This window comes from Rattus norvegicus, chromosome 19, assembly GCF_021556685.1.
Source record: "Rattus norvegicus strain SHRSP/BbbUtx chromosome 19, alternate assembly SHRSP_T2T, whole genome shotgun sequence".
NCBI classification, from domain to species: Eukaryota; Metazoa; Chordata; class Mammalia; order Rodentia; family Muridae; genus Rattus; species Rattus norvegicus.
The window spans coordinates 71143418-71431775 of record NC_141552.1 but is presented as its reverse complement, the minus strand read 5'-3'; the positions used below and the strand labels follow the sequence as shown (position 1 = coordinate 71431775).

General features: G+C 42.9%; 1 long non-coding RNA gene across 1 annotated transcript; it reads right to left on the bottom strand.

The window, feature by feature from the left end:
* Positions 1 to 97972: 97972 nt before the first annotated feature.
* Positions 97973 to 228225, bottom strand: LOC103694361 (uncharacterized). Its single transcript, XR_015644269.1, has 4 exons — positions 228094 to 228225; positions 139716 to 139870; positions 118962 to 119024; positions 97973 to 99196 (listed from the first exon to the last, which is right to left on the bottom strand). It is a non-coding gene; the product is annotated as an uncharacterized LOC103694361 (long non-coding RNA).
* Positions 228226 to 288358: the final 60133 nt, after the last annotated feature.

The window sequence follows — 288358 nt, the reverse complement described above, 5'->3', positions numbered from 1 at the left end:
GGTTCAAGTCACACAACCCATGTACAAATAACTGAGTGTGGTGATGTAGTCTTGTAACTCCAGAGCTGAGGAGAAGAATGACATCCAAGATTCTCTCCTGACCTCCATGGTGCACACTTAAACATGCAAAATTCATGTGCACCTATGCACACACGCACACACACACATACACACAGATGCACAAGTGTGCACATATGTACACATTTTCATATACATGTACACAAACACACATATATATGCACAAATGCATGCACCCATGAATACATACATGCATGTACATGTCCATGAGCATGTGTATATATCAGCACATGTACACACATATGCACACCTGCATGCATGTGGGTATACATGCATGCAAACACACATGCATATACTCACATACATATGTCCATGTGTATGTGAGAGTACACAATGCATTCATGCATACCTATGTGCATTCATATACATATGAACATATGCACACACACACACACACACACACACACACACACACACACACAGACCACTTCCATGCCTGCATGATCTCTTGTCTGAAGCTTTGGGATTCATTTTGAGTCACCTTCATTTGTGGTGATTTGAAAGAAAGTGGGACTTTTGATTGCTCCACTTCCCATGCACAGAAATGACCTTTCCTCTTGAAAGGTGCATTTCATCTTTATGGGACAATTTCTGCTGTCTAATAAAATGCATTAAAACTCTTACTTTTGATTTCCTCAGATGAGGTGATTGTTAATGATCAGGTTGTCAACTTTTCTAGAGTTGGCACCAAAACTTTTCTCATTCTCCTTAGAAATTCTGCCATCATCCTACTGTAAAACTGTCATTATATCTCAGAGTCACACTCCTGACATCTGTTAAGTAAAGGTTTATTTTTCACTTCAAAAGTCAATCTACACAGCTGACTGACTCCTTTGGAATCTCACAGCTTTCTCTTGTCAAATATTTGGGAGAATGAAATTTGCTTTTAGAAAAATATTTGGCTTTCATGGAAAAGAAAATATTCTTTATTTATAAAAAGAATTACTATGTTTCTTCTTCTTGAAAAAATAAAATAAAGTCCCCAACTTTTCCTATCTATTGGTTTTCAGAAGAGGAGTGACTTAAAGTAGAAGAAATTGAAATGGTTTGCTTCATTTCAAATGACAATTTCTTCCAACATCTCTGAAGGTTGAATGGATCTTGGGAGTTCCAGATAACTTATTGCAGAAGAAGAAGAAAAAAATCACATTGAGATGGGTCAGGTAAGAGGTGAGAGGTCCTTACCCATCTCTACCTAGTGGCTGTACCCACTTATATCACAACCTGTAGTACTGGAATCCCCATTCCCCAAATTGCCAGCTCAGAGGACAAATCCCCATATTACCTCCTAATGCCATTGGAAACAAAATGAAAGAATGAACGACTCATGGAGCGTGTGCTCCATGTTGGGCCTGTGCTAGAACTTTCCAGGTGTTACCTTGTTATGCTCTGAAATGTCCTCAACACTATGTAGAAGGTTCTCCCCCAATGCAGGTGAGTTAGGTTGGAAAGACGGCTGGTAAATAGGTTGATGAAAATGTAGCCTAACTGATTATTAGGAGGTGATGGCAATTTCAGGAGGTGAGGTCTAGTCAGAAAGAAGGATGACTGTGGGGCTTTCTGAGGGAATTTTTAGCCCCAGCCCCTCCCACTCAATGTTTCCTGGCTGCCCTGGGGTACCAGCTTTGCTCCATCACATGACCCTGTATCCCTGCTGTTCTGTTTCACTGAGGCTTAGAAACAAGGCAGCCGTGTGACTGTGGATTAATCTCTGGGAAACTGTACTCATAAACGGACCTTTGCCCCTGCAAGCTGATTAATCTCGGGTGTTTTGTCACAATGACAGAAAGCTGCCTGATGCACTTGCTTAATTTTTATTGTGGTCATCCACCAAGTTGGGACAGTCTTAACTGGAATTTGATCATGATTTGACCCTAAATCTTGACTGTTTCCCAGCACGCTATAAAACATGGTGTTCATCCCTTTTACAAACCAGTTCTTTTCTTCTTACTGTTTGTCATATGATGATTTCAAACTTCGAATTTTTTTTCCGCCTGATGGAATCTCATGCCTCCGTGGCCTATGCACATTTGTGAACCTAAAAATACCTAGCAGCTGGGAACGGCCTTTGTTTGAGAACAGCACTGCACTCTGGGAATGCTAACTTTATCTCATATGGCTGTGGCTTGTGTTGTCAATAGTGAGGGGCCTGTACACAGAACCTACAGGATTTCTGTGGTATTTTCCTGTATAGACGCCTTCTCTGCTAATTCTAACGTAGGTCTTGTGAGAAGTGCTGTCTGTCACCACATCTGGACATTACACTCACTGCAGGGTTAGCAGAGTACACAATGAATCAGAAGACCTGCTCTCCCATGCCAGTTTTGCCTTTACTTGGCTATATTACACTGAAAAACAAAACAAAACAAAACAAAACACTGACTTCTTTCAGATCCATTCTCTTTTGGGTGCAAAGAAGGAAAATAATAGTAATTACCTCTCTTGCTGCTATAAAAACCAAACCAATCATGTCTGTGTTGGCTAGTTTTTATGTCAACTTGACACAGCCTAGAGCCATTTGGGAGAAGGGGACCTCAGATGAGAAAATATGCCCGCTTGACTGGCCTGTGGGCAAATCTGTGGTTCATTTACTTGATTAATGATTGTTGTAAGAGAGCCCAGACCCCCTGGGCTGGTGGCTCTGGATGCTATAAGAAAGCAGGCTGAGCAAGCCATGAGAACCAAGACAGTTAGCCTGGATTCCTTCATGGGCTCTGCATCAGTTCCTGCCTTACGTTCCTTCTCTGACTTTAGACAGTGATACATAATGAACTGAGAATCGTAAGATGAAGCGAACCCTTTCCTCCCCAAGTTGCCTTTGGTTATGGTATTTATCACAGCAATAGACTTACCTACGGTAATGGAGAAGTAATTTGAAAACTAGAAAGGACTTCAATTATGGCTCAAATTTAAACTCCTGTTAGAACCTAGGCAGAATCAGTCATGGATTCTGATGGTCTTCAGTTGATAGGCAACATGCCTGGGTCTGCATTTTGAATTAAAGAAACCTTAAAAGAGAATGTCTTAGGGTTTCTACTGCTGTGAAGAGACACCATGGCCGTGACAACTCTTATAAAGGAAAACACTTAATTGGGACTGGCTTACAGTTTCAGAGATCCATTATCATCGTGGCAGGATAGCATAAAGGCAGCCATGGTGCTGGAGAGGGAAGTGAGAGTTCTACATCTTGATCCTCAGTTAGCAGGAAAAGAACTGTGTGCTATTGAGCCTAGGCATGAGCATCTGAGACCTCAGAGCCGACCCCTACAGTGACACACTTCCCCAAGAAGGCCTATTCCAACAAGACCACACCTCCTAATAGTGCCACTCCCTATGGGCCAAGAATCAAACACTTGAGTCCTATTCAACCACCAGAGAGAGGGAGAGGGAGCAAGTGTCCAGCTCATAAGTATGTAGGGGAAGGGGAATGTATATGTATATGTGTTTGGAGGCCAGAGGATAATGTCATATGTGTTCCTTGATTACTTGACACCGTATTTTTTAAACATGTTTACTTACTTATTTAGTGTGAGTATATGTATGTGTCTCACAGCTCACATGGAAATCAGGATGTCTGACTTGGTCGCAAATACCTTCTCCCACTGAGCCACCTTACCACATCAACTTACTTTTGAGGCAAGGTCTCTCACTGGACCTCAATTCCACTAGGCTGACCAGTCAGCACACTCCCCTGATCCTATCTCCACCTCTTTAGTGCTGCCATAACAGGTGTATGCCTCTGAACATAGCTTTTGCACAGAGCTGGACCAAACTCCAGTCTTCGTTGTTGTACAACAAGCACTTTAGTAACAGAGCAAATTATCCAGTCCTTTCACCTTTTTGAGATGGGGCCCACAGCTGGACTGGCCAGGGAGCCCCAAAGATCTGCTAATCTCTACCTCCCCAGTGCTGGGATTATAAGTACATGCCATTATGCTGGTACTTTTTAAAGACCACATATCTTATTCAATTATCTGAGCTTTTAAATTCCCAAACTCCAAAAGATTATCTCTCTCTCTCTCAATACGTTTTAAAATTATTTCTTTTATGTTTCTGAGATTATAATATAATTACATCATTACTCCCTCCCTTTTTTTCCCTCTAAATCCTCCCATGTACTATCCTTGCTGTCTTTCAAATTCATTGCCCACCTTGTCAATAAGCGTGTTTTATTTATTTAAATATATATTATCATATATATCATGTCATATATATCATATATATCATATGTCCTATACATCCTATAGAATATATATCATATATCATATGTACATAATTTGCTAATAATTAAATGAATATATGTCTAAAAAATAAGGTGTCCAGTAATCCCAGAACACACATCACATCCTCTGGCCTCCAAACACACATGCATACATATTCCCCTTTCCTATATTTCCTTGGTACATGATACAACCTTCTCAGTCTATAGAATGTTAATTGTAGGTGTTTTCAGGGATGACCATTTGATGTTGAAAAACTAATTGCTGTGCTTGTCCCTGAGGAAGAATATTTCTCTTTCTCTCAGAACTCCTTAGTTGCCTGTGCCAGGCAAGATTTATTCCTGTTGAGCAGGTTTTACATATAATTAGAGAGCTGTTGGTTGTCACCAAAGTATGCCTGCCACTACTGCGCCCTTAGGGTTATTGTGCAATGACAGTGATTGTTGTGGTTCACAGGCATCGGAGTTGGGTAAGATTGTTGGTTTTGTCCATTCCTTGGAAGCTTGCATGGATTCTTCTGGTACAATGAAGATGCTGGCCTTTTTCACAAGGGCTCTGGGAAATAAACTTGGTCCTTCTGCACATACTTTACTGATGGAGCTATCTGCCTGGCCTGTGAGCAGCTTTAATGCTCTTAAAGAGAAAGGGGGCTCATATAGGTACATATTTATGTGTATATGTATATATGTATGTATAATATGTATATGTATTGTATGTGTATATGTATGTGTATATGATGTATATGTATGTGTATATTTGTATGTGTATATGTGTGTATATATATGTATATATATATTAAACAGATATAATCTGAAGGGTATAAGAAAACAATCTGAGCACCAGCTCCAGCTACTGCCACTATCTAATGTTGCAGGATACCACTGTTCCATGGGATGGCTAAATACATTCTTTGGCTTCATATCATTTGCTCTGGATTTGAGATCCAAGGATGATGGATTGAACTTGGGTTCTATGGCTACTTCCATAGCTGATGCCAGGAGATGGGTAGAGGGTCTCTTCTGTTCATCCTTCATCCTTAACAGGAAAATACTGTTGCATAAATGACGACAGGTTTCATGCATGGTGGGCAATATCCCCAAGTGGAAATGGATGGAGGCTAGATGGTAAAATCTCCAGGAAACATACACCCATGACTACCTGCATCAGCATCTCTGCTTGCTGTATAAATGACAGGTTTCATGCATGGTGGGCAATATCCCCAAGTGGAAATGGATGGAGGCTAGATGGTAAAATCTCCAGGAAACATACACCCATGACTACCTGCATCAGCATCTCTGCTTGCTCTCTGGTAGCCATCCTCCCACCAACCACATTAATGATGTTTCACTTGCTTTGGGGTAACAAGTTCTCCTCTAATTCAGGGCTACACCATTGGCATACTTATGGTTCTTCATCATTCTCTGTCCTCTCTTTGATTGATTCATTCTCAACCTTTAAGTTTCAGTTTCTAGGAACACTAGGGCAGTCAGATACCTTTATTAATGGCCAAATCCAAGTGAGTCGCTGAGATGTTTAATCTTTACAGCTGACTCGATGGGGTTTATAATCGCCATGGAAACAAACCCATCTGTATATTGTTGAGGGATTATGTAGATTAGTTTAAATGGAAGTGGGAATACCTATCCTAAACCCTCATGTGGACAACATCTCATGGGCTTGGGTCCTGGACTGAATAAACAGGAGAAAGCAAGCTGAGCACTAGGATTTCTTTCTCCGTGTTTTCTGACTGTGGGTGTGATGTGAGGAGTTGCCACTTACTACTACCATCATGCCTTCCCCAGCTATGATGGGCTGTACCCTGAAACTGTAAACCAAACAACAACAACAACAACAACAACCAACCAACCAACCAACCAACCCCTCCCTCCTATGGTGATTTTGTCAGGTATTTTGTTGTAGCTATAAACTAAGTAACTAATACTGCCCTTGACACGTGAATCTATGGGGGGCCATTACACACACACACACACACACACACACTGCATACTTCTCCCTCACAGCTGCACATTGCATACTCCCACATAACCTCCCTGTACACATCCCACACACACCCATATTGCATACCCCATACACATTACACACATTGTATAACTTCCCATACACACATTGCATACCCCCATACCCCATAGTACTCTGTGCACCTTCTGCACAGTAATCACAGTCAAGACACCACTGCTGTGATCTGGCAGCCCTCTGTCCCACCCTCAGGAGGCAAGCTTTAGGAAAATAAGGTCTACATCCACCAAGTTCATGAAAGTATCGCAGCTTTTGCTAAATATTGATTTTATTCAATGGTTTTCTCTCAGAACTCTAACATGATCTCTGAGCCTTCTTCTGTGCTAGAAGATCACATTAGACATGGAGTGTAATTTTTAGTTGCCCCTTTTGGTTGGCATGATTTTGGAAACACTGAATGGTGCCTTGGCAGGAGAATAGAATTCTGGGAATTCTGCACTGCAGTCCTATAGTTTCACTGCTGAGGAGGATGACAAGGCAGAGGCAGGGGAATCCCTGCAACTCACTGATCAGCCAGTCTGTCTGGATCAGCAAGCTCCAGGATCACTGAGAGACACTGTATCAAAAATTAGTGCGAAGAGTGATTCAGGAGGATACCTAAGACTGACCTCTGTCCTATACACTCATGTACACACATGTATGTGCACCTGTACACACATGTGCATAGATGAACTCATGCACCAATATTAAGACTCAATGTCTGTTAAAATTTGAGGTTGGGGGTAGGGGGACATAGGACAGGAGGGAATGGAGCTGGAACTGGGTTAGCTAAAACTAAGGATGTATAGGAAAGCCCTTATAGAAACCAACTGATTTGTAAACTAACCAAGATATATATGTATACATACAAGATACACACACACACACACACACACACACACACACAATTTGAATACAGGTACCCTGAATATGGGTGGACAATGCTTCTCCCAGAAGATATGGGTTGTTAAATGGAAATCTCAGTTGCAGGCATCAGAAACTTCTCAGGGAGGCCACAGAGGCTTCCCAAACAACACAGGCCCTTGTTGCCCACCAGAACTAGATAGTGAGACATATTTGCTAAAGACGCAACACAGCTAGAACTAGTCACAAAGTTTCCTCCCCATTGGCTAACTTTCATAGGGTCAGAAGGTGGTGTGTAGGCCACTGTAGAAGAAAACTATTAAGGTATTACCTAGTAATGCATGCTGTGTGCTACAGTAAAAATCTGCCAGGTGATATACATCCACTGGTATAATTGTGGCACATAGCTTTTGGGGGTAAGCAACTGCTTTTGGATTGGGTTTGAGGCCTGCTTCATAAAAGGGATTTAGTACTTGAAGCTGTAAACCTGGTCAAAAGCCCACACCTCAAGGTCATATGCCCTAGGCAGGAACCTACTACTATGTTGTATTTCCAAACAGACATGTCGCACTACTTTCTAATGATTTGTTTATACTCATAATTATCAGTATCCTCAATGTCAGCCAGAGAAGCTTCTCTCTCCAGTTGTCAGTAGTTGTCAAAATTGGCCTAGGTGCTGAGAATAAATGGCTGCTGAGTGCTCAGCCTTGAATAGAACATTTCTGTCCTCCTCAGCACCACCACACAACCATACCTACCAAGGCTTGGGGGTGGGAGGAGGCACTGTGGAAGAGGACAGAACTGTAAGAGGCAGAGGGTAAGGATGACTGGTGTGAAGCGTGGTCTTCTAACCATAGCTCTGCACTGTACTCATGAATTCACTGCTTCTACAGTGGGCTGTACAGGGTCAAGCCTTCGCTTGACGGTCAAGTCAACGTGACAACGGACTAATTGGATTCAGTGGGTTCTGAGCATGGGGTGAGGCATGCGATGGGGAGTGCGGGGGGGGGGCCTAGAGGGAGTGATGGGGAAGTTTGAAGAGACTGGATATGATTGGGATACCTTGTTCGCATGCATTAAACTGTCAAAGAATTAATAAAATATACTCGATTAAAAAACAAACAAACAAACAAACAAACAAACAGCAATTCCGTTGTCACCCAGAGAACTTCTATGTTGTAAGGAATGCACAATGATAACACATGGGAACTTAAACACTGGCCAGCGATGGCTATAGCTCCAGTAGTAAGGGATCTGTTGTGTGGTTGTGTATCATTAATTGCCAGCAGGGAATGGATGAGAAGAGCTATTCATTCTGGAGAGAGTAGGGTTTTAGCTTTTACAGTGACCCTTCTTCCCACAGCCGTCTACCACTCATAGACACAGCAACCCTCCCCAAAGGAATTATACCTTTTAAGAATGCTCTCCTCACCCTCTTTCTGTCTGCCTCCACACCCTCTTCCATGTTCTCAAGGGCACTTAGAGTTAGGAGTTGTGGTTATGATTACCTTTACATACTCTGAGTTTCGGGCTACAACTTTTCATTTTTCTCAAGAAACTTTAGGAGTCATCGAAAAGCTGTCAAAGCAGGAGCCCTAAGCACAATGTTCTGTTCTGCACCACGGTGAGTGCACAGGCAGACACAGGCATGTGTTCCCATTGTGAAGCGGGGCCCACCATTTGCTTTATTTATAGGTGTCATTCCTAACCACTTAAAGAGCTGCAGTGTTTCATCTGTTTGTTAGCTGGTGTGGTAGTTCATTTCCCCACATACCTCAGACAATCACCTCATAAAGTTGAGATGTTTGTTTTGACTCAAACTTTTGGAGATTCAGTACATCATTGGTTGGTCCCTGCTTTGGTGCCTGTGCAAGGCAGAACACAGTGGCGGTGCCATGGAGCCTAAATATACACTCTGTATCTAAGAACAAAAGAGAGTTGTCCAGGGATATTCCCAGTAGTTAAAACCCTTAGCATGCCCCACCTCCCAAACTCTTGCATGAGTTCTAATAGCTCCACACTGAGGATCAAGCTTCCTGCAGCTGAGAAACACTAAGGATCAAACCATAGGAACTGGAAATAGACAACACTCGAATTACCTTTGACCCTGCTCCTCAGACACTCAGCTTGGGGGTTTCCTTAGGAAATGGGGTCAAGTTCTAAGACAAATTTCTCCATGAAGGCCCAGCATGGTGCATCACAGAAAGGGAATGCCCTTAAGTAGGGCAGGGTTTTGAGTAGCCCAAACCTCTTTGGTGGCCTTGGTTGTTGTATGGGTGAATGTGTCATGTGTGTTACTTTTATTACTGCTCTGATAAAAGCAACATAAGAGGAAAAGGCTTATTTTTCTAAGTTATGGGAGTTAGTGAAGTATGTGTGGAAGGCATGGTGACAGGAACTTGAGGCACCTGGTCACGTGGCGTTCCCACCTGGTCAGGAAGCAAAGGAAGATGCTGGGGCTAAGTTCACTTTATGTTTTCCCCCATCCAGCCTGGAACTCAATCTCTGGGACGATGCCACTCATAATTAGGGGCACGTGTCCTACTCCAATTAACCTGGTCTAGAAACCTCCTCATAGACACACCCAGAGGTGTGTCTCCTAGATGGTTTTAGATCCTGTCAGTTAATGGTCACAGTGAGTGTTCTGTGCTTCCTGATGGACATCATTTTCCTCCAGCATTTACTTTAAAGTGAAATCTTGTACCTGGGCAAGAAAGTGCTGGGGAAATTACCCACAGCACCCTTAGGATGAGCTCACCCCAGACCCACCAGTGCCTTTGGGACTAGGATGCACTTCAAGGGGTAAGTTGGGCAGCACATGCATTGTGGGGAGCACATTATTCTGCAGTAAAAGCAGTACAACTCCCTGAGTGCCATTGAAGTCGTGCCCCCATGACTTCCTGGTTTTGTCTCTCTTATTACTTCTCCTCCACTGCCCCAGCCCATCCCATGTTGGAGCAGTTGTGTACAAAGATGACTTCTGTCATTTCAGTATCTAGTGGCCTCAATAGTGCTCATCTCAATATGATCAGAAAAACAAGTCCGACCTACAGAATTGACCATAAACACACTAATCAGGAAAGCAATTTCCACCTGGTCCAAGAGGCACCAGGGAGGACAAACACTATGCCATTTTCAGACAATTAGAGATAGTTGCCCTCTTTCCTCTGTGCATGTTAAATTGTATGTGTACAGCATAGGAAGAAAAACTGAGTGGGAAGGAGGAAGAGAGCCCCATGACCCTGTTTTTTAGACGGCACTTCCTCCAACATGAGCAAAGTGACCTTGTCCATTCACGTCAGGTCTTCTGACTGTTCCTGACCATGGCAATGAATATGTTTACCCCTACACCTATGTAGCACCTGTTAGGCTCTGAAGCTATAGGTCTGTCCATGGAGGCTACCCAAATACATTTACCCTTTTCTCCTTGTTGATAGAGATGTTCAGGTTGTAAAATTCGATTCATCCCCCGGTCTATGGCTCAATGTTAACCTAAGGTGGGGTTGGTTGGTGTGACTCTCCATGAAGTGGTTGGGTGATTCCTCGTGCACATGCTTCATGGTCAGGACCCTGAAGGGCCCAGCTCTCTCCCTCAATTACTTTGCCAGCTGGTTCATAATGGTTTGTCATCTCTCTGCTATTAATTGCTCTTGATGGGCAGTGGACTTTTAAAATCAGATTTGCCTCTAAACAACTGGAGGTAAAATGGAACGGCTGCGTGAAGGGTTAATGTGGATTGCTAACAGGAGAGGACTGATGATTTAAGATGACCTTTTTAACTTTCTTAGTCTTGAAACAGAGGAACAGACAAGGGATACCGAGTAGCAATCCAAGAGCCCTTGTGGTAACCACGGCAATTGCTTTCCTTCCTCCTTTCCTGGCTTTATTTAATGGATTGTCTCAATATCAAGGTGTCCTAAAGCTCTTCCTTAAGTTAGAAGTGGGAAAAACGCCAGGAAGAGCCCATAGGATGTGCCCTGATTTCAGAGACTCCAGGGACCAAAAGAAACAAAAATTCAACTTTAGGAATAAAAGGGAACTTTATATAGATTCCTTAAGAGATTTCAAATACTATCCACATTGCCAATGGCAGAAGAGATAAGAACTATTAAGGCAGAGTCCTACGCACCTGGGAGCTTGGAAGGAACATTTAGAGGATCGAGCCCGTCAGAGAGTATGTGAAGCATTCTTGGCACAAGCAGGTTATCTGTCATCTTGACAGCTAGACAAAGAAGTCATTTTTGTTCTTTTAAAGAACAAACAGTATTGGGACTGGGCGTGGTGGTTCATGGCTTTAATACTAGGACTCTGGAGGCAGAGCAGGCAGTTATCTGTGAGTTTCAGGCTGCTTCCTTCTATATAGTGAGTTCCAGTCCAGCTAGGGACACAGAGTAAAATCTTTTCTCAGAAATAAAACAAAACCACAGCAAGACAATTATTGATAGATTGGAATAAGGAAGTTTATATATTGTGGAAAAAAAGAAGAAACCAATCCACTGGGCCTTGAGATAGATGAACATATTTCTTTCAACAAAGTTTTCAGGCTGTGATGGGGTGTCTTAGTCAGGGTTTCTATCCCTACACAAAACATCATGACCATGAAGCAAGTTGGGAAGGAAAGGGTTTATTCAGCTTACACTTCCACATTGCTGTTCATCACCAAAGGAAGTCAGGACAGGAACCAGAGCAGGTCAGAAAGCAGGAGCTGATGCAGAGGCCATGAAGGCACGTTACTTACTGGCTTGCTTCCCCTGCCTTTCTCAGCCTGCTTTCTTATAGAACCCAGGACCACTAGCCCAGGGACAGCACCACCTACTCCTCCCCACTTGATAACTAATTGAGAAAATGCCTCACAGCTGGATCTCATGGAGGTATTTCCTCAACTGAGGCTTCTTTCTCTGTAATAACTCCAGTTTGTGTCAAGTTGACACACAAAACCAGACAGTACTACTGACTCCCTGTCAACCTGACACACAAACACATCACTATTAAGCCTCAACTCCTACTTACTTATTGATCCCCAAGATCTAAAAAATTTTTAAAGTCCCACAGTCTTTACATATTAAATTTTCAATCCCTTCAAAATATCCAATATCTTTTAAAATTCAAAGTTTTTTTTTAATAATTCAAAGTCTCTTAACTGTAGGCTCCACTAAAATACTTTCTTCGTTCAAGAGGGAACAATATTAGGGCATAGTCGCAATCAAAACCAAAATCAAAACTCAATGTCTGGAAGCCATTCCCAATCTTCTGGGATCATCCAAAGGGCTGCCATCACTTCTCCAGCTCTGCCCTCTGTAGTACTCTATGCTTAGATTGATCCACTCTACTGATGCTGCTGGTTTTGGTGATCATCCCACAGTACTGGAATCTCCAATACTCTGGGGTCTTCCACTGCAGCTAGGCTTCACTAAGAGCCACTCATAGGCTCTCCTCATGGTGCCGAGCCTCATATCCTTTGTGTGACCCCTTTAGTACTAGGTCATCAACTGGAATTGTGGCTGCACCTTCACCAATGGTCTTCTCCCATGGCCTTTCACAGTGCCCAGCCTCAGCTGCTCTTCATGACCCCTGCTTGCCTTCAAAACCAGTACCACCTGGGTGACTCTTATAAATTTAAGTCCAGCGGCAGCAGGTGGTACAACCTTGGCTATCGCTGGAACACAGCTTCTTTGTGCTCTCGGGAAACACTTCCCAGAAGATTTCACCTCAATGATGCTGGTCTCTTCTTAATTACTGCTAATTTCTTAGTTCTAGATAACAAGCATCAATTGTCCCAGTAACACAAAGGTTTCATTTTAGTAGTTCTGGTATCTTGTTAATCACAGCTGATTCTTCAGCCCCAGCTAACCAAAAACCACAGAATCTTTACGATTAAAAAGAAAGCAATGGCTCTAATAAGAGTCTTTAATTTTCCCTCTGAATTTTCACAAGCCAGGCCTTCCTCATTTGCACTGTTCTCAACATTATCTTCCAAGTTCCTACAGAACGTCCTACAGAGCTCTTAACCCCAATGGCTCTTCTAGCCCAAAGTTCCAAAGTTCTTCCACAGTCCTTCCAAAGCATGGTCAGGTTGTCATAGGAATATCCTACTATGTTGGTACCAATTTGTCTTAGTCAGAGTTTCTATTCCTGCACAAACATCATGACCAAGAAGCAAGTTGGGGAGGAAAGGGTTTATTCAGCTTACACTTCCACATTGCTGTTCATCATCAAAGGAAGTCAGTACAGGAACTCACACAGGGTAGGAACCTGGAGGCAGGAGCTGATGCAGAGGCCATGGAGGCATGCTCCTTACTGGCTTATTTCCCATCTTGCTCAGCTTGCTTTCTTATAGAACCCAGGACCACCAGCCCAGGCACCACAATGGGCTAGGCCCTCCCACCCTGGATCACCAATTGAGAAAATGCTTTCCAGCTATATCTTATGGAGGCATTTCCCCAACTGAGGCTCTTTTCTCTGTGATAACTCCAGCTCGTGTCAAGTTGACACACAAAACCAGCCAGTACACGGGGCTATAAATGAGGCCATAGGTGGCAAAAAAACAGAAGGTTTTCAAGGATGGATAATTGACTAAGACCTCTAGACTGTATTTCCAGGACCCTATATATATCATATAGGAAATACAGAGAATATATAGTTTAAGGAGAAGATCACTAAAAATGAACTAAATGAGGCTGTAAAGAAGACTTAGTCAATAAAGTAGTCACAACACAAGCATGAGGACCTGAGTCAAATCCCTAGCACTCTTGTAAAAAAAACAAAACAAAACAAAAACAAAAACAAAAAAAACCCACCAACAAATAAATAAACAAAACCCCACAAAACAAAAGTAAGGGGCACAGCTGTAACCCCAGTGCTGAGTAGGTAGACACAGGAGGAACCCTGGGATCACTGGTCAGTCAGTTTAGCTTATATGGTGATGGCTAGGCCTTGTCTAGAAAAATAGGGGTAACAGCCAAAGTTGACAATCACATGAATGAACAAGCACATAATACAGGTTGCCCATATGCAGACATGACCCACCCCTTCCACAGACACTCACTCATAAAAAGAATTTTTTTAATTAGCTAAGCTTTTCCAGTGGTCTCCACTCTGAGTCTTGACAGAGCAACATAGGGAAGGACACAGTGTCCTTGCTGGCTGGAACCTTTGGCTAGTCAGGTTGGTGAGGCTGCTGAAGGATGTCAGTGAACACCCTGCTATCAGGACTTGGCACGGAGGCTGTGAGTATGAGGTTTGTCTCTGACCCTCGGTGAACCAGTGCCAGATATTAATGAGTCATCTCCCAGGTCCATGCACAGGGTCTGTTGTGAGCATTCCCAGCATTCAACTTTGGTTGTTTCCAGTTGTTTCAGACAAGTCCCACTTCGCATGATAGATGTGTTCTTTGCTTTCATGAGCCTCAGGTGGGAGGGAAGGAAACCACAGCCAAAGAGTCCAGTAGGAAGCTCCCTTCAAAAAGATCCATGTACCACCTTGGATGATGGCTTCTGAAAGCCTGAATCCCTAAGTATTCTGTCTGAGTTCATCCACTTACTGTTTGCCAAGAGGCTGAAGGGCAGTAACTTGGCGGGTGTTATTTTACGAGTGTAGTTTTACGTTTGGCTGTCTCTAGATGAATGAGTCTTTAATTTCCACTAGGCAAGGTCATCATCAGAAAGGTGGATTCTGCATCTGACAGAGCTCATTTGGGAAAAAACATTGAGAAATGTACAGTTTCCCTCCTCCCCCATAGTGTTCTTGCTTGGAGGCAGAGTGGGAAGGGGACAGGTTGATTTAGCTATTTGGGTAAAGACATGGCCCATTGTTTAAGGAAAATGAGTATAAAACAAATGTGTAGCCATAAATAGAATGCCTTAACCTGCATAGCTTAGGGCTAAGAGGTAATGAAGGAAGGACAGACACACAGACACATATAGAGAAATGCTGGGAGTGGGTGTGCAGTGCAATCTGATGGGGATTACTATCCAGAAACTCAGTCCACTTACTAAATACCAATGAACAAAAAGGCAGGTTTACTGTATGCAGCAGGGAAGGGGAGGAATGTAGCTAATCTCAGTAGGAGGCTTCTCACTGGGGCAATTCCAGGTTACAGTCACTTGGGAGGAGAAAGCTGTGGTTGACAGTTTCTGCATACACTGGTTTTAGATAAAAGTCAGTCATTCATAATATCTATATTGGGACAAGAGGAAAACTTTGCCATTCCTCTGAGCCTGACCCAGGGAAGGGAAGACCTTGCTAGTCCCATGGGTTTGAGACTTTGGGTTTTTGACATGGCCATGTTCATGTTAGCAAAACACATTTACTCAGGACTTCATTGGCTCCCAACACTGAAAACTTTTATAGTTTTTCTACCCTTCTGGGTTCACAAATAGATTGAGAAGGAAAGGTATTCTGAATTCCATTTAATTACTTAACAAATGTTAAATCTATAATATGAAATATATGTACACATATTACATAAATATACATATGTGCATATGTATATACACACTATATACATACAGAGAGAGGGGGGGGGTCTTGTTCCAGACTGGTCAAAATATCCTTATCCTCACAAATGCTAGAATTATGGCTGTGTACCACTATATCAGCTACTTACAATATTTATTCATTTTGAAGAAATAACATATATTGAACATTTACGAATTGGTCATGTTAAGTATACATCAAAGAAGGCCTGCTTTTATCACTTATGTATACTGATACATAAGTAAATGTGCATGTGTGTGTAAGTTTGTCTCTCTCTCTCTCTCTCTCTCTCTCTCTCTCTGTGTGTGTGTGTGTGTGTGTGTGTGTGTGTGTGTGTGTGTGTGTGTAGAGAACAAACTCCGATGTCTTTCCTTATATGCTATCTACCTTTACTGCTGAGACAAAGTCTCATACTGGGATCTGGAGCTTGTTAACAAGGACAGGTGGTTCAGAGGGTGAGTCCCAGAGATCCCTCTGTCTCCAGATTCCCAGTCTTGTGATTACAATTGTACACTCCACACTCAACATTTCATGTGGGGTTGGAAGACCCAGCTCCACTCTTCAGGCTTGCAAGGCAGTCACTTTGCCAATCGATCTATCCTTGCCTCTGCCTAGTCCATGTTGTTTCTGTTCAACAGATAAAGAAAGTTGAAGCTGTGACACTATCTGACCAAGGAAAGCTACAAACTACATACGACACAACCACAGTCAGAATGGAAACTGAGAACTGCCTGGTGCCAAGGACAACACTGCCTATTCCTATGCACATTTTCTCACTAATGTAGAAGAAAAGCAGAAGAACATCTGTGGGTGTTACAGAGTTTTTCCTAAAACCCAGATCCTCTGACCCTGATTCTCAAGCTGAGCATTAGAAGCTGTCCCCCAGCCTCCACACCATATGGCTTGAGCATTTGAAACATGTCTAATTTTGTATGTTTTACTTTTTAATATGAATTATTTTATCGTGTGCCCAAACAATGTATTTCTGCAGATGTTTCTTTGTGTCCTTACAATTATGACCTGCAACAAGTCCCCCCCGCTCTGTGTGTGTGTGTGTGTGTGTGTGTGTGTGTGTGTGTGTGTGTGTGTGTTATAATCGGCTACCCTAAGGCCAGCTGAACAGACAGTACTAAGAGGAACGACAGGGTTTTGATAAGACAGAAGGGTAGATCCCCCAACCCCACCCCCGTCCCTACCACCTTTCTAAAATATTGAGATTCATGGCCTTGAATGAAAGAATTATAATATATCAACAGCATGTCATTTGAATGTGAGATGCCCTCTATAGGCTCCTGTGTTTGAACATGTGATCCTTACCTGGTGGTCCAAAGGTTTCTGGTTGTGGGCCCACAGGAGGAGGTTTAGCATTCCTAAAGGAAGTGAGCCCCTTGAGATTTTATGTCTCAGCCTCACATCTTCCTAACTGTTGGTTCAATATAATCAGCTACCTTACTTTCCTACCCAGTCTCCCCTGCCATGATGGGCTGATTTCTTTCTTAAACTGTGAGCTGGAATAAATCGTTCCATCCTGTTGCTTCCTGCTCGAAACCAGGTAATCAATTGTCTGAGAATAGGCCGAAGAGATAGGCCCAGGGAAGGAAAACTTCACTATAAGCGTCAGAATCCGGGACAGAGTTGAAACAGAAGATCTTAGTGTCTGATAAAGTTTAGCTCAGATATGATAGGGTCAAATGGCACGCTTTGAGTTGAAGTAACGTAAACATAGGGAGGGAAGTGGTTTTCTATGAAAATGATGTTTCTCCATGTTTTGGCGAATCTTCACTGTCAGCCTGACTGGATTTGGAATCACTTGAAAATCAAAACCCTGGTTGCATCAGTGCTGATGTTTCCAGACACGCCTGAAGGAGGAGGGAACACACCCTGATTGTGAGTGCCACAGCATGAGCTGAGGTTGAATGAGTAGGAGGAAGCTAGCTGGGAACCAGCATTCTTCTCTCCCATGTGGGTGCAGTGTGGTCAGCTGCCTCGGGATCCTGCTGCCAGGCCCTCCCCGCCATGATGGACTACGCCCTCAAACTCTGAGCCAGATCCAACCCTGTCCTCCTTATGCTACTTTTGGCCATAGCAATGGACAATAGTTAAAACCATTCAGGGTAGAAAAGGAAGAGGGTCTAAGGTAAGGAGCCTGAAGATGAATCATGTTAATATGTCCATTAAATCCTGCCTACAACCCTTGGTCAAGGTTCTGAGGAAAAGCAACACCATGCTGGTGCCCACTACATCTATTCCTGGAAGAATTTAAAGCATTTTATTCCTGGGACAGCAGTAGGCCTCTGGAGCAATGAACTCTGGACTCAACTGCCTTCCTGAGGGGCAAGGTGGGAGGACTCCCAGTTATGCTCCTCAGTTTTGCCTCCGTTTCCAGTTCAACCTATGTTCACACTGCCCAGTACTTAACCTGGAAGGGCAGCATGCACTTGAGAAATGAACAGGTGACAAAGGTTACAATGTTTGAAAATCATCCTGATTGTGGGAGTCGAAGGATGGGAGTCGGGGTAGCATGAACTGGGGACCCTGTATCCCCCTGTTTACTTACTAGTATTGTATAACCGTGGCAGTCACCGCCTCTGGTCTGAAGGAAAGGCTTTATGAGGACAGGGTACAGAAGGGCATGTTTTATCAAGGGAATGGCTTTTTTAGGATATGGAGGGAAATTATGTAACGAGAGAGTTGTGACTCTCAGAGAGCGAGGTGGCAATCTGCATGCTCTGCCTCCTCTCCTCTCAGACTCCAGTGAGCCTTTTCAGCAGAGTCCAGCAGAAAATGCCCCAGACTCCAGAGAACTTGCTGCAGTTGCTGCTGAAGATAGCTGACCCTCCTTGGAGTCTGCCTGCTGTTTCAAGCTCAAAAATGGAAAACAAGGTTAATAAAACCCTAATTTCAAGAAAGATAATTACACACGCGCGCGCGCGCACGCACACACACACACACACACACACACACACACACACACACACTTTTTTTGCTAAGAAGGTAAAGCAAATAGATAACCACAAAAACCACAAAATGTGATTGTGATGGTTACCTGTATCTTATGAAAGTAAATAGTATGCTTGCTTTCCCTAAAAGATTTTATTTTCAGTATCCCAGGATGACTCTCACTATTTAACTGAGAATGATCTTGATCTTCTGATCCCCCTGCCTTTATCTCCTTCATGCAGGGATTACAGGTATGTGCCACGATGTGCAGGTTATGACGTGCTGCGGGTGAACCCAGGACTTCATGCCCAAGAGGCTCTCTACCAAACGAGCGACATCCCTAGCCCAAGCTGCTTCTGTAAAAATGACTCATGTTATTGAGGGTGCCCTGCTTACATAGCAAGGACTAGTTGGCTGCCAACTGTGAGTCCCTGATGTAGGTCATCACTGCTGCTGACCTTCACCGCAGTGCAATGGAGTGTGGGCTACAAGCAGATGCTAACACAGAAACCACACAACAACTCTTTGGTGATGTCTGAAGATGGGTGAAGAAGAACTTTGCCTGCTGAGGATAATGGCAGGGCTGGGCCAATCACTGACACTTTATTGGCTGCACTGATTTCTAAAGCCCATTGAAAATCCGATGGGTGTAGAACATTGAGAAATGATAAAAATATGTAGCCCTAATAATTAGTACGAGAGGAAGTACAAAGAGCAAACATGGGGAAATAGCTTCTGCCTTCGCACGCCAAAACAAAGAAACATGTACTAAAGCAAAGTGGAGGAACTATTTTATCTGAATTAGCAAAAACACAGTATCAGAAAGTCACCGAGAACGGCGTGACACGTTCACTGCCGTATTAACGCCAGCGTTATAGTATCACTGCCTGGATCCGTCTAAACCCTTTCGGGAGAAGCAAATAACGTGACAGACAACAGACAGAGAAACCCAGAGGCTCCATTCTAGAGCCCCTTTCCCGAGGAAATAATTTATAACCCACAAGCACGTAGCCAGGTTTTGTACTGCTTCTGCATTGTGAATTATTATGAATGTATGAATGAAGAAACAGCAAGATGCAGTCTGCCTGTGGCAATGCATTGTGAAATGTATAGCGTCTGACATATACAACATTATACAACAGATTAACGTGTGATCACTAAGAAAAGTGTGTGGCAACGAGAAACATGTGATTGAGAATTTATAACTGTTAAAATGATACTACGACTGCCACTGTGGAACACAGATAAAAAGGGAATATGGAGGTAGTTTTGTGGGGAAGATCAGCTTGATTTTTTTCTCCTGCAATGCATGACCATCTCTGTTTTAATGAAAGAGGATTCACAAATTCAACCTTAAGGTCTCCACCAGATACAGTGTGGAGACGCATCCGCTCATAAATTTCAGACATAAACAGTCCCGGGAGTGATGGCTGCACTTCAGGGGATGGGAAATGGCTTTTAAGCCAAGATCTATAACAAGCATGGGGAGTGGTTTCAGGTGGGCCGGAGTAGAAACTGCACACAGAGAAAAGCCATCATTCCTTCCAGGAATCGCATTAGCAGGTCCCTATCACTCAGAGCATCAGCCGGCCTCGGGCTTCCCAGAACCACAACATTCGGGTGGAAAAGCATGGAAAACCAAACCAACAGAGTCAGGCTGAAAGGTTTTTAATTAGATTAGAAGGGTCCAGAGTGATCTGGGTTGTGCTTGAAACCCATTCTTTGCTCATCTATTTTCTCACTCAAATACTACCGGTCTTTGTATCTCTGGGCTACGTTCAGCCTGGTTTAATTTAACTTGATATTATTTTATTACCTTATTTCACATCATATAAAATGTTGTCCTCTATAAAACTTACAAATGACTTCCTGGGTGTCTGGAAAGGAAGCTGCCAGCCCATGTACACCGCACAAGTCTTTTTGTTCAAGTAAAGGAACACAATATATCTGAAAGGCAAGAGCAGCTGCCTCTAGGACAGCAAGACAGTGTAGCCTGGCTTTGTAGAGCTCCAGTATGCTTGCCTGGAGTGACCTCCTCCTGTGACTCCACACCTCCACAGCACACTGGACCCCGACTCTGCTATTTTCAGAAATAGTGATTATAGAAGCCCTCTGGTAGCATTTTATAAGACTTCTGTTCTGGAGAGAGGTTTTCCCAAGTGTTTTTTCCCCCCCACCTCTGAGAACCTCAGGGGTCCTGGGTACACAAGTTAATGCTCCAAGCCTCCTGCATTCTATCCATGAGTAACTCTTGTCTGAACCTGGTAAACAACCATACTCACTCCTTTAAGACTCGATAGCTTGTTTCCTAAAGCACGGACTGATTTATAAAGAAGCTCTATGAAGTTGAAGTGTATATACGTCAGAACAAAGGGCCATGTTCTGGGTGTAGGCAGAGAGAAGAGGCAGCTGTGATGAGGAGGTGCATCAGGCTTTTCAATGCTGTAGCAAACGGCTTGGATGATCAGCTCGTAAGAAGGTAAGGTTTACATAGTTCATAATTCCAGAGGTTTTAATCCACGGCCAGCTGACCCTGATGCTGTGGAGCCTGTAATGAAACAGGACAGCATGGTGGGGAGAAGATGGGAGAGCAAAGCTGTGACAGGGATGGGCATGGAGAAGAAAGCATTGAGATTTAAGAAGTTAGTTGGTTAGGGTGTCAGGAATCTCCTCCCTACCTGGACTCCATGTAACAAAACACAGCATGGACAAGCCTGTGATCCCTAAACGTAGAAGAGTAGGTGCTGTGTGAATGGCCTCGGAAGGGCTGTGATACTCAGGCCTGAAGGTTGTGTCTCAGCCTGGCTCCAGACCTCTCTGGCCCACACCCATTCTCAGAAGTGTGTTTCTCATCTTTATTTCTTTCTCTATCCGTCTGTCTCCAGTCCAGCTCTTTGCTCTGAGACACAAGGATGTAGAAATCTCTGTAGGTGCCCTTTGGACTCATATCCACACCTATAACAAAACCGCTCACCTAATGACCAAGAAGTGAAAGAGAAAAGGAAGAAGTGATCAGAGGAAATGGCTAGATCCTATAATCCCCTCCAGTGTACAACCTCCAGTGATCTTTAGGCTTTTTAAAAGGTGCCGCCTCTCAAAGCCATCACTTCCTTGTATTAGTTACTTTTCTGTTCCTATGATAAAATACCATGATCAAACCAACTTACATCTGGCCGGCCTAACAGTTCTAGAAGGATAAGAGTTCATTATGGTGAGGAATCATGGCAGAAAGTTGCAGACTTGTTGGCCCAAGCACAAAGCAAAGACCCCTATATTCTCAACTGTAACCATGTAACAGACCAATTAGATGTGAAGAGAGGTTGTGAAGCCTGTTCCCAGTGAAGTAATTCCTCCAGCCACCTCATACCTCCTAAACCTTCCAAAACAGTGCCACCAACAGAGGACCAAGTGGTCAAATACGTGATCGTATGGGGACCACACTAATTCAAACCATCATTCCTCTCAATAGCAAAACAATTGGATACCAAACCTATAGCATACAGTCCTTTGAAAGACTCAGACTAGAGTATGAGAGGAAGAGTTTGGGGAGAAATTATGGTATCCTTCCTCTTTCTTTGGTGTGGGTTAGCTCAAATGTTTGCACTGCTTAGGAAACATGGGTTACTAAATCAGCCCTAACAAGACCAAAACCCAGAGCACACAGAAATCATGGGTTTCTTATAAAACATTTCCTTCTCACATTCATAGCTACTTATCAACAGCTGCAATTGCTTGGTGACTGGGGAGTGATTTTACCATGTGAGCTGTTTCAGATCGAGACAAAGTAAAATGAATCTGCAGCTAGACTCCCTTGCAATGATTTCATTCTGTGACCCCACTTCATCCTTCACATCAGCCTTGCTCGGAATGTCCTTCCTGACAGAGCCCCAAATCTATAAGGGAAACCTTAATAATAACGATCACTTTCAAAGGCAGTCATCTTCTCCACATAACACAATGCTAAAATAATAACCAGAATCTTTCTCCTCTCAGAGAACCAGGAGTTCAAAACAATAAGCATCATTGGCAAGGGGTTTGATTAGCTACAATCGCACTATCAAAGCACATGCATAACTTCTACATGTGTTTCTATGTAGTCGCCTCTAATAACTGCACATTATTTTTTTCTTTTACTTTTTTCCTGAGGAATGGCTGGGCCTGTCACTTCAAGTTTCATTTCTGAGGCCTTTTTTTCCCCCTAGTCACGATGTCTCTTTAGATATTCAACAAAACTGACTCATCCAAATTCTCCAAGGAAGCACGTCAATTGTTTGCTAGAGAACTCTTCAGGCTTGTCTGTTAGCATGGCTGTGTGTATGAGCATGCCTTTTACTGTAACCCTGAGGAAAACAGGAGTTTTAATAAAAGTTCTGTGAAAAGGAGGGGAGAGGAAAGCAGGGGACATCTGAGTGGAACTCACAGGAAACACTCGACCTGGAAAGTCGGGTTATAATTATGAAGTGGGAGCATCCGGTGAGGTCACCAAACCTTCAGCTAAAAGAGGGGTCCTTTGTGTTCTTCCAGGAAGGAGAGCATAACATGATGCACAGAACCAGGCCCCAGGTGTAAGCTTCCAATATTAGGTAGAAATCCAATCATTCTAATATAGTCACTCATAAGGAAGTATGACAACAACTATGTGTGCTCTATGTCCCCGTTAGGGAGCTGAGAAGCTCTACCGCAATCCAGAAATTTCTCCATAGTTTCTTGTTTTAACTTTAAAACTCTTAAAAATGGTATCTTTTATCCCATAATAGCAATATAAGGTAGGCATCTGAGTGCCTGAATCATATCACTAGCATACAAGTGCCTCAGTTTAATAAGTAATGAAGGGGAGACCTGACTATTTGAACCATACCACAACAGTAGTTCTGACTCCATAGTTCTAGCAGGGTCCAGATTCTGTACAGCTGAATAGCTTCTTGGTAAAGCCTACTCTAGTACTATTGGCCCACAAACCACACTGTGCAGTGAGACAAATGTGGGCTGTATAGGGTGACCACATGCAGCAGCCCCTGGAGATGTTCAACGGAAAACAGAGTTCATAAGTCTTCATTTTAACCACCTGCAATGGTTCGTATTGATAGTCACTTTGACAAGATTTAGAATCACCTAGGAGACAAACTTCTGAGCATGTCTGTGATGAAGTTTCTAGATTGAGTTGAAGTGGAAAGACCCACCATAAGTGTGGCAGCAATGTCCCATAGGCTGGGGACCCTGGACTGAATAGAGAAAAGTAAGCTGAGAACTATATCCACCACTCTCTGCTTTTGGACTCCAGGTTCGATGTGACCAACTATTTTTGAGCTCTTGCTACCATACCTTTCCCACAATGAAGTGTGACCTTGAACTGTGGGATAAAATAAACCTTTCCTTCCTTAAGTTACTTTGTCTGATATTTGGTTCATCCACGAGGGAAGTAATTGACACACCGTTCCCCAGGAGCTAATTCACAATAAGAGCAGTGAGAAGTAGCCAAGAGCATGTGATCAAGCTCTTTAGGTCTTCAGAAGGCTTCAGGATCCACATGAACAGTTTGAAATCCAAAGGCACTTCTCAGCCATGTGTGAGAACCAGGGATTGTGAGTGAGCTCATTGTGACCAGAGTGGTAGCATAGCTTTATAGCACACAGGAAAGGGCCAGAGAGACTAATTCAGAGTCCAGTCTAGAGAAGCAATTAGGAAGCAGCTTCTAAGAGAATATGAAACTCCACAAACCTGCTTCCCTTCACATGAGGCTTGGATTTTCAGTATCTGAGCTCAGCATTCAGCTGAGCTCGGGCAATGGAAGGAAGATGGTGAATGTTCCCACTGACCTAATGCATGAGCATGCCATACTTAATTAGAGATATGAAACATCAGTTTCCACAAGTCAGCAGTTGCTTTTGTACCCATCAGCTGTGTATGATGTACTTTTACATTCTTCATCAGTTTCCTTAGAGAAGGTCACAATGCTGTCTTCTATTGTTGTCTAGAGCATTTGTACAAGCTATTGTTTACTAAGGGGTCTAAGGCTCTTGGTTTAAAATCTAGGTAAGAATTATTCAGTTGGTAGGGTCTTTCCACAGCATGCACAAAGCCATGGGTTCCATTCCCAACCCAGTACTAACTGGGTATAGTCAGGCATACCTATTAATTCCAGAATTTGGCAGGTAGAGGAAAGGGGATTCAAAGTTCTAGGGCATCCTTGGCTACCTGAAGAATTTAAGGCTAGCCTCTTGTAGCCAGGCAAGGCTTCTAGTGGCAAGACAAGATTGCATTTGGTTGAATTGTTGGCCCAGGGTGTCCTCTGGAGATTCCCCCCCCCCAAAAAAAACCCCAATCTGATACTAGGACAGGGAACCCCTATAAACAGACATCAAGGCCCCATTGTCAAGGACAAAAATCCACACAGCTCACTGAATGTAGAGAGTTCAACCTGGTGCCCGCATGGAGATGTCACCCCTATGTTCTAGTCTATTTAGTACAGGAAGGCACACTGCTGGCTACCAAAACCTGGATACCAATCCAGCCACAAAACCTTTGGTTGATAATCTGCCCTGCTTGCAAAATGTGTTGGAACAATGGTGGCAAAGACCTAGTAGGAGTGGCCCACCAATGTCTGATTTAACTTGAGGCCCAATTCACGAGAAGGAGCCCATAATCTCTGCTTAGATGGCAATAAGCAGAGACTGGGTAGCCCGGAGAACTAGAGTAGAACTAAACATGACTAGTCAAAAAAAAAATTTCTAATGATATTCTGCTATATTCACAGATTGGTGCCTTGTCCAGTCATCATCAGAAAGGTTTCTTCGAGCAACAGATGGAAATAGGTACAGAGAACCATTGTGAGATACACAGACAGAGTCTAAATTGGAGCTTTCCATTGGGTTCTTCTCCTCAGAGCTCAGGGAATCCCAAAGAAGGAGTGGTGCTGGAACAGTTTTAGGAGTCAGAGACAACAGAGGACACCAGGAGAACACACCCCACTGAATCAAGTTAACAAGGTACAAGTGCCCAAAGAATCTGAAGCAACAAGCATGGGGCTAGCCTGGGTCTGTACTAGGTCCTCTGTGTATATGCTGTGACTGTTAGCTTGTTGTTTTTGTGGGCCTCCTAACTGTGGGAGCAGGTGTGTCTCTGACCTTTTTTGCCTGCTTTTAGGAGTTCTTTCCTTCTGATGGATTTTTTTTGTGGCGGGGCACTTCAGGTTGAAGATTTTTACCTTGCCTTACTGTATTTTGTTTCACTGTATTGCCTGAATCAGAGAGGACTTCTGCTCCTGCCTACCGGGAGACACCCTTATCCCCAGTCTTTGTGTCTGTAACTGAGATGATTTATTGATAGCAAAATGTGAAACGTCCTTTACTGTAGACCCCAACCCAAGGTTTAGTCCCCTAAAAGAACTTGAAATTGGTGCTCAGAAATGAGATGTTTGCTAATGATCCATAAGGTGTAATCTGTGGATTTTATATCTACATCTCATATAAAAGGTCAGTGGAAAGTTGTTGCAAAGAGAGATTGTTCCAGTGAAGGATGAACTTCACCTGTTTGTATTCTGCTCTGTTTGGCGTTTTATTTGCTCAGCTCCAGGCGGACTTCAGTTCACTTGCAGTGTCTATGATGGATGTCAGCCTCTAGGAAGAGCCAAGCACCTACACTTCTCCCTCTCCAGCAGCTATTGCTGTGGCTCCAACTCTCCTACCTCTTCATCTGATGCTTGTCCCTTCTGGTCTGTGGGAAGCTACCTCCCCAGCCCTGGATGGCCAGCAGCCCTGTGATCTACTGCACTGTGAACTGTTCTTGTCTTCGGAAAGCATGGAAGTCACAGGAAACAACTCACAGTAGCTATAGCAGCCATAGCAACCATTGAGGGCCCAGTTGACAGGAAAATCAGAACTTCCTTGTTCCCTAGGTCACATATGTTCTTTCCATTCCCCTCTTAGCTATGGTTTTATCTTCTTACTTCAGTTGCTTTTAAGACAAAGAAGGTATGGACAAATGCTATGTGAGGCTTCTTGTGTAAATATTTATACACACATTCAAGCCATATAACGGTACTAACCTTGAAATTCTGCACTTAGAGCATATATAAAGACGTTAAAGTTGATACCTAAGATGTAACATCATATTCAGAAAAGGAACATTTAATTATTAAGCACGCATTCCCCTATAAATAACCACACTAAAAGCTATCATCTATTAGAAGACAAAGAGCACGTCTACAAGCAGAAATCCTCCGAGTTCGGTTCTCAACAGTTGCCTCTGGTTATGCTCTTCTTTGTGGTCTATGTACCTGGCCACTTTGAAACAGGAAGGCTTTGGTATGATGAAAGACTTAGTGGAAGCACAAGCCAGAGGTCCAAAGTGGTTGGTCTGATTTGCTAAACACAAATATTACAGATACTACATTCTGGAAGAGAGTGTGCTCTACACCCATCTTTTCAAAGGGAAGACTCATTCACCAAAAGAGATTATATGCTTCCTAGTAATCATAATTCAGAACATAATACAGGAAAACATAATATGGAAATTTATTGAGCAATTGGCAACAGAACAATGCTAGTCATTTAGCTATATACTATAATTCAGATCTTTCAAAGAACTGGGACAGACAGCTGACAGTGAGACAGGAACCACATGAATGTCAGTCAATGAACCAGAAACAATTAATTCCAACTAATTTTCAATTTTACATCACCCCGTTGCATCCTCAGAAAGAGTCTCTGATTAGCCCAGCTTGGGGTGCATGCCTCTTATGTGGTTTACCAAGCCAAAGGACCCAAATAAGCTCAGGGAAAAAACCTTCAGAGGACATGGCTGTGTTTCTGCAGGACAGTGCTCTCATTTATCCCATTGGCACTCTAAGAAAATCAGAACAACATCAAAAAGGCAAAATGCTGGGTGCTTAGGAAAGGAAAAATTGCCAAACTCAGGGAGTTCAGTGGGTTTACCCAGTTCATATAAATACAGATGCCTGTTTATGATCAAGATAGAGCACCCCAGGTATGGTGTGTATTATTACATGTGTGTGTGTGTGTGCATGTATGTGTGTGTGCGTGTGTGTGTGTGCATGTGTGTGAGTGTGCGTGTGTGTGTGTGCGTGTGTGTGTGTGTTATGCACATGTGTATGTATATGTGTGTGCCCATGTGTGTAGAGATACATGCTTGTACTGTGCATACACAAGGAGACATGGCGGCGGCCATAGGTCAACCTTGGGAGTTTCTAGCTAGTCACCAGTCATTCTTTTTTGAGATAGGAGTTTCATTTGGTTTGGAGCTTGCTGGTTAGGTTAGGCCGACTGTCCAGTGAGCTACAGGGATCTGTCTCTACCTTCCAGGCTCTGAGATTCTAAGTGTGCACCACTATGTGTGGCTTTATAAAACAAGGGCTTTGAGGATTGAACTCAGATACTCAATCTTGATGAACAAGCACTTTTCCCCAGTGACCTATCTCTCTCTAGTCTCTTGTCCCTTGTCCTTGGTCCTGTCCCATGACTTTTCACTCTGAAACTACCACATGGAAGGTAGACTATCAAAGGAAGACTCCTGTTTTAGATGGAAAAGTTAATCAATTTTATCTCACTTTCCTCCACTTATACAAACATTTTTTGATAAACCAGGATTCATAAGTAATAGATAGATAGACAGACAGACAGATAGATAAAAATGACTTAATATGGTAAAGACCTGAAAGACACAAGTCTGGTTTGCACTACCACTTCTGCCACAACTGCGAGGATTTAATTACACCATGCAGCTAAAGCAACTGGCAGGAGGCTTTGCCCCGAGTAATTGTCTCATGCATGTTATGCATTATAATGTGGTTATTAGGGAACATATTCCATTGCGATAAATGAGACTTTTTTAAAATAGTAATTGAATATAATTATCAAGACTTTCTGATAAGCACAGATTTCCTAAACTTCTTTATACACTGAGTCTGCACATTCCTTAGCCATGAACGTGGACCGTTGCTAGTTGCTCTGAATTGAATGATCTCCCTAGAGGCTTTGGAAGTTAGTTGGGGAAGAAAGTCTCAGAAAATTCCCGAATGTTACACGACTCACAGTGTCCCTCCCTGAGGTTATATAAGCAGAAATAATTGCTGGGAAGAGTTGCTGGACTGAGTGAGCTGAGGCCGTTCCACCTGTAAGCTGTGCACTGAGCTCCAGGTTTGCAAACTCATGAGGATGCAACTGCCTTTGAGGTACCCATGCTCCTGTAACTCCTCACCCACATACCTGTAAATACCACTGATGAAGTTTCCAGTCTGCAAAGCTGAACTTGGGCGGAATCATTTCTTTAAACATGCCCGACCTGAAGTCACACAAGAACAACGACGACGAAGATCCCACAAAATGGTAATCACTATGTTTTAATGTTAAAAATTGCACAAGCCAAATTACCAGAATTTTTTAAGTTAAAAACATTTGTTTATCAAAAGAACCACTCAGGAGAAGGAAAGACAATGTGGAAAATACTGTCAGTATATGACAATGTCAAGGGCCTCCTACTGGAGCACACAACCAGTTGTTCATGTAGTTATCTAGTGTTGGACAGAGGAGGTGCAAAGAGCAAGCATGTATTACCTCACAGTTTCTGAGTGCTGATTGTCTCTGGTTTGGTTGTCTCATGGGATGGGAATAGGACTGTTGGGAGCTGTGTTCAATTCAGAGCCTCACGCTCAAGGCTCTCATCTCTCCCATGTGGCTGTGGAAATCATAAGGTACTTGCTGGCTGCTGGCTGGAAACATCAGTTTCTTATAATGCATCCTTCCCCTTAGGACAGCTTAGAAAATGACAGGAGAAGGGAGTGGGGAGGAAGGAGAGAGAAAAGGAGGGAGGGAGGGGGAAAGGAAGGAGTAGGGAAATATGAACCACTGTCTTTTTATAGCTCAACATCAGAGGTGATATCTTATCACTTCTGCAGTGTTTTGTTCACCAGAAGTAAGTCCCTGGATTCTATTCACACTTCCGTGAGAGAAATTTCAAGGTGCGAAGCCAGGAAGTGAGGTAATAGAGGCCATCTTAGCAGGTCATAGAAGCCATCTTGGTAATTGTCTACTGCACTGACAAATTAGTGAAAGACAGATACCACGATAGAAAAACTGACAAGGAATTGAAAGAACATTTTTAAAAGGAAGATATATCAATCCTCTGTAATGATTTGTAATTTAACTGTATTTCTGGTCCTAATTCACCCAGATGTGAACAAGCATTAGCTATCATATTTTCCCATAATGATACATTGTATCATTAAACTGTAAGACAAAATAGCTCCTTCCTTCCTTGAGTTGCTTTTTGGAGACATCTGGCCACAGCGATGAGAAATGTATTTTATAAGATGACCAGATGAAAGGTATGAAGGGGCTTCTAGAAATAGAGACAGAGAAAGAAAAATATGGGGTCTAAAAAGGAGGGAGAAGATCAAAAGTGTTGAGTGATTTATTAGCCATGTGTTAAAATTTCAAATATACTGCCATGTAGGCATCATGATGCAAAACTTGTCTCTCAAGTCTATAGATTTGGGAAACAGCATCCTGGCTGAAGAGTGCCAACCCATTCAGCATTCAGTGCCATGCACAGAATAAACATGAATAAAGAAGAGAAAACATCCAAGCAATAAATATATGAGGCAATGTGAAGCCATACAAGGGTCACAGAGGAAGAATTTAGAAAGAATTTGGTCTCTCACACACTTTTGTGGTTTCATAGGAGCTAGGGCTCAGAGTGGAACTTCATGCCCATGTCATCTTATCCCAGTTTCAAACTTTCAACTCATCTTTAGTCATCCAAATGAAGAATATCGTAGAGACACAACACAGGTGGAAGGTAAGTGATGAGAGAGTTTCCTATGTGTGAGGCAGGACGTTCATGCCCTGGAGATCCCTAACTGACACATTTCTACTGCCCCCTCCATTCCCTGACATAATACTCATCTGGCTTTTTGTGCAATTTGAAGAACCCTGGGTTTTTTTCTGCTTTTCTTCTTTCTTTTTTTATTCCAGCCTCAGTATTGAAGCATTATGAATGAGTAAAAAACAAAGTAGCTATACTGAGTTCATTCAGGGGCAGTAAATGTTTGTAAGCATTCAGTCGTAGCATTCAAACATTCTGACAGTAAACAACATACTGGCTAAAGATACAGAGAGCAAGCTTTCAAAGGGTTTTCCAGTGACCAGCACCAGGCCTTCCTAATAGTCTCCTCTTCCTAATGGAGTCTCATTTGGTGTTCCACCCTTTTTAAATTTTTCTTCCAACTTTGTAGGAAAGTCTGCTTTAGAATGGACACTTTCTGCACATTTCCATTGTTAAGACTAGAAACTAGTGAGATGGCATAGGAAAATGCTGCCCCGACCCCTGCGTCAGTTAAGAAAGGCTGCCATGAGTACCTACTTTTGCTTAAGATTTGAAATTATTAGTTTTAAATCAGAATTAATATTTGGCCTCAAGCAGTAAGCATTCATAGCTTAAAAGTACTCTGTCTCAGGATAATGCTAAATGGTAAAATAATGCTTGCTTTGCCCTGTGTGCTGTACAGTACCTCTAATGAATGGATCTCAGGGCTGGACTCACATGGTGAAAAGTGGTAGGTCTTGGCCAATGCCTTGTTTCCTGTAACATATTCAATTCCTACACTTAGGTGTAGGAGTGTGAAAATGAGTTGTGAGGTTTTGTATGTATCTGTGTGTGCCCGTGTGTGTGTGCGTGTTTGCATGTGTGCCCGAGTGTGTGTGTGTGTGCATGTGTGCCCGTGTGTATGTATGTGTGTGTGTGTGTGTGTGTGTGTGTGTGTGCACGCAAGCGTGCCCGAGTGTGGGTGTGCGTGCTCTGGCTTACATTACATCTGGAAGTCAAAGGACAACTTGAGCAAGTCAATTGTCTTCTTCTGCCATGTTGGCTTTGGGGGATTGAACACTGTGCCTTTTCCACTGAAATGTCTTTGCCAACCCCATGGGTTTTATTTTTGAAGCCAGCTTCATTGATTAGTAGATGCTGTGGAGCCACAGAGGCATATCTGTGGAGTATTCAGTTGGATGGGTCTTTTCTAGCAATTTCCATTTTTTATCAAGAGAAAAAAATCGAAGCTATTTTCAATGCAAAAGCAAACTCTGAACAGCACCCACTAGAATTAGTAAAGCAACATTTCATCAGAAAATCACCTGCAAAATTTAGAGCACAATTTACAATTACTAATTGGTGTGTTAAATGGATGCATTCAGAAAGTAGCAAGGGGATGAGTCAATACTTCCAAAAGAACCTTAATTTCAGGATTTCCTGAGTGAGTGCTCCAAATTACCAGCCTACCTCCCCATTAGTGCCCGGGTTAGAGAAGTCAGCTCACCCAAACGTTTGTTGTGTGCATAATTTCAAAATGAATAAATACTACTTTGGAAATCATTCTGGTTAATTTTGCCAAAAGCAACACCCTTTCTGGGCACACAGCCACTAGATATTCACCCTACTTTCTTTGTGACTGTGAAACCCTGAAACATTGTTTGCAGATCTATCAAAAGACTCATTGAGTCAGAGGATGATCAGGGAGAATGCATCAGCCATTAAAATGCAGAAAGGTGAGACCAAAATAGCAAAGATGTGGGGCTTTTATCTCAGTATGCTGCAAGTAGCTCTTTGCTCTCCGTGCTAAGGATGGTATCCTATCACGGCTCAGTGCTCTGCCATGAGGAGCACTTCTCTTCTTACCATCTCTCAGTTGCCCATGGATGTGTTTGTAAAGCAGCTGCTGTCCATTTTGAGCTTGTACCCACATACTGAGCCAACTCATCCATACACAGACCTTGAACTTGAGTGAGTGGGTGTAATTTGTACAACTATAGTGAGTGGCACTGGGTGGGCATGGGGGCTCCGACCCTCTTCTGACTTTATCCTAGATGACCCATCTCCACCTTATGGTGGGAGGGCTAACAGACTGCAGTTTGTAACAGGAAGTTCTGAACAGTACACCACAGTTAAATACCCAGTGGTACCCAAGGACTTGGTCGAGGGATGTCACTATCTCCTGAGGGTGGTTCTCTAGAACTGAATCAGCCTGGATTGAGATTCACTTCTGGAGCTTGTCAGGGGGGCCATTGTTCTCCTTTTCTGTTCTGACATAGTTTAAATACAAAAGCTTTCCTCCTAAATCCTCATGTGCTGAAGGCCTGGTCCCTAATGCAGCATGTTCAAAGATGGTGCTTTGAGATGGCTGTTGAGTCATGAGGGTTCTGACTTTATCAGTGGATTCATCTTTGATTGGTTCTTAATTGAATGGCGCCATTGGGAGGTGGTAGCAACTTTTGGAGATCAAACTTATCTGGAAGAAGGTCAGGAGGCATACCTTGGGGATTCACCTTTGCTTTGACCCTAGCTAGGATTCTCCTAGTATATACCTTACCAATCAGCTCCTTCAACATTTACTGCTTTGGAGGTATAGCCTAGTTGGGTCCCCAGACACCGTAAGGACCCGGGTACAGCAGTGCTCACTTGGAAGCTCAGCATTGGGGAGGCACAGACAAATGGGTCCCTGGGCTCACAGGCTAGCCAGTTTAGTCTAATAGACAAGTTCAGGCCAGTGAAAGGTCATTTCTCAAAACAAGGTAGGGGCACTTTGGGAACAACAGCTGAGGTCCAATGAGCTCTACACACACACACACACACACACACACACACACACACACACACACACACACGCACGCACGCACGCACGCGCTCCTGGGTTGTCTCATGATCTTTAGACTGTTTCTTTCCCAATCTCCAGTGTTCTTTCTTCTGACCTACTGAGGTGTCTACTGTGTCCCTTCTGCCCCCTGTCTGCTCAGCATGCTGCTGATACAGCAGTGCTTGTGATTTGTGGCTGCCTGGACCTGTTTGGACTCTATTATGACAGAGCAGGATCAACATAGCCCCAAGGAGAGTCTGTAAATGAGTTTTCATCTTGCATGAACATGAAGTTTTCTGATCTTTATCCTAATTGAAATAGAAAAGCATCCATTTTATAGACCGATGACTCTGCCCAGTGGATCTGAGGCCTCATTTGCCGGCCTTTGCTGGAACACCATGATTGGCATAGCAGCCATAAAGGGAGCTAGGACACAGTAGGGTTGGTGATATATGAAGTCATCACCCTGGATCTACACTCTCTGTAGAGACAAAACTGCCAACTCACACATATCTATGGATCAACACCCCTGCACTTTTTTAGAACACCAGTCTGCCATCAGATGCCCTTGGCACCTAAGAATACTATGTGACATTCCTTGTTATAAAAAGTTTCCTCTGTAGGCCAAAGGAGCACTGTAGGGCTATTGCAAGTGTGAAGCGTGTTAATTTCAGTGATGCCCTGAGGAACTGATATGTGACAGAGCAGGTTACTAGCTGTAACTGGTATCAAGCCAGGACTCCCTTATCAGTTTCCTAGTCTCCCTGACCTCTCTCCAGCAAGGAGCCATATGGACGAGGTTTTGTGTCTTTCAGATTCTGCAGCCAATCACTTTTTAGAATGTCTGTGTCTGCTTTGTCTCTTTGCTCAACATGTGACCTCACTGCTGAAACAGTTGGAGGTCACTTTGGAGAACTCTCACAGGGTCAGTTTGGATTCAGCTACTACTGATGCCAAAGTGCCTAGGAATCAGCTCATGCTTGTGTTGGGGGCAGCAGGAAAAGCAGGAGGAGAAGCAGGAGGAGCAGGAGCAGCAGGAGCAGCAGGAACAGCAGGAGCAGCAGGAGTAGCAGGGGCAGAAGGAGCAGCAGGAGGAGCAGGAGCAGCAGGAGGAGCAGTAGGAACAGGAGCAGCAGCAGAGGTAGGAGTAGCAAGAGGAGCAGAAGCAGCCAGAGCAGCAGAAGCAGCAGGAGCAGCAGCAGCAGCAGCAGGAGGAACAGGAGCAGCAGGAGCATCAGCAAGAAGAGCAGGAGGAGCAGCAGGAGCAGCGGGAGCAGCAGGAGCAGTAGGAGGAGCAGGAGCAGCAGGAGCAGCAGCAGCAGCAGCAGGAGGAACAGGAGCAGCAGCAGCAGGAGGAGGAGCAGCAGCAGCAGCAGGAGGAACAGGAGCAGCAGGAGCATCAGCAAGAAGAGCAGGAGGAGCAGGAGGAGCAGCAGGAGCAGCAGGAGCAGCAGGAGCAGCAGGAGCAGCAGGAGTAGCAGGAGGAACAGGAGCAGCAGCAGAGGTAGGAGTAGCCAGAGGAGTAGGAGCAGCAGGAGGAGGAGCAGCAGCAGCAGCAGCAGCAGCAGCAGCAGGGTGATTTTACAAGGATGCTCTTTCTGCTTTCTTTCTGAACCATGGGCGTGTTAATTCCAATGATGGCCTCAGCTGGCTTTTATCAACAAACCATAGCCAGGCCCACCCAGCGTTCCATCTTGGTGAATAAAAATTTATTTGGCATAGCTCTCCTTGTTCATTCTTTCTCTTCTTTCCCTTCCCACCTGCTATGGGGAACCTAGATACGTGGCTTACCATTTCTGTCAAACTTGGTTTTGTTTGTTGTGAGACAAGGTTCCATAAAGCACAGGCTTTGGATCCACTCTGTAGGTGAGGATGAACTTTAACTTCTGATACCTCTGACTCTACCTCCCAAGTGCAAAGACTGTAGTCATGCATCACCATGGCTGGTTTATGGAGTTCTAGGAGGATGGAACCCATGGCTTCATACATGCTTGGCAGGCATTCTACCCAAGGAGCTACATCCTCAACCCACTCCTGATATACTAATTGTGTTCCTCTAGATCACCAGACTATCAAGACAGGGTTAAATGAGGAGGGTTTTTAGGAAAGAAGTTGTATGCAAGCAAAGCATTAGAAAGGAGCAGAGGAGATGGGGGAAGGTGTCAAACTGATGGCAAATGTGAAGCCAGGTAAAAGAGACCACGGGAAGGCTGGACAACACCTTTCCAACCTGACAAGCTGTCCAAGAAGGCTCTACTGGTTGGCAGACGTCTTGATTTCTTAATCTTAATCTGGGCAGAGAAGGAGTTTTCTGAGTTTAAGAAGTATGATTTAGGACTGCCCCTACCACCCCTTAGGTGCACACACTCTAGCCATGCAGTAGGAATGGCAGAGAGCCTGCAAGGGCAGGGGATGGGCTTCTGGAAATGAAGCAGTGGCTTTCAGAGCTGTACCTGGACCTTATTCCCTTATATTTCCCATCCCCCCAACACACACACACACACACACACACACACACACACACACACACTGTGGTGTGTCCAAGGAATGATTTCTTGGTTACCAGTGGATTCAATGCAATTTCAATCAACATTTGACGTTCTCTCCCTCTCCTTCTCCCTTTTCCTCTCCCTCTCCCTCCTCTTATCCCTTCCTCCTCCTCCCCCCTCTCTCCCCTTCCTTACAAAACTAACACATTAGGACTGGAGAAATGGCTCAGTGGTTAAAAGCATATGTCACTCTTACAAAGAACCCAAACTTAATTTCCAACATCATCATAAAGGCAGCCTACAAGCACTTATAATTCTACTTCCAGGTTATCTAATACCCTCTTCTAGCCAACTTGGGCACTTGTACTCATGAGCACACACATAAATAAAAAAGGAAAAAAAAACACCACCCACAACCAAACAAGAGAATTTGACAATATGATTCTACAATGCTTACTGAATTATAAAATTATAAAATACTTAGATTCCTATAGTGATTTGGTAAAAGAACGAAGTTGGAAGGCAGGGATGACCCAGGCTGTCAGGGATTGCTGTTATTACAAATCTAGAACATCACATGTTAAGTATAAATTGGAAGGTCAGTTTGCCAGACTGCAGCACAGATGCAGACCCATGCTTATTGTGTCTTGGCTTTTACAAAAGGCACAAAGCTTGCTTAAGGGGTAGAACATCCTTCTTCCAACAAATCCATCAGGACAGCTACATGCTGACACACAAAAGCTTTGACCCTTTCCTCACATCACACATCAAAGGAACTCAAACGGGTCATAGATGTAAATGAAAGTCAAGCCTAGGAAATGTTTAGATGAAAACATGAGGCCATCTTTGTAAGCATGGGTTGACAAAGATTTCTTAAGACATAAAAATTATGAACTACAGAAAAACAGTTGGGTAAATTAGACTTTATGCGAAGCTGAAGATGTTTGCTTTTGAAATACATTGGTATGACAGGGTAAAGTCCTCCAGGATGGAAACTAGAAGGAATGTTTGCATAACCTGTATAGGGGTAGTGCTAAAAAGGGCTGGTTGTAGTGGCACATGCTCGTAAGATGTGCTGAAGACCTACCTGGACACAGGGTGGTCATGAGACTGTCAAAAAGCTCATGCAAATCAGATGGGAAACGATGTGTTGTCTATGTTTTTAATGGAGAAAGATGTTAACAGGACACTTCACCAAAGAAGATACATGAGCACCAAATAACAGGCGCCCATGCCCACATCCCAGGGGATGACCACACACACTGGAACATTCTTGCATTCAGATGGCCGCAGCACCAAGTGATACAAGGACTTGAAAGGGTAGAGTACCATACCTTGTTGAGGAAAGCCAAATGCCACAATGCTTTTGATAAACAATTTCTCAGTTTCTCAAAACAGTTAAAGGTACAGATGCTGTGGAATCAGGGGAACTTCCTATGGTCTCCATATTTCCTTTGGCAAAAGGGGAAAGATTCGCACATAAACTTGTAAACTAATGTTTGTGGCAGCTTTATTTGCTATACTCCCAAATTAGAAGCAACCTAGATTTTTGATATCTATAGGGTCACATGATAGAATTACTACTGCACAACTGGTGGGACAAACTACCACCACTACTGCTGAGCCCAACCACACAGAATAAATCAAAGGGACTTATTCAAAGTGAGTGAGGCTAGAAAGAAATGACCTAGTGAGCCTATGAAAACCCAGAAAAGGAAGTAAGGCAGCAGGGAACTTTTTCAAAGTGTTAGGTACAGTCTGGATATTCTGGGGTGGCAGAAGTTAAACAACTTCATCTAACTTAGTTACCTAAACTCGTGGAACTTGGCTGAACATGGCTACACAGGTCTATCATCCCAGTTAATTCAGAAAGTTGAGGCAGGAGGTTTGTGAACTCCAGCCCTCTAACTGGGTTACAGTGTGAGTTCAAGAACAGCCTTGACAAATTTAGTGAGGCCTTGTCTCAAAATAAAAAGCAGAAATATGCTCTGGGAGGTGCCTCCGTGTCAGCCTTTGCTTAGTACATGCAGAGCCTTAGGTCCAATCTCCTGGCACTGCTGGGGAAAAAAAGATAAACCTCATTGAGTTTTACATGTGTAATTGCTGACTTATGTTGCCTATGAATCAAAGGAGCTGGATTTTAAAAAGCAAGAGAAGGTAAAACAACTCCAGGAACACTAAATGAAACTTGGAATGAGATTAATAAAAGTTGACCCTTCGTTAATGGCCCACACATTCAGCTCTCAGGCTTTAACGGCTACCTTGAAGATGGAGCTCCAGTCGTTTGCAAAGTTTATTGTGCTTGATCCCAAGACACCCACTCCCTCTGTGCAAGACTCAGCAGAGACTCTTACTGATGCTCATATTGTTAAAGGTCAGTGATGGAGGTGACTGTTGGAGACAGCCTTCGAAATGCTCTGTAAATAGGCCTTTACTTTCTGAGCTGTTTCAGTCCAATTACACTTGGACTATCTGGAGACACAGAGCATAGGCAGTCCCCAAGATTCTTTCCTAAGCACAGTGCTTTTGGTACATTGAAAACAAGATCACGGTTACGTGTTTTTAGCAGAGAGAGAGATATGCTACTCAATGTAATAAATGGCAGAGCCCCCTAAACCTGAGCACAGCAGGTAGCTAGAGATGGAAAATTTCTATTTATGAATATGAGTCACTCTAGAAAGGTGACAATGAGGACTGTTCAGTGGTAAAGTGCTTGCCTTGCAAACATGAGGACCCGAAGTTGATCTCCAAGTATGCTGTCACGTGCCTGTAATCCCAGCTGGAGAAATGGAGATAAATTTATCTCCAGGGCTCCCTGACCTGCCAACTTAGACTACTCAGTGAACTCCAGGCCAGTGAGAGACTCCCATCTCAAGAAACAATATGGTAGCACGTCAGGAACAACACTTGAGATTGTGAAATTGGCTCTGGCCTTCTTAGACATGCATTCACAAGCATGTGCCTCCCTCCTTCCTCCCCATTCCCCACCCCACCCCACCCCACATACTCCACCTCCAAAGAAAGATATAGGTGATGTCCTTATGCAGGTGAAGGCAGAGGCAAGGGAAAAGAAGGCCTGCCATTAGATGAGAAGAAAGGGGGTTGGGAACAGAGGTTTTAGAAGGAGAGGGAAGAGCAGAAAGGGAGAAGCAACATGGAGGCAGACGTAAATGATCCTTGCCATGCATCTCTACATAGATATAGGTTGTTATAGATATTTCTAAAGGGATGGATTTCCATAGGCAAATTTATCTTATCTAGGTGGGCGGTTTATATCCTTATCAATTGGTTGTAAGTTAATTGTGTGGATGTACTGTACATTGAGTATTTAACATATAAATCTGGTTGTTGGGTTACAGTTTGTTGAGTCTTGATATTATGGGGTAGCTGGGACCAGAGTTCCCGGCTGGCCAGGGCTGGCCAGGGTGACTAGCAATGGGAATGAAGAGAACTTTGGGGCTGGAAGATACCTAGGCTAATGTGGCATGGTGCCTCACTGAAGCCAGTCACTGGGATACATTGAGGTTAGTTCTATATGACCCTATGGTGCCAGAACTAACGCCAGGGAGTGACTGCACAGGTCCGAAAGTACCAGGGGCTCAGTGTGGAGGTAATGCATGGGAACTGGTCGTGCTCTTGTTTAATTATACTGCAACAGAAAGAACTATAAGAAGAGACAACTCTGCTTGCTTTGCCTTTCAGGATCTTTCTCCCATTGTATGTTCAACAAAGGGAGCATAAAAGAGTTAATGGCTTTTAGCTGTCACCTTCTGTGCAGCCTTTTGGAGACCAAAGAATTAGACGTACACCTTTTGGAGGTCCAAATGTTCTAAGCACTGAGATATGCCAACACAACTCTCTTAAGGATGGTGATAATTCTAAAAGTCAATAATTCATAGCTTAAAGTACATCAATAATTTATCAAACTTGCTGGTGTGTCTATGACTATATGTTTACCTCCATTCCAATGTATGTTAACCAGCTGCATTTGACATCTTTTTTGAGCATAATATTCTGGACAAAATACTCTGTTGGCTTCCCCCCATATCTTATGGGCTTGGTACTGCTTCATTAAAATAGGACCAGTGTGAACTGGAGAGATGACTAAATTGGGAAATGCTTGTTATACAAGGATGAGGATCTGAGTTTAGAGACCCAGCATCCAAATAAAAAGGTAGGTGATAGGCATGGTGGTGTATACTTGTATTCCTACCCCAAGGAGACAGAGACAGCAAGACCCTCAGGGCTTTCTGGCCAAGCAGTCTAGCTGAATCAGTGAGTTCTAGGTTCAACAGGAAGCATTTACATCTAGCCTCCAAGAACACTTGAATGGCTCAATATACCTGTGCACACTTGAACACAGATACACACACACACACACACACACACACACACACACACACACACACACACACCACACGTACACACACACAGAGGCATATACATAGAAACAATGTGAGTCATGAGTTTTGTCTGCCAAACTCTTCTAAACACTTTGCCCTTATTTCAATTATCCCTTTTTTACAATACTGTGACAATAAAATTGATACTATGTAGTAAATAATACCCAGGTGAGGATAATAAAGTAGAGATGTTTATGGCTTTCCCAAGATCACAGGGGGGTACACAGCAGAGCTAAAGTCTGTGTTCTTTTAGTCGTTATGGGAGGGATCATGTGAGCAGCTGGCTATCAGTCATAGGTAACTGACAGCACTGGCAGATTCACATGGACCAACTCAATGCCACATTCATGCTGGCTTGAGGTACATTGTAGGAACACAAATATATGGAGCATGTATGTTTTTATTGCCATTCAAGAACGTACATCAACCTTGGATTTGATCTTGACAAGTACAGTGTTGTGCTCCAGAGCAAAGATGTTTAAAATTCATGTCTCAGGGACCAAAGAAATGGCTCAAGGGTTAAAAGCACTAACCTTGCAGAGGACCTGAGTTTGTTTCCTAGCACCCACAATAGCCTCTAACTCCACCTCCAGGGGATCCAACACTACCTTCACAGCTACACACATATACATGTAAATGAACATAAATGAAGTTGATTTGTTGGGGAGTTGAGCACCTATGAGAAGGGCATGCGTCCTAAGGATCGTCGTGGGGGTGAGCTAAGAGTCACTCTGTATGAGGATGGGATCTGCTTCCCTAGGAAGGGACACATTGTTGGAGATGTAGCTCTCTGGTGAAGTGTTTCCCTAGCACTACATGAAATTCTAGGTTCAGTTTTCAGAACTGCATACACTAGGTATAGTGGTACATGCCTGTAATCCTAGCACTTGGGAAGTAGAGACATGCTATGATCTCAAGTCTCCTGAGGTTTGCTTTCTCCTAAGGAACTAGCTACCACCAGGTTCATACACCCAGACCATTGAAAGCCTCTCTGCCTCCTCAACACAGCATGAACTTGCTCAGGGTGCCAACTGACTACATGCCAATATTTACAATCAGGCATTAAAGGTCATTACTTTTTTTTTTCCAGTTGTACATCGTGTGTGTGATCTTATGACAGACTGGGAGGGAAATAGTGCTATGTCTTTAAGACCCATATTGAGTCCTCAGAGTGGTGTTTCCTATTTCCACATAGATGAGTAAGCTCCATTCTCATTTCCACAGCTCACGAGATAGGCCCGATTTCTTCACTTTGGACAGACCCCAGGGGGGCTCTTTTGACATTCAGCACATGGGTTAGCAGCACTGGACTTGCTCTCAAAGGGCTCTGAGAAGTTAATCTGATCACAGGCACTCCTTTGATTTGCATGTTATTGACTTGAGTTTCTTACCTGTGTTCACCTGATAACAGGATCATCCAGGCAGCCTTCTGTAGCCAGCCAAATCCTCTAGTCCCTCATGTCAGCTGGAAGCCAACGGTTTCTGCCAGGATTCTGGAAATGAATTGCCTTGATTCTTCCCAAATGGCAGGACCACTGTGACCAACAAAGACCAAGGAAGCCAAACCCAGCTGGCAGAGGCAACACAAAAAGACATGGGAACTCATCCCTCTCTATTCTGGCCAGCACTTGTCCAAGGTGGAATATGTATTTCTCTGTTTCACAGCATGTCCCCCACACTGATCCCCTGAGCTGAGCATGGGTCACCAGAGTCTCCTTTGCTCAGATACTTAGTTCTGCTGATGACAGCTTGCCATGTTCACTAGCTCAATGCCAAAGGTTAGGTGGGTCCTAATGTGATCCTGGTTTCTCAGGTCCATGGCGTGTTCACGTGTGAGGGTTAGATGGATAACAATGTTTTTTGTGTCCCCTGTCTCTGCTAGAGTGCTCCTCAATAGAACAGAGAGCCCAGGCACAGTTCGGGGGTTTTCATGTTTAGCTGTAGAACGCCTGACCTTGAATGCTGTATGCTGGATCTTTTAAGATGTGTTCCAGCTACAAGTCACCAAGCAAAGCTTATCCCGGAAGAAGGCCATTTTGTTTCCAGGTGTGCTAGTATCTCTAGGGCCTGGGCCTTGACTGTCTTCCCAGGATCCTTTTGTCTTAGGGCAATGCACCTTCAATTTTTTCCTTTCTAGTATGTATTATGTATTGAGCATATCCCCTGCCCTTCAATCTCCACTGCTCTTCCTTCTCTCACCTGCCCACCTCCCATAAATGTGCTCCATTCCCCTAGACAATTTCACATCTACTCATTTAATCTGTTTGTATACAGTTTATGTAGCTATATAAATCTGGGATCCGCAAACAAGCAAGAGCATCTATTTGTGTGAGACTGGCTTAATTCACTTAACATGATTATTTCCAATTATACCTATTTGCCTGCAAATGACAAAGCTCCATTCTTCTTTATGTCTGAATAAAATTGCATTGTGCCCACACACTGCTTTTCCTTATCCATCCCTCTGATGTTTGGCACCTAGGTTGGGTCTATAATTTAGCTTTTGGGAATGGTGCTGCCATAAACATAGATGCACAGTGTCTACAGTACATAAACTTGCTGTCCTTCATAAGTACCTAGGGGAGGTAAAGCTAGGTCATTTCAATCAGCTATTTCCTTTTGTTGTTGCTGTTGCTGTTTGTTCATTTCTTTTTTTGAGAAACTTCCATACTGGTTTCCACAGAGGCTGGAGTAATTATATTCCCAATAGCAGATATGAGGCCCCTTAGTCTATATCCACACTAGAACATATTTTTTCCTTAGTGGCTGTTATATCTTTTGGTTATTGTAGCAGTTTTGTGTGTGTGTGTGTGTGTGTGTGTGTGTGTGTGTGCGCGTGTGTGTGTTGGTTTAGTTTTTGAGACAGAGTCTGGCTTTGCAGCCAATGTTGCCTTTGAAATTGTGATCTCCCTTGCCTCAGCCTCCCAAGTGCTAGTGCTGGGTTGACAGGACTGTACCACTACTTAAGACTGAATACATCCTTTAACCCACTATGTCTCCTCAGTGTGTCCCTTGGTCCTGAATAAAAAACAGAAGCAAGAAGCAACAGAGGGGAGAACCTCAAGTTTTCTCCACTCAGCAGGAGCAAAGAAGAGAAGAAACTGTCAGGGTGTCTCCACTTAAGAGCGATGCAGCAGAAACCACGGGGTCTATCCACTCAGCAGAAGTGAGAGAGGGGGAATATTAGGGTCCTGACACCGAGGGCAGCAGTCTGTAAACCTTTTTTCTGGCTCTCTACTCACTCCTGCTAATCACTGAGACATCCATTGCCCCAGCACTGGGAAGGCCAATATGCCTCTATCTCCCTCCAGCTCCTTGCCCTGCTGAGTGTGTAGTAACAGACTCAAGTTCCCTGGTTGGCCCCTTGCAATGTTTTATCACTCTCTTCTCCTCCAAGCTTTACTTTAAATGAGTCCTTGCTTCCCAGTCCTTCTCACAGGAGGTTTTCAGATAACAAAAAAGGGAAAAGGCCTATGGAAATCTTCTGCTTCCTGTTGGGTCCCACAGAGCTCTCCACAGGAGAACACAACAAACAGAAACAAACACGTTAGAATGAAAGCCAATCCAAGAAGGACATGCTCTGTCTTTGTGTTGGGGAATAAATCCATTTCAGTTGAATAAAAGAGGCCGCTGTGTCCCCAACACCACATCTTTGTGTGCAGGCAGCTGGCTCCCACAGAAGAATATGTCTGCGATTACCCTTCCTGATAGGACACTGATGCTTTCAATAACCGCATCTTCTGTTCACATCCAGAGCACATTAGAAAGCCATTTACTTTATTCAAAAAAAAAAAGTGTAGCATCCTCAGACCTGAGCCTTCAGTTAATATTGGCATTCATACATGAGTGAGTGCTGCAGCTTAAGCTTTCTCGGTTGTCAGCACGGAGTTGTGAACATATTGAACTGTGATTTTTACTTTTTAACCTGGGGGCCCTTCAACATTCCTAAAGGGGAAAATTTCGGATGATCGTGTCTGATTGCATGAGACCACGTTGGTGAGAGAAGGTTAGATGGGGGAAACAGCAGGGAGTGAGAATAAAGAAAATAACAAAAGCCAGGTGAGATAATTAAAACCTTCTTAATCTCCTCATACTGAGGAACGGTGTCAGCCCATTTCTTTCTCCTTTTTTTAAAACAGTGTGAGCCTGCGTTTCTACTTCATTTCAAACTGCTCTTCCCATTAGCGCTCGTTCTGCAGATGCGAATCAGTGGGATAAATTAAGTTTTGCTCAAGGCATTTAGTATAGTAATAATCTGCCTCTCAGAAGAGGGGGAAAAACATAGCAAAGAACCTCCGCCCTGCAATGCCAGGTGTGGACTGAAACAAAGCTGTGAGGGAAAGGCGCCCCTGCCAAGGCTGCCTGTTGCAACCAAGGCCTGGTGTTGCCCATGAAGCCTATTTTAGAAAGTGAAAGGGGAAGTTAGTTACTGTAAAAGGTCATCTGATCATAAACAAGAAATGAAAGTAGCCCCTTACAAACTTATATTTAGGGCGGGGGAAGCAGCTCAGTTATCAGAGTGCTTGTTATGCCAAAGCCATGGGTTCAATGTCAAGCACCTCATAAAATCAGGCATAGAGGTACATACCAGTAATTCCAGAACATGGAAGCTAGAGGCAGGAGGATCAAAAGTTAAAGGTCATCCTCTACCATATAGCAAGTTTGGGGACAACCTGGGGTACAGGAGACCCTGTCCCAGAAAATTAAAACAACAAACCACCTTCTTTGTTTACTGTCTATGTGCAATGGAAGGATATATTTAGTCACTAGGTAACTTACACAGGGGTGTCCCCAGAGAAGTCAGGTCAGTCTTACAACACAGCAATGTAACACAATGGAAAAGGCAGCATGAAGAACCCACTGAGCACAGCACCAGCTATAACCTGACTATCCCTACTGGCCCTGAATATAGAAATGACAACAAAATGGCATGGCCTATTGGTGTCTTCACTTCTCTCTCAGTGGGTTAGTCAGCTTTCTGCCTGTAACAAAATGTCCAGAATGGCTGACTTTAAAGATAGAGAAGCCTTGTCTCAGTGTTGGAAGATTCACAGAAAGGTCAGATAAGAGCACATTCATAGTCTGTATTATAAGACAGTCTTGTACTCCACATTGAGGAAAAGAGTCAGCACGTACGCATCATTACTAGCTTGTGAGTGAACCCTGCTAATGGTTAATTTGTTCTGATGCTCAGGTGCCCATGAAGAAGTACAAAGCTGATAGTAGCAGAAGCTAAATCAGGATAGGAGAGATGGCTCAATAGATAAAGGGTTTGCTGCCAAGCCTGACAACTGGAGTTTAATCCCTAGAAGTCTTACAGCAGAAGGAAAGAACTGACTCTTGAAATTTGTCTTTTGAACTCTACATATGTGTCATGGTAATGCAACAACAACAACAACAACAACACACACACACACACACACACACACACACATACAAAAAGGGGGGGGAAGACTAAGAAAAGGAAGGGAGATTAATTAAACTCAGCCTTTCAGGATGTGTCTGAGCCCAGACATCTACGGAATGAGCAGAAAGTGTAAGGGAGAATGACAAGAGGCACTGATGTCACAAGTCTTAGAAACTTGGCTGACACCAGAACAGAATGGTAAACCTGAGATCCAGAATGATGGACAGCCTTAGTCCCTACCACCTCCCCGTGTAATCTGCCTGCTGGTGTTGAAATGAAAGACAGGTGTTTAAAAGGAATCCACTTTATATCGTCATAGCCCACAAAGGCCCATGTGTACAAGATGCAGTAATCCACTGTCTTCTCTAATGGCCTGGTTTCTGCAATCTTAAGAGTCAGTACCTGTCTCCATCATTGAGTTGTGTGTAACAGGAAGTGGGAGCTCAGTGTTCCTGTACAGCTTTATGACCAGTTGGGCCTATTGTTCTGTGAGAAGCAAGACATCACATGAGGAGCACTTGAGAGAGGAACCCATTCCCATCACACTGGGAACAAAGAGAAAGGGGGCAGACTGAGGTCTCCGTGACTTTTTCAAGGGCCTAATGAAGCACCACCCCTTAAGTATATCATCACCCCTCAGCAGCTGATGGCTTGGCACTGAGCCTTCCACATGTGGGCCTTTGTGGGCAATAAGGATGTAAGTGTAGCTTTCATGCTATGCCACTGTCTTAGCCTAGCAACTGAGAAACAAGGTCCAAGGTTGACCTCTGGCAAATACACACACATACATGCATACATACACATGTATATATATGTGTTCTAGGCACATATACTGTATGCACATACACATAAACTCAAATAAATAAATAATAGCATTTATGATTATGTTGTGAGTCAGTTGGGCTTCTCGTGACACCTCCTTTGCCTGGAATATCACATCTGCTCACCTGTCTCAAGTTTGTCCCCACAGTGACATTTATGTCCTTCCTCCAGGGAGCTGCCCAGTCCACACACCAGAAGGGGTCAAGCAGCCTGCTGCGAATTCATGATGTTAATATATGTTGGCTTCTTTCCTTCCCTGGTCAGAATCACTTTCAGATCAGCAGATGTATCTTCCTTTAGCTGTTTTTTGATACCAGGAGAGTGCCTGGAAAATTAGTAGACAGAACAAATGTTCTCTTACCTTAAGAAGAAAGGAAAGAAATTAACATTGATTCTATAATGCACCTCAGGCTCTTCTAATTTAAATTGTACAAACATTACCTTTATTGCTTTTTGTCGTATTTGAGAATCACCCATAATAGTATTTATGTAATTGTTTTACTTTAATTAAATGACTCTTAAGTTAATGGTATTTTAGGAGAAAATGCTTCATCACTATATTGTAAATTCCACAAGAGCAAGAACTGGTTATTGTGAACCACTGAATTCCCCAGGCTTTGAATTGATGCTGGCACAAAGTATCTGACTACATAGTTAAAAGAATAAGGAGAAATAAACACCACTAACGTGTGGAAATAGCAATCATAAATACGAGAGTGAAGGAATCATAATAATATGATAATACTAAACCTAAACCCTTCCTTTTTGCTTAAACAGGAGGTACTGTGGACACAGTACTAGTGTATCAGAAAGGAATCTATACCAATGCTCTGAGAGAACTGTGGAGGAAACAATCAACTTGGGAAAGTGAAAACCATTTAGGATAGTTTACTCTCAGAAATAAATTACAAAACAAAAAGTAATCAAGATGGTTCAATCTCCATGGAAGACCTTGGATCTTCTCCTTGGTTACTGCTGTACCATGTCCATCTTGACCAGTTTTTCCTGGGTTAACCGTAATGATACCTTACATTTTGGGAGCTGGCATTTATATCTATAATGCATAGGGCACGGAATGTCTCCTCAGAATACCTATGTTACAGAGTTGCCATGGGGTAGAGACTCTCTATGTTACACAGTTGTCATATGGCATAAACACTCAGCAGAACACCTATGTTACAAAGTTATCAAGGTCACAACCTGGGACCTGACAGTTCTAACAAGCCAGACTTGGCCACCCACCCTCAGTAAATCAGCTGGAGAGACAGATAATAGTGAAAAGCAAAGGAAGGAGATTCATTTCAATGTAGCCACATTGGGTAGAGGAACAAGGAGCGCCAGTGACTAACTCTCTGGCTCTGCATCAGACTATCTTCAAGGTCCTGACATGGATTTAGGTTCCTATAGACGGGCAATAGGTAGGCATTTCTATGCAGTCCTGGTCAAGGTGTGGTCCTGGCCATCACTCACCTGCCATTGTCCAAACACCACTCTCTTCTACAATGTAATCTGACAATAACCAGAAGTATGTGAGATCTCTTGTGGTGTGATAAGTTCTTCCTCTGGCTGGTACCAGGATTCTGCAAGAGCCCCCTGGGGGAAATTCCAGTTCTTGGGGGTCCACTATTTCAATAGTCTAGGAGTCAAAGGAAGGGAAACAAGTCTTTTAAGATGTCTTCATTCCATCAGTATCAGAGAGTTAAATTTAAGAGGAGGAAACAGGGAGGAGGTTAGTTCACTGGAATTTCTCCTGTTTGGTGATATCTTCCTTCAACACCATTCAAATACCATTGCTCCCTCCGCACCATGGTGTTTCTTTCAAGCTGTTTTCTTTCTTTGGAGGAAGAAAAAGGGGAAAAGTAATATTTGTCACATAAGAATATTATATGAAAGCCCTGGGAACATCTCAATTCACAGCACATGCAGACCATCTTTCATGGAATCACGAACCCTTCTGCAAGAACCCACAAAACAAAATCAAGCAGGGAGGGAGGGTATATTACTTCTAGGTATGGGTGTGTGTGTGTGTTTACAACAAGACACCATCAAAAATCATGACAAGTACTGCTTTATCCCTGCATAGCTAGGACAAAGAAATGAATTGCTAAACATAAAAGTAAGCTAGCTATCTCTCTTTCTCCCTCCACTTCTCTCCCTCTCTCCATCCCTCTCCTCCCCCTACACACACACACACACACACACACACACACACACACACACACACACCAGGTCAGTCCTCTCTCCCACATTCTGTCCCCAAAGCTTGCTCACTCTGATCAGTGCCTACTCACCCTTTCTCCAGCCCTCTCTGTTTATTTACTTATTTTTACCTTAAAAAGGATTATTACTGGGCTGGAGAGATGGCTCAGTGGTTAAGAGCACCCGACTGCTCTTCCAGAGGTCCTAAGTTCAAATCCCAGCACCCACATGGTGGCTCACAACCATCTGTAATCGGATCCGATGCCCTCTTCTGGTGTATCTGAAGACAGCTACAATGTGCTCATATACATAAAAAAGGATTATTACTGTGTGCATGTATGTGTGTATGATGTGTGTCAGAGGGGTGTAAATGCCGCAGACTACCTGCAGAGGTCAGAGTATAGTTTTGTGGAATCAGTTCTCTTCTACCTTTTTGTGGGTTCCAGGGATTGAACACAGGCAGCCATGCTTGTGCCGCAAGCACTTTTACTTGCTGAGCCAGCTAAGGAACATTATTTCTTTCTTTCCCATTATACAGGATTACAGAGGCCAAGCTCATGCAAGAATATGATATGCCTGGAATATAATATTCTGCCTTATATCTACTGCTACATTTATCAACCTCCATTAGCCCCCTTTGTCTTGAAACAGTTCTGCTTCAAGATGATAACTTTACATGTCATCAGTACATACATGGTTTCATGTGTCTATATAAAAGTCCGGGATCCACAAATGATAGGAAACATGGTTTTTAATCTTTCTGAGACTAAGTTGATTCACTCAGTATGATTGTTCCCAGGGGGATCCATTTTCCGACAAAGGATATAACGTCCCTCATCTTTATCACTAAAAATCATTCTAGTATATGCACATAATGCATTTTCGGTTAGGAGTGCTGGGTGGAGGGAGCCATCCTGGATTACATCCCAGACCCTTTCTCATAGCATTAGACTTACAAAGACTAGGCTAGACTAGGTTGCCTGGAAGATTAGTTTCAGAGCGGAATGGAAAGGTATCTGACCTTCTCAGATGTACCTTCCCTGTGCCTTCTTGGACACTAAATGATGTAAATGATGACTCTACTTTTGACTTTGGAGTTGAGCTCTGGATACCTATTAAAACAAAGGAGAAAGCTGATGGTTCACGTTGCCTGTAGACGGCAAATGCCAAGGCCGTGGCTGGGCTTGGGCTATTACTTTTTTACTAGTCTCTGGCTTTTTATTCATTTTCATTCATTCATTTATTCAATACAAAAGTGGAAGATGATTTTTCTTAGCTCTATGCTCGGAGGAGGCCTTGGTGGAAAAGACAGTTTTCCTACCCTTACAAAGGGAAGATAAACATTAAATAGCCTATTATATAAAACCACAATTGCTATCGATTTATTGATTCAGTAAGTATATACAGTGTGACTGTTCTGTCCTGTGCTTAATGCTAGGATAAAATAGTTGACAAAAATATCATATTCTGTGCCTTTGTGAAACATGAAATCCAATCGAAGGTACTGCAAGGGAATGCAGAGCTGCCTGTTCACAGGTACAGCACAGTTCAATGAATACGAGTGATGTGATAAAATAAACACAGTCACCAGGATCTTTGATAGGTGCACACTATTGAAAGAGTTAAGCTATGATCTCAGTGACATAAAATACAAGTCAAAAATAAAACCGTAAAGGTTTATATGCAGGCAAAGTTAGGTAGTATGAACCTAAACCTAAAATAATTTGTTACAACTGAAGATTCAGACAAACACAAAGGAAATACACCTAGAAGATGCACACATGATAATAGGAATGAAACCAAAGCACATTAGCATAAGCATGGCTAAATTGCTTGAGGGACAAGAAAAGAAGACTGGGAAAAACAGAGCTGAAAAGCAACCATGACACAAAGGGAACAATGGCCTGCGTTCTTGGCCGCCAACAATTACATCAAATGTAAGCAAATTAAAGTGTCCAATTTAAAGGCGTAGAGTAGATAAGTGAATTAAAAAGTCAGCTGTATGCTGCCTACCAGAGAGTCACGTTAGGCCTGAGACACAACTGGGGGAGTGCTTGCCTTGCATGTACCAAGCACTGGGTTCCATTTCAAACCCAGGAAGGATAGGGCATAACTTCAATCTCTGAGCTCAGCAGGTGGATCAGGAGTTCAAGGTCAACGTTGGATACATTGTGAGTTCAATATCAACTTGGGCCATATGAGACCATGTCTCAATAACAATCATAATCATAAATATTCATTTTTAGCTCTATGGTTGCACGTAGACTAAAAGTAAAGGGATTAAAACGAATCCACATGATAACCAAAATAAAGCAGATTGGCCATACTAAATGGGTCAAAATAGGCATTCAGTTAAAAATCTGAAAAAATTGACAGACGATCATTAGATAATCATAAAGGTGTTAACTCAACTATGGGATATGATGATGGATGTATACACACAAACTGCAGGCCACCTAAATATATAAAACAAAATAGTCTCAGAAGTGCTATTAGCTGTCAGCAATAGCATGGGCTTTCACCTCCCACCTTCAACCTTGGACAGCTAATCTGGAGAAGATAAATAAAGAAACTTACAGTTGGATTGAGTAATGTATTGGACCAGATTGAAAAGACAAAGAAGACACATTCCATTCCATAGCAGTTCCTTCATATACATAGCATACCTGACGTGTGTGCGCGCGCTCGCGCGTGTGTGTGTGTGTGTGTGTGTGTGTGTGTGTGTGTGTGTCTTAAGAACATTCGAAAAATTGAAATAACATCAAGGATCTTTTTGAACCACATGGCATGAATTCAGAAATGAGTAACAGAAAAATAAACAGGACACGTGAATGTGTAAAAATTAAATACCAGACTCCTCCTGCACAGTCAACTGGTAAAAGAAGGAATCAAAGGAGGGGAAACAAACAAGTGGGAATACACCATAAAGACATGGGTAGCCATTCTGAGAGGCGTGGTCTCAGCAGAGATCTCTACATTGGGAGAAAAGTAAGATCTCAATAGCCCAGCTTCACAGGGATGTAGGCCAGCACCTGAAGTCTGAAGTTGGCAATAAAAGGATGAAAGCAGAAACAGAGACTAGAAAATGCAAAGCATCAAGGAAATTAAGAGCTGTCTTTTGAAAAGCTAGATAAAACTGACCAGACCTTAGTTAGATTGAAAATGACGGGTAACTGCATTAAAATGATGAATGAAAAGAAGCCATTACGACCCACAAACACAAAAGACAGTGTAGGCTACTGAAATCTATCTGCCAACAGATTTGATAGTGTAGAGAAAATGACTAAATTTACAGACACATATTAGGACTAAACATGAAGAAATAGAAAATCTGAACAAACTAAAAATGAGTAAGAAGGCTAAGTCACTAATCAAAATTCTTCCAAGATAGAAAACCACAGAGCAGATGGCTTCACCAAGCAATTGTGCCAAAAAAGAGTTAATACCAACCACTTCCAATTTTTCCAAAAAGTGAATGGAAATGAATTTACAAATGCATTTTCGGAAGCCAAGTCTGTACTGAGAGCAAACTAAGACAAGGGCAGCATCAGAAAAGAAAGTAAGGGACAGTATCCCCAGTGAAGGTAAATTAGAAGTGATTAATAAGATAGTAGCAAACTGAATTCAATTGTCTAATGAAAGGAGCCAATGCCAGGCTCAATGAAATTTTCTGAATGCAAAGATGTTTCAACATGACACAGTTGAGAATAAGCAACATATACCACATTAGCTAAACAGAGGTAAAAGTCATAAGATCATCTCAATACATGCAGAAAAGTGTTCAACAAACTCAGTATCTCTTCCAGAGCAAAGGTCTCAAGAAAGTAGGCATAAAAGAAGCATACTTCGCCATAGTAAACACCGCAAACTTACAGCCCACCAGGAGTAGCATCGTCTTCATGCAGACGTGCTTAGGTGTATAAGAAAGCAGAGCAAGCTCTCTAGAAGATGCAAGCCAGTCAGCTTTGTTCATCCATTGCTTCTGGTTCACCTCTTACCTCCAGGTTCCTGCTCTGCTTCAATTCCTGCCCCGATTTCCCTCAGGGATAGGTTGTTCCCTAAAGGGTATGATTAAATAAACCTTTCCATTCCCAAGTTGCTTTTGGTTATGGTGTTTTATAACGTCAATAGAAAGCAAACTAAGACAGCCCCATAAACCTATAGAGGGTTTTGCAGAGCCTTTGAGAAGCACTTAACATTACAGTGAACCCTCCTCTGCCACTTCAGTTATTTTATGCTCCCTAACATAGGACCCCAAAACTAAATGTGTAAGCCAATGGAAGTCATTTATTTTTATTAGAATCTGCAATGCGTGAAGGGCTCATGGTGACATTCTCTTTTCAAAGGAGAATCAGGTGAAGTTGGTCCTTTGGGATTGAAAGGCTCCAGTTCTATGATGACCCACACAGCTGGGAGCTCAGCTGGGGCTACTGGCTGAGGCTGCTTTCCACCTGAGTCTTCTTGCTGTGGAGCTCTTAAGGGGGAGGGGGAGAGAAAAAGAAGCTGCAGTCTCCTGAAACCTGGGCTTAGGGGCTGTTACAATATTGCTACTCTAGTATTTGACCTACATCATTGAGCCTCTCACTGAGTCAAAATCATCATTGAGCCTCTGCTGCATGAGATCCTAGTGGAAAGATGTAGTTAACACAATGTAGCCAAAGTTCTGAAGATAAATTGTTGAACACAGACTTGTGAGACACTAGGAGATCTGACCAACACTGGGACAGCTAACTCAGTACTAGAATCCATCTGGTGGGAATAACCAGAAGGTGGATAAGTTATTTTTTTTTCCAAGAAATGAGGAGGCAAGAATGAATGTCTGAAGTTCATGGTGGATTGTTAGAAAGTGGATATAGTTTCTGTAGAGTTACATTTTTAAAAGTGAAATAAAAACTTAGTTTACTCCTAAAAGCATAAGAAGACTTGCAGAGATGGGAGATTTGAGACGAACTGACATTTGAAATAGTTGCTGTTGATTCTATGCCTGAGGAACAGTATCCAAATTTGTCCTTTAGCCTCCATGTGAATGTGCATGTACACACTTGTATACACATTAACATGTACTACCATTCATGCAAACAGACACAGAAAGAGAGAGAGAGAGAGAGAGAGAGAGAGAGAGAGAGAGAGAGAGAGAGAGAGAGAAGCATTGAGGGATAAACCCATTGATGAGGACCAAAAGCTAGATTCCCAAGGGCATAGCTGAACTACCTTGGCCATCATGTGAACTAATGCCCATAACAGTTTAACTACAAGAATACTACGCAAGATGTGCATAGATTCCATGAAGCAGAAGGGAGGACCACTGTCTTGTGAGATGCAGTATTTGGACTCATCCTCTAAATGATCGATACGGGTAATGAGGAGCTCTCCAGAGACCAGGTATCATACATTTCAAGGAGAAGATATTCTGATGTTGCCTGTACAGGGAACAGCCAGACCTGCTGAGACACAGGGCTGCTCTCACGCACATGCTTGTGAAAGCTCCCTCTACTTAGAGCATGCATAGCAGCCACTGCTTCTTCAAACTGTGTCCCACCTCTAAGGACTTCAGGGAGGTCCAGGCTCTGGAGTCTAGAACTTCTCTTTTGCTGGGCTGTCATCTAAGGAGTGGCCTTCTTACCTGGGAAAACTTCAGTTTTGACATCTTATTCTCTCTCTCTCTCTCTCTCTCTCTCTCTCTCTCTCTCTCTCTCTCTCTCTCTTTCTCTCTCTCTCTCTGTCTCTCCATGCCTCATTTCTGACTGGTGACACTTGACATTCCCTAACAACACAAAGGCAATATGCACAAAAAGCCACTTGTGTTATGGGAAAAATGCTGAACGTGACATAGAAGTCAACAGAGGCACAGTTTGGGGCACCTCGACCTTCCATGGTGGCCTATGGGGGACACGTTGACTAGGATAAGGTCCGTATAGTAAAGCTTGGTCTACATCCCATGGCATTAATCAGAGGTGCAGGAGGAAGTTAGGGCATTAGAGGCAAGCAATGAAAGGAGATACAACCTCTCTCTCTCTCTCTCTCTCTCTCTCTCTCTCTCTCTCTCTCTCTCTCTCTCTCTTTCTCCAGTTTCCATGTGGCAAACACTTTTCCTCTGCTTCACTCTCCTGCCACTGTGTTCTGTCTTACCAAACCTCTGAAATTGTGGGACAAAATAATCTTCCCTCTTTTTAAGTTAATTATCTCAGATATTTTTTCATAGCACCAGAAAACTTACTAACAGATGTAGAGAGAAAGTTCAGCTGCTAAAGCAGTCATCTTGCAAACATGAGGACCTGAGTTCAATGTTGAGTACACACATTTAAAAAAAAAAAAGTCAGGCTGGAGAGATGGCTCAGTGGTTAAGGGCACTGACTGCTCTTCCAGAGGTCCTGAGTTCAATTCCCAGCAACCACATGGTGGCTCATAACCATCTGTAATGGGATTTGATGCCCTCCTCTGGTGTCTGAAGACAACTACAGTGTACTCATATACACAAAATAAATAATTCCTATTTTTTAAAAAACAGTCAGATGTGGTGGTTGGATGCTTATAATTCCAGCTTGGGGGAGTAAAGACAGGCAGATTCCTGGGCTCATGGGCCAAACGCCCTAGCCTAAAGGTTAAGCTCCAGGCCAGAGAGAACCTGTTTGAAAAGAAAATGCACACATGCCTGAACACATATGCATATGCAGTGCTCCATCAGACCTCCCTGAACTCAAGGAAAGCCTACAAAAAACAGTGGATTCCTGTAAAAACAAGCAAACAAACAAAAAGAGAGAGGCAGTCAGCCTTTCAAATTACATTAGTGTTGTTCATTTGGATGTCACTGGTTTTATGGATTCGGTTTATATGTAAATATGTTTAGCTCTTTTGAAGCCTTAAGCAATTTTATGTCCGTGGATTTTAGTGGCACTGTAATTCACAGTAATCCATGGCTTGAGTTCTTGGGAAGAGGTTATATCTACATGTCATTCTGTTTTGAGAAACACTGACACAAAAGGCAGTCAGACAGCTGAGAACAGCCCGGGTGATGACCTGGTGGTTCCTTGGGGTGGGACTGGGGGTTAGTTTGATGATGAGATCACTGCTAATGAGTTTTTGCTCAACTGCCCAGGAAGGCAGAGCTCAGCTCCTTTAGCTTATAGGGAAGAAGCAGGCAAAGGAGGGAAGGAAGAGACACTCCCATGTGCCTGTACAGTACCCAGAGGGACATGCAGACAGAACTACATTCGCACAATCACTTCAGCTTTCCGTGTCTGCATTTCAAGGATAGCAGAATGCAAGCCACCCCATGCTATAAAGATCACCCCAACATGGAATCCCTCGGAAATGCCACTTGTAACCTTCCTGAGGAAGTCAGCAGTTCAGTATGCTAAGCACTCTCCACCCTGGAGTCTGCAGGTTGTTGCCATAAGCAACAGACTGGCCCTCCTCTGCAGCAGAAGGCTATACACATGCTTCACATCAGAAAGCTGAATGGCTTTTAGGTAATTTCCAAGGATTAGATTTCACAGACTTCACTTCCCCGTACAAGTAGGGATACTCAAATACCTACTAGCTCTTCTGTGGGCAACCCTTCTTGGCTGTGCTAAGGCTTCCAAGATAAATCTGGACAGTAACTTAGAATCAACAAAGACAAATGTTTGGTTGAACAGAGAAATGCCATCCTTCAAGCTGTAAATTTGTGAATTAAATTCAATTACATCGAGAGAGTAGTACCTTAAGTCTTACGCTAATTATCCTTGTGGGTTTCAACTCATTAAACTCAGATAATCCTCAGAAAGAAGGGCTCTGGCAGCAGCAAACCACACATTCTGCCAGATGACTCCATCATTGTTCCAACTAGCTCACATCCAAGGAGTGCTCAAGACAAAGGAGAAACTCCAGTGTGTGACCACCAAAGTGTAGTGGATAATGGGGGCCTGTGTACAGTCTGGGAAGATATTGAAAAGCAAGTGTGCAGAGGTACAAGGGAAATGTAGCCTCCACAGAAAATCAGGACAATGAATCTTCCCCACACCCACTCATGTCTGCCCCTCGGGCAGCACTGCAAAGCCCATATAGATTCCATTTCTCCTCTCCTTGGAACAGGCAATTTCTTCTTTGGCTAGTTCTCCTAGAGAGGCAAGCTGGCTCAACAGCACTGGGAAGCAAGCTCAGGACCCTGTTGGTCCCCAGGGTCCCTTTTAATATCACTTCTCCTTTTTGCTATTTCTCTTACCCTAACTTTGACCCCTTGATATGTGGACATCTGACAGGTCCATTCCAGGGAGGGATGACAGTATACTCACCAGGCCAGAAAGGTTTGCATTTTTTAAAAGGCCTCATGGGGAGTGCAACTTCAGCACAGAGAGCAACTGCTGACTGCTGACGCAGACATTTCGAGCATTAATCACAGAGTTATGGGTAAAGCAGAAGCCTTTTCTATATACCCTTCCATCCTTCAGAGATTCTCGGTGGTCCACTGTACTCATCACAGCCCAAAGGTGTTGAACGAGAGACATCTAATAATGGGCATGGAGAACAGTATATGTCATGTGGGGGGAGGCGGGGGGAGTTGAAAGATTGAGTTAAAGAATGTGAATGTGAGTCTGGGGCTTTAGAGATGGTTCAATCAGTAAAGTCTTTGCCACACAAGTATAAGGACTTGACTTCAAACCTAAGCTGGAGAGAGTGGGACATAGACAGGTAGATTATTAGATTACCTGCCAGCCAGCTTATCTAAAACAGTGAACTCCAGGTTAGTGAAAGACTTCCTGTCTGAAAATATAAGGCGGAGGGAGAGTGACTGAACACATCCCAGAATAAACTTTTGGCCTCCACAAGTACTCACACATATGCAAACATGAATGTAGTACTCACATATATGCAAACATGAGTATAAAACAACCCCCCACACACACACAGAATGAGAGAGAAAGAGAGAGAGAGAGGCGGTATACTGTCAAATGTGAGAGTTCCTATCCACTTTCAGCTAATGAGTTGATGCCATCACTACCTGTCACGGATGTTAATTCACCTGAGGCATTCATGGTATTATTGGGGGTAGGCATCACAACTCTTATGGCTGTATCACAAATTGCCCTACAAAATGTCAGCTTAAGTCAACACCCACTATGAGTTTGTGAAGTTCCCACATGGGCTTGCGTGGGCTCCAACTTGGCATTTACTTAATGAGCAGCAGAATGCTTGTGGATCACCATGGGTTCATGTGCACAGTACCACAGATATTAGCTGGGGTATAGGAGTGACTGGGCTATCATCTCTCCTCATCTATCCACTCCTTCAGTGAATTTAATGCTCAAAAAGAAACAAATCAGGTAGCATCAATGGGGGGTCATCACTGGAAGACTCAATTATGTGTACACAAACCAGGTAAACCTCCTTATCTGTGTTAGCATATTCTGAGTCACATTACTAAATCCAAATGCACATCATGCTTTATCCTATACACATCTATCATAAAGTTAATTTATCTACAAGGCACAATGAGGGATCAACAATAACTTAACATAGATCTTAGCAGTTTCATGATACGATTTTGTTTTCTTAGAGGCAAAACCTTTAATTATTTCACCGAGAAAGCATTTTAAAGTTCCTTCTCTTGAAGCTGTGCTTCAAACAGTTGTGCTTTGGGGGTCATTATTAAGAGAAGTGAGGGTGACTTGGGTTTGAAAAGGGTATCACTGTACAATAACAATCCATTGATAATGGACACATCTAGTGGATAAATAACTAGCAGACAGCTGGCATATGCTGGGACACAGGCAAAGGTGTGGTTTCTGTCCTGGACAAGAAAGAGCAAGACAGTGTGTGATAATCACCATGACACTCATGACGATGTGGGATCTAAAACTTAATTGTCTGTCTCTGGACTCCTCCATTTAATATGTTCATACTGCCATTCATTGAAAGTAAGGAAGGCCAGGGATAAATGATGACCATGGTGTCGTGCGTACTTGGCTTCAGATGAACAATCAACACACATGTCCGGTGGAATCATAATATTTAAGAATCAATACAGGCTGGGGCTATTACACAGTTGATAGAGTCCTTGCCTAGCGTGAGCAAAGGCACGGCTTCCATCTCCAGCACTGCATAAACTCAGTGTGGTGTTAGATGCATGTGATCCTGCACTCAGGAGGCAGGGGTAGGAGGACCACAAATTCAAAGTCATCCTCCATTACATAATGAGTTAGAGGCCAGCCTGGGCTCTATGAGACCAGAAGTGTGTAAAAACGAAGGTGTCTGTATTGTTTTTTTGCTTAGCCAAATTACAAGGAGGCAATTACTAACCCTCTACTGCCATTATTTTGACAAAGGAAGAAACTTCAATACTATAAATACAATACTGTTATAGAATAAGCGTTGGTCCTTACAGAAAATAAATGGAGATTGATTGATTGATTGATTGAGTTATGTGAAAGCCATCCGCATTACCCGTATGTTTTCCCTCAATTTCTTATATGTCATTAGAAGTGTCTGTTTGTTTTTCATTTGTCTATCTTAAATTTATTTATTGTTGTGTGATAGGGGGCATGTGTGTGTGGGGACACATGTATATGGGAGCATGTGTGCTGTAGCCTGAGTGTGAGCGCTTCAGACTGAATTCAGGTTGCTAGGCCTATTCAGCCAGCACATTTACTTTCTTACTCTGGCTCCAATTTTTGTTTTTATGCAAAATTTTATACAGCTCATGCTGGCCTCAGACCCTTTACGTTGCCTTGGACTCCTGATTCTATGGTGCCAAACCTTTCAGGTACTGGCCACCACAGCATTGGCCACCACGCCCAGTTCATACAATACTGGGGATGGAACCCAGGGTTCCCTACATGATAGAAAAGCATGCTATCAACTGGCCCACATGCTAAGTCTTGAAAGCTTTAGTTTGAGTGGTCCTAATCTAGTGACAGACACCTGGGAAGTACTAGTGTAGGGAGAGTTGTGGGGTGAGGAATGGTTTGTGTGCATATGCGTATATGGTGTGTGTGTGTGTGTGTGTGTGTGTGTGTGTGTGTGTGTGTAGTCTGTCTGTGAATGCATGAGTGCGTGTGTCCATATATGTGTGTGTATATAGGTGTTGGTATATGTAAGTATGTGTATTGCTAGAACTCTGTCCCTTGAGGAGAAACATAAACCATCTCTACCCTCCTCTTAAGGTCCCAATGACAATCTAAGGTACAATTCCACAAAATTTTACCAAGGGACCAATGAGGTTATTGGGTTAGTCATGAGCAATGGGTGAAGGGTTTCAGGCAAAAGCTTATGTGTGACCTTAAAGCAGGACAAATAGAGGTCTGTACCCAGCAAAGTTGACAGGTCCTCAAGGGCTGCATAGTGGCAACACATTACTCCCCTCATCTTCCCCACCTATATACTGTGGCTGCTCCCCCTGAGACCATGCACAATTAGAGCAGAACTATATGCAACTGGTGGGGAGTGGTAGCATGTATCCTTCCTTCCGAGACAGAAAGGTCCACAGTCAATAAGTCCAGCTGTGTGGGCCTTAGTGAGACGGTCCAGCTGGACTCCTGAAGATGGGGCAATTTGTCTCAAATGCTAGTCCTATACAAGTCAATGTGCATTCATATATTCATGTGTCTATTCATCTGCATGTGCATGTACATGTGTATATAAGTATGTGTGACCATGTGTATGTCTGTTCATACACACATGTGTCTCTGTGTATATGTCTGCATATGTGTGTGCCTATTTGTATGTATATGTGTATGTACCTGTGTGCATATATTTATGTATATTTATCAATGTATCTATCCATGTGTATTTTATATGTGTATCTATGTGTATATGTATTTATGTTCATTTGTGTATATCTGTGTATAGGAATATATGTGTATATTCATGTGTGAATGTGTGTTTATGTGTATGTGTGTATCTGTATCTGTGTGTCTATATGTATGTGTGCACATCTCTGTGTATGTTAGTGTGCTTATGTGTTTTGTGTAACTGTGTGTATATGTATGTCTTTGGTGTATGTATCTATATGTGTTTAAGTGTGCATGTGTGTGTGTGTGGATCTATGTATCTTTCAGTAGTTCTGAATATCTGTGGATGTTTTTGCTTGTCCATGCATGTATATCTGTGTGTATATGCATGTCTATGTTTCTTCGTATAGGTGTGTATATCTGTGACCCTGTGTATGTCATGTGAATTCCTGTAGAGAGCTGCGATGTGCCTCGCCTCAAAGATGGCACTGGTTTCCGCCTTCCAACCTCCCAAGGGTGAGCGCTCCTTGGAGTAAACAAGTCCTTATTTGGCTATGTCTGCCTGGCCTGCTAGCTTCCGCATAGTGACAGCCTATCTACATGACCCACGTGGCTTGCTAGGATTGGCCAGCGCTAGCTATTTAAGTGTGGTGTAGGGCATTCCCCGGGGAGAGAGAGCCAGAAGAGAGAGAGGTCAGAAGATTGAATCAAGGTTCCTGAGTAAAACTGCTTGAAGAAGATCTCCTGTGGTCGTGTCTTCCTTGCTGGTCGAGGTTGGGCGTGGCAAATTCCCACATTGTCTTAAATACTTTAAGGACTGGCAAGGGTGACAACAACTTCTTCAAGATTTTTTTTTTTTTTTGTCTTCTACCCTGGAATTTCATAAGTAGTCAAGAACTTGGAATAGATGAGTTCTCAGACAGATCACAGCAGAGCACCAACCTCAGAACAGAGGCCAGGAGGCAGCGGGTAGGAGAAAGGAGCAACAGTTCATGTTTCCTTCTAATTCATAATCTTGTTTAAATGCAAACATCTAGAACCACACTAGACACTACATTCTTGCATGTCTTTAGTATGCTTATGGACTGCCTGGCAAAGAAAGGTTTCTTCTTGTAAGCTTTGAATGCATTATCCTGAACTATGTGGGCCCCTTTAGAATCAAGATTCTTTAAAAGTGGTTTTGCATATTTGGATCAGCCTACCGGAAGTGGGTGAGAAAACGGTTTTCAAGTTCAAAGTCCACCCAGCTCTGAGACCCTAGAATCTTCTGGCAAGATGGTTACCAGTTGAATGGCACAAATGTGTCAGATATATATGTTCACTTTTTTTTTTTTAACACCTTATAGCTACAATCTTGAGAGACAGACAGTAGGTGAGCCAGGTGGTGTGAGGGAGGTTGTTCCTCATTCCTGCCAGTGTTCCCATTAAAGCAGCAGACAGAGATGGCTCTCTGTCTTGAACATCTGCCCACCAGAAGCTAAGAGGAACCCTCTGCCAAATTCCTACACCATATGTTAGGGTTAGGTGCCCTCATTCAGAAGTCACCTTTGGAGAGAACTCTAATTTTAGAGTGCAGAAGTGACCCCCAGGCCCCACAGCCATGTCCCCTTTCTTACATATCATGCACTTGGTAGGCTGTCCTGTTAGCAGTAGAATAGCATCGGCTTATCTCCTTCCCTTTCTAAGCAGACGGTGTCTCACTAGTCCAGATGTTCTTGATGGCAGCACTGTGGATCTGTGAGTTTTAGAAGATCTGGCAAGTTTCAAGCGATGCCTCCTTTATTCTCTGCACCACAACAGAATTCTGCTTGCTTGAACTATGATCTTACCGTCCAGGTTCACCACCATTCAGCTGAGGAATCTGAGATTCTCAAATCTAAAATTACAAGAGCAAGTGTTCACAGCTGTAAGGAATGATTTGTTCAAAACTCCTCTTGACATAAGGTTCTGACTAAGGAAAAGGCCCAGTAGAAATCCCATGGTGTCTTTCATGGAACACACTCTTAGCATAGCCCTCATCCTGTCAGTCACTGCCGTTAGTTCTCATATTTTTGGGTGTATGTGCAGGTGCACATGTACATGTATGTGTGGGATGAGAGCTCAGCCTTGGTTGTCGTTCCTCAGGAATTATCTCTCTTGTGTTTTGCAAACAGAATTACTCACTGGACTAGAGCTCATCCTGAAGGCTACTGAACCCCAAGGACCTGCTTGTCTCTGTTTTCCCAGCACGAGATCCAATTTCCACGCCCTGCTTTTCATGCAGGTTCTGAGAACTAGCTCAGGACCCGGTACTTGTGCTATAGGCATTTTACTGAATGAGTCCTGTTCCAGCTTCCCTTTTCTTTTCCCCACTGTCTATTCACAGAGAAAGCATTTCCCCATAATCAGAGGTTATCAGAACCTGACTCCTAGTAGCACAGTTTCTGGTTCACATGCCCAGGGGTCTGTTAGAAAGAGTCACGGATTCATGAAGACGTGACCTCCATAATTGGAAACCTAATCAAAGGGGTTTCTCCTTCAAAGTTCTCACTCCAAGTTACTTCCTGTCTCCTGGCCCAGGTGTCACCCCTTTGAGTGAAGTTGTCGCCTGACTCGTTCATTTAAGTCACTGCCAGGTACCGTTTCCAGATAAGCAGGACGATCCTAGCTGCGACAGGCTTGAATTAAACATCAAAAGATCACTTAGCCCCTGTCTGCTGTTACAGGAATGGGCTAGACAGAAAAAGACAGGCTTCAGAAGTATCTGCACTCGGCAGTGGTCCCCACCTTCCCACAGCTGATGTACCCATCTGCCTTTTGCTCAGCTCCCATGGCCCCAAATCCCACTGTCGATTTAACCCTTAGCAAACAGGACTACATTGGCTATTTGCAGGGACACATGTCTCTTTTGAACATACCAGATCAGAAAATAAATTCAGCCATTATAGTCAACCTTTGTTTTTTTCAAATAAAATATGTTATTTTCTATTCTATACCATGTGCCACTCTTTCCACAGCTGCCTATAGTTGTTATACCAAACCCGGGATAGCTAGGCATTCATGTATGGATCAAGAACACGTGGTAAATAGGGGATAGTGTAAATTACCTTCTTTGTACATGTTAGGGTCATTAGCTCCTGCTTCCTGTGAGTCCATTCTACTTTATCTGGTGCAAGATCTACTCAGGGGAACATTAAGGTCTCGGCAGACTTGCCTGTCAGTATTAAACCAGAAACCATCCAAAACTCTCCTTTGAAGCCAATGAGTCCTCACCACATTTTGAAGTAGAGTAGCAAGCACATAGCCCAGGCAAGCCTCAAGTCACTAAAGACTCACTTGGAACTTCAGATATGTGCACCTCCTCCCCTTCAAACTATTAGGAGGGTTACAGGTGTATCATCACGCCTGGCTTAGAGTTGTGTTTACTGTAATTTACACATAAAACAAGTATGGAGATACATTGATCACATGGTTCATTTGCGACATCTTCAGGGGGTCTTCATAATGGGAGAAGAAAATAAAAGATCTTTCTTTGCTCTGAGGTTCTGACCAGGTATCTCCCTCCCTCTAGGCCATGCCTCCTTCCAGGATGGCCCACAATTGATAGATACCACATGGGACACATTTCGCCTCTCAGAAAACTGTCCCCTGGGCTGTTGTGAACAGATGAGCTGAATTTACTATGCGGAGAAACCAGGTGATGCATTCTCAGCATTCTGAGAGTGTTGGCAGTGCAGAGAGAGCTGCGGACGGTAACCACTGTGGTAGAGTGTCATGGGGACATGTGTGGTGGGGTGACCTTGAAAAAGAGGGAAGAATGCTCAAGACGGCATGTTCATAATGAAGAGAGAAAGGACATCGATCTGGCATGTGTGGGAGTAGGGAGAAGACTTGTGGGGTGTACTTGACAGAAAGTTTTCCCAAGTGGGGAGGTCCCATTGGGTAAAATAGTAGAGTGAAACTGTGCCCTGGGACAGTCATTGACACCTTTGAATTCTGATGTGGGGTGTTTCTCATGCCCTGCTAGCGGAAATGGAATCTATTGAGTAAGTAAAACCAAGCAAGATGTTTCCATCAGAAAAAAAAAAAAAAAAGAAAAGAAAAAAAGAAAGCACATGTCCTGGGTCAGCAAGATACTCAAAGATTCAGGAATAGAAAAAGGGAAGAAACCAGAATTGGATGCTTTTGAAGCCACAGGAAGGGGAGGAAGCAGGGGAAGGGTGGAAGGGAATCTAGACTCTGGACAGAAACAGACTTGGAGGGGAAGAGATGAAGATGGCAAGTGACTACCTCTCTGCCACTTCTGCTCTCTTGAGGGTGACAGCCACTGCCACCCTCCCTGCCTCATCTGTCCCTGGATGAACCTTGAGTAGGGGATGGGGAGGGGCATTCACTTCCAGAAGTTTCCTGAATGGGCAGAGCTTGCCCTCGCCTCCACATGCCTTCGTTCTCTACAGCACTGTTCACTCATGGGTCCTCCCCAAATACCTTGTGCCGTCTCTCTCATCTCTCGTGTCAAATCAAGAAATGAAACCAAGAGTCCAGCTCCATCAAAGGATGAATACCTAGCAAAGATTTAATTCTCACAGGTATCTCTGTTGATGTAAAGGTCTTGTAGGTGCACAGCCATCCTCCCGGGAATACTAGAGTCTTCATCTGAAGTCATGAGCCAATGGTTCTGTCCCACTGATGCTAAACCCTGAGATGAAGAAGAAACCTGGCCAGGCTTGGAAGGTCATGTGGCTGCCTGTAGATAGCTCTTTTTATTTGCATCCCTTTATTATTTTTCAAATTTGGTTTCCTTCGAACGCCAGCGTACATGCCCAAGTGGACGTTCACATCTGAAGGCCAAGGTCATTTCTGGGTGTCTTCCTCAGCTACTTTCCACCTTGTGTTTTGGGACAGGATTTCCTGTCTGTCTGGTACTTATTGATTTTATTAGGTAAGGCAGTTGTATAGCACTAGAGATCCACCTCTCTCTGCCTCCTCAGTGCTGGGATTATAGTATGTACCACCATGGCTGCCTTTCATGTGGGTCCTGTGAATCAAACTCAGGTTCTCATGCTTACATTGTATTTACCATTGAGCCATCTCCCAGCCCCTTCTCCCTTGCTCTCTTAAGGGATTCCCCTCCCTGCTTTCCTGGAATATGAATCTTCAGAGTGGTCCTTTTCCCTTCAATCTTTTATCAGCTGCCTGTCCTAGATGGTAAGAGCACTCTTAAAGTGCTTTCTGGGCTGACTGCAAAGGTTGTCTGTGGAGCAATCTTAGCCTGCAGCCTGTGTTATCACACCTCCACTGCAGTCATCCAGGAGACAGTGATTTTTCTATCATGTGACCCTGCTAGGAGGCAATTCTATCACTTGGGAGAGATCATTAGGGTTCCACAAATAACCGTGATCTGTGCTGAGGGGGCCACTCCTATCATCCTGTGTTTGGGAGAATTTATTAATTTTCATGTATTTTCATAAACACTATTTTAGCTGATCTTTGCAACAACCTATGAGATAAGCACACATGATTTTTTTTTCCTTTTGCTGATGAGAAGAAATCTAATACCCAAGAAACATAATAAAGTATTCATCATCCCTGGCGCCCAGAGCAGAATTCCACAGCCAGGGTGACTTAAACAGAAAAACACAGCCTCTATTGCCATCTTCCAGATGCGCCACAGCGCAAGGCAAGGATAGAGGTAATTCTGAGAACACGAATCAGGGTATCCCTGGGGAATTTGCCCGTCTGGGTCCTGTGGTGGGGGAGAAGGGGGAGGCTAGACACTTCCACATCCATCCAGCCTTTCATCGGCCACCTTTGACCAACACTAAAAGCCAGTTACCAAGAGGAAGGGGGAGAGTAACTTCTTTCCTATTATTCCTCGCTGTTCCCAGATGTGGTGTTAGCCACTGGGAGCTGTAATTGCAGACATCACCCAAGGACTATGGATATAAATTTCACAAAGGGCAAGACCTTCCATTATGAGCGGGAAGATGGCTTTAATTAAAAAAAATCAATATATTGTTCCCAATCACCACAGTCCCATGTCAGGGGCAGAAATCAATCCTTTTCATAGGAAAATGCTTACATTCACACTAAGATGTTATATGACACATGAGTCACTGAGGGGCCCTGGCCCCTGTCTGGCTCTTGCTTGTCAACCTCGAGGTTCTCTACAGTGGAAACGGTTTCTCCCTTGAGCAGATTTTCTCCCCATTCTTATCCTTCCTTGAGTGAAAACAAAACACAAAAAAAAAAAAACGACAAATGAAAAGTGAAACCACGTTGCTGAGGGGTGATTCGACTTCCATCTTGTGGTCTCTCATGCTCTTTCCTGATACTGAAACTTTACCTCAGGGTCTGTTCAGCAAGCGCCTGGGGATCCCAGTGTTAAAAGGGGCTCCATTTTAAGAGATAATTTCCTTATTCATATAAGAAATTGCCTTTGGTTTTAATCAGTGGCAAGGGCTTGCTTCCCTGCCTCTTGAGAAGCTCCATCAAATGGAGGTAGTGTGGATCTCACTGGAGACCGTCACACATTCTCAAAATAGACTCTTGACAGCGTTAAATTCCCCGAGGTGCCATTCCATTTCCCACACAACATAATAGTAATGATCTTATGAAGAAATTTTGCTTTTATGGAAACTGTTTATTTCTGAGAACATTTGAATGTCAGGCTAAGCGTGAAGCTTCCCTAATAAAGGAATAAATGAAAACAAGGGGCCTAATTAAAAACGTTGTTTAAGGAGACACTTGTGAGATAAAAGAAAATCACACTTTACATGGAAAACTTAATCATGTATATTGCTGGAAAGCACTGTAGATTATTCAAGCCTATTTCTCTGGCTTCACTGCTCTCTCTGCTCAGTTGAGACTCCTCATGCTCAGCCCCTTCTCTACTCACCAAAGAAAATGCTCCCCTCCCCCCAGCACAGACAGAGTTTCTCTGTGTAGCCCTACCTGTCCTGGACCAGGCCGGCCTCAGTCTCATACACAGGTGATGGGCAGAGTTGATGTGAGCTGTTTGTCCCTGGGATGACAAGGGTGTTTCTGCTCAGGTTTGAGGAGACTGAGCTGGTGTTACAGGTTCATGTGCTGTATGATTCTGAATGTTTTCTCTGCCTAGGAGCTAGACTCTATCAGAGGCTGGGGATATTAGACATTGAAGTCACTACAGGAGAGAGATGGATCTGTAGTTTGGATCTCAATTATCTTTCAAGGTCATTGTGTGAACAGTTTGGTCTCTTGCTTGGCACTGTTGGCACTTTAAGAGGTAAGGCAAAGGTCCTGGAGTGGGGAATCCCAGCACTAAACAGGCTGAAGCACGAGGTTCATTAGTCTGAGGCCGGCATAGACTAAAGAGCAAGACCCTGTTAGAAAAAAGAAAGATAAAGATAAAAAGACTTAGGGCCTAGAAAGTGTTCAGTCCCTGTGTTCATACCACCCAGGTATGGATTGGTCCTGAAATCCTGACAGAAGACACAAAGGAATGAAAAACGACAGACATACACATATGTGTGCAGAAAAGCTGGGATCGGATGTGATGTTCTTTCTCTAATAGAGAAGCACCAACCTGGTGCAGTAATCTGGAGCCTCGGTGTGTTTAGTATAAGCTTCAGGAGAAGCAGGTGTTAGTCTTAGTGAGAGGTCTGTGTATCAGAGCATCCTTAAGGTATAAACCTCCCAGAGGAGGAAGCTGAGGTCAATGCTTTCTGCACTGGTAGCCAACATTCTAACACAGAGGGAGGATTTGTAAGTTCTAGGTCTTTGTCATTCACTCAGCATCTAGGTCTTTGTCATTCACTCAGCACTTCATCCATTTGTGACTTTCTTTACTCCCAAGTGTATACACACACACACACACACACACACACACACACACACACACACACCTGGGGCGCGAGTGCTGAGAGAGAGGGGGGGGAGAGGATGTGGGGGGAGAGGAGAGGAGAAGGGGGAGGAGAGAGGGGGAGAGGGAGAACAACAAAGAACTGATGTGGCTGGACAGGCAAGGAAAGAAAAGGTGAAAGAGAACATCTATGAATCAAGAAGCTGAAGAACTGACATGCTGAGATGGAGTGAGGTCCACAGACACAGAGGGAACTGGGTCCAATGCCTCCTCCAGGAAGGTCCAATGCCTCCTCCAGGAAGGAATCAGGAAGGAGGGAAAAAGTGAAGCAGAGACAGATGCTCCTGGAAATAAGGTCTAGAAGGCATCATGAGAAGGGATTGGGGCAGTGTTAAGGCAGCCCCCCAAAGATACATGAGGAGGGATTAAATCACAGACAAACAAATTACCTCAGAAATACTTGCACTCCTGTGCCCAGTGCTATGCTATTCACAATAGCCTAAGTCATAGAAGCAATGCAGGTGTCGAGACTCAGAAAAATAAGTATTACATGTGTTGTTTGGTTTGTGACTCCTAGATTTTATATCAATACATAAAATCATTTACACACACACATACACACACCACACCCCTTACACATACACACCCCTTACATCCATACACACACTCCTTACACACACACCTTACAAACATGAATGCACACATACACACATACCCGTTACACACACACATATATATACTCTTTATACACATACACACACATACACATCCCCTATACACACACCATACAAACACATATACATGCATACTCCTTACACGTACAATACACACACTCCTTACATGCACACGCACACACACACATACAAACACATTCCCACACGCACATGCACATGTCACATTAGAGTAGAAGTAAAGCTGTCTAGGAAAGCAAAAGAACCAGTGGAGGAGGGGGTAAGCAAAAGAGAAAGAGGGGATTGGGGAGAAGTATGTTCAGTGCACAGCATACATATCTATGGAAGATTAGCAAATCAATTTCCTCCTAGCTCAAGATGAAATGACTGAACCGCAGAGAATAGGCTCTGTGTTCTTTGTCTTCTGTGGCATGAAGACAAACAGAAAGCTGCAGTCTGGAGTTGAACTTTTTGAAAGTTGGACAACAGAAATAATGAGGACAGAGGAAAGGATGGCTTGGTGAGAAATGTTTGACTTGTAAGGAGTTCAAGGTTGAAGACGGAGAAACCAAAATCAGAATACTCCCATAGGCTTATGTGTTTGAATACTCGGTCCCCAGTTGGTGGTGCTATTTTGGAAGTTGATGGACTCTTTAGGAGGCAGAGCCGTGCCTCCACTTCCTACTCTCCCCCAACCTCTTCCTGACTGCCAGAGCAGGCTAATGTTCTTGCTGTCATGACTTCCCACCATGGTGTTGGCTAAAATAAACTTCCTTCCTTAAGTTGATGTTGTTAGGTCATTTTGTCACAGCAATAGAAAAGTAAGTAATACCTCAGCTAAAAGTAGTTCTAGCTAGAAAAGGACTGATCCCACAGTGCTGCCTGTGACCATGAGTGTGTCACAGAGTCTCTAAGGGGTGCCCTGAGGGGAGGTTAATAGAGGAAAAGGGTGTAGATAAGTGAGAGACAGACACACAGGAGCACAGAAGAACGGACGTGTGTTGGAGAAGCCGCACCTTCATGAAGGTGGACATCAACCAGAAACTGAGCACTCAGGGTGTTTCCTGAGTAGGATGCCCTCAGGAGGTCAGCCTCTCTGGAAACTTCCCAAATGCAAGGTACAGACTTCTCCTGGCTTGTCCTAACCCTGCACTCGCGTGTGAAGTGTGCTCACCCTGGGCACAGAGCTATATCCTTGGAAGCAGGGCCTGAACATTCCCAGAAACTGCTTAACAGCTTCAATCTGGAGTTCTCTTGTTTTAAAAACAATGTGTTTGTTATGGTAGTAAGGACAGGACTCAGCCATTACTCAACTCTGAGGTAGGGGGGGAAAAATCAGAGTTTGGGGGCTTGTCACCATTTCTTAAGTTCCTTCTGTGGGGCTACTGGGGAAGGTAATCAAAACATTTCTTTAATTAAGAGAAGCCTAAAATAAAGGAGTGGGAGATCAAGATTTAATTACTATATATTTTTTTGTTTTGCGAAAATGTGTACTCAATTAAATGCAGTTGGGCAGTCCTGAAGAGAAATTAATAAACAGAGGGTAGGGGAGATGAGAGGCAGAGAGAAGGGACTGTTCCCAAGCTGACATTTTGTTTGCCAAGTTCTGACAAAAAGAAAAGCTTAGATGGGAACGAGGTGCACTTGAGAGGCAGGGCTTAGAATAATAATGCAAAAGAAGCCCCAACTGGGGTGGGCCGAGGAGCCCTTTCAAAGGCAGCTCATCCAAGACAGGTGTTGGCAACATCTGTAATGAGATTATCCATGATAAAAAGCTCCTCAGACCTTAATCCACACTATATTACATTCATAAACACATCCCCATCCTCCTTCCCGCTGAGATGCACAAGTAAATAATGCGCCATTAAGCTCATATCTCTGCTTTCTAAACAAGTTTTAAAGGGTTGTTTTTTTAAATATAGCTTCCACCAATATATTACTCCCAAAATAACACAAAGAACAGACATGAAGACACATCCAAAGGGGACCCTAGTAGGGAAGGAGCTCCTACAGTCAGCCATGCCAACCCACGAAGAACTAACTGCGTTCGTAGTATAAAAGATGCAAATAAATGAAGAATTCTAGTGTGGTTCAATAGAATAGGACCAATATAAAAATGGCTTCTTGGTCTTCCTCCTCTCCTTATCCCCTGCTGCTTCCCCTCCTACTCCATCATCTCTTCTCACCTCATCTGTCCTTGTCTACTTCTCTCTCTTCTTCCTCCTCCTTTATTGTCCCCTCTTCTTCAGTCCATCTCATCCTTCTTCATTAATTACTTGTCCATAATCAGAGATCTATCATCCCTTGTCCAAATACAACTAACGCTAAAAACAGAAACTAAAAATGTAGAACAGTGCAAATAAAAATAAAAACCATGTGGTCTGTGACAAAGATGGGAAGTAATGATATTCTGTTACCTTTTCTCTTGGATTCACCTTTCTGTAAAATTCGGTTATCCCAGACCATCATGTATATGAAGGTGGAGCTTCAGCTCCGGTCTTACAGATTGAATTTCATGAGGTTGCTCTACTCCACTGATAGAAGAAGCAGAGGGTCCATGTGTCTCCCCTTCAAGTCCTTCCTCCACGTATATACCTGCCTTGTACCTCCCATCTACCCAACCCCAGTGGATGCTTGGGGTGGGCAATACAAATCAATCAGACCATTTTCTTGAATGGAGCTTATTGTTAGTACCAAGAAGATAAATGCATACATGTGCAATCTGTTCCAGAGACTTGGGTATCCTGGAAGGGTACCTTGGATACCTTGGATATCCTAGGAAGGACAGAAGGCCTTTGGAAGACAGTTGGTCAAGTTAATAACTCTGCTAAATTAGCATGGGGGATGAGAAAGAGGGCATTATCAGGTGAAGGGGATCACAGAAACCACATTTGAAGAAAGAGCCTGGTGGTAGCCTTAGGGAAGTTAAGTGTCCAGCCAATTTAGGGAGTTCAGGGTTTCTGGAGGACCTACACAGTACAGGAAATGAAGACTCAACAGATAGAAAATCCTTCCAACCTCAAGAGGCTATGAGACTGCATGTAGGGAGAGAGGTAACCTCTGCCCACTGAACATTCCTCTTGGCTATAGCTGCTGGAGTTTCGCTGTCATTATGACATAACTCAAGTGTGCTTTTCCTGGGGGACTTAAAAAATAAATATAGATTTAGAGAAATAAGAGGACCCAAGAGATAGCTCCGAGGCTATTTAACTCAATTCTTCAGCTACTGATCGAATGCATGTGATTGGAACATTTCAAGAAATTCCCAAATTAAATCCCTATTATTTCACGCTAATTGATGTTGTAATTTTGTAGTGCAAAATAGTTTATTGCAGTTTACCAAATCAATATGGATTTAAAAAAAAACCAAACAAGGATTTGATTGCTCTGAAATAAGTCACATAGAAAATGTTTTTTCGGAGGCAAGATGAAAGATGCAGACGAACACGAACAGAATAAGGAAAATGGCATAAAACCTCTCTTTTCCTTTGGAAGGTTATGTTAATGTACTGTGTGCACATAGCTCTTTGTTACTCTGATCTTTCTAATGCTTTCTGTCCCCCTTTAAAGGTGATATTGCCAGTCAAACCAACGAAGCATCTGAGTTTGATAGTGGGATCCATATTTACGGAGAGAAAACTAAATCTAGAATAAATCAAGCAATGTTTTGTTTGTGATACCACAGAGCAACCAGCCTTGGTCACAGTTCACTTTGTGATACAACCACCAGTGGCCTCATTTGGGTGATTTTTCTACTCAAATTTCTTGAGAACGCCGGGGCCGGGTTCACGGTATTCTGTACACGTGCAATTTATAAAAATGTAGAAACTATCGGCTTAGCAAGGAACTACCACTTTGCTTCATTGCAGCTTCCCATGCAAGTGTCTGCTACAAATCAGGAGGGGTGCTTCAGATTACAATCTGCTGTGTGCTTCCTGGACACAGACCTTTTGGTATTTATATTTTAAAATATATCTCAGGGCAGGAGAGATGGCTCTGTCAATAGCATGTTTAATGTGTAAGCATGAGGACCTTTGTTTGACCCCATTGTAAAGTGATCTGGGCATAGTGGTCTGTGCTTATAATCCCAACACTGGAGAAGTAAAGGCTGAAGGATCCAGGGGCTCTCTGGCCAGCTAGTCCAGCCTATTTGGTAAGTTCCTGGCTAGTGAGAGACATAGGTAGATAGTACCAGAGGAATGGCACCCAATGTATACCTCTGGCCTCCACAGGTATGAACCCACACTAGCATAGACATGTACATCTCTAATACTCTGCCCCCACACACATATGTCCTTTTAAATGTGCATCCTCTGTGTTTATCAGTAAGAGTGTGACCCTGACCCCTGGAACTGGTCTCAGACACACAGTTACCAGCCCATCAATTGTTGGTTCTGATTGCTAAAAGTTCATGCTCACTGAATTGGGAGTAGGGATAACCTAATATAATTTCTGTTTTGTCTAAAATCACTGTTAAGGATAGATTTTTTTCCTCCCCAAAGTACAGAATGACTCCGTATAGCAGGTCAATTGGCTCAGATGGCCAGAGGGAACATTTTGCAGTTAATTCCTTAGAACAAACCCGTTCTCAGAAAGAATGTTCTAGTTCTTTATAACAAAGGCAGGAGACTGGAAGGCTTCGAAGCTTCCCACACTAGGGTTGTAATTGCATATCCTCAGCACTGTATACAGATTCTCCCCGGATGTTAGCCAGCAAGGGAAAAGAAACTACTAGGCTTAGATCAAGACCTCAAATAGACTGTCTTGAGGTGGGCTCTAGAAGTTTTGTAGGTAGTTTACTTGTACACTGAGATTCGAGGACGACTTATATGTGCCCTCCAGAGAATGTGCAGATAGATACACAAACAGATTTGTCCGGAGACGGTAGCACATTTGTCTCTAGGAAGCACTACAGTTCAGATAATCAGAAATAAGGATTCCCATGGCACAGCATGGACCAGCCTGCCTGATCACCTGACCCAATGTTTTACAGCAGTGATCTCTGGGAAAGAACTTAGCTCTCCCAAGTTTCTCAATTCGTACAATGAATATTTCATCCTTACTTCATCACTGACAGTCTGTGTCCATACCAAACTCGAATGTTGCAAACTGGTCTGTCAGCTTTCTGTGACAAAATACATGCTAAAAAAAAAAAAAAAACTTAAGGAAGGAAGGTTTTGTTTTTGCTTACAGTTTGAAGACACAGTCTATTGTGGCAACCAGAATATGCGGCAGCTGGTCACACTGCACAGTCAGAAAATGGGAGGCTGATTACAGTGCAATCAGAAAGCAGAGGGCAGGTCACATTGCACAGTCAGAAAGCAGAGGGCAGGTCACACTGCACAGTCAGAAAGCAGAGGGCTGGCCACACTGAACAGTCAGAAAGTAGACGCCTGAGTGCTAGGGCTCAGTTTGCTCGCTCTTTTTTATTATTAGTCTGTGGGCTGGTAGCATATGCATTTGATGTGCATTTTTTTTTCACCTCAGTTAACCTAATCTAGAAACCTCTTCATGGACATGTTTAGAGGTCTGTCTCTTAGGTGATTCTAGACCCTATCAAGTTGATAAAATTGGTTATCACAGATGGTATTAATCATTGGAACCTCGCAGGGAGGGTAAAGAAGCTTCAAGAATGGATCCCTCATCAAGGAGACTGGGGTCCCGATTGAAGAGACCTGAGGGAACTTCATTCTTTTTGTCATGTGTGGATACACCTAGAAGGTACTATATGAGGGTTAGGCAGGCCAAAACACCAAACCTGCCCATGTCTTGACTCTGTCCTTTCCACCCCCAGAACAGGAGAAAATATATTTCTGTTAGTTGCAAAACAAAACTTTTCAGCATAACACTGTTTTTAAAAACAGTAGCCTGAACTAAGTAAGCTACAGGACGGCAGGTAGCTATGAGGTTTAATTAATTAGAGCTTGAAGAGTGCCCAGTTGGGTTTTATATCAGCGTTCCATGCTACTATCTATCTGTAATGCAACTTGAGAGCTCTCCCTGCAATGTGGAAAATTTAGAAACACCGGTTTAATTCCTTAGAGATTCGAGGATGAAGAGCTGGCTGCAAGGGGGGTAGGAATGACTGCAATATTTACAGTAGCTGCCACCAGCATGAAAAGGAAATATGAGAGTCTTAGCTCCAGGCGGAAGGACCTGTTGCAGGGATGCTCACTGGCAAGAACCCAATGCAGGTACACGCCCTTCCCGGTCCCTATCATACGCTGATACCCAGAGAAGAGACTATGCTAAGATGGCAGGGATAGGACGCACTTTTATCAGTTGATGGCCTCAGTAACGCCTATGTCTTGAAGCCAAGGCAATTCTCCCAATTTTAAATCACCAGAGCTAATTAATTTATTAACGAGGAAGTAGCCAGCCTGTGTGATACTGGGCTTCTCTGACAACAGAGCCTTAGCTGGCAGGGATTTATTTTCAACAACACCAGGGACCAAAAGGCATGAGATATTTTGAAAAATAATAAAAAATGGATTAAAGGGGTAGAGAAATAATTTATCATGTGCAGATGTGCACCATGAAAAGATGTGGCTTAGCAACCTGCTGGATGAAAACGAAGATAGTGCGAAGGCGTCTGGCCGGATTACTAATTTGTGAAGACAAGGACCTGTGTGTCTGATGAGCTCTCTGTATAACAACTTCAAAAAAAGAAAAAGAAAAAAAACCCAACAATCAAATAAGCAAACAAAAGATACAAAAAGTGAAACCACCACAGGAGAAAAGCAATAGTCAAGAAATGCCTTTCATTCTGACTGAACATGGCCTTAGAAACCTTGATGAGACAAGAAGCCTAGAGAAACCTGGATGGTTCTTTGCTGAGATCCAAAGGCTATGTGCCTGTCAGGAGCTGTCAAAGGAGGCTCAAGGCTGCCAGAGGACTTGAAAGCCTTCAGCAAGCTCCTCTCTGTGAAATAGGCAAACCTTAAAAAAAAGAAAATTTGGACTGAGGTATGACTGGAGACTTCCAGAATCTTCCGAGAAGGAACATGTTTCTGTTCATTAAAGGTGCTTAATCTGGGTGTAGAAGTGAAGAACTAGTTTTGCCTGAGCTGCTTTCATAGAGGTTAAAATGTTTTATTCAGGTTTTATTTTAAAAGGGCAGGAAGATGTGTCATGATTTTTAGAAAGATTTACAATTAAAAATAGTTCCTTTTCTTCCCATTTGATTTTCACACTCTTGGAGGTGCCCTTTGATGAACAGAAGTTATTAATTTTAATGTAGTCTGATTTGTTCTTTGTCTTTGTAGTTAGTTCATTTTCTTCCTTGTTTTAAAGCTGTTTCTATATCTTAAGGTCGTCAAAATATCCCGCACCAATGTGTTAGTTGTTTTCCTATTGTCTCGATAATATCCCTGAAAGAAACAACTTCAGGGCAGGGACTTTGTTTTGACTTACAATGTGAGAGTGAACAGTCCACGTTAGTGGGGAAAGCATGGGGGCTGAGGCTTAAAGCTGTAGCAGGATGAGTGGGAGGCAGTGGCTTGCTTACCTGTTCACTGTTGAGGAAAAATAGACTTGGGTCAGAAGGGAAGCCCATTGTCTGAGTTAGCTTTTCTATTGCTGTTTGTAATACCGTGATAGAGACCATCTTGGGAGAGGAAAGGGCTTATTTCATGTTAACAGCTTTTAGTCCATCATGCAGAGAAGTCCGGGCATGAATTCACAGCAGAAACTTGGAGGTAGGAACTGATGCTGAAGCTATGGAGGAGTACTGCTTATTGTCTTGCTCCTTGTGGCTTGCTCACCCTGCTTTCTCATAAAACCCAGGACCACTGGCCCATAGATGGTACCACCGACAGTAGGCTGGACCCTTTCACATTAATCACTAAGAACCCCTCCACCAAAACACCCAGTCTAATCTGGTAAGGGCATTGCTTCAGTTAAGGGTCCCTCTTCCCAAATGACTCTAGCTTGTGTCAAATTGGCATAAATCTATCCAGCACACTAACTACCACCCCTAGGACAGCCCATCTAATTCCACACAACTGCCTCCTCCAGTGAGGCTCCATCTCTTACGGTTCTGCTCACCCGTAAAAACAGCAGCAACTGGGAACCAAATTCAGATACAGCACCCAAACTGTTAAAACCACCTTCTGCAAAGTACTATAGTAGATTCTACACACACTTCAAAAACAAGTAAAAGAATTCTGCTTGGCACTGCTTCCTTCTCCCAAATATCCCTGCGTCCCATTCCTTCTTAAGGAAATGAACTCTTTTCTACTTCTGTGGGTCTGCTGCATCACCAGTCTCTGTACGGTTCTCCCCAGGTTGCCATTTTGTTCCATGGGTGTGTTTGTTCTTGTGCCATTTATTGCTGCACTTTCTGGAGAGCTTTGATGTGCCCTGACATCCCCCTTCTCCCTCCTCCCTCCTCCTTCTCCCTCCTCCCTCCTCCTCCTTCCTCTCCCTCCTCCCTCCTTCCTCCTCTTTCTTCTCCCTCCTCCCTCCTCTCCCTCCTCCCTCCTCCTTCTCCCTCCTCTCCCTCCTCCCTTCTCCCTCCTCCCTTCTCCCTCCTCCCTCCTCCTTCCTCTCCCTTCTCCCTCCTCCCTCCTCCTTCCTCTCCCTCCTCCCTCCTCCCTCCTCCTTCCTGTCCCTCCTCCCTCCTCCCTCCTCCTCTTCAATCTTCCTTTCCCAAAATTGTCACAGCCGTGTTTATTGTTTGTCTTCTGCTTTCAGATACTGAGTGTACAGTTCGCCAAATCTCCATCTCTCTCTGTCTGCTCTGTCTCTCTGTCCCCCCACTCCCCCACACACACACTCAAACACACAGCCTGGCATTTTCCTAGGATGACATTATATCTGTAGATAGTTCTTCACAATTTTGCTCATTCAGTCCACGCATGATATTTGTCAATTCCTTATTATCATGTATCGCAATTCTGTTAGTACACAGATGTCTTTCACGTTTTTCTTACCTATATTCCTGCATCTTGTATTGTTTTGATATTATTGTAAAACCAGCATGTATACTCAAAGTCTTACATGTTATATATATTTTAGCATTTTTTTTAAACTGAAAGTCAACATCTGAGACAAAAACCCCACCGGAAAAGTAGCTGAGGCTATTTGAAGGATATTTCATTAGAGAGGTGCTCAAATTGTGAAGAAAATCACAGAAGGAGGTCCAATCTCATTAGTCACCAGGGAATCCAAATTAAAATTAAAATGAAATGCCAAGCCCCTCTCCTCGACTGCTACAATTGACGACTGACAAGAACTACTGTTAGCCAGTGTGTGAGCATGAAGAACCCCAGACACTACTGACAACAGCGCAAAAGCAATCTGGAAAGCAATCTGCATTGTGTACCAAAGTTGATGTGTCTACCTCACGATCAAGCAATTCTAACCTTGTAAACATGCTTACTTGCCCTCCTGACCCAGCAACACTCATAGGGTCATAAGAAAAAACAAAACAAAACAAAACAAAACTGGGATATCTCAAATGTCTATGGATAAATAAATCATGCTAAATTCCCATTGTGGAGTTTTACACTGAATTCAAATGAACAAGGTATAAGAATAGTCATCCCTTGGTGTCCATAGGAGATCAGCTCAAGGACCCCACAGTGGACAGCAATATCTGCATGTGTAGAAGCCAGAGCATTGACATATAATGTATACACATCCACCTAGAGACCTTAACTCATCCGTTATAATACACAATGCATCATGTCATATAATCTTGGCATTATTGTAACAGCAACATACACCAGGAGGTGCATGTTATGTATTCAGAACACATAACCTGTGTAAATAGTTGTTATACTACATTATTTAGGGAACAATGAGGAGATAAAAGCCTGCCCATGTTCAATACAGACACAATTTTTCTTCAAGACGTTTGTGATCTGTGGTTGATTGAATTTGTGGATACAGAACCCACAGATATGAAAGGTGAATGCACACATAAAAGACAGAGAAACTGCATAACTATAATGTTGAGTTTGGGAGCCAGGAAAAGAGCAGAGGGACCTATGCCTAGACAAAAAGAGGACCCACAGTCATTTTTCCCCCCTAACCCAGTGATGGTAGTACTATAAACCGAAAACTTATGTTTACACATTTTTCTGTATGCATATAACAAAAGATTAACTATAAGTTGATTTCTATAATTTCAGCTTTTAAAATTATTTTTTTAAAGATTTTTAAGTTTTATGTGTATGAGTGTTTTGCCTATATGTGCACATGGAGTTCAGAGAAGGGTGTTGGGTCCCTTAGAACTGTAGTTAAGGATGGTTGTGAGCAACAATGTAGATGCTAGAGTCTGAACTGAATTGTCTACAAGAGCTTTTGACCACAAGAGTTTGACAATATGGCAAGTGCATTTAACCATGGGACCATCTCTCCAACCCAGTTTTAAAACTGTAAACAAGGTGTAGTGCTACAAAGGTCATAGGAAGCTTGAGGCAGGAGGATTGCTTGAACTCAGGAGTTTGGGGATACGCTGGGCAACAGAGCAAAGCTTGTATTTAAAATAAGATTAGAAACACACACACACACACACACACACACACAGAGGCATGTGCACACTTGCCAATGTGCCTTTTACCTCATTTATAAATGTTACAGATTGTGTTTGTGTAAGTGTAACAGTTACAACAAAAATGGAAAGTGTAAGCTGGCAACTTCTTCAAACTTTCAACTGCCGATCTATTAATAATTTGGATAAAGAAGATTCTTGAGCTCAGTAGTGGGGAATTATGGAGCATGTGTGAGACCATGGGTTCAATTCTTAGTCATCCATAAAGCAAGCAATTAAAAAGCACCCTTAATACCGAGATCTCCTGACTCTCAATATTTGACTTAGGAAAAACGTCAGGTTTGGCTCGACTTTGAGAAAGCTTGACTTTAATCACTGTATCATACACAGAAGCATATAACTAGTCAGTCATAAGATATGCTCACACAGGAATGTTTTAAAAATTCACACACTTTTCTCCGGAAAGTTATTTAATAAATGCTTTTGATAATGAGACTTTCTCATTATCAAAGAATGTTGCAGCCACATTCTGAATTGCATCCTCAGTGGAGTGCTAAGTGGCTTGAGGACTTGCATTTGGATGTTGTGAGTATTCTTTTCCATAAAGCTACTGAATCACCTTCATAAGGCTAAGAATCATCAGAAATTATTTGATTTCTTCAATGGCTCAAATAAGCCTTCTTATGGCTCTCATAAATAACAAACAAAAAATTAAGATTGAAGCGCTTAAAAAATATACAATCCACCTCAGATAAGGCCCTGGGTCTCATCCCAGATCTACATATACTGGGCGTGGTGGTATAAATACTCAAGTCCAGGATATGGGACATGTAAACAGGAGGGTCATCTTTGTTTATGTAGAGCCTTTGAAACTAGACCGGGATATAGGAGGCACTGTCTAAAATAATTTTAAAAAATAATAAGATGAAATAAAAATATGAAGATGCTATCTGAATCTGGAACCATGAGGGAGACATACCATCCCCTTCTTTTGGATGTATCTGGTTCTCAGAAGGGATTGCTCATTGCTTTGGTTGGAAAATCGTCTCAGACATTCTTTTCCTAGAAACTTAACTCAGTATAGCAGCGTTGAAAGGTGGGCTTTAAAAGCTGGTAAGAAGAACCCTGTACAAGGGTGAAGGATGGCCCTGAGGGGTCCCCTACTGTGAGGGTGAGTAGGTTATAAAGGCAGCTCAGCCTTTTCTTGCCCTCACACTCCAGCTCACTGTGTGATGTCTTCTATCCCATTATGATGTAGAAAGGCAGGCCTCCTCAGATGCAGCATTTCTCACCTCCAGACCCCTCAGCCCCGCCTCAGATATTCATTTATAGCCTCTCACTGAGACACTCACTGAGTCCTGAACTAGAGTGGCATTTCTTTCCACCAATAACAACCACATGCTGCTGGCTAGGATTTCAGTTGAGGCACAGTAAGAGGTTACTGAAGAAATACAGAAAATTGGACATTGAACTGCCTGAGGATCCAGCTATACCTCTATTGGGCATATACCCAAAAGATGCCTCAACATATAAAAGAGACACGTGCTCCACTATGTTCATCGCAGCCTTATTTATAATAGCCAGAAAATGGAAAGAACCCAGATGCCCTTCAACAGAGGAATGGATACAGAAAATGTGGTACATCTACACAATGGAATATTACTCAGCTATCAAAAACAACGAGTTTATGAAATTCGTAGGCAAATGGTTGGAACTGGAAAATATCATCCTGAGTGAGCTAACCCAATCACAGAAAGACATACATGGTATGCACTCATTGATAAGTGGCTATTAGCCCAAATGCTTGAATTACCCTAGATCCCTAGAACAAACGAAACTCAAGACGGATGATCAAAATGTGAATGCTTCACTCCTTCTTTAAATGAGGAAAAAGAATACCCTTGGCAGGGAAGGGAGAGGCAAAGATTAAAACAGAGACTGAAGGAACACCCATTCAGAGCCTGCCCCACATGTGGCCCATACATATACAGCCACCCAATTAGACAAGATGGATGAAGCAAAGAAGTGCAGACTGACAGGAGCCAGATGTAGATCGCTCCTGAGAGACACAGCCAGAATACAGCAAATACAGAGGCGAATGCCAGCAGCAAACCACTGAACTGAGAATAGGACCCCCGTTGAAGGAATCAGAGAAAGAACTGGAAGAGCTTGAAGGGGCTCGAGACCCCATATGTACAACAATGCCAAGCAACCAGAGCTTCCAGGGACTAAGCCACTACCTAAAGACTATACATGGACTGACCCTGGACTCTGACCTCATAGGTAGCTATGAATATCCTAGTAAGAGCACCAGTGGAAGGGGAAGCCCTGGGTCCTGCTAAGACTGAACCCCCAGTGAACTAGACTGTGGGGGGGAGGGCGGCAATGGGGGGAGGGTTGGGAGGGGAACACCCATAAGGAAGGGGAGGGGGGAGGGGGATGTTTGCCCGGAAACTGGGAAAGGGAATAACACTTGAAATGTATATAAGAAATACTCAAGTTAATAAAAAAAAAAAAGAATAAAAAAAAAGAAATACAGGAGACAGAAGAAGAAAGGAAAGAATTAAGACTAAGAAAAAAGTAAAAAAAAAAATGCCTGACAATAAAGCATAAAAAGTAAGCAAAACCCTAAATTAATAAAATAGAGTCAACTAGCATAATTAACATGAACAGTGAATGGTTAAAGCCAATGGACAAAGGAAAATAGATAAGAAAGAAGAGATAAATTAATTAAAATTGGTGAATGGGTGGATAAATTCGAATGAGTGGATCACAGAGAGGTAGACTCCATGAACAAGGCAATGAAAAGAGTGTAACTCAAGACCACAAGAGAATGAACGTTTGTGAAGCTGAGCTTTTGTGGAGCTATGGGTCTAGCCTGTGTTGAGGGCTAGCAGAACAGCTCTCCTCACTCACGGCTAGAGCAATGCAAGTGTTCACATTACCCGTTTCTCTTTTTTCTTCTCAGGCTCCAGCCCTTGGGTTGGTGCCCTTTCGGGAGACTCCATTCTCCCGGCTTAATGCTCTCTGGAAATACCATGTGACTCACCTAGAAACATGCCTTAATTACCTCAGTGATTCTAAGTGGTCAACTTGGCTATGAAGATTAAGCATCCCAGCATGAAAGGGCCGGAACTGCAGAGACTTGTCCAGTGCCTTCATCCTGAAGAAGTGGGAACTAGAGGTAGCACCAGGGTGTGATTTGTTTCTAACAGTGAGTGGAGCAGACTGTAGCCTGCTTTGCTGGAGACAAGGCTTATGAAATTTTCTCAACATGGTTAGCCCGAGTTTCCTGGTGGTACAGCTGGAGGCAAGGTTTTTTCACAGATGACTCTTTGAGGAGGTCAGACCAAGGGCAGCAGAGCAGAACATGCTAGTTAGAGGAATCAGGAGGGCGCCCCTCTTTTCATGTGTTCACCCAAGGGATGAGATGCAGGAGTATTTATCTACAGTGTGCCCTTCAGATGATTATGGCTTGAAGAAATGGGAACTCTAGGTTCTATTTGTTTACCAGGCAGAGGGGGCGCCAGCAGGTGTGGGCATGGGCAGAAGGAAGAAGGAAACCTACGCAGAGGCCTGGGCTGAGCTGGAAGCCCTTGAAGCTCATGTAATGGTTGCCACACATCAAGCTGTGTGCCCATAGGTTATCCTAACAGTTCATTGAGCATTATTTCTGAATGTTCTTCCAGAATCTTTCCAGAAGAGATTAGCATTTGAATTGGCTTATTTGTCTTTTCCCTGGCTGCCTGCTGAGACAGTGTTCTTCACCTGCCCTTGGTACCCAGATTCTCCGGCCCCTTGCTGTCCACTCCAAGGCAAACAACACTGCAGGGATTGTGGAGCTTCTTAGCCTGACTGCATGAGCTAGCCCATCTGCTGCTGTAGCTTGATGGCCCCTGCTGCTCCAGTGACTCAGACTTGCTTCCTGACTTCAGTCCACAATAAGCAATATTGTGCCTAGGAGTCTTCATTCATTATATATACTTAGTTTGACTCACCTACCATTAATATTTTAGCACATTTGCTTTCTCTCCCTACATTTGCATTTCGGAGGCACTTAGAGGACCATTTAGTAGTAAGTTGAAGCCATCTATCACACACACACACACACACACACACACACACACACACACACACTCACTCACTAATTTTGTCTTTTTTTGGCAACTCAGACTAACAAGATGCACTGGAACTGTCTGACCTTAGAGGCTCACTTTATATCTGAAGTGATAAGAATATATGTATGATACTAAAAGCACAGGATAAACCAGTCACAATGTTCTAAAAAAAAATCCTAGAAAGTACAGAAAAATAAATATTGAGAAGGTGTAGACTAGACAGATAGTTCAATCAGTAAAGCTTCTGTCTTGCAAGCAGGAAGAGCTGAGCTCAAGCCCCAGAATCCCTCTGAAACAGCAAGAAGAAAAGAGAGCAGTAGCACACACCAGTCATTTCAGCCCTGAGCGGGCCAAGAAAGGAGGACTCTTGGCCAGACATCTTGACCTGTTTGGTAAGCCACAGGCCACTGAGAGATGCTTCTTTAAAAACCAAGGTCCACGGCTCCTGAAGAAAGACACCAGAGAATGTCCTCTAGTCTTTACCCACATTCACACACATGTGTACATGAACCCACCAACACAAACACACTTGGACACATGAAAACTCACACAGACACGCACACACACACACACACACACACACACACACACACACACACACAAAGGAAAAGAAAAACTTCTGACAATGGAAGATGATGGCACAGCCATGATTTAGACATGTGGCTAATTAACACAAACTCAAACATAAAACTACAAGAGTTGAAGTTTATGTTCTATTCTAGCTCCAGGCACTTTACAACTCAGCAGTAAATCCTGGTGCTACCAAGTCATTGGAGTCTTTGAAAGTTACTTTGATTTTTTTTTTCATTCAGTTTATGCAATTGTTAGATTTAAGACAGGAAAAAAGAAGCTAGGTGTGTAGCTTAGTTGTAGACCCCTTGCCTAGTATGTGTAGAGTTATGAGTTTAATTCCCACCACAGATAAAATTCTGGACTGTAATTTAAAACAACAACAAAAAAGAAAGATTTCAAAAGAATAAGACTTTAAAAACAACATTCAGTATACAGAGAAGCTAGTTACATAAGAAGAACAGTTTAATACTGAACAAGTGTGGAGCTCAACCAGGTGATGTATCTCAGTTTCCTTCTATAGCACCTTAGAGGGCTCTTGTCACATGAGAAATTAAATGTCAATGCTGTTCATGGGAATCCAGGTCTTCTTCCAAAGTCTTGTTTATTCCAGTGATAAACAGTATGTATATGCTCACTCACTGGTGTAGTGGCAGCATGGCAGTTGTGGGGTAACCAACTGCTTTCTTGTTGGTCAAGCTACTATTCTTGTTTTGCTGAATGGCCACGTTGTCAAACTGCCTTCTACAGATTTATGTTTATACCCACAAACTTGGGCTGCTCGCAATCTTGGTCCGAGAACCATCTTTGATCAATGGCAGTGGTTAGTGCAAAGGTTTATAACTGACCAAAGAGCTGAGCATAAGTGAGTATGAATGCTGACTCATAAATGGGACATATTTATCAGCCTCCTTCATGCCTTAGGCCCAAGAAGCATCATGGAAGGGGAGGAAGAAAGGGATGTAAGAGGTGGAAGACGGGGAGAAGTGCTGTGGAATTCTCTATGTCATGGCCGTTGCGTTCACTAATTCATAGCAGCTACAGTTTGTAGTTTGCAGCATAAGACCCGAATAGTAACAAAACTGATCGAAATTGCAACAGGGCTCATGGAGTTTAGTAGATATTGGAAATTGACGGCAGCTAGTGGAAAGGTAGTAATCTTTCCTTGAGGTTGTAGTCACTGTGGGGTGTCCATGCTCCAGTGGTTAGCTCTTAAACATATGGGTAATACCAGCTGGATGCAGTGGGATATTAATAACAGAGAGATGAGACTTGGAGGGGGATATATGGAGGGTGCTGTGGTTTGAATATGCTTGGCCCAGGGAGTGGCATTATTAGGAGGTGTGGCCTTGTTGAAATAGGTGTGTCACTGTGGGCATGGGCTTTAAGACCCTTACCCTAGCTGCCTGGAAGTCAGTCTTCTCCTAGCAGCCTTCAGATGAAGATGTAGAACTCTCAGCTCCTCCTGCACCATGCCTGCCTGGATGCTGCCATGCTCCCTCCTTGATGATAATGACTGAACCTCTGAACCCATAAGCCAGCCCCAATTAAATGTTGTCCTTATAAGAGTTGCCTTGGTCATGATGTCTGTTCACAGCAGTAAAACCCTAACTAAGACAGAGCGGGGAAAATAAGGGATGAATATGGTCTAGTTTGTTGTATACATATATTAAATTCTCAAAGAATAAAACTTAATTTTTTTTTCAATTTTAAAAGTCTGTGTTCTTATTTTATCACCACCGTGACTAAATAGTCCACACAAACAACTTAAAGGCTTCAGAGGGTTCAGTCTGTGGTTGCTTTGGCCTGGTGAACTGAGGTAGAACATCATGGCACTATGCAATTTCTAGGGACACACTTCCTGAATCGGGCTTCCCTTCCATATCCCTGAGAGTTCATTAGAGATGTAAATTAGCCAATGGATTGAACCATTAGCTCACTGCTCTCATGGTCTGATTATCTCTGGAAGTACTACCACAGGCACACCCAGAAGTGTGCTGTGCTATCCGTGTGGGTGCTTCTCCCTACAAGCTGACAATCAGATACTCAACACAGGAATCTGGTTTAACACATCTAAAACCTTACTCATTTCTACAAAAACTCCTTTTCAGAATGGAGAAGTGACAAGCCCCACTAAGTCCTGGGATTAGGTGTAGGGATATGAGATTTATTTTCCACGTTACTATAGACCAGTGCTCCTCTAATGGACCAGTTGCAGATGGGTTCCTCATTGCTTTGTCATCCCACCTTATCTGATTCATTTTGTTTACCTTTGATTCCCAGTTAAAAGGAACTGTACCAATCTCCCTTACAGGCTCAGTCCTCTCAACATTTAATTTTAGTAGACTCCCCAAACCTGTCTTCATAGGAGCTGGAGAGATGGCCCCTCAGTTGAGAGTACTTGTTGCTCTTTCAGAAGACCAAGTTTGTTTCCCAGCATCTGTGTTGGGGACACGACCCGTAACTCCAGCTGCTTGAGATCTGGCAGCATCTTCTGGTCTCCAAGGGTACTCGCACTCATATGCATATACCCTTGCATAGATATACATATATAAAGTAAATACATAAAATCTTAAAATATCAACAATAACCAAAACATCCGTGTGGTCTACCACTGAGTTCTTTCTTTGGTAGAAGGTGGGGAAATTCTCTTTCTGGTTCTAAAAAATTCTGATGAAGAATATAAATCTTTCTAAGCCAATGCTCCTATCCTTCCGGATTGACTCCTGCTATCTAATGTCTCTGCTTCTACTAAAGCACTTCTTGAAAGAAGTCTATATGCACCCTAAAATCCACTATGCAAGAAGGCACTGGCCTGACAGCACAGGCTTTCTGAGGTATGTGGTGGTCTCTTGTACTTTCCCACAGGACCTATGGTGGCATCTCTGTTCTCTCTGGCTATAGAAAGAGGGGAGCCATGATGTTACTGATATGTTTGCAAGTCTATTTGGCACTTAACAGAATCCTCTCAAAACTTTCTAGGTCCCTCACTTTATTTCATAATATCATTACCAGCCAATAAAATCCAATCTCCCTTCAGTCCCTTAATCACTCCTTGTTAAAAAACAAATGATAAAGCCCCCAAATTCTTCCTTATGTTCAATTTTTTCTCTTTCCCTTTTCCATGTCTCAGTTCCATTCCAGTGCTTTGTCTTTATTAATCAACATCACTAGGTGCTGGCATGCAGAAGTATGTTCCACCGTGCCAAGAATTTTTTAAAATATGGGATTTAGGGACCTAATCTTGAGCTTACAAGGCTCACATTTAGTAGGGCCAGAAAGCGATGTTCTTTTTTTTTTTTTCTTTTCTTTTTTTCCCGGAGCTGGGGACCGAACCCAGGGCCTTGCGCTTCCTAGGCAAGCGCTCTACCACTGAGCTAAATCCCCAGCCCCGAAAGCGATGTTCTTGACTTGAAGATAACAGATCTTCCTGACGCCCTCACTTTAGAGAGCACAGACACTCGTTTTCATCATGCAAAATTCACACAACCACAACACAGGAGTGGTTAAGTAAGCATCTTCAGAAGTCACTCTGAACAAGGATTATTAAAACCCAGCGTTGTTTGATGTGGACATGCACAACAAGAAAAGGAAGGTCAGGGTCTTTCTAAAGCCTAATCTCTATAGAGTGCTTTCCACACAAGCTCAAGAATTATGTGTATGATTTTGGGTTTCTATTGCTGTAATGAAACCCTATAACCAAAGCAACTTGTGGAGGAAAGGCTTTATTTGTCTTATTCGTCCAAGTCACTGTTCACCATCAGAAGTCAGGACAAGAACTCAAACAGGGCAGCAACCTGAAGTCAGAAGCCGACTCAGACGGCTACAGGGAAGTTCTGCTTATTGGCTTGCTCATCATGGCTTGTTTTGCCTGCTTTCTTATAAAATTCAGATCCACCAGCCCAGGGGTGGCACTACCCACAATAGACTAAGTCCTCCCTATCAATTACTAGTTAAGAAAGTGTCCCAGAGACATGCATACAGCCTGATATTAGGGAGGCAATTTCTCAATTGAGGTTCCTTCCTTTCCAATGACTCTAGCTTGTGTCAAGTTGACGTAAAATTAGCTAATACACTGTGTTAACTCCCCCCAGACCCGTCTAAAAATGCCAATAATGGTGATGTGTACACTTAATCTCAGCATGGGGAATGTTGAGACAGGTGGATTCCTGGACCTTGCTGGACAGGCAGTCTAGACTAATCAGCAAACCTCAAGCCAATGAGACATTCTGTCTGACAGGATATAGATGTAGACCCTTGCTTGGTACACATACATGTGTGCATATGCTTTTTAAAGACAGATGAAGTACAGTGGATATCTTATCCTCATCACCCCATCCTTCCACTGCAAACAAAGGATTCTTTGGTTTTCATAAAAATTGCATCAAATGCCCTATGTGAGGAGACAGTGTTACAGATCCTGGAGGAAGAGGCAGTGCAAGTCTAGTTTCAGATTGCAAGATGAGAAAGACCTGCTGGGAGGGCAGGGCAATATTGGTCATGGGTATCACAGACAAAAGAAGGCTCTCCAACATGTGATTCCCCAATCCCCATGGGGCCGAAATCTGCAAAATGGCATTGGCCTTTTACAAATTATATTAATTACATTCGTAATCCTCACACAAATTGCACAGGCATTTTTTTTTTCCTGTCTCCAATTGAGCTAGTGAAGCCAGTTTAACTCGGTGCATTGTCTTTCGGGGGAAATGAGCTCAGCACACTGTCTGTAGATAACAGAAATCCTGCGATGGTTTTCCCAGGTTATGATTGCAATTCATCTTGGGATGCCTATGTGTAATTTGTCTTCTCTGTGAGCGTGATCCATTTCCCTCTCCCTCAGCTGGCCTGTCCAGGGGACAGCCACACTTTCCAATGGTGTTTTATCCATCACTGGGGAGCTGCAAATTTGTTCTTGAAGTTTCAATACCGAGAGATGTTATTATCACTTGGAAACTTTCATTGAAAACGAGGCAGTCTTTGAAAGCGGCTGGGCTGCTTTCTGGCTGCTCTGACCTTCTGACAGACTGAGCCCACTTTGCTCAGGAACTCCAGGTGGTGGGAAAGAAAGCATCCTCCTCTCACGTCCAAGCTCTCTGCAGAGGAACTTTGTAAGAACCAGGTTTCCTCTGTGCCTTTCCTCCTTGTGCACAGAGCAGCTGGCCTGAACTATTCAACAGGGCCTGTGGCAATTTTGCTTCCCTTGTATTTTTGAGCACACAGGATGCCTTCATGCAGCTTGGAAGAAAGCTGTTTCCTCCATGCAGAGGAACTGCAATTAGCTGCCTCTCTGGGAATCACTTCTCCCTTTGCACTGGGCCTGCCTCCCTTCCTACCAGTCCACTGAAGGCTATGGTAGGCCATACCCATGCACCTGTTTCTTCAGTGGCCTTTTGTACAAGGAAGAGTCACAGGATAAGGAGGGGTGAGTTCGCCATCATTAGTTTTTTTATCTTATAATTATCATTTTATGCACTGCATGTTCTCTGCTGTACATTCTCAGGGCTGTGGAGATGACCCTGTGAAGCAAATTCACGGGAAAGCAATGATGGCATTTCTAGGTTTCCACGCTGCCTCCCACATAGTGTACCTTGCCCTGGGAAGCTCTTTCAAATAGTCCAGCCTTTCTACGGGAAAGAAAGGTTCAGAATGTGACAATTCTCACACAAGGGTCAGCCAGTGAAGTGGTGGTGTTTGGGTAGAGGGCTTTCAGGGAAAGTTTCTCTACCCAGAGAGTCTCAAGCCGTCCAGATGAAGACAGAAACAGGTCAGTTGCCTCTGGTGATGGGGAGGTGGAGCTGGCTCTGCTGCTGCACAGCCTCAGGTAGGTATGGATCCGTTCACAGTCAGTTTCTCTTTCTTTCTTTCATACCTGTAGTAAGAATGTCCTCCTTTCCAGGGCCTAGTGCTCCGAGTCCCCATGAGCATCACCTCAGCCTGAATCCTGAGCCACAGAAGGTCAAAGCCCTTACTTTAGAAGCCCTTTGCTAACTACGGTCCTCTGTGAGTCCAAGTCTTCTCCCTCCTAGGATCATCTGAGAGCTGACCCAGGGACAGGACTTGCTTTAAGATTACTGGCTATTCTTTTCACTGCTGTGAGCACCCCTCTGACAAGGATAAAATCCTGAAGGAGGAAGAGGTAACCTCCAACTTTTGGGTCACAGATACAGTCTATCATGATGTTCTGTTCATTCTGAGGCTCCAGCCTATGGGACGGTGCTGCCCACATTCAGGCTGAGTCTTCGCTCTTCATTTAAACTTCTTTGAGAACAATTTCACAGACATAGGCAGAGGTCTATCTCCTCGGTGGTTTCAAGTCCAGCCAACTTGGCAGTGGAGAGTCATTACAACAATACCTCTGCCCATTCACATAGCCAGAGAGAGCTTGGCTTTCCTCAAAGGGCCAGGCTGTCTGTATCTTGGCCTGCTTCCTTGACCCTGTGTGAGGCATATTCAAGTTTGTCCCTCTTCTGCCAAGGTCTCTGGGTTCCAACAAGTCTGGCCTCTTGGACCTCCCCGACTCCTATCAAACTCTTTCTCAAGATCATTTCTCAAATCAAATGTGGTTGGTCCCATTCTAAGCACTGCAGCAGTCCCAGTCACAGCCCTGAAGCAATCCTGTTTTCATTCCATTCATGTTCTTGGTGATTGCTGTGAGATAGGTAGGATGGGTTTTGCCATTCCAAATGAGAATCAGTAGAAGATAAGCAGAGGTTTAGAAGCCTTCCCAGAACCATACAGCTCACTGGGGATAGGGTGGGATGAGGCTCTGCTCTCCTGGCTTCTGTCCCAGAGCTCTTATCTCTAGTACTTGTCAGGGTGCCAGACTTCTCTCATTGCCCATCAAATCCATTTTAATCTCAAGAGATCGTTCCCATAGGAGGACAGAGTGTGGCCCATGGAACTCCTGTCTCCATTCTAATTTTGCAGAACGGAACAAGTTCCTTAGGGTATGGAGGAGGCACTCGGTGGAAAGGCAATTTAGACTTTGGACTCAGTGAGGAATGCCTCCTAGACCCATGTCAGAAGTTTCTAATGAAATGTCCTTGTGCCTGGAGTCCAGGGATTGGGGCAAGTATGTCTGATTGTAAAAGTAATATTTAGGGAAGCGCTCTCTCTCTCTCTCTCTCTCTCTCTCTCTCTCTCTCTCTCTCCTCTCTCTCTCTCAGTGTGTGTGTGTGTGTGTGTGTGTGTGTGTGTGTGTGTGTGTGTGTGTGTGTGTGTGAGATATGTGTCACCCACAGGTCAACACTGGGTTATTTCTCTTCTGCTGTTATTTACTCATTCACTTTTTCTTTGTCCCTCAGTGTCCCAAGGCTCCTCAAGCAAGGTCGGTGGCTGGCCAGGGAATCCTAAGGACTTTCCTCTCTCTACCTCCCTAGAGCTGGTGTTACAGTCTCCCACCACTCACACCTGGCTAAGGAAGCACAAACTTAAATCCACAAAGACTGACATCCTGAGAGTGGAGCACTGCTCCAGCAACTGAAAGGTGAAGATTCAAAGGCTGTTAGAGACAGACATTTTCTTTTTAACTTTGCTCCCTTTCTAGGTCTCAAAATGAATGCAATTTATACAGCTTTGGTTAACTTTACTTAATGCAGTTTAGGTCAGTTGCTAGAAAAATCTTAGAGCACTAAACTGATACATACATCTTTGGAACATTGTGACTATCGTGTAAAGGGAAGAGTATGGCGGTGGTGCAATGAATTTTTACTTTTAAAAGTAGGGGGCAACCACAGTTGACAGAAAGATAGTTTCCAGACTGGTTTACATTATTTTGTTTGTGAGCATTCTCCAAGGCTTCCATCCCCACCCCACACTGTTACTCCATAGGAAGATCTCTATAGAAAGTCCAGTATGTAACAAGAAAAGGTCACACAGAATCCAGGAAGAGATGGCATTTCTTAGTCCACTTCCAGAACCAGTGGATTACGTGAGGAAGAGGGCACGTATAGGAAGTTACTGTGAATACTTTCTGCCCAATGGAGATTCCAGGGCCTCTTAAGCTTCATCTTTGTAGGAGCAGCTGTATCAGATGTGCTACATTTCCATGTTAAAGTGGCTGTTGAGGTCAGGTACTCAAGGCCCAAGGCACGTGTGCACAGTGAGATGTCACACAGAGCCTCACTACTGTGTACAATGCATGGTAGTAAAAATAAAGTCATTAATTCAACAAAGCAGATGATTTCTCTCAACAGCTCAATAAAAACAAAGATGGTTTTAAAAAATGCATTCAACTATCCTTTTCTTGATTTTCTTTCTTCTTTTTTTGAAGTAGTCTTGCTGTGTAACTTTGGCTGGCCTATAACATGAAGTTTTCCCATCTACCCCCTTGAAAATACCAGACTGACAGCCTGTCACTGTGATAAAATTAATGCATTCTATTACATTCCATCTAACTTTTCCACAAAACACTGAAAATTTCATGGTGCGCTATATATACTCACATAACACTAAAACCCTACCTGTGTTACATAAATGATATAAATAATAAAGGTGTAAATGAAATGTGGGAATAATGCTAGCTGTCCTGGAATTACACATATATTACAGCATATGTCATATACTGTCAGGAGGAGATCAGCGCCTGAGCAGATCTGAGGCCCTGGCTGGTACTCCCTACTTAGCAGTGCTTGGCTGTCTAGAGCTGCCTTCCAGCAGTGAAAAGTCATTGGATGTTCTGTGCTAGGAATGAAAATGGTCCCAGAACTTGGGACCTCACACAGTGCCCCCTGTAAGTCTGTGGTCATGGCGGTAGCTTCAGGGATGGAAATGCATCTCCACATCGTCACCACAGCAGCCAGAGAGATTCTCTTCATCTACTAGGGACTTTGACTCAGGTGAAGTGGGATCCACAGCATAAGAAAAGAATTTCAGTATGAGCCTGTATGAAGCAGAGTCGAGTTTAATAATGATATTTTAGTGTAGACTTTAAGCATGAGGGCTCAGGACAAAAGCCAGGATTGGCTTGAGAAGGCAGGTATGGACTTCCTTGAGAGAGAACTTTGTTACCTTGCAGTAGTAAATTATTTTACAATAGCTGGTTATTTAACACTTTGTTATTTTACAATAGTCATGCATACCATTTTGGAGGGTCCGGAAGCTGTTATATTCAGGTTGCTAAGCAACCTAAATGAGATGACAGGGTGGTGTCTGAGAAGGAACCAACAAGTGACAGGAACAACTAGACCTCAGGGGTACAGAAAGGTAGGACGCCTTTACTGTGTACAAAGTGAAGCTGAGCTTCCCAGAGAAACAGTACCTTACTCAAGATCATATACATTAGGCCTTAGCCCAGGGTCAATATTATTTTAGCATGAAATATCTCTCTGCAAAAGGTGTAATAATCTGAGGTCAGCAACCTTCTCAGCAAATGTTAATTGTGTGGGAATTCTTGCTTCTGACCGATGAAAGGGGTCAATTAAACTCCTTTCCTTTCATATGTCTCCACAATTTCCTTGCCTTTCTGTCCCACCTCAATTATTGGTTGACTCTTTACATGCCTGAGAGTTTGGGAAAGGCCTGGATCTGAACCAGAGTAAGTGGCAGGTCTTCTTTCTGGCCCTTGTGACCTCATCTCCAGATAGACTGTGAGAAATGAACATCTTAGAAGAGGAGATCGCTATGTTCAAATTGAGGACCGCTGTCTTTGCTAGAGGGAGACACCAGTGCGAAGCGGGTACAGAAGAAAACCTCTCGGGGCAGTTTTATTAGACATCCTCAACTGAGCTAAATACGGGGAAAGAAGGGCATTCTGAAAAGACGGCTTTCATCACATCACGGAGATTCCTTAAGCAGTGCTTCAAAGGGAAGAGGTTTGCAGTCCAGATTGCGGTAACAGCACTTCGCCCCCAGGAAGGTTAGCTGGGAACACGTTCCTACCCGCCATGAAGTGACTAAATCTAAAAACGGGTTCTCCAGTGAAGCTCCTCCCCTGGGCAGACTCAACTGAAGCTGTGGTTCTGTGTACTAAATTCGCTGTCTGTAAGGATCTGGAATGGGAAAGTGGATTGCGTAAGCATGGCAGCTTTGGAGGCGTGAACGCTGCGTGCTTGAAGTCCATCTTTCTGATTTCACCGTAGTAGTAGTTCAGCTTCTTCTCAAAAATGCTCGCCCAGCAGCAGGAGGGGAAGGACCAGTCTCCCCAAACCAGTTAAAGGTTTTCAGCAATCTTCATTGAAATAAATGTACTGGAAACCACAGAAGTAGGAACCGGCACAAAGGCGATAATGTTTGCATAAAGAAGCCATTAGGAAGGGACGCCTTGAAACAGTGTGCGGTGTAGCATAACAAATGCACCCTTTCCTTTAGTTATTTCTAACATTCCGTTTATCTAGGTTTTGGTTTTTGGCTTTTTGTTTTTTTGTTTTTTGTTTTTTGTTTTTTTTTTTTTTTCATTTAAAGAGCACGAAGCTGAATGATTCCCTGTTTCCGAGAAGCACGCAGTTCTCGAAAAAGCGTTCCTGGGGTGATTAAAAGCAGAATAAAGAGCAAACCCCAGTGTAATATTTATACAGCCGGAATTTCAGGCACAACACATCCAGATTCAGCCCACCTCCCAATCTGTGCAATCAGGGCTTAAGGAGGGGCATGCTTTAGACTTAGGCAGTTGCAAAAACAGTGAGAAAAACCAGAAACAGAACCACATAACTTTCCCAAATGCCTTTGCTGATTATGGAGACTAGAAACTGTGGGACTCGGTGTAGGGGTTGCCTGAATCCTGTCCTCACGGGCAGGGCCTAAAATGGTCATTAGTAAGAGCAGTCCTCAGAAAGGCCCAGTCCAGGCCACTGTAGTGGAAATACCCAACAAACATATAAAGACACACATGAGTGAAAATGCCCACCAGAGGTTTAGCGTTGAAGGCTGGCCTTCTGGGCTGGCTTCTGCTCCTTTCTACCTTGCATCTAGCAGTCTGTGTGAGCCTTCCCTGTGGCTGGGACCTTCTAGGGTTCATGTCCCTCTAGAATTAAGGTCCCCCGCTTATTGCCCACCCCTTCACTCACTCAAATCACATTAATTTCAAAGCAGGCCTTGATGTTGGGGAGACTCCCAGCCTTGAGGCCTTTATATCTGCTTTTTCTATAACCAGAAATATCCTTGCCTTAAATTTGAAGGGTTTTATTTCATTCTATTCTCCAATGGGTTTTCCCTTTCCCCCCTTCTCTTTCCTTTCTTCCTCTCCCACCCTGTTTTTCCAGGTCTCATGTAGTCCAGGCTATCCTTAAACTCTCTATGTACAAAAGATAAGTCTTGACCTTCTGATCCTCCCGCATCTACTTTGAGATGACAAAGACACACCACTGTATCTGGTCTACAGGACGCTGAGGACTAGACCTATGGCTTTGTGCATGCTAGGTAAGTACTTTATCAACCGAACCAAGTTCCTAGCCCTCAGAATTCATTTTCTAGCCAAATTAGATAGATTGCATTCTCACCAAAACGGCATCTGCAGCCCACTTTATTCTAATGCTATCCCTGTCATGTGTATCTGTGCACCTGTCTTCCCATAGGCTTTAGGTGCCTTGCGAACAGCCAGTCCTTCTTGCTGTTGTTTGAGAGCTGATCTCCAATGCTGAGATACAGAACAGATGGTAGGACAGATAAAGGAATACAGATAGTATGATCTAAGGTCAATAGGTTGCTCTAGGAATGATCCCAATGAGGATATCAAGGATATATGTTGATATCATAGAGTTAAGCTGGCAATACTGTCATACATCTCTAAGGGGTTTGGACTCTTAGACTTCTGTTCTCTATGGTTAGGAATGGAAATGAACCTTGGAGGTATCTTGGAGACTGGGGAGAGAGTCACATATGAAGATATTTATTGGAGCATTATTTTTAACAATGATACTGAGAAGTGTTCAGAATAAAAAATGATATCCTGGCATCATGGGCTTGAGGAGGGGGACCTAGAATCCCTTCAGATACCAAAGTGTTTGTGGTCCCCGCCCCCACCCAAAGGCAAAGGAAACACTGTACGAGCTAATTTTCTCCTTGATTTGACATAATAGCTGACAGAGTCAACCTGAGAAATGTTCTATTTTGTTTCACGGTCTTGAGGTACGACGTGGTGGGCAATGCAGGAGTCTCGGGCAGCTGGTCACATCCACCACAGACAGGAAGCAGCAGTGAAAGCCAAACCCCAGTCTGCTTCCTTCTTATTCAGTCCAGGACCCCAGTCTATGCAAAGCTGCTTCTCACATACAGGTTTTTGTCTCCCCTCCTCAGTTAAGCATCTGTGGAAGCACCCTTGCTGACAAACCCAGAGATGCGTTTCCATGGAGATTTTAAGATCTCTACATGTTGACAATGAAAATTAATCATCACAGACGTAGTATAATAAACATGAAAAGACATCCAACTTTAACCAGCCATCGGGAAAATGCAAATTAAGTCTATGTCGAGATTACATTTCACCACAGTTAAAAGGGCAACCCTTAAGAAAACTGATAATAACAAAGGCTGGTGAGGATGCAGAGAATCGAGAACCTATGGACACTGCCAGTAAAAGAGTAAATCGGTCTAGACATTGTGGTGGTCAGTATGGAAGGTCCTCAAAAATAATAAACTAGTTCTACCCTATGGCTCAGTGGTCCTACTATGTATTTATCAAAGGACTCAAAGTCAGCGTGTCACAGAGGTATTTACATATTCACACTAGTGCCCACTATTCACAACGGCTAGCTTGTGAACTCAACCTAGCCATTGACAGAAGGTTGGATAAGGAAAACATGGCATAACAATACAATGGGATTTTATCCAGCCACAAAGAAGAATGAAATTGTGATGTTTCTGCAAGAAGTTGAATGGAACTGGAGATTATCATATCAAATGAATTAAATTAGATTCTTATAGACACATATTGCATGTTTTGTCTGTGTGGATCCTGGTTACTATGAATGTTCACAAAATCATAGGTACATGTATGACATGAAAGTAGAAGTGAGGGGCTGGAGAGATGGCTCAGTGGTTAAGAGCACCGACTGCTCTTCCACAGGTCCTGAGTTCAATTCCCAGCAACCACATGGTGGCTCACAACCATCTGTAATGGGATCTGATGCCCTCTTCTGGTGTGTCTGAAGATAGCTACAGTGGAATCAAAAAAGAAAGTAGAAGTGAAGTGGTCTGAGAGGAGATTGAATGGGGAGAGAAAAATAAAAGTTGTGCACACACAGGTAATGTGGCCAAAGGAGACAATAAAATGTGTATAAAAGTATCTATGAAGTTCAGTACTGTCCACAAATGAATATATACATATTCATATGTACATGTACACACACCTGCACATATACACTCACACACACGTGCACACATACTCATACATATACACACATGCACACATATACACAGACATAAATACATACATACACATGCGTACACACAGGCACTCACACAGGCACTCACACACATGTATACACAGATACACACATGCATACACACACATGTACTCACACATGCACATATGCACATACATACACCCATGTACACATGCACACCTACACATGGAGTGATTAAAATAAGAAACAGGGGCCAGTGAGATGTTCAGTTGGTAAGAGACACTTGCTGCCAAGCCTAGTGACCTGAGTTTGATTCCTAGGATCCACACAGTGAAAGAAGAGAATCTCAAGTGATCCTCTGACTGACACACATGTGCATATATATATACATGCCATGCACATGTACACACACTGATTTATTGTACTAAAAATTTCTTTTACAGGGACATGGTATTAACATATAACCCTTTTAGGCTTTATTGTTAACTTATACAATCAAGAGTCACCTGGAAAAAGGGAGTCTCAGTTGAGGGGTTGTCTGTTGTTGTAAGATTATAATAAATAGATTTCTTTTACCCCCACTTGGTCCAGCACTGCAGTGCCCCAAGATATCTGGTAGTCAATGTCTCTGCAGCCACACACTCTCCCAACTCAAATCGTCACAAGAAAGAACACACAACACAAAAACCTCTGATCTAATTGGTAAGATATGATTGCCCACCTAAACATACAAAGCCCTGTACACACCCATCCCTTAAGAACATTCTTTTTTTTTTTTTATTATTATCTTGAGTATTTCTTATATACATTTCAAGTGTTATTCCCTTTCCCGGTTTCCGGACAGACATCACCCTCCCCCCTCCCCTTCCTTGTGGGTGTTCCCCTCCCAAACCTCCCCCCATTGCCACCCTCCCCGCATAGTCTAGTTCACTGGGGGTTCAGTCTTAGCAGGACCCAGGGCTTCCCCTTCCACTGGTGCTCTTACTAGGATATTCATTGCTACCTATGGGGACAGAGTCCAGGGTCAGTCCATGTATAGTCTTTAGGTAGTGGCTTAGTCCCTGGAAGCTCTGGTTGCTTGACATTGTTGTACTTTTGGGGTCTCGAGCACCTTCAAGCTCTTCCAGTTCTTTCTCTGATTCCTTCAACGGGGGACCTATTCTCAGTTCAGTGGTTTGCTGCTGGCATTCGCCTCTGTATTTGCTGTATTCTGGCTGTGTCTCTCAGGAGCGATCTACATCCGGCTCCTGTCAGTCTGCACTTCTTTGCTTCATCCATCTTGTCTAATTGGGTGGCTGTATATGTATGGGCCACAGGTGGGGCAGGCTCTGAATGGGTGTTCCTTCAGTCTCTGTTTTAATCTTTGCCTCTCCCTTCCCTGCCAAGGGTATTCTTTTTCCTCATTTAAAGAAGGAGTGAAGCATTCACATTTTGATCATCCGTCTTGAGTTTCCTTTGTTCTAGGGATCTAGGGTAATTCAAGCATTTGGGCTAATAGCCACTTATCAATGAGTGCATACCATGTATGTCTTTCTGTGAGTGGGTTAGCTCACTCAGGATGATATTTTCCAGTTCCAACCATTTGCCTACGAATTTCATAAACTCGTTGTTTTTGATAGCTGAGTAATATTCCATTGTGTAGATGTACCACATTTTCTGTATCCATTCCTCTGTTGAAGGGCATCTGGGTTCTTTCCAGTTTCTGGCTATTATAAATAAGGCTGCGATGAACATAGTGGAGCACGTGTCTCTTTTATATGTTGAGGCATCTTTTGGGTATATGCCCAAGAGAGGTATGGCTGGATCCTCAGGCAGTTCAATGTCCAATTTTCTGAGGAACCTCCAGACTGATTTCCAGAATGGTTTTACCAGTCTGCAATCCCACCAACAATGGAGGAGTGTTCCTCTTTCTCCACATCCTCGCCAGCATCTGCTGTCACCTAAGTTTTTGATCCTTAAGAACATTCTTAACAACCTGTAAATACACAGAGTGGAATCTTAACGTCAGCTTCTGCCATCCCCTCCATTCCAGTCTCTTCCTCTCACCTCAAACTTTTCTCCCGCCCATCTTTCCTTCTCGTCCACTGACAGGCCTTGTTCTATCTTGTACCTGCCCTCACCTGTATGACAATCCTACATTGTCTAGATCACACTGGCCTGTGGCCATGTCTGTGGGAGACTGCCTTGATTGTTGATCGATGTGGGAGTGTCCGATCCACTGGGAGAGGTGCCACCCCTGGGAAAGTGGTTCTGGTTGTATAAGAAAGTGGGCTGAGCATGAGCCAGAGGGAGCAGGACATTAAACAGCATGAACTCTTTCAGTTCCTGCTCGATTTCGAGTTCCTGCCCTGACTTCCCTGACTTGGGAGTGTAAAATTAAAACAAAATAAAATAAATAAAATTAAACAAAAACAGAACAAAACAACAAAAATGACTTTTTTTTCTGTCCAAGTTGCTTTTGCTCAGAGTGATTTATCCCAGACGCAGAGAAGCTCACTAAAGCAGCGTGTAACCTCTGCACATCTTCTATGTATTTAAATCTCAAAGTGACTAGAGCAGCCAATTTAGCATGCATGCCTTGTTTCCATACTGCTGTGCTGCTTATGCAATCAGCAAAAGGATATAATTCAGGACAGACACAATTGTTTCTTCAAATATTCTCAGCCTCGCTTGATTGGTTCCACAGAAGGGAACGCAAGCCTGTGAAGGGCAGGCTGGACTCACAGTGATATGGAAAATCTGCCATTTATTGAGCAATTACCAAATGTGAGTAAGATGCCAAGTGCTGTGAATGTATTTTTAAGTAGATTTTTTTAAAAAAATTAAAATAAGATGATGAGTTAACCTTGCAATCAAATTAACATCCTACATTTATTCTTCATTCATTCATTCATTCATTCATTCATTTAATTCAGTTTCTGAAATAGGCTATCACTGTGTAGCCCAGGCTAGCCTCGAACTTTGTTTTGAAAAATCATTTTGGGGTGTGTGTGTGTGTGTGTGTGTGTGTGTGTGTGTATGTGTCCATGTATGTATATTCCCATATGAATGTGTCTGTGTACCTGTGTGTGCACATATGTAAAGACCAGAGGTCAACATCAGGTAAAGTTCTTAAGTACTCTCCGTTTTATTGTTTAATTTTTATCTTATGTGTATGTGTGTGCCTGCAAGTCTGTATGTGAAACACATGATGTATATAGGTATCCTTAGAGACCAGAATGGGGTTTGGATCCCCTGGAACTAGTGTTACAGGTGGTTGTGAGCCACCTGATGTGGGTGCTAGTAAAAGCAGGTTCTCTGCAAGAGCAGAAAGCTCTCTTGACAGCTGAAACATTGCTTCAGCTCTTTGACCCCCCCCCCTCTATCTCTATCTCTATCTCTATCTCTATCTCTATCTCTATCTCTATCTCTATCTCTATTTTGAGATAGAGTCTCTCAATAATCCTAGAGCTTTACAATTGGCTAGACCAGACATTTTCCCTCCTCTGGACCTCTCTGGAAATATCCTCACAGACAAAGAAGAGCCCCAAGAATCCTTTCCCAGTGCTGGGATTATGAAAATGCTGGCCTCTATCCTTATATAAGATATCCTTATCTTCTTCTTCCTCCTCCTCCTCTTCCTCTCCCTCTTCCTCCTCCTCCTCATCCTCCTCCTCTTCCTCCTACTCCTCCTTTTATTTTTATTTAATGTGGATACTAGGTCCTCATGCTTTCTTAACAAGTGTTTTATCTCCTCAGTTCTGGCCTTAAACCCTGGTCCTTCTCTGCCTCACTGTGAAAACTGTCCCTGATCATAATACAATACCGAGGACTTCCTTTTTCTTCTGAGGTTGGAGGGTCATAGGTCCTTCTGTTCAGCAAGGGTCTTACAGACCTAAGTCATCTTGGGTCCCTGGGCTGTGTGTGAGGCAATTCCTCCCCTCTGTCCCCAAAGGTCTATGTCTGCAGCCCTGCTGGAGAACTTTCGCAAACATTTAACCCTGACCTTTACAGATCCACACTAAGCAAACTCTGATGTGCCCAGCCTTCTTTCTTGCTATTGTTGCCAGAGTCTGAGGTTTCCTCTGGAATCTAATGGAGTCTCACTCATTTCCTGTCCAGAGAGCTTTGGCATCCAGGGTGCAGACCCCTGGAAGCTGCAGAGGCTCTCAGCCCGGGTTCGGCTCTTCCTCTGGATCTTTTACCCTGCATCAAGATCTCAGGCCCCTCCTGCCCAGTGACCCCTGTCACAAGAACCAAAGCCTCTGGTAGGTGGCCATCTGGCCCTACCCCAGCCCTGTGGATGGTTTGGCTTCCACTCCTCTCCAATCCCCACGACCCTCCCTTCTCTGAGGCCCAGGAGGAAACATTTAGCTCCCAGCTGCTTGCAGCCTGGCCTGGCTCTTCCAGTCCCACTCTGTGTTCTGGGTTCACTTGGAATGGCTCTGCTTCTCGTTCCCAAGCCTTGTCCATGTGCTCTGTTTGAGACGGTGGCCCACTGCCACATTCTCTTTTGCTACATTTGAAATTATTTTAATTTGAAGTTGATGCAGTGCAGCTAATTCATTTCATTCTGCCAGACTCATAATGCGCTCTCTCTCTCTCTCTCTCTCTCTCTCTCTCTCTCTCTCTCTGTGTGTGTGTGTGTGTCTGTGTGTGTGTCTCTGTGCATGTCTGTGTGTCTGTGTGTGTACAGCATGTGTCTCTGTCTCTGAGTGCTGAAAGGAAAATTCCTTTCACATGGCCTTTGTCCCCAGAAATCTGAATATCTCTTTGTCTTGGCACTTGTCCCAGCAACACCATTTCATGCCCTTTTCTTTTGGCCTATTCTTAGGATATCAGTGTGGGGGTGGGGGAGTCCGGGTCTCTCACATTGGCTACAAAAACAGGACCAGCCCTCCTCCCCTTGGGTAGTCCATCCAGTCTTCCCTGGTAAGCACTCCACATTCTTTAGTCCTTTCTTCTGCTCCTTTTAGCCACTTTCTCCTGACTGTAAGCAGCTGAGATCCCTAGAGAGCCAGCAGCTCACCTCCAGGGTCAGCTCTTTGCAGTGAGGTGGGGGAATAGGATTAGTTAACCCAGCAAGCGTGCTGGTTTATGGGTCATAGTCGTCTTAGACATTAACCCTATCATTTTAATGTTTTGTTATTAAAACTATGATATTTTAACCCAGGAAAGTTAGTTAGGGAGAACTTTAATCCAAGATACTACAGAAGGGTGGGGGGACAGTAAAGTGCTTACTCTGCAGACAAGAGTTGAGTTCAATCCATAGCAACCAAGTGTGAGTAAAACGCTGGATGTGGTAGTGTGTGCTTGTGATCCCAGCACTAGAGAGAGACAAGAAGATCCTTGGCACTCCTAGGCCAGTCAGTCTAGTCCAATCAGAGTTTTCCACAAAGACTCTGTCTCAAACAAACAAACAAACAAACAAACAAACAAACAAGAAACATGGTGGAACATCATCTGAGGCGTCTTCTGGATCCTCCACATCTGTCTGTTCTTATCCTGCCATGTGCATACACAAATATGGATGCACACAAAAGTTGGGAGAGGGCATTTTCTTTTGTCCTTTTCTTTGTCAATGTGGCTTGTCTTTACACCTCTCTTGTGACACCAGACCCCAACACAGTTCCTATGAGATTGACCCTGATCTTGTGTCCTTGGGTAGAATGTATTTTTGGTCCAGTGACCACTTTTCTGGTAACACTGATGTTCGGCTGAACTGTCTGGAAGATGGAATGAGAACCTAAGACTAGCTTTAATTTCTGAGATGGTGGATCAAGCACATGTCTCCTCCTTTTTCTTTGATTTTAATTGAGGTTTCCTTACTCTTTGCTTTTCTCTGGGTAGGGTGAAGCAGCAGAGGGAGCAGGAAGGGATGAAATTCCTTTCTGTATTGTTTTTATTGATGATCCATCAGCTAACTTTTTTCCTGACTCTGTCCCTAGCTGCAGGGTACTCAAGGTCTCCCATTGTATCCCCAGTAATTTCCTGGGAATCTCAAACAAGAATGTTGACTTTGTCTAAGGTAAAGATGTCCTACTGTTCCATCTAGGGGTCTTTATCAGGGTTCCTTCTCTCTGGTAAAGAATCCTGCTAAAAAATTAAAGGTGAGAAAAATCTTGAGCACAACAGGGTTACAGTCAGGGAAATCATGGAGCACAGCAAACAGGAGCACACAGAGTCAGCAGCTGAGGAAAGGCTTTCATCAGGAGTGAGGAAACACACACATGCAGCAGACACACCCACAGAAGATACACCCACAGAAGATACACCCACAGAAGACACACCCACAGAAGACACACCCACAGAAGATACACCCAGCGCGCACACACACACACACACAGAGAGAGAGAGAGAGAGAGAGAGAGAGAGAGAGAGAGAGAGAGAGAGAGAGACTCTTCAAGAAGTAACGGGAGGCTCAGGAAGCCAAAGCCCGTCTTCTCTCCTTGAGAACTGGGAGTTTTTAAGTCTCTGAAGAGTTTTCTTCCCTAATTTAGGGTTGGTCAGTTTAAAGGAGGACAGGATGGTTGATTAGTCCACAACAGTTCTGTAAATGCATACAGATCTGACCTTTAACTTGCTAATCCAGTTCATCATCTGTTGGAAAAAAAGTAGAACTGTGTCACCAGACAAAAGACCGGGAAGGTCAGGCAGATTAAGAAACCCCGGCAATTTTCATAATTGAGAATGGTAGGGGTTGGGGATTTAGCTCAGCGGTAGAGCGCTTGCCTAGCGAGTGCAAGGCCCTGGGTTCGGTCCCCAGCTCCAGAAAAAAAAAAAAAAAAAAAAAAAAAAGAAAAAGAAAAAAAAAAGAGAGAGAGAATGGTAGTCGTTCAAATTTCATTCACAACATCCAACATGAGGACCATGACAACTAGTCATGTAGCATAGAGCCCAGAGTTCTCCGTGCTAATGAGGTATCTAGATGGGCTGCCCTGAGAGTTTAGCCAATAAGCTTCCCTTCCTAGACATTCCTTCCTACAAAAGATATTTAATCTCTGGTCCTCCCTGAGTAAATTGTACACACTATTTTCATCATGAATAAACAGTTTAAACAATCAAGGACTGTCTCTCCACACTTGATCTTAGCCAAAAGGCCGAGAAGCGATGGACTGTCTCTCTCATCAAGAACTGCCATGGGGAGAAGCCTGAGCCCCACTGTCTAAGTCTCCCATAGAAGGTCCCTCGGGCACTCATCCCCGAGCTAAGCTGGAGTCACCACCATGGCAACCCGCCCCGCGCTCATCGCTGGCGTACAGGGGCCGTTCTAACTCCTCATGGTTCAAGCAACACCGGAGCTTGGATACCCCAGCCTTGGCCTCAGCCTGCACTCTTTCTCACCTGTGCAGAGACTCCTATCTTAGGCTGCCTTCCACCTCCCCTGAGCAGGTATTGGCATTCCAGGAGCCCAGTACCACCATGGTAGAGAGAAAGGAATGTAGAATAGCACCCTTGCGTTTCCTCTTCCCCAGAGGTGTTCACACACTCCAGCCAGCAGCGAGGTGAAACACTGAACTGCAATCATCAGGGACCCTACTGGCAGGAGAAATAGCCTGCAAGGACTGTGGAGGATGAGGAAGAAAGCAGTCATTTTGGAAGTTCACCGTCTTTGTTACCTAGTCATGAGGCCCCTCCCTGTCTATTTGCTTATCAAGGAGTCTGTCTAACTCCTGCTCCCACACTAAACTTCCTGCACCTCTATGATCTAGAGTTTTCCTTATCAATTTTAACACAGTCTGGTGCTACTTGGAGCTACACTGCCGTCTCACTTAGGTTCCTTAGAACCCACCCCCCAGGAGATAGATCCAAACACCAAAATGGTGTATATGACGAGCCTACACCCATGCTTTTGGATGTGTCCTGTCTTTCCTTCTGAGTGTTTTTCTCGCAACCTTTGTTTTACGTCTAAACTAAAATATCTTGATTGAATGCCAACTCTGCTTTACACTGGCTAATCTTGAGATTCTTTGCAGTATTAAAGCTACAAATCCTAATTTAGCTTTAGTTGAAGTCCCTGTCTTAGAGTTACTATTGATATGCTAGAACACCATAACCAAAAGCAACTTGGGAAGGATAGGGTTCATTTAGCTCACATTTCTATATAGCAGTTTATCATCGAAAGCAAAAGTGAGGGCAGGAACTCACATAGGGCAGGAATCTGGAGGCAGGAGCTGATAGAGAAACCATGGAGGGGTGCTGCATACTGGCTTGCTCTCCATGGCCTGCTTACCTCACCTTCTTAAAGAATTCAGGAAGGTCAGCCCACCGTTAATGGGGTGGACCTCCCCCTTCAACACTAGTTTTAAAAATGCTCTACAAGCTTATGGGCAGATAGCCTGATCTCTCTTTGTTTTTGTTTTTGTTTTTGTTCTGTTTTTCGAGACAGGGTTTCTTTATGTAGCTCTAGCTATCCTGGAATTTGCTCCATAGACCAGGCTTGCCCCAATCTCATAGAGATCCAACTGACTCTGCCTACCAAGCCATGGGATCAAAGGTATGTGCCACCACCAACTGGCCTGGCAATCCTGCATGCCAATTTTATGGAAGATTTTTCTTACTTTGAGATTTCAGATGGTTTCAGTTTGTGTCAAGGTGACAAAAACTATGCAGCACAGTCCTTAAAAGATTAATGGAATCCCTAAAACTGCTACAGGTGGCAGTGGGGACCTGTGTCTCCTGCCTTTGTGCCTCTAGACACTGATAGATCACAGAGGATCCTATTCTGAGTCCTTGGTGGGTTATCTCTAAAAAGAATAGTCTTACTGTATATGCAGACTCTACAAAGGAGGGTATGCTCTCCACTGACAGGAAACCCATGGAAACCTCTTTTCTGAGGAAGAGAAAGAAGCTTGCATGACTGACTGATGGTGACATGAAATATGACCCTTTTTGGTTGTTGGCTGATACTGTTATGTCCAGCAAATCCTAACTCGGCATCTCCTCACAAAGCTCCACTGGCTTATGCACCAGCTGCTGCCTGAGAGATCAGCTCACTTTGCAAAGCTGGGGCCACATCCAAGGCCTATTCCAAAGGTACACCTGGGGATTCACGGTGGCAGCTTCCTAAACTTTAAAATTAAGCTCTAGTTTTCTCTGGTTGAATCTTTTTTGTGTTTTCTTGTTACTGAATGCTCCTTTGAAACCGAAAGTATTGATATATTCAACCCTACAGGGAAATCAATAAAAACTTTAATCACAAAATTAAATAAAAACCAAAGCTACTGACATTATATGGTAACATTCACCAAGGCAACAACTTGAAGTTTTATGATCCCCCTGTGGCTGGCCTTATTATTTGTAGGAAAATCAATAACATCTTTGGAGTAATTTGGGATGTATCTTGTCATCATAGAAAACAAGTTCTGGGTAGACTTTACAAGGAAGTAAGAAGGGATCATCGGATGTATTTGCCCACACAGAAAGTGATAATTCCTACACAGCAGAAAAAAATGCAACCCATGTGGCCCCAAATAGCATCTATGATATTTCAAAATGGAACACCATCCAAGGTCTTGCCAGTGCTCTCTGCTACTCAACTGACATCATGGACCTTTCCCCCAAACAACTAAAGCTTGAGGTAATGCTACCCACACCTCCTGGGACATTTGGAAATTGCATCCATTTGTCATATGACCTTTGAGATATATAGCAACCAAAGGTTCTACTTTACATTTGAGGCACCTTTTCAAGTTATAAGATCATAATTTCATAACATCTAACCTCTTTGTGACACTGGAAGGCTTCCGTAGAGACCCTGAAGGATGTAGTCATAGTTTCTTTCCTACCTTCAGTAGAAGCACATACTCAGCAGCATGTGGATGTGAATGGTCTTTTATCTTTGTGAGGCACACATTTTCCACTTCTAATGAATTATTAGTCTGGAGGCTCCTCATGTCTCCAATAATAGTGTCTGTGTGGTCAGCCACAGAGCGTAAAGTGGAACTACCAGAAGTTTAGCCATCACGGGCTTCCCAGATAGGAATGTAGTAATGAGCTTTAAGGGAACCCTGAGTTGCAACATGGGCTCATTAGAATCTAAGCCAGTACACTTTAGGATTCTGTGTTAGATCATGGCTTCCTCAGGGCTTAGTGGTGCTCACTCAGAACAGAAAGCAGAACCAGACAATGGGAATGATTGTACATCAGGACTTCGTGTGGGGAACTGTCAGGAGATAAAACCAAAACAGTCTTCAGGAGCAAGGTTAGTACTGCTAGACTCTAATTATTATCCCTCAGTCAACACAGGAGCAGGGCTTAGAATTCAGTTACAGTACTTACAGCAAGAGACGAAAACCACCACTGGAAGGCACTATCCCTGGGATGTAGTAAAGGTAGCCACACAGAGTGGCAGATGTCATCAGTGTGCTGAATGTCTTTACTGTCTAGCATAGGTAGTGTTAGTCAGTAAGCCACCTCCAGAGACTACCATGAGATGCTGACGGAGAGACTGCATGGAATATTTCTTTGTCAGTAAGAGCTAAGAGACTGAGGGGTCAATTAGATTTATATAGATGTTCATGTCAATACTGCAAGGCATCATGCTTCTGTCGTGTACTCTGCATAAGAAACGTGCTTGATTAAATAATGGATGGACTCTTCAACCTAAACTCTAGTGGTTGCCTCTTCCAGAAGGTTCTCCATATTCTACCAATAACAGCTTTAATATCCTCCAACTCACAGCCTATATTCAGGTATATCTAGCCTTTTGCCATGTCAATAGGATTTTTTTTTTTATCTTCGGTTTCCACTTGAGAACCATACAATGGAGCTTAAACAACACTGAAAAACTCTGATAATGCTTTAAGTAAATTTAATTTTTGTGTTGGGCAGCATTCATGCTGGCTTGGGTGTGCATGCTGCTACAGTCCTCGGTGTGGGTATAGTTCATCTTCTTTTGTGACCAGCTACCTTCCAGAAAGCTTACCTAGTGATCTCTTCCCCGTTTTCAATCCATTTCATACATTAAACAGTAAAAGCCACCAACGAAAATTCTTCATAGGAATTTCTATCACCAGACTAGCAAACTCTCGCAGAGGCTGTATCACATGGAGCACTGATATGCTCGTGTCTTATATAAAAACGAAATCTGTGTGATTCAAACAAATGACTAGTGGTTTCCGGGTCTGTCTTCCAGAAGACTATGTGGGGAAACTGTGCTTTATTTGTATATTCATATTTCAATGTGTCTCGGCCTACCAATGGTTCTCAGTCAGTTACTGATGAGTGAGTGGATGAATCAATCCATCAATAGCCTAGACAAGAGAACGGGAATGTCTCTTGGGCAAGACTGCTCAAGCTGGGTTCTCGACAATAAAGAAGTTGTGTGACCTGGCAACAACCTCTCCATCTGACAGAACTATAAACAGTACACATTTCTCTGGATAATCTATTTCCTCAATAAAAACATGGCCTCACTGACAGATAAACACACTATTTTATGCCCCAGCTGACTGACTTTTTTCTCTTAGGTTAGCAGTCTCATAGTGCCTCCCAGAAAGGGACCAGCCTGCTGTGTCACTCTTTCATCTGGTCTTTACATGTGCTCTATTGACAACAAAGGCCAGAACATTCCAACTGAGGATGCTGAGTTTATACATGCCTGCATAGCCTCACACAGGGTAGTCTGGCTGCTGGCTTCTTTTCTTCCCAGAGAATTCACCCAATTGAGCCGTGATACTCTCTTGCCATGCCAAAGTCCGCAAGCAGTGTCTGAGAGGAGTTTTGGGCGTTTCTAGAATCAGGTGAAAGACTTCTCAGGGAATGACAAAAGTTCTGGAGCAGAATTTCCACAGTGAGCAGGGTGGAAGACCTCACAGTTAAGAGCAGCAATCTTGGCTGGAGAGATGGCTCAGCGGTTAAAAGCACTGACTGCTTTTCCAGAAGCTCCTGAGTTCAATTCCCAGCAACCACATGGTGGCTCACAAACATCTGTAATGGGATCAGACGCCCTCTTCTGGTGTGTCTGAAGATAGCTGCAGTGTACTCACATCCATAAAATAAATAAATCTTAAAAAAAAAAATGAGCAGCAATCTTTAGAGAGAATATCTTTAGAGAGAATATCCATAGAAAGGCCAGCAGGAGAAGCCATTTGAGGACTATCTGGGGCTGGGGCTGGGGCTGGGGCTGGGGCTGGGGCTGGGGCTGGGGCTGGGACTGGGGCTGGGGCTGGGGCTGGGACTGGGACTAGGCTGGCACTTGAGTGACAGAGTGTTTTCCTAGCTCTTGTGGCTTCTAACCCGGCTCTGTAAATCTTGTCATAAACAAACAAACTGATAAAAATTTGGGGGCTAAAAATAATGGTGCTATGGCTCAGTGGTAAAAGTAGGCTTCATTAAGTGTGGGTTTAATCATCAGACCCATCAATATAATGGAAAGATGACATAAAGGAGTTGGACAGAATGAAATAATGTCCACAACTCTAGCAACCCTTCGGTAAGTGTCCGAGGTAAACACTCTTTGGGGTTTTATTTTCTTCTAGTTGAGGAAATAATCAGTCATTGACTTTCCCAACTGCTGAGCCATCTCTCCAGCCCTAGCCATTGACTTTCAATGCTGACATCCATGCAGTTTTCATGTTTTAACAACTGTGTGTTCACATCATAAGCACAAAGATCCTCTCAGTCTGAAGCTGGCCACCATCTTGGGAAGAGCCAGAGGGTTTGTCCCATGTATTACAGGAAAGTAACCTTGGATTGTGTTCCTGGGGCTCAGAGGCAAAATGAGTTCAACTTACATTTCAGGGTCACCATGCTGGGGCTCACAATGACAGCTTGAAAGACAGTGTTGAGGTCGGGCACGAGCACTTCACACGCAGCCAGTTGACCTGCACTTGACCTCACCCTGGGTAGATTTCCACCAGGACTTAAGGATCAGCTTGGCTGTTGATTTGCACAGCTGTAGGTAAGTTGAACAATAAGCTTCTAAAGCTACGTCAAAGTTTCAAGCAGAGCCTAGGAGGTGAGTTCTGCTTGGAGAGCAGGTGCCATCACTTCTCTCTGCCTCTCTGCATGATTAGTTCAGAGCCTGAGGACAATGGAGAGTCTGCCCCACACTGTAGCTTTCATCTGATAGGGATGATTTAACAATGTGCCCATCTATCTCCTGATTCTTCAGACTTTACCACCTGCCCCAGGGTTCATCTGTGTCTTGATTGATGAGCATTATGGTGTTTAGTGCCGGTGTCCCATTCCATTTAGCTCTGGGAGTGCAAGTCTTTATATGGGGAACCCTGATTACCTGCCCTAGCTCCTGCAGTTCTTACCATTAACTCAATGCTGTTGCAAAGCCAACACTCTTTGCACTGAGTCACAATCAAGTGTTTCCTCTGAGCACAGACTGATATCCTGAGAAGGAATGAGAGTACTTTGACTGTCTCCTATCACACAGATCATGGCTTCCTGGCACAATGTAATTCACCCTCTCCATTTAGTTGGGGCATCTTGTACTTCCCTTTGCTCAACAGTTTTCAAATCTTCATTGAATGTTCAGAGAGCTTGGGGAAGAGGCTCAAAATTCCTTCTCCACTTCTTGCTGGATTAGGGCACAGGGTATATTCATGCCTACAAAAAAATCTATTTCACATATACAAGTTCTCTTGAGAAAGGCCATTATATCCTCCATGAATATCTAACAAATCCCTGAATATAGTCTCAGATCTCAAAACATCTCATAGAAATCTCCCAGATCTAAAAAGCCACTATCAGCTTTTGTTTCTTTTCTTTCAAAAAATTTGTTTCTGTGTGTGCGTACATGTATTCATGCTCAGCCACATGAAAGTACATGTGTTCTTGTTCAGCTTTGTGTATGTACATGTGTTCTTGTTCAGCTACATGTATGTGTTTATACATGTGAGTGTATATGTGTGTGTGATCATTTTTGTGTATGTAAGGTAGGGGCAGAGGGCAACCTCGGGAATCATTACTTAGGTGCTGCTGGGAGTCATTACTTAGGTGTTGTCTACCCTTTTTGTTCCTTTCCTTTCCTTTCCTTTCCTTTCCTTTCCTTTCCTTTTCGAAACAGGTTCTCTCACTGACTGAACTGAAACTTGACAAGTAGGATGGGCTGGTCAGCAAACAAGTCTTAAAAACCCTTCTGTCTCCATCTTTTCAGTGGTGGAATTAACGGGTGCCTCCTTAGCGCAGTAGGCAGCGCGTCAGTCTCATAATCTGAAGGTCCTGAGTTCAGTGGTGGAATTATCTTACCATGCCCCGATTCTTTTACACAGATTTCGGTCATAGAATTCAGACACCCATGCTTTTAACAAAGCACTTTGTCAACTCATCTATTTTATTTTATGGAAAATGATAATGAAATAAAAGTTAGAGTGGGGCAAATATTTCTTTCTTATTTTGAGACCGGCTCTTAAATGGCACAGGTAGACATACACCTCATTATGTAACTGACACTGACCTTGAAATTCTGATCCTCCTGCCTCTACCTCCCAAATGCTGAATTACCACTGTGAAACACCACATAAGTTTTATGTGATGCTGGCGATCCAATCCAGGGCCTCCTGAGTACCAGGCAGACACCTTGTCACATTAGCTACATCCTCATCCCCAGTGAACAGTTTGTAAACATTGGTCAGTCATGGAAATGGCCCAGTCAGCAAAAACAGCAAAGAGGGGCACCATCTGCTTACCTGACATAGTACAGGGGGATGGGGTGGGGGTGGGATAAGGCTCTGCAGGTACCTCTTCAGTAGAATAAAGCTTCCCTTCCCGGAGAGCAATGTCAAGTCGTATAAAAAATGTTTCAATACGGGGAGTCCTACACCTCCTCTATTTGTGACTCTTTCACCTCGGGACTTGCCTGGGGACCCTAAATATAAACATGTAAGGTGTGGATTAACTCTAGGAATGAAGATGCTCTATGACCTTTCATATCAAATGTTCGACCAAAAGTTAATTCTTTACCTGTAGGATGATGTCATTATGCAGGTGAAGGCAGGTACAAGATAGAATGAGGCCTGACATTGGGCGAGAAAAAAGGATGGGTGGGAGAAAAGTTTTAGAGGAGGAGGAGACTGGAGGAGAGAGGGCAGATGAGAGAACATGGAGGCAGATGTTAAGCTCTCTCTCTCTACACACCTGCAGGTTGTTATGGATATTCTTAAGGGATGGATGTGTACAGGGCTTTGTATGTATGCCTAGATGAGCAAATTATATCTTATCAATTGGATCAGAGGTTATTGTATTATGTGTTCTTTCATGTGGTGATTTAATTGAGTTCAAGAGAGTGTGTGGCGGCTGGACACGCTGGGCCGCCATGGTGTATGGTGTATGTCTGCATGGTGGCAACCTGTCTTGGGAACTAGATGGGTAGAGAGATTATTGTCAGGCTCAGAGAGTAGCCATCGGCAATGTGATATGGGATGGAACAAAATGGGTGAGACGCTTTGCTGACTGAGATGAAGATATCTAACAGATGTCTTGTGGCACTACGGTGACGGATCTAGTGCAGGATAAAAGAAATCCAGTTTTTAACTTTACTGAACATTTACCTAAATATGGATGAGCACGTCCATCTTGATCCTGTGCAAATATACTGGTCAATGAGTAATTGTGTTTTAAAGCATCTACTTGGAGGATGTTTTATAGCTGTAGATACATACGAATCAAACATTTACTAATAATAAACCATAAAGGGATTTATTTTAAAATCATTCTTTTGCATACAAACAATTTTGCCATTCATTACAGGTGAAAGCCTATTTGCATATGACCGAGATGGATGTGCTCATTCATATTTCGGTAAAGAATTAACTTTCGGTTGAGCGTCTGATACTAAAGGCCACGGAGCATCTTCATTTCTAGAGTTAATCCACACTTGGATTCTGTAATCAGCAAAGTGGAGGAAGGCAGCCTCACATAAAGATGCATGGTGGTGGGCATGTGCTTAGGGCTATTCAGAAATCAATGGGAATTCAGCCCTAACCCCCAGCCAAAACTCAATGCATGATGCTAATTTTAAGTGAACCAATTCAGCAACCAAAACAGTGAATTTTAAAATCAAACAGTAGGCCACAGTACAACCCAGAGATATACTCATGTGACACACGCTGAGGGATGACAGTAGGAAAATATTTAAAATATTTCTGCAATTAAATCATTAGCTTTTATAAGAGCATGAAGCTTTCTTTATTCGGTGGGTTTTTTCCCTTTAGAGTACTGGGGACTGAACTCAGGATATCACACCTGCTAGACAATTGCCCTGTCACTGAGCCACGTTCCCAGACCCCCCATGAGAGAGCTTTATACATACAGTAAAAGCACGGCAGTCTGTAACATGCAATAGTCTCGAATATTAGCAGAGCTGTTTCAGGCAGCATTTTCTGGCTCTGTACTATGTGGCCCCATGTACAGGGCGCATTATGTTCAGAACTACGGTCACAGGAAAGTCGTGAGATGCAACGAGAGTGTGTGTTGCCAGAGAGACCCAGGTTCCTTACATTGAATTTTGAATTGGTTTTTAGTCATTGTGAGTTCAGAAATGTTTTATAACGCCAACTATTTTGCAAGCCCTAAATTCAGTTACTACATGGGGTCATGGCTCCATGTGTGTGTGCTTGCGCATGTGCTCCCGTGTAGAGTTAGAGGACAATGTTGACCACAGCACTGTATTTTTTGAGATATGGTCTCTTATTAGTGTGGACCTCACCAAGGAGCCTAGGCTTAGGAGGCCAGTAAGCTTCAAAAATGCACCTGCTCCATTCCCTCAGCATTGGGATTACAAGGGCATGCTACCATGCCTATTTTTATTGTTGTTGTTTGTTTGTTTACATGGCTTCTGAGATTGAATTTAGGTCCTTATGCCTTGTGCCAGGGCTAGCACTTTAGTGACTGAGTCATCACCCAAGCATGGCCAGTGAGTAAGTATGTTTTAAAACATCTACGTGGTTATATTTTCATACAGCCTATAGTAGAAACACCCTCTCGAGCTGAAATAACATTTAAGAGTAAGGCTTTGGACAGTGTATAAATGTAGAATAAGTCATATAAATGCATGGAGTTTTATGCATCTGAGTTCTCGGCATGCAGAACATTATAGTTTCAGGACAATATTTTATGTATCTTGGAAATGCTTGCAGTGCTGGACCTGGATTTTGATTTTCTGAAGACTTCATTTTTTTTTTTTTTTTTTTTTTTTTAGAAGTTGGGAGGTTCATGCATATGGGAGGGCCACAGTAGTTCTCAGGTGATGAGAAGTCTCCAAGAGTACAGAGAAACACTCAGGCTTTTAACAGTTTATCATGAGCTTGAAGAAGCTACATGAGATTGAGGTGCCCGCATAAAGCACCAGAGGCTTTGGCCTCCAAAGAACAGAAGTTAAGGCCTTAGAAATGATCCTCACAGGTGCTTGTGGGAGAGGACTGAGTTTGGATCCCCAGCACTGCACACTTCTGTGCATGCATACATACAGACACACACATGTTGGAACATACACTCTGAGGAATCATTGCTACAACCAATACATCTAGTGCCTCAGGGATAACAGAGCCTGTCAGAAGTGCCTGACTTCAGCACAATTCGGAAGCACTTGTACTATGTACTTCCCATGTTCTCTGTGTGCTTCTTTCCCAGGTTTCCCACGTGCTTGCCCAGCAAGCAATAAGACTGAAGTCCGTTTCCTCCTAAGTTCTGAGGCCTTCAGGACTCATTCTCCTTCCGTTCTCTGCTCTCCCTCTCACCCCAGGACTAACTCCTTAGATGGAGCGACACTGATGCTTCTATGTCTCATACTCTCCTGGCTTGTCCTCCTTAGCCATGTTCATGAAACCGGGTCTCCTCCAAGGGCTGCTTGACTTCCTATGAGCAAACCCGATTGCAGGCATGCTAAATGCTGAGACAGCAACAGGGCAAACTGGGACCATAAATTACATCCCATAACAGCATACGGATGACTTTCTCTTTTGTATGACCTTCTTTTTTCACTCGGAGGAGGTCATTCTGAATCCGAGGTCAACGTTACCATTATCACTAAGAGCTGGTCATGCTCCCAGAGCAGGCAGCAGCCTTTCCCGCTCAGCATAACTCAAAAGGACATCCTGACTTGGAGCAGGGTGAACAGCAGTGGAATGCCTTCCTGCTTTCAAATGTATTCAATTTACACTTCTGGATTTTTTTTTTTTTTTGGACTAATAGAGGTCCTCAGGGGACTTGTTTTAATGAAGGAATAAGAATGATTTGTAATTCAGGCATTAATTGCCTATATGTAAATAGATGTTTCTGAAGTGCTTAAGGGTCTGTTTGAATCCAGTTTGTTCTCTTTAAACCTTGGCCTGAAATTTAATTTGCATTCACAATTTACTCCCAACTCCCTTTTATTTCATAGATAGCACAAAGGTGTATTTCAGCTAACTAATCTATCCCTAAGTTCCAAATTTCTGTAATTTTAATTTTATTTTTTTTAATCAGAATTGCTTGCTGGCTTTGAATCCTAGGGTATCTGGTATCTGGATTTATTATGACTAATGCTGCGTTTTTAAGGCACGTATAAAATATGCAGTTTACTGCCCTTGCTTCGGGATGCTAAGTTTAGCTAAGGCTGCAGAGATAAAAATCTACATAAATAAATGCATAAATAAATAAAATCTACAAGGCTTCCTGGAATTACCATTTGCCTGAAACAATAGTTTCGAGCAATGATTCTAATTAGCCAACATTCCTCTGGCTCTGTTAGGCAGTTTTATAGATGTTTCCATTTGCAAAAACTTGTTCACAACACACATCCATCTTACAAGAACACATGTGCATATGTGTGTGCCAGTGTGTGCCCATGTGCCTGTGAGTGTGCACATGCGTGCACACACACACACACACACACACACACACACACGAGCGCTCATAAGCATAAGCATGTGTGTGCTTTTTTTTTATTCCTCTGGCTTCAGTATTTGTAACATTTCCCTAAAACCAGACATTAAATATGGGTTCAGCAAGGCCTGGCTGACATTCCAAGCATATATCATGGTGGAAGTCATACAGGGCTCTCCTTAAGAGATCTGGTTGCTGATAAATCTGTAATCCTTTTCATAACATTTCTAAGCATTGAAAATTATGGATTCAAGATCCACAAAAGACACAGGATGCAAATCCCAATAGCGATGAGGTGATATTTTGCAGGTGGCCCCCTTTTAGTCTTGGGAAAGGGTTGACTCTTCCTGTAGCTCTTCCAAACAGCTGGCGAAATCCAACCCACTGTCAATCAGACTCCAGTGGTGGAGGTCAGCTGGAACATCTGGCCAGCCTGCCTTACTGAAGCATGGCCTCACACCCTGCTTTTTCCTGCACATGTTTGCCCTTTAGGAAGTATTCTATTTATCCCACCAGTTGCAAGTCAGTATGGCCTCCAGAACAGGGACGGGGTCTGGACCTCTTCTCAGAATCCGTCTCAGTTCCATGAACAATGGCCCAGCAGAAAGCATTCTCCCTGACTGTGATTAACAATGATTGTCTCTCTCTTTTTTGGAGTTATAGCTTTTATTAAATCTCCTGAGAGCAAAGATTAAGCCATGAACTTGTAGGAATTTTCTTTTACAGGGTGAGCGAATGACAGCACCATATCAATTAATGTTGCCGTGTTATCCAGCACATGAAAAACGGATGGCACCAGTGCTCTGTTCAATGGTTGTCTGTTACCCATGAGGCTGGGGATGGCACTCCTCTGGTGGAGGGCTCTCTTAGTGTGCAGGAACCTCTGATTCCCATCACATCACAATCAACAGGGCGATGTGAAGCACACTGTCATCTCAGCACTGCAGAGGTGGAGGTAGAAGGGTGGGAAGTTCAAGGTCATCCTCAACTGTACAACTAGTGTAGGGCCAGCCTGGGATATCTCAGCTATATAGTCAGTATAGGGCCAGCCTGGAACATCTGGGACTTTTCTAGAAGGAAGGAAGGAAGGAAGGAAGGAAGGAAGGAAGGAAGGGAGGGAGGGAGGGAGGGAGGGAGGGAGGGAGGGAAGGAAGGAAGAAAGGAAGGAAAGAAGGAAGGAAGGAAGGAAAAAGTCAAGGGTACAGGAAGATGATTTCCCATTGTGCAGTCTCTTCTGGTGTCAAGGAAAAGGCAGCCCCTGTGTGAGCAATGGCTGGGCTACTCAGGATCTGAAGGCCTTCTAAAGATGTAAATTTATGTTTGTTTTGGAGAAGTACCTGCAGATGTTGATGCTGGCCTGTCTTATAAGGACTTTTGTTTTGGAACTGCTTTGAATCTGAAGCAAATTGTGCTGGAATTCTAGTCAGATATCTCTCTCTCTCTCTCTCTCTCTCTCTCTCTCTCTCTCTCTCTCTCTCTCCCCCTCTCTCCCTCTCTCCCTCTCTCCCTCTTTCCCTCTCCCTCTCCCTCTCTCTCCCTCACTCCCTTCCTTCCCTCCCTTCCCTCCCTCTCTCATGCTTTCCAGCATTTCCTGTCTCCAGTCAGGATCCAGCAATGAGCACAGAGCTTCTTGTGGTGTTTTACATTGTTTGGACAAAGTTCCATAATAAACCTGGGATGCATTCAAGACAATGAAAAACAGAGCCGAGTAATCACTGAGGAAAAGACTGGCCTGACTTCTGACACCCCCCCAACCCCCACTGAAAGAATATGAAAGCTATAGTCATTTATTTTACTGGCAGGTCACTGGAGAAGGGGAGCTTATTGAAAGGCAAAGATCTGAGCTTCAGCGCTCCCACTCTTACTGAGGTTAATTTGAAAGAATGTTTTGTCTCATATTAAAAACAGATAAGAATAACTTCTAAAACTCTTCCAACCATTACAGAAGTATTTCAGGGTTCTATTGCTTCCTTCTGCCAATGACTGGAAACTAGAACTGTTCTTACTTGGATCTTCTGTACGTGTGTTTGTGTGTGCACAGTGTGTTTGCATGTACACACAAGTGAGTGAAAACCGGAGTGCAAGTAAACATAGAGACCAGAGGATGGCATTACTCCTCAGATGCTATCTACTTTTTTGTGGTGGTAGGGTCTCTCACTGGGAGTCTCACCAAGCTGGGAGGCCAATGAGCTCTAGATATCTGCCACACACACACACCCAAATTCCAGCTCTGGCATTATAAGAATATATAACAATTCCCAGCTTTCCACGTGGGTTCTAAGGACTGAACTCAGGTCCTTACACACACAGAGCCAAGCCCATCACTGACCGCCATCTCTGTAGCCCAGTGTCTTGGCATCTTCATTAGGGTTTCTATTGCTATGATAAAACACTATGACTTAAAGCAATTTCAGAAGGAAAGGATTTGTTTCAGCTTGTTCTTCCAGATCACAGCCCATCATGAAAGAAAGGGCAAAAAGTAAAGGCAGAAACCTGGAGGCAGGAACTAGAGCAGAAGTCATGGAGGAATGCTGATTTCTGGCTTGCTCCTTTTGGTTTCCTCAGCTTGCTGTCTTAGACAAGCCTGGACCACCTTCCCACGGTTGACCTCACCCACAATGGGACCCTCCCATAACAATCATTAATCAAGAAAATGCTTGACATCTTTGTCTATAAGCCAATCTTATTTTCTCAATTAAGAGTCCCTCTTCCCAAATAGCTTTCTTCCCAAATGACTCTAGCTTGTGTACAGTTGACAAAATACTAATCTAGACACATGGTTCTTGATCTTAAGTCAGAACACTCATTATACATGAAGACACCATGATTAAGCAGTTTTACCTTAGTGCTAATATTAATATCAGGGAAGCAGATACCAAGGAAATTAGTTACAAACACATTATCTCTAGTCGACACTTTTGCTGATCTAGGAGAATTCATACCTTTTGTCCTTTGAATGATGAGCAAATCTTAAGCTATTTCCTTTGAATAATTTTTTTTGTCATCTATAAAGAGAAAAAAAGGTTAGATTTGTAAAGTGTTTGCCCCACAGGCTTAAGTTCCATCCTCGGCACCCATGTAAATAGCTGATAATCCAAAAACGGAATGCAGAGAGACACATGCATCCCTGAGGCTCACTGGCCAGTCAGTCTAGCAGATTTTGTGAGCCTTGGGATACAGTGACAAACTCTGACTCAAGAAAACAAAAGATAGACAGTTCCTGAGGAATAATGCCAGCAGTTGTCCTCTGGGTTCCACGTGCCTATGGTCATACATATACATACAACCACAGCTACATGAGCGTTCACACACTCGTGACATGAACACACACACACACACACACACACACACACACACACACACACACCACCCTGATCCCATCACTTGGCTTTCAGGGAACAAGGCATGCTTGTCCCTGTCTTTCTGTCTTTGACTTTGAGTTTCTGTCTGCCTGAAACATCTCCGCTATTACACTAAAGTGACTTACATGGATTATTTTCTCCAAACAAATTCTCAAAGGAAAGAACTCTGCATGGTATCTCACAGAACAGGTAGAAAAACATTTTTTGGAAAACATATAGCTTTAATGTGTTTTCCTTCAGTTTACACAGTCACCCAACGAAGATAACGAGAAACTGATCGTTCATCAAAGAGAGCAAGAGCCAAGCCATTCAACAAAGAGAACGGGAGTTAAGTCACTGAAGAGGGTGGAAAGCCAGTTACTGGATGAATAAAGAGGGAAGCTAACCATATAATGAAATGAGAGGGAGGATAATCGTTCAGTGAAGAGAGAAGAAAGCTAATCATTTGGGGAGGGAGGAAAAACCATTTAATGAAGATAGAGGGAGGAAAATTACTCAATGAAGTAAATGAGAGGTTAACCATTCATTAAAGAGAGTAGGAAGCTAACCACTCAATGGAGAGAGAGAGAGAGAGAGAGAGAGAGAGAGAGAGAGAGAGAGAGAGAGAGGGCAATCATTAAATGAAGAAAGAGTCTAACTATTCAATGAAGAGAAGGAGAGGGCAACCAATCAATGAAGAGAAGAATAACCACTGAGTGTAGAGAGAGGGATGTTAACCACTTAGTGAAGAAATGGAAGGCTAACTATTCAGTGAAGACTGAGAGAAAGGCTAAGCATTCAATGAGAAGAGGGGTAAGTTAAGCATTCACCTAACAGAGAGGAGATGTAACCAGTCAATGAAGAGAGAGGGGAGGTCACTCAATCAGTGAAAGAAGGCAGGGGATGGGGAACCAATCAGTGAATGAATCAAGAGGGAGGCCAAGCAGTCAATGAAGAAAGAGGAATGTTAACCATTAAGTGAAGAGAGAGTAAAACTAACCATTTAATGAAGCGAGGGGGGGGGGGCTACCTGTAATGATATAGACAAGCCTACTCTTCATTCAGTGAAGAAATCGGGAAGCTAACCATTCATTGAAATAGGAAAATTAAGTGTTTGATTTTAATCATTGGATTTTAAGTTCGTTGCAAGGCACTGGGGCTGTGGCTCTGTAGAAGAGTACATTGCCTAGTGCCTATGAAACACGGTGTTCAATCATGGTGTTCAGTCTCTTCCTACCTTTAAAAACAGTTGTTATTCATATACCTATGGGAATTCACACAAACTCATCCAAATACACCCTCTCTCGCTTCTAGTCTTTCTTCATTATTCTGGCTTTTAAGGTTTCCATAGTCCTTTATTCTTACCTTTGTTCTGTCTTTCTCTGTGTTCCCATTTTGAAATGTTTACATATACAAGTCAGACACGCAACACCCACAGAACATAGGACTTCATGTCAGCAGCAACAGGGTCTATTCCCAGAGAAGATCATGCATGCGGATGATTGTCACTTAATAGATATACATCATGTGGTCTCTATCTAAGACATACCATGCTTCCCTTATTGCAGAACTATGCCTCTTCACTGGTCTTAGAATCATCTGAAATCTCTAAGCCAGTAGGAATGCAGTGGTATGAAAGTCTCAGCCCTACCCTAGAAACATTTTAGGGGTGACCAACATCTGTAAGCAGGAGAATTTGAGAAAAAGAAATTATCCTGAAACGAGTGAGCCTCCCCAGTCTCTAAGGAGGGTCCTCAGAAAACAAATTCTGCCCCAAGACTGTGGTAACGATTATTATCTGCATCCTGTCAGTTTACCCTAAAAATCAGAGACCCGCCTGTCTCCATGTCAACAGACAAGAGTAGACATGTGTACACATATATGTGTCTTCACTGTTCATTTCCTCTGGCAGTCTCAGACTCTGGTGTTCCACTGTCCCCTATAGCAGTGGTGCAGGGAATGGGACATAGTCCAGGAATTCAGGAAGTCTGGACTTTCCTGTCACCTGTGTCTCCTTATTAGAGTTGTCATCAGCAATGTGTTTGGCCTGGCCATTTCCCACAGGTCATTCCTGCTTTAAGATTCCCAGGCCCAGAAAATTGAGCCTAGGGCCTCCCCTTCCAGACCATGGTTCACGTCCTCTCATCACAATCTAATAGCTTGAGTGAGCGTCGCAGATTATATTATCCAAGTTTATTGTTTATTTTTTAAGTGCAAATATAAATTCTCAGTTCATATTCCATTTCTTTTTCCTAAACCGGGCATATACATCTGTGGGATTTGGTGAGTATGTCAGCAGACTCTCAGAACCCTTGGTAAGCTCTGCCAAGAACAGCTTCAACAACACAAAACTGGGGTAGGGTGGGAGGGGCTGGGGAATTTGTCCAAAGCCTTGAAATGCTAGCAGAAAATTGATCAAAGCCAAGATGAGTTTCACCCAGCTCTTTTAACGAGCTGCTAATATCGTAGTGGCATTCTTGTCAGGATAATTTGTCACGCATGTCCCTGTGTGGGCTCAAGTCCTTTCATAGTCATCATCCCTAACTAGTGACAGAGGCAACTTGTCTGAAGCAAACCTCTGAGGATGGTGAAGGCCGAGTGTGGGAGGTGAGAGTGAGGCTCAGCCAATGGCTGCTGACAGTCATCTGAGCCCACTCCACCCCCAGATCACACAAACACAACCTCCGCCAGCTCTACCTTTGTTCAACACATGGTGTCTTCAGTTACATTTGTGTGATTGCCACAAACATGCCCACTGCCTCAAAGATGCTCCTAGCGGGGGGAAAAAAAGTCATCTTCTAAAAAACAATATGTTGTCAACACCAGCTCCAGACCAATAAAATACCATGAAAAGTCAGATTCTTCATTGAAAGAGCAGAATGGTGACCCCTCAGCTAGGGCAGAGTGCACTTGGGCACAGTGACAGCTTGTAACCCAAGAGGGCCTAGAGCCCCAGCACTAGCCACGGGCTGTGTAGTTCTCATCAGGAGTTCATCCATCACACCAGGACTCATTCAAGTGGCATTTAGACTATGCCATCTCCTGTCACTAGAGTGTTACAAAGGCTCCTTTCTTTCCCTCTACTTTTAACGTAAGGACACCAACAAAACATCTGTTGTGGGTAAAGAAGACAAAAGATGAGACAGAATTCTAGGTGCTGTGGGCATCAAAGATGGAGACAATGATCATGTCATGATCTAGGTTAACACTAGGTCTCTTCTGTGTGAGTTACGCAGCCCGAGGAGAGGAAACATTATGGACTCCTTAACAACATACCACATTGTGAAGAAACTGTACTGGGTTTTTAAGAGACACTTCTCAATTATTGGGGCTGGTGGTTGGTTCAGTTGCTAAAAATGTTTTCTTCGAAAGCATAAAAGCCTGAGTTCAATTTCCAAAACCCACAGAAAAACAGACATGGTGCGTGCACTTTTAATCCCACTATAGATCTCTGGGGTTCACTGGTCAGCCCTCCTGGCCTACTTTGGTGAGTTCCAAGTCAGAAGGAGACCAGTCTCAGTTCCTGAATAACAGCAGGCAAAGCTAACCTCTGGCCTTCAAAAGTATAAACCCTATCACCCCCATACGGCATCATGCATCCATCCATACATACATAAGCACACACATACAGCTTATAGTCTTTTGAAATTTGGAATTATCTTAGGTACAATGCATGCCCTGCCCCAAATAACACTCATTATACTCATCCGGGAGATAGAAGCAGAACAGATTCAATGTCATTCCTGACTACACAGATAGTTTTGGGCTATCATGGTCTACCAGGGTTCCTGTCTTTAAACAAAGTAATGGTAAATGCCTTCACTTGAATATAAACAACTCCTCCAATGGAGCCACAACAGTAGAGCCAATTATGAATAGCAGGAGAGACGTAAGAGCCCTTATCATGGCTGAGGTACGCTCTGGGGTAGTGTCAGGCAGAGCATGTCTTCCCAGTGTTGCTTTCCAGAGCAGCTCCGTCTTAATTATTTAGACAATGTGCCTGACGAGCTCCAGAGACAGAAAGCAGAGCATCCTGTGCTGTGGTCCTCCCATGTCCTCCATTAGGAGTGTCTGCTTATCAACTTACTGCGCCTTCTGCTACTTTTTTGCTTTCTCCTAGTTCCAACGAGAAAGTTTGCTGTCTTAAGAGTTTGCAACCTCAAAGATCTGTGTATCCCCATGGCATACTGAGCTGCAGAGAAAGCAAGTCGAAATTAAAATGGCAAAAACAAACCGGGATGTAGAAACTGTCCTCATAGCCTCTCCTGGCTGTGATCCAGAGGTGCCCATTTTGCATATTTCCACAGTAAACTCCCTGAAGTGTACTCTGGCACCACTGGCTTTGTTAGGAAATGACCCCATTTCTCCTTTGAGTTCCAGAGAAGAGAGCCTGAAATGACCCAAGGGAGAGTATAATGGTCCCAGGAAGAACATTCAGAAGAATGAGGTTGCTCTGAGCTTATTTAAATTTCATCCCCTTCATAAAAATTTTGCATTACCTATTACTACCTGAGAATGCCTTTCCAGTTCTCTGAATTCCTCAGACCCTTACCATATATTGCCTGTTCTGATTTTGAACACATATCCCTTCACAGCTGTTGCCTGTTTAAACTTCTGCTTCCTCTGCTAAAGGTTCACCTTACACAATGTAGTTAATGGCCTGCAGTTCTCACACTTTGGGGGGTCACTGCAGAGCACCCAGAATACTGCATGCAGAACAAGCCAGAAACCCATAGATATTGGTTTAATTGTCCTAAGGGAATGAACGATCCAATTATTAACCTCAACCCAACAATGTCTTTTCTAAATAAAAGGGATGCACACTGGACACTAAACAAAGGGACTTTGGGGTGAATTTGACCAGGAGAGATTGTTTTAGTCAAATCCAGAGAATCGCAAGAGACTATAAATGTGCAGCACACAAACAAGAAAGCAAGCGTAGCTCGGCAGGGTGCTGGTGATGGTGGGATGTTAAGTAGAAGACTTCTGGGCGAGTGGGAGGCCGTGTTGTGAAATAGACCTACCTGAATTACTGAGGCATGACAGGAGACAGGCATTTAAATGGTGAAAAGTAAGCCCGAGCAGGCAAGTGGTTTTATAAAGCAACTCAATTCACGTTGATCAAAATGAAACTGACACACAGTGAAATATAACTATGTCTACAAGGGTTGTAGAGCTAGCTTAGTCAGTAAAGTACTTACCATCCTAGCAGGAGACTCTGAGTTTATCCCTGGAATCCATTTTAGTCATAGTAGTGAAGCTAGAAACAAGAAAATCCCTAGGGCTCAATGGATTGCCAATCTAGCCTAATGACCAATGAGACTAACCTTGTTTCAAGGGAGTCAAATGGTGTTCTTTAGGATGATACTCAAGTCTGTTCTCTGGCCTCAATATGCATATGCATACATATGCTGTCATGGTTCGAATTTGCTTGGCCCAGGGAGTGGCACTATTTGGAGGTGTGGCCTTGTTGGAGTAGGTTTGTCACAGTGGACATGGGCTTTAAGACCCTAATCCTAGCTTCCTAGAAGCCAGTGTTCTGCTAGCACACTTCAGACGAAGATGTAGAACTCTCAGCTCCTCCTGCACCATGCCTGCCTGGATGCTGCCATGCTCCTGACTTGATGATAATAGACTGACCCTCTGAACCTGTAAGCCAGCCTCAATTAAATGTTGTCCTTTATAAGAGTTGCCTTGGTCATTGTGTCTATTCACAGCAGTAAAACCCTAACTACATATGCATACATTAATAACAATGGTATTCCATTAGTTAGTAAATTTGACCATACATATGTATTTACCCAATACCCCAGTGAAGACATAGAACATGTCAGTGACCCCCAAGAAATTCCTGCTGTTCCTCCATAGTTTGTCTCAGAATGTTCCCATCCACTTCTAGACAATAACTGATGAGCATTTTCTGTAGACTATTCCAACTTTTCTAGTATACAGTGAGACTTGAATCACACAACATATGGAGTTGCATACATGCACGTATGTGTGCATATATGTTCAGCTTTGACTTCCTAGCGTTTCTAAAGTTGATTCACATTGCCTAGGCAATATCAGTAGTTTTTTTCTTCATGTAGGTGAATAGAACTTGCTGGAAGATGGCCTTTTCCTTCCAAGTACAGCATAATAACCCCACTACTATTTTGAAATAGATTACCTTAGCTTGGAAATCATGGTGAGTGAGCAAAACAGCACAGGAAGAGCCAGCAGAAAGATGGCAACATTGTTATTATTGATATTATTTCCTAGAAGGAGGACAACAAGACCCCAACTTGGGATTCCAGACATTGCTACCTCCTGTCTTCTCCCATAGGCAAGGGTTATGGAAGATGCTAGAGTATACAGGAAAAGGAAGTTAACCAAAAGTTGGGACTCCGTGATACAGCTTTGGTAAGGTTGTCACCCTTGATGGGTTGGAACTTTACAGTGATGCAGCTGGTTTGGGGTCACCTATGCTCCTGTAATACCTTTCCTTCTCTGTAAGCAAGCTCAATTATCACATTGGTTTACCAGGGTGAACTTTGGTCTGTCCTTGGTGTCCCATCTGGGGTGAATGCATAGTTGTTCATATCTTCCAGAAAAAGTAAACACAACCCAGACAGCCCCACTGTATGATTAGACCCTAAACAGAAACAGCCTAAGGATGTAAAAGGCTATTTTGGCTAATGGTTTCAAAGAGACTTCAGTGCCTCACCACTGGCGAGACACAGAAGCCTGGCAAATTCCCTGGTGGGTGTCCTGTTAGGAAGCAGAGAAATAAGGCCACAATTAGGATAGGTAGAACCTTTAAAGGCTACTTCAAAGCAACGGTGGATTTTCAGCAGCCAACCCTCACCCCTTAAAAGCTCCAGAACCTTCCAAGTGGTGTCACAAACTGGGACAAAGCCTTCAAAACACTGGCTGCTGAGCAGTGTTTTCACCTGCAGACTGTCATACTCTGTATGTGACAGGACTGGGTTTTGTTCATTCACAAAGGATAAGCAGTTGAGTGTTTTATTTTTGTGTTTGTTTTATTTCTCTACATGCCTAGAAATACAGAAAGTTGTTGCTGCACTTGTAACTTGAGTAATTATTGTCTCTACTTCAAGCATTCTAGAAGCCAACTATCTAAGCATGACTCCTCTCATTGGTACATGTTTGACCAACACTAACAACCATTAACCTTGTTTACTTAAGCACTTTTAAGTCGGCACCTGGTAGTTTCTCCTTCTGCTTTTAGTTTTCCTCTAGAACACTGGTTCTCAACCTTCCTAATGCTGTGACTCTTTAAACATTTCTCATGTGGAGGTGACCTCCCCATCAAACATAAAATTATTTTTTGTTGGTGCTTCGTAACATAATCTCGCTTCTGTTATGAATCAGTGTTTTTTACATTACATTTGTGTTTTCCAATGGTCTTAGGCAAACCCAGGCAAACTGGTCATTTGACCACCACCACCACCCCCAAAGGAACTGAGACCCACAGGTTGAGAAACACTGATCTAGAAGGAAGTATTAATGCTGAGGAATTTGTTGGCCATTTGTGCCTTTGTGTAAGGACCTGATGTTGTTATTAATATCAGATATCAGTTGTTAATAATACCAGATATCGGCCACACCAGTGGGGAAAGAGCACACCAAACCAACACCAACACCGTTCCATGTGGTGAGATTTTAATAAGATGAAGGGAGCAAGAGAATGAAGAGAAAAGAGGCCTAGGGGGCAGGGAATCTGCCTTTTATTTGGAATGTGATGTAAAGGTTCCCAGGTGGAGGTGCAAATTGAGCCAAAAAGTCTTTTAGGAATGTATGGCCATTGCCAAGGCAACAGTGACCAACCAGTGTCACTACTAAAGGCAATTCCTGATACCAACACCTGGTGCTTGACAAAAGCAACTTAAGGAGGGTTTATATTGACTGACAGTGCAGTCTGTCATAGCCGGGAAGGCATAGCAGCGGGATCTTGAAGTAGCTGGTTACACTGTCTCCACAGTCAGGAAATAGAGAGGTGAATGTTGGTGTTCAGCTGGTTAACTTCCTGTCCTCAGTCCAGGACTGCAGTCTATGAAGACTGCTGCCCATTTTAAGAATGGATCTTCCCAGCAAAGGATACTGTTAGGACAAAACGGCAACCAACAGATTGGGAAAAGATCTTTACCAATCCTACAACTGATAGAGGCCTCATATCCAAAATATACAAAGAACTCAAGAAGTTAGATGACAGGGAGGCAAATAACCCTATTAAAAAATGGGGTTCAGAGCTAAACAAATAATTCACAGCTGAGGAATGCTGAATGGCTGAGAAACACCTAAAGAAATGTTCAACATCTTTATAGTCATAAGGGAAATGCAAATCAAAACAACCCTGAGATTTCACCTCACACCAGTGAGAATGGCTAAGATCAAAAACTCAGGTGACAGCAGATGCTGGCGAGGATGTGGAGAAAGAGGAACACTCCTCCATTGTTGGAGGGATTGCAGACTGGTACAACCATTCTGGAAATCAGTCTGGAGGTTCCTCAGAAAATTGGACATTGAACTACCTGAGGACCCAGCTATACCTCTCTTGGGCATATACCCAAAAGATGCCCCAACATATAACAAAGACACGTGCTCCACTATGTTCATAGCAGCCTTATTTATAATAGCCAGAAGCTGGAAAGAACCCAGATGCCCTTCAACAGAGGAATGGATACAGAAAATGGAATACTACTCTGCTATCAAAAACAATGACTTTATGAAATTCACAGGCAAATGGATGGAACTGGAAAACATCATCCTGAGTGAGGTAACCCTATCACAGAAAAACACACATGGTATGCACTCATTGATAAGTGGCTATTAGCCCAAATGCTCAAATTACCCTAGATGCATAGAACACGTGAAACTCAAGAAGGATGACCAAAATGCAAATGCTTCACTCATTTAAAAGGGGAACAAGAATACCCTTGGGAGGGAATAGGGAGGCAAAGTTTAGGACAGAGGCTGAAGGAACACCCATTCAGAGCCTGCCCCACATGTGGCCCATACATATACAGCCACCAAACTAGATAAGATGGATGAAGCAAAGAAGTGCAGGCCGACAGGATCCCGATGTAGATCTCTTCTGTGAGACACAGCCAGAATACCGCAAATACAGAGGCGAATGCCAGCAGCAAACCACTGAACTGAGAATAGGATCCCCGTTGAAGGAATCAGAGAAAGGACTGAAAGAGCTGAAGGGGCTTGAGACCCCATATGAACAACAATGCCAACCAACCAGAGTTTTCAGGGACTAAGCCACTACCCAAAGACTATACATTGACTGACCCTGGGCTCCAACCTCATAGGTAGCAATGAATAGCCTAGTAAGGGCACCAGTGGAAGGGGAAGCCCTTGGTCCTGCCAAGACTAAACCCCCAGTGAACAGGATTGTTGTGGAGAGGGCGGTAAGGGGAGGAGGATGGGGAGGGGAACACCCATATAGAAGAGGAGGGGGAGGGGTTAGGGGGATGTTTGCTTGGAAACCGAGAAAGGTAATAACAATTGAAATGTAAATAAGAAATAACCAATTTAATAAAGATGGAGAAAAGGAAATAATAATAATAACAATGAAATTATGAATTGTCAAAAAAATGGATCTTCCCTCCCCTGATAACCTAATCTAGAAGCTCCCTCTCAAACATGCCCAGAGGTTTATCTCATTAGGGATTTTTAGATCCCTTCAAGTTGACTGTCAATCATCACAAGGAATGTACACACTTCGATTTTGTTCTTTTTATTTTATTTTTTTACAAAATTGTTTGGCTGTTTTAGGTTCTTTGCTACTCTACTAAGTATTGAGATAAGTATTTCTTCCCAAATTTATTGATTAACATGGGAAGAACAGTCACCATAGTAACTATTAAATCTTCCAATCTGTGATTATGGGATGTTGGTACATTCAATCATGTCTTTAAACTTTGCCTAAGGTTTATTTTGTAGCATTTAGTCAACAGCTATTTATCAGAGAGAGAGAGAGAGAGAGAGAGAGAGAGAGAGAGAGAGAGAGAGAGAGAGAGAGAGAGAGAGATATTACCATCATAGAAACAAATTTGATTTTTCAATGTTCAACTTGCATTCTGTGGACAAAACAAATTTAATCTGTAAATAGTATTTTCTGTTAACCCAATACACCTTTTTACCTCACCCTATCAAGATTTTTTCAAGGCTTTTCACTACAGTGTTGAATGAAGCTGGTGAGAGGGGCATTTTTTTCTGGATCTGAGGCAGAAACCTTTCACACATCTCCCTTTTCTTTCTGTGAGCTGGTTTCCATTTCTAGCTTGCTGAGACATTCTCTTTAACCATGAAGAACTACATCTTCGCAGCAATCATGGATTTTGCAGCAGTTCTCAACCTGTGGGTCAGGACCCCTTTGGCAAACTTCTACCTCCAAAAAAAATATTCACATTATGATACATAACAGTAGCAAAATTACAGCTATGAAGTAGCAATGAAATAATACTACAGTGGGGGGTCATCCTAGCATGGGGAACTATAGTAAAGGGTCGCAGGTTTGGAAAGGTTGAGAACTACTGTTCTACTAAGATGGGAGGCAGATTTCTTTTACAAGTCTTCAGGTCTGGAGATGGAGCTCAGTGGAAGAGCATTTGTCTGCCAAGCACAAAGCCAGGACTACAGCACTGCAACAAAGTAGCAAACAAAAACTACCCTTTGTAAATCATATCGGTTAATATTCAAATGTTTTTAAATCAGCCTTGTTGGGGCTGGGGATTTAGCTCAGTGGTAGAGCGCTTACCTAGGAAGCGCAAGGCCCTGGGTTCACTCCCCAACTCCAAAAAAAAAAAAAAAAAAAAAAAAAAAAAAAAAAAAGAACAACAACATAAATCAGCCTTGTTTTCTGAGGCCAAATCTCACTTAATGGTGAGACACACTTCCCATCTACTGTTGGAATCTGATTATTAATACTTCTTAAACATAGTTACATGTATGTTTATGAAGTCCATTGGGTCCTATCTCTGTTTTCTTACATCATTTTCCACATTTTTGTACCAAGGTATTCCAAGTTTTTAAAATGAATTTTGAATGATTTTTTCCTCTTTCATTTTCTTTATAAATTTGTGTTGTATTATATGTCATCTTCCCTTTAAATGTTTCAATAAACTCACCTCTGCCCGGATTTCTGTAGAAAAATTTTTAGAGATGATTTTAGTTTATTTATAGAAATAAGGCCATTAAATTTATTTCAATTTATTGTTTTAGTTTGGCAATTTGTGCTTTTAAGAATTTTTGTATTTTATCTTACACACGGATCAGAAGCTTTTTCCTATAAAGGATGGTTATAAAATAAAACGATTTGGGTTTTGTGGGCTGCAGAGTCTTTGTGACTGTCAACTTTACCACACAACAATGAACAACACATAGACAAATAGTTATGGCTATGTTTGAATAAAACATTATTTACTAAAATAGGTCAACAATAGCTCATTGTCTCAGTTTTCTGCCCAGGTCAAACTGTTGCAAGAGTTATTTCTATTATCTTCTAATTATTCTTTTACTTCCTAAATTATATAAACGGATGTCATTGATGATACTGATAATTTTATTCTCATGAAACAAGTTATTTATCAATTTCATTTCTGGCTTTCCACCCAAAAAACTCAATCTTTGAGTCTTTTGTTTGTTTGGTGGGTTGGTTGGTTTTGTTCTGTTTTTTTATTCACTGGTATCTTCTCTAATCTTTATAGCTTTATTTCCACCATTTGGTGTGGATTTAATTATTGTTCGCATGTTTTACCACGTTCTATAAGTTTATATATTTCCCACTTTCAAAGTGGATTTCTTAAAAGAGAGTGCGGCTTTAGGCTTTACTATTTATTATCCAGACCAACGATCTCTGCTGATTAATTTAAATAACTTATATCACTTGTATTTAATTTAAGTTTAACTCAGCTTAGACTGAGATCTTCTATTTTGCTACTTTTCTATTTAATTATTTTCTTCTTTTTTCTCTGAAAATATTCTTACATTCCATTTTATTTCCTTCCTCTGCTTTTTCCTTCTTATAAGAGAATATCAATAGTAAAGTTCACTCTAGTAGCATCACCAGTAATAATAAGAAAAATGAGACACAGCGTAAGGCTCCTCAATGTGAACATGAAAGAAAAATCTGTGGTGAAGTCCCACTATGATATACTACTCAGCAATAAAGAGGAATGAACCCATGAAGCACCACAGTTCAGTCATAGCAACTGGCTGAGTGACAGAGCATGATACCCAAGAGCAGTGCTCAGTTAATTCTATTTATGTGAGGATCTCGAGAAATAAAGTGAACTCGTGGTGACAGAAATCAGAAAAGCCAGCTGTTCTATGAAGGAGCCCCAAGGAAAGATGTAGAAATTTTCTTGGATATTAGAGGTATAGAATACATAGAGAAGAGTGCTGAATTTCTTGGGTGTATGTGTTTGTCAAAACTGATTATTAGCATTTTGTCTAGGCTCTGCCCCACAGTTACCTGACAATAGCCAGGTGTCTGACTCACTATAAAAGGGGCTGCTTGCCCCCTCTGCTCTTCTTGCCTTCTTGCTCTCACTATGCCCTCTTGCCCCTTTCTCGCTCTCTACCCATTCCCCTCCCCCCAGTCTCTCCACATGCTCATGGCTGGCCTCTACTCTTTACCCTCCTCCTCCTCCTCCTCCTCCTCCTCCCCCTCTTCCTCCTCCTCCTCTTCCTCCTCCTCCTTCCCCTCTCTCTCTCTCTCTCTCTCTCTCTCTCTGTCTCTACGAACCTCTCCACTCCCTTCCCTGTGCCCTGGATAGTAGCTCAGGGGGAAGGGGTGCCTCAGCATGGGACCTCGTAGGCACCCCTTTTCCCCCCAGACCTGACTACACACCCACCAAACATATTCCTTCTCTCCTTATCTTTTTATAAAACACAACACCAATCGCCGATCAAATTCTGGCTTCTTCGCTGATGGAATATATCAATTAGACACCAGAGTTAGGGGCTCCTTTCCTTCCCTATGTCCCTAACATTTCCCTCTGTCTTGCCTGAATTGGGGGTTGACTTTCCCCATGTTTAGTTTCTGGCCAAGGCCTAATCCCACAGATCATGCTCAGTAACAAGAGCAAAGTGAGGCTTCCTTCTCCAGCTTTGATTTCCTAAACTGTAGTTTTCATTGTGGTGGAGTGAGGGGTTTTACCAGGCTCTCAGATCTCTCAAGGAATAGTTCTAAAGTTTGTAAGCTCCCAATCCCAATGCCATCTCTAGTCTGGAAGGACAGCAGTCTGGACCATTCTGGATCCTCACATCCCACCAACCACAGCTGTTTCAGGTTGAAGTCAGTGTTGGTAATGAGCATGGAGGAGCTGGAAGTGTTGCTTCTGATGGTCACAGCACACAGCTCAGCCACAGTGCTGCAGAGAGGCTCTGGCAAGTCCTAGAAAGCCACTTCACTCACTGCTATCCCTGGATTTTATGTTCCTATTGTGAAACAAGTTTAGCTTATCCATTCACTAGATTTTTTCCTCTTTCTGCTAGTTAGAAAATTGCTGAGTGGCATTTTCTGGATCTAACTTCTTGAGTTTTCTGTGAGGCTGTAGTTGGGGTGTTATCTCTTCCCAGGGGATCATCCTGACCTCAGGCAGGCCCCCTAATAATAATAATAATAATAATTATTATTATTATTATTATTATTATTATTCTCCATACTCTCTGGTTACGTTCACACTTAAGTTCTAATGGCATGTTAGTTTATAGTTGTTTTAGAAAGTTAAACTAATGAATTATGGGACATAAAGTATGATGGGTTAGTGCTAATTGTCAGCTTGAAAGCATTCAGAGTAACCTGGGAAATTGGCCTTTGGCCAGGCCTCTAGAGGATTTTCTTCATTGGGTTAATTAATGAGGAGAACCCAACTACTGTGAGTGGCACTATTCACTGGGCAGGATCTTGGATTGGATAATTGGAGAAAGGAGCTGAGAAGCATCAGGCATTAGTCTCTCTTTGCTTCCTGGCTGTGGATTCCCTATGACTAGCTGCTCCTGCCCTGCCACCCTCCCACCCCCCCCCCAATATTTCCCTGAAATGATGGACCATATACATACATTGTAAACCTGAATAAACCTTTTCTACCTTAAATTGCTATTATTATAGCAGCAACAACAACAACAAAAAAAGTAACTAAGCCCACATGGTATATCTATAACCAGGTGGGGTTTATGCCAGGATTGCATAGTTGACCTACCACTCAAAAGGATAATTATCCAGATAAGTCAAAAAATAATAAAACACAAAAAAACGGGATTTGTAACATGTGTGAGCAAAATGTACAAGATCAATAGGAGTGTATTTCATTGTGGGTTTCATGACATACACAGAAATGAAATGCGTGGTTACGGCAGCACAGGGCTGAGGCAGGAAATGGAACAGCAAGATGTCTATAGGCTATCTGAGTAACGTGGATGAATTACAAAGACAAGATAAAATACAGTATGCTTCTCTCTCTCCTACCCCTGCTGGTGTGTCTTACGTGGCAGTTGCCATATCCTGTCATCTTATAACCAGAAACCCTGCTTTTCCTTGTTTGACCTTGAACTAGTCATTCACTTTAAAACATCCCAGATTGGAATTTTTAAAAAGGAATTGCCCAAAGGAAATTTAGAAGCAAATTAAAAACATTAAGAGCAAGTGTTTGATAGAAGAGAAAGATCCTTTCCTGAGCTGACCTCAAGATTCTTACTCTGGTTTCCCCAATCTTTTTGCCCTGTAGAGAGACACTATGAGACCAGGTCTAGCAAACATAGTGTCTGATGCTGTCTCTACTCCGTGTGTAGCTTCTGTACATAGCAAAGCTGTTTGGGGCTCCTGACTCTGTTCCTACTATCTCAGCATCATTATCATTTCAGGCGTCTATAATTTGGCCATGAAAACATGATGTTGACTATAAACATGCCTTCAGAAACCAGTGTTCCCTGGACATCCCCTCTCCCACCCCAGCATGGATCCACAGCCTTCTCTCCCTGCCTAAGCTTTTCAATTGCTCAATTAAGAAGATATTTATTAAAGAGGTCTGCACTGTCTAGATTCAAGGCTCCCACCCAAGCAGCTGTGCTTGCTTGGACCTGATTGCTCTACACATTTCCTATTCTATTCATTAAGGGGTAAATCATGTGTTTATTAGCTGGAGCACACCCCCTGATGTGCACTCATATTATCAGTTCCATCAGAGGAAAGGAAGAGGGTGGCACCAGTACGAAGATGTCACAAGGATGTCTCCAGTTTGCCCCATGCATTCACACTTACCTCTTAGTCATTTTACTTTACCCAGAGACCTTACTTGCTAGCTGGGCACTTCTGCAGCAAACAGGGAGACAGGTTGAGGCTTAGGAGTAAACAAGATACCCACCCACAATACTACTAACGCCCAGCCGATGGGCAGAAATCAGATTGTGGCTTCCTATTCTTTGGCATGACCTTCTTTCACCACTCCCTCAGCTTTTAAATTATATTGCCAGTGATTCAAAAGATGGTGGCATGGGGACAGACTTTGGACAGAAGACAAGGAGGCACTGACATCAGCACAATGGAAAGAAGCCAGGCTGAGAACATGTCCTGGTTGGATAGAATAAGGTGAGTGAGGGAAAATGGAATCCTGCTCACCAAAGGCTGTTTCTTCCCAACATGGAGTCTCTGGCCTGGGAGCCCACTCTGACTGTCTAGAAGCTTCCCCAGCTGCACCTCTTCTCTCTACTGCCTGTTGAGCCCATCCAGTGAGCTCTTAGTGAGGATTCATTGAAGTGCAAAATGGCTTCCCTAGTTAAAATGGCTTCCAATGAGTTAAAATGGCTTCTGTAAGTCGCTCACTTTGGGAACAGAATTCTTTTTCTGACTTGGACTTTCAGACTGTGCCTAGTTCCTTCTGCTCAAGAAAAAAGAAGAAGAAGTAGATAGCTGTCTTTTATCTTCCCGATGCATTTTTCAAGCACTTAGAAGGAAAGGGGTGCTCATTACTGAGAAGAAAGGGGTAACAGGCACAAGTCCAGACATGTCCTTCAGGAGCCTGCCTCCTTTTTCTTTATTTGTACCACTGGAAAGAAAATGCCAAAGGTGACTTCAAGGTCAGTGTCTGCTGGTCTCCTCTTCTGCCTTGAATGAGATTCCTGCTGGTCTGTGTGGATTTTGGATCATGGCAAAAGGGAAAATTGTCATTTAAAACCAACATGAAAGGAATCACTTTTTGCGAAAGGCCCAACAGATATTACAGTTTCAGGAACTGGTTTAAAAACAGTAAGGAGGATATTGTCCAGTAAAGTGACAGTGTAACAAGGGTATTATTCTTATTAATATTAACAAGGGTAATCATTATTAAAGGAACTACTGCATCTTAGGTACTCTTCCATGAAGCGTATACGTCTGCCAGGCACATGTTGTTTTTTTTTAACAACTTACAAAGACACAGATTGTAAGAATAAGTTTCCTCTTTTACATTTTAAACAAACAACAAAAGCCAACGCTTCAAGTTCAACATGAATTCCCCTAGCCTGCATCTTATGAATAGAGGAAGTAGAACTGGGGATTAACTCTGACTCCTCAGATTACAGTCCTCAGAAAGTGCTCATATTCTGATTTGCTAAGTGCTTATTACTGTGATATTAAAGTATCCAGGAAATGCTACTCTATTATTACAATATCTGGGGAATGGTATCCTGGTCACAGACTCATGCTGCCATCTTCAAATGGGGTCACCATAAATCACACAAGGAGGGCCCAGAAACCTGGCTTCATTTGTTCCTCCACGGTGACAAAGCTCTGGTGAGCTGACCTCAAAGATCCCCTTTTCAAGAGCTGCTTTTATATCAGGATTCTGACTGCTTAGTTTTTGAAGGGTGACTCCCCTTCTGCTCACATTTAGATCAATTTCGTAGAAAGATGAATGTAGCAGCTGCAGGAAGGCAGGGCTGCAGCAAACACAAGAGAGATTAGAGAGAACAGTGTGGTTAGAAACCGTGAGGGTGGGACTTAGGATAGTTCAGTGGAAAAGAAGAAAGGGATTTTTATTCTGGGCAGACCCTGCAGATGGACGATCCACTTGACTCAGCAGTTACCTTGACCTCATGATGAGAGAGAAAGAAGAAACAAAGATTTGAGGTTTCAGGCTGATGATAAAGAGACAGGTGGTTGTATTTTAGGGAAGTAACCCATTGCAAGAATGGGGGTGAATGTGATTTGAAAGCGGGGCTTCTTCGGTTTTTCAAGTCCCAAAACAGATGCCAATTTTGAACATAAAATGTTTAGGGCTGCTTAGGATAAAATTGTCTTTTCTAGCTGTCAGGGAATGCTGCAGCTACATGGGGGTCCCAGGACTGAAATATGGGCAGATATTGCTGATTTTCAGTTAATTTTTATGTTCGTCACCTTTCTGAAACCCTACCCAGTGCTTTCTATTTCCTGCATCCCGAGTTCCCCTAATTTCGTGTTTAGGGTCCTTAATACCTAAGGGCATCTTTATCCTCATATCTTTCTTCTGAGCACTTGAGTGCCCACTTCAGGGATACTACTCTTCTTCAGGCAAGGATCTGTCCCTATTTAATTTGCACACTGGGTTTAACTATAGAGCCTCCAATAGGCTTCCTTTAACCCTCGTATAACCAGGAAAAGAAACCTAAAAATGGTGATGAGGATGTAGTTTTTACTCCATAAATAGCCTTGAGGAGAAACCACTTTCTAAATTCTATGGGAAGGACGCTGGGTCCACTTCCAAACTACAGTGCCCACATAACCCAGCAATGTTCTAGACTGTGTGCAGTGCTGTAAACAGCTTATTCTAAGGAGTCCCAGGAATACAAAGCATGTGGACCCATCTCCTCTCTAAGCCCCAGAGAGCCCTAAAAGAAAAAATCTAACCACAGAGGAAGAGAGGACTGACATGTTAGTTAGGGGCGTGTGTGTGTGTGTGTGTGTGTGTGTGTGTGTGTGTGTGTGTGTGTGTGTGTGTGTGTGTGCAGGTGTTCACGCATGGAGGGGCTGGAGGAAGAGATCATGTATCTTTCTCTGCTTTATTCTCTTGAGGCAGTTCACCATTTCACCTGATCTGGCTGTCATGAAGCTCCCAGGATCCACTCATCCCTGTCCCTGAAGGCTGGGATAACAGCCACACCTGGCCTTTTATTTGGGTAGAGAGGATTTGAACTTTTGTTCTCCCACTTGCACATTAAGTGCTCTTGCCCACTGAGTCATCTTCCAATCTCCCAATTAGGTAGTTTTGGTTTTTTTGGTCCTAGATAGCTAGGAACACACTATGCAGACTCACAGAGATCCACATGTCTCTGTCTCCCAAGTGTTGGGATTGCAGGTATGAACTCTATATTCAGCTTTAATCAGGTATTTTTAGATCCCCATTTTATTTACTGCTTCATAATTGTACATGCTTAGAAGGGAATGGAAGTTGTTTTAGTCTGTTTTTCTATTGTTGTGATAAACACCATGATCAAAAGCAACCTAGGGAGGAAAGGGTTCAGTTTGCTTTACAGCTTATAGTCCATCATGAAAGGAAGTCAAGGAAGGAACTCAAGGCAAGAACTGAAGCAGGGGCACTTAATGTCTTGTTCTCCAAAGTTGCAGAGACTCAGTTTGTCTTTTTATACACCTCTGCACTGCTTGCCAGGGGTTGTCCCTGCACATAGTAGGTGGGACCCTTCCACATCAGTCATTAATCAAGAAAAAGTTCCACAGACTTGCTCATAGGCCAACCTGTTTGGAGGCACTTACTCATTGGAGTTCCTTCTTAGATGACTCCAGCCTGTGTCGAGAATTACTAACCAGCACAGAAGTCATCCCAGGCTAGGCTCAGTCATGAAATTGGCTGTCCACTCTATTTAAGGGCAGTCTCATCTGGAGTACCTGCCATGTGTGTATACATTTAAGTGCTGTTGTGTACTACATGTGAAGGCAAGAAGACAGCCTCAGGTGTCCCTCAGGATGTGTCTACCTGGTTCTTGAGACAGGGGGGCTCGTCAACTGAACTGGTAGTGTAGCAAGCCCCAGGAACAAACCTGGATTCCCTTTACCAGTAATAAATACCAACAACCAGGGTGTTGCTTATGTTCTGAGGATAGAACTCCTTATGCTTATGAGGTGAGCTTTTAACCAAATAAGCCACTTCCAAATCCCTGGGAGTCCTGTGTCCATGTGAAAATGAATACTTTGAGGTTTTGGCTGCATGTCATAATCCTAGCTTTTTGGAGGTAGAGGCAGGAAGATCAGCAATTCTAGGTCATCCTCAGCTACTTCATGAGTCTGAGGCCAGCCGGGGCTCCAAGTGACCCTGTGTCAAACACATCATCAAAGATGAAACAAACTCATGTATTCCATATCTATTTTGTAAAGAACCAAACCACTTCTTCATTCTAAAGCAACCCCATGTAGTTATACATCACTCGCATAGATGTACCATTTTCTCTCTTTACAAACACTGAGTTCTTGGACAGAGCATTTTCTATACATCTTAGCCGAAGTGTGAGTAGTGGTGTAGCTGCTCAACAGATGGGAGTCCCATGCATAGGCACAATCACGTTTAGATTCAGAATCTCCCCCAGTATTTAAGTAGATCATTGGATAGCACAAGAACTAGAATGCAGATCCATGTTGCAAACATAGGCACAGGGCTGGCAGTTTTAGCTTGAGAGTTTATGTTTGTCTTGGTCAGGGTTCCTATTCCTGCATGAAATATCACGACCAAGAAGCAAGTTGGAGAGGAAAGGGTTTATTCAACCTACGCTTCCACATTGCTGTTTATCACCAAAGAAAGGACAGGAACTCACACAGGACAGGAACTTGGAGGCAAGAGCTGATGTGGAGGCCATGGTGGGGTGCTACTTACTGGACTGCTTCCCATGACTTGCTCAGTCTGCTTTCTAATAGAGCCCAGGACCACTGGCCCAGGAATGGCACCACCCACAATGGGCAGGCACCTCCCACCTTGATCACTAATTGAGAAAATTGCCTTACAGCTGGATCTCATGAAGGCATTTCCTCAAGGGAGGCTCTTTTCTCTGTGATAACTCCAGCTTGTGCCAAGTTGACACACAAAACCAACCAGTGCAATGTGGCACAGGTACACTCTACCCTCAAGTGCCAGTGACTGTGTTGGTTACTTTTCCTATCTCTGTGATAAAACACCATGGTCTAGGCAACTTGTACAAGAGTTAGTTTATTTAGACTGTATGGACCAAGATGGGTAAGAGTCATTGATACTAGAACAGAGGCATTGTGGCTGGAGCTGAAAGTTGAGAGCTCTCATCTTAAACTGTGAATAAGAAATATAGAGCAAACTCAAATGACCCCAGGTCTTTGAACCTCAAAGCCCACCTCCGGGAACTTACCCTCTCCATCAAGGCCACAACTCTCTACCTTCCCAGTTGTGATCAAGTATTCAAATTCTAGTAACTGTGATTGGCATTCTCATTCGAACCAGAGCGACCAACTTCCATGACCTCCTTTATCCATGAGTGACCTCCTTCATCCACAGTGGACACCGCTGTGAAAACACGAAAAGAAGAAAAGTATATGGTATGTGCTAAGTCCTATGAGTTATAGCTTCTAAAGTTTCATTTGTTGAAGGCTCAGTCAGTAGTTAATGACACTGTGGAAAGCTGACTGGACAAGGTGGGTGTTAACCTTGTAAGTCTATGAATGGGGCTGCAGTTGAATGGACTATTAGGATTTGAGGACTGTTGTAGGACGTATGTTGTGTATAAGTTTATTTTCCCTGTTGCTGTGGCAGCATACCTGACAAAAGCAACTTCAGGAAGGGCTTATTTTGGTGCATAGTTTCCTCAGCAATTGGACAAAGAGGGAAGGCACTCAGTTATCTCTTATCATGTAATTTGGGTCCAGAGTCCAGTAGAATGGTGCCCGCCCACACTTAGAGTGGGTCTTCCCATTGAAATTCCATGTAGAAAGTTCTCCTCATATATTCCAAGTGGTCTACCTCCTAAACAATTAGATCCTGTCAAATTTATAATCAACATATCAAAGGGCCTTTCCACTACCTGACCACCACAAGATAGACAACCTCCTCGGCTATACACACCCTGTATCTTACTGAACCTTAGACTTGAAGCAACGGAACCATTCTACCATTGAGTGAACACTCAGAAGCTCTGAGCTAAAAAAATCAATCCTATATCCTGGTAACTTCATTTTCTCAGAGGTTTTCCCACAGCAATGGAAAAATGTCTTGCAAGCTGACACATCACTTCGCTCTTTTGTGCTCTGTAAACTGTGAGTAGCCTCAAACTTACAGACACGCACAGATCTGCTTGCCTCTGCCTCTGCCTCTCTGCCTCTCTGCCTCTCTGCCTCTCTGCCTCTCTGCCTCTCTGCCTCTCTGCCTCTCTGCCTCTCTGCCTCTCTGCCTCTCTGCCTCTCTGCCTCTCTGCCTCTCTGCCTCTCTGCCTCTCTGCGCCTCTGCCTCTGCCTCTACTTCTCAAGTGCTGGGATTAAAGGCATGTGCTGCCACACCCGTTGCTACTGTCATCCCATTGAAAACCACTGTTCCGCGCAGCATCAGGTTTTCTTTTTTCCAAGATTACTGGAATTTGTGGCAGAAATAGCTAATGATTGCTGTGACTAATTCTGTGATGGGTTCTGGTGTATTTAATTGAAGAAATGTGAAGTCCCATTACAGAGTCTCTGTAATACTCTCTAATCCAAAGACAGGGAGGAGTGAATTCATGCAAGTCACAATTGATAACTTCTGTGTGCTGAAGTCCTGCAGAAAAATGGCCACTCTCTAGGTCTAACCCTGCCTGTTCAGAGACCATGATGGGTAGGGGACACCTTTCTGAGAACACGATTCCTGTATTGAAAGATCCTCCCAGCTTAGATTATTTACATCTGAAATGTTTCTTGTATTTTAAGAACTCAAGATCAAACTACTTTTAAGGGAATTGTTCAAATATTTTTCAATCTATGATGGGTTTTGTGTATTTTTCATTTCTACTTTGCCCATTATTTTCCACTGGAGAACAAAAACAGACTTGAAGAGAGACAGATGGGCAAACATGTGGAGGGAGGGGGCTGCTCTCAGTGACAACTCTGGTGAAGGACAAAAATGAACTTTCCTCATTATGTTCACAGAACACCCACTACGGAAGAAATTAAGCTGTTTGAGGACCCAGACTCTTAAAGAAAAAAAAATGCTAACATTAATAGGTTACATAAACAAAGTGTCCAAGATCAACATGTTCAAGGCCATTGTAAACACTAGTTCATGTGTTCAGATATGCAATTACCCCATCGGCATGAACACTCAGGAAGAGATTTGCAATTTGCACCGCTGTGAGGTTCCTGTTGGACGCCAGCTACCACAAGAGTATATGTGGAAATTTTCAAATTAACTGGGGACATTTCACTCAATTTTATCTCTCAGTGCTTTGTGTCACTTTCTCTTCAAGGTCTGTGCCTTTTACTGATTGAAATGCTCAGACATCGACTCATTTATTCATTTCAAAGGACTGGATCACCACTATGACTTTTCCCTTCTTTTTTTTTTTTTAAAGTGATGTAAGAATTTTCTAATGTTCTTTTCTGTATCTTTTCTCCAACTACCTTCCCTCTTCAAAACCCATCACCTCCTTCATCTTGCCACCTTTTGCTCTAGACATCTCCCAGTTCTTCCCTCTATGCACAATGCTCTCAATGTCCAGTCTTTAAAAAGAGCCCCTCTTTAATCCTAAGTGTCTATGGAGAATGTGTTCTGTAAAGTCAGCATGAAGTTCTCTACAAATGTCTGAGTCTGCAATGGATATAGGAAAAGAGACAGGAGCATACAACAGAATCTTAGGATTCAAATGCAGTTCTGTAGTGCTGAACCATCTGAACGGTAAATAAACCCAGCTTGGAACTTAATGAACCTTGTGTTTGTGTGTCTGTGAATACATTAAGGGCTCTCGAAGGGAAAAAAAATTGTGTCATCATAAATAAAAGATAGCAGTACATCCCAGGCATTGCCCTAGAAGCAAGTGGCAGTTCTCCCACCCATCAGGACCTGTATTCTTAGATCTGTACCTCTTCTGGGTTGTGTGAAAGCAGGAAACCAACCCTTGTCTCCAACATACTCAGAGAGGTTTAAGAGACTTGTCTGCATTCTGCGTGCCCAGCAAAACTCATCTGCTTTACTTGAAACTGACTGTAAAACCAGACTCATGTGGTGCCTGCTATACCACCATAAACAAATAAATTAGCTGCTGTGATATGGAAATTTACATGATTCAGTGTACTTAAAAACTGTTAACTGTGAACTTATTAATTGAAAACCACAGGATAATAATCAGCATGTCCTTCATGGAAATACCAGCCTCCCATTGATCTGAATTTGAAAAGCAGTAAAGATGCATTCTCACACCAACACCTGCCTGCAACTGCTGGATGGATGTGGTACTTTTAACTTATCTTTTGGTGGTGTCCATATTGATTTTAGTGTAATTCTATGCTGCCCCACATGGGTCTCTTCCTGCCTCTGTGATCAGGTTATACTCATCTCCGCCAATCTTGTTTTTCTGCCTCCTGTTTAGAAACCTTTAATTAAAATAGCTCTTCGAAAGCTCACATCTCTTAGACTTTGAAATCTTCAACATTTCTCTATAGAATACCAGGGACATACGCTTTCCTCCTAAACATATGTACCAGGGGAATTGTTTATCTAGAAGCTTCTAGGTTGTTGTGAGGGATGAAGCTTAACAAACTGAGAGAAAAGGAAAATGGGTTTTTACACGCCAGAAATGTAACCAGGCAAACTCCATAGCCTCAGTCGTTACTGTGCTGTGGTCAGACATGCTGGTGGAGGTCAGTCTCTCTCGGGAACAAGGGCCTTGAGCAGCCATATCACCCTTTCTGTTGGTAGGATTGTTTGTGTTAAAGATGGGACTTCTTTGTATAATGCAAGTTGGGCTCAAATTCCAGGGCCTCCTGCCTCAGCCTCCCAAGTGCCTGGATTCCAGAATGTGTTGCCACACCAGACAGAAGTATGATGATAAAAATATACATCTATCAAAAACAAATGTAACAGTAAAACAGCATTTGTTTTTGTCTGAGACAGGTTATCTTGTATTCCAGGTTGGCGCCCATCACCCTGTGTATCTAAGGATATTATTGAACACCTCAACTGGAATTCATGCATACGCCCAGTATATGCAATGCTAGTGGTCCAAGCCATGGCTTTGTGAATGCTAGGCAAGTACTCTGCCAACCTGAGCAGCAGCTCCAGTCCTCCAGCATGTCTGTTCTTTCAAGTTGCCGTATGCTACTCTTTCCCTAAAACATTTTAGGGAAATAGCCGCCCACCCCCAACCTTCTCCTACATTCTCCTCTACCAGCATGCTCACTGCCTGCAGTCCTTGATGTTTGACTTTCCACAAGCCAAACCAGAAAGCCACGGTGACTTAAGAGAGGCCCCAGAGGCACATATCTACCCTGTGTCCACCCCCTGGGGCCACAGTACATCTCCTCTACCTGTTAGCAGGCATTCTAGCAGGGACTGGGCATGAGTATGAGCTAAGTAGGGAGCTCAGGGTTGGGAATAAAGCCACTGTTGAGGCACTAATGAGGCATGGGAATTCTATTCATGGCTCATTAGGGCTTTGAACATCATATGGCATTACCATATACCCACCCTATGAAGCATAGCCCTCTTTAAAATTTTCTACACATTTTTAGATGTGCCTCCCAAACCAAGCTATTGAAAGCAAAAAGAGAAAGACCTATACGGGTGGAACACTATAAACAGACAACTCTCGTGTGTGTTTTCGCTGCCTTTCACCCCAGGAGAAAAGCTTTAACAAAAATGTGTTTTTATATTTTAAGATTGAAGCCATTTGGAAACCTGCCAATCACACATCAATCAGATCAGCCTTGCAGAAAGTGTTCTCAAGTTCTTGGACACCACTTACTTTAAGGGGGTGGAGGGATTAGGTGTCCCCTTCATCACTAAGCAAGTTTATAACTGCCTTAACTTCTAGACTAAGGTGATGCTATGTAGTTTCCAAGACCAGATCAGAAAAGGCTATGTGACTTCTTTCTTGACTGTCTTGGAACATTCAGGATCTGTGTGAATTCATACCATGCTGTGAGAAGCTTGAGCTCCCCAGAGAAGCTACATGTCAGCGCTCAGCCTGACAACCCCAGCTGAGCCCAGCCTGGGAGGGATCCCAATCCAGGCGCCAGACTAGTGAGTGCAGGACCTCCAGATGACAACAGCCCCCAACTGCTTGAGTTCCCCTCGGCTAGTCATGCCTTCCCAGCTGAGGCCCTAGACATCACAGAACAGAGACAAGCCACCCTGCTGTGCCCTGTCCTAATTCCTGACCCATCACTAGCAGAGTCGGAATGAAATGGTTGTTGTTTTAGGTCAGGACATTTATAGATAATTGCAATGTAAGAAGTAAGATCAAAGGTGAAGGATGAGCTGTAAAAGTGAACACAGCTTCGAACATTCTGGCCAAATGATGGTGCACATGAGAATGTGTGTGTGTGTGTGTGTGTGTGTGTGTATGTGTGTGAAATGTGGAGACTTCATGCATGAGTAAGGATCAGATGTCCACCTCTGTGTCATTCCTCAGGATGCTTGTCCACCTTGTTATTTTTTTGGTTTTCGTTTTTTTTTTTTTTTTGTTTTGTTTTGTTTTGTTTTTTTTGTTGTTGTTTTTTTTGTTTTTGTTTTTTTTTGTTTTTTTTTTTGAGACAAAGTTTCCATGGCCTTAATTCATAAATTCGGCTAGGCTGGTTGGACAGTGAGGCTCAGGTTTCTACCTCCATAGTGCTAGTATTACAGGTATTATGACACCACAGCCTTAAAAAAAATATGAGTTCTAAGGACAAGATTTAAGGTCTTCATTCTTAAAGGGCAAATCATTACTAGCAGAGCTATCTCTCTAGTACCCATCCAAGTGAATTGAAAGAAAAGAAAAAAAAAGATCCTTGAAGTCCATCACTAAATCCTGGACTTTCTCAAGCCAGTGGTGGGTGGACTTCAGACTTAAAGGCGGAGAAGGTGGGCTCTGTTTGCTTTACCTCTCACGAAAGGTTAGAAGAGGAAATGTTGAATGATGGGGCCATTTCAGTAGGTTCTTAACCAGGATCGCCCAATGGGTAGGAACAAATGTAAAAGTACTAGAGTAAGATGAAGGGCTTGTATGCTGACAATAAACAGCTTTTGACCCGAGAGGAAGAGGCTTACCTCAGCATATATCATGCTTAAAAGTCATTTTAAAGAAGGCCTTGGAGGGACACTGTGTGTGTCTTTGGAATTATAAGACGGGCCCTTATCATTCTAAACGCTTCTCTTAGACACCAGCCACAGCTTGCACCATCATTTAATGAGGGCATTAGGAACGTAGGGCATAAGGGGACGCTGGGAACTTTATCAGAAAAGATGCCTGGGTTTCACGGCACTTATCTCTAATTGTATGAGGTTAGGGAAACAACAGAGGAAAAAGGATGGAGAGAAAGGCTATCACTGAGTGTGGGCTTTGAGGTTTCAGAAGCTCAAGTCAGCTCGTTCTCTCTCCCTGCTGCCTACCAATCCAGATGTGGAACTCTCAGCTATCTCTCCAGCACCATGTCTGCCTGCAGGCTGACATCCTTCCCGCCACGATGAGAATAATAATCCTCTGAACTATAAACCAGCCCCCAGCTAAGTGTTTTCCTTTATAAGGGTTACCCTGGTCATATGTCTCTTCACAACAATTAAATGCTAACAAAGACCATGTGAGTCCTGCACAACCCTGAGGATACGACTACGACCTGTCATGGACAGTGTGGAGCTCTAGATTGCATGAACGCAAGGAATAAATGGTCACAGTAATATTATCCAAGACTGGCAGTAAGTCCATTCGTATAAGTCCACTAGAATATAAAGCTTCTTGGGGCTGGAGAGATGGTCCAGTAGTTAAGAGCACTTGCTGCTTTTCACAAAGTCAGGTTTGGTGCCCTGCACCCCACATGGCAAAGCACAGCCACTTGTAATTCTGGCTTCAGAAATTCCAATGCCCTTTCCTGGTTTCCATTAGCACTGGGCATGTGTCTGGAGCACATACATGCATGCAGCTAAAACACTTGTACTCATGAAACTAAGATATATACATATATATATATACATATATATACATACATATATATATATATATATATATATATATATATATATATATATATATATAAATAAAAGCCAGCTGCTTGCTTTAGCCATCCTTAGTTACTGAGCCTCTGGGATGCTTTGGAGAGGATTTAGAGTTCAGTTGTTTGAAAGGACATAATTTATCAACCTGTTTATTGAACAAATACTGAGTGATTTGGGGAGCTTCCATGTGGCACATGTTTTGTGGTACCCAAATTGTCTCGGTGGTGGCAGTGGCACTCCTTGCTACCCACCCCTATGTCCTGGGTTCCCAGATGATTGATATACATGCACAACCTTTATATTTTAATATGCCTTAAACAGGTCAATGGCTGGGCCAATCCCATACCTTCATGTGGCTAACACGCTCCTCTCTGATATTCCTGAGTCAATATTTACTAAAACCCATATTCCATGTTGGCTGCCCCGGACCTAGACCTGAAACCCTCTTGGCCATGTTCCCCAGCACCTACATGAAGGCTGTGTTCTCTGTCTCCCACCTCTAGGTGTGGCATCTACTCCTTTCCTGGCTCGGCGACTATCTCCCTTCCTGCAGCTTCCTCATTCCCTTGCCCTGAAATCCTAAAGTCTCTCCTCTATCTCCCTGCCCAGCCATTAGACACAAGCAACCGTGTCAAAACCAACTGGGGACAGGGTTCCTCAGCATCTTATGTGAGGACTTGCAGATTCTCATGCAATTTGGAGGACCAAATCCACAGCACACATGGGGATGAAACATAGAACTAAAAACCCAACTGAACTGATGGCTTCCTAAAGTAGCTTACATGCAAACAGAAAAGTGGAGAGTAAGATAGGAGAACTGGGAAGAACACTGAGTAGCTTTTAATCATGTGTCAAACACAGGGTAACCAGACCAAATTCTCCCAGCACGCTAATGACGCTCTCGATAGATGCGGATGGCCAGACTGAATGTGAATGTCTCTTTATGAACTCACTCATATCATCTTTAAGCTCCATGTTTGGGTTCTGTTTGAAAAATATATGAAGTCTAGGCTGACATTTTACTTTAGAACTACTCGTTTGGTTTCCTAGTTCCGTGTTATCTGATTTTAACACCTATGATGAGAGAACCTAGCAACCAGAGGAAGGAATTGTTATGGCTGTTTACTGTAGTTAAGGAAGAATGAATGGGGGATAGTAAGGCAGCCCTCGGGGTGTGTAGATCAATCAAAAAAAATGACAATATTTACAGCTACACTAATAACGTGGCATTAATTGTGACAATCAACTTAATGATGATTACCCTGGCTTGCCCAAAAGAATTCTCAACCTCATATAAATCTGAGGAACTTATTTAAGTGCGTGTTAATTTTGAACATATTGTCTGCCATCTTCCTGCTACAATGAAATTTCATTTCCCCTGCTGGAAATGCTGACTACTGGGTGTGTTGACAGTTGACATGAGGGCTGTCTCTTCCCAGGCCAGCTGTCAGCAGTGTCTCTCCCCTGGAGGTGCCATGCATTATGGAAGTGACAAATGCACACAGTTCTACCCAGAGAGGCAACTGAGGTAGACAGAGCTGTGAGGTTGTGACACACCCCTGCCTGGCTTTCCCTGTTACCAGTTGCACACTTAGCACCTTGGTTCTTCACCAGAAAGGGAAACTGACAGAGGAATCTGGGAGCATCTTGAGATTTTATAAGTTGCTTAGTTCCCTCTTCCTTTTGAAAAAGAAAAACACTTCATTGTAATAAATTCACAGACAAAGCAATCATGGAGCTAGTAGATTAAGGAAGCCACTCAAACACTTGTCCAGTCCAGAACTGTATGTATCTTTGTGAATTTCTATACAATTACAGTTACAATGGCATTCTGACCACAATGTCCACTCTCAGACCTTTCCCTCCACGCTCTACCATATCCACAGCTATTGTCGATAATGTTCTGTGTGGTAGTTAACGTTCATGGTCAACTTGTCTGGGCTTAGAATCACATAGAGGGTACACCCTTAGATAAAGCAGTGAGGGTTATTTTCAGGGATGGTTAAATGAGTGAAGGCTCACCCTGAATGTGGGCAGCACCATCCCATGGACTAGGGTTCTGACTAAACAAGAAGGGTAAATGAAAGAAGCCAGTTGAATCCCTAGCATCCACCTTTCTCTGCTTCTTAATTGTGATGCCTTCTCACGTTCCTGCAGCCATACCTTCCCTTTAATGACAGACAGTACCCTCAAACTGTGGGTCTAAATAGGTCTTCCATTTTTAAGTATCCACTGATGTTAGCATAGCTGTCCTTCCTTAAGAGCACGACTTCCAGTAAAACTACTTTACAGTTCTCTACTGTGACATCATCCATGGCATTTCCTCGGATGGGTGATCTGTATTAAAGGATGGCAAATTATTTCTCTCTCTTACCTACATCTTACTGTTCTTTTCTGTGATTCCATCCTCAGGGTAGAGAAATAAAAATGCTTTTTATTTAAATGGAATATTGTGTATATAATCTATTTATTTCAGATAAAGTGAAATCTCCCTTCTTTGATATAGCCATAAAACTCACATTACCAAATGTAATATTTTACTTTGGAAATAAAATCCGGAACTCTTGGCTAAAATTTTAAGCAGTTTTACTCTGACTTATAAACAATGCTTCAGTTTAAGGTCTGGAATATTCTTGCAGAGCAAAGCATTTGAAATTAAATTGGCAGATTATTCCCTTGGGGACCCTGTTAGAATAGATTCAGAGGGCTGGGTTGGACTGGGCTGGAAGCCAGAATAGAGGCCAGGTGGACCAAGGTAAAGGCCTGTGGGTGGGCCTGGGTGGGGCCTGGATAGACTGTGGGTGGGGGCTGAGGTAGGGGCCTAGGGTGGACTGGAGTGTCAGCTGAGAAGGACCAGCAAGTTTGCATGACCAATAGGTTCTCAATGATGGGTGCCGAGACCACCCATAGAGTAAAAAGACTTGAGTTTTAGAAAATGATTCTCTCTTGGACTATTTGGTTGCATTTCATTTAACTCTTGCCAACTGATAAATTCATTGAATGAGGAATCTAGACAAAGAAAAAGCAAGCCATTTGACGAGGAAGAGAGATTAAGAGGCTCTGAGAGCTGTGACTGGAAAAACCAATGTAGAAAAGAGAACTCCATTCTCAAAAGATTCAAGGAGACACCATCTCACAGCCTTTTAATGCAGCATATAAGGAAATGAGAAGAGTAAAGTAAAAACTGTCTTTTATTAGTACTGCACTCCTGAAACCATCGAACTTAATTGTGTGTCAGAGTTACTGTAAATCTTATTAAATCATGAATACTGGTTGTCTGGTGTGGGGCAGCCCAACCATTTGCATTTTCTTTCTCTCTCTTTTGTTTCATTTTCTTTTTTTTAGAACATGTTCATTACACAAAGCGATGTGTTTCATAACAATATTGTTTGGGTTCATTGTGCACTTTCACCAAGTTCCTTCCCACCACCCTCTCTTGGGCCTCTCCCTTCTCCCAGCCATCCCTTCCCAGATGTTGTTCCCAGGACCACACTCTGAGAAGCACTGCATTATGAGGTTGGAGAAGTTGCTGAGAGGTGACACTCTAAAGTTAGTCAATTCTACTTCAGTCTGTAGAAGAGAAGGTGGGGGAGCCCCAGAACAGAACAAAGACATTGAGACAAAATAACAGGAATGGTTAAAATCCTGGACAGCTTGAATTGTAAACATGCAGACAAAATCCATAGCGATTTCAGTATCATTACCCATCATTCTGAAAAGGTTGTAAAGGGCAAACAGCTTGCCCAAAGCAGAAATAGAACAGTGTGAGTTTGTTTTTGTTTTTGTTTTTCCTCTCAGTGGAAAAAGGCATGGCCCTGAAAAACCCTGTATTCCTAAGTTTGACTTCATTACTCAGGAAGTTTGAGAAGAAAAGCTCAGAAAACAATTTCGAGATCTATTCCCAAGCTCCTTAAAAAGAAGAGGATATCCAATCACCACAGAGTACACCACTGCTCCCCCCCCCCAAAAAAAAAAACAGCCTTGAGTACTCATTTAGACTGGGGAAGAATTTAGAATCTCAAGAGATAAGAAAACCTATGTGGCGCTTAGAAAAAGACTTAGTTAATTGTTTGTCTTGCAAGCATGGGGACCTGAGTTCGAACCATTGAAGCTACATAAAGACAAAAATCCTGAGCTTGCTGAGGGCACCTGTGAAATGAGCGTCGGGAAGGCAGAGATGGGGGAGACCCTGGAGTCCCTGGCCAGTCAGAATATCCTGAATGGAAAATTCCAGGCCACTGTTCTTTAAAAAAACAAACAAATAAAAACAAAACAAAAAACGAAAAACAAGGTGAACAGCAGCTGAGGAAAAACCTGTGAAGATGTGCACATACCCATGTATCCGCACATAAAATAACACAGAAAGAAAGCCAATACGTAGAATTTTGTGTAAAAATTCCAACTACCAAGCAGAGGTTTCTGTCCCTTGTGCCACCTTGTCCTTGATGCCCACAGGCAGCAGTGAGTTCTACCCTGCCCCCCTCAGCTCGCTGGCTCAGCTGTACCCAGATTCTGAGCAAAAGCAGGGAGGGAGGGGACTGAGAGCCCTGCCTGCTTCAGGACTGACTTCACTGAGGCACAGCATAGGGAGACGTCACTCTGATGCTCAAAGCATATGCCACTGAGCCCCTCAGATGCTTCTCATTAATGGGGACAGGGTGGCAGAGAGGCAGCTGCTATCTCAGACATGCCCTGCATTGATCTGGCCTGATGTTAACAAGACTGCTCATTCTGTCCATGTGATTAGCTCACCAGTGCCCCGTGGAAGCCTGTGAGACGTGCCACTCACTCACCCGGCTAGAGCAAGCACCTGCTATGCACAGAGGTACAGCAGGCCATTGGGGGAAGGATTCCTCATCCCAAAACCACGGTGTACAGCTCAAAGATCACTCACGTGTAGCCATGTCATCAAAGCATCCTTCTGAGCATACAGGACAGAACACACAAAGTTCGTGCCTCCAGGCTGCAGGTGAGACAACATATGCACATGCACACACACATACATGCGCACACACATGCACACACACATGCACACACACAGGCACACACACATGCACACACGTCAGTGCACACGTGCACACACACATACATGCACACACACATGTGCGCGTATACACACACACACACACACACACACACACACACTCAAATGCTTTCAGGAAACCCTCTGTAGCAACTACAATTTCTCCACCTGAATGTGCATGAGAATGGCTTACAGTGAGTGCCCAACACTGCAAATGCGTCAAGGATTCACCCCAAATGTGTAGTCAATTAAGCTAGGCTATGTCTGAACACGAGGCTTTAGGACATCCCAAGTGATTCTAATGTACAAGCAAAGTAAGAAGCATTCTGCTATGGAAACTATCCAGATCCCCTTTAGGCTTAATAGAGGTAGCTCTGACTGTCAGCAGCAGAAAAGCAACACAGCCCGGCAGAGCCATCAGCAGCCTGGAAAGCTTCCAACATAGGCAGTGGCCTCCGCCCAGGTGAAGCTGCATTCTTACCTATGCCCCAGAAAGAACAAGGCAGAATGGTGCAAAATGCATGCAAATGAAGACAGAAGGAAAGAACAGCCAGTCTGAAACGTGGGACAGGCTTCTAAGAGACATGTTTGTCTTTATTGTATTCGTGCGTGGATCCTGAGGCTTTCTGAGATACACTACTCAAAGGTTGTGATTTATAGCAAGGCCTAGAACAGTGGTTCTCAACCTTCCTAATGCTGCCACCCTTTAATACAGTTCCTCATGGTGTGGTAACTCACAGCCATAAAATTGTTTTTGCTGCTGCGTCATACCTGGAATTTTGCTACTGTCATGAATCATTATGCTAGTCATTGTGTTTTACAATGGTCTCAGGTGACCCCTGTGAAAAGAAGGCTTGGCCTCCCCAGGGGTTGCAACCCATGTCTTAAGAACTACTAGTTTAAACATTCAGCAAGGCTTAACATTTAAGTAAAATTAGAAGAATAAGTGAAAATATGCAAGCTGCTTTATCTCTTTTTTAATCTTAAAGAATTTCTTAAAGAATTAAATTCTTAGGTGAAATTCTAGGCTGTTTCTATGAGGTACACACTATGGTTTCCAGGATGAGAAGAGAGCTGAAATGGTAAAACTCATGGATACCCAAGAATTCTGGCCCAAAAAAAACCATGACATCACAAAACAGCCTTGTTTGAGATGTGGTCTGGAAAGCGCATATTATCTCCTAGGCCACTGTGTCTCTTATCAGTTGTGTTGAAGTTTCTTGACACTCAGTCAGCAAGAAAGGCAACCAGGATCCCAGGGTGAGGGGCTTCATTCCTCTCTCATGTCTTCTTAAAGTCCCCATCTCTGTCCTGCAGTTCAACAATGGCTTCCTGTGAGGAGGACTCGGGTTCCATAGCAGAATAAAATCCAGATCTCTGGTTCCTCTTTTGACCAATTTCTAGACAAGTGGAGAAAGGATCCTCTGTTCCCTCCCATAGGTACAGCTGCCCCAGTCTCTGGTTACTGCCATGATCACTAAATGCTTGGATCCAATAGCAATGCAAAGCCCCATCCCTGTTCCTTTTTGAAAGACAATTAAGAGCTTTAGCCTCCAACCAGACTGTAAATACTAGGAGAGAGAGTGGGTCTCAGCACAAATTGTTTCTGATATGTAAATTCTCTAGCTTTCAGATTACCATTCCCCTTGCTCCCTGAGACTTACAGTCACCATGCCATCCAACCCAAGAGCCCTTGTCATCAAACAAAAACACAGATCTTGCCTCCAAGGAGGTGAGAGTTTGTTATGGAAGCAGCCGTGGACTCAGGTAGCCCCAAATTTCATATTCCAATGCAGAAATGCGTTTATGCAAAATGTACAGTTACAGAACAATAGAAAGCCTTAATGGACCCTTCAAATGGACAAAGTAGGCGTGTGTGTGCTCCTGGCCTCAGATGCCCATCTGATGGGGGGCTTTGGGTTGGTGTACATTACAAAAGGATTTCCCTAGTGGTCATAAGGATGTTAGGTCACACACAGAAGTCGGTAATGATGGTAATTTAGGGGACTAAGATAGCATAGATAATTTGGCTCTGGACCTGTAATGTTTCAACTCTCTGCAACCAGTCAGTGAGCCTTGTAGAACATTTGACACAAGTGCAGTGTTTTCAGTTCACAGCATCTTCTGAGGAGCTGTTTGGCCCAACAAGTTCTTTATCATGCATCTTGTAGTGACATAAATGTCCCACCAGCCTGACTGGAAAAGTATTCTTCTCCCCAGTTACTCAGAATACTGTAGCAGGAGAATAAAAAGTTCAAGGTCTGCCTAGACAATTTAGTGGCACTCTGCCTTAAAGTAAAATTTAAAAGGAGCTGCAAGTGTAGCTTGATAGTAGAACATTTGTCTAGAAGGACTGAAGCCTGTGCTCAACTCTTCGTTCCAAAAAAATAGAAAATTAAGCAAATTAAAATGAATTCTCCATAAATCAGCATCAACCCCCTGTGGTTCTTGAGCACAGGAAACAAGGCTGGTGCAAACTGATGACTTAATTTTTATTTTATTATTTCTTTTTAAGTAGTCATATGTAGGTAGTGAGCATTGTGTACTATAAAGCATGAATCTATTGTCTAGGACATATTCAGTGCTACAGTACTTTGTGTGATTGCATGTGTGTGTGGTGTGTGTGTGTGCATGTGTGTGTGCCCATGCATGTATGTGTATGTATGTGCATATGTATCTGTGTACATGTGTGTATTTGCATGTGTATGTATGTGTACATGTGTTTGCATGTATGTGCATATGTGTGCATGTGTTTGCAGGTGTGTGTATGTATGTATGTATGTATGTGTGTGTGCATGTGTGCGGATACGTATGTGTATGTGTGCATGTGCATGTGTGTGAATGTGTGTGGGTTTACACATGCATGTATGTGTATGTACATGTGTGCATGTGTGTATTCGCATGTGTATATATGTATATATGTGTGTATATGTGTGTGCATATGTGTGTGTGTTTGAACGTCTTTGTATGTAAGTATGTATATGTGTGTATGTGTGTGTATGTGTGCATGTGTGCACATGTGTGTGCATGTGTGCACATGTGTGTGCATGTGTGTGCATGTGTGTGCAGATATGTATGTGTGTATGTGTGCATGTGTGTGAATGTGTGTGGTGTGTTTACACATGCATGTATATATATATGTACATGTGTGCATGTGTGTATTCGCATGTGTATATATGTACATCTGTGTATATGTGTGTGCACATGGGTGTGTGTTTGAATGTCTTTGTAGTAGGTGTGTGCATGTGTGTATGTGTGTATGTGTGTATGTGTGCATGTGTGTATGTGTGTAGGGTGTGTGTATGTATGCATGTGTGTATGTGTGTATGTGTGCGTGTGCATGTATGTGAATGTGTGTGGTGTGTGTGTTTACACATGCATGTATGTGTATGTATGTGTGTGCACATGTGTTTGCATGTATATGTATGTACATATGTGTGTGCATGTGTATGTGTTTGAATGTTTGTATGTATGTGTGTGTGTATGTGTGTGAATGTGTGTGTGTGGGGTGTGTGTGTGTGTGTGTGTGTGTGTGTGTGTCAACTGGAGCTTGACACCCAAATTTTTTCTCAATCATTTCCCACCTTAGTTTTTTAAACAGACTTTCTCCCTGAACCTGGAGCTCACAGATTAAACTCTATGGCTTGTCAGCAAAGCTCCAGGAATCAGCCTGTCTCTGTATGCCTTTCCAGAGCTAGGATTACAGCTGTGCACCATAGAACCCAGATGAGTTTTTAACATGGGTACTGGGGGCTGAACTTGTGCTTGTGGGGCAAGCACTTTGCCTATCTGATTATATCCTTAAACCCTCAGTTCTGCAATATGGTATAGAAGAATTAAAGAACTCACAGCACACAGATGAGAATCCCCCTTCTGAAACTGTCCGAAAGAGAAAAAAAAGAAAGAAAGAAAGATGCTGATGGTATCATCCGAGCCAGAAACAGAGTGGCCTGGGCAAGAGTTAACAGTTAATGCCTGTTTCTTCTGCAAACACTCCTCCTAGCCAGATCCCCTGTCTCACAGTTCCCTGGGCTTCCCAGTTTCTTTTGTATCGAATTACTCTGACCATCACATTCCTGTGATATTAGCACTCTCTGGTTCCATAAATACTAGAAACAGACTTTTGGGATCCCCAAACCAAACAGAACAAAGCACGAGGTTATGTTTTTAGTAACTTGGCCTTTTGAACCTCCTGGAAGGCTCAATCAAATGTCAGGGGGAGGGGGTGAGTGGGAGTGAGGGTAGGGATGGGGCACGGACTGAAACTGCAAAATTATCTGAGTAGGGTCAAATTTATGATCTAAAAGTAAAGGAGGAGGTAGATCTGAACCTATTCAGGGACCAGGAACTGCCTTGGGCCACCGGGAATCTAGCAGGTTCCACTCTTCTTCCCTAAGCCTCCCTGTGGGTAACTACTAAACAGAGCTGCCTTCCCTTGCCTGAGTCTGGGCCCATGCCAGCTGGAGTTGGACGCACATTCCTCCAGTGGCTGTGTGACTTCCAGAAAATTAGTTAACATCTCTGACCACATATTCCTCACATGCTAATGAGGCCGTTCATAATCTTAAGATTGTTTAAGAAACAAATAAATGGATGCTTTTATCAAATGCGTGGTGCTGACCCATTTATTAAGCCACCTAAATTACTGTTACCAGTGACATTGGTGGTGCATTAGAAGGACTGACCACAGATCGCCCTTGCCTTCTCTGAACTGCAGTTCATGTTTACTGCAAACTGAGAGTGCAGTAATCATCTCTTTAAAAAAGATTTACTTATTCATTTCGTGTATATGCGCATACTGTAGTTATCCCACCAGAAGAGGATATGGGGTCCCATTACAGATGGTTGTGAGCCACATTATGGTTGCTTGGACTTGAACTCAGGACCTCTGGAAGAGCAGCCAGTGCTCTTAACAGCTGAGCCATCTCTCCAGCCCAATCATCTTTAGAACGTGGGGATGAAATGAAGTCTTGTGTAACACTGAGGAGGAAGTAGGAGAATGTTTTCTGTGGAAAGAGGTGGTATTTGAGTTCTCAGAGACCTTCAGGGGCATCACAGCCTTTAGCACTAACACTACCCTGGCAGGGATGAAGATATCTAAAGAGACATTTGTGCCCCTCCCTTTGGCTATCGGGAGATTTAAGTCAACAGACCTCAAAGAAATGAAAATTTCTAGCAATATCATGCTGGGAGAAGGAAAGACTGAAGCCTGGTACAAGAGGAGAGCTTATCTGCTGGGAAGAGATTTCACATAGTTCTGACTGCTTGTCACATTGCCTTGGAGGAGAGAACTGACATGGTCAGGGATGGGTAGGACCACATCTTTACCAGGTGCATATTTAGTTATGCATATCTTTGCCCTACATTTAAACTTCAACCCCATGCCACGACCCCAGAGTTGGAGGTAGAAGGTCACTGGGCTTCTTTGTTCTCTTCCTCACAGGTCCATGTTGAATATCATCTTTTCTTTATCCTTTCACAGCAATAAATATGGACATACAATGGTTGGGGATGAGTCTCAGTTGGAACGATGCTTGCCTACCATGCGGGAAGCCCAGCACTGCATAAAGCATCTGTAGTGGTGTGTGCCTGTAATACCAGAAATCAGGAATGAAGTCAAGAGCATCCATAATTAAAGGTTGCGCTCTGCTCTATAGAGAATTGAAGGCTAGCCTGAGGTACAAGCTCCTGCCTCGAATAAAGAAACAACTTTAAAACTAACAGCGTTAATGTAAGCATGGATGTGCAGCCATCTCTGTGACAGGGCTTAGAGATAAAAGTCCCTTAACTGGATCTCTTTTGTCCGATCTGCTTCCACTCCTCAGGTCTGGAGGTCACTGCTTGGGGCCTTTTTCCCTTCGCACTTTGGGAAGGCTTACAGAGTTTATTCAGCAGAAGATTAAAAAAAAGAGCTGCAACAGTAATCTGAGATTTAAGGTGGTAGCTACCCAAGGAACGCTGCTACACCCCTTTGTCCACTGCGTTGTCTTCTCTTTGAGCCTTTAAGCTCTTACCCTTCTTTCCCTCACCCTCTTTCCTGCCTCACAGGTGGATAGCATGAACCTGCCCATGGATCCTCTGGACTTCCTGTTAGACTTACCCAGAGAAGAGACTGTGCAAAAGCAGAGAGAGCCTGAGTCCGTTCAGGATATGTACTGCCAATGAAGGTTTCCTTCTGAGAGTCACTGTAGATAGGAGTGTTATTGAGACGTCACTGCTACACTCTGGATGGACTCCCCAGCAGGATTTGGGGGGAGGTGGGGCGGAGAGGGCTCCAGACACCACTTCCTGCCTCCTCAGCCCTGGCCTTGGAAACTCCTCCATCACTGTTTGTAGGATGATGTCATTACGCAGGTGAAGGCAGGCACAAGATAGAACGAGGCTTGTCATTGGACGAGAAGGAAGGATGGGCGGGAGAAAAGTTTTAGAGAGGAGGAAACTGGAACCGAAGTCGGGAGGGAAGGAGCCGAGAGAACATGGAGGTGGATGTAAAGATACCTCTCTACACATTTACAGGTTGTTATGAATATTCTTAAGGGATGGATGTATACAGGGTTTGTATGTCTAGGTTGGGAATTATATTTTATCAATTGGATCAGAGGATATTCTGCTGTGTGTTCTTTCATGTGGTGATTTAAGTTCAAGAGAGTATGTGGTGACTGGAGACACTAGCCTGCCATGGAATTGAAATGTGTATTTCTGACATGATGGCAGCCTGCCTTGGGAACTAGATGGGTGGAGAGATTGCTGCCAGGCAAAGAGAGAAGCCATCGGCAGTGTGATATGGGATGGAGCAAAACAGGTGAGGGGCTTTACTGACTGAGATGAAGATATCTACCAGATATTTTGGGGCACTGCAGTGCCAGATCTAGTGTGGGGTTAAAGAAGCATTTTATTTTCTATAATTTTACAGCAACAACTGTTAACTGGGGTCACATCCATGTCCCCTTTGCCCTCTCATCTTCGTAGAGGCTTTGAAACCTTCCTGCAGCCTGGTGAGGTGGTTCAGCTGCTGAAGGCTCTTTCTGTATAACTTTAGATACTTGAGTTTTGTTCCCCTAGTACATAATACAGATGGAAAGAGAGAACTGACTCCACAAAGCTGTCCTCTGACTTTGCCATTTCCTCTCTCTCTCTCTCTCTCTCTCTCTCTCTCTCTCTCTCTCACACACACACAAACACACACACACACAAACACACACACACAAACACACACGCACAGACAGACACATACATGCTAATTAAAAGATTTAAAAGTTAGCATTGAAATCTCACACATATAAATAAATAATAATTAAAAAATTAAAGTTATCCTCGAAATCACACCCCTACATGCAGACACACACTAATAAATAATAATTAAAAATTTCAAGTTACACTTGAAATTTCCTAATATCAGACAGCCATCTACCCCCTTGCTTTCATGAATAATGCTTCTTATTCTGGTTTTAATGTTTAATCTTTTCTCTGTAGATTTTAAGGGTTGGGTCAATCAGCTCAGGACAGAAAAACATCAAAGGCAGGGGAGGCAAGAACCTGATGACATCACCACCACCCAGAATCCAACAGAGCCTAGGCTCTCCCGGCATGTATTGACAAAAGAGGATAAAGAGACTCAGAAAGTTTCGTTCCCATACATGGCTCTCCCACTCTAGAAAGAACCAGCTGAGTCCAGGAAGCAGTGACAAATGTGCTCTTCACATCTACAATATTTTCATAAACACTTGTAACACTGTTTTACAGCTTCCAGGACCCTTTAGGGCCCCACCTTACCCTAGTGTTTGTTTGGTTGGTTTTTTTCAAGACAGCATTTCTCTGTGTAACCCTAGCTGTCCTGGGACCTATACTGTAGACAAATTCTGGCCTGGAACTCAAAGATCTGCCTGCCTCTACCTCCCTAGTGCTGGGATTAAAGGCATTTGCCACAACTACCCAGCTCCTCCTTACCTTCTGAGTATGAAAAGCAAGCATATGCTGTGAATTTATCAGCCAAGGCATTCAGAGGGTTAAGCTGGACCAGTTCTATGCCCAGGCAGTAGTTTCTGGGGGAGGAATATTTAAGGATCAACACATCCTCCAGTGGTTCAAAGAGATAAGGCATGTTACTGTGTTAATACAGAATCACTTCCAATGCTAATTCCTTTATTATACATAAAATGCATGGACATTCGATTATTAACTTGTATCTATTATGCAGAAGCATATTAGTGTCATATGTGTATGCATATTATATTAATTATTTCCCTCATTGCTTTGACCAAATACCTGTCCAAAGAAACCTAGGAAGGAAAGGTTTACTTCAGCACACAGTTTGAGAACACAGTTCATGTGGAGAAGGCCTGGGGCAAACACTTGGGGTGGCCACTCACATTGCGTGCAGTCAAGATGCACAGAGATCCTAGTTCTGGTACTCAGATCTCTTCCTCCCTTCCTTCCTCCTTGTGATTCAGTCCCAAGATCCTAGCCCATAGTGTCAGGCCACTCACATTCAGGATCTCTCTTATCTGGAAATGCCTTCCTAAACAAAACCCCAGAAGTGCATCCCCTAGCTAATTACAAATCTAAATCAAGTAGACATTGAAGACTGACCATGACCTCTGTGTGTGTGTGTGTGTGTGTGTGTGTGTGTGTGTGTGTGTGTGTGTGTGTATGCAAGTGCATATAGATCTCTTCATAAGCTTGACCTCATTGGTCCTCTCCCTTGCTCTCCTCTGAGCAGGTGCCTCTCTTTCTGCCTGGTTTAGCAGGAACATTTCTGACCATGGTGACTAACCTTCAAAGTATGAGAACAGAGCTAGATAGTGAAGAAAAAACAGCCCACCGAAGGACATTATCTCTGGTGGTCATTAACTTACAAGAAACCCAGAAAAGCTATTTCTTACATTTGGTCTCAGAGGGAAGGACTCAAAACGATATCAGCATATTGAAGTCCAGGCAAAATAAGGAAGTTTGAGTTCACTGAAGCTTTGACTTTTTTATTATTCAAATCAATGTGGAGTGATTTTTGTACCTTTGAAGTTTTCCTTCTTGTCACTTGAGAATGTAAAAAAAAAAACCCAACATTTTCTGTGTTGATATAACTTTTTGACTTGGAGAAAATAAAGTTTAAAAGGACAGGTTTCTGTATGAAGTAATTTGTATTTAAAAATCCAAACTCTTCTACAGGAGTAGGAGGGAAACAAGAGAAGGTAAAGAGGCTGGAGAGTGAATATGATAAAAATACATTATACACATGCTGGCCTAGAGAGTTAAAGGCACATACAGCTCTTGCAGAGAATCTGAGTTCCCAGCACCCATGCAGGGTGTCTCACAGCTGCCTGTAACTCCAGCTCCAAGAGGATCCAACACCTCTGACTTCCACAAGAAGCTTCATTCAAATGCATATAAACACACAGACACACAATCACACTCATACACATAATTAAAAATAATTTTAAAAATATATATACTTGTGCGGTGTGTAAATAATACACCCTAATAGAAATTAGTTTTTTTAAATAAAATTATGATTATAGATGTCTCCTATCATGTGACAACCCATTTCCAGGTCTGGGGGTAGGAAAGTCACCTTTCCCTCCCAGGGGTTGGGAGGCACAGCACTTCCTGAAAGGGTAAAGGCACTGACTCTTTTTAATTCAGATACAGAAAAAGATGACTCTTGGAGAAAAAAAATTGACAAAAATAAGAGAAACTCTATGGACGGAGGCTGCAGGCTACTTAGTGAAGTGACTGGAGAAGCTTATGGAAGGGTGGAAACCAAAGTGTTCATTCGGGGAGGTCCAAGAGCTGCCTCTTAGGAGAAGCAATCTGGGAGCTGCAGTTGCAAGGCAATCAATCATATAGACCTGAGCTCAATTCATAAAGCCTGTGTAAAAACTTGCTGTATGTCATGCGTTTGCAATCCCAGAACTAGAGAGGTAGAGACAGAGAGATCCCTGGGGCTCCAGCAAGCCTAGTCTATGAACTGGCCCATGCCCAGTGAGATATACTGTCTCAAAAAAAATCATGTGGGTAGTGCATGAGGATCGATGCACAAGATCATCTTTAGGCTTCACACTCATGTACACACATGTGTACACACACACACACACACACACACACACACACACACACACATGAGATGGGGGAGTCAGAGGGAGAGGGAGAGAGGCAGTCTGGGAAGCTGCCATCTACAGGATATCTTTTAATCAAGGTTGTTCAGAGCCACCCTTTGCCCTGTACCTTAGCTTTCATTCAAGCTCTTAGGCAGTATATTCTAACAGCCAGGCCAAGACACATGCTCAAAGCTTGGCTTTCAGGGAAAAGAAGAGGAAAGGGTCTATCACCTTCCATTAGCTTCCCAGAGTAGAGAGAAAGTTGATATACCTCAGCTCATGAAAGCTCACGTAATATAGAACAGGGCCTTCTCATCTACACAGGGTGATTGTGTGCTGACCAGCCCTAAAACCTAAAAACAAACCGAGCTAAGTGTCCCCTCTGCTTCCTATGTGTGGGTTCACTGCTCCCCCATAGTCACAGAGCTCTGTGCTCATCAATTGATTTTAATGTGTCCATTAAGAGCTAGAATTCCCAACCCAGATAGAAATTAGTGCTGGAAGTGGGGTTGCTGAGGCAAAGAGGACATGGTCAGTCTGTGACTGCTGATTTCCATCATTGGAATCACCTCACTTCTCTGTGTCCGGGTTTCCTCCTCCGGGTTCTCAGCATCACTTCCCTTGATTTGTTTGTTAAAAGTACTGGGAGGATTAAAGACACAGTTCAGAGGTAAAGTACTTACTTAATGTGCACACAATCTGGGTTCAATCCCCAGCACTGCCAGGAAAGAAAAGCCCAAGCCATCTCTGTGAGTAGCCAGTCATTGGCCTCACCCACTAGCACCCGAATAAGCTGACTGCCTCATGTTTAATACCAAAATTCCTCCCCAGTAGGACACCTGAATGGGACCTTCCTGGGACTTACCGTGTACTGGGACCCCATGTTCCACTCTATTTAATACATTTTGTCTAAATAGACTTGAAGCTCACATTTAAAATGTCAGATTGCATAAAGTGTTTGTTTGCACTAGTCCCTCGGTTCTACAAAGGTTCTCCCATTTGGATAGCATGTCCATATTGATCTGCAGTCTGGGAGGACCATCGGAGATATTGTCATTGCTCTCTGCTATTGGCAAAGTGCTGATGTGTGCAATGAGAAAAACTCAGCATCCAGCCGAATGGGGTACAGAGGTACCAGGAGAGGGAGAAAAATCAAAAGGTTGCCCAGCAACAGGGGATGGCCAATGAATTCAGGAGGGATGGGCAGAGGCCACGGAAGCCAAGCTATTCCTTTATTACAATTCCCTGTGCTTTACCAGCAATTCTAGGGTGACTTCTGACAGCTCTTCCTGTGGTAAGTGCTGTCTTATTTCTGTAAGAAAAATGACCAATAGATGTGTATGATGTATGCAGGCTGGAAACGTCCTGATGAAATCCATGGCTTTGTACCATTAGTGAGCTCATTGGGAATGATGTCCTGAACCACCGGAGATGCAGTGCCAGGGTGGCAGGACCAGGTTCATAGGGTGCCAAGCTGCCTCAGAGACACAAAGGGCTCTGTTTTATACAGTAGCTTTTCCTTATCCAGCAGTGGGTTCTTTCTTGCATACCCACTTAGCAAACAAAACAAAAACAACAAAAACCACAAAGAAGAGTACCAGTGTAAAATGTGTCCTGACCTATGGAGTAACTTCAGTTCAGCTTCAGAGTGGCATTTTGGTGTGTCCTCAGCTTGTCTTACAGACTTCCTTCTCACAGAATATTCGTTTGCCTTATTTTATGTCCTGGTGACGTTTCAACTTAAGTATAGTGGCCAAAAGTTCTATTAAGACTTAGCAGCTCCATTTTTCGTTCCTGCATTTCTTTTAGATAGGAACAATTTTGGGTCGAAAAAGGTGCATAGTGTCCCCATCCCTCCACTGGGGACCCTGTCTAAATACTGGAGGTAGGCTCTTCAGACTCCATATCCTCACTGTTGAGCATTTTGGCTAAGGTCACCTACATTGAGTTCTAGGAGCTTCTCTCAGAGACCCTGGGACTTTATACAGTTTCCCTCCACCCTCCACCTCTGGTATCTGCATATTTCCATTCATTCTCCTGACTCCCTCGGCTTCTCTCCTGTCTCTCCCATACCTGACTCTGTCCCCCTTTTCCCTCCTCCCCCCCTTCCACCCAGTTGTTTCCCTCCCTCTGCCTCCTGTGATTATTTTGTTCCCCCTTCTAGGTGGGATTGAAGCATCCTCCTTGGTCCTCACTTGTTTAGGATCTATGGATGTATCGTGGGTATTCTGGCTAATATCCATGTATCAGGGAGTACATACCATGCCAGTGACCAACCCAACCTGGAGTCTATCCCGTGGGCAGGCACCAGACCCTGACACTATTACAGATGCTATGCTGTGCTTGCAGATAGGAGCCTTTGAGAGGCTCTACCAGCAGCTGACTGAGAAGGTGCAGATACTTACAGCCAAGCATTAGACTAAGGTCGGGGACCCCCATGGAAGAGTTATAGGAAGTATCGAAGGGACTGAAGGGGATTGCAACACCATAGGAAGACCAACAATGTCAACTAACTTGGACCTCTAGGAACTCCCAGAGACTAAACCATCAGCAAAAGAGGTTGGTCTGAGGCCCCTGGCACATATGTAGCAGAGGGCCACCTTGTCATGCCTCAATGGAGAGGATGTGCCTAATCCTGTAGAGAGGTGATGCTCCAAGCAGGGTGGGATGTCTAGGGGAGCACCCTTTCAGAGGTGAAGGGGAGGGGGAACAGTGGAAGAACTCTGGGAAGGGGGATTGGAATGGGGGGCAACATTTGGGATGTAAATAAATAAAATATCAACAACAACAACAACAGCAGCAGCAACAAAATGACTTGTCAGCATGCTCTACAGTTTTAGAATTCTTCACCCAGGTCATACGTCTCTGTCTTTGGAGCTTTATCCTGCTGACTCTCCTTTCCACCCTGTGCCGCCATGAGGAGATCATGGAGGAATTAGTCACGTTTCCAACCTACATGAACCTACCTCTGCCTCACAAGAACATGCCCTACTCAGGCACTCTTGAAGGTTGACCACAGCCTACCTACCGGCTTTCATCTTTCTCTTCCCGTTCTGTGTGAGTTTGTTACAAAGTTGCCATAGCTATTTACAAGGAAGACCACCAAAGCTCCATCACTGAGAAGATACAACTGTTTTTCCTCCAAAATCTTGGAGGAGGATAAACAAATCCATTACAGATGAGCACCCCAGAGGGTAAGACCTGGATATGCCGAGCCACGCCTGGGCATTGGGCCCTGTTCTAAGTTCTACGGTGCTGAGAGTTTCTAGTGGAGGGACTCTGACCGGCCTGAGCGCGGTAAAAAGGACAAACATGGCATTGGCAGGCTTTGTGCTTCTCCCCCAAGTCTCTCTGCCTTGCTAAAAGCCACTCGATTACATTCCTAAAGCTAGCCACCAAGGACTATACCCTTGTTTGGTCACTTCCTCCTTATTTTAACTTATTTCAACATGGGATTTCCCCCGTTTTACCTTTATAAACCATTTGCTTATAGGCCAGGTCTATCTCTTCTCTATCCAGAAGTAGTCCTTTGTCCAGACTCCAGGACAAATAACCCTGTCCCCCCCCCCCATAACCCCTTTTCTTCTTCCCCTTCCTGGATCCTCTGTCTTTGTCTCTCATTTCCTGCTCTTTGTTCCTCTGGGGCAAATAAATCCCCTTTGTGCTGAGAACTTGGTATGGGGGCTTCTGAGCCTATACCATGCTTGACACCAAGAGAGAAAACTGAACAGACAAGGGTTATAGAACAGATCTCTCCTCAATCCCAGGCAGGTTTCTCAGGATGCAAACAGAGCTTCAGAAGTGGCTTTGCTAGAGCTTGGCAAGCTAGAGGTAAAACTAGCACTGTCCTGTTAAAGACGCAGGGATTAACCACTCCTCTAAGTTTCTAGGGACCCCTTAAATATTAAGACCTCCTTCTCACTTCCCTGAAGGATGAACCCCACTCTGCAAAGATCCGACACTAATCACTGAGGATTGTCCCAGGATCCAGTGTTTATTAATACACCTCCCTCTTCAGTTCAAAATGTTTTTAATCCTGTAAATCAGTAACTAACCAAAGTGATTGCTGCTGATTTTAAATACTTGGTGTTGTTTTTAATGGGTTTTCCAGAGCTGGGATCTGATGAGCATACATGTAATAAAAACACATCCTCCTCCTATCATTTTTTTCCCTTAAATACATTTTCCTTGTACGATTTGGCAAAAAGACAGATACTCATGGAGTGAGTCCTTTTGCTGTTTATATCCCTCTTGGCAGAGCTCCAGTGAGCATTTAGTAATGTATTAATCTGTCCGAAGTGAGCTCTGCAGGCCACGGAGTTTCCCTGGTGCACCTGAAAGCTCAACTGAGTGCTTACAACCCTAGCTGAGCCAGAATGTATATTTTCATGTAAAGTGAGTCCACGGATCCATATGATTCCCTTCTGCTTACCAGTGAGGCTGAGGGGTTGTTTGTTTGGTTGGTTGGTTTTGGTTTTCATTTTTGTTGTTTTGTTGTTTTGTTTTGTTTTGTTTCTTCAGAATTTCGAAGCCCTTGTTAGGCATGCAGGGAGCCACTTGTCCTCTAGATACTCCTGTGAATTCTCCTTTACTCATATTACATCTTAGCCACACCGGTCAGAATCACCCATGTATTTGTAAAATGAGCAAGGAAATGAGAATGGCCAGTGTGACAGTTATCTCTTCATGGGTGATGACTTCTAATAGAGGTGACAGGGACAATCTAGACTAAAAATTCATAAGCTGAGAGGGTTAGGCAAAACAAAAGAAAGAAATGAATTGAAAGGATGATAGGTTCTGGATATTTTTTAACTAGAAAATAAAAAAAAACAATCATTTTATCTCTCTTTATTAGATTTGATGCAAGTCTAGGAAACACTGTCTGCTGTGCCTGGAATGTGAAGTGTCCTATGAAGGCTCATGGGTTTGAATGCTTGGTCCCTGGCTTGAGGTTGTAGAAGGTCCTAGAAGCTTTAGAAGATGGGTCCTGATTGGAGGAAGTGAATCACTGGGGGAGGGCTTAAAGTCTTATCTCCCAACCCCACTTTCTGTCTGTGCTTTGTCTCCAGACTACAAACATAACCCAACTCAGTGAATTCACATCTTAGTGAATTCAAGGCCAAAATAAACACAACCCCCCAGATAGAGATAGAGATAGAGATTCATGGAGAAATGTTTCTTACCTGCAGAAGCAAGGAATGCTCAAAGTTCTTTCCAAAACAATGTTGTAAACAAACCAAGAGTATCAGTTTTACTGGGGTGGGAGGAGTGGCAATGGTGGTGGTGGTGGTGGTGGTGGTGCTGGTGGTGGTGGTGCTGGTGCTAGTGGTGGTGCTGGTGCTGGTGCTGGTGCTGGTGCTGGTGCTGGTGATAGATATATTCACATAGAGATGGGCCATTCCTAAGCATGCTCAGTTTATGGGCACGTGCTTGAGCATGCTCAGTGCGTACTGGTAAGCTTTTCCTAAATTAAAGGAAAGAGTATTTTGAAGATACAAAGGAGGCTACTTATGAAAGGTGACTGCCCTGCTTCGTAACTGACATGAGCACAAAATGCCCAGCTCTCTCTGATGCCTGCCTCCATGCCTTTCTTGCCATGAGGGAATGCATTTTTACACTGCAAGCCAAAAGAAATCCCAGTCTCTTGACAGCCATTTGGTCACAACAAGAAAAGTGCCTGAGACATTTTATGTTTAAAGTAACCTAATAGCTTTTCTCAGCATATGTATGTGGTGGTATCTTTGAGTCTTCCAAGGAGAAGGTCCTTTCTGCCTTGCTTGTTCTTGTGTCATAAGCTAACTAGGTGAGGTGCTATGTGTCAGTTACACAAAGGAAAAGGTGCTGGTGTCAAGCCTGGAGTGGAGCAATTGCTTCAAGGAGTTTGAAGTCAACATGGTTGCCATCCAGGTACTCTGGCAGCACAGCCTGAATGTGCTCTGCTCAGGGACATTCAAGAAGAATAATTACCCTTGACAGCCTTGACATATCAGCAAAATTAAACCTATGAATATGAGCATTTTAAAATTATATTTATGTGCGTGTAAGCACATGCATGTTGTGTGTATACATGTGTGTACATGCGTGTGTATGAGTGTGCTCAAATATGTGTAAGGATTATTTCACAAAAATATCTCCAAACAAACTCCCAAGGATAGGATTTCCTTAAGGTACTTGCTGCCTACAAGAAAGACTGTGGTGCATCTGCATTGGCTTCCTCCCCTTTGGCCTTGTTTTATTCTTAGAAGCCAAGGTGTTTATCCTCAATGGTCTGCAATGAAGCCTGAGGTTCAGCCCCTGTCTTCCCTCATTGCCTCTTCCTGAAGCGCAGAAGTATTTTCTCAGAGAATACCAGGTGCCATTTTCATATTCTCAGACATACTTGAATGCATTAACACAAATGCTAAATCAAGACGAGGCAAATTCCTGATTGTTGCTGGGGATCTAGACCCAGACATGACTGCATCTGATTGCTCAGGAGTTGTTTCTCAAAGTTCCTGAGATAGAACCGTCAATGTGAGGGTTATTTGTTCTCCTTGTCCCTGAGGTGGGACAGTCCAATGCTAGGGTTACTTGTTCTTGCCACCCCTGAGGTGGGTCAGCTAACACTAGGGTTACTTGCCATTTAGCTATTGGTTGATGTTCAATACACCATCATTTCCTCTGTCTTGTTAGATAATGACATATCCAATCACCAAATTCTTGCAGATATCATTTTGCTGGTGTGGAGTCCTGACCCAAGTTCCAGTTTCAAGCTAAACTGAACAATGTACATTGGTCTTTTTCATTTCTTTTTTGTTTGTTTGTTTGTTTGTTTTTCTTTCTTCTATTTGGAGGGCTCTTCACTCAAGAAAATTGGTAAAGCTCTTTATGTGTAGGTACAGTTTCACTGCAAGAGCTGAGGGGGTGCAGGCTTAGGCCTCCTCCAACACCAGCCCCGCTATCTGTGTGTTCACTGCTCTGAGATCACTGCCCTGTGTTAGCTGTAGGGATTGTTCCTTCAGGCACAGGTACGAGCCTTCTGACACAAAATACCATGTTTTCATCCCACTTTCTGAGTTTAAACATTCCAAGCAAAAGAAAATTCATTTTTTTCTAAACTCCAGAAGGTAAGGAAACAAACTTCTTTGAGTCTATTTGACTCATCCAAGCTTTCAAAATGCACATGTCTGCTTGCCACAAAGAAACCTCCATATTCTCCTTCTCTGTCCAATTCATACACCAGCCTTTGAAGAAGTCGATGTTCTTTGGGTTCCAAGGATTCTAAGCAAAACAGAGTGCTGGTCACAGGTCTGTTTGCATTGAGGAGTCTTTATCATTATTATTGTTGTTATTATTGTTTAAATTTGATTCATTTCATTTCAAAACAGAAGAAGGCCAGCACATACCTAAAATACATGAAGCTTTCTGAAGGAAACAGGAGGTCCAAAGGAGCAGACCCAATCTCTGTCTACCTCAGAATGCAACAAGAACAGAGAGACAATCGTGCAAAATGGGTGCTAGGGGAGAGGACATGGACTCTACCTTCTCCTAATGAGGCACTGAGAAGACCTGTGATGTCAATCTCTGCTGTCTGCTTGACTTGATTTAAAGTCTAGAAGAAAATAATCTGGATGTGTGTGGAGGGAGAGTTGTTTCCAGAGATATACAGTTAGCTGAACCCATACTAACTGTCTGGACTAAACAAAAGAAAGGAAATGAGCTGGGTACCAGCATTTATCTCTCTTCTTCTTGACCATGGATTCGATAGGACCAGCTGCCTCTAGCTCCTTTTTCTCCTCGATGGACTGTATCTGTGTAAACTATTCTCCAAAGTGAACCCCTTTTCTCTTAAATTGATTATTGTTAAGTTGTTTGCCACATTAATAAACAAAGCAATTGACAGAGCTTCTGAAAGTACAGCAAAGGTGTCCCTCCAAGATCAGTGATGAGGTGGGGGGATGTCTTCCAGGTAGAACAGAATGAAGAATTACAGGAGCTGTCTGGACATATCATGTCCTAGAGGCTGAGTGGACTGCTATGTGGACACCTCTCACATCTCAGTCAGACAAGAGGAGTGTGTATGATCAACCTGGCCTTTCTGAAGGAACCTGGCCTACGGTGATGTTCCAACCAGGCCAGAGCCCCTTGGATCCCTGTGGACAGTGGTATGCAGACTAGTAGACAGCACCTGAGGAATGACATCAAGTTGACCTCTGTCCTCCATACACTTATATGCACACACATCCCCTCCTCCCCACCCCTCATGCCTACTCTATGACACAGCATAAGAAAATGTACATGCTTACAGCAAGCTCGTGAACCAGCTCCTTTCACCACCCTCAGCATTTGGAGAAGAAGATGGTCAGGGCCAGGGGTTTCTCTGCTATCACAGGAGATGCACACAGCAAAAACAAAAACAGAAAACAAGAACTTACTCTCATGGTGCTCAAGGATTGGGGCTCACATCAAGGTGTATGTGTTGGGGTTGGTTCTGGATGAGACCTTCTCCTCACAGCTCAGCCTTCTTATTGTATCCTCCCAATGGGCCTCTCCTCTTTGTTCATGCATTTCTGATGCTGCCCCCTCTTTTTACAGAGATACCAGTCATAATGGGACTAAAGCCCCACCTTCATCAGATCCTTTAACCTTAACATCTCTCAGAGATGGTTAATCTTAATTGTTAACTTGCCTGGATATAGAGACGTATCTCTGGGCATGCCTATGAAGAAATTCTCTTATTTGAAGAAGAAAGATGCACACTGAATTACAGTAGAGCCATCTCACGGGATAGGCCCTGAAATGAACAAAGGAAAAAGTATGTTGAACACTAGCGTTCATCTTTCCCTGTTTACTGTAGATGTCATTTGACTGGCTGCATCATGCTTCTTCTGCCATGCCTTAGCCATCCATGGTGAACTGTACCCTCAACCACTATCTTAGTTAGGGTTTTACTGTTGTGAACAGACACCATGACCAAGACAACTCTTGAAAGGACAACATTTAACTGGGGCTGGCTTATAGGTTCAGAGGTTCAGTCCAGAATCATCAAGGCATCAAGGCAGCATCCAGGCAGGCATGGTGCAGGCAGAGCTGAGGGTTCTACATCTTCATCTCAAGGCTGCTAGGAGAAGACTGGCTTCTAGGCAGCTAGGATGAGGGTCTTTAAGCCCATGCCAACAGTGACACACCCACTCCAACAAGGCCATACCTCCTAATAGTACCATTCCCTAGGCCAAACATATACAAACTATCACAAATGCTAGCCAACATAGACCCTCCATTCCATAGGTGGCTTAAATCAGGGTACTTTGTGACAGCAATAAGAAAAGAGCTAATGTTCTCCTTTCAGATTATACTGAAACACTGGGAGTGATAACTCCAGCAAAGACATTTTAGAGGGTCACAATTCTTTCTCCAACAAATACCCATAGGCAGCTGTGAGCTTGTTGTCTCTCCTTCACATAGTCTAGGGACTGTCATGTAGGGTCTGCTGTGATTTGTAAGAGTCCTAGAATTCCCAGGTTGGAATTCTGTTCTGTTTTTATTTACATACCTGAATATGCAGGCTAGAGCTGTGCTTTTCCATGGAGAGAGAAATTTGCTGTTGTCAATGTCTTTCATTATATGTATACAGAGCCATTTAAGAACTTGCTGGATTAATTTTGCCCTCAGGTTCAAGTACACAGGAAAAGACAGGAGCTAGGGCAAACTCAGAGTACTCACCCCCAACCTCTACCTCACCCAGTCCCTGAGATTAGCAGCACAGAGGAAGTCAAGGTGCAAAATGGGGAAGAAGATTTAGGGAGGAAGAGTTCCCCAGGGTAACCAGGAATTAACCTGCCTATCAGTAGAGAAGGATTTAGTTGATTCCTAGGGTCACATATCCTGGGACAGGACGGCCTGGCAAGGACAAGGGAACCAGCCAACTCAAAACTGGAGGCCAGAAGAACTCAGGACCCCAGAGCTGTCCTCTTCCTCTTCCTCCCTCAGCAAGAATATGGCCAGAATACTGCTTTAATATTTGACTTCTCATCTGACTACATATCTACAAGAGAGCTGCTTGCCCACAGCCAGGGGAAGACCACAGTGGAAGAGCACCCTTGAACTTCACCAATGCTTCAATGAGGATAACAGTTTCCTAGGAGCCCACACCTGACTAGGTGTGTGCTAGATGACTAAAGCTAACAGGCCTAAGACAGAGCAATTGCCAGGAGCAAAGTAGTCAAAATGCCAGGGACAGACCTGCCAAGGTCACAGCTATCTCCCTAGGAGAGGCTCTGTCAACAAAGGACACAGTCTGAATATAAAGTGTTTATTCTGAGTGTAACATGGTAGCCAGTGGGTGGGTAGGAGGCCTAAGGAAATGCCAGGCAGAGTCAGCCTGAAGCCACCCTTGTTTGCTAGAGTGTCCCCAGTAAGCAATGGGGAAATTAAGTCAGGAAGGATGCTCTCTGTCTCCTCAGGAAAGACCCTTCCTTCTCCTGTGTCTTCCAGTCTCTGAATGAGTTCCGATTTCTTACAAGCACATGGTTTTTCCCCAGCCCTGAAATAAGTGTGATTTGAAGTGTGAAAAACAGACGTCGACCACATTGTTGTCACAGTGAATTCACAGCAACAGTCCTCAGCTTTGAATTAGCAGCCTCTACTTCTTCCTCTTCTTTTTTTTTTTTTTGCATTGAAAGATTTAGAGATGTTAAAAAAAATCTCTAGCCAAGATGATTCAAAAGATTGTCTTGTTTGAAGTCTCCATGCTTCCAGCCTGTAGCTACAGAAGGGGGAGAGGAGCCGCCCATCGGTGTTGCTCTCTGGGACACGCCTAATGACAGGGTGTCATCCTCTGGGTTTGTAGTGAGGGCTGTGCCACATGACTGTGCCCTCCATCATGACAGAGAAGCACCTAGAGAATTCTAGTCTAAGAAAGCCCCAAGTACAAACCAAGCCTGTGCTTTTTCCATTGGGTTCTGAGCCAGTGTGAATGCATTACGAACCGCAGAGCGGCAAATTGTATTTGATTATTTATAACCATAAAATAAATGGAATAATGTAGGTCTTGTGAGTTTTTTTTTTTTTCAATGATGGATAAAGCAAAGAACAGAAAATTCCCTAGTGGGGCTAAATGATTAATGTATGATGAATTCATAACACTCTTGTACTTGACAACTTTCCCTGAAGGAGTTGAAGCCAGTTTCCAGGATGCAGTACCTGTAGTTTTCTCAAACTTTCAAGTTTTTTAGCCCTCAGCTCTTATATAAACCACTGGAGTTCAGAAAATTCAAAGAGTTTGAAGAATATATATTTCCTTTCTCTGGGCAAGTCATTTTCTCATAGCAAAGGCTACAAAATACCTTTCGTTCACCTGCTTCTCATTTGGTCTAAAGGCATATAATCTGCCTAGGTATTTACCTCTGCAATCGTGCTGTAAGACTACTTGGAGATGAAAGGGAGTCTGGTGGGGCACTATCTGTCATTGGCTTTCCATGATTAAAGGTAGGCTACCTATGCAACCTGCAAGATCTACATCAAAGCCTTCATTAGACGAGCAGGTACAGCACCATGTCTGACCACATGATGCTCTGAAGTTAATATACTCTGGTCTGATTAAAGTCCAGAGTCCCAGCAGAGCAGGCACGCAGAGGGAGGGCCTAACGCTGTCTGTGTTGCCTCCCTTTCCCTGGCATTGCTTTCCTTCATGGAGCCCCTCTTGTTCTGTGCCTGTGTTGTAGGTGAGGATCAGAGTTCAGATGGCACTTGCTGACATTTCCAGGTTCTTGTGTCTCATAACTGGATGAGTGACATGTAGAGGGGAAATAGAGGATAGTTGTTAAGGAAATGAAAAATATCCTCAAGAACAGAAGTAACCAGAAAACTGGTACAGGTCTCAGGCTCAAGGGTCTGGGCCCTTGAGATTCTTGGTCCTTCATGGGTCACTTTCATAGCACCTGCCTTTTCTATCTTCTGGAGTTATTAGGGTGCTCCTTTCGCATGCTATTTTGTTACATGTAGCTCAAGCCCTAGGGTTTCCAGTCTCCCCCTGCTATTGGGCTGTACATATGTCAATATCAATGCCTCTAAAGCCTCTCTCTTTTTTTCCTTTTTTCCTATCTCAATTGCAATTGGTATCAAAGGCCAGTCTTCCTTCATTCTGTGTTCAGCATTTTCCAATCCCTCTGTGAATCTTACCTCACGATGGTCACAGCATCACTACACATTACTATAGATGAGCTCTAACAGTAAGGAAGCCGTTGACTGTCCCACAGAAGTCAGGTAGTGTCCCTTGTGGGGACACACAGAAGGTAAAAGGCTCAGGCAGTAATACAAAGCCTGTATTTCTGATCCAGTTCCCAACAGAAAACACTTCTCTGTGATTTCCTTCAAATAACAGCCTCAAGAATGCTCTTAGGTGCAAAAGATACATTGACCTCAGAACACTGGCTGCTAGTGAGGGGAGATCTAAATAAGGATGATTGCCTCTTTCTGATCTCAGTCCTCAGAATTTCCTCCCAAAAGAATGGGAATGAGTCTCAGCCCTTACCTCTTCACCCCAAAGCATTCAAAACCCTGTGCTATTCCCCTAAGGAGAAGCAGTCAATCCAAAAGCATATAACCCCACAGAGTGGAAACTTTAACACCTGCATTCCCATGGGTAAACATGGGAGCTGTAAGCCATGGTGTGTGACAGAGAGGCTGAGATCTCTGCTAGCATTTCTACCTCATGTGGAAATGGGCTACAAATCAGTCATTAAAGAACAAATACAGAGGCGAATGCTAGCAGCAAATCATTGAACTGAGAATGCGGTCCCCATTGGAGGTGTTAGAGAAAGGATTGAAAGAGCTGGAGGGTCTTGCAACCCCATAAGAAGAACAATACCAACCAACCAGAGCTTCCAGGGACTAAACCACTACCCAGAGACTACTCATGGACCGACCCACGGCTTCAGCTGCATATGTAGCAGAGGATAGCCTTGTTGGGCATCACTGGAGCCCCCACCCCCAGTGTAGGGGAATGTCAGTGTGGGGAGGTGGGAAGGGGGTTGGTTGGGGAGTGGGAACACCCTTATAGAAGAAGGGGGAAGGAAAGAGAAAGTGGGCTTACGGATGGGAAACCATAAAAGGGAATAACATTTGAAATGTAAATAAAAAAACATCCAATTAAACAATAAAAGAACACAAGGACCTGAGTTTGATTCTCCCAGGACCCACATGAAATAATCTAGGTGTGGTGATGCTTGTTTGCATTCACAGAGATTAGAAGGGTGGAGACGGACAATCCCGGGGCTTGCTGGCCAGCTAGTATAATCATCACTCGATGAACTACAGGTTTCAGAGAGACCCCATATCAAGGAAAAACAAGAACAGTGGAGGCCACTCTGGAAAGGGTATCCCAGGTGGTTCTCTGGCCTCACAGGCCACATGTTCTCATGCATGCACACTTGTATGGACACACACACACACACACACACACACACACACACACCACTTCTATCCAGATAAATCTGTCTCACCAGCCATCTGAGTACTTCCACACAGGAAAAATGGCAGCCAGTACCCTCATCTTGAAAAGAGAATGTGTTAGCAACTTGTGCTTTCCATTGTTCCCCATGGCATGAGGGTTAGGATATCTGGGTTGGGGTGGGGAGACTCAAACAGCTATGGTGTTCTGACCTAGAGCTGCTGTTGTAGCAAGGCTACTTACAACTGAGAACTATCGTGCTCACCAAGCTCTCTCTGAGCTGCAGCAGTACTCCAAGGCATGAGCCATTAGCGGCCATTTGCCCCATTGTGTTTTTGTGGTTAACTGACACCAGGCCATATCTGGACTATTTTCCAGAGTTGAGACTGGACGAGCCCCTTTTGCATAACCCAAAATCAGATGGTAAATTTTGGGGACCCAGAGGCCCTTCCAGCATTCAGCACAGAAAGAAGACCGAGGGGTATGCACAATGCTACCAGGCAGCCAGCTTGGTGATGTCTCGGAAATTTGAACTTTTTCTTCTTTTTTTTTATTGCTAACTTTCAGAAGTAATTAGGGCACTCATTTCTAAGCTAATGCCTTCTAATGGTCACTTAATTCTGGACAAACTGCAGGGTAGAATGCTTTCGAAACTAGAATTAATTGTTTAAAAGACATTATCGGGATTGGTCTGGTAAATGTAGAGAGAAGAAAGATCTTTTACTGGGACATTAAAAATAATGAAGTCCCCTCCACTTACAGACCTAATACATGCTGTGGACTTCTTTCTGGTTTTTTTTTTTTTCTTTTGGAACTAATTGCCCCAGGAATGCAGCAAGGGCAGAGACCTCTCTGCCTGTGTATGGGAGACCAGGATGCTCCCTACCATGATATACAGCTCAGGCCAATGGAGAAAGGAAAAACAGAGAGCTGGCATGTGCCTTTCCCTGATGCATCTTATTTCAAGAGCTCCTCTTGAGAATCCCAGGAGAAGGCAGAGTTCCTCTGGCAGGGACTCAGCCATCATAGCCAGGGCAAATCTGATCTTTCTTCTTATCTTTCTCATTTATTACTTATTACAGTGTCTGCCTTCTCCTCTCTTTAAAGTCATACAGTGTTTAAGTATCAAGTCAAAAGCGAATCACCAGGCTGGACTTCTGTCCTAAGACTTCTGTGGGGAGCCAAGAGTAGGTGAGTCTGGAGGGGATGAGGCCCTCATCAGTGTGTATTGTTGACATGAGCAGAGCCACATCAAGAGCTGAGTCCTCAGACCCATGCTGGTCAGTCTCAGAAGTGGGAAAGCCTTGAACCTCTGGTCCAAGGATGAGTGTTTATATATTGACTTGTGTGAGTAAAAACTAGCATCTATAGTTTCCTCCTCTGGGATGTTTGTTGCATGACACCGCTTGCCCGAAGATGCCTCCTACTAAGACTAGCTGACTCCTCCCCTCTGCGCTCTACCTCATAAATGCACTGAGGGTTCCAAGTTTTCGTGACAGTAGGTGGTGCTTCGTCACAGTGTGTATATGCACAGCCCACCAGACCACAACTTCTCTGTAAGCATGCCTTTCTGTCTGTTTTATTCCCTCGACAACCACAGTCATGGTTCTAGACCTAAGCTACCTAAGTCACGGAAGATTTTATACCAACGTTCTACCGCTTGACATATGAAAATGCATGAGCTGCTAGCATAGCCCACAAAGTCAGGTTAAGTTTCTTTTCCACTTTGTAGTCATCATGTGACATTCTCTCCATCTTCTATATCATCCAGACTAGAAAGGCCAAAGCTGGGATTCTCTCCAACCAATGACTTATGGTGCAACCCATAAAATCCTGCTCTGTGTCCCTTCACCTTGGCTTGGGCCCTTATGGATAAATTCCTTCCAAGACTGCTTGCCTCATTTGTCCCTGGACTATCAGAGCAATCTCCTAGTTGGCTTTCCTGTATGTACACAATGTAAGTCACATTGGTGATATCTAATATTTCTCTTTCTGTCTCTGTCTGTCCATCCATCCATTTGTCTCTCTGTCAGCCTGTCTGTCGGTCTCTGTCTGTCTGTCTCTGTGTCTGTCTCTGTTTCTCTCTCTCTCTTGCTCACTCGCTCTGTGTGTGTGTGTGTGTGTGTGTGTGTGTGTGTGTGAGTGTGTGCGTGCATGTGTATAAAACAGTGCCTGCATGTGTGTCCCCCGACTAGATTTATTATGATTGCTTACAGAATCATGGACAACTTACCAATGGCTACAGCAGCAAAGAACCCAGCTCTTCCTCTCCCATCAACTTTAACTCCATATAAATCCTCAGGGAGGTGTGCAGCTCACCTTCCTTTCATGACAAGATATTGGCAGACCCAGTCTCCTTTAGGTTCTCTGCATGTAATCATGGCCACTGAGATTTCAAGTGTTACAGCCCAACACTAACTTTCTTCGGGCTCCCCCTTTCCAGACAGGACCTTTTATTTCTCCCTTTTCAGAACGGCTCTCACTCTTGACAGTAATGTATTCCTTTGCTTATTTATTTACTGCCTCTATAAATGTTGTGAGGAGTCTCTCCTGGTCATTATTTTATTTTCTGCATTTCGACAGTGTTTATCACGTAGGAGCTGGTCAACAACTGTTCGAGTATCAGTATCTGTTGAGTGAATTATTCAAGTGCTATGATTCTGGGCTTTCCTCTAGGGACTTTGTCATTATTTAGGCACCAGAAATAATGTCTGCTCAATCTAAGGTCTTAGGACCCATGGAATGCCGGGTGTCTCCTTTGCCTTGCTGTACACTCACTCTAAAAGTTGCATGTCTCTTCAAGGAAAGCTAGAAGGAAATTTTGTTGTCCATGATTGTGATTTCAAAGCACACACCCCAAGGATGTTCTCTCCCCTTCACTGAAGGCCAAAGAACCAGCAGAGCTCTGAGAAAGAGGTGGGGACTCTCCATTTCACTCTCTCCATTCTAGGCAACCTTCAGGAGTCTGGGGACCAGGGTGGGGGGAGGGTTTTCTGTTAAAAATAATTCATTCTTTAATACGAAGTAAAACCTCAACTCTGTCTCTGTCCCTGTCTCTCTTTCTCCCCCTTGTTTGTTTGTTTGTTTGTGTGTGTGTGTGTGTTTGTGTGTGTGTACACCCATGTGTGTATGTCTGTAAATGTCTCTGCTTTTGTCCCCTCTGCCTCCTTCTATCCAGTCTTAGTTCCATTAACAATTCACTAGTGTCCCAGCAAGCAGCTCCTGCAAGCTACCACAGGCCCCTCCCCACTGTGCAGCCTGCTCATCGCTTCTCTATCTCTGCCATCTCAGGCTTCTCCTAGGCACACTGAAGGGAGAGGATGTGAATTCACTGCAGAATTCACTGGAAACAGGTACTGGTGTGCCTTTCAAAGATGCCAGTGCCCTTTTGGCTGTATATCTCTCAAAATCTTAATGAAGAAGGAGCATATCGAACTTGCGTCCTGTGTAAGGTAACTTGTACAGGCAGCTCAACGCCTTCGTGGATGAGAATATTGTATCTCATTGTCAGAAGATTAGACAGTGACCTCCTGAGCAGGGTATGGGATGTGACAAATGACAAGAATAAATTCCCTTCAGCATTGCTAGTGTTGAGTTTGAGCTCCTTACACTGTGTGTTACATTGTGTGTGCTCTGTAGACATGTAGGGGAAGGTGTCAATTGTTTTGTTTCTTTCTACCTATTATTTGGCAGGGTCCCTCACTGCCTTTGAACTCACTAATAGCCTACACTGGCTGGGCAGAGAAGCCCAGGTGACAGCCTGTCTCTACTTTGACAGCACTGGGACTGCAAGTGTATGCCACCATAGTCAGCTTTTTAATTTTTTTTTTTTTTGGCATGGGTTCTAGGGATCAAACTTAGGTCCTCAAGCACTTACCAACTGAGCTGTCTCCCCATCTTACCGAAGTTTATCCTATCTCCATACCACTTAAGGTGGTTGACTGTACAGTAGAGCTTCAATCATCTAATCAATAAAGTGGTTAAGCCCCTATCTCCCACTAATACTCATGAATAAAAGGATTGCTCACTCAAGTAGAAAGGGGACTCTCTTCGTTGAAACACCTAAAAAACGCCTGATATGAATTATTCAGGTTTGGTGTTTTATGCTAATTAAGATGGGAGCTATTGGTGTATTTTAAACAGGGATAGAGGAAGGAGCTACACGCTGTGAGGGGAGAAACAATAAAAGCCAGAAGCCAGCCTGGGGATAGACGCAGCAGCCGCCACCAAGATGACAAAGGAGTGCGGCCTGATCAGGGGGTCATTGCTGCTAAAACGGTGCATTACAGGTTGGACCATAAATCATGTGGGAGCTGGAACAGACTGGACCCTTTTTGAATAAGAAGATAGTAAGAGAAAGGCCATGGAAGATGCTTAGACCTTTGAGATGGTGCCGGTCGCCAAGACGCAACACCTTTGTATGTTATGGGACATGAGACTCAGACTCTGCCTTGACACTTTCAGTCAGTTCTTGGCTCTTGGTAGACTCTTATAAACTGTCAAAGGTCAGGCAATTTCAGGGCACTCAGGCTATGCATGCATGAGGAGGTGTGGCTGGATCTGTTAGGAGGGCTTCACAGAGGCTAGGACTCCAGTTCAAAGGCAACAGAGAAGACTGGGGATGAGGCATGCCCAGTACTGGGGGGGGGGTGGTTGGGGGGATAGCTATCCTGATAAATCTAGCTATGCAGATATACTCTATGGAGAGCGCTATGGAGAGCACTCCCTTCATCTGTGCACAGGCTTGACTTAGGGATGGGAAGACGCCAGGCACAGCTATTATTTTGGACAAGCCAGTAAAGCTTCAACAAGGTGAAGAAGATGAATGTTGCCAGGACGTAGCCATCGTGGGATTCATTTTTCAGGCGTCTTGGAAAATCCTAATTCCACAGGGTAAAAATGTTCCCAGCTAACTAATCATTGAATATTAGCTCATTTGATCTCTGGTGTCAGAGGAGCCACAAGCTTTTTTATGGTGCTTTCTCCTACTCGTTAAAATGAGGCGATCGAGTCCCGGAGTCCTTGTTCCAAGAAGCACTTCCACTGCTGAGACCAGACTCGCTTTCATCAATAAATGAGCTGTTAAAATTGACTTCCCCTCATTGAAAGGCACTTCATTCACAAATATAGTCTGCCACATGGAGACAATTCAGTCCACAGGCTGGGCTGCTCAAATGGAATATTCTCGTCACAAGCAAACCTATATAACCCCTATGGTTTCAGGCACTGTAAAACAGCTTTCCACATATACCCTGTCCCTGACTCAGGAGTCATTTGGTGTCCTGGGCTCCTCCATACTTTGGAACAATCTTTTTGTACACGGAAAGCACATTATTACTGTCACAGTCCCTAGTGAACTATTGATGGGGGTGGAGGGAGGAGGTAAGGAAAAATTCCATTGTGAAATAAGTATAGTTATGGACAGTGTTCTGAAACTCTCTGGCTAGAAATGGATGGCTCACAACATCAAGCAAGCATGTACTATTTCAGCAGGGCAGATGATAGATTTAGTGAACTCCCTACAACTCCACCCCATGATGGCTACTGTCCCCTAAACAGTCAGAGGTAGATGTGCCTGCCCTCTGTTCTGTTTACATGCCCAACCGTCTCTGTTTACAGCAACATGGACCTTGTCCTTGCTATAGAATCTTCTCTGTTTCCACTTGGAATGTTTTTAAATGCTGTTTTGACTTCCAGGTATATCTGTTCTTGTTGGAGACATCAGCCATTTTGTCATGACCCATCTTTAGAACTGACAGTATTATTTTATTAGTATGTGTGGTCTTTCTTTTTTCCCTCTGATGTTTCTTAGAAGAACTATTTGAAGATGTTCAAGAAAAGGGACCAGCCATGATGCCAGAGTAGGGGTTGGACACAATGTAATGCTGTCCTTTCCACCTTGCCTTTTCTTTCTTCTTTTTTCTTTTCTGTTCCGTTCCTTTCTTTCGTCCTTTTACTTTCCCTTCTTCCTCCCCCTGTTTTTCTCTCTTCTTCCTTCCTTCTTTCCTGTATTATTTTCACTTTACTGAGACCATGTGATCAAAATGACCCTGGATTTCTCATTCCTCTGCCTCCGTCTCTGGGTGCTGGAATCATAGCACCCACAGCCATTCCTAGGCTATGCTATGGCTTCCTGAATGCTAGATAATCACTCCACTAGCCCAGTTACATCCCTAGACTTCACTGTTTACTTTTGTCCCAAAAGAAAAACATCATTGTGTAGCAATTACATAATAATAGGACACCCATATAGAAGACCTGAACCCCCTCGTCAGTCCAGCTCTTCCACTTGAGAGGTTAGCTGTGACACTGAAACTGATCAGAGTGGCTTAGCTTCACAGAAGACAACTCCATTTAGAACGTTTTAATAACAAAGTGAGCATCACTGCTAGGGAGTTGGCTTTGCAATAGTGTCAAGGTCAGAAGACTCAGTTACCAATTAGACCCAAGTTTTCATGTCAATCTTAGACTTATATCTTCAGAATATGAGGTTCTAGACAACTGAAAAGAGGCAGGTTTCGTTGATAAAGTGTTTGTGGCATGAAGAACTGAGTTCAATATCTCGAAGCCATGTAAAAAAGCCAAAAATGGTGGCACATATTCCTAACACCAGTACTAGAGAGGTGGAAGCTGAAGGATCTCCAGGGCTTGGTGCCAGCCAGCCTATCATAACTGACAAGGCCGGTGTCAATGAAAGAATCTCAAATGATGGAGTGGACTGCTCCCAAGGACAACCCCTGTAGCTGATCTGTGACTTCTTCATGCATATGTATACCTGTATATGCACACACACACACACACACACACACACACACACACGAATTAGAGGAAATCCAAAAGGAAAATGTATATGTACGTGTGTAGTGTGTGAGATCTATCTATCTATCTATCTATCTATCTATCTATCTATCTATCTATCTATCTATGGGAAGGATTGATACTTACAGAGACTGCTTTCGTACTCGTGAGACCTGTCCTCTTTGACACTAATGTCTTATATCCTCAAGCTCATGTGTACGTGTGTGTCAACATCTTTTGTGTATAATCATATGACCAAGGTCACATGTGTATCTTTACTTTCCTATGTCTTATATGATTGACACACTTGTTTATGCATGTGTCCAAACTCTCAAGCCCCATATGATTGAGCTCATGTGTTCATGTGTATGTCTGTACCCTTTTCATGTCTTATATGTTCAATTTCATGAGTGCAGGTGTGAATACACCTCTTCATTTATTATTTTTATTTCTATTTTTGGAATTAAAAATATATATTGTATTAAGTATTTGACATAGATTGTTACATAATAAAAAGATTTTACACACACACACATACACTTGACTCAAATTCAAAGCATTTTTTTCTCATACATTGAGAGATTCATCCATCCATCCATTCAATAATTCTCACTGAGGCATTATTTTGGGTGGTGGGCTATATTAGCCAAAAAACATTTTGAAAAATGAATGTGTCTATGTTTGTAGACTTAGCCTGGGCCTAAGCTAGAGAAGAGAGGACAGAGATAATCTCTTAAAGGAGAGGTATGACAGGAAAATTGTAATAATAAGGACAATGTTCATCATTAAGAACAAGCTATTCTGTGCAGCAATTCAGTGCTTACAGGACTTGGCTACTCTGGACTGTTAAAATGATATATTCCATCCACCAACAGATATGCATTAGCCTATATGGATTTGCATGACATTTGTTATTTTACATATAGATGACATATTCTTGTGATGATAATAAATCCCCTGAGAGCAGGTACTTCATCTCTCTTTTTAAATTTTTGAGTGAGGAGCAATGACCTCCATTCAAAGCAGAGAGTGTGGTATTATCTGTATTTCTATGGGTCTCAATAACTTTCAAATGTTTTTTATTTTTTTATAATAGCTGGCTTGTTGGCTTTTTTTTCATTTTATACATAAGTGTTTTCTTGAATGCATGCATACACACCAAGAGTGTGCTTATTGCTGGCAGAGGTCAGGAGATGGGTATTAGATACCCTGAATCTGGAATGATAGGTGTTTGTCAACCACTGAGTGGTTACTGATAATTAAAGGTGAGTCCTCTGCAAGAGCAACAAGTGCTTTTAACTGCTGAGCCTTCTCACTCTGGCATATTGATTTTAAATATGAGAAACGAAATGTTCAAAGATAATTATTTATTTATCAAAACCACATAACTCATTATTAACCAGATGTAGTGATACATTCCCGTAATCTCATCACTCCAGAGGCTGGGGGTAGGATGTTGAGTTCAAGGCCAGACTGGGATATATAGCAAGACTAGGTCTTGAATGAATGAATGAATGAATGAATGAATAAATAAATAAATAAATATTGGGGCAAAAATAAGATGCCCCCCTTTTCTTTCTCAAATCTTAGTCTCAGCCCTGTCCTATGTGTACATCAGATATTTCAGGCATATGATAAGCCAGGTAGAGATAAAAACCTCTATATTTATATACTATGAGGAATGAGTCATTAAGAAAGGATTAGGCATGAATGTGGATTACGTTCCTTGATACACTGATCAAACTACTTCTCGCTGAAAACCAACATAGTCTGAGAAGTATGCCTTTGATTCTGGAAACATAAGGCTGCAGAGCTGCTGTTCGAAGGCATGATGTAGCAAGAGCAACCCAGAACACACTTTAGGCACACTAAGTGCCACACAGAGTGCTTTGGGGAGTTGCAGTGGGCACTGGATTAGGGAAGACATCAGCAAGTCAAAGAAATTAGCTCAGCCTGCATGCAATTCAGCCATGCTCCCGTCTCTTCCTTTAAAAAAAATATACATTGCCAATATTGTTCTAATAATTTCTTCTTCATTCACCTGGAAAAGTTTCTCTCAAGGCTTGACATAAAGAGCATCTATTGTAGGTGTGCAGAATGTCCAGCCTATGTCTCATTACCAAGGAGACACCAAAACAGTTGAAGCTACTACCAGCCCTAGAACTTACACCAGAGGCCATAGCTCATGCTGATGTTGTTTCTACTATTTTTGAACTACACAGAGCTCTGACTAGACTCAGCTTGATATGCTGTCAAAGGCATATGAGAGAAGTTGTTCTGGGATTCACGTCTTGCTTTTTCTCAATTTGACAGCAAGTATCAAACAGCAGCCATGAGACAGAACTTTGATGATACTCTCAGAAATGCCCTATAAAGCTTTAGTTTTTCAAAACCATAAGGTCACAAAGACCTTCTCCTTCAGTAGATGTACAAATTAAAATTCCATTTCCTGCATCTTCCATTCACAAGAAGCAATTAAAGTGAAGTGTCTAACGTACCGTATGATGCTGGCAAGAACACTAGTCTTCTTTTGCCTCTGTAGGCTGAGCCAAAGCACCTCTTTCATTTATTAAAGCTCTGAGCTGAATGGCATCCCAAGGCCAACTCTGTTCACTCATCTACTGTTTAAAAAATAGGAGCCAGGAGTGGAGCCATCTATTGAACAACCTGTGGCAGTACCATACATTAAGCATTTCTGTTTGAGTGTTGAAATGACCTGTCTGGAAGCCTCAGTAGACGGTGTAAATAGTGCCAGCAGCCAGCCATAAGGCCATTATTTGAGGCTTGAGCAGTCTGTTCTGTAAAGTGAAGTTAAACTGCCTGGGGTCATGCACCCTTAGGAATCCTTACTTTGCAGATGAAGAAATAAAGGCTCAATGAAATACTTCCCCAACACGATGCTAATAATTCAGAAGCCAGGAGTTAGAGCCAAGTCTAGAACATTCCAGTTCCCTTTCCACTCTAACAATTTTCTTACACACTTCTAAGGTATATTCACATCATAGAAAAGAATCTTTGTTCACAGTACCAATACATCACCACAACTGTAAAGTAAACCCCTCAAGCAGAATATGGAAATGTGGGTAGAAGTGGTGAAATGTATGTGGATTTTGAATGTTGACTAGGGTGATGAATACCATACATTTAGTATTCTGTCAAAAAAAAGGGATATTTACACAGTAAAAATCACTGTTGCAGAGATGTCATGGGGTGACCTTGTTTAAATGGTTTGGTCTCTCCTGGAAGTTACCCAGAGAAGACACACAACTCCTCTATACCATCAGCTATCCTAATGTTTTAGCCATGAGAGAGAAGTGACTTTTTAAAAACTATATTATATAAAGCAAATACTCTGTATTAGCTGGGCTTGTGTGTCAACTTGACACAAGCTAGAGTCATCACAGAGAAAGGAGTCTCATGAGGAAATGCCTCCACGAGATCTAGCTGTATGGTATTTTCGCATTTAGTGATCAATAGGGAAGGGCCATCCCTAGGCTGGGTTCTCTAAGAAAGCAGTCTGAACAAGCCAGGGAAAGCACACAAATAAGAAGCACCCCTCTGGACTGGAGAGATGGCTCAGCGGTTAAGACCATCTGACTACTCTTCTAGAGGTCCTGAGTTCAATTCCTAGCAACCACATGGTGGCTCACAACCATCTGTAAAGAGATCCGATGCCCTCTTCTGGTGTATCTGAAGATAGCTACAGTGTACTTATATATAATAAATGAATAAATCTTTAAAAAAAAAAAAGAAGCACCCCTCCATGGCCTCTGCATCAGAGCCTGCCTCCGGGTTCCAGCCCTGCCTTAGTTCCTGTCCTGACTTCTTTCAGTGATTAAACCAAATAAACCTTTTCCTTCCCAATTTGCATTTTAGTCACAGTGTTTCATTGCAGCAACAGAAATCCTAACGAAGACATACCCTAAAGCATGAGTGAGATCTAGCCATACCAAGAACTCAAGATGCTCTGAGCATCTTCCCAGCTCCTCATAACGACCACTATTGGGGAAGAACACCAAGGTCTAATCTTTCACTTCTCTGAATCAGGACAGTACTCATCTTCAGGTATTCACCAGGTTAAGGTACACCCTGACAGCACAGATGGTTCCTTACCCTCTTAGGGTAATTCATGAATGAAAATTGAACTTTTGGTAAGACTAAAATGGAGTCACATACCCCCTAGACAAGGTATGTCTCTGAAATACCTTGTATACCTAGCACTATAACTCCTGTAGAACTAGACAGTTGGTCAATGAAAGCTTAACTAGACCAATCAGATTTTTTTCTATATGAAAAATGAGATTTATCAATGAAGTCTCTCATGGTAGAGGAAGAGTCATTAGAGGTAAATAGTATGAGCAACAAATGCTCTAAGCAAGTTTATATTGTCTTGTTATTTTGTCCTTTTTTTTTTTTTTGAGCTGGGGACCGAGCCCAGGGCCTTGCGCTTGCTAGGCAAGCGCTCTACCCCAAGTTTATATTGTCTTATTGCCGAAGTCACTAAAGCTGTCTTTGTGCTAGTCAACTTGTAGTTGCTATAATAAAACACCAATGTAATCAACTTACAAAGAAGAAAGGTTTATTTTGGCTCATGATTTCAGAGGTTTCAGTCATGGTGGACCTGGGGTATACTTGAGCCTAGAGTGAGGCAACCCACAATGGTGGGGAATATGTGATGGAGCAAAGCTTCTTACCTAATTGCAGCTAGGAAGGAGAGAGAGGGAGAAGGGGAGGGGAGGGGAGAGGAGAGGAGAGGAGAGGAGAGGAGAGGAGAGGAGAGGAGAGGAGAGGAGAGGAGAGGAGAGACTAGTATCCCAATATGCCCTCATGGACTTCAACTTAAGTTCCTCCAACAGGACCCATCTCTTAAAAAAGTTATGTCTCCCGGGATGCTGTAGGTTGGCAAGCAAGCATTTAATGAAGGGATCTCCGGAGGATATTTAAGATCCGAACCCTAGCATTTTCTGAGATTCTGTTTGTCCGGTCCTTTCTAGAACCCTAGAATGTTGCTCACTATCCTGCTCTCATGTAAGCTACATAGAGAGAAATGCTATGCTGTGACACCAAACAGCATGCAGCCAGTTCGGAAGAACAGATAACGGCTGTGAGGATTGGAACAGTTTACCCAGAACTGGAAAGACATGAGGCAGGGAAAAAAATGACATTTTAAAAGTCCAGAAGACTAGGAAATGCTTTTCAAAGAGAAGGATTAGACCTTGCAGAATGTAGAACATTTGGGAGCCATTTGGGTGAAATGGGAGCCAGAGGCAACAGAGCTCCATCCCGGTGTTCAGGAGAAGGCAACAACAGAAGAGAAAGATGGCCAAGCATTTCGTTTGAGACAAGGCAGTAACTTTCATGGGACTTTACCCTGGAGTTCGGAGTTTTTATTTTTGGGTCTGGAATTTCACAAGCAGCACTCCAAGTGGAGATTACAGTGATTCATCTTGGAACACTGACAGTTTCATTTAGAATAAGACCTTTTAAAAGGAAAGATTTAATTTTTAGAAATTATGTGTGTATGGATATGTCTGTGTGTAGCTATGTGACCATAAATGTACTACACATGTAGGTCAGATAAGACGTAAGATCCCCTGGGAACTAGAGTTATAGGCAATTGTGAACCACCTGACATGGGTCTGGGAACTGAACTCTGATCTCCTGCAAGAGCAATGTGTACTCATAAGTCCTCCAGGCCTGTGAAAGATTTAATGATGAAAGACTAAAAATAATTTAAATTCAATAGACTTTGAAAGATGAATGTCCCCTGTGGCAGTCACTGGGCGGCTAAGTTCTACCTATAACATGGTATTACTTGGTACTTTAGACAAGTCCTTGCCTGCTAAAGGTACCAAGATCTAGTTTCTACCTACTAGCAGAACAGACTGAAGACTAGATGAGTTGATCATGGCCAAACTCCATAGGCAAACTGAAAACCAGCATGCAAGGAAATTTGTGAGAAATGGCCTAGTCTTCGGTTTCCTTTGGTTTAATGACAGACTAAGCATTTTATTTCCCTTGATCGTAATAGATGGATCTAGTCCATCTTCACCAGAAGTAAACAGTGCATGCATGACTAGGAAGATCACGAATCTCCGGAGCATCACCAGCCTTCTGCTGCTGGTTTCAGGATCATCTCTTAGTGTTTTCATCTGGGAAGGGAGTTTGGAGAGTTTATGAACTTCGCTGTTAAACCTAGTAGAAACATACAGTTATAATTCACACCAGGAACATCATTAGTTCTGAGGCCCTGTTTTCATTCATGAATCAAGTTAGTACATATTACAAGCCCAACAAATTAAGAGTGGCTCTGTGCTTGAAGGGGCTTGAGACCCCATATGAACAACAATGCCAACCAACCAGAGCTTCCAGGGACTAAGCCACTACCCAAAGACTATACATGGACTGACCCTGGGCTCCAACCGCATAGGTAGCAATGAATAGCCTAGTAAGAGCACCAATGGAAGGGGAAGCCCTTGTTCCTGCCAAGACTGAACCTCCAGTGAATGTGATTGTTGGGGGAGAGCGGTAATGGGGGGAGGATGGGGAGGGGAACACCAATATAGAAGGGGAGGGGGAGGGATTAGGGGGATGTTGGCCTGGAAACCAGGAAGGGGAATAACAATCGAAATGTAAATAAGAAATACTCAAGTTAATAAAGATTAAAAAAAAAAAAAAAGCGGCTCTGTGACCATCCCATTTCCAGCATATTTTACTTAATAAAATCCTCTGGCATATCCTTTCCAGGGTTTCCCAGTCTTTTGATACTGTGTCAAGATGTTGAGGTCAATAATTATTTTGGACCACATTTGTAGGTATCCTGGAATACATGTGCCCCATTGGGTGCTTGTTAGACACTGAGATTCCTTCTAGTAACCATTTGGAGGCTGAAAGGTAACTTTGACTGTCACACCTATAGGTAGCCAGGTACAGTTTATATAATTAAAACATGAGGATGTCATAAAGTAGTATTTGCTGCATAGAAAGCACTTAGAGACTGAAATTGTTTGTAAGATGATGACCAATAATTTGCATTCTGTTCTCCTTTTAAAGCATCTAAGGACATGTTTGTATCAAATACTAAGATCTTATAACACATATGTAAGTACTAAGTAGAACATATACCCCAAATTCTAGTCTACATTCTGTTTGGAGCTAAAGGGATTTGGTTAACAGTGTGTGTGACTGTGTGCGTGTATGACTTTAAGTTTCTTTGGATGCCATTGGTCATTGTTAAGCATCTTCCTTGATTGCTCTCTGCCTCATATTTTGAGATAGCCTGATCAAACCATTCCCCTGTTTCTGGTTAAGAGCTTGCACAACCCTTTATCTTATCTTTTTGGAGCCAGAAGCATACTGGAGAAACAGTCTCAGAAGGTTTTGCTCTCTCTCAGTATTTGCAACACAGCCGGAAGATATTTGCTGAAGGAGTCAGATAAGCTCCAGGGGTTCCCAGTAGACTGTGGAAATAATGTATCCAAACCTGTATCTTGTTTTCTTGTGAAAATATGCACTTATTTACAGTCCCAGGATTTACTCTGAACTTCTCTACTCAACAAAGACATGTAGCAATAGCTATGGCTGAAGCCTTGGTGAGCATGGTGGGTAACTAAGCAGATTTACAAATAACAGGTCATCTGAAGAATGCAGCCTTAGAACTAGCAATTTTCCTGGCGTGAAATATATCTGTTTGCATCTATTGAGTTTAATAGTAGAGCTAATGGACCCCTCCTACTCATCTCCTAGCCCAAGGTATTAAGAGATAAACTAGGAAATGGCAGCAGAGTGAGGAAAGACCTGAAGAGAGGTCATGGTCTCCCTAGCCATCCATGCCTTCCCTCCTTCTGGTGGTTTGGATTCTCAGAGCCCATGGAGGTGCTGGGTGTGCTAGCCTTGTGTAGAGACAGGTGGATTCCTCTAGTCCATTATCTAGCCAGTCTATCTAAATTTGTGAGTTCCTGGTCAGAGAGATGCCTCGGGTCAGCAGTTCTCCAAAACCATTCCCATTAGGAGCCTGTACTTTAATACTATTGCTTTGAAAACCAAAATTTATATGGCTCGTCCTGTAAGATTAATTAAGATGGACATAGTGCGAAGGTACTGTCTAGGGTTTCTTTAATAAAAATGCCTGTCCTGACATTTTCTATAATGTCACTGTGACATCTTGCTTTATTTCCTTAAATATTAAACAAACAAGAGGAAAAGCCGGGTTTTAGTGAAGAAAAAGACAGAGAACCATCTCCATTTCTATGCCTGAGACATTAAATGACCTCTCTATGATGCTATAAAAACATCACTGGATGGAAAAGTCAAACCCAGCATTAATAAACCAGGATTGTTAGTGATAACCAGTACAAAAGAAAACAAACTTTTGAAAAGACCAGTGACGGCCAGATTGCCACAGGCAACAGCAAGTAAGTGCTTCAGATAGGAAGAGCAGTCATTGTGACGTGTGCAATGTACAATATGCCGTTTCAGAGGATAGGGTCATTGCTTTAAGTCAGGAGAGTTGGAAGAGCAAAGAACGATCCTCTCACATTTTGGAAAGTCAGAGATGCCGTTCAAGAGACACACAGGGCCAGTTATCAAAGGGCGTATATGAGATATCCATTCAACTGTCAGCTCGGCGTTTATACAAATGTCAGCCTTTTTCCAAGTGCTAACCTCAGCAGATGTGCACAGATCATTCTAAGCTTCAGGTAGCTCCCAGTCCAACAATGAGAAACCAGCCCATACAGGAAATGACTATATAAAACTGAAACAAAGGCACAGCTATGGAATGGGAGAGGTTAGAGGAACCTAAATCAGAAAGGTTATCTCAGTCGAAGGGACCCAGGTTGGGGGTAGGGGTTGTGGCTAGAGAATTCATGGAGTCAAAGTGGCTTGGTGCTGAATCTGGGTTGCATTCAATCATTTTGACTTTGTAAGTGTACCGTACTGTGATGTCTCCTTACAAAGATGCCACGGCAGGACATACTGTCTAGGCTGTCCACCATAACCGGAAGAAAAGGCCAGGCATAGCAGTGCACTGGAATCCCAGTGCTGAAGAGGTGGGGACAGCAAATTCCTGGAGCTCATTAGCCAATTAGTCTAGCCGAATCAGTATTCCCAGGTTAAGTGAGAGAAGCTGTCTCAAAGAATAGGCAGATGAGTGTTTGAGGAAGATACCTGATGTTGACCTCTGGCCTCCACATGCGTGCACACAGACATACCTACACACAGACAGACAGACAGACACACACACACACAAACACACACATGTGCACACATACACATAAAGAAAAAATAAATGAAATAAAATTAGAAGTATTCAAAAGGCCTCAAGAGTTCTGGAAACATTTAGGTCCTCTTTCAGCCTGGATGTTCAATAGTGTCCCTCTTTACTTACGTGACTCTGGGGATGGATGACTTCGGATATATGCTGCTTTCTGAGATCATCTCTTTGCTGCCTTCCTATATATCTGTTAAAAAATGAACTTCTGTGAAGAATGTCTTGAGAGAGATGCTGTTGCACAGGTAGGCGTCCTCTGATGGTCTTATCACTGCACGAGTGAACTGCTGAAGGCACAGAGCCAGCTGTGTGGAAGGCTGCTCCATTGCATGGAAACCCTAGCAACTATATACTTCCAATGTCCCAGCCTAGATGCCTCAAAAACCTACAAAATGATCTGCCTCGTTCATAGGTGATGGTAGACTACAGGGGAGGAATTGACCTGACACTCTGAAACCCCGGACTCCCAGCATCCCTGAGGTCTGATTAGGCAGTTCGTTGTAAGACTCACATCAAACTGTGGAACACAGAAAGATCCCATAAATAGTGCTTGAAATTGATTTTAAGGTCAGAGCAACCTAAGCCTCTGACCCTGACTTTTAACCTCCTGTGTCTTAACTTTCCATCTCTGTTGTTGTTGCAATTGCTCACATTCTGAGCAGAAAGGACAGCTCCACCTCCCGTGTACCCAGGCAGAATCCTACAGTGGGACCGTTGCTGGGCAACGGCAGCTAGACCAATTTGTTTGGGGGAGAATTTAAGAATGATTAGGCTTGCAGGGTTGGCTTGGGTGGCTCCTTCCTTCCTTTCCTATGGTACCTATTCCTGGATGTTGTAAATATTCATCTGAGTTTTGCATATATGAGGAGAAACATATTTAAATGAGTTTGGGAGGACAATTTGCTTGGGTACCTCACTACTATCTTTTATGTTTTGCAGACAGCATGCTGCAGAAAGAGAAGTGGTGTTTCTGTGCCTGTTATTGACACAGATGATATGCTGGCAGCCAGCTTGTTCTGTTACTTAGAACAATGGGAACCAAAGGTGCAGGGTAGCCAATGTGGTTAGTAACTGTTAGTAAATGGGGAGAATCCAAATGCCAGGCCAGGCTGGCATGAGTGTTTCCTCATGTGTGTGACTGTGAACAGTCTCCTGGCCTCCCTGTCCTGTCAGTGGGTTATCAACACAAAAATGCCCACTTGGATAACCCCGGGAGAGCTACCTATGAAAGACAAAAGGAAGAGACGCTTTCTTTCAAAAGGAATGTGACTGTTTTTTAAGGATCCGCCGCTCCCTGATGTCAGATGACTCAAAGAGGGGTAGGAATCCCAACTACCTCTGAAGCCATGGGTGTCAATATTGCCTCCTCCCCAGGAATATTAGTATGTGCACATACAGGCACATTTACTTCACAATTCACAAGCGGTGAAGATATTTATGCTGATGTTTCTCCATGGGAACTTGAGGAGCTGTCTTAAAAACTCTTGGTTTTCCCATAAGCCTGCAGTGTCCGTTGAAGTCAGTTTTTTTTTTCTTTCTGTCTGAAGCATTCTCTTTGTCTCCATGGCCACCTGACTGAAAGAGAGCTTCCTGGTGCTGCTGCGTCCCACTTTAGCTACAACTTGGTCAGGAGCTCCTGGCACCATACAGAGAGGATTCAGCGCCCTCTCTTCAGCCAAGTTTGCCAGTTGTTTATAGGGCACTGTAAGCTGTGGGTGCCATCTCTTCACCCTCAGGGGGATGTCAATAGACTTAAAATGTGCCTCTGGGCCATCTGACAGTATGGGCTCCAAAGCTGTTGGGCTTTTAGACCAAATTGCATTCAAGTACATATCCCATCTACAAGATCCATATCCCCAGTCCCTAATCCTGGGTCCCCAGGCTAATTTTGTAGGCTCTCTTGCATATGAGGCAGCATCTGGCATAGGATTCAGCTAAACTGTTTCTGGCTCCTAGTTTTGCTTGGATGTAAGTTAGCTATGTTGCTTAGTTTAAGGGAGACATTCAGGATATAAAATGAAGTACCAATCACGTTGGTAAAGTGTTTACCTTCTAAGCAGAAGGACCTGAATTTAATACCCAGAATCTATGTCAAAAGCCAGGTGTGATGGCTTCACTTATAATCTCAGCATGGGGAGGCAAAGACATCCAGACCCCTAGGGCTTTCTGGCCAGCCACACTAGCCTAGTTGTCAAGTTACAAACCAATCAGAGACCTTGTCCCAAAACAACTGGATAGAGCAGGAGGACTACCATCCATCCGTGGTAGCCCCCTGACTTTCAGGTGAGTATGGCTATATAGATACACAAACCTGTATACATACATATGCGTGTGCACGCAGACACACACACACACACACACACACACACACAATGAGGTGCCAGAGTAAACAAGGAGAATGGAGACACACAGAAGAAATACTGTCAGTCTTAGTGTTTGACCCTTACTTTGGGAATTTGGGCTGGATCATAATCACTCAAAAGACTCAGTCTGCATTCACCCTCCAAGTTAGGCTGGAAAGGTCATGCATCCTATATTTTTAACAAACAAGCTTTTTATCACTGAAAGTCAGTATAGATGAGGCACCCTCTCTTGGGTCTTGCACAAATACAGAGTGGTTAAAGGCAGAATTCTCAAGATAATGGCATGAAGCCTTTCTTGAATGAAGGGAGAGGAAGTCAGCCCCTGGCTGTGCCTGAGTTCCATCAAATCTATGATGAGAAAAAGTGACCCCAATTCAGACAGAGGATCAGACTCCATCGCCAATGCCTGCCTATACTTCCTTTCAGTTTCCTTTGAAAAAGCATCCTTCGTCTTTTGATTCAGAGTTGACATCAGGAACACCTTCTTTCTTTTGCCTATACCTCTAGGCAAGGAACATATGTCACCAAAGCCATTGCCATATTTAGACGCTGTCTGTCGTTCAGCTTCACTGAGCCTGCTGCCAAGTTACCTTTTACATGGCAATTATTCATGTAATCCGAACACTGCAGTGAATGAAGCTAGGTTGCTCTTGTTTTCCAATTAACTGCCCACCTGCTATTACGAGATTCAAGTTAGGCATAGTAAGCCCTTCCCGTACAGCCTTTAGGAAGAAACAAATAGGACCCAACTTCTTTGTGCAAAGAATAATTAATGAGCGAAATGATCTACCAGAGGCAACGATGAAACTTGCAACTGTGAGCCCATACAAGGAAGAGACAGACAAGGAAGAAAAAAAATTCCATGATATAAACATGAGACAGGCAGGTGGATGGCTCGGACGCACCATATGGCCCCCTTCTGTCTTGAAATGTACTGGGGGATTCTATTTTACAAAATCCCTTTAAGAATCAAATTGCTTTTTAAACAATAAATCACGGCAAAGGAAATGCTTATAATGGTGTATTTATGTCCATTATTTCAATGGAAATTCAGTACTCCTGGGGAGGTATTTTCAAGACAGAGCCAACACACTTGTCACACAGTGAAATGAGATGGCAGAGGGAAAGGCAGAAAGACAGGAATGGAGAGTTTTGTCTTGTCTTATTTTCTTAATAGACGTGGATTTGTACTTCCCAAATTCACAGCGAGAGGAGGAGCAGGTATCCACAACAGCCTGGAAGGGGAAACCCAACGGATTGCACTGAAAGACAAGTGTGAGATGTGCCAGATAATAAAAACGGCATCGCTGCTGAAAAACATGAAAGAACACTGGCACCCCACCCCCTGCTGTCCCCCAGGGTATGTTTGTTGGGAGGAGTTGGGGAGGGGAAGCATACGATCCTATTCTCACATTGCAATAGAGAAACTAACTGCATGTACGTATGCAGAGAACTGTAGCTCAGAATTCCAAAAGGCCAGAGATGAGGGGCTCTTCTGAACATGCTCCTTCATGTCCAGTTTCATTCACAGGCCGGTTGTCAAGATGACACACTTTTGATAACAACTATGTATTAGAAGATTTCCTATTCAATTTTCAAAAAGGTGGTTCTTGTTTTTAGATAGGCAATAAAACCAACCAACCAAACAAACAAACAAACCCCCACTACATCCTGTCAGGATAGTCTTGAAACAGAGCTCATGTCCTGTGACACCACACCTGCCTGGAAACTTGGTAAGATCTGTTCATTGGTACCTGACAATTTTCCTCTTTCCAGTCTGTTCTGCTCACCCATGAATGGAGAGAGCAGCCAGTCTCCTTAAGCCTCTATAGTCCTTAGATGGGATGGGGAGGGTACCAGAAGTTATTTCCTTCATGATTGCTGCCTGAAATTTCCTGAGGGAGGGCACACAAATATCTACTTGCTCCAGACAGGGCACCAATTGCATGCCAATGAAATTATTCCATTCAAGTCTAGCTGGGTGACACACCAAATTTAATGTGGGGGAAGGACTCATGAGCCTCTCCCTCCTCCATGACAGAAAGCTAATGGATCCAGTTTGGTATAAGTGTCCCGTGGGAAATCATAGAAGCTGATAGTTCAAAGGCCCTGTCATACTAGGGGACAGTATCCCTTTAAGTTAATATGTGGGGCCTACACTCACCTTTTCCCTGCCTCTTTGCCAGTATGATATTAGTTATGACTGACAGTTACTTGTGATGTGGCCATATCTTCCAGGAGGACCAATCCTTCCACCAGTCCTTAGGCCATCGTTACCATTATGAAAGACCCTGAGTTGGCACCAAAGACAACATTGTAGACCACAGGAACAGATCTAAACGAAGCTACATATGTTATTGTTATTATGGTATTACAGGAGCATGCTGTCTGTAGACGCTTCACAGGTTAAGGGTAACTAGAAAAGAGGAGTGGCCAGCATCCCCACTAGCATTGTGCTGCTTTGAAGGTGACAGGCTGTGTCTCTTGAGCATGTTTTAAAGATCTTAGAAACAGCTCTGTCCTCCGTACCTTTAGTATTATCTCTTCTTCCAGGGACTACTGTGTGAGCTCAGGGGCCTTGGGTAAATGAAGGTTGAGTAACAGATGATATGGTACCTGTGCTAGCTACTTTCCTTCATGAGGAACAACTCAAGGAAGGAGTGAAAGTTTTGAACCATGGTTAGTTGGTTTGGGGCAGTAGAGCAGAACATCATGGTGGTAGAGTATGTAGTAGAAGTTCTTGACCTCATGGCTAACAAGAAGCAGAGAAAGGGGAAAGGGACCAGGGACCAGGTACGACCCTCAAAGTTCAATGAGCCACTTCCTCCAGCCAGACCCTACTCCCTAAAACAAATGGCAACTCTAAAATTAGTACTAGCCCCCAGACACTACATGTTCAACAATGCCTTTGATAATATCCCTCCATAATCCTCAACATTATTTATTTAGGTGGAGATCTTAGCTTTATGAACATGCAAATGGCCTCCAAGCATCTAGCAGTCGCTTACCATAGAAGTTCCAAGAAAAGTAGTCTTGTGTGGAGTCACCCTGGTTCAGTCTCACAACATGAGGGATTGAAAGGTAGACTGCTTCCACGTCTCCTCCAGATTTGCATAAATCAATATTAAATATCCAGTGAAAAATATAGCAGATGTTGAGTTGAGCACAACCTAGGTATTGAGCACAACCTAGGTATCTGCCTTGAACTGTGATTTCACTTTTTCTCACCTGAAATTAAAAAGTGTCAGAGAGTGACACTTTGTCCTCCTAAGCTTGGGAAAATTACATTGTCTTCAAAAAGAGACGAGAAAAAAGTGAGATCACATCAAAACCAGCAAACAAGAAGCATTGACAGAAATGTCCAATCCTAGCTCTACTCTGCTCCCTAAACTAATTTTGACCACAGCTACAGGACGTTATGAGAACCTGCTGGCCAGTGAGAAATTAGGTCGAGTAACCAATCATTTTATTTATATAAAGCTAAACAATTAGTTTGACCCACTTTCTCCCACTAAAACGCCTGACTCATAGATTTGCTTGGCTGGTTGGCATTTGCTAAACACTAAGAGAAAAGTCCAGAAGGCAATCAGTACTTTCTCATTTTTAAAATTATCCTTTCTTTTTAATGCATCAAATGTAAAAGAAAAAATAGTTTTGTATCTCTTCTCTCATCTTATTTAACCATATCCTCCACATGACTCAAGAAAGGTAAAGGTGTTTAACCTTACTTGAAAAAATTCTAAAACTAATGATTTTTTTAAAAAAAAATCTGGGTGAAATACAATGCTTTTAAGCTGTATCTAATTATGAATATGCCTAGAGTACAGTATTTGTTACAGTACTTTAGAGTTGATTGTTTGATGTTACATTAAGATGATTACTACCAATGTGTATTAGAACACCATCTTAAGAAAGCTGTCCTTTCAGATACTGAACTCCGAATACAGGTGTAATGCAACACCCAGTAATAAGCCACCAATACACTACACACTGGCCACAGTAAAAACCTGCCGGTTTCAGGGAGAATAGTAACTCACTGAAGTGTTTTTAGACTTCTCAGCATTTCCTTGTGTCAGTCTATGAAGACAATACAACCAACTGGTACCCTCCCAGGAAGAATGTTGAATAGATTGCTTGCTTTGCTTCTTGTGAAATCCCAGACCATGAAAGATTACATTAAAATACATCTGTGAAGAGAAGGACCAAACATGCAGCTTAAGTCCACAGTGGCCACCATCTCAGAAACCTTGATTACTCTTGTTCAGGTCTGCACTAAATAAATGAAGTTGTCTATTATTTGGGGACTGTGCTGTTTGGTGTGTGGATAAAGGCACATGTATTGAACAATGCCCAGTTCTACAGAGGGGCACCTCTTCCTACACCTCTTTCAAGACTGCGACTCAAACCTCAAACTGTGATGATTTGGTTCTGGTGATATTATAGCTCACTAGTCCAAAATGTAAGCTTTTGGAAGACAGGGATAACTAAGGATCTCATAACCCTGTTTCTAGAGTGTGATGTGATTTAAAAGGTTTGGAATCGTAGCACAATTCATTCATTCATCAAAAAGCAGTAGGTTTTGGGGAAAGATGAGCGACTTCTCAAATTTCCCATCATTGAATTACCCCTGAATACAGACTACGGTGGACTAGGAAACATAGTTCATCTTTCTAGTGACTAATGACATGTGTGGGAGTTAACATTGACAATTTAGCAGGCTCCGGAATCACCTGGGTTAAAATCACTGGCTTTGTCTCTGAGGAAGTTTCAATACTGAGTTAAGGGAAGAGGGCCCACTAAAACACTGACAGGTTTCAGGGACTGAATGAAAGGAGAAAGTAAGTGCTGCTAGGGATGGTCTCTTCTGTGGATACAATGTGACCAGCTGACAGGTGGGTTTCAGGGACTGAATGAAAGGAGAAAGTAAGTGCTGCTAGGGATGGTCTCTTCTGTGGATACAATGTGACCAGCTGACAGGTGGGACCAGCTGACAGGTGGGTTTCAGGGACTGAATGAAAGGAGAAAGCAAGTATGGCATCAGGGATCATTTCTTCTATTTCCTGACTCTGGATACAATGTGTCCAGCTCCTTCACACTCCTGCCCACCATGCCTTTCTGCCAGGGTTGATTGTACCCTCAAATTATGAGCCCAAACAAACCCTTCCTTCTCTTAAATTGCCTTTGTCAGGTATTCTGTCACAGCAACAAGGAATGAGCCTAACGACAGGCAAAGGATGAGGGGATGGAATTTGGCTAAAACTCCCTGTGTGTGTTTCCTCTCAGCACAAGAGGCTGGAGGAGACACTGCCCAGACACTATCATTGTGTTCATCTTCTTCCCTTTAAATGTTCAGAGTCCTCCCCCCCTTTGCAAAAGCTGTGATAGACACTTGAGCCAAGAAGCCCTTAAATGTGCATCACCACCACAAGCTGGCACACATCCATTATTGGTTGATTCTTTCGTTTCTCAGCTACTCCGGGATGTTTGAGTGTGAAAAAGTCAGTATGCCCAAATTGAATTTAAGATTGCTTCATGTCAGCACGCATTTGTTTGTTTTTGAAATCAGCAACAAACGCAGTACAAAATACTCCTGGCTGCTCAACTGTGTGCCTGTGCCTACCACTGTGTGCTGGGAGAGATCAAGCTCCCTTGTGTTCAGGCAACTTCCAGATCTAGGAGATGTAGTTTATTAAATGAATCAAATAATACAGGAGGCATGCCTCTGGGCACTTGTGTTCCCTGCAGAAAGAAGTTCTGGCCCATAGCTGGAGGGATAACTCAGTCTGGAAAGTGCTAGGCAAACAAGCACAAGGACCTACGTTCATATCCCAGTTGCCTGTCCAAAAGGCCAAGTGTGCTGATGCATATCTGTAACCCCATTTTTGGGGAACCAAACTTGGATAGATTCTTAGAGCTCACTGGATGATCAATGGGATGGAAGTACAATGAAAGACCCTGTCTTTAAAAAGAATAATATAAGACACGAGGTCAGTCTTCATATGTAGTAAGTCTGTCTGCTTATGAACACAAACATGTACTACAGACACATAAATGCAAATAATATTTCAGAAAGAAAGGAAGCACTGGGGGCAGCAAGATGGTTCGGGGAAAAGGATGCTTACTGGAGTTTAATCTCCGATCCACCTGGCGCTTGTTTATGTGTCTGTGTGGTGTGGATCTATGGATGGTTATTTCCACACAGCTCAGAAACAGGTAATGCCAGAGTCGTGAGGAAGGCTGGGTAGAAGGCAGTACACCAGTTATGTCACAGAAGTGGCCAGCTGGAATGGGAACTGAAATTTTAATTGTGATTTTGAAGTTGTAGTTGTGCTGCCCACGAACCAGAAAGTTCTAATCCCTCTGAAAAAAGCAATCATGCAGGAGAAGGCTGACTGGATTAAATATCAGAAATTGTGTTTCCAATTAGTTCCACAAATCCCATGGATACAGACTAAAGTTGGGAGAGAAAAAAAAAAACCAACTAGAAATATGCAAATTCAAATTTAAAAAGTCCACAACTTAATGAATGCAAAACTCATTATGATTTCAGAAAAGAATATCTTCCTAACAAAATAGAAGACAAAGTATTTGCTATTCTCACTGTGTGAGGAAGGGTGGCTGGTTCCTGTAGGTCTCAGAGAGTACTAGGCCCAGGCTAACTTCTCCTTTAATCCACTATCCTGGGAAGAAGGTTGGGGAGAAATCTCCACAAGGGGTAGGGGGCTATTGAACTGTCAGTCCCACCCCTACTCCACTTGCCTCCTCATCTACTCCACTCTTTGTTTTGAAAAGGTATTGTAGAGATGAATTAAAATTGAAAGTAAGAGGAAATAAAGGGTAAAAGAGATGGTTCCCTTGCTAACATGCTTGCTTTCCAAGCAAAGGCCTGAGTTTGTTCACCAGAACCCATGCTTAAAAAAGTAAATAAATAAAATAAAACAAAATCTGTGAGTAGTGACACAGGCTTGTAATCCTAGTGCTGGGGAGGTATACAGTCATGATGGGTGAGCTCCATGCTGATGAGACATGCTGTCTTCAGAAACAAGGTTATTCTCTAGCAAGCATACACACATACAGACACACACACACACACACACACATGCGCACACACACACACACGAATGTATACATATACACATACACAAACATATATACACATACACACACATACATACCCACTATCCACATACATAGATACATACATACATACATACATACATACATACATACAGAGAGAGAGAGAGAAAGGCACACATGCATATATACACACACATACATGCACACATATCCACATACACATACACTCATATACACACATACACACATATACACACATACATTCCCACTACCCACATATACATACATACATAAACACACACCCACAGAGACACATTCCCACACCCACAAATGCACACACATATATGCACACATATACACACATATACACATACACACATATGCATACACATACACACATACACACATATACACACATACATACCAACTACCCACATATACGTACATACATACACACATATACACACATATGCACACATACGTACACACATACATACCCACTACCCACATATACACACATATACATACATACACACATATACATACATACAGACAGACAGACAGTCACACATGCATACATACACACACATACATGCACAGATATACACATACATACCCACTACCCACATATATACACACACATACATACATATATACATACATGCATACACACAGACACACACACATACATACATACATACACACACGTACATACATATATACACACACGTACATGCACACATACATACAAACATACATACCCACTACCCAATATACACACATACATACACACATACACACACACACACACACACACACACACACACACACAGGGATAAAAACATAGCCATGATAATACTTACTTGAATACAAGTTGGGGAAAGTTACTGCCCGCAGACAATTAAATAGTAGAAGAGAAAAACTAAAAACAATAATGGATGTATTTCATTTTCTTCAAAGTACATTGTGACCAGGAAGCCTGATTTCACAAGCTTGAAGCCATAGGTGACCAGAACCTCCACTAGAGGTATAATGCAAGCTGTTCTGTCTGATGTGAGCTTGCTGAGGATTCCACTCTTAGATAATCTGACATGAAATGGCCTTCTTCTAGTCACACCCTGTCATTTTTCTGCAGGGCATTTGTCCCACAGTGGTGACTTCCCCTAGGCTCAGTATTCACTTAGACCAAACACTTAAACTTACTGGGAAAGCTTGCACAATTGTTCTGAGGGATAATCTATTCTTATCTGTTTCATTGCTACACTGATCTTCAGCTCTCTTATAAATCCTTGCTCTGACTACCTGAAGTTCTCCACCTGGGACACAGTGACTCTTGAGTCGGAGCCATGGTTTTGAGAAATTCTGCCTTTTCTCCTAAGTTTACATACTCCATGGCCCTTGTGCTAGAGCCTAAAGATAAATAAATGTGGGCAAGAATAGTGTGTGATTCAGGCCCAAGGTTGCAGTTGAAGCTGAGGCATGAGGAGCACACATTCACACTAACCTGTCACAAAGATATCTCAAGGTCGGCTAATTAGAAAGGTGCTGTATCCTGACAGCGGATGCTGGTGAGGATGTGGAGGAAGAGGAACACTCCTCCACTGTTGGTGGGATTGCAAGCTGGTACAACCACTCTGGAAATCAGCCTGGCAGTTCCTCAGAAAACTGGACATAGTACTACCTGAGGACCCAGCTATACCTCTCTTGGGCATGTACCGAAAGATGCTCTAACATATAACAAGGACACGTGCTCCACTATGTTCATCGCAGCCTTATTTATAATAGCCAGAAGCTGAAAAGAACCCAGATGTCCTTCAACAGAGGAATGGATACAGAAAATGTGGTACATCTACACAATAGAGTACTATTCAGCTATCAAAAACAATGACTTCATGAAATTCTTAGGCAAATTGATAGAACTTGAAAATATCATCCTGAGTGAGATAACCCAGTCACAAAAGAACACACATGGTATGCACTCACTGATAAGCAGATATTAGCCCAAAAGCTCAGAATACCCAAGATACAATTCACAAACCACATGAAGCTCAAAAAGAAGGAAGACCAAAATGTGGATGCTTCAGACCTTAGAAGGGGGAACAAAAATGCTCACAGGAGGAAATACAGAGACAAAGTGTAGAGCAAAGACTGAAAAGCCATCCAGAAACTGTCCCACATGGGGACACATCCCATAAATAGCTACCAAACCCAGACAATATTGTGGATACCAAGAAATGCATGCTGACAGGAGCCTGATATAGCGGTCTGCTGAGAGGCTCTGCCAGAGCTTTACAAATACAGAAGCTGATGCTCACAGCTAACCATTGAACTGAGAACAGGGTCCTCAGTGGAGGAGTTAGAGAAAGGACTAGAGTAGCTGAAGAGGTTTGCAACCCTATAAGAAGAACACAATATCAACCAACCAGACCCTCCAACCCCCGCCAGAGCTCCCACGGATGAAACCACCATCCCAAGAGATCACAGGAATGGACCTATGGCTTCATCCACATATGTAGCAGAGGATGGCCTTGTCAGGCATCAATGGGAGGAGAAGCCTTTGGTCCTGTCAAGGCTGGATGTCCCAGTGTAGGGGAATGTCAGGATGGGGAGGGAGGAGGGAGTGGGTGTGTGGGTGAGGGAGAACCCTCATAGAAGTGGGATGGGGTGTGGGATAGCAGGTTTCTGGAGGGGAAACCAAGAAATGGGAAAACATTAAAATGTAAATAAAAATTCAATGAAAAAAAAGAAAAAAAGAGAAGGACCCTGTATTAAAAATTAAAAAACAACAATAAAAAAGGACACTGGGGATATAACTCTGTGATAAAGCGTAATGTTGACCCTGGTTTTAATCATCAGAAGGACCTCATAAAAAGAAGAGAGAAGAGAGAAGGAAAGCAGGGAGGGAGATAGCGAAGGAGGTAGAAATAAGAAGTGAGGGAGAATGAAGGGAAGGATGTGCAGAACTGAGGAGAAAAGAGTTAAAGAGAAAAGACTAGAACCAGGCAGCACCATTCCTGGGAAGGGGCCAGGTGCAGAAAATCCAGTGAAGCCATGGGGGTGGGTGGGTGGGGTCGAGAAGGGACAATGGAAGTGGGGAGAGGGTTTTCTATGGCTGGTCTAACGAATTATCCCAAACTAGGTAGTTTAAGCCAGTAGATCTTTAATGTCCTAAATTTTGACATCTAGGAGTCCAAACTTGACATCATGCCAGCAAGAACTCCTCCCTTTCTTCTTTCCTTCCTTCCTTCCTTCCTCTCTTCCTTCACTGAACAAGTATGATCTCCATACTTCTCTCCTCTGTAGGTCTGACTTAGAGTCATCACTCTGGTCTCCATGGCTGTGTGTGTCCTTTCCCCTTGAGTGAAGGCATCTATGTGTACTCTGTTTTCACCAGAACATCAGTCATGCTGGACAAAGGCCTACCCTGCTCTAGGATAGTCCAATCTTAACTAGAAATATCTACAACAAGCCTATATATTTAAGTGAATCACATTCCCAGGAATGGGGTTAGGACTTAAACATATCTGTTTGGAAAACATCATTCAGCTCAGCACACAGTAGGTGACCAGGCAAACTATCATAAAGGATTTCTGTACCCTAGAATCAGACATAATCTTAACGAACTTAACTCTGTATCAATACTAAGAGGGTGAGAAGAATACGAGTGAGACATGAGAGAAGGGTAGTCTTGGGGGAGGCTGCTATGGTTAGTGTATAAAATGTTTCCCACAAGCTCGTGTGTTGGAATCCTTGGTCTTCTGTTTTGGGAGACTGTAAAACCTTTGGGGTATAAGGCCTAATTGGAGGCATTTGCTTAGAAGGCTTGCTTGAGATTTATAACTCAGGCCCACTCCCTATCCCTATTCTGCTTCGTGGTCTGAGAGCTGAGCCACTGTACAATCCTGCTACCGCAGAGCCACCCATGCTGTGCCTTCCTCATTGTGGTGTCATTTTTCCGAAGATATGTCCTGGTAAATAGTTAGTCACAGTGACAAGGCCCTGAAATAGTCCACCTAGCAGAGGTGGCGATGGAAACCACAGCCCTAGCATCAGAAGCTCAGAGGAGGCTAAGCTGGCTACCTCCTCTGTGTTTTCCTGCCTTACAGACAGCACATCTGCCTGGAAGCCCATGAGACAGTGTGTCCTTCATTGCTCGTTTCACTTGGACACCCACACAAATGTGTGAAGCTACAAGCAATTACATAACTAGAACACTTAGAAAAATAACACCAACTCGTTTGACTAAGGAGGGAGGAATCTGATCCAGGGGATCTTGGGTGTCGTGGGCTGCAGAGATCCACCAGAGTTGAGAAGACTCTAACCTAGGAAGAAGTGTGTTTGCGACTACTTCTCAAAGCTACTTTGGAAAGAAGGAAGGCTTAAGGAGGGAGGGAGGGAGGTAATAGCCTTGGGGAAGCCTTCTATTTGAACATGCTGAAGCAGTTACACTGGTTGTCGGAGGTGAGCAAGAGAGAGCAGATGGTACCCAGCGAGGATGTGAGGGGAGGGGTTGGAGTGTCACCTAGAGATGCCAACATTCAAGGAATGTTCAGAGGGTGTAGTCTGGAAGGGAACCATTAACAAGCCTGGGTAGAATGTCTCATTCCTGGGGACTCCTGCCTCCTGGCTGTTTTCTGGGACCACCCTTTTTTTCAGTGTGTGCTTCTTATCATATGTGTGAATGGAACCTCCCTAAGAAGGACATTTTTCAAAATCTAGAAAATTATCCAGGAAGAGAAGGCCACTGGAACTTGATGCCAGCCATCACTGTTGTGTCCTCTTGAGGCTCAGCTGATGGACACAGGGCTCAGACTAACATCCCTTTTTGACGTTAGGAACCAACGAAGCCAAGCAATGAAATAGAAAACTGGGTTTAATTTTTTCCTCTCTAAATAGCTTCCAACAGATCCATCCATCTCTCCCTGTCCCCCAACTAGGCTGGAATCTTCTGTTGCTGTTTTCCTTCCTCAGAAGGCTCATCCGTTTTTAAAGAATTACGTTGAATCCAACTCAGGTAATAGAATTCTGCAGGCTGCTGACTTGTGAGAAAGCTAAGACAGCTGTTCTCACGTGTTAGAGTGAACTTGGCTTGACAGTTGACACAATCTGCTGTGAGCTTGGTCCCCCTCTGTGGAGAAGTGAGGATGTCTGACTTGACTTGTTCTGTCTCTGAACTTTCAGATGCTCATTGATATGCAATGACCTGGAAAGAGCTAACTGCACAGAGCAGCTTTCCAGCTCAGTGTGGACATGCTCTCCCTGGGCCAGTCATTTTTAAAAGGAGAAAATAAATCTGAGTTTTCCCTTTTTCAATGGGACCCCTCCCATCTACTAATGGGATGAGGACAGGTCCTGTTCACAAGTGTTTGTTCTGAGAAGAAATTGCCTCTGAAGGCTCATCAGTGAGAACGGCCGGGACCCAGGAGCATCGAGACCTGGAAGACTGGAAACTTCTCCCACCTGGGGTGCAGGAGAAACAGACTGTAAACAGGTCTGCTTCAAGGTTAGAAACCATGGAAAATGCTGATATCTTTGAGTTTTTTCCAAGTGCAGAATAGGAGAGAAAGGCCAGGAAAAAGTAAGGGCAAAGTTGGGGAAAAAAGAAGAGTTCAGCCTGACCAAGGGAAGACAGCCTGTAACCCAGGGTTTAATGAACATTGAATGGAAACCCTGCAGGGAAGAACCATTTATTAATCAGTTATCATGGTAGGGTGGATTAAGGGCTGGAGTGTGCTCTGTTCCTAAAGAGCTTGGTTGCTACCTTTTAAAGCATATAATTAATAAGCAGATAAATACACAATAATAAATGATAATATTGGAGTAAGTAATTAGCATGCCCTGGGGCTGATTGTAGCTCAGAGGTAAAGCACTGTGCTCAGCATGCTGGGAGTAGGGTGGATACTAAATACAGATAATGGTAAATATAATAACAGTAACAAAAATAATGGAACATGTAACAAACAAATAGCACTCGCCCCAGACTTTAACATTCCAGATGGAGTTGACGTTCTTCTAGGCTCTGCCTTCCCAGCATTCTTAATTCCCCCAAAGGTGCACACAACATGCATAAATTTTTGTACTTTCCCAAACGTCCTCTTCTTTTCTTCTGTTCTTTCACCTCTTCTCCCTTTGTACTTTGTCCATCCCTTCCTCCCTTTGTTCTTTCTCCTCCCTCAGCTTTTGTTGTTTGTAATTTGTATGTTTGTTGTTTCCCAATAGAGTCCCATCCTGTAAGCCAGGCTGGTCTGGAACTCACTATGAAACTATATTCACCTTCAATTCAAGAGCTGATGGCATTGAATGTGAGCAAGGGAAGTTGAGGATGGCTCCACGGCATGAATCCGTGTGAGCGTGGGATTCTCCACATCTACAGGGAACACTGAAGGTGTTTTAACTTGTGCAGCATATTACAAAGCCAGTCTTTTGAGTCATAACAGAAAGGATAAATGTTTCTTTCTCAGTTAGTTTGGGTTGCTGGTGGATGGTTTTGATTCGTCATGGATGTAACTTTATATTCGAGTTCTTCTGGATGTGGCCTGTACTAACCTGTTTCCTGTATCCAGCTTCATCCCGACTGTTTTGTTCCTCTGAATTGGCTTAAAGCTGTGTGTAGTTTCCCATCAGTTATATCTGATGTAACAGTTAGCTCATGATTTAGGGAAGGAGTGATTATAAAAGGAGAAAGCACCCCTTCCCCTTTCTCCTTTCTGTCGTGGACACTCACTGTTGCTGGAGAATCCATCTTGAGCTTAGGAAGGGAGTGTTCTGCTCTTCTCCAAATGCATCAGAATGTATATGCTTTAAGGAATGTCTGTTGAACGCATGGAATTTATTTTGGCTTTCTCTGAACACAGTCTCATGCATCCACATTTTAAAAATTAACTTTAGTATCTTCTTGTGATGCGATAGGTCAAATTAATAGGTCCTTATTGCTAAGCCTTCTTGGACTCCTGCAAAATATTTGGGATTCTTTTTGTTTATTGGATGTTTTATTTATTTACATTTCAAAACCTCCAAGCAATGCTTCCTTACCATGGAAAAGACAATCAGGCCCTTCTGCTTAATTAATATTCATGCTGAACACAATTCCAGCTGAAATATCACTTTCTTTTTAATTTGGAGTAGGTGAAAACAATCTGAGATGTCTATAAGAGAAACTGAAGTGAAGTGTAGTGACAGCATTTTGTTGTTGTTGTTGTTGCTGCTGCTGCTGCTGCTGCTGCTGCTGCTGCTGCTGCTGCTGCTGTTGGTGGTGGTGATGGTGGTGGTAGTGGTGGTGATAGTGGTGGTTATGTTCATGATGATAATGACAACTATGACGATGACAGAAATGTGGTTGGAAAAATGTCTCAGTAGTTAAAAGCACTTGCTATTCTCCAAGAGGACAGAATTCAATTCCCAGCACGCACTTTGTACAGCCCAAGCCACCTAGAATTCCAAGCAGCGCCCTCTTCTGGCCTCATTGGGCACTGCATTCGTGTGCTCATACCCACTCTTCAGACTAAATAAATAATGCATGTGCTTTTAAGCTCATCCCCAAAAGAGCTGATTGCAAGTGTACACCACTGAATCCAGTCCCTAGATCTGTTCCTTAAAACACACACACACACACACACACACACACACACACACACACACACACACACACACACAATCAGCACATATAACCAGTGGAAAGGTTTTTCATGTGACAGATGCCACCGTACATACATATGGATCTATTCTTATCATTTGTCATTTCAAAAATAAACATCTTGCTGATCTTTCTGCATCTGTCTCTGTTGGTCTGCCATTTGCAAAATATCCCATAGTGCATATCTAAATATACCATTCCCTGACTTAGAGATTGAGGCTGTTTTAATTTTTTCCTATTATAGATGATGCTGACAATGTCAATTGACACCTGTGATGCCACAGAGAAATTGATTTTATCTGAACTATGTTTAAGAACAGTGGAAACAGTCTTGTTGTCTATCCTGTGGTCTTTCATTTACTGTCCTGGTTAGTTTTTTGTCAATTTAATAGGAGCTAGAGTCATTTGGGGAAATGTAACCTAACCTGAGAAAATGGCTCTACCCAGATTGCCTATGGGCAAGCCTGTAGGGCATTTGAGTGATTGGCATGGATGTCCCGCCTCACTGTGATGTCACTTCTGGGCAGGGGCTTTAGGGTGTATAAGAAAGTGAACTGAGCAAGAGAGGAAGAGCTAGCCACGAACAGTCTTCCTCCTCCATGACTTGTGCTTCAGCTCCTGCCTCCAGATTCTTTCTTTGAGTTCCTACCCTGACTTCATTAAAGGATGGATTGTAATGTGGAAGAGTAAGAAAAAATAAACCCTTTCCTCCCCGAGTCATTTTTTTGTCATGATGTTTTATCATAGCAATAGAAACTCTAAGACATTTACTGAAGGGCAAAGAAGAGGAAAGATTTCTTCTCCTGAGCGCAGTAACACTTTGATTCAGTGAAGATGGATGAGAGCATTCTGTTTGATATTCTACAGGAAAATAAACTGGGTAGGCAGGTGTTGAGAACTGTATACACACACACACACACACACACACACACACACACACACACACACCAGTAGCAGGATAGTCCACATTAGTTGGTAGAATCATCTTTTGTTGGGGTGGGAGGTGGATTTAAGTGATATAGGAAATGAAAATTTTAGACCCAGAGAGCCCATAGCCTATTGCTTCTCAGTATATTATCTCCCATAGGGAGATAAACCATGCTTCCTGGTGTGGTCTGTCTTACAGAAGCAAAAGAATGCCTTCCTTTGCTCATTTCCAGTGCAATCAGAATGTTAACATATACATTTTAGACCATAGATGTAGACAACTGCTTCATTCCCAGACATAGACATAGCTACTAGAACACAGGGTACAGCCTCATGGGAAGCTAAGAAAGAAACAGGGATGGTACCCTAGCTCCCTCCATCCCTGAGAATCAGTAAAAAGTGAACACAGGGAGGCTGAAAAAAAGAGCAGGCTTATGTATAAAGTGATCAAGCACTCTACTTCCCTCCCTTAAACTAGACCAGCCTCAAGAAGGACAGCCTACATTTATGCAAATATGTGTCTCTCTCTCTCTCTCTTCCTCTCTCTCTCTCTCTCTCTCTCTGTGTGTGTGTGTGTGTGTGTGTGTGTGTGTACATTTACCTTGAAAATCATAGAAAAACCCAATTTCCTTGTGGTTAAGGCAACATTTATGTAAATAAAAATATTAAGCAATTCGGCACTTAGGTACTAAATTAAATGTACAAGTGCTAAAACATGGCTGTGCTGTGGACAGCACAATTTATCACTACATGTTCACCACATTTTTCTAAAAACAGAAGGCAACAGCTCTTCAGATGTTCTTTCTGCATGAGCCTTTATTTTTTTTTTAGACAGATTAATTGCTTAATCTAGTAAGTATTCATTATCCTCCAGCTTCCTCCCCCTCCTTGTAAGGATGTGTGAGGGATGATGATTGGTTCTCGGGGATAGTCAGGGGCAGCTGGTGAACCCAACGAGAGAAGCGCAGTTGTCTGCATGGAACCTGTCCACCAGCATCCCCATAGCTATTATTGTTCCCTCAGCCCACGGGAGCTCATTGTGGATGATGGGCCTTCCTCCAGGGTCCTTAACGAGTCTTGGGCAGGTGGAGGTAAAATAAGCCCAGGATAGGACTCATTGCAGCCAACATCACAGTCTCGTGTGTGCCAATTGGGATGGTACCATCGAAAATTGGAACTGCCCACTGTGATGGTCCACATTTGCCAACGACGGCTGGCTACACACCACCAGCTCCTGGCACACATGACTTTGAAAACCTGACCCAGGAGCCAAGTATGGATTGGAAAGATGCTCATGAGCCTTGATCTTGTGTTTCTTCTATTAGGTATTATGTTTAGAACGATCTATTCACCCACTCACTTATATTCAAATACATATAAACCCATGGGTAGCCAAACTTTGACCTTGTGATTCTTCTACTATGTATTAATCCAAGAAAAAAAGAATCTATATAAAGACATACACATATAAACCTACAAGTAGATGAGGTCTTGGCCTTGTGATTCTTTTCCTAGTCATTATTCCAAGACAATGGTCTACCTAGGCAGACCAGACAAACCTAAAGACTGATAAATATAATAACATTGTTCCTGAAAAGTCACTTGTACTAAACTGTTTGAGAAGTCCTGAGTGACATACAATGGAGTGTTGATGGTATTATCATATCTCCACCTATACTTAATACCACAAATGTCCATTAAAAAATATAACTCAGAAAGAGATAACTCTATGATCCCATGAAGTGTTGAGTATGTTTACTTTGTAGAAACCAGAGCTCTCATGAATGTGTGCATGTGTGTGTGTGTGTATGTGTGTGTGTATGTGTGTGTGTGTGTGTGTGTGTGTGTATGTGTGTGTGTGTGTATGTGTGTGTGTGTGTGTTGCTGTAGTTAATCACCACCAAGGTACCTGACTTACAAATGCTTATGTTGTTTGGGACGTTTGTTCTTTTTTTATTTGTTATTTTGTTTGTTTTGAGGTAGGTCTCTTGTAGCTCAGATCTCCCTTGAATTTGCTGTGTAGCCAAGGATGATCTTCAAGTCCTGATCCTCCTGCCTCCACCTTCCAAATGCTAAGATATATGCTACCGCAAACAGCCTAGGAATGTTTCCTTAGTGCTTTATTTCCAACTTCTATAATAAATGTGTATTACTATTAGAAAGTAAATAAGCATTTTAAGAAAGACTTGCCTTTCAACCAAAGACTGGCTTTTATTTCTTGGTATCCTCTAGCAAGACTGACAGCATTCACACAATTTTAACTGATGCAAACCAGTTGTCTAACCGGCCTTTCATAACTCTATTTTTAAAAGTTACTAAACCTGTGGAATTTGAAGTTTTAGTTTACTTATCCCTTATCACTGTGTTCAAAACCTTTAGCAATTTCACATATTTTACTACCTAGAAAACCAGCAAGTGAAACATCCCATTTGCCCAAGTCCGCCAGAAATCTAGCAATGTCAGCAAAGGCCAGTTTTCAAATGTCCTGTAACATCTACTGTTTGATTCTCCTCATTGAAGTATCTGCAAAGTTATCACCACGTACATTTAGAAGAACCATTCTGAGACACGTGTGATTGTCAATCACCCAATCCCTCTAACGAACAAACAAACAAACAAACAAACAAACAAACAAAACCCAGAAGAGGATTTGCCTAGAGATGTCCACGCATACAAAGGAAAGGCTATCCCAAGGTGGCCTTTGGGATGTTACAAACCACTTCAGAACTAATGGAAATGGACTGCATTTCATGCATACAGTTACAACAGAAAGGATCTAGGGATGGTACAGGAACAGTATCTCAGTCATTTTTCTGTTGCTGGGAATAGACACCACGGCCAAGGCAACTTCTATAAAAGAAAACATTTAATTGTGGGCTTGCTTACAGTTTCAGATGCTAGCCCATCCTTATCATGGTAGGGAGCATGGCAGCATGCAGGCAGTTATGGCACCAGAGAAATAGCTAGAGTTCTACATCAGAATATGCAGACAGTAGTTAAAGAGAACCACAGGGCCTTTGAAACCTCCAAGTCCACCCCAGTGACATACTTCCTCCAACAAGACCACACCCCCTAATCCTTCTAACCCTCTCAAAGAGCTCCCTCCATTCCCCAATGATTAAGCATTCAACCTTATGAGCTTATGGGGGCCATTCTTATTTAAATCACCGCATACAGCAAATGCAAAGTTATGGGACATAGAGATGCCAATCACCCATACTAAAAAGGTCCACTCGTTTCAGAAAACTCTCCTTTCCTTTGTATTAAAAGTCTGTAGACTAGGAAACTAGGAGCTTGGAGCCACATAGTTATAGGCCTGTGCTGTCCTGGGAAGTGTGACTCTGTTTTGCTTTCAGTTTAATACATTGAGGTGTTTGATCTTCCATGTCTTGCACAATTCTTTGTTGGTGACAGAAAGACCTGGATATTACACCATGAAAGGTTCCCCAGGTCCCCTCCCCAGTAAAAATTGCCTGCAGAATTCTGCAGATATCAAGAACTTGGACTTATAACCTCTATTATACACACACACACACACACACACACACACACACACACACACACACACACACACACATATTAGATATGATACGAAACATATATATTAGATATATGTTATATATCTAATGTTCACTTAATGTTCACATTCATGTATAATACTAGTCATTCTACAATGAGTATGTAAATTCCAGGCCAATGCAATATGCAAAAAATAAAAAACAAAAAACTTGTCATTTCTGAAGGAAAGAGCAAAGTTTCTAAATTGTTCCTCCCCTGTCCTTCCTCCTCCCTACTTCCTCTTCTCTGTCCTCTTCCTTCTCACCTTTCTTTTCCTCTTCACCACTTCCTCCTCCTTTCCCTCCAATTCCTCCTCCCCTTCCTCCTCCTTCCTGTTTATAAGGTCCAACTCTCAGAGTTGAGTTCAAAGTTAGGTCTAAGAGACAACATCCTCTTAGCCAGGAATGAGGCTGCCTCAATAAAGCTGGGAGGGACAAGCTTTTTCTTTCTACCTTTCTGATCTCAGCATCCCTGCTGGTCATTTCTACAGTCTTAGTTATCATTTCCTACCAAGCCCCATTCAAACTTAACTTCCAGAACAATAAAAAAGCAAACAGTACTGAAGAGAGAGCTTGCTATGTAGGCAAGAAAGCCTGATTTTGATCCCACAGCCCACATAAATAAACCGGGTACAGGGGTATGTTTGTAACCCCAGCACTGGGGAGGCTGAGAAGGAAGATACCTAGTACTCATAGTTTAGCCTACACACTACATTTAAGTTTCAGGCCAGTAAGAGACCTTAAAAAAGATAAGATAGGGGTGCTGGAGAAATGGCTTCAATAGTTAAGAACATTTGTTGAGTTTGATTCCAAGAACCCACATAGTGGCTCACAGCAATACAGGCAGGAAAAACACTCATACATGTAATATAAAGATAAATTTTTAAAAATTCTAAAGTTAAGCAGATATTACCCGAACAACACTTGAAGTTGTTCTCTGGGGCAAACACACACGTGCACACATGAAGAAAACCATGAAATTAATTCACTGCCAGGACAAAGAGGAGTGAAGGTCGTGAAACAAGCCACAAGTAAGAAACAAATCTGATGGAAATAGAGCCAGGGGCAGGGACAGTAGTGCTGGCAGCAGCCAACCCAAATTAAGACAGCTGTTTGGTGAGTCTAGGGTATGCTGTGCTCTACCTTGTGGTAAAATGGTGCAAGCCTGAGCCTCAGGCAAGGAAGCCCCAACTCTCAGGACCTTAGATCGATCTCTGCTTCACTTCTTCTTTGACAGAAGGAGACAGTCAAGCAGAAATCTGCTGTGTGTCTCTAAGTTCAAAATTACTCCTGTGGTGAGGGCACTGATTAGCATTGTGTTTTCACTTCCTGTAGAAGTTTGTGTCTACAAATACCCTTCACTTGCCCATGAGAACTATACTGCTAATAAAATAAAAAAGCATGCATAGCCACTACAAGAAAGGAGACACACACACACACACACACACACACACACACACACACACACACACACTATTAGTATTCCAAACTAAAATGTAAAATTCAAACAGGACTGTGTGTAGGCTTTTGAATATGATAAGCCACAGCACCCTTTTGTATTATCAATCAATCAATCAATATTATGGTGTGGTGGTAGTCATCTATACTCTTATTCCCTAGAAGGCTGAAGCAAGGAGATTTTGAGTTCAGTACCAGTTTGGACTACATAGTGAGACTAAAGATGTGGCCTACTGTGAAGACACTCAGTCTTGTTTTGTGGATGACTTACAATAATCACTTAGCAGATGTACTCTGTGACAGTCACATATGCTTGTTGGGGCTTCTTTCCCTTCAAATAACAGAGTCCCTCAAGCATTGCTGGTCCACATAAAGTCCTACATTGAAATCTACAAGGTACCATCCAACATACCCAATTATTCATTCTCTTCTAGGTGGCCCACAGAAAACCTTGCTCCCTACAATACTAAATTCTGTAGCTAGATATATTCCCATCTGCCGTACAACAAAGTGATACAGTGTATCACCTCAAAGTGAGCTCTGGAATATGCCTGTTTTCGCAAGTGAGAAGGCTTTCCTGGTGATAACACCTGGGTTTCCCAACTGAAAACGTCTTAGGCTGGGAGAGGAAGCTCAGGGAGATGCTCCCAGTGCTTGTCTTTCTTACTTGCTGACCTTCCTCACTCACTCGAATCTCCCAGTTGTGCATTGCATAATGGGACTGTCACACTGAGTTACTGGGTTGTATTTGGTTTCAATTCCTAGCCAAAGCTCCTGCATCTTGGTGCTTCTGGCCCCTAACCCTTACCATCACTCTGTAAATGGCTCTCCTGTGGGCCACTTTTCCCATCATTATCCCCATTCAGTAAAATGAACCAGTTCTTAGCATCTGAGAATCCTCAACAGAAGCAAGTAAGAAGAGATGGGGAAAACAATAAAACAAAACAAAACAGCAAAACAACAAACAGAAAAGGAGGAGTGGCTGTCTTGAGACTTAGTACTACTTAGCCAGTGACAAACTGCCAAACAAACTCTATTTCAGTGTTCTGATTGTTAGGGTCCTGACACCAGTGTGAAGTGGAGTGGTTTCAGCCCATGCATTGCTTCACCCAGAGTGCTGCGTCGAGAAAAGTGGTCTCTTCCCTCAATTTTCCTACTCGGTGTGGAACAGCTGCGGTCAGACCTGAGGTTTTGTTTCATTGTGGAGTCCCACAGTTCAATCAATTATAACACCCTGTACCTGAAAATTGTTGGACTATTTGGTTAAAACCTAACAACACAAAATAAAACACAAGCCTGTCACCAAACGTGGTGGCACACACCTTCCATCCCAGTGCTAGGGAGGCAGAGGCAAGTGGATCTCTGAGATTTCAAGACTAATCTGGTCTACATAGTGAGTGAGGTCAGCCAAGACTACGTGCTTGTCTTTTTTAGGGTTTTATTGCTGTGAACAGGCATGTGATCAATGCAAGTTTTTTTTTTTTTTGGTTCTTTTTTTTCGGAGCTGGGGACCGAACCCAGGGCCTTGCGCTTCCTAGGTAAGCGCTCTACCACTGAGCTAAATCCCCAGCCTCTCAATGCAAGTTTTATAAAGGACAACATTTAGTTCAGAGGTTCAGTTCATTATCATCAAGGCGGGAGCATGGCAGCATCCAGGCAGGCATGGTTCAGGAAGAGCTGAGTTCTACAAACTCACCGGGAGGAAGCCAGGAACAGCCTGAGCATCCCCAGCAGCTAGGAGAAGGGTCTCTAAGCCCACCCCCACAGTGACACACTTCCTCCAACAAGGCCACCCCTTTTAATAGTGCCACTCCTTGGGCCAAGCATATGCAAACCAACACAGTGGTAAACTCCCACTTCAAAATCAACAGACAGACAGACAGCTCTCACTTCCAAGTGACTAAGAGATAATATATTCTGGATCCAAATCAACTCCCTACAGTACCAGATCATAGGCAGGTTGCTACAAATTCCATGTTCTAATGTAGCAGCAATTTCATGAAATTTTCATAGTAACAGAACAAAGAAGAATCAAGCACTTTCCAAATATATTGGTAGAAATACCAGGTGTGGGGGTTACAGTAAAGCAGGAAATCTCTGCTATGAGGCTCAGATGTTATCTGATGCCATTCTTAGCCTGTGAGTTGGTAGAAGCTAGGACTCTCTTCATATAGTCCCAGAGGGTTTGCCTAATAGTCCTACCAGTGGGCAGCTAAGGGGCCAAAGATAGTCAAGATGGCTTTGGCTTACAACTTGTATCATTCAGTTTTCCACAGTCAATTGGGTTTGTTGAATGTTTCCCTTTGGGAACTTCAGTTCTCGATCCTCATTCCCACAAGGCCATCCCTACTTCAGACATCCCTGAAGCTTTCACGGCCTCAGGGAATCCGCTCAATATTTTGCTGGGCCAACTTGTTCACTAAACTCAGGGAAACGTGACAGACATGAGTCTGCCGTAAAATAACACAGTTAAACATTGGCTAAAGAGGAAGGCGGCATACGCCGTAGGGATGATGACTCCATGCCTTCCGTGGCCAGTCAGTCTCCGGCTCTTCTGGGCATTGGGCACTTCAAGGAGCTCATGGAATCTGCTTCAAGTGTTCACACACAACTCCATTTCCAGCACTACCTGGATTCTTCCCAGAGGGGGCTGAAAATGCCAACTAATGATAGGGCCTTTCTGGTGACCTGAGCCACCTGCCTACCCACCTGGAAATCCTGAAGATTGTCATTAGCATAAGCTGAGGTGCTGCACAAAGGGCTTATTATCTTTGACAAAAGGTAGTCTACCACTGGCAAGCCTCAAGGGCTCCAAGAACTCCAACAGAAACCAGGAACAGGGACCAACCAGATTTCATACTATTCCACATTTTGAAAGCAAGAGTGTGTACTGAGAGACTACATCTTGCTCTGATCTTTTGTTTGTTTGTTTGTTTGTTGCTGCTTCTGTTGTCAATGACAATGCATTTTGTAACCCTCACCCTACCTGCCCCCCAGCTGCCATACAGTTTACTGTGTAGGTATTAATGAAAGAGCACTCTTGCAGAAAAGACATGCAAGACATGGTTTGTTCTAGAGCTAAATATGAGTGGCCATGGCCTGGGAACACAGGCTTAGTTTACCTCAACTACCACGTTTAAATGAGGGAGCAATTTCATGAGCTTTCCTATATACAGAACAAAGAAAGTCATAAAACAAACTTTTCGAATAGATCAATGAGTACGTAGCTTATGTAGCTTATGTTATAGCAATGCAGGGGGCACTCTATGCTAAGGTGCTAACTAAGAGCATCCTTAGCCCCTTGGTGAGTGGAAACTGGGGGTCTGTTTATATATATCCCAAAAGATTTACCTAATGGTCACCATAAAAAGGTTTCTGTGCACAGAGGAGAAATAAATGGCCATCGAGGGGCTAAAGATGCTTCAAGATCATTTGGATCCAGACTAGCAAAATTCTAACTTCTCCACATTACCGAAGTTTGAATCAGTCAGTCAACCTTTACAGGCATGGCCTCTTTCCAAGAGCTCATGAGTGCATAGGCAAGCATGGACTTGAACTCCTGATCCTCCTATATCTACCTCATGAATGCCGAGGGCGCAAACATCATGCCCAGTTCATGCCCTGCTGGGGTTGAGCTCCGAGCTTCGTGCATGCTAGGCCAACACTCAGCCAAGTCACATTCCCAGCCCTGTTTTAGGTTTAATTAACATACATCACCTGAATTGACTGTGATTGGTTAATACAATTACAAGACACTCTGATCAAATCTAATCACACTGTCTTTACCTCCCTCAAGACACAATCATATCTTGTCAATCACTATTTCACCTGTTAGTCATCTATATATCCTTCCCTCCTTCCCTCCTTCCCTCCTTCCCTCCCTCCCTCCCTCCCTCCCTTCCTTCCTTCCTTCCTTCCTTCCCCTTCCACATATGGAGAGATCACATAATACTTGTTCTTGTATGTCCTGCTGGAATAGCTACAGATCATGGTCGGGTAGTCCCTACTAAAACGTCCAGTTTGCAGTATTTTCCTAATAATAAAACGCACCTGGAACACATGGCTATCAATAGAATTGAAGAACGTTTGTTTATAGTTTTTTTTTTTAAAGGCACCCCCTAGGTAGAGGTAGACTAGCGCACTGACAAGGCAGCTATTCAAAAGCCCAGTGCTACTGATCTTTAGAGGTTTAACACAGCAACCACATCTCCTGCATTCTTTGTCCCAGGTTCTGTTTGTTACATTGTAGCCCAGGTCATCTGGGGTTTCCAGTTTCCCTCTGCCAACTGGCTTCTCTCAAACATTAATCCTGCTGTGCCTCCCCCATGTCTCTCTCCCTCCCCCTCTCCTACTCTGTCTCTCTCCTGCCACACTGTTTATTCTGACCCCAGACCAGTTCCATGCATCTCACTGCCGATGACCGGGTCTCTGTATTCTTTACGTGCTACCTTCTCTTTTGTTGTCTGTTGATGGATATCTACTCTGGTTTCACATTTTGGCTCTTCTGAGCAGTGCAGCAATAAACAGGGATGTGCGGCGTGACTTGGATTCTTTCTGGAGTGCTACAGCTAGATCATATGGGAGTTTTTATTTTTAGTCGTAGAGGAATCTCCATAATGATTTCACAGTGACTGTACCAATTTACATTTCTACCAGCAGTATAAGCCCATCGGTATTTGCTAGTTTGACATTGCACGTGTGTGCTTGTGCGTGTGCGTGTGCCTATGTGTGTGTTACTGCATGTACATGTGCACTAAGGTATGCACAGGTGATGCTGGAGAACCCAGAGGCTGACAGCTGGTGTCATTCCTCAGTTCTTTGCCTTGCTTATTGAGACAGGGTCTCTCACTATCCTGGAACACAATCAGTAGGCTAAGTTGGCTGGATGGTGAGCCCAGAGATCCTTCAACTCCCCATCACACCACCCCTCACCCCAGCTCTGGGATTACTCACATGCAACCATGCCTAGATGTTTCCTATTTTAAAATATATATATATATTTAAAATATATATATATATTTTTAAAATATATATATGTGTGTGTGTGTGTGTATATGTGTGTGTGTATATATATATATATACATCTCCCGGGTATGGAATTCAGGTTCTCACATAATAAACAAGACAAGAACTTTCCTGACTGAACTACCTCCACACCATAGTCTTTGACTTTTCTTTTCTTTTTTTTTTCTTTTATAACAGAGATTCTTGCTGGGATCAGATGGTACCAGCGCACACCCACCGGGCATGCCTCTCAGACACTGCTTCTCTGCTCCTGTGACTCATGAGCCAGTGCTCACCATCACCTTCCTTCTGGAGCCCACACAGTGTTCACAGCCACTTAGCACAGTCTACTGGGGTGGGGGCTTTGGTACAAATCGTGTGGTCATCCTTGCTACCTTGCTTTAAAAACATTTGCACACCAGGTTTTACTTTATTAATACATAGATTTTGTTGTAGCAGGAAGAGAGTTACTTGGGCACTAAAGTACGTCTTTTCATAACCTTGAAAACACCGAACCTGGGTTTAGGATTTGCTTTCTCTATCAGGAAGCAGGACAGATAAAATTCCTTCCGTGTGAGAAGTGATGATGACCAGGCCCTCGGGAGCTCGCTGCTGGCATGGCCAGTCATGTTGATATCTTTGTCTGGCCAGGACAAAGAAGGGCACTTTTGGACATCCTGTTGTTCCTTCTCTTCTATTACCACTATTTCCTTCTTAGAGAAGAAAGTAGCTAAAAGATCTCTTAAGATGATGCGGAAAGACAAATCCAAAGGAACAAAAAGCCACTCACATCACCCTAAATTAGACTTTTAAATATGCTATTGGTATCAGAGAAATCTTATCTCAGTTTTCTCCTGGAATATGGCAAGGAAGTCATTAATCATTTGATGTTAAATTTATACAGATTGCTAATAAATGACAAGGGCTAAGACCACAGGCAGTGAACCAAAGGCAAAAGGAGAGGAGCAGAAAGAAAGGGGGTCATTTCCTCAGCAGGCTACTGGAAGCTCGAAGCCGGTAGTCATGTTTATTTCAAGCCTCGCTCCCTGGATTTCTGCCTACCTAAATGGCAAGTAATTTTAAGAGCTTAGAAAGTCTTGCCAGGCACAAAGATAGAAACATACTGTAGTATCCAGCAGCTTCAAACAGTTGCAAGCTTGTGAGCTTGGGGCAGAAATGAACATTGCATAACTCCAGGAGTATACCACCAGCTCAGCTGTCATTGGACGGGCAGCCAGGTCAGCTGTCATCACAACACCATACAGTACAGACCCGGTGGGGAACAACACAAATTGAAAGGGTGGGCCTTCTTTAATGGGACCCATGGGTGTGACTTCACATGTGTCAGCCCCTGTGTTTGTGTGGTGTCATAGCTTTCTTCTTGCTTTAACACGGTGATACTTACCCAGGTATTAAAGAGCCAGGGCTCCCACTTTAGAGACCTGAGTCTGCACTTCCTCTTGTGGTTAGCATAGGATAGGGAACCAGGACATGCCAGCATTCCAGATAGAATAAAACAGATCAGGCAGAAAAGAAAGGGAGAGACCTATTAGAAAAAAAAATCATTCCTTCAAATATGTTATTTCTGAGTCTTAGGATGTGTCTTAGCAGAGTGCTTGCCCAACCCGTGTGAAGTTCTAGGTTGTATGACCAGCACTGCCTTTATGGGATATAGTGGCACATGCCTGTCATTTCAGACTAGAAGCTCAAGGTCATCTTCAGCAACATGAGGAGTTTGAGTCCAGCCTGGACTAAAGAGAAAGACCTTGTTTCAAGTAGGGGGAAAGAGCTAGACTATTTTAAAACATTTATTTTTATTAGTAATTTTTACTTGTTGAACACTTTTGGAGACAGTGTCCTGCTATATAGTCCAGGCTGGCCTCAAGTTATCCACCCTCCTACCGCTGTCTCCCAAGTGCAGGGATTACAGATATTTCCCACTGTACTGGCTTTGGACTTGTCTTTTAATACTCTGCCACTTCATTCAGCTGTAATTGTTCAACATTAAAATCCCTGAGCAGCATAAGAGAAAAGGAAGCATTCTTTCCCTTATGGTTCTGTTGTTCAAGTACTATGATGTTAGTCAATCAATTCACCACCAAATGTTCTACTGAGTGTCTATGTTCTAAGGTGAGAACACTCTAACAGTCCTGTAGAGAATACAGTAGTGAATGAGACATGGTCCCTCTCCAAAGGCCACATTCTTACCAAGCTCCATGTCTCTTCAGGTAGGCATTCTTGAATCACCTTCTTCCATCACTCAGGGGCCACTAGGATTGGTTTTTATTTTTGTTTTTGTTTTTTGTTTTTTTTTTGGACAACATGAGACTCTTACAGTCATCTTAGTGAGAATGAACATTGGACTTGCTCAGAATCCATCTCTGCATTTATGAACCCTCCCCCGAAACTCCTTCCCTTTCCAGATACATAGGTACATTGCTTGGCTTGCTTTGATGGCAACGCCTCCTTGACTCTCATCTGGCCTGGGGATCCACCAATCATTTCACACAGCATCCACCATTATATTGCCTTTGTGAAGAATTCACAGAAGCTGCCCACAATCTGGCTATTTCAAATCCAGATTCCCCATGGGCACTCAGTTAGGATGCCCCTATGGAGGTGCAATGCCAAATGTAATAAGCGAACTAGCTAAAGTAATTCAGTGTGTGGAGTTCCCAGGCAGGTCTGATGTGTTAAGGAGAGTCACATCTGAGCTGGTCTTACTTGCTATTTAGGGCAGCATTAATTTTTGTGAGTGGCAGCCCACCTTTGTGCATATAAATTGGGTAATTACACTAGTAAATTGGAATTTCTGCATTCAGAAACAGCACCTGTAAATAACAGGAGGACAGGGAAAGAGGCCAATTGAAACGTTGGCCCTTAGAATCTGAAAGCAGCACAATCCAGAGAGCTGGAGACAGAGTTCTGAAGAGGAGCATCAGCAAGGGCATGGGAGAAGAGACCCAGCCATTGTACCCAAGCACCGCCTTCTATTTAGAGATAATGATGTGGTCCATGAAAGTTGAAATGTGAAAAGTGCACATTTTTTCTCATCTCATCACAACCTCCAGTCCAGTAACAGTTGCCAAGAAATTGCCATACTTGGGCTGGTCATAATGTGTTAGACATTGCCAATCTATTGCCTCTGTATCCATGGGGTAGATATTGCCCATCTATTGCTTCTGTATCCATGAGGTCAAAGGAGAAGTGCTCTGCGGCAGCAAATCACGCTCCTCTGTCCTTCTGGAAAGTGCAGGATGGCTATTGGACTTTGTTAGACATTAACTTTTCCCTGACATCTGTAATTTGGAAAATGCAGCTGCTACAATGTAAGGGGAGTTAACCACCCTTCATCCCTTGGCCCCAATTGTACACAAGGAAACTATAATGATCATATGGGAATGTCCACATGATCCAGGTCACTTACTCACATATCCCATCCCACCTTAGAAACTCTGTGAAGTAGGTGATTCCTATGCAGTGAGTCTCTAATGTCCCACAGAGACCAATATGTGCACTAGGCCCCTAGAGAGGTGCTATTGAGAAGTGATGAAACCTTTGGAGGTCTGGCTTAGTGGGGAAAAGCTAGCAAGTTGAAAGAATGTCCTTGAAGTGGACTGTGGGACCCCAGTTCCTCCTCTCCTTTGCATTTTGGCCACAAAGTGCTTTATGTTCTCATCAACAAAGGTCTAAAGTCATTAGGCCCAAGATAATCACACATGGGCCGAAACTGCTCCACTGTGAGTCAAAACCAACCTTTCTGCTTCATGTGGACATGGGGAGAATGTGTTCCTATGGGTGTTTAAACATGTGCAGGTTCGTATAGGTTGATATGGAAGCCACACTGATTTTGTTATCTTCTTGAATCGATCTCCATTTCTTCTTCTTCTTCTTCTTCTTCTTCTTCTTCTTCTTCTTCTTCTTCTTCTTCTTCTTCTTCTTCTTCTTCTTCTCCTCCTCCTCCTCCTCCTCCTCCTCCTCCTCCTCCTCCTCCTCATCCTCATCCTCCTCCTCCTTGTCCTCATCCTCGTCCTCCTCCTTCTCTCCTTCTCCTTCTCCTTCTCCTTCTCTCCTTCTCCTTCTCCTTCTCCTTCTTCTTCTTTTGAAAATAAGGTTTCTCACTGAATCATCTAGAACTAACAGATTCAGCAAGGCTGGCTGGCCAGCAAGGCATAGGGATCCTTCTACCTCTGTCTCCTTAGTGATAGGGTTACAGATGCCTATCTTTTTCTGTGGATCCTGGGGCTCTAAACTCCTCATGCTTGAGTTGTAGGCTCCCTATCAACTGAACCATCTTTCTAGCTCCCAACCCATCCTCTTGATAGATGGACTGTCTCACATATTCCTTAGAGTGATGGAAAGCTGACTGATACAAATTGCTATCATCGTCTCTGTATAGAGTAGGAAACTAAGAGTAGCTAAGCAACTTTCCCTATGAGTTACTTTTTTCATTGCTGTAACAAAATACATAAAAAGAAGCAATTTGAGGAAGGACAGGTTTGTTTAGACTTTCAGTTGGAGGGGATACATTCTATCATGGCGGAAAAATCAGGGCAGCAGGAGTGTTAGGCTAGCTGCAGGTCACGTTGCATAAGCAACCAGAATGCAGAGAATGAAGAGAAATTGGACCCAGGATATAGAACTTTAAGGTCTCAGGGACACACCCCTTCCAGTGAGTCTCTACTTCCTAGAGGTTCCACAGTACAGGAACCTGTGAGGCACATTTTATATTTAAAGCACAGTGTCCATTCAAACCCTTCTAAAGAGTAAATGGCAGAACTAAGACACCAACAATTTGGCAGAGTCGATGAACCAAATCAGGTGGATCTTTATTTCAGTAGGAAGAGGTATTTCCAAAATTTGCACAGATAGTACTTACCCAGTCACTGAGATGTCACAAGATCAGATACAATGGAAATGGCTTAACTTATCAAGTGTTTTTACAGATCTCATAGCATGTCTCCCACCTGCATTATTCTATTTTGTATCAAGGTGCTGTGGACATTGCTAAAATATAAATTAAATCTTGAACTTAATAGGCTTAACCATGGTATTCTCAAAGACCTCTGCACATGTGCACTTACACACACACACACACACACACAGTGTGGTCTATGACAACTAGATTTAGATTATCAGATTATTCCTAGGAGGTAAGCCAGAGAAGAAAGTTGTTTTTGACAAGAAAATGAGATCAGAGTAGAAGAGGGGGCCCTGGGCACTTTCTGAGGAACATCAAGGTGGGGGTTGCTGAAGAAAGGTGACATAGTGCAGAGCTAGGACCTTGTGAAGAGAGAGCAAACTTTCCATATGTCTCTGGCTCTGCATAAGCTTGACAGATGCATGTAGCTTCCACTTTATATGGCCATGTTATGATCCTCATATCTATATGTGGCCTCCAGCTAGTTCCACTGTTCTGGGAGTATTCATAGTCATCTTCTCATTGCTGACAAAATATCTGAGAACTTAAGGGATGAAGTGTTGATTTGGGTTCACAGTTGGAGGAGAGATAGTCCATTGTCATAAGGAAAGTGTGGCACCTGGAACCTGCCCCTACAGTCAGGAAATAAAGTACACAGGAAGTGAGGCCAGCCTGGGCACCTCAAGGTCTACCCTGAATGAGCCACTTCCTCCAGTGAAGCTACACCTTACTAGAGATTCCACAACTTTCCCCTATGTCACCAACAATTGTTAGATCAAGTGTCCAAACACTTGAGGCTGAAGAAGACATTTCACACTCAAACCACAGCAGTTAGGCTCAAGTAGAACCTTGAGGATACAAAGTCAAGTTCACTAGATTTGGTACAAGATCTTCACTTCCTGATCTGTCAGGATTTTAAGAGCCATTCACTGCCTCATGCTCCCACCACCAGGAACTCCACTGTGCCTTCCCACAATGCACTAAGCTGGGAGACCAAAATAAAACTTTCCTCAATTTTGTTGCTTTTTACAGGTAAGAAAGAGTGAACACTGGCAATCACAATGCCTGGGAGAGAAACTGCACCTTAACAATGAGACAAACACACTCTCAGTATCATATGACCCAGCTGTCATATGTTATGAGACTTTGCTGGAGGTCCTTGCAGCTCATCAAGTAAGCAAGGCTGTGTAGTCAGTCAGTGAACCCCTAAAATCTGCCTGTCTCTGCCTTCCCAGTGGTGGGATTACAGGTACATGTCGCCATACCTAGTTTTTCCACACAGCTTCTGAGCCTTCAATTCAAGCACTTCTCCAACTCAGCTACCTTTCTGTCCACAAACAGTTTGGGTTGTATGAGCTTCAACTTCCATAGGTAGCCAAAATAAATAGGAAAAAGGAACAAAAAAGTATGAGCCAAAAACTGATGGAATTTAAGCCTCCCTTTGGGAAACAAAATTTGGGGATGGGGAGTCCTTATGCTCTCTGCGTACCTTTCTAATGAGATTAAGACACACCAACTGTCTTGGGAGAAGAGAAACTGCTTCCCTATAAAAGTGAGTTCATTATTACCTTAAAGATTATGAGGTTCAATGTCAGTTAATATTGATGCTAGGATTCTGAGTCAGATCAGAGTGCCTTTTTATTGAGATCTAGGAAGATAAATGAAAAATATCAAAGATACTTCTAAACAACATCAGAAAAGGAGCCTAAAATAATAGGAACAACATCCTTGTTTGTGACCTCAAACCTTTTGTTTTGTGACCTTTTGTTTCCCAAAAGGGTATTGGGATAATGATCTTATCTCAGAATATATGTATATTAAAGTTTATGCTTAGAATGATTGTAGTATTTACTTACTGTCTCCATGCAAAATCGAATCTTATTTGGACCACAGCCACTGGCATAGTGGCCTCTCTATTAACCATTAACATGGCCCCAGGGTTCTCTATCCTAAACAGCATCCTTTGTTCTCCTAGGCACTGGCAGGTTGCCACTTCTTCTTACTCTGAAGCCTGTATTCCCATGGCTGTCTGGTGATGAGCTTGTGCTTCTCCTCAAAGCTCCACACAATGTCCTGCAGCAAAGCTATTTAAAAAAAAAAAAAAGTACTCTCGGATGACCTTAAAGGTAGCAGATGATATGGGGTCTTGGGGTGCTACATGTGACCTCCGCTCATTCTATATGAAGTTCTAGAAAGCTTAAAGTAGAGAGCTGGGTGTGCAGAGTGGGTGACTGCGTGCAACACACGTGAGCCCAAGTTCCTGCCAGCATCACACAGAGACCTTGTGCTCTGGGGTAGGTGGTGGGCGGTGGCCTCAAGCAGTGCTTTTTGTTAGGGATTTATTTTCCTGTCAGGTGGGATTCTGGACCTTGACAGAGGTTCTCTTCCCACCAGATGTTTTTTTTTTTTAGTATGCCACGGGATTGAGATTGGGAAGGTGGTCAGTTTCTCCACCCAGGTTCCTTGTACATTATTCATATGGAGAAAAAAAGGATCAAAGCTAAGAAAATCTAATTCTTACACTATGTAAAAGGAAGCAGGTTGTACTTTATACTCCACCTTTTTACTTAATTTGGACAATTTACTTAACCTTTGTTTCCCAACCACCCAGATACTAGAGGGCAGGCCAACTACTCCTACTCTAGTTTCATTTCTGATGCTGTGATAAAATCCTCTGACAAAAGCAATTTAGGGAAGGAAGGATTTACTTGGCTCATAACTTCAGGTGACCATTTATTGAAGGAATGTCAAGGTGGCAGGGCCTTGAAGAAGCTAGTCATATTGCATCCACAGTCAAGGGAAGAGAACAATTAATTAATGTGTGTGTGTGTGTGTGTGTGTGTGTGTGTGTGTGTGTGTGTGTATATATATATATATATGCATGTATATATGCCTATGCTCAGCTCATTTTCTCCACAGTACAGGATTCCCTGCCCAGGGAATGGTGCTTCCCTCAGTGGATGTGTCTTTCAACCTCAATTACCATAATCAGCTTTATCACCGGCCCACCAGCCAACTTGATCTAGACAATTTCTCACTGAGACTATCTCTCAAGGTGGTTCTAGAGTATGTCAATTGGATAAAACTCACCATCCCACATTCTCTGCCAAACGACAGCCTTATGTAGATGATTAAATGATATTTTTGGAGTTGGCCTGTGAACTTGCCTTAGAAATTGAAGAATTACTGGTATTATCATAATTTGATGTTTGCCAATTCCCTGGAGAGCTGGGCATTCTCCGGCTGACATGTAAATACAAAGGGACCCACTTCATTACAGCTACGCCAGCGTTGAGTCTGCCATAAATAGACACCCAGATGTCACAGGCAGGCTGGCCTTGTAAAAGCCACCACTCCCACACTGATTTTTATTTCGTAGAACTTTCCTGAGGTGCATGATAAAGCATAAGCCTCTTACAAACTCTGTCACTCACAGCACTTTGGTCTTGCTCATACTTGATGGTGGGATGAGTGATGGAGGTCGTATATTGAGTCATATTAAACTATAAAAGAAAAAGCAGGTGCTCACGCAGGAGCTAGCAACCACACGAACCTCAGACAGATCCTCAAATGCCACCCTAACCCCTCTGGGGCCATAATCTAGCCAGCTGTCCCTGCTGATCTCTCCTAGAGGCCCCTGCTACTCCAAGTAGGAGCAATGAAATGCGATCACTCTCCTCTCTCCACAGAGCACCCCATTTCCTCCACGGGCGTACTCTGTTGGAGGCAATTATTGGCAAGCTCACTTTCTTCGGCAAATTGTCTCAGTTTGGCTGTTTCAACCTTGCTGCCGAAGTCAAGCCCTGACTATTGACTCTGATATGTCTTTCACGGAATCTCATTTCCATCCCTGTCACTGGAGCCCAAATGCCAACGTACTGATTACTCTTGCTGTGACAAATACAGTATCTCTTCAGCAATCTTGGGTCCCAGTCTTCCAAGAAAGCAGCTCCCTCCTACTTCCAGCCTTTTCATAATATTGAATGTTCAGATTGCTACCCTCCCCTTCCAAACTCTCGTCCAAACCTGGGCTGGACACCATCGCTGTCAGTTCTGAAAGGGCGTCTCTCCTCAAGTCCAGCTTCATCTGTCTCCAGCCTGTCTGTATTTCTCTCCACAGCTTCAGGTCAGCAGGACAAATACTTCAGCACCTATAATCTGCCACCAAGCTTAATTTTAGCACTCTGAAACGGACACTAAGGCCTGCTAATCATATCAAAGCATTCATCTCAGCCCGTTGGCCAGACTTAAGATGAATCTTCAGGGTGTAGCAAAATGCCTCAAACATTTCTTATGAGTCAACTAAGGAGCATCTGAACATGCAGCACCACAAGATGTGTCCACAAACTCTGACATAATGGCACAGCGGGGCTCATTTCACAAGGACAACAGTCCATTCTCTGACTGTCACAGGTGGCAGTGGAAGGACAGACTTCTATAGAGACATTCTCAGGGCTGAGACATGAGTCAGTCAATGAACTGCTTGCCTCACAGATATGAAGTCCCATGTTCCATCCCCTAGAACCTATGAGAACAAAAAGAGCTGAGAGTAGCGGTACATGTATGTAATCCTAGTGTTAGGGAGGAGACAGGTATGTTCCTAGTCGATGAGAAACCATGTCTCAAATAACAAGGTGGATGGCACCTGAGAAAAGGCATCCAAAGTCTCTCTCTCTCTCTCTCTCTCTCTCTCTCTCTCTCTCTCTCTCTCTCTCCCTCACACACACACACACACACACACACACACACACACACACACACACAGAGAGAGAGAGAGAGAGAGAGAGAGAGAGATATGAATTCCAAACCAGTCATGATCTTAAAGGATTGTGCACATGCATAACTGTCCAAATTGTTTACAATGCTTCATGGGGGCCATTCAAGGACACATTGTCACAAAGATGGCCTTGATTGTGTTAACAGATTTATGTCCCACAATAAGCTGAAGAAGCCCAGCATCTCCAAAGCCAAGAATTCCTGCTCAGTCCATGTGTCTGAGACTCAAGAATCTCTTTCTTGGGTTGATTAGTTGTTGAACAATCAGATAAATTTTCACCTCACTTCTTTTCATTTTAAACATGCTCACTAAGCTCTGTAGGGAGAAAATGGTTTCTATTGTAATCCCCTCTTTGCTGGCCTACTTCACCATGAAAAATTGCTGAGAAGTATCTTTGCCAGTGGTGCAGAGGGGAATATGTATACAGTTGGTCCTGTCTGTTCCTTGGCCAGTCTCCAGTATCCCAGGAATTTAAATGTTAGGGATGTTGACAGGCAGGCTGTCATTCCTCATATGAAGTCTAGAAGACACCCAGCCCTTCACAGCAGAAAGGCTGATACTGAAATAAAGTTCACTGGAGTCTGATTAAGAGCTTCTTTCCGTGGCCAGCGTCTCAGGTGACAGAAGGTCTACTGGGGACATCAGAAGAGTTAGCTTTTGCCTGAGGTGAAAACCATTCATATCTTTCTATTCTACTGGGTCCCTGCTACATATTTTATTTACTACCCCACCCCCAAGATTAATTTAGCTTGGAAATATTTAATGTCTACACTGATGAACAGGATAAGAATGATGGAATTCAAAAGATCTTAATGTTCAGAAAGACGAAGAACTTTGAGTTCCCAGCTCTTTATAGTGCCCAGCATGCACTAGGTACACATTACATATTCATCAAATAGACAAAAGAGCAAAGTAATTGAAGAAATCAGCTCCCTAACCTTTCCTTAAGAATTCAAAGCAGGGCCTATTGGCACAAGTTCACAATCCCAGCTACGTGGAAAGCCAAGGCAAGTGGTTCAAATTCAAGGAAAGGCAAAGCTTACATGACTGTAGAATGAGTTCAAGGGAAACTTCATGAGATCCTATCTCAAAACAAAAATAGGGCCTGGGGAAATGACTCAGTGGATAAAAATACATTCTATACAAGCATGAGGTCCTGAGGGCCTAAGGTCTATGTCTAGCACTGACATTGAAAAGCAAAGCAAAGCAAGCAAGCAAGCAAACAAACAAAAAAACCCAGCAAAACACAAAACAAAACATGATTTCATGAATTTGCAATCCCAGCTCTGGAGAGGCACTGAGGAGCCTCTCGTATCTGTCTCTGTCCACCAAGTTCTGGGTTTATAAGGATACTCAGCCACTTGGCATTTTCACGTAGGCAACACAGGCTCTAATGCTTGCTCTGCACAGACTAAGCCACCACACCAACTTCTCATTACGGTTTTAATTCCAAGTCATCATGGGCTAGCTGTGCCATCAACCCCAAAGATGTGGAAAATGAACTTCGGCCCTGAACTAATTCTCTGTGAAACTCTCAAATAACTTAAAAGTACTCACTTGTTTTTTTCTAAGGGAGAAACAATACACATGTCTGAAAGGGTCCACTTCCTTCCTAAAATAAGAAGCTTTTACCTGTTACCTGTTGATGCAGCCTAACGAAGGAACCCATGACAGAACAGATCTGTCTACTGAATACCTCAGGGTCTACCTCTGTGATTTGATCACCATTTCCTTAAAATATAGAACCCAAATGAGTTCTAAATAAACATTTGATAATGATTAAAGTATTGATGTGGGAGAAGAGGATTTTCTAACAAGTCATAGGGAGACGGGTGCAAGGTAAAATCTAGAGGGTCTTCAATATGGAATTTCTGAGCTTTCCCAAAGCAGTACTACTGTTCAATCATGTCAATTTGGGATTTGAACTAATCCCCTCAGGGAATTGTGTTGAATTCTTTGTCCATAGCTTAAAGGTTGGAACCTTTAGGAAATGGGCATGGCTGAAGGATGAGGGACTCACTTCTTTAGAAGGGTTATCTTACCCCTGGACCTAGGTCTGGCTATCTCTGCTTCTAGACCTACCACAATAGTAACAAGTGGTGCCACCAGCACCCACTCCAAAGTTTCCATCCTTAATGGGCTGGTCTCCCATTAAGGTCAAACTCAAGATCAAAGTAGGTCTCTCCTCACTCAAGTCGTTCCTCTCACATTTCTTATTGTGGTTTACATCCCCATCATGGCCCACCTACATTCGTCAACCAGGACATTTTACTGAGTTTCTGCATACAGAATTTTTACTGGGGCTTGCTTATATGAACATGAAATCTCAATACTACATACATAACACATAACAATCATAGTATAAAGGTCAGGCTGCTTCACAGCCCCAGTCCTTGAGTTCACCTTTCTGGTAACCAGCCTGAATTCTGGGCCATCTTCCTAGGACAAACATAGGCAGAGTGTAAGGGAATTAGAACAATAAAGATACTCTCTGCCACCTTGAAAATCCCAGGGGCTTAGAAACTGCAATGGAGTACTCTAGACAACCTAGACAAGTTCTTTTTCATTGAATACAGGTCATGACACAAGACTAAATGTAATTTCAGAGTTCACCTTGAGTAGGTTGATTTTAGAGTTACCTTTCAAAAGATTCCCTCAACTGTATCCCCGTATCATCTTGTGAAGTACCCTTTACAAACCGTAGTGAGAAGAAACCTGTTCCTCAGCACCATATTCAAATAATCTTGACTCAGCATTACCAGTAGCAGGACAGTAAGAAACACACAATGCCTTGCATGACGAAATGAACAGGCACAATATCACTTTGGTGGTTTTGTTGAAAAAGTTTTAAGTTGAATGTCTCCATGAGTGACCATCAGACAGGCACACAGTGACATATCATGTCACACAAAGCAACAAGCCTAGGATTTCTGAAAGTAGTAAAATCTTTGGAAAAATAAAAACAAAATGAGTTTAAAAAAGAAAGAAAGAAAGCAGGGCAAAGGGCAGGTTAGTCTTGAATGAAGGGAAAGTGAAGGCATGACAACCGATGGGTTTCATCACCCAGATTGCAACTTTAATCAGATAACTGAGAAAAAACACTTAGAGGGAGGAATGCTTTATTTTGGGTCATGTACTTAGAGTGTTCAGTCTATCATAGTAGGAGAGAAAAGTAGAGTACCTCATGCCCTAACAGCCAGGAAGCAGACAGAGTGCTGGTTGCTTTCACCATGTCCCCCATTCAGAATCTCAGCCTATGGGAAAGTCTTGCCCACATTCTGGGTGGATCATCCTCTATCTGTGTAAGGAACCTCACAGATACACCAAGGAGTACACTTTTCTAATCTCTTAGGTGATTCTCAATCCAATCAACATGAACCCTCACAATTTATTTTTTAAAATCCTTTTAAAGGAAATAATTGCATTAATTTTTATTTCATTATGGGTTGTGAATTAAATTATATATAGATAGATATAGATAGATATAGATATAGACATATACTTACATATATATATATATATATATATGCTCATGGGTTCTAAGATTACAAAAATGTGTTATAACACTCAGCTTAGAAATACTCTTGTGTATTTAGGCTCAACATGATATGTCTGTACTTTGCTCCCCAAAGATCCTCTGGCAAGAGATAGAAGTGGTTGGCAAAATGACCAAGTCAATTAGGTAGAAGAAAATTGGTAAGTGATACTCTTGGAAAGAGACATGCAAAAGCTACCCAAGAGCCAACAAAATGGCTAAGGAATAAAGTTGCTTCTAGTCCAAGCCTGGTGTTTCATTGCTGTTCAATCCCCAGCATCCAGAGGGTGCGAAGCGACTCCAGGAAGTTGTTCTCTCACCTCCACGGCCTGCCTCAGCACCCAACTCCTGCCACACATACCATGAACGTGCTCAATAATAATAATTAGCTTTTTAAAAAAGTTCTTCAAATTATGTTTGCAATTTTTGACATGTTTTGAATTCTATCTATAGATAACAAAAGAGTAGATAAGAAGCTAGATAAAAAATGTGTAGCTGAAGCAAACCACTGAACTGAGAACAGGACCCCCGTTTAAGGAATCAGAGAAAGAACTGGAAAGCTTGAAGGGGCTCGAGACCCCATATGTACAACAATGCCAAGCAACCAGAGCTTCCAGGGACTAAGCCACTACCTAAGGACTATACATGGACTGACCCTGGACTCTGACCTCATAGGTAGCATTGAATATCCTAGTAAGATCACCAGTGTAAGGGGAAGCCCTGGGTCCTGCTAAGACTGAACCCCCAGTGAACGTGATTGTTGGGGGGAGGGCGGCAGTGGGGGGAGGATGGGGAGGGGAACACCCATAAAGAAGGGGAGGGGGAGGGGTTAGGGGGATGTTGGCCTGTAAACCGGGAAAGGGAATAACACTCGAAATGTAAATAAGAAATACTCAAGTTAATAAAAAAAAAAAATGTGTAGCTGAGTGCTTAACTAGCATTCCCAAAGCACCACACAGACAGACAGACAGACAGACAGACAGACACACACACACACACACACACACACACACAATATTGCAAAAAGATGTTGTGATCATGTGATATCTGCCCCCTTGGGAAATTTTTGTACATTTTAATAAAAAGATACCATCACTTATTGTCCTGATTTTTTAAAAAACGTTTACAACTTCAGTTTTATTTTTTTCTCATTTGCTTGCTTTAAAAGCAAACAAACAAACTAACTAACTAAAAACAAACAGGGTTTCAAATAGCCCTAGCTGGCCTTTAATTGCCCGTGTAGCAGAGGATAACCTTGAAGAGGATTGCAGACTTGTGCCCACCCCACCTTGTTTATGCAACTCTGGGAACTGAACTCTTGAAGCTTTGTGCATGCATGGCAAGCATTCTACCAACTGAGCCATAGCCGCTGCCTGGTTTTGCCCTTGGGTAGTTGAGGACCCCCCCTTGCTAATTAGTGCTGTGTGAAATACAATATTAAATGAAGCAAAGGAAGCCTGTTTCTTATGTTGGGAGCTTCTGGTTTCATACCACAAAGGCCTTCTTGGATTTTATTGTTACACGTGATATGAATGAAGATTTTTGAAGTGGTAGGAAGTTGCAGGAGGCACAGCTGAGGCCCTGATGAGAGAAACTGCAAAGGGCGAAAGGGAGAAGTCACCCCCAGGAGTCAGTTCTTTACCCACAGCAGGGGTACTAACCTGGGCAAGGAAGGCCTGACCCACCAACCTCTGCTCCTCCCCAGGAAGCTGAAGCTGAGTGGTCTGTTCAGCATTCCTGCACAGCTGGGTGCCAACAACCTGAGGTAAAAGGAGGTGTCATCATTCTTTCTTCTACCCATAAAACAGCTCCAGGTGCCCCAGTGAACTCATGCCTGGTCAGTATCCAGCTGCCAGGAGTTGGAACTTAGCTTTGAACTCTGTTAAGCCTGGAAACAAACTGAGACTTTGGTCTAGTCAGAAGCAACGCCAAGCTAATAGAAAGCAAAGGTGGAATAGGTCAGAGTCAGAAAATTCGCTTCATAACCTCTTGGCGGAGTTGACAGTATATGAGGTGGAGAGACTGCTTAGTGGGTAGGACTGGAGTTCAGTTCCCAGCTACATTATGTGGTTCACAAACACTTGTCTTGCTAGCTCCAAGATATCCGATATCCTCTTCTGGCCTCTGCTAGCATTTGGACACACGTACACACTCATATACATTAAGAAATCATAAAATAGGGTTGGGGATTTAGCTCAGTGGTAGAGCGCTTGCCTAGCAAGCACAAGGCCCTGGGTTCGGTCCCCAGCTCCGAAAAAGAAAAAAAAGAAAAAAAAGAAAAAAAAAAGAAATCATAAAATATACTCAATAAAAAAGAACTGACAGAATGTAATCCCTATTGTCTTTTAAGGTTTCTATTGCCGAGTCCAAACACCACCACCCAAAAGCAAGTCGGGGGAGAACGGGTTTATTCGGCTTACACTTCCAGATCACAGTTCATCACTGAAGGGGGTCAGGATAAGAACTCAAGAAGGGCAGGAACATGGAGACAGGAGCTGCCATTCCCCATTGATCAGTAATTGAGAAAATGCCTTACACCTGGATCTCATGGACGCATCTCCTCTACTGAAGATCCTTTCTCTGTGATGACTCTAGCTTTTGTCAAGTTGATACATCAAACCAGCCAGTACACCCTGGCTGGACTAAAACTCATTATGTAGCCAAGGATGAAATTAAACTTTTGGTCCCCTGCCCTACCTTCTGAGTACTAATATTATGGGTGTTTACCACAACCAGTTTATTCAATTCTGAGAATTTATCCTGGAACTTTCCGCAGGCTAAGAAAGCACTCTACCAATTGAGTTACAATCCCAGGCCCAGGATATAATTCTTAACTACAAAATGGTCACACACCAAAAGTGAACACCATGCTACCTGCCAACTCACCTGTGTGCTGGAACAGAGACACTGGAAATAAATCAATAAGTCAGAGATGAGCAGAGTCATTCTTGATGGATAATTTTAATGCAATAAGCAGGCAGATGTTTCTCTCACATCTTATTAAGTTCAGATAGAAGACTCCAAATGACTTCCTATAAGTCCACCCTAATCTTGTTCTTACTTCTTCCAGAAAACTGCAGAGATACAACAGATGTCTGTGATATGTCAAGGGAATTCTTATTCTCCCAGCACTAGGAGCCTGAGGGAACCAAAGTTTCAACACTTGCCATGCCCATCTCAAATCATAGTACCCCATGGTTGATTTCTCACCACTGTTAAGACAGTTCTGTCTGATGATACCTAAGGAGGAGAGGAATGTTCTTCAGAAACAACTCTTTCAACAGCTGAGATGGGAGTGACTAACTTCTTGGCTAACATTCTCTACAAGGCTGGTCCAGAGGGTTGGGAAAAAAAAAAACAAGAAAAAGTGTTGGGTTTAATTTTACATAGTTGAATCTATAGGGATATATATATATATATATGTGTGTGTGTGTGTGTGTGTGTGTGTGTGTGTGTGTGTGTGTGTATGCCCACACATAAAGGAAGAGACATTTTGAACTTAACTCATGCACATTAAGCTTCATGTGAGCATGCCTGTTATATGTTTTAGATAAGCAAGAGTAACAGCCCCTAGTGTTCAGGATCCTATTTAGTTGAAACCATGAACTATTAACTACTAAAAAACAAACTCGGAGATTAATATGAACTGTCTTACTGTTTATGTTTAGTGAAGGTGAGCAGGAAAGTTACAATCAGATACTAATCACATTACTCTCAAGACAAGGCAAGCCTAAAAATGTCCTGTTCCATGGGCAACTTCAAAGGGGAATATTCTCCCTGTGTTCTTCACTGGTCTGCGAATGCACTATTTCCTGTTCCAGCTCTGCACTTCCAGGAGAGATGAAGGAGATTAAACACATGACCCTGTAAACAATACAGGAAAACAGGAAGTAAGGAAAAAAACTGTCCATGTGTAAAGAACGGAGCCACCTGCACCTCTTGTCTTCTGGTTTGCTCTTAAGCATCCTTTGATCCCCAACCGAGGGACAGCAAGCAACAGCAGCTCCAGCCATCCACAGTCTTCTGCCTCAGATTCGGCCACCCTATCATTCTGCTTAGTGTGGAGGCCCCTCCCTCATCACATTCCAATGAACCTTACTTCTTTTTTTTTTTTTTTGTTCCTTGATACTTTTTTTCCCCTTTTTTTCTTTATTAACTTGATTATTTCTTATTTACATTTCAGTTGTTATTCCCTTTCCTGGTTTCCGGGCCAACATCCCCCTAACCCCTTCCCCTCCCCTTCTATATGGGTGTTCCCCTCCCCATCCTCCCCCCATTACCGCCCTCCCCCCAACAATCACATTCACTGGGGGTTCAGTCTTGGCAGGAACAAGGGCTTCCCCTTCCACTGGTGCTCTTACTAGGATATTCATTGCTACCTATGAGGTCAGAGTCCAGGGTCAGTCCATGCATAGCCTTTGGGTAGTGGCTTAGTCCCTGGAAGCTCTGGTTGTTTGGCATTGTTGTTGTTCATAAGGGGTCTCAAGCCCCTTCAAGCTCTTCCAGTTCTTTCTCTGATTCCTTCAACGGGGGTCCTATTCTCAGTTCAGTGGTTTGCTGCTGGCATACGCCTCTGTATTTGCTGTATTCTGGCTGTGTCTCTCAGGAGCCATCTACATCCGGCTCCTGTCGGTCTGCACTTCTTTGCTTCATCCATCTTGTCTAATTGGGTGGCTGTATATGTATGGGCCACATGTGGGGCAGGTTCTAAATGGGTGTTCCTTCAGCCTCTGTTTTAATCTTTGCCTACCTATTCCCTGCCAAGGGTATTCTTGTTCCCCTTTTAAAGAAGGAGTGAAGCATTCGCATTTTGATCATCCATCTTGAGTTTCATGTATGAACCTTACTTCTTGTTCGAGGTATTTCTGTTGACCTATCTGGGCCCTCTTCCATCTCTGAATTAAGTGTTCTATCTCACCTTCTGTTCTTCTTGGGTCTCTGGTTCATCTTTCAAGACTTTGTGAAGCAAGACTTATCACCTATAATACCTGATCCTTCCTCATCTACCTCTCTGTAACCTCACATTTCTTGTCTTGCCTTTGGTCACTTAGCTTAAGCTACCATTATTTATATGCCCATCTAATTCTCTGATATATATTTTTCTTTCCCTTTTTCCTTTCTGCCATGACCTTTAATTCTGTAACTACACAGAACTACATGTAACTACATTAAGAATCATGACGCACTTGATATACAAGTTGCAGGCTGTCTTGAGAGGCGTCTTGTGTCTGCCATCCAATCCAAATTAATTAGTTCAGAGTCAGCCCAGCATCACAGTGCAGGTTAGACACACAGCACACAGAAGAAAGTCATGCCATTAGAACTTTTCAAAACCATATTTTATGGTTTTCTTTATTTTCCACACACAAAAAAATGTAAACATGTTTGTGACACCTTAACCATAATGCTGATAATGGTAACTAACATCTCAGGACTGGGAGACTGCTCTTCTGTAAAGTGCGGCACACAAGGTCCTTAGCGCCATTCCTAGAGCCCATGTAGAAATGCTGGTCATGGTAATATGTCTTTGTAATCTGGAGAGGTAGACAAAAGGTCCCCAAGGCTTGATGTCCAGCCTTAAAGTCAAGGGAAACAGCTACTAAGGTGTGACACCAACAGTTCACACACACTCACACATATATACACACACACTCACACATACATGCACACACACACTCACATACACACTCATACACATGCACACACACACTTATACATATACACATTCACACACATCTACACACACACTCACACACATACACACACTCTCACACACTCACACTCTCATACACACACACACACACACACACACACACATACACACACACACTCTTAAGGCCTCTTCAAGCTCCAGTGAAATGAAGAACCTTCTTTCTTTCTCACTCAAACTGAAGGTGTCAAGAAGAATTTTCTGTTTCTGGAATTTGTCATAAGTTGCCACCAAAGGGAGAGATGTTTTAGAAGTTTGTCTTGGTAAGTCAGTGTGTTTGTCATGGGCTAAACAATGACAGAAGACACTTGAGATCTTGGTGCTGGTTGCTGGCTACAAATGACTCACAGATGTTAAAATGCATTTCCCAATTTAAAAAAATAAATAGAAAAGACACCCCTCCCAGGGCTATTTGGCGGGAAGAGGCAATCACCAGCCTAAGGACACTGGGAATCTACATATGCGGTACCATGCCTCAGACTTCCTGAATGCTGATGCAGCCTCTCCTCTGTTCTCCAGTCATACAAAGCACAGACAGAGTCCTGAGTTGGGTGCATGGAGACCATGCCCTTGTCATTTCTGTCTCAGTGCAGAGAGATGCACTTGGTTTTGCAACTTTGGTGACACTGTGATTTATAAGAGCCTGGCTCTGATTTCTTCACTGATTGCAGAACACCCTCCAGAGCGGCTTTGCGGGCCTCACAGCAAGCAGCTCTGAATGAGCAGCAGCTGTAAGCTCACTCTTTAAGTTCATCCTGGAGACAGGCAAATTATCATAACGTGACAAATGATACCGAATAGACCCACTGGTGCTCTTACCCCTTTGAGGTAGAGAACATTCTTAAGCCTAATCATGTCTCTACAACACGCCAAGCAAGAGCTCAGGAGGCCTCCCACCATGATAGAGGTTGCAAGGGTCACACACTGGCCAAAGCAAATCTGTTTCTCAGGAGGAGAGATGAACGCCAATTGCCTTGAGGATAGCCACGATGTTTTCATGTTTAGTCAGTCTAACGTATAGCTTAGTTAAGGGATCCGAGGCTCTGTGAGCTCGTGCAGGTGAGAACGTGCATTGTGTAAGCCAACAAGCATTAAACTAACATCCTGAATTTTTTTTTTTTTTACCTGACTTAAGTTTACAAAAACATCATTGTAGTCCCGGATTCCTGCCATGTGACTGTGTAATTTTGACTCAAAGACCAAACGAAGATCCCTTTGTGAAAACAGAGCTTTCTTTCCTGGTCCCATACTCCCAAAATAACAAGTCGGAGATTCAAAATATATATTTACAAATACCTTGGCCAATTAGCCTTGGCTGGTTCCCCAGTAGCTCATAAGTTAATAGCTCATTTATCTTAATGTTAGTTCTGCCACGTGGCTAGTCACCTGGCCCTTAGCTATGTGCCACCATCCTCCTTTCTCTTCAGGTCTATCCCCTCCTTCTTCCCCTAAGCCTCCTGCCTGCCTCTCTCCCAGAATCCTTACTCCAGTCAGATGTCCCACCTTCTATTTCCTGCCTTGGGTTACAGGCCAGTCGGTTTTAACTGACAGGTGTTGTATCCATACAGTACACAAGAGATTTTCTCTACATCCTTTCATGATGATTAAACTTCATTGTGAACTTGACTCCATACAGAATGAATCACCATAGAAACCAGTCCTCTGCTCATGTCTTTGAGGGAGTTTTTCAAAAGGTTTGACTAAAGCGTGAAGGACTCACCCTTCACAGCACCATCTTCATGGGCTGGGGCCCTGCTCTGAAGAAACAGAAGAAAGGGAACTGAGCATTTGTCTCTCTCTGTTCCCTAACTGTGGATGTAATGTCATCATCTATCTGCCTTGAGCTCCTGCCCCCATCTCTTAGCTGCCTTCTTAGACTGTACCCTCAAACTGTGAGTCAAACTAAACTCTTCATTCTTTAAGTATTTTGTCATAACAAAGTGTAGCTAATATCCTATTTTAAACACCTTTAAAATAAGCTTAGGAAAAGGAAATTATAGTTAGACATCGTTCTTAATATCATGTTCTTCCCCTCTGACTATAGGCCATGTGTATCTCTATTTGTGTTTGTCTCTATGTGTGTGTGTGTGTGTGTGTGTGTGTGTGTGTGTGTGTGTGTGTGTGTAGAAGACTGAATTCACAGCACCAATGGGTGAGAGAACTTTCAGAGCTGGGTTTATGTTTATTCCTTGTGATGGTTTCTATATGCTTGGCTCAGGGAGTGGCAGTATTTGGAAGTGTGGCCCCTGTTGGAGTAAGTGTGTCACTGTGGGCCTGGGCTTTAAGACCCTACTCACAGCTGTCTGGAAGTGATTATTCTGCTATCAGCCTTCAGATAAAGGTATAGAACTCTCAGCTTCTCCTGCACCACGCCTGCCTGGATGCTGCCATGCTCTTGCATTGATGATACTGGACTGATCCTATGAACCTGTAAGCCAGCCACAATTAAATGTTGTCCTTTATAAGACTTGCCTTGGTCATGGTGTCTGTTCACAGCAGTAAAACCCTAACTAAGACATTCCTGAAATTTTCTCTGGTCAAATGTGAGTTAAGTACATTTAAACCCATTTAAACTATGTAATTATAACAGTTAGGCCATCGAAGTCAAACATTTTTAGTCTACTGCTTTGGCAGCTTAATTTTACATTAAAAAAGGAAAAATCCAGCCACAAAGAAGTCCATCTTAAACAAACACCTGCTCGAAAACTAGCCTTGCAAAAATCAAAAAATATCATATCTGAAACCAAACGAAATGAGAGTTCAAAACCACACAATAAAAGGGTTCCCATTATTCTTGGTCTGCCTATAATGAGATAATGAATATTTATACAACATAACCCCAAGACAGAATGTGGAGAACCACGTGGTCACTTCTAACTTCCAGTCTCAATTAATCACAGTGATTTTTTTTCTTTTATTAACAAGTTGAGGGGGAAATAATAGATAGGAAAACCATTAAAATGGAGTTACTCATATACATCCACAAAGATACAAAGACATGTATTCATATTTTTGCATGGCATACAATACATAATAAAAGTCTGAATGCATAAATTAAACCAGCATGGAAAGTGTTTGCTTCTTTTCAAGTAGACTACATTTATAACATCTCTCAAGCGCAATTAAAAGATAAGCTATCTATTTTTATATATCATCCCCGTGGAATGTTTTAAATGTCATTTGTAACTTCCAAAATTCAGAAGAGATACGGTTTATCTCTGATGTTGATTAGGCAAGGCTCTTTAAATCCCATTCCCTAATAGGCTTCAAAACATTTTCACTTTAAGATTACCCTGTTTGGGTCTGGGGAGATAGCTCAGTTGGTAAAGTACTTGCTATGCAGACAGGATGATCCCGCTCGTACCCGCATATAAAAGTAAGGTATGGTGGTGTGTGCGTGCAATCCCAGCACTTGAGGTTTGCGATTCAGCCAGTCCAGATTGCCTGACAAATTCCAGGTTCACTGAAAGGACATTGTGTTGAATAATAAGGTGGCTAGTGTACACACACAAACGCGTGTCTGCACGCCCACTCATGTGTGTGTGCGCGCGCGCGTGCGCACACACACACACACACACACACACACACACATGCTATTCAGGGTGTTTTGGATAACAGAATGCTATGAGTCCATTTAATAATGTGATTAGCAAATACAGAGAGAACATTGGACCTCTTTGGTCAGGGCTCTATGCATGAGCACTGGCATTTCTTTAACTGCAGAAATTCCTTTCTGATGTAAATCACAGAAGACAAATCACTATTTTACTATGCTAGACTTACCCATCTGTCCTTAATTACTAAAGGAAGACTCCTGGGTTCATACTGACAGATAGATAATCCGTTCACGTCCCCTGAAAATATGGATGTACTGACAAACATTTTCAGATGCCCTATCAGCTTGATAGTCTCTGATGATTGTCCTCCAAGCCTGTCACAGTCTTAAAGAGCTGATGTGACCTTCAGATGGTTGGCAAACTTCACCTGACTTTCAATCTTACAGAAGAGAAAGATGCAGTAAAAGAAACGAAGGGCAAAACACAGTTCTGTGGTTAATATAATACATACACGACAGTTTTGTGTGTGTGTGTGTGTGTGTGTGTGTATACACGCACTTGTTAATATGAGTGTGCCCCTATACTTATAGGTGTGCATGCACATATGTAAATTTATATTTAAAGGTCAGAGTTTAATGTCAGGTGTCTTTATCAATTATTCCCTACCTGTTTTGAGACCATGTTTTGAGAAAGGGTCTCATATTTGTCTGGAGCCCACCAATCAAACTAACCTAGCTGACAATCAAGCCCCAGAGATCCTCCTGGTTCTGTCTCCCTAGCACTGAAACTATATGCATGCCTTAGCATGCCCAAGGTTTTATGTGTGTTCTGGAGGTAAAACTTAGATTCTCAATCTTACACAGAAAACACTTTACTGATTGAGTCACTCCACCTAGACGGACAACCATAATTCTATTTACCCGTCCTATTAACAATGACTCTGTATAATTTAATTCATCCAAGAAAACATGGAGTTACGAAGAATTTCAGTTAGGTTTGAAATATGAAAATTGATGTGAGGTGTTTGGCCAAGAAAGACGCTCAGAGAATTCTTGGCAACTAGAAAGGTCAGCCTCAGAGGCTGGAGTCAAAGCAGGAGCAATGCTCTCATAGGAATGTGAGCTTGGAATCCTTCAAGTGTAGCTGCTCATCTAATTCCTATAATCCCTGATGCCTGAAAATAAGCAAAGTCATCTGGACGGTGGCTAGCTCCTGCAAAGAGGAAGAAATCAAAATGGGGAAATTGGGAATCCCCAATTAGAAATTGTCTGAGCTGGTTAGATGGATCAGTTGCTAATCTAGTTGCTACGTAAGCATGAGGACCTGAGTTGTTCAGCATCCAGGTAAAAACCCATGTGTGTCACCATGTCTCTATAGTCCTAGGGCTAGGAAGCAGAGACAGCTCCTCAGCTTGGCAGCCAGGCAAGCCTAACCTACCTGGTGAATTCCAGGTTAGTGAAGGACTCTGGCTTAAAAAATAAGGCACAGAGTGATCAAGAGAGGCAACAGTGCACACAAATGCACATATATGTGAATGTGTGCACGTGAACTATCTTGTCTGGCTATGGGTTATAGTCTATACATGTGTTTTCTTCCTGGCTGCTAAGGAGGAATCCTGGCTAAGGTAACAACTTAGCATTGACTTCTTTCCAACAGGTACACAGTGCCTATGAAATCCAAATTGTCATCTCAAGAGGTGAATTTGTGACAACAGAAATAAGGTTTGAATAGCCATCATGGATCAGGTACTTTACATAGTATCTCACCTATTCTCCATAATACTAAATTTTCTTTTTCAGAAAATATTTCAGAATTTTTTCTATGTTCTCTGCAAAAAGAAGGCAAAAAGAGAACATGAAGTATTCCCAAATATTATGAATTAAAGTGTGCGGAGGTAAAAGATTTGTCTACAAATGAATAGCTGGCGTGTTTGAGATTCCAGAACACTTGGCATCAGGTATGTTGATGGCTGTGTTAGTTATGTTCTACATTGCTGAGACAGGATGCTAGACATAAACAGAAAGGGAGAAAGATTTACTTCACACATGGTTTGAATTCATCATGGTGGACAGGGCAAGGTGGAATGGCTCACATCACAATAGACAGAAAACAGAGCAGGGCAGAACAGGAAGTATGCCACCCTAGAACATATCCGGAGTGACCTTGCACGGTTCCTCCCCTTAGCCTTTTCACGTGCTTTAGCCCAGCAGTGGATAAAAGCACTTAGTAGCTAAGCCCTTACAACAGAATGGTCTGGAAACAGCCTTAGAGAAACTCTGTATCAATTACTTTCCTTGTTGCTGGGAGAAAATACCTGGCAAAAGCAACTTGAAGATGGGAAGACTTATTCTACCTCCCAGTATGAGGGGAAATCCTTCATAGCAGGGGAAGGAGGGCATGGAGGCAGGAATACAAGGCTCCTAATTACAATCTGCCCACGGGCAGGAAGCAGAGAATGAATGTTGGTGCCAAGCTTTCTCCCTTTTGTTCAGTCTGGACCTCGTATTTTTGGAATGATGCCACCCACATTTAAAATGGATCTTCCCACCTCAGTTAACATAATTTGGATAATCCCTTACAGACATGTTTAGAGGTTAACGTGGAGAGGTTAACCTGGTCTAACCTAGAGGCTAACCTGGTCTAGAAAATTCTGGTCAGAAGCTTGTCTCCTTAAGTGAGTCTAGACCATGTCAATATCCATATCACAAGTAGGTCTTTGTCAAATTCATATCCAATTGTGTCAAAAGCCATAACTTCCACTCTTTGTCCCCTGCCTTAGTCAGTGTTTTATTGTTGTGAAGAGACACCATGATCATGTCAACTCTTATAAAAGTAAGCATTTAATTGGGATTTGCTTATAGTTTCAGAGGTTCAGTACATTATCATCAAGGTGGGGGATATGGCTACAAAAGGAAGACATGGGGCTGGAAAAGTAGCTGAGAATTCTATACCCTGACCACTAAGAGAAGAGAAACTGGGCCTGGCATGACCTTTTGGAATCTCAAAGTTCACCCCCAGTGTCATACTTCCTCTAACAAAGCCACACCTACTCCAACAAGGCCACACCTACTCCAGTAAGGCCACACCCACTCCAACAAAGCCACACCTACTCAAATAAGGCCACACCTTTTAATCCTTCTCTTTTTTTTTTTTTTATTAACTTGAGTATTTCTTATATACATTTCGAGTGTTATTCCCTTTCCCGGTATCCGGGCAAACATCCCCCTTCCCCCTCCCCTTCTTTACGGGTTTTCCCCTCCCAACCCTCCCCCCATTGCCGCCCTCCCCCCAACAGTCTAGTTCACTGGGGGTTCAGTCTTAGCAGGACCCAGGGCTTCTCCTTCCACTGGTGCTCTTACTAGGATATTCATTGCTACCTATGAGGTCAGAGTCCAGGGTCAGTCCATGTATAGTCTTTAGGTAGTGGCTTAGTCCCTGGAAGCTCTGGTTGCTTAGCATTGTTGTACATATGGGGTCTCGAGCCCCTTCAAGATCTTCCAGTTCTTTCTCTGATTCCTTCAACGGGGGTCCTATTCTCAGTTCAGTGGTTTGCTGCTGGCATTCGCCTCTGTATTTGCTGTATTCTGGCTGTGTCTCTCAGGAGCGATCTACATCCGGCTCCTGTCGGTCTGCACTTCTTTGCTTCATCCATCTTGTCTAATTGGGTGGCTGTATATGTATGGGCCACATGTGGGGCAGGCTCTGAATGGGTGTTCCTTCAGTCTCTGTTTTAATCTTTGCCTCTCTCTTCCCTGCCAAGGGTATTCTTGTTCCCCTTTTAAAGAAGGAGTGAAGCATTCACATTTTGATCATCCGTCTTGAGTTTCATTTGTTCTAGGTATCTAGGGTAATTCAAGCATTTGGGCTAATAGCCACTTATCAATGAGTGCATACCATGTATGTCTTTCTGTGATTGGGTTAGCTCACTCAGGATGATATTTTCCAGTTCCAACCATTTGCCTACGAATTTCATAAAGTCGTTGTTTTTGATAGCTGAGTAATATTCCATTGTGTAGATGTACCACATTTTCTGTATCCATTCCTCTGTTGAAGGGCATCTGGGTTCTTTCCAGCTTCTGGCTATTATAAATAAGGCTGCAATGAACATAGTGGAGCACGTGTCTTTTTTATATGTTGGGGCATCTTTTGGGTATATGCCCAAGAGAGGTATAGCTGGATCCTCAGGCAGTTCAATGTCCAATTTTCTGAGGATCCTCCAGACTGATTTCCAGAATGGTTGTACCAGTTTGCAATCCCACCAACAATGGAGGAGTGTTCCTCTTTCTCCACATCCTCGCCAGCATCTGTTGTCCCGTGAGTTTTTGATCATAGCCATTCTCACTGGTGTGAGGTGAAATCTCAGGGTTGTTTTGATTTGCATTTCCCTTATGACTAACGATGTTGAACATTTCTTTAGGTGTTTCTCAGCCATTTGGCATTCCTCAGCTGTGAATTCTTTGTTTAGCTCTGAACCCCATTTTTTAATAGGGTTATTTGTTTCCCTGCGGTCTAACTTTTTGAGTTCTTTGTATATTTTGGATATAAGGACTCTATCTGTTGTAGGATTGGTAAAGATCTTTTCCCAATCTGTTGGTTGCCGTTTTGTCGTAACCACAGTGTCCTTTGCCTTACAAAAGCTTTGCAGTTTTATGAGATCCCATTTGTCGATTCTTGATCTTAGAGCGTAAGCCATTGGTGTTTTGTTTAGGAAATTTTTTCCAGTGCCCATGTGTTCCAGATGCTTCCCTAGTTTTTCTTCTATTAGTTTGAGTGTGTCTGGTTTGATGTGGAGGTCCTTGATCCACTTGGACTTAAGCTTTGTACAGGGTGATAAGCATGGATCGATCTGCATTCTTCTACATGTTGCCCTCCAGTTGAACCAGCACCATTTGCTGAAAATGCTATCTTTTTTCCATTGGATGATTTTGGCTCCTTTGTCAAAAATCAAGTGCCCATAGGTGTGTGGGTTCATTTCTGGGTCTTCAATTCTGTTCCATTGGTCTACCTGTCTGTCTCTGTACCAATACCATGCAGTTTTTATCACTATTGCTCTGTAATACTGCTTGAGTTCAGGGATAGTGATTCCCCCTGAAGTCCTTTTATTGTTGAGGATAGCTTTAGCTATCCTGGGTTTTTTGTTATTCCAGATGAATTTGCAAATTGTTCTGTCTAACTCTTTGAAGAATTGGATTGGTATTTTGATGGGGATTGCATTGAATCTGTAGATTGCTTTTGGTAAAATGGCCATTTTTACTATATTAATCCTGCCAATCCATGAGCATGGGAGATCTTTCCATCTTCTGAGGTCTTCTTCAATTTCCTTCTTCAGTGTCTTGAAGTTCTTATTGTACAGATCTTTTACTTGCTTGGTTAAAGTCACACAGAGGTACTTTATATTATTTGGGTCTATTATGAAGGGTGTCGTTTCCCTAATTTCTTTCTCGGCTTGTTTCTCTTTTGTATAGAGGAAGGCAACTGATTTATTTGAATTAATTTTATACCCAGCCACTTTGCTGAAGTTGTCTATCAGCTTTAGTAGTTCTCTGGTGGAACGTTTGGGATCACTTAAATATACTATAATATCATCTGCAAATAGTGATATTTTGACTTCTTCTTTTCCGATCTGTATCCCCTTGACCTCCTTTTGTTGTCTGATTGCTCTGGCTAGAACTTCAAGAACTATATTGAATAAGTAGGGAGAGAGTGGGCAGCCTTGTCTAGTCCCTGATTTTAGTGGGATTGCTTCAAGTTTCTCTCCATTTAGTTTAATGTTAGCAACTGGTTTGCTGTATATGGCTTTTACTATGTTCAGGTATGGGCCTTGAATTCCTATTCTTTCCAGGACTTTTATCATGAAGGGGTGTTGAATTTTGTCAAATGCTTTCTCAGCGTCTAAAGAAATGATCATGTGGTTTTGTTCTTTCAGTTTGTTTATATAATGGATCACGTTGATGGTTTTCCGTATATTAAACCATCCCTGCATGCCTGGGATGAAGCCTACTTGGTCATGGTGGATTATTGTTTTGATGTGCTCTTGGATTCGGTTTGCCAGAATTTTTTTTTCTTTTTTCTTTTTTCTTTTTTTCTTTTTTTTGGAGCTGGGGACTGAACCCAGGGCCTTTCGCTTGCTAGGCAAGCGCTCTACCACTGAGCTAAATCCCCAACCGGTTTGCCAGAATTTTATTGAGTATTTTTGCGTCGATATTCATAAGGGAAATTGGTCTGAAGTTCTCTTTCTTTGTTGGGTCTTTGTGTGGTTTAGGTATAAGAGTAATTGTGGCTTCGTAGAAGGAATTCGGTAGGGCTCCATCTGTTTCAATTTTGTGGAATAGTTTGGATAATATTGGTATGAGGTCTTCTATGAAGGTTTGATAGAATTCTGCACTGAACCCATCTGGACCTGGGCTCTTTTTGGTTGGGAGACCTTTAATGACTGCTTCTATTTCCTTAGGAGTTATGGGGTTGTTTAACTGGTTTATCTGTTCCTGATTTAACTTCGGTACCTGGTATCTGTCTAGGAAATTGTCCATTTCCTGAAGATTTTCAAGTTTTGTTGAATATAGGTTTTTATAGTAAGATCTGATGATTTTCTGAATTTCCTCTGAATCTGTAGTTATGTCTCCCTTTTCATTTCTGATTTTGTTAATTTGGATGCACTCTCTGTGTCCTCTCGTTAGTCTGGCTAAGGGTTTATCTATCTTGTTGATTTTCTCAAAGAACCAACTTTTGGTTCTGTTGATTCTTTCTATGGTCCTTTTTGTTTCTACTTGGTTGATTTCAGCTCTGAGTTTGATTATTTCCTGCCTTCTACTCCTCCTGGGTGTATTTGCTTCTTTTTGTTCTAGAGCTTTTAGGTGTGCTGTCAAGCTGCTGACATATGCTCTTTCCTGTTTCTTTCTGCAGGCACTCAGCGCTATGAGTTTTCCTCTTAGCACAGCTTTCATTGTGTCCCATAAGTTTGGGTATGTTGTACCTTCATTTTCATTAAATTCTAAAAAGTTTTTAATTTCTTTCTTTATTTCTTCCTTGACCAGGTTATCATTGAGTAGAGCATTGTTCAATTTCCAAGTATATGTGGGCATTCTTCCTTGATTGTTATTGAAGACCAGTTTTAGGCCGTGATGGTCCGATAGCACGCATGGGATTATTTCTATCTTTCTGTACCTGTTGAGGCCCATTTTTGACCAATTATATGGTCAATTTTGGAGAAAGTACCATGAGGAGCTGAGAAGAAGGTATATCCTTTTGCTTTAGGATAGAATGTCCTATAAATATCCGTTAAGTCCATTTGGCTCATGCCTTCTCTTAGTCTGTCTACATCTCTGTTTAATTTCTGTTTCCATGATCTGTCCATTGATGAGAGTGGGGTGTTGAAATCTCCCACTATTATTGTGTGAGGTGCAATGTGTGTTTTGAGCTTTAGTAAGGTTTCTTTTACATATGTAGGTGCCCTTGTATTTGGGGCATAGATATTTAGGATTGAGACTTCATCTTGGTAGATTTTTCCTTTGATGAATATGAAGTGTCCTTCCTTATCTTTTTTGATGACTTTTAGTTGAAAATTGATTTTATTTGATATTAGAATGGCTACTCCAGCTTGCTTCTTCTGACCATTTGCTTGGAAAATTGTTTTCCAGCCTTTCACTCTGAGGTAGTGTCTGTCTTTGTCTCTGAGGTGTGTTTCCTGTAGGCAGCAGAATGCAGGGTCCTCATTGCGTATCCAGTTTGTTAATCTATGTCTTTTTATTGGGGAGTTGAGGCCATTGATGTTGAGAGATATTAAGGAATAGTGATTATTGCTTCCCGTTATATTCATATTTGGATGTGAGGTTATGTTTGTGTGCTTTCATTCTCTTTGTTTTGTTGCCAAGACGATTAGTTTCTTGCTTCTTCTAGGGTATAGCTTGCCTCCTTATGTTGGGCTTTACCATTTATTATCCTTTGTAGTGCTGGATTTGTAGAAAGATATTGTGTAAATTTGGTTTTGTCATGGAATATCTTGGTTTCTCCATCTATGTTAATTGAGAGTTTTGCAGGATACAGTAACCTGGGCTGGCATTTGTGTTCTCTTAGGGTCTGTATGACATCAGTCCAGGATCTTCTGGCCTTCATAGTTTCTGGCGAGAAGTCTGGTGTGATTCTGATAGGTCTGCCTTTATATGTTACTTGACCTTTTTCCCTTACTGCTTTTAATATTCTTTCTTTATTTTGTGCGTTTGGTGTTTTGACTATTATGTGACGGGAGGTGTTTCTTTTCTGGTCCAATCTATTTGGAGTTCTGTAGGCTTCTTGTATGCCTATGGGTATCTCTTTTTTTAGGTTAGGGAAGTTTTCTTCTATGATTTTGTTGAAGATATTTACTGGTCCTTTGAGCTGGGAGTCTTCACTCTCTTCTATACCTATTATCCTTAGGTTTGATCTTCTCATTGAGTCCTGGATTTCCTGTATGTTTTGGACCAGTAGCTTTTTCCGCTTTACATTATCTTTGACAGTTGAGTCAATGATTTCTATGGAATCTTCTGCTCCTGAGATTCTCTCTTCCATCTCTTGTATTCTGTTGGTGATGCTTGTATCTACGGCTCCTTGTCTCTTCCTTTGGTTTTCTATATCCAGGGTTGTTTCCATGTGTTCTTTCTTGATTGCTTCTATTTCCATTTTTAATTCCTTCAACTGTTTGATTGTGTTTTCCTGGAATTCTTTCAGGGATTTTTTTGCAATTCCTCTCTGTAGGCTTCTACTTGTTCTCTAAGGGAGTTCTTCACGTCTTTCTTGAAGTCCTCCAGCATCATGATAAAAAATGATTTTGAAACTAGATCTTGCTTTTCTGGTGTGTTTGGATATTCCATGTTTGTTTTGATGGGAGAATTGGGCTCCGATGGTGCCATGTAGTCTTGGTTTCTGTTGCTTGGGTTCCTGCGCTTGCCTCTCGCCATCAGATTATCTCTAGTGTTACTTTGTTCTGCTATTTCTGACAGTGGCTAGACTGTCCTATAAGCCTGTGTGTCAGGAGTGCTGTAGACCTGTTTTCCTCTCTTTCAGTCAGTTATGGGGACAGAGTGTTCTGCTTTCGGGCGTGTAGTTTTTCCTCTCTACAGGTCTTCAGCTGTTCCTGTGGGCCTGTGTCTTGAGTTCACCAGGCAGCTTTCTTGCAGCAGAAAATTTGGTCTTACCTGTGGTCCCGAGGCTCAAGTTCGCTCGTGGGGTGCTGCCCACGGGCTCTCTGCAGCGGCAGCAACCAGGAAGACCTGTGCCGCCCCTTCCGGGAGCTTCAGTGCACCAGGGTTCCAGATGGCCTTTGGTGTTTTCCTCTGGCGTCCGAGATGTGTGCACAGAGAGCAGTCTCTTCTGGTTTCCCAGGCTTGTCTGCCTCTCTGAACGTTCAGCTCTCCCTCCCACGGGATTTGGGTGCAGAGAACTGTTTATCCGGTCTGTTTCCTTCAGGTTCCGGCAGTGTCTCAGGCGGGGGTCCTGCCGCTCCTGGGCCCTCCCCCACGGGAGCCCAGAGGCCTTATACAGTTTCCTCTTGGGCCAGGGATGTGGGCAGGGGTGGGCAGTGTTGGTGGTCTCTTCTGCTCTGCAGCCTCAGGAGTGCCCACCTGACCAGGCGGTGAGGTCTCTTTCCCACGGGGTCTGGGAGCAGAGAGCTGCTGCGGGCCGGGATCCGCGGGCGTGGGACTTCCGGCAAACACAGGACGTGCCCGGTCCTAGATGAACTCTGCCTCTGTGTGTCCCGATCTCACCAGGCAGCTCTCTTGCAGCAGACAAGTTGGTCTTACCTGTGGTCCCGAGGCTCAAGTTTGCTCGCGGGGTGCTGCCCAAGGGCTCTCTGCGGCGGCAGCAACCAGGAAGACCTTAATCCTTCTCAAGTACTGCCACCCAGTGATGACTAAGCATTCAAATCTATAAGCAAGTCAGTTAGCAGATTTCCCCCAATGGTTCCCACCTCCACTCCCTGCCCTGATTTCTCTCAAGGATCAACTATAGTTATGATGTGCAAGCCTTTACCTCCCAGAGTTACCTTTGGTCTTTGTTTTATCATAGCAACAGTGAACTAGAGCAAATAAATGGCTAATTTACACAAAAATGCCTGAGGACAATAACTTAAAGAAGGGAAGGGTTATTTCAGTGCAGTGGAAGCTCATGCTGGTGGGGAAGCCATGGCAGCAAGAGCTGAATGCTCCTCAGGATCTGGGGCAGATGAAGACTGGTGTTCAGCTCACTTTCTCCTTTTTAATTCAGCACAGGACTCCAGCCCATGAATGATTCCTTGTACAAGACATGCCCAAATCTAAAAAGAATCTCTCATAGGCTTGTTTCCTATATGATTTTATTTACTGTTAAGTCGATAATATTAACCACCACACATACCCAGAGATGCACTTCCCAAACCCCCAAACATTTCACAAGGCAATGGGGTTGACAGTAAAAACCAACTACCCTGGTGTCAAATGCAGTGTTCACTCCACCTCACCACTGTGCAAAGTGAACTTTCAGATAAAATGACATATGGAAAATATAATTTGTGAAGTGGTCTTCTTAAGACACCTTGAATTCTATCCCATAAGGAGTACAAATGGCTGTGGCAGAGCTTAGGGCCAAATGACAACTCGTTTCCATGTTGTTTTATTAGAACTGAGTACACTCCATCAAGACCTATGTCAGCCAGATCATAACCTTACCTATAATATACTTTGTTGATCACCACTAGCTTAGTTTTAGGTGTTGTGGTCAGACTGTGTTGTTTAAGTGGGTCCTACCTTGGGATCCACTTCTTGATTAGAATCAACTCATATTGGGTAAGGCTAGGAAAACTTATGGCTTTCCCCATATACACAATGTCTAAGAAACTTCTCAAGGGAGGTGGGTCCCGCCTTACTTCTCTGTTCCTTATATTTGATATGTCCTATGAACCTTTTTTACTATGACTGTTGTTTCCACCCAATTATCACACCATGACCTTTATCATCTGAAAAGTTCCTGCAGGGTCTATAATGCTTTCTGGAGTTTCATCATTCGTTTAACACATTCAATGAATGTTGACTAAGTTTCTACTAAATATTAGCAACTTTTAAGGTGCAAAGAACAAAAGCCAGTGGAATGAAATGAATCAATGGGCCTTGCTTGAAGAGTTCCTACCTCCAATCTCCAGGCTCTGCTGAATGGCGCAGGTCCACTGTGAGGTGGGTTTATTCATGACCTAACACAAGTGGTCTCAAATCGTCGTGGGCTTGATTGTGACTGAGATGTTGTATACACCGATAAACAGCTGGCATTATTTCCAAAACTGCAGAATGTTAAGAAGCAATCGTTCCACTTTCCCTGGCGGGAACAGCTTTTTCTAGCATCTGTGCTTACTCAGTTAAAGACCACTTCCAGTCTTGATTCACCGCCTCCGTGGTCTTGAATATTCTTTACATGGATTTGATAACATCTTTTTTTACCTGACAAAGAGGATCTCTGATCTGTAGGGCTTCTATTCACACACAGTGAGTGCTTTTCTCTGAGAAAAGAAAACTGTCCTACTTGGTTTTCTTCCCTGATTCCGATGACTATGAATGGCTGTCCTGTATCCAACAGCTCATGTGTGGAGGAGGTATTCCTGGTTTGTAAGTAATTTCTTTCTTCCAAGTCTCCCCTGGATAATGTTTTATCTTCTGGTTCCATCTCTGATTTGAAGTCCTTTGCTAATGAAGTGTATGCCCAGGCCTCTCCAACTGTATAATCCCCTTGGCATCTTCAACATTGAAATTAATTCTTGTGCAAGAGCTCTGTTATGACACTCTGCATTAATTTTAGTCATACCTTGACGTCCTTGTGTTGACCATACACTAATCTAATTACACTGGCTTTCAGTGCAGCTCAGTACAGAGGGGATGATGTTGTAGATACAGGGATTCAAAGAGTTTAGACCAGGTATGTGTATTAATTGTTTCCATTAAGGCTCCACCTCCTAAAGGCTCATCACCTTCTAAGCAGCCCCACCAGTTGGGACCACGAGTTCAAACACTCAAGCCTGTGGGAGACACTCCGAATTCAACCTACCTCCACAGTAATTAGTTTGGAAATGTCATCCTCTTCATTCTCAGCAGAATTCTTTCTACTAATAACCCTAGAAATCAGTATAGAAAACAGGAAATAGATGGGGTTTGCTATGATGAAGGGAAGAAATTGCTGTTTTGTGTTCTCTCTCTCTCTCTCTCTCTCTCTCTCTCTCTCTCCCTGTGTCTGTCTGTCTCTGTGGTGTGTGTGTGTGTGGTGTGTGTGTGTGTGTGTGTGTGTGTGTGTGTTTGTGTGTGTGTGCGCGCGCGCGCACGCGTGCGTGTGTCTTCATTCCCATGTGCGGCATGCCTAGCTATCCACCTGTAGACACATCGAAGTAGCCCTTGGATGTCACAAAATTGGACTAGTTGCCTCTCCCATACCTTCTAGCTCTAAAACCAACATCATGTTTCCTGTGTTAGCTTAGCCTCCTGACAGTTATGTCTTTCTAATTCCCATATCAAGGGGTGTTTAGAGACTTGGTTCTCATTTGCAATTCATTTTTCCCTTCACAACATCAGCTGTTTCTTCATTATGTCATGGAAGATCTCCTGCCTCCTGACCTTCCAAGTAAGACTGTAACTTTCACACAAGTAAGTCTAGAATTAGGGACCATCCACATTCTTCAACTAATAGGTCTCTGGCCCTCTGCATTTAGAGGGCTTGTTAGGTCTTAAAAGATAGAGACTAGATCTGTCTGCCTGGCCTTTATAGTCCCAGTGGTATTCAATAGACACTGAGCAAATGTCATTGAATTGATAATATTAATTTGTGTTGTCTCAGGGTATTAGCATTATCTGGCTGTTTTTCTAATTTGTGTCACTTTGTGCTTCAATATTTTCATCTGAAAAATGGCACCTGTCCTGCTGAGGCCATGGAGGGCTCACCATTAGGAACACCATGCGCTTAGGAAGTAGGTGTCAATAAGCTAATTGACTGAATTGATTATTTAGTTTATTATCCTAATGAATTGGGCTTGTTTTCTATTTATTTTTTGTTCCTAACCAAGAAACCAAAATAACCAGAATAGAGTAATAAATCTGTCTTTAGATATCTTTAAGTATGATGAGTTTCAACTGCAGTAACTTTTATTCACTGAGTTTTGCGGAGATCATAAAATGAAGTATTTTACAATGGAAATAGCTGTTTTGATTTAATTCACCAGTAACTCGGAGGCAGCTGTAGGCAATCATTTTCTTGTGTTCCAGAGAAGAATAATATATGTATTTGGCTTCAAAGGAAGAAATAAAAAAAAAATTTTAACCCCAAAGGATAATGTTTTGGAAAGCTCCAGTAGTGTGAAACACGACTCTAAAAAGGAATTTTCTTACAAGCCTGAGGAAGGCTTACACAAGGACCAACAGCATAAAGCACACTGTAGCTCTCAACTTATTTACTCCGTAATTGTACCAGGTGGCAAATAGTCTAGAAACAAAGAGAACATTGCTGCCTTTTTAGAACGAAGAGCTGCTAAGAGCATATCGACAAAGGGCAGTTGTCAGCAAAAGCCAGAGGTTGGTCCCGTGCATCTAGTCCCATCTTCCTGTGCAGGTTCATTTAAAGGGAGTTCCCTGTTCTTCCTGGCATGCATGCACTTGTCAGATGAGGCAATTATAGTGATTTTGCAGAGTCAATTTTCAGTTCCATAATCACACGATATTTGTTTCTAAGGCATCAGAATAGTGCCTTGGGTGGAATGACTTTCAGGATGGTTTCACTCTGGATGTCTGGTGTTTGAGTTCAATTCACAAAGCTTGATTCTTGTTCAAATCTCTCCCAGAAGTCTTAGTCCCAACACACTGTTAGAGAGAAACACCATGTGCCTAAGCAAAAAGAGCTGTGGCAGAGCCCAACATCAGTATTAGCTCTTATTTGTAGGCGTGTCTCCTGCTGTCCATGTGAGAATTGTTTTGCCCCCCTGACAGGGATTCGTGTTTTCTCTATGTAGCTGGGGATAACCTTGGACTTCTCATCTTCTTGCCTCCACCTCCCAAGTACTGGGTTTACAGGTCTGCATCTTCATGCCTGGTTTACAAGGTGCTGGGGATAAAACTTGGGGTTTTGAGTATGTTAGGTGAGCATAACATCATCTATCAACTGTGCTACATCCAGTCTCTGAACAGAACGTCTTGATGAGAACAAATCAGGTTGTGACTTACCATGAGGAACCATTGAGGAGAAGGGACGGTTGTATCTTACTGAGAGTGTCAAGTCTGACTTAAGGCAACTTTCAAATCTTAGGCTTGGCGAGCTTGAGTAGGAATCACAACCCAAAGATACAAATAATTTCAGTACATACTCTTTTGATATTTTTTAATTGATGAGTTGATGAATGTGTTGGTAAATTCTCATAATGAGTCATCCAATCATGACCTAGCAAGAGACTTTCTAGCAAAATGTAGCATGCTAATGAGGGGATGAGAGAGCCACAGGTGTTGGTGGAAACTTGAAATCCTGGTTCAAGCTATCCAGACAGAAGCTGAGTGTATGGAAAAAGTCATGCTGAACATATTTCTTTACTTGCCAAATGTTCTTATAAGAACTACACATCAGGGTGAGCATAATATAGATGCCTAACAAGTGGTAATCATCATTATCATCATCATTATTATTGTTTTAATAGCATGTTTCCAAATAAAATGGATATAAATTGAGGCAAAATGATGACAAATTTATTTGTTTATTCTTAGATTAAAAAAATTACAAGGGTGTGTTTGTCTATATGATGGTGCATGCAGGTGCACGTGCATGCAACTGCCCTTGGAAGCCAGAAAAGAGCATGTGGAGTTACATGTAGTCGCAAGCCACCTGACATCAGTGTTGGTGACTTTCAGTTGTTGGCTTGGCTTGGCTTGAATAAAAATTGTACATGTATGACTGTAGCCTGCTGGTCTAAAAGTAACAGTTTGGGGGCTGGGGATTTAGCTCAGTGGTAGAGCGCTTACCTAGGAAGCGCAAGGCCCTGGGTTCGGTCCCCAGCTCCGAAAAAAAGAACCAAAAAAAAAAAAAGTAACAGTTTGTTGTTATGAGTTTAATGTCCCTTTGAAATAGAGGTAGAGCAGCATAGATAAACAGGGAAAAAGAAAGTAATCTTCCTAAGATGACAGTTTCCTCTTCCCAGAAGTTCACAAGGAGAAACAGCAGGAAGGTACAAAGTTGTGTATATAACAGAACCAATATGGGAAAGGGGAGGAACCTGGCAAGGGGCAGGGGGGACTATAAAATATCCAAGCCAGCATCTGTATACTAGACTCCCAGCTTTAGGATCCCCCCATTCTGAATATATAAAGCTATTACTTTCTCTTTCACTATGGCACAAACTACTGAATGACTGGGAAAGACAAAAGACCAAGCCAGTGTTTGCCTCCCTTGTTATACCCTGAGCAAAAAGAAAAAAAGAAAATATATGACCCAGAATGACACAACAACCATCTAAACTTGCTTCAAATCTGAAGCCATTTACCATCTCCATCCATCCAACAAGTACCTTCTTCCCTTTGACTTCCTATAATCTCTCCCCTAATTAATAGAGGAGATAGACTAGAATTTACCTTCATCCTTCTTGATGTAGATTCTCAATAAAAAGCTCTTTCTGCAAATCCCTGGTGCCGTGGTTAGACTTCAAGAGCATCCCCTTGATGTTACTAGGTGGCTAGCTAAATATCAGTGGGCATTAAGCTCATCAAGAATAGACCCTTCCTCATAATCAGCCTCATATGTTCCCAGTAACACACCAGTTTTGAAGACGGGAAAGTATTGTAATTACTCTCAGATTTTGAAATACTATGTTGAAGAGTAGCTAAAGGTTATACAGAGGTGAGGAAGGTGGTCATAGTAGAGCTTTATTGAGCCTCACTAAGTGAAGGCTACTTGGCTATGGATGTAGCTTGGGCTAGTATAGGTTTGAGTGGCATTGAAGAGGTTCTATTCTGTCCAATGTTCTATTTCTGTGAAAAGACACCATGATCATAGAACTCTTATAAAGGAAACCATTTGATTGAGGCTTACTTATAGTTACAGAGGTTTAATCCATTATCAGCATGGTAGGTAACATGGCAGCATTCCAACAGGTAAAGTGCTGAAGAGATAGCTGAGAGTTCTACATCTGGATTTGTAGGCAGCAGGAGAGAGAGAGAGAGAGAGAGAGAGAGAGAGAGAGAGAGAGAGAGAGAGAGAGAGAGAATGGGTATGACTTGAGCATTTGAAACACTAAAGCCCAGCCCCAGTGACACACTTCCTCTAGCAAAGCCATACCCTTTCCAACAAGGTCTCACCTCCTGAGTCATTCCCTGGTGACTAAGCATTCAAATGTATGAACCACCACACATCCCTAGCACTATATAAACTAGGCATTGTGGCACACTTTCCAGTACCTGGGAGTAGTAGAATTAGAGGTTTAAGATCACTCTTGTCTCTATAAAGACTCTAAGGTAATTTTGAGCTCATGAGATCCTATCTCAAAAACAAAAAGGGAGAGATGGGGAGGTTATTTTCACCTGGTATAACAAAGCTATTTGTGTAGCTTTTTGCTATTGTTTTATTTCTTTTCAATCCTGCCTGTTACATGACTTTTGTTAAAAGAATAGAGTCTGAGGGTCTAGAGAGATGGTTCAGAGATTAAGAGCATTTTTGTTTGTTTGTTTTCAGAGGACTGGATTTTGCTTCCCAGCACCCATAGTGGGTGTCACATAACCATTTGTGCTGGTTATTTTTATGTCAGTTTGGCATAAGATAGAATCATTTAGGGCTGGAGAGATGGCTCAGTGGTTAAGAGCACTGACAGCTCTTCCAGAGGTCCTGAGTTCAAATTCCAGCAACCACATGGTGACTCACAACCATCTGTAATGAGATCTAATGCTCTCTTCTGGTGTGTCTGAAGACAGCTACAGTGGACTTATATAATAAACAAGTCTTTAAAAAAAAGGATGAAGCCATTTAGAAGACACAACCTCAATTAAGAAAAATGATACACCAAACTGGCCTATGAGTAAGCCGATAGGGCATTTTATTAATTGGTGATTGATGTGGAAGGATCCAGCTCACTGTGGTAGTGTCACATCTCAGGTACTGTAAAATTATAGGCCGAACAAGTCATGAGAAGAAGGTCAGTAAGGCACACTCTTCCATGACCTTTGCCTCAGTTCTTGCTCCCAGGTTCCTGCCTTGAGTTCTTGCCTTGATTTCTCTGCATGATGGTCTACAACTATATGTTTTTTTTTTTAAAAAAGACACCCTTTCCTCCCCAAGTTAATTTTGGTCACACTGTATTAATCACAGTAATAGAACCTCTAACAAATAAATTGTTACCATGAGTAGAGTATTGCTGTGACAAGGCTGACCATGTGCTTTTGGGAGGATCGTGGTAGAATTTGAATGTGGGGCTGGAAAAACCACTGGTGCTCAGAGCTTAACAGGCTATTCTTTGGGAGCCTGGACGATAAGAATTGCCAGAATCAATGCAGATGGTGGAGACCTGGCTTGTGAAGATTCAGAAGGAAGCAAGGATTCTACCAGGGCCATTTGTCGACATCATGTGTTAAGGATGTATGGTCTCTAGTCACCTGGGACTGAAGAGTTAGCTGTGATTACTAAGAGACCAGCACCACTGAAGTGAAACCTTTTCTTTAGTAGGACAATTGATACTGGTTAGTTGGAAACATGAAACAAGTGGTGGTTAAGAAGAGATCAGCATCACTGAGGTGAAATATTCTGGGAATATTTTCTTCAGGGTCAGCACACGGGAGCCATGGCTTGGGAGGTGGGGCTAGGCTGCAGCCACACAAGTAATATTGATTTTAAGGTCATAAAGGGGTCGCAGAGAACAACAGAGGTTTGGCACAGTTCGTGAATGAAATAAGCTGTTGGTGAAGGTGCACCCTCAGTTGTAATAGAAACCACAGGATTGAAGGGGTCATGGAGAAAAGGTGAGGCTTGATATTATATGACAGGGTTAGAACCCCTAAAGATAGTGCAGAGGAGGCTAATATGAAGGTGAAGGGAGTTGCAGCAGAGACCCCAACATCTTGAAAATACCAGTACCCTGGGATGAGCAGCAAATGTGGAGTGGGGCTATCTTGAGTCTAGGAGACAAGCAGAATAAGAGAAGTACCTCTGCCTAGCCATTTCAGAGCCCAGAGGATTATGAGTTGACCCCAGACATCAAGAACTGAACTTTTTATGCTGTTGAACTTTGGATTTCTTTGATTTGATCATGACTGTGCCCTAGTTATTTTCTCTTGAAATAATAAAAGATTTAGCTTTTTTTATTTTATTTTACAGAAGCCCACACAGTAAAGGTACTTTGAACTTTTAAAGAGGCATAGGAGTTTTATAGCAAATATGTATATTTTAAAGAGGCTATGAATATTTTAGAAACTTTTGATATTTTAGAGAAGCTTAAACTTTGAAACAGACTTTGGGTGTTTAAAGACTGTAGGAATTTTAAAAGTTGGAATGTTTCATAATGTGAAAATATTAATGTGAGATCTTGGGGATGAACAAGAAAGGAAAGGTTACAGTTTAACAATGATGCAATTATGTATCAAGTTGACAAGGAGTCAACCACATTGGCTTTTTTTTTGTCAACTTGACACAAGATTGAGTCATTTTGGAAGAGGTAACTTCAATTGAGAAAATTCTTCCATCCAAATGGATTGTAAGCAAGTCTGGGGGCGTTTTCTTGTTTAATGACTGATGTGAGATGGGCCATCTCATTGTAGACAGTATCACCTCTGAGAAGTTGGTTTGTGCTGTATAAGAAAACAGGGTGAGCAAGCCATGAGAAGCAAGCTAGTAAGTAGCACTTCTTCATCATAGTTACCTTTAGTCCTTGCCAGTTGTCTAAAATACCTGTTCCCACTTCCTTAATGACAAGCAGTGATATGGATCTATAGACCAAACAAACCTTTTCCTCCCTCAAGTTACTTTTGGTCATGGTGTTTTATGACAGCATTATAAACCCTAAGTAAGATATACACACATGCACATACATAAACATAAAATATTTTTAAAAGCAGACAAATACAAACCCACAATAGAATCTATGTTGTCTCTATGGCCTTGCATGGAAACCTGACTATCTAACAGGAAGCTTTCTGCTAAATATCAAAGACATATGGTTATCCTCCCCTTAAGAGTAATCTGAATGGACTGTAGTTCATCTGAACAGGAAACCCTACTTCAAGAAAGATGTCCGTCCTAGCAACTTTGGAAGAAGTGCAAAGCCCATCAGAGTGTTTTCCTCAACAGTGACCTCTTAGTTCACTACCAGCAATCATGCTGGATCATTTCTCAAGGTGTTCTGTAATAAATTTTACTTATCTCATCACTATGCTCTGTGTTTCCTTTAAATTCATCTATGGAGTTCAATGGTGGCAGCAAAGGCCTTTAATCCCAGCACTCAGGAAACAGATGGATCTCTGAGTTGGAGGAAAGCCTGGTCTACAGAAAGAGTTCCAGGAAAGCTAGGGCTAAACAGAGAAACCCTATCAAAGAAACAATAGATGATGTATAGATAGATAGATAGATAGATAGATAGATAGATAGATAGATAGACGATAGATAGATGGATAGATGGATGGATGGATGGAAGGATAGATGATAGATGGATAGATAGATGATAGATGATAGATAGATGGTAGGTGGTGGATAGATAGAAAGATGGATGGATAGATAGATAGATAGATAGATAGATAGATAGATACATACATACATACATACATACATACATACATACATACATACATACATCTATGGAGACTACACAAACAAAGGAGTTAAGAGGAAGCCAGGATGAGATTTTATAAAAGCATTAACACCCCCCTGGAAGTATGTTTGTGTGTGTGTGCATGTGTGTGCATGCACATGTTCACACTCAGGTGCACATAAATGCAAGTATATGGAGGCCAGAAGATCAGATCAGGTGTTTTCTTTAATTGCTCTCCACCTTATTTTTTGAAACAGAGTCTCACTAAGCATGAGACTACCCAACTCACCTAGGCTGGTTGGCTAGTTAGCTCCATCTGTCATCTTGTCTCTGCCTCTCTAATTTTGGGGTCACAGAGGTTCACATCTGTGCCTGGATTTTTACATGGGTCCTAGGGATCCGATCTCAGGTCCTTAGGGTTGTGAGGCAAGTACTTTATCCACAAAGCCATCTCCCTGGCCATCAATATCATTACTAGTTATTCACCAGGCTGTACACCAACACCTTGACTGTTCATTAGAATTTACTCGAACCTCCATGTACTGCTTAGTAGGAAGCTCGTCAAATGCTGGAATTTTCAGGAGATGGAGCTTAGTAAAATGAACTATGCTGCAGAGGAACATTCTTAATGGGGACACTGTTCGTAACTTTCTCTAACTGCTAGATAACTTTGAGAGAGGGAGAGGACTGGAATTTTGAAAGAAATATGGTGAGGAATTATGTTCTTCAGTCAAAAAGTCTTTAATGACTCTGATTACATATAGTAGTCTGAGGTAGCATCTCAGGCCTGGCAGACCAAGAAAGTTTCTACTATTAAGGTTTCCAAGGGAGGGAATGGTCCTTAGACTTCAAGAAAGCAGACTTAGTTAACTAGTGACCTGTGTTGCAAGGCAAACTTATAACATAACATAGGATGTAACAGTAACAGAGGCACTGGATAGTTGGGTGTTTAATGCACGACTGCCCTCAAAGCTACCTTGACTCCCCGTCACAGGTTGGTTAAATATTTTCCCATCCTGCCTGCAACAGCCAGAAAAGAGAAAGTATTGGTTCTGTGGAAACAGTGGGTGACCCATGTGCTCTTCACAACTGTACCTGGAAGAGAGACCTCACATAGGGGTCTGTGACCTTTGACACAGCAGCACTGGTGTGGTTAAGGGTTATCACTATCGCTGCTCTGTTCCTGTTTCCTGGTTGCTGGGAAGCAAGCAGCTTTCCTCTGCCACCTACTTCTACTGCTATTTTCTGCTTCATCATGGATCAAAAGTAGTAGGTCAAGCACCGAGGTACCGAAAGATCTGAAACTACGAGCAAATGTAAAAACACCCCCATTAGAGCTCCTTTGCATCAGGTATATTGTCACAGTGGAAGAAATATCAGTAGCATACCTGACAATAAAAACCCCAGTTTTGTCTTTTTAACAGGCTGTGTCAGACTTGATGGGGGAGATCCTCCAGAAATAAAGTCTCTGCTCCTCTTGTTTCAAAATATGATATGTACCATTTGGAAGTTCAGAAAAATAGAGTAAGAATCAATTGATTGCTTCCAATAACAGTCGCAAATGCCCACCTACAGCCTCAGCCAGATGGCTTGAACACTCTGCCACACTTTCCGATTCATTCAAGTTGAAGACCGTTTTCCTCATGCAGATTGTTCTGGGCTTTGTTTCCTGGTTGCTGTGTTGTTTTTCATAGACTTTCCTGACTCTTTTTATCCATTCATGGTGATGGTTAATTTAGACTGTCAACATTATATGATCTGGAAATACCTAAGAAACAAACTTCTGGGCATGTTTGTGAGGGGGTTTCTAGATTAAGCTGGTTGAAGTAGGGAGAACAACCCAAAAAGCCTAAATGCAGTCAACACTAACCTATAGAGTAAGGCCCTGCACTGAAGAAAATGAAATGTGAACTGAACACCAGCACTCCGCTCTGGGCTTTCTGGTCATAGGTGCAATGTGGCCAGCTACCTCATGTTCCTGCCACTCCCTGTACCACAAAGGACAGTAGCTTCAAACTGTGAGCTACAACAAACCCTCCTTCCCTACCTTGCTTTTGTCTGGTGTTGTCATAGCAATGAAGGAAGTAATTAATGCTGTCATCAAATGTTTTAAAGTTCAGTCTGTGGGTGGGATAATTTATAGACAAACAAGGCGTAGTTTTGTGCCACCGAGGATTAGCATTTGAAGGAGAATCAGTGTTTCTGCCCAGTGATAACCTTGAAAGCAGGCATCAAAACACACAGAACATTCTGTCATAGAGTCCAGTTCCCAGCATGAGTTCCCTCAATCCCAGTTCACCCCCATTTTCATATGTAAGGTTCAGTTTAAAGATGCTGGGTTTCTACGGATGCAGTAAGATTGAATCTGGTTGCCATTTAAACAATTAAGTCAAATTCAATTAAAAAAAAAACCCAATTCGTTTGGTTATATTTCTATATTTCAAGGGGACGGGATGCCTTGGCTTCCCACAGTGTGGTTGCGGTAAGCAGGGCTGCATGGTTTTCTTTCCTTTCTAGCGTCTTCTGATATGGAAATGAGGGACAGCCACCAAGCCTGGCAGTGCAACAGCCTTGGCTTGCCCTTCTCCCAAGCAGGACCGACTCTGTCTGTTGGGATTCCTGCCAGAAAAGAACCTACTATGTACTAGCTTCATTTACCAACAACCTGCTGGCAAGGCCCATCTTCCCTGAAACTGTTTCTGACTTGCTGGGGTGTGTGAGGGGTGAGGTTGTCCTAATCATCAAACTCTCAAAAGTCCCAAGATGAGAAAAGCGTCCCTGTGTCTGGCTTACCTTGCCACTCTCAGGGCTGTGTTCGTTCCTTTCAGTGAACCCTTTGCTTTCACCCTTTTGATCCATTGTGATGTTTTCCCCGGGGAAGGGGCTCTTTGTGTCACCGTCAGATACTTGTGTTGGACTTTGCCGTGTCGCCTTTTATTATTTTGTGTTTTGGAACAAATACAAAGAGATTTTGGATTTTCATCTTCATTTTTTCTGTTTTCTTTTTGTTGTTGTTGTTTTTGTTCTTTTTATTATCTTAAAACAATTAAGACACCAACCAGAACTCTTCTTGTGTTGTACTAGAAACAAACCCGTCATACTCAGCATTCCCTATAATTGAATTATCGAAGCTTGATGTCATTTTGGTTTCCATGTAGAACAGCCTCCTAATAGCAATTTCAGCCCTTTCTCAGCCGGATAAGCAGCCTGAGTGGCAACTCTCTAAGGTACCTGAGATCGAATCTGACAAGGCTGTAATCTCATTTTCTTTATCTGTATTATATCATTTCTTGCCGCTTAACTGTTCTTAATGTTGTTTGTATTGTCTTTGTTAGACTTGTGAATGAAGTTAATGAAAGCATCATCATATGAAACACCTGGCTATTTTTGTAGCACAGTTTTAGTGGAGTCAATGTGACTCTGTCAAACAACTATTCTAACCACAACCTTTTAAAGCACAATATTAATTAGTCCTATTTTTTTTATTTCATTCATTTTGTTGTTTGATCAGTTTTGTTAACAGCTGTATATGGCCCTGATGCTCTTTTAAATAAGCATCAGGTTGGAACAGTGGTCTCTGGTTTTCTTCTGGATAATCAGTTTTCAATACAATGGTCAATTGATAATTGTTTCATTTATACAATTTCTCTGATGGACGTACCAGTTCTTGGCTTAGAAACAAGGTTAACCTTCTTGACAACGTGTGGAAATAATATCCTCATTATCACAGGGAAAGGCTCTAGGCCACCACTTTAATACAGTCCAAAATGCATCAAAGTGTCTGACAAATGATTGTCCCAGAGTCGAAGGAGATTGAGAGGCTTCGTCCCTAGTTTCCAGGAAACCCATGTGCACTTGCCTTGCTAAAGTACACTTCAGCTTTTGCTTCTTTCAAGCCCCTGAGGAGGACACAAGGGCAAATGCCTTCTCCTTATAACCAAGCCACCTTCTTTACGGATAAACATTTCCAGAACTTACTTCAGCCAATGTGCGGCTGGTTTGTGAAGCTACATTCACTGTGCAGCTAATTTCTTAACAACACCATTGAGATCTGGGAGAATGTTCAGACATTGCACATCCAAGCACAGAACCCTGCTGTATCTGGGGACAGTGGGGAAGTCTGCCCTTTCCACCAGTACTTCTGGGTTCCAGCAGTTGTCACCTATCATAAATTAGTCTTCTTTATTTCTGGAAGAAATCTGCTTTGATAATTTTCAAGCATTATCCTCTGTCAACAGGGAGTCTTTCTGTGATTTGCAGTAGAATGGGCTCTAAATTGAGCTTTTTTTGTTGTAGAGAGGTCATCTCTCAGTACTTTCTGAAGACCAGGGTAAAAAAAAAAAAAACTTGACTTTCCAAATGTCACCCACATTCATTTGGCCACACTGCATTGCTCTCATGCCAAGGGAGCAGTGCCACCAGAGAGTTTTGGAATGGGAAGAATGAGTTTGGATTTCATTGAAAATTTGAATTTTCTTTGTCCAGAAAAAAAATTCCTTCTATTCTCTTAGGTTTACTATCTAGAGAACATGAGAAAAACTGATGGGAGACTCTGGATAAGGAAGGACAAACAAGGAAGGCTTGGGATCGGGGTCAGGGTAGAGTGGGCATTTAGCACGTAGAGATCTCTGCATTCTGTTGATTGCATACATAAAAGGCAGGGAAAGAAGCAGAGAAAACAAGAAGAGAAAGGAAGTGAAGTGAAGACAATAACAGGAGAGGAGGGAGAGGAGGAGAGGGGAGTGGAGGGAAAGAGAATAGGGGGAGGAGAGGTGGAGAGAGAAGAGCAGGAGAGGAGGGGAGGGGAGGGCAGGGCAGGAGAGGATGGGAAGGGAGAAAAGGGAAAGAGGAGAGGAGAAGAGGGTAGGGGAGGAGGACAGGGGAGATAAAGGGAGAGAAAGGAAGGAAAAGAGAGGAGAGGAGGGAAGGAAAGAATTAAGTCAATGAGATGATGGTTCAGAGGGTAAAAGTGTTTTCTGTGCAACGCTGACAAATTTCATCTTCAAAACCCTTGTAAAGGTAGAAGGAGAGAACAGACTCTTAAGCTGTCCTCTGATCTCCATAGGTGTGTGGTGGCGCGCACACACACCACCACCACCACCACCACCACCACCACTAACAACAACAACAACAACAGCAACAATGATGTTTAAAAGCCTAAACATATCAAAAGATAAAGGAACGACAGATTTTTTTTTTCTTTTCTTTTTTTCAGAGCTGGGGACTGAACCCAGGGCCTTGCGCTTGCTAGGCAAGCGCTCTACCACTGAGCTAAATCCCCAGCCCCGATTTTTTTTTTTTAATGTCTGTTATGCTGGTGTTCACTGGAAGTTACAACTCAAACCCGTACTAAAATTGTAAAATTGAAGCTACAAACCATTTTAGTAGGGGAAAGAAAAAAAGTGGAAAAAATACATTTGTGGGAAAACAGACAACTTTGAGGAAAAGCACGATAGCTTCATGAGTGTCTGAGTGATTCTTGTTCAGTGCCAACTTCTGGTCTCTGGTGACAGCATCGTTTTTCCCAGGGAGTAGACTGTGGAAGTTGAATTCTTTTTATCAGAGAAGGATACTTCAGGAAAAACACCTGTAGATGAGCTGGTGTGGGTGTATAAACACACACATAACACACAAAGGAGAGAGGGAGAGAGGGAGAGAAGGAGAGAAGGGGAGAGAGTGAGGGGGGGGGGCTGTGATGACAAAGAGTCTGTGGATCTCAAAACAACTTAAAGAGATGTCTTTGGATAGGACTGTGAGGGAATTCCCAGAAAGAATTAACTGAAGACCCTTGACCACAATGGGCAGCACCTTCGAGCATCAGCCCACGTACAATGAAGTCTGAGGGAAAGCTTGCACCTGCCTGACTTCACTTCCTGCTGGCGATCATGTCTGTCCTACTGGTGCCCTCTCTGATCTTTTGCTAACATCAAAACACATATCCTTTGCCAGTGGAGGCTGGAGACCAGCCACTCTCCAAAAATCTTTGGACCTTTAGCACCAGATTGGTACAGCTGAGGCATGTACATGGACGGGGTAGTTACAGGCTCTCAGCCTCTCTCTCTAGAACAAAGATGGACAATGGCGTTCTGGATTCTGCCAGGCCCGTGGTTCATCCTCCAAGGAAGAACAGTGAGCATAAAGCTTGGTTAGAACTAAGGATCGTCAGGATATAGATGTTTAGATTGAGTGTTACAAAGGGGAGGAATTTCTGGTGAGTCTTCAGACAGTGTCGGAGGAAGTGTTGCATGCTCTGCTGAGTTACTGCCAGGCCATGTAAACTGTTCTTCCCATAGACTCTAGTCAAAATGCTACGCTGTTGAACGTAGGGGCAGGTAGATGGTTTCTAGTCTCACCAGCATGGGGCCAGGCTTCTGCTCTTTCTTTGGTTTATCTATCAGCTAGTCTATCCTTTTATTTGCCAGCTTGAAGCCCAAACCTTTCTGTCAGGATTAACACTTCTGGTGATGATGTCATTTAGACTTTGAAAGGACTGACCTTTCGTCTTTTCATTCTGATTCTGAAGTGTCCTGACATCCAGATCTTATTTAAACTACTTTCTTTTCTTCATCATCTATTATTTAATTGAAACTCAATGCATAAAATTCAAAAGCATCTTAGCGTGCAGTCCCTTCGGGCAAACACTCCAGGCCACATGCAATAGGCAACAAGATAAAATCACCAGGATTAGGCACACATTTTTCCCACAAGGCACCTGTACCTCCTGCAGGAATTTATCTCAGGAAATGCTGTGCTCCACTCTGGCCCCATGTATTAGTTCTTTCCAGTGGCAGCTTCCTGGGGACAGCAGGCGCCCCATGGGAGAATACCAAGCTGTCTTGCCATCTCTCTGAGAGCTTCAGAGAAGGTCAAACCAAAGTCAGTCCTTCAGGCACACTGATTCTCCGTGATAACCAGAACTGGCTGCCAGAAATGTGAATGTAACTGCCAAGAGCATTCAAAAGCCCCTCCTAAACGTTAGGACTGTGACATTTTTAGTCACATGTCAAGGGCTGTCACACAGTACTGTCCTAGTAAGCTCCTAATAACTTCTCCTTCCTACACTTCTAAATCCCAAGGTCTTTTCCTTTCCAGAACATAAGAATCCCAGGCTTCCCACATCAGTATTCCATTAGAGAAATCTAATGAGACAGAGTCTTGCAAAGATTAGCCAAGTACTAGCAGGACAAGGCAGGCTCATGGAGTCCAGGCCAAGTTCCCAGAGAAGGAAGTTGGACTCTGCCCTTCCTGTTCCTTTCATTTCTTCAGTTCCCAGGGATCTTGGGCTGCCCATTGTTTATTCAAATCTCTAACATGGAGCCAGAATGAAGTCTGTCCTCTGAACAACCATCTTCAAAATCAAACTATCATGTTTCCAACTTCCATAATGGGGGACTTGCACTGGGGTAAGCTATCAATAGGTTAATAGATCTCTTCACTGAGGCAAATTGTGCTGGCTAATTTCCTTACTTCACTCAGTTGGATTAAGAAACACCTAGGGGGCTGTCAAGATAGCACAGCAGGCAAGGAAGCTTGTTTCCAAACCTGGAAACCTAGACACGAACCTAGAGCTTCACAAGAGCTGGGAAAGTAATAGAGTAACTGAGCCCCAGTCCCAACCTTCCTCTGTTGTGAAGGAAATGTGATGCCCCATTTGTGTGTTCACTTATTGAAGTGATTTTGTTTGAAGGGAAGCATCTGCCTGCTTCCACTCTGACAGAGAAGTCTCCAGTGCATGCCCCCTCCCCAACTGCAGGGAAGGACCAGGACAATCCTGGGGGCCTCTCAGTAACCCTCAAAAGCCCTAGCTGGCAAGACAGCAGATTTTCCTGAAGGAAGAATTGCCAAGGGTTCTACAATAGAAGGTTTTAATCAGCACGCCATAGTCACTGTCCTTGTTCCCCAACACTGCTTCTTCATTTTCCAAACCCAAGGAAAAGGAACAATATGAAGCCAGCACAGGATCCATGGAGAACACGTCTCCAAACGCCCACCCACATTCAAAGAGAGCCAAAAGCCTGTATATTTGGCAGCGTGTAGATAAAACAGCCATTTTTAAATAGAATATTTTACATCTTTATTAGGATGTTGGACAGCATGTATTTATTTACTTATACGTGCCCTGCCTACTTCCCAAAGACCTGGATATGGCAATATCAGGAGATCGCCTTGGGTTATAATTTTCTCTGGAAACCCAGTGCTGTGATTCATTACAAACACAGTGTTGGAAGAGAGAAGGAACCGGCTTATGTAAACATAACACAACGCTATTAACTGAAGCAGCAGATTAAAATAACAAACAATGTATTAGGTATAAAATCAAATCTGCGGTTGTATCTTAAAGTATGGATAGGAAAACACAATCATCTCAACTAGACGAGAGCACTTTATTATAACAAAGTTAATTTGCATTTATCTGCATGTTTGACATCAGCAGAATCTCAGACAGACACGGGCTTCCTAAGATGTGTCGACTACCGCAGGATTTGGGTTAAATGTGCACAGAACAAAAATTCAGTTGGTCTTCTAGAAGGAACATATTTTATGTCACACCTACACTAAAGTTTAATTTTTTTAATATAACTCATGCCGCATAGCCACTAAAGGATACAACCAAATTATAAAGTATGGCAACACTAATAGCTATTAGCTGGGGAATTTCTGCACAGCAGGTACTTTAACTACACAGGTGAAAGTAAGCGGATGGGATTGTTTTCAAATCCTGCAAGCACTAGTATTCAATCTGTGGAACTTAGGGTGTGTTTTCTCATGCTGAGAGATGTTAACCTGTTTATTCAGGATAAGATGTATTTATGTGTAAATATTCTGAGTGTATATTGGTACACAATACCAAATCACTACATTTCTTTCCTTCATTTCTGTAAAAATGTGTTATTATTTTTGATTTTTTAATGTGAGATACAATCTCATCTCTACCAGACTGGCCTCAAACTTGACATGTAGCCAGACCTTGAACTTTAGATCCTCCTGCCTCAACCTTCCATGTGCAGGGATAATAGCCATGCACCACCTCATTTGATTCCTGGATCTCTGAGAATGACCCAGGGTATCATGTATCCTAGACCAGCATCTACTAGCTGAGCCATACTCCCAGACTGGGCTGTAGTTCTATGGGGTCTGAAGGCAGTTATATTTGTGTTCATAAAACCTTTCTCACTTCACGTAGGGTCACAAGATAACATTGCTTGGTCCTGAAGTGATGAAGCTTTAGTGCCTTTTACCAGAAAGTAGGGTAACTGAGGTTCATTGCTCAGAACCCAAAGACAAAGACCAAGAAATCTGACCCAAAGATCACATTTTCCATTACACCCATTGTCCAGCTTTTCTTAGCAATTCACCTAATATTCATTGTGAGTTAGTCTCCAAAACCGAGAGTCTGAAACACACAGGTTTTCATCTTTGTCACATTTCTTTTGTTAATAAAACGAAAGCATGGAGGACATGAACCCCTTTCTTTTAACTTCCTGTATTCTGAATACTCCTTCTTAGCATCTGACTATCCCCAAAACAAGATAATTTATACAGCACCCAGGGAAGTTAGGAAAACATTGGAGGTCTACCACACAGGACCATGAAACCAGATCAGAGGTCTTCCCTTGGTTCTCAGGACAGCTTATGCTTTGCTTCCCAGAGATACTGTAAGTTAATCTAAGAACAAAAGCCATGTCTTCCCTACAGATAGATGCTCAAGCCTTATGGTTAAGTTCTGTTCCTTAGTACATGTTATTATATAACCAACATTCACTGCTGTATGCAGGTGAACCATCTCTTCTTCAGTCCCATCAAGTCAGTGATGAGATAGTGGTTAAAAAGATACTCAGTTGAGAAACCACTTGCCAAACAAACACAAGGACTAAATTCAGTTCCCAAAACTCTTGTGTAAAAGCTGCATTTGGTGGCACACATGCAATTCAAGTGCTGAGCAGGTGGAGATCACTGGGACTCTCAGGCTAGTCAGCCTCTCTGAGTCAGAGCATTCCTGTCTCAACTAGCAAACTCCCGAAGAATGACTCCAAGTTTGACCTCTGGCCTCCAAATAAGTACACACAAGAGAGTAAGACAATCTGGTGTCTGCTTAGCTCTCAAAACCAAGCCTAGTCAGTGTCTCGAGAGGTCTGGGACTTCTCACAGTTCCTGAGTTGAACCTCTGCTGTACTACTGTAACCAGTTTAATAATCAGAGGATAGGTAAGTGTTCAACTGTTTCTTTCTCTTCCTGTTATTTCTAAATCCTTTCATATTAATAGCCAATTTCTCAGCAAAACTTTTTAGTGCTACCAACTTGGGGAGAAGATAAGAGAATGTAGAGTTGGGAGCTCACAGTACTGCCTATGAATCACACCAGCGGGATATCTAGAAAAAAAAAAAAGCATCAGTCTCAATAGATCATTGGCTTGGGGAAGTGACAAAATCAGTCACTGTGCCCTCCTGCATCTATCAGCCCCACCATATCCCTGCTGCCTCCCTGTCCTGTTTGCTGTGAATGAATCCAAGTGAACTGGTATCTCTTCACTCTTGTGCTTCTTCATTTCCACTGACTCCTCGCCCTCAGCACTTGACCCACAGCCCCAAAAGTTGGGCAGGGAAGATCTTGAAAATATTTGTCAAGGCATATTCTCTTCTTATGTCCCTTTTGGGGTTCCCCATTCTTCTAAGGTGATGGTTCTTAACCTTCTTAATACTTAGTTCCTCCAGTTCCCTGCCCATAAAAATATTTCATTTCTACTTTATAGCTATAATTTTAATAGTGTTATGAATCATAATGTTAATATCTGATATGCAAACCCAAAAGGGTCATAACCCACAGGTTGAGAACCACTGTCCTACGGCTTTATGAAAGCACTGTCCCCTGCCTCTCTGAGTATGAGTCACATTATAACTTTCCACCCTGGACACTCAAGGCACGAGTCAGTCCTTTAAGACCCTTGCTAGCCTGGCTTTCCATGGAGTTGCCTTCAATATTGGGTTAAATTAATCTCTTTAGGAGGATTTCTTTTGAATTCTGTCTTGGTCTCACTGATGTAATTTTATCTCCAAAACAACATTACCATGAGTAATGGACATCAAGGCATGTGACTTCCTGCTTGCCTTATGTCAGGGACTTTGAGATCAGCATCCAATATTTCACCATTTAGGTGATCAGCTTCGCTGACTTACTCAGCCTTTTTCCTCAGACCTTCCCTTTCCCAAAAGCAACATCCTCCAAACACAAGCCACTTGTAAATACTAGATATACCTGACCACTTAGAGCCCCAGAGAATGTGGCTAGAGTTTCTTCAGCTAAATTACATTGGGCATGGCCCTTTCCTTCACTCTCAAGTCCCCCATCACCAAATTCTGCTAATTTATTTGCTCATCTAACAACTACAGATCACAAATACTTCCTAAGTACACATGGAATACTCTTCAAGACAAGCCATATGGTGGGCCACTACGGATAGAATGTGTGCCCAAAGTCCATGTATTGGACAGCCAGATCCACAAGCAATTAAACCATGAAATGAAATTGAGTTAGTACAAGAGTGTATTCATCATAAAAGGAGGCATTTACCACCCATCACACACGCTCTGCCACTTCCTTGCTTGTCTTTTGCTGTGGAACAAGCAAAGGGAAGGTCTTCCCCACATGCTAGCCCTGTGAGTCTAGAAATTTCCTCACAGATGTGGCCGGAGTGAGCATCACATGGCTTCTATGGGAGCCAGCAAGTGCAGCTCACACCTACGGGAAAAGACAAACAACTCCAGCAAACACTACAGTACTCCTCAAGAAGCTGGGACTCAGCCCAAAGTTAGGAAGGAAATAACAAAGGCTGAGGTAGAAATAGATATTAGGAAAGATCAGCAAAACTAAAACAAACACCCCCCCCCCAAAAAAAACAACTAAAAACAAATGAACAAGACTAAAAAATAGATCAGCTCAACTAAGAATATTTCTTAACACAAATAAATCCTTGGGCTAAAAAAAGAGTTGGCTCAGATAAATAAATTCAGAAATAAAGGCAAGGACACTGCAGCTGATAAAACAGCAAGCCAAGGAAGTGACCACAGCAATTAGATCGCTCAAGCAGGCTGCCTAGAAGGAGTGGAGGCATGGTTGACACACATGAGCCTACAAAGATGGACTCTTAAAGAAATAGAAAAATCTAGACAAACCAGTAGCAAGCAAGGATACTGTATTAGTAAAACAAACAAGACCCCCATGAAAGAAAATTCCAAGAGCTGATGGCCTCCCAACTGAGTTCTACCCATTATTTAAAATGAATTCTACTGGTACTATATCTCGGTTAACAGAGTGCCTGTCTAGTTAGCATATATAATGCTCTGGATTCATACCCAGTCATCACATATAATACCAGCATCTGGAAGATGGAGGCAGGAAGATCAAAAGTTTAAGGTCATCTATAGCTATATAGCAAGTTCAAGGCCAGCCTGGGACACATGAGAATTGATCACAAAAAAATAAATTATTCTCCTTTTCAAATTCTGTCAAAACTGAGAGACAGGGCAGGGGTGGGGATGAGAACTAGAAGGGTATGGGAGGTAGGAAAGAGTGTGGGTTATTGTATGTACAGTTTCAGTAGGACAGGATGAATGAATTCTGTGCATCAGTTGTGTCATATGGAAACTTTAGTTAATAATGACGTCTAGCATGATGGTTCATCTTTGTTATTAATATGACATTTCTTAGTATCATCAGAAGACAAGCCTCTGGACCTGTCAGTGTTTCCAGACAGGTTTATTTGAGTTGGGAAAGCCTACCTTGAATGTGGGCTGGGGTCCAAGACTAAATAAGGAGAATGTGCATTCATTAATCTCTCTCCTTCCTCGTGTAGGTGACATGTGACCACATGTCCTCATTGCTGCTACAGTGCCTTCTGCCTCATAATGACTACACTTAAACTGTGAGCCAACATAAACACTTCCTTCCTAAAGTCGCTAATGTTGAGTATTTTGTCAAAGCAATGAGAAAAGCAATGTGTGTATATATATGCATGAAAATTACAATGTAACTTAATGTATACACAGATAAACATGCAGACTGGAAGATATCTTAATTATATTTCTTTAATCATTTTATGATGCATTCCTAAATCAAGACCTCAGTGTACAGCATAAATGCTTTTAATTTTTATCTGTTAATTATATCTGAATAAAGCTGAAAATAAGCACCACTACACACATAACTATTCTCTTCTAACCCCTTCTTAGGCCCCACTCCTTTGGAACCCCACCCCTATGTCCTATCTCACAAAGGCTGGTTTCCTTGTTCCCTCCTCAACACAAACTTTGTTTCATTAAAAAAAACATCTTCATCGTGGTTTTGTGGCTCATTAGGAAGACTCCAGAGAGGCAGTGGGGATCTTTCCTATACAAATCCCAGTGCCTTGTGTGGTGTCTGAAACACAACGCAGCCCTGTTAACAAACTCTGGTGTTCTTCACTCTTGTTCACCCTTGTGAGTTTATGGAAGAACTACATTTACCAGCTGTCCGTTCCCCAGTTTTCCCTAGGTTTTAATAGCTTCTCCCATGGGCTGCATGCTAACCATTGCAGTGTCACTGAATGCAAAGATGTGCCCCGGTGAGGGAGACAAGTCAAAGATGACTAAGAAACATGTTGTCTAAGTCCACAAGGTCAATTTCAAGGCATCCTTAGCTTCATAAAGGTTCAAGACCAGCCATGACACCATACCCAAAAAGAACAAAGAGAAGGTTCCATGGGAGCATGACATGGACGCTTCTCTTGCCTTCGAAGGGAAGCTAGACTGACTGGCCATTATTCTCCACGAAGAGATATCAAAGGTGTTTGCAGGAGGCAATTCTGAAAACATAAAACATAGTGACTTTATGCAGAGCACTTGTGTATCTGTACATCTTTTCTCAAGATATCCTGGAATTTGTTTTCAGACACTCTGTGCCTGGAAAATGGTCTCTAATGATGAATGTGATTGCCCTCTGCATTGCCTTGCGCAAAACTGGGTCCTTTCTGAGTCATGGAGTGTGTGACTGTGAACCACAGGCTATGGAGCAATGAGGAGGTGTTGGACACCCACACTGGAAGCCTATCTGTGTTATTTTGCTTGGTAATACACGCTTACCATGCATTCAGGAAATACAGACTTTTCAGTTTGGGTTATTTTGCTTGCTAATGCACACTATGCATTCAGGAAATGCAGACTTTTGGTTTGGGGTTTTGCTGTATTTTAAGGCATTTGTCTTTTCCATGAATTTTTCTTTAAGAATCTTGAAAAGACAGTGCAAGCCTGCTGGGCTGTGGGAATGTGACAGATTGTCCTACACAAATGTGCATTTCCTTCCTCTCATTTTATTCCCTCCCTAAAGAACCACAATGTTTCCCAATTGTTGATTTTGAACGTAGCATAAAGGGTTGCCCTGAAGTCCCAGCTGCAAGCTTATAGAAACGGGTGTTCTTAGAGGCCATATCCTGCCATTGATTTTCACGGCGAACCTCCCCATCGATTTCAATAGGGACTTCTCCCATAGATCGATGGCAGGATATGGCTGGCGACATTAAGAACAGATAAAAGACCTTTGTGTTAACTCTTAACGCAACTGTAATTTAGATGTAAACTCACTTAAGAAAAATTGCTTTCCAGAAGTTCATCAAAAAGGAAATAATTTCAAGATGCCTCTATTGCTTATGTCAATGTAAATACTATTTCTTATTCCCAAGTCATTATTTCCTTTGCATTTTCTTTTTCTTGTTTTTAAAGATGTTAAAAAAAATAAACACTTGTAGTCTTTGCCCTCAAACAGTGTAATACTTAGTAAAGAAGATGAATGATGAGCACACAGATTAATCCTGTACAAAGTAGGAGAAGGGGTGAGTGTTTCAGACGTTGGTGTATAAAGGGAAACATCTCTCCATAGTTCATGTGTATAGAACTTTACATAATGAATTTTTAAAATTAAAATCTAAACATAAAAATTGTTTTTAGCAGCATCTTGCAATGGTGTCCAGGCTGGCCTCATATTCTTTGAAGTAATCCTGTTGTCTCTGCCTCTTGAGCAGCTGGGGTGGGCAAGAAATGTGTCCACAGCTGGCTCTAATCTCTAATATTACATAATATTATATCTTTGGCCCAATGCAGTCACTGATGTTGTGCTTGCTTCAAGAATAAACCAGGAAATTGCCTGCTAGCAGAATGAGCTGTTAGTAGCTTGGCCCTGTCTTCTGGTCTTCCTAGAGTGCCTTAATTTATATCTACTGTCTATCATTTTTAGTGCAAGCTTTCCCTGACATGTCTAAAAGTGACCCATCACCTGTACAGCAGTAAATTCTATCCTTAAGATCTGCTCAGAGGTAGCTAGTAGACAGGAAGTAGAATTGGGGACTGGGAGGACTTCAGTGTTCTGGTCTGGGCCTCAGACCTTGAGGTTACAGGACTTTCTTTCTAGAGGTAGGCTGGAGAACAATGATCCTCAAAATTCCAACAGACATGGACCTTCTAGTATCCTCCAAGATTGTGGGTTTTTCTATTCTCTCTCCCCTTTTTAGATTTGTTGACATTTTTATCTGTCTCCCTCTTTTCTCTTAGAGTTACCAGTTGCTTGGTGGTTTTGTCCTTCCACAACCATTATGCTGGTCTACCAAGAGGTCTGCTTTCCTCATCTTTCTTAGAGACCCATCATTTCCAAGTCAGTCAACCAACATTTACTAAACAATGAGATGAGCTAGGGAAAATGCTGGTACTACAAATATATGAAGAAATCTCAAAAAGGAACTGTAGTGATTCCATTCTTTGAATTTCAGGTGGGTTCCCTGTACAGGCTGGGTGTCATCATTCTGATTAAAATTTGCTGACAAATCTGGGCACATAAAACAACAACAACAACAATAACAACAACAACAACAGCAACTATCTCAGAGGCTTCATTTTTCTCAACAACCTAGGATATCACCAGTAACTCGGAAACATTTTTCTAATTGGTAAGAGATCATTTAGGGTTGATTCATGTATATTTGAACTTGACATTAATCACAGTCAGACATGTTTAATGAACAATCATTAAACTTTGATACAACTAGGTTTCAACTGATATGATCCACACAAAAGGAACTGGGTTGTAAAAGGAAACACGATGGATTAACTTTGTTCTCGGCTCACAAAAAGTCTGATCAACAGACTGAAGGGAGATTCTATCAGTCTAATGTTTAGAAATTGATTGTCTAAAGCTTTGTGTTGTCCCTTTATATTTTTTCCTATCTTCAAAACAACCAAGTAACAAATCTCAGACCCTGTACTTGATAACCAGCTTATATTGATAGTCTGGATGGGAAACCTGAAACTCAAAACATGGCTTTAAACACAGACAAGTTCACAATTAATACACTTCAGATCTTTGGTTTTTAGACCCTTGGTTGACAGGATAGGAAAATGATTCAGTCAGTACAGTGCTTGCCCTGCAAGTATGAGGATTTGAGTTTGATTCCCCAACACATACATAAAAAGCTTAGTGAGGTTGTTCACTGAGATCCCAACACTGAAGAAGCATGCAGCAGGTTCTCTAGGTACACAGGCCAGGTAGTCTTGGCCAATCAGTGGGCTTCAGATTCACTGAGAGACCATGTTTCACAAAATAAAGTAGAGTGATGAAGGGAAAGACTTAATGCTGACTTCTAGCCATTACACAAATGTGTACACACATGCACACATATATACCACACACAGAGACATACAGACACACACACACACACACACACACACACACACACACACACGTACACACATGAACACATATAGACATAGATACTCTCTGGGTGAAAAGTGAGAAAAATATACTCATATCTCCCATTCTCCTCCAGTCAAATAATGTCATCACATAAGAATAGAAGTTCAAAGAGTCCGGATGACCTTCCTACCCGGAAAAATCTTGCAATTGTTTTCAAGTTTCCTGGCTTCCTGTTGTTGTTCTGAGGGGTGGGCAGCTCCCTGACCATTTCTTCTTTTTTTTTAAAGTTAATTTTCCTATATTTTTAAATTAAATATAATTACAACATTTTCCCTTTCTCCCTCCCAAACCCCCATATTCCTTCTATGTTCCCTTTCAAATTTAGTTTCTCTTTTCATTAATTGTTACCTGCATATATACAGTCCTTAACTGTAACCTCCTCAGTCTGTGTAATGCCACTTGTATGTATGTTTTTAAGTCTAACAATTTGATATTGGATAACTAACTAGTGTGCTCTTCCATGAGAGAGACTATTTTTCCCATTCTCAGCATTTCTTAGTTGTCTATAGTTCTTTGTACAGGGTTGAGGTCTCATGGGCTTTCCACTGTACACGTTAGCGTGCTTATTGTTTTCCTCATTCAGTTCATGTTTAGGGACTCATGTTGGTGAGACATTTTGGGTGTAGCTTCTGACATTATTAGCAGATACAATCTTACAGCAAACTCTCTGATCCTTCAGCTCCTACAGTTCTTCTGTCCCCTCTTCTACAGCGTTTCCTGAGCCTTAGGCGCTAGAGTGTTTTCTGGATGTATTCATTAGGACTGGGCTCTACAACTCTGTATTTTGATTGACTATGGTTTTCTGAAATGATCTTTGTTGCACAGAGAAGTTTCTTTGGTGAGGGGTGAGGATTACACTTATTTATGGTTATAAAGATGAATATTTAGAGTATAGTTAGGGATTTTCTGGTCTAGAAAAATGATTATAGACTCTTTTCTAAGATCCAGGACTTGTTAGTATTGAGTAGTTGGCTAGGTTTCCTTCCATGCATAGTTTCTTATTGAGGGGGGCCTTAAGTCCAACTAGAGAACTATTGGTTTTTGCCAAGGTGTGTTTATTCCAGTACTGAGCCTTAGGGCTCCAACCTCATAGGTAGCAATGAATAGCCTATTAAGAGCACCAGTGGAAGGGGAAGCCCTTGGTCCTGCCAAGACTGAACCCCCAGTGAACTTGATTGTTGGGGGTGAGCGTAGTAATGGGGGGAGGATGGGGAGGGGAAGCCCATATAGAAGGGGAGGAGGACAGGTTAAGGGGATGTTGGCCTGGAAACCGGGAAGGGGAATAACAATCAAAATGTCAATAAGAAATACTCAAGTTAATAAAGATAAAAAAAATTTTAAAAAAAGTAAGTGAGGTAGGGAATTGTTGAGTTTTGTTTTCTGCTCTTAGAGTTCTCTGTATTCAACTTCAGTCTTCTACTTTCATGTACACATGTATTTACAGGAGTGGACAAACAGACACACGTATAACAAAGCATAACCTGTACACAAGAAATTAGAAAAGGTCATGCAGAATATTGCTGCTTCCTTCCTTGGCTGTCCCTAGTCACCAGCCTATGTTTGTTCTTTGTACCTTTGGTAGTCATTGATGTCACTGAGAATATCTCCTGGGTTTTCTCCCGAGCCCTGGGTAAAACCATGCCTCCTTGTTGTACTAAAATTGGATGTAGCCACAGAATAAGATGTGCCCAGTAAAGGCAAAGGAAGCAGCTCACTCTTCAGATACATGCAGCCAGAGCTACTTGGTATTTGCTCCCTTCTTTCTACCACAGAAGTCATCAGTTTTGTCGTCAGGTAGGTCCTGGAGACTGGATAAGGTTGAGACAGAAACAGATAAATGTACCAGCCCAAATCATCATAATCATTACCTCCTCCTCCTCCCCCCCCCTCCTCCTCCTTCTTTTCTTCTACTTTCTTTTTTCTTCTCCTTCTTCTCCTCCTGCTCCTTCTTCTCTTTATCTTCCCCCTCCTTCCCCTTCTCCTTTTTTGTTTATTTTTAAAAAAAAACCTGAAACTTAAAACTTGGCACAATGATTAATGGCCATCATTTCAGCAGTTACTTAGGAGGCTGAGGCCGGACAATTGTTGAGAGCCAATGGTTTGAAACCAGTCAGGTGATATAACTCTACTGTCTTAAAAACAAAAATAAACAAAGCCTACTGAGGATTCAGTGTTTTCTCTTTAATATTTTCATTTAACTTGGTGTCACAATCCATACCTGGAGAATCTGAATTCAACTACTCATCATTGATAGGCCAATTTGAAAAAGCCAAATTAGTAGTAAAAAGGAGACTTATTCAATCCACTGACCTCCTCAAGTCCATCTTCAGAGTCTTGAAATGACTTGAAAAGTTTAAATAGAGGAACTGGAATATGCACATCTAAGCGGGCTAAGCCAATGTGTGGTCCTCCCTACCATTGACCTAGCATTGTGTGGGCTTTAGGCTCATCCTCTAAGGCAGCCTGAAAAGTTGTTAAAACTCTATAAAATCCTTTTCTGGGAGACAAGTCCTCTCTCAGACTAGAGCCTTTTCCTTCTCCCAGCATGAGATTCCTAGGGAAATTCCCAGGAATCGCATTTCCTCGGGCCATTGTTTCAACAGTCTGGTAGTTAGTCTGAGACACAAATGTCTCTTTACAGTATCTTCATTTCTGCCTAGCCTGTTGCTCTTTGACTGAGTCTTTGTGGCTGTTTTGAAAATGTATAATATCTCAAGGACTTTGGGGAATTCTTTGTTTACACAACCTATCTTCGAGCAGAGCCCACAAACCCACCCTTTAATGATCTTCTGTTCTTTGAATGACATTGAGGAAAGCTATGTGACAGGCAGGCCCAAGCTGGACCCATCTTGCTGTCTTCTCCTATCACATGCTTTGTGATAGTCTCCTATGCCACTACCTCAAATATTTACTGCACAGATCTGCAAGAGAACAAAGGTCTCTGCAGAAGGCTATGTGTTTTGGGACATAGCTCTTTCCATGTCTGAGTACTTCATGCGGTCAGACAGTTTACCTTCCAGTACACTCTCAGTAGAGATCCAGGGCCATCAGTTCATTTGGAGAGATACATGCTCAGACGCCCATTTCTTCAGCTGACTACTATTCTGTCTCCTCTTTCCTGTAGTCTTCATTTTGCTTCCTCATGCCAGCTCATGATGCTGAGTGGCAATTTGAAACACCAATGCATTTGGGGGATAAGTGGAAAGTGACCCATCTGAGTTGAATGTTGTTCCTCTTAGAGGGGCACAGCTGCTTAGATTTTTTTCTCCTGGTTCCTCTACCAGGGCACTGAGACTAGCAGCCTCATTATCCATCAGTAGCGCACAGGCAATAAGAGCTGGATCTCAACATCTCTTCCTGAATCTTTCAGTTCATAACCCATCATCGAAAAATTTTAAAGGCTCCAGTTTCACCCTTTTGTCCCAGGTACTACTTTGCCACAGAAAAAAAGTTACAAAGAGCAAAAATTGTTTTGCTGAGATATGCCAATGCCAGATTTACCAGGTAATAGACAACTAGATGACTTTCCAATTCCACTTGACAAATATGTAAGTCAGCAGAAGGCTTGCCCATGTAATGCATATCAAAACTCGAATGGGAGATGTTCTGTTCATTTTCAAAACAAAGACATCAGAAGACATGGGGATGCACTTTAGGACTGGTCTTCTTTTCCAACCCAAACAATCCTTGGGTTTTTTTCTCAGCAAAGCCTCTCTGGAGATGATCTGAGGTGGGTTGGAACATGTCATCTGAAATCATTTCTATACAGAACCAGGATTGCTTTGCTCTGGGCAACATTCTTCCTATGCTTTTCACTCACCATGTACAACACACTGTTGCTCTCGCCATGTTGAGTCTGTGAGTCCCTCAGGGCGGGGCCACTAACTGATTTCTTTGTGTTCTTGGCAGTCGGAATCTTAGCACATCATGTTTTTGCTCATATTAGACACTCCTCCGGGCCAGGGCAGATGCAAGGGAGGCCCAGAGTCTTACTAGCAATAAGCCTATTGTGGAGGGGCCCTGCTGCTTGGGAGTTTCCAGTTATAGCAAGTGAGGAGACAGCAGCCTGCTAATCATCTTCCAGATCTGCAATTATGTTTAGGATCATCACCTTTATCTCAAAGCTTTGAGTCTACATGAAAAATATGCCAACAATTGCTTCTGCCCTTGGCAGATAGACTCAGATTCACACATGCACAAAACCCACTTGTTAAAGGCTTCCCATTAGAATTTTAAATGTCAAATTCATTATAACTGGCAAGGCCTCCATGATCTGAGTTTTGGGGTCCAAGTCTCTGAAACATCCCCTTCCATTCCAGTGCCCAGCTTCTTTCTGACCTTCGCTTTTATCAAGTACTTCCCAAACCCAAGGCTTTTACACAATATTCCCCTTGCCTGGCAGATTCTTCAGCTAGAGCTTCGCTTGGCTCACTTATTCTTAGTCTTTTGTTCTCAATCCCCATACACAATCAATTTCTCCCCCTGACCCTGAGCTCTGTCTGTCCTGGCATCACTTATTTATTTGTTCATTCATGTGTTCAATTTTTTTATGTCAATGTCCCATCCTAGACTGAAACCTCAGGAAGAGCCAGTGCTGAGTCACCCTCCTCAGACATTGCTTGCACATATGTGTATGTATGTGTGCTCTTCCCTTCTCATAACACCTGTCACTGGATTTGAGATCACCCTAACCATACATGTTACAATAATTTATAATGCAGTTTATGACATCATCATAATCATGACCTCATTGTAATCATGACCTCACCGTAATTTATAACATCATCATAATTCACGACCTCATTATAATTCATGACCTCATCTCAATTCATGACCTCATCATAATTCATGACCTCATTGTGATCATAACCATATCATGAGTTCCAGACCACAGTGTAACTCATGATCTCATTGTGACTTTTTGACCTCATTGTGATTTCACGCCATTGTAATAATGACTTCATCCCAATATATGACCTTCATTGTGACCTCATGACCTCATTGTAACTTTATGATGTCTAAAAGGTCTTCATTTCCAAATGAGGCCACAGTGTAAGGGACAGGTCTGAAAATATCCTTTCCAGGAAGACACACCAAGCCCAGAGCCATAACTGATTAATTTAGTCACCAGGAACCACTGAGAAGAGAAACCAGACCTGTCGATGTGGTTTTGGAAGCCACATGGTGTCCCTATGGACACAAGCAAAGAGGTCTTTCCCTATGTTCTTTATCATTCATTGTATTAGTTACTTTTGGCAAAATACCTTCTAACTTCAGATAATTCAGTTTGTCATGATGGAGAAAGCTTGACTCAGAAACTACATGGCCACAGGGAAATGGGGCAGAGAAAGAAGACAGACAGAGCTGGTCCAGAAGCTAGGACTGCCCCCAGTGACCTATTTCATTTAGCCAAGTTCCCATGTCCCACAGCTCCCATAACCTTGCAAAACAGCTCCACCAGCAGGACACCAAATTTTAAAACATAAGAGCCCATGGGAGACATTTCAGATCCAGTAACATAACACTTACCAGCTTCAGCCCCTGGGATTTAGGAAGGACATGCAGTGAAGAGGCCTCCAAAGTAGTCAGTAAAGGTGTTGAGGAAGGGAAAGCTCATATAGGAAAAAGTCCATGGTGGTGGGTTTTCTTTTCCTTAAAGTAGTGGTTGCTTTGATTTGATGACTTTTAAATTTTATTTTTACCGTATGTGTATAAGTGTTTTGCTTATACGCATGCATGCCTGGTATCCATGGAGGCCAGAAGGGTGCATTGGACCTCCTAGAAGTAGAGTTACAGATGGTGTGAGCTGTGTGTAAGTGAGCCAAAGTCACTCATTCTTTCCTTAAGTTACTCTTGTCAAGTACTTTGTCACTGCAGTGAGAAAAGAAACACATACTCTCAGGGCTAGAGAGATGGCTCAGCAGTTAAGAGCACTGACTGCTCTTCCAGAGGTCCTGAGTTCAATTCCCAGCAACCACTCACAAACATCTGTAATGGGATCCGATGTCCTCCTCTGGTGTGCCTGAAGAGAGCGACAGTGTACTCACATACAAGAAATAAATAAATAAATAAACAAGCAAACAAACAAATAAATAACAGATGAATAAATACATCTTTAAAAAAAGAAACACACACACACACACACACACACACACACACACACACACACACCATATACAAAACTGCATCCCAGTGGCTCCAAACTATACTGACCCATGAGCTGTGTGATACCAAATGTCCAATCACCATCTTTTTCCATTACAGAATAGTTTAACCCAGTATTATATGAGTATAGCGAGGGAGATTAGGGGTGCAGCTATGATATCTGTTATACCAGACCTCTCTCCTTTGGTGCACCCAGCCTTTGAATCTCTACCTTGACCCACTAAGGATAACAGAAGCCTCATGGTCCCCTTCCCTGTCTTGACTGTTATGGAACCATCAGTATAAAAGTCTGCCAGTCACCTGAACTGTGTCTGCTGAGGCACATCAAAGGAGGCCCCTGATCAGTGATCTGTAACCACTGGTTTTTCCACTTGTACCCAAGTTCATAAAATCTCAACTCTGAGACTGAATTAGTATGAATAACTGCCTATGCCAAAAGCTTTGGCTTGTGCTAGCTAGCTCATAACTTAATTATCACATTTATTCTATTCTTAGTCCCACCATGTGGTTGGTTACCTCGCCTTAGTTTCATGTGACCATCTTCCTCAGAGTTCAGGGTGAACATCCTTCACCCTGACTCTATCTCAGAGTCCTTTTTTCCCTATGGCATATCCAGCCTTTTAATCTTGGCTCAGTTAATTGGTCATAGGCTTTTTATTGACAGCTGCCTCCAGACAGTGCATAAGAGATTCTCTCTACAGTGATCATGAAACACAGAAGATGAGATCTCTGTCTCCAATACTCATAGAGCTGAAAACCTAACAGGGAGACACATTTTCCATTTGACTCAGAAATGTACACTCAAAAAAAAAGACTCCATGTCAGAAAGAAAGCCTCAATTTTGAAAACATATAGGCAGCAGTAAAACTATAACGTTATAAAGTTAATTCTTGTAAAATTGTGGAAGGTCATCTCTCATAATCCATCCCTAAAAAATATATCACTTTGATGATTTTATATGTACAGATCTAGCCAGATGGCTGAAAGAAAGATTAGCAAAGAATAACATCATAAAGGAGAAGAAAGCAATTTAACACGTGTTTCACAAGAACCGTGGTGCATCTCAGCACTACCGGGCACTCCCAAATAGCTATGAAAGTTGCACTTCTTTAAAGAGTTAACAACTGGGGTTAGAAGCAAAGCTCAGTCTATAAAGTGTTTGCCACACAGGCTTGAGGATCTGAGTTTGATCCCCAGAAACCTACTTGTGATATTGCTCCTCTGTAATCTCAACATGGGGAGGCAGATATGCAAGCCTCCATGACTCCCTGGCCAGCCAGGGAGCTGGGACTAAGAGATCCTGTCTTATAAAACAAAGTGGATACTACATAAGAAATGATAAGTGGCTTCTATATCCACACACACACACAAACACACACACACACAAATACACACACATATGTATGAGTATATATATATGTACACATATACACACACCTATACATAAGGACATACATACATGCTCACACACATGCATTTATACACACTCTCATGCACACACACACACCCACTCACACACACACATCTACACACAAGCACTCACACATATACATTTATACACACATTCATGAACACACACACACACTCACATACACGTACACATACCACACACACACAGATACTCATACACTCACACACACAGATATATATCTATATATATATATAAATATATATATAGATATATATCCACATACCCCCTGACTCACACACACAAGCACACACACATACACGCACACACATATCCATGCACATACATGCATGCATGCACACACATGTACACATGCAGAAGGTACACTTTTACATTTTATAGCATTGGTTCTAAAGTTGGGAAGAAGTGTGCCTTAATGGGGTGAACACTGGCTCTCCTCATCCTCTAGGCTTGAGTCCTTAGGAATGGGGACGTACAAAGGCTAAGGATAGAGAGCAGCAGTGAGACATTAAAAACGACTTCTCACATGACTCCAATCATCTTCACTCTACGAAAAACAGAATAAAAAGAATTATATTCTCTCCTGTCTCTTATTGTTAGTGATGTTTTCCTCCCAGTTGGCCACTCCTTTCCAATGCCCTGACACTTCTTATGCATGTCAGATTGTTACCAAAAACATGATGATCGACAATTTGCTAAGCGAGACTATCTCAGGCAAGTGAAAGGGTTTCTTCTCCTTCGATTTCAAAAACTCTATTAATCTGTGGTGATAACAACCTTCCCATCTTGAGAGTCTGGGGAAAAAATTCAAAACAATGCTATTGCCAAACCATGTGGTAAATTCCCTCTTGTGCTGCTACATAAGTATGAAGCTATTCTAACCAGACCTCCCATGCTTAGGGACTTTCCTCAACCCCCCGATGCTCTGGGTATACAGCCCATAAGTCTCCACCACTCTTCTCCACGGAGCACAGCCAGCATCAGCTCCTCATCTCTGCAAAGCAGATTTAAAGATTACATGTTTTCTTTCTTAAGTGCAGTCGGCTTGTTTTCTTCTTCTCCTTCCTCCCTCTCTGCCTTCTCTTTTTGTTTCTCTCTCCTTCCTCTCTCCATTTCTCCCCTCTCTCTTTCTCTCTGTCTGTGTGTGTATGTGTGAATGTGAGTGTGTGTGTGTGTGTGTGTGTGTGTGTGTGTAAACAAACACATACACAAAGAAGAGATTAGATAGGGAGACAAAGAAGCATCTCAATATTTATTTATTTTTTTATTAATTAAACTTGTTTGTTGAAAAATCTGTCCGTGTATACAATACATTCAACCACCCCACCCCTTTCTTAACTCCCTTTCAACTCTGTCAACCCAACCTTCCTACAAATTCTTTTCCTATATGCCCTTTTGTTTTATGGCCAACTGACTGACACCAAGACCATCTGTGTGACCATGGGTTTGCAACCACGACCACCACCACCCCAGACCCTGGGGGATCCACTAATGAATATATAATTGAAGCCAATGATTTTCCTCTCCCAGAATCTGTCAGTAGCCAATAATTAACAGAATGGGTAGGACCCCATGAGTCCTGCTACCATCATGACTGATTGTTGACAAGACCAGTTTTGTATAGGCCTAGTCCAGGCAACAACAGCTGCTGTTAGTTCATGATCACTATAGCTCCATCATGGCCAAGCATGGCATTTTGTAGCTCTACTCCCAATCTTCCGGTTCTTACATCCTTTCCACCCTTCTTCTACAACGTTCACTAAATAGTAGACGAGTCCTGTATGTCATGTTTAGGGCTGAGCACTTGACCATCACTTAGTTTCAACACCTTGAACAGCCATTGAGTGCAAAGAGAAAATTCTCTGATTAGAGCGGAGAGTAGCATAAATACAGGCATTTAGAATGCAGTTTGACCCTATGTCAACTTAGTTAAGCAACAGCAAGTTCCCGTCTACAGAGTAGTCAGACCTTAGATACAATCTGAGAGAGGTTGTAACATCCCTATCAGTGCTGCTGCTGTCCCACGGGTAAGCGCATTTTGCATGAGGGGCTGGTATTGAAGTCAGTAGGATTCATAGCTGGGCATGAGCATTGGCACCATCTCTGTCTTAGAAGGCTGCACTGCACCTCCTGGCTCGATGCGTTCTGGCTAGCAGGAAGGACATTCCCAGCTCAGGTTGCAACTATGATGTGTGGTATCTTCAACAATAGGATCTTATCACCTAATCATACTGGGCAACCAAGAGACCCATCATTGTTTGGGGTTGGGGGTGGGGTGGAGCCTCTTTGACCAATCGTGCATAAGGAGTAGCAAGCCTACAGAACTGGCATTTCTGTTTAGTTGACCCACACACCCTGAAGCAGCGCTATCCAACCATGCAATGTTTGTTCCTTCAAACTTTTTAAAAATTATAACACACTTTAATTAGGTTACAATAATAACCCTTTTGTTTTGGTTAGCCCACCCCCACCACCTCCTCCTCATCCTCCTCTCATAACCCTCCTCCCTCTCCTCTACCTGATTAAACAAACCTTTCCACCCCAGGATTCACACTCTCTATTTTCATTTCTACATGTTCTCAAGAGAGACATAATGTCGTCTAC